This window comes from Danio aesculapii, chromosome 1 (assembly GCF_903798145.1).
Source record: "Danio aesculapii chromosome 1, fDanAes4.1, whole genome shotgun sequence".
Classification (NCBI taxonomy): Eukaryota; Metazoa; Chordata; class Actinopteri; order Cypriniformes; family Danionidae; genus Danio; species Danio aesculapii.
The window spans coordinates 1,338,168-1,593,982 of record NC_079435.1 but is presented as its reverse complement, the minus strand read 5'-3'; the positions used below and the strand labels follow the sequence as shown (position 1 = coordinate 1,593,982).

Below are 255,815 nucleotides of genomic sequence, written 5' to 3'. Positions count from 1 at the left end.
AGTACCTCTCAAGCTCTATCAGGTTGGATGGGAAGCGACGGTGTACAGCCATTTTCAGATCTCTCCAGAGATGTTCAATAGGATTTAGGTCTGGGCTCTGGCTGGGCCACTCAAGGACATTCACAGAGTTGTTGTGAAGCCACTCCATTGATATTTTGGTGGTGTGCTTTTGGTCATTGTCCTGCTGAAAGATGAACCGTCGCCCCAGTCTGAGGTCAAGAGCACTCTGAAGCAGGTCTTCATTCAGGATGTCTCTGTACATCGCTGCATTCATCTTTCCCTCTATCCTGACTAGTCTTCCAGTTCCTGCTGCTGAAAAACATCCCCACAGCATGATGCTGCCACCACCATGCTTCACTGTAGGGATGCTATTAGCCTGGAGATGAGAGCTGCCTGCTTTTCTCCAAACGTAACGCCTGGCGTTCACTCCAAAGAGTTCAGTTTGAGTCTCATCAGAGCAGAGGATTTAGTTTCTTATGGTCTGAGAGTCCTTCAGATGCCTTTTGGCAAATTCCAGGTGGGGGTGGCTTCCGTCTGGCCACTCTACCATACAGGCCTGATTGGTGGATTGCTGCACAGATGGTTGTCCTTCTGTAAGGTTCTCCTCTCTCCACAGAAGAACGCTGGAGTTCAGATAGAGTGACCATCGGGTTATTAATCACCTCCCTGACTAAGGCCCTTCTCCCCCGATCACTCAACTTAAATGGCCGGCCAGCTCTAGGAAGAGTCCTGGTGATTAAACATCTTCCACTTATAGATGATGGAGGCCGCTGTGCTCATTGGAACTTTCAGAGCAGCAGAAATGTTTCTGTAACCTTCCCCAGCCTTGTGCCTCGAGACAATCCTGTCTCGGAGGTCTATAGACAATTCCTTTGTCTTCATGCTTGGTTTGTGCTTTGACATGCACTGTCAACCCTGGGCCCTTATATAGACAGGTGTATGCCTTTTCAAATCATGTCCAATCAGCTGAATTGACCACAGGTGAACTCCAGTGAAGCTGCTGAAACATCTCAAGAATGATCAGTGGAAACAGAATGTACCTGAGCTCAGTTTAGAGCTTCACACCAAAGGCTGTGAATACTGATGTACATGTGATTTTACAGGTGTTTTATTTTGAATAAATTTGCAACAATTTAAAAACTCCTTTTTTACATTGTCATTATGGGGGATTGTGTGTGGAATGTTGAGGAAATCAATACATTTAATCCATGTTGGAATAAGGCAGTAACATAAACAAATGTGGAAAAAGTGAAGCGCTACCAATACTTTCCGGATGCACTGTACACAGGCCCTTTATTTCAGGTGTCAAACTCAGTTCATGGAGGGCCATAGCTCTGCACAGTTTAGCTTTAACTGTCATTAAACACATCTGACAAATTAATTAAGGTTTGTTTAAAATCAACATGTATGTTGAAGCAGAATTGGAACTAAACTCTACAGGATTGCAGTCCTCCAGGAACTGAAGTTGACACCGCTGCTACATGGTATGATGTGATAAAAATTACTCTCAAAACTTAAAAGCTAATATTATGCTATTCTAAAATGTTTCTTGCTAAGTTATGTGTATAGCTTGTTATCTGTAACATTATAAGGTACTTTGTCATATTATTGACTTTTTGTTTCTCACTTGACAATGTAAAGTTTTATTTGTTTTGTTTGTATTTGTCTTATTTAAAGTAAATTAGTAATATAACTGCATTAAACTGACAGCAATAGGCTACATTTTCAATTGTTAGTGTAAATATAATTTTCCGCTGTTAAGCTTTGTTGCTTAACCGTTAAGCTATATATTAACAGATGTGTCTTTATTTATAAAAGCCAAGAATAATTATAAGAATGAGCATTAATTACAAATATTGAGGTTTAAACTGTAAACTGTCCTGATTTTAAAATAGGATCCAAGTCTCAGTAATTTAAAAGATCTGTTCAACTCTATTATCAGCTGCTCCTCAACAATGAGTTTTAGAAATATTATTTGTTTTTATAACAGTGAATGTTTGTAATAAACAAAAGACAGTAAAATCGCTACATAATTCATAACTGCTGAAATGTCAGTAAATGTGGGTATGTGTGTGTATACTGCAAACTTTGTAATGGCATTTGTGTGTGACTCATCATTTCAGAAAGGCTTGAATAAACTCCACCACAAATACGCTGTACCTGTTTCTGTGGTTCCTGCTGGGTGTCTTACTAGAGTCCAATCAGAAAAATTTTACAGGATCTACTTGAAATACAGTAGTGTTGTAGGCCTAATTATGCAGCTACAGCTCTGCACCGTTTTAAAAAATTAGACAGATTAATTCCTATTATTAAGATTATTTATTATTGTCAGCCACTTTAATCATTATAAATAGTTTGAACATTAACACTGTACTGTGTGTACAGGTAAAAAACAAACATTTAAGTTAAAATGTGCTTTTAAAAGTTAACTAATGGAACTATTCTTAAAAAAAGTAAAAAGAAAACTGCTGTACTCAAATGTATATAGTAGCCTATTAATCAAAACCTGGAAATGATGCTTGAACCTCATAAATATAAGCTTCATGTCATATTCATATATAAATATTTTTGGATAATTTTTTTAAATATATGTTGCATGTACATACATACAGACATTTGTATATCTTTATCTACACATTAACTTTTACTTCGTATTAGATTTGCTTACTGTGGGCATCATGGTGGCACAGTAGGTAGCACGATCGCCTCGCAGCAAGAAAGTTGATCACAGGTTTGAGTCTTGCTTGGCTCAGTTAGTGTGTCTGTGTGGAGTTTGCATGTTCTCCCTGTGTTGGTGTGGGTTTCCTCCGGGTGCTCCGGTTTCCCCCACAGTCCAAACACATGCGCTATAGGGGAATTGATTAACTAAATTGGCTGTTGTGTATGAGTGTGTGTGTGTGAATGTGAGAGTGGATGGGTGTTTATCAGTGTTGGGTAGGGGCTGGAAGGGCATCCACTGCCTAAAACGTGCTGGATAAATTGGCAGGATAAAACTGGATAAAATGATAAATTTCATTCCGGTGTGGCGACCTCAGATTAATAAAGTGACTAAGCTGAAAAGAAAATGAATAAATGAAATTTTAAATATTAATTCATTTTGCATCCCAACTTTGTCAGCTTTTGTCTGACTGCTGGCCTCTAGTGTCTGGTATCATTGTGTGACTACTTGCTCATTGTATGTTGTTGTAAAAAGCTCTTTTTAAATTTTTTTTACTGTTTTATAGGATCCACAGACTTTACTTCATTTAAATAGACTGTTCAAAACTTGTTTTTAGGTAAGTGTTTTTTTAAGCCTTCCACAAAATGGACAATGTTTTGATGTGCAGTAAAGTAAATTTTTAACCACTTCTGTCCAAGGGCGTGGCATTGACGGAGGGGACGTGTTCCCACCAATATCCACCAATTACTGAAATATCCCCATCAATAATTTTAATTTAATCAACTTAAAATAAAGTAATCCTCCGTCAACCCTTAGTAACCTACATGTGCACAAAATCAAGTTCACTACGAGTTCACCGTAATTCTATTTAAGCTGTGCAATTAATCAAAATTCGGTTTTGATTTTGGCATCCATAATTATGAAAAACAGTAATCGGGATAACAGTTAAACTGCATCACACACCTATCAATTCCTCTACATTCATGCCTCCTCAAAGCCCGACTGCAGTAAAGTCATGTAAATTGACTTTTGCAGCATGGGATTGGATTGTTATTTGTATTATTAAGTGTTTATTTTATGTTATAAAGTACTTTATTCATGTTTTTAAAAACGCGAAACGTGCTGCTCAATGCGTTTAGTTTGATTTCAGCCTGTAAAAAAATAACGACGACACACCTTTACCAGATAAAAGAAAGAGAAAAGGGTAGAAAGACGAGACGCTGTCTATTTACATGTAGGCTATTACTAACTTCGATAAACTTGAACGGACACACATTTTGAGGTAAGTTTAAATGGCCTATTTTTCATGTAACCTTTTTAAAATGCGAATTACATAGCTGCAGTAGTTATTTCTTACACAAACTAAATCAAAATGGCTGAAGAGTTGTCCCTCGTGTTTATATAATGTTTTTATCCCGTTCTTTTTGTTTTATATTGAAAACATAATGAAGTACCTATGGAAGTCTGTTCCCGCCACTGAATAAAAAAAAGAATTGGAAAAAAATATACAATCATTAAAAAAAATAATTTAAGTCAGAATTCAAAGTTATTAAGTCAAAATTGCGAGTTTTAAAGGAGTTTCCTGTTATGGCGATTGTCCATAAATGAAGTGTTAAAGACTCTTTCTTTAGGTTCTCTGCTTGAGATGTGGTCTGGATTCGCATCCCAGTTTACCAATAAAGGCCAGGAATACACAGTGTTTGTTTGACACTTTTACTTAACTGAAATATAAATTAATACAACCCTTTTACTTTTAGCCCTTTATAATGTCTATGTACGATATGTCTGCAGCTCCCAAGTACACCATACGAGGGCACTCTTGCGATATGAAACAAATAACAGCTGCAACAAAATGTAAATCATATAATTGTTACACATATAATAGATAAATAATATAGAAATCCTAATTTTAGCCTTTTGGAGGAATCACACAACCTATAGCTAGTTTCAGGCGCTCTGTTTAATGCTTTATAATTGCTATTTAGACCAAATGGTAATAATTAAAAAAAAGACCAAATCCATACGAATAAATAGACAGCCTAGTTCAACTATATATTTCCTTTTTGAAAGCGTGATAAACAATAAAAAGTCAGATATAGGCTTTATGTTGTGATTATGAGCTAATGTGCATGCGTCTTTAAAACTCCATTTATGGCCAGTCGGCATAACAGGAAACTCATTTGTAACTCAGAATTGTGACTTAATAACTCAGAATTGTGACTTTATAACTCAGAATTGTGACTTAATAACTCAGAATTGTGACTTTTTAACTCAGAATTGTGACTTTATAACTCAGAATTGTGACTTAATAACTCAGAATTGTGACTTTATAACTCAGAATTGTGACTTAATAACTCAGAATTGTGACTTTATAACTCAGAATTGCGACTTTATAACTCAGAATTGTGACTTAATAACTCAGAATTGTGACTTTATAACTCAGAATTGTGACTTTTTAACTCAGAATTGTGACTTTATAACTCAGAATTGTGACTTAATAACTCAGAATTGTGACTTTATAACTCAGAATTGTGACTTAATAACTCAGAATTGTGACTTTATAACTCAGAATTGCGACTTTATAACTCAGAATTGTGACTTAATAACTCAGAATTGTGACTTTATAACTCAGAATTGCGACTTTATAACTCAGAATTGTGACTTTATAACTCAGAATTGTGACTTAATAACTCAGAATTGTGACTTTATAACTCAGAATTGTGACTTTTTAACTCAGAATTGTGACTTTTTAACTCAGAATTGTGACTTAATAACTCAGAATTGTGACTTTATAACTCAGAATTGTGACTTAATAACTCAGAATTGTGACTTAATAACTCAGAATTGTGACTTTATAACTCAGAATTGTGACTTTTTAACTCAGAATTGTGACTTTTTAACTCAGAATTGTGACTTAATAACTCAGAATTGTGACTTAAAAACTCAGAATTGTGACTTAATAACTCAGAATTGTGACTTAATAACTCAGAATTGTGACTTTATAACTCAGAATTGTGACTTAATAACTCAGAATTGTGACTTAATAACTCAGAATTGTGACTTAAAAACTCAGAATTGTGACTTAATAACTCAGAATTGTGACTTAATAACTCAGAATTGTGACTTAATAACTCAGAATTGCGACTTAATAACTCAGAATTGTGACTTTATAACTCAGAATTGCGACTTAATAACTCAGAATTGTGACTTAATAACTCAGAATTGTGACTTAATAACTCAGAATTGTGACTTAATAACTCAGAATTGTGACTTTATAACTCAGAATTGTGACTTAATAACTCAGAATTGTGACTTTATAACTCAGAATTGCGACTTTATAACTCAGAATTGTGACTTAATAACTCAGAATTGTGACTTTATAACTCAGAATTGTGACTTTATAACTCAGAATTGTGACTTAATAACTCAGAATTGTGACTTAATAACTCAGAATTGTGACTTTATAACTCAGAATTGTGACTTTTTAACTCAGAATTGTGACTTTTTAACTCAGAATTGTGACTTAATAACTCAGAATTGTGACTTTATAACTCAGAATTGTGACTTAATAACTCAGAATTGTGACTTAAAAACTCAGAATTGTGACTTAATAACTCAGAATTGTGACTTAAAAACTCAGAATTGTGACTTAATAACTCAGAATTGTGACTTAATAACTCAGAATTGTGACTTAATAACTCAGAATTGCGACTTAATAACTCAGAATTGTGACTTTATAACTCAGAATTGCGACTTAATAACTCAGAATTGTGACTTTATAACTCAGAATTGCGACTTAATAACTCAGAATTGTGACTTTATAACTCAGAATTGCGACTTAATAACTCAGAATTGTGACTTAATAACTCAGAATTGTGACTTAATAACTCAGAATTGTGACTTTATAACTCGGAATTGCGACTTAATAACTCAGAATTGTGACTTTATAACTCAGAATTGTGACTTTATAACTCGGAATTGTGACTTAATAACTCAGAATTGCGACTTTATAACTCAGAATTGCGACTTAATAACTCAGAATTGTGACTTAATAACTCAGAATTGTGACTTAATAACTCAGAATTGTGACTTTATAACTCGGAATTGTGACTTAATAACTCAGAATTGTGACTTTATAACTCAGAATTGTGACTTTATAACTCGGAATTGTGACTTAATAACTCAGAATTGCGACTTTATAACTCAGAATTGCGACTTAATAACTCAGAATTGTGACTTAATAACTCAGAATTGTGACTTAATAACTCAGAATTGTGACTTTATAACTCGGAATTGTGACTTAATAACTCAGAATTGTGACTTTATAACTCAGAATTGTGACTTAATAACTCAGAATTGTGACTTTATAACTCAGAATTGTGACTTAATAACTCAGAATTGTGACTTAATAACTCAGAATTGTGACTTTATAACTCAGAATTGTGACTTTTTAACTCAGAATTGTGACTTTATAACTCAGAATTGTGACTTAATAACTCAGAATTGTGACTTTATAACTCAGAATTGTGACTTAATAACTCAGAATTGTGACTTTATAACTCAGAATTGCGACTTTATAACTCAGAATTGTGACTTAATAACTCAGAATTGTGACTTTATAACTCAGAATTGCGACTTTATAACTCAGAATTGTGACTTTATAACTCAGAATTGTGACTTAATAACTCAGAATTGTGACTTTATAACTCAGAATTGTGACTTAAAAACTCAGAATTGTGACTTAATAACTCAGAATTGTGACTTTATAACTCAGAATTGTGACTTTTTAACTCAGAATTGTGACTTTTTAACTCAGAATTGTGACTTAATAACTCAGAATTGTGACTTTATAACTCAGAATTGTGACTTAATAACTCAGAATTGTGACTTAATAACTCAGAATTGTGACTTAAAAACTCAGAATTGTGACTTAATAACTCAGAATTGTGACTTAATAACTCAGAATTGTGACTTAATAACTCAGAATTGCGACTTAATAACTCAGAATTGTGACTTTATAACTCAGAATTGCGACTTAATAACTCAGAATTGTGACTTAATAACTCAGAATTGTGACTTAATAACTCAGAATTGTGACTTAATAACTCAGAATTGTGACTTAATAACTCAGAATTGTGACTTTATAACTCAGAATTGTGACTTAATAACTCAGAATTGTGACTTTATAACTCAGAATTGCGACTTTATAACTCAGAATTGTGACTTAATAACTCAGAATTGTGACTTTATAACTCAGAATTGTGACTTTTTAACTCAGAATTGTGACTTTATAACTCAGAATTGTGACTTAATAACTCAGAATTGTGACTTAATAACTCAGAATTGTGACTTTATAACTCAGAATTGTGACTTTTTAACTCAGAATTGTGACTTTTTAACTCAGAATTGTGACTTAATAACTCAGAATTGTGACTTAATAACTCAGAATTGTGACTTAAAAACTCAGAATTGTGACTTAATAACTCAGAATTGTGACTTAATAACTCAGAATTGTGACTTAATAACTCAGAATTGCGACTTAATAACTCAGAATTGTGACTTTATAACTCAGAATTGCGACTTAATAACTCAGAATTGTGACTTTATAACTCAGAATTGCGACTTAATAACTCAGAATTGTGACTTTATAACTCAGAATTGCGACTTAATAACTCAGAATTGTGACTTAATAACTCAGAATTGTGACTTAATAACTCAGAATTGTGACTTTATAACTCAGAATTGCGACTTAATAACTCAGAATTGTGACTTTATAACTCAGAATTGTGACTTTATAACTCGGAATTGTGACTTAATAACTCAGAATTGCGACTTTATAACTCAGAATTGCGACTTAATAACTCAGAATTGTGACTTAATAACTCAGAATTGTGACTTAATAACTCAGAATTGTGACTTTATAACTCGGAATTGTGACTTAATAACTCGGAATTGTGACTTAATAACTCAGAATTGTGACTTAATAACTCAGAATTGTGACTTAATAACTCAGAATTGTGACTTAATAACTCAGAATTGCGACTTTATAACTCAGAATTGCGACTTAATAACTCAGAATTGTGACTTAATAACTCAGAATTGTGACTTAATAACTCAGAATTGTGACTTTATAACTCGGAATTGTGACTTAATAACTCAGAATTGTGACTTAATAACTCAGAATTGCGACTTTATAACTCAGAATTGTGACTTTATAACTCAGAATTGTGACTTTATAACTCAGAATTGTGACTTAATAACTCAGAATTGTGACTTTATAACTCAGAATTGCGACTTTATAACTCAGAATTGCGACTTTATAACTCAGAATTGCGACTTTATAACTCAGAATTGTGACTTTATAACTCAGAATTGTGACTTTTTAACTCAGAATTGTGACTTTATAACTCAGAATTGTGACTTAATAACTCAGAATTGTGACTTTATAACTCAGAATTGTGACTTAATAACTCAGAATTGTGACTTTATAACTCAGAATTGCGACTTTATAACTCAGAATTGTGACTTAATAACTCAGAATTGCGACTTTATAACTCAGAATTGTGACTTAAAAACTCAGAATTGTGACTTAATAACTCAGAATTGTGACTTAATAACTCAGAATTGTGACTTAATAACTCAGAATTGCGACTTAATAACTCAGAATTGTGACTTTATAACTCAGAATTGCGACTTAATAACTCAGAATTGTGACTTAATAACTCAGAATTGTGACTTAATAACTCAGAATTGTGACTTAATAACTCAGAATTGTGACTTAATAACTCAGAATTGTGACTTTATAACTCAGAATTGTGACTTAATAACTCAGAATTGTGACTTTATAACTCAGAATTGCGACTTTATAACTCAGAATTGTGACTTAATAACTCAGAATTGTGACTTTATAACTCAGAATTGTGACTTTTTAACTCAGAATTGTGACTTTATAACTCAGAATTGTGACTTAATAACTCAGAATTGTGACTTAATAACTCAGAATTGTGACTTTATAACTCAGAATTGTGACTTTTTAACTCAGAATTGTGACTTTTTAACTCAGAATTGTGACTTAATAACTCAGAATTGTGACTTTATAACTCAGAATTGTGACTTAATAACTCAGAATTGTGACTTAATAACTCAGAATTGTGACTTAATAACTCAGAATTGTGACTTAATAACTCAGAATTGTGACTTAATAACTCAGAATTGTGACTTAATAACTCAGAATTGCGACTTAATAACTCAGAATTGTGACTTTATAACTCAGAATTGCGACTTAATAACTCAGAATTGTGACTTTATAACTCAGAATTGCGACTTAATAACTCAGAATTGTGACTTTATAACTCAGAATTGCGACTTAATAACTCAGAATTGTGACTTAATAACTCAGAATTGTGACTTAATAACTCAGAATTGTGACTTTATAACTCGGAATTGCGACTTAATAACTCAGAATTGTGACTTTATAACTCAGAATTGTGACTTTATAACTCGGAATTGTGACTTAATAACTCAGAATTGCGACTTTATAACTCAGAATTGCGACTTAATAACTCAGAATTGTGACTTAATAACTCAGAATTGTGACTTAATAACTCAGAATTGTGACTTTATAACTCGGAATTGTGACTTAATAACTCGGAATTGTGACTTAATAACTCAGAATTGTGACTTAATAACTCAGAATTGTGACTTAATAACTCAGAATTGTGACTTAATAACTCAGAATTGCGACTTTATAACTCAGAATTGCGACTTAATAACTCAGAATTGTGACTTAATAACTCAGAATTGTGACTTTATAACTCGGAATTGTGACTTAATAACTCGGAATTGTGACTTAATAACTCAGAATTGTGACTTAATAACTCAGAATTGTGACTTAATAACTCAGAATTGTGACTTAATAACTCAGAATTGCGACTTTATAACTCAGAATTGCGACTTAATAACTCAGAATTGTGACTTAATAACTCAGAATTGTGACTTAATAACTCAGAATTGTGACTTTATAACTCGGAATTGTGACTTAATAACTCAGAATTGTGACTTAATAACTCAGAATTGTGACTTTATAACTCGGAATTGTGACTTAATAACTCAGAATTGCGACTTTATAACTCAGAATTGTGACTTTATAACTCAGAATTGTGACTTTATAACTCAGAATTGTGACTTAATAACTCAGAATTGTGACTTTATAACTCAGAATTGCGACTTTATAACTCAGAATTGCGACTTTATAACTCAGAATTGTGACTTTATAACTCAGAATTGTGACTTTATAACTCAGAATTGTGACTTAATAACTCAGAATTGTGACTTTATAACTCAGAATTGCGACTTTATAACTCAGAATTGCGACTTTATAACTCAGAATTGCGACTTTATAACTCAGAATTGTGACTTTATAACTCAGAATTGTGACTTAATAACTCAGAATTGTGACTTAATAACTCAGAATTGTGACTTTATAACTCAGAATTGTGACTTTATAACTCAGAATTGTGACTTAATAACTCAGAATTGTGACTTTATAACTCAGAATTGCGACTTTATAACTCAGAATTGTGACTTAATAACTCAGAATTGTGACTTTATAACTCAGAATTGTGACTTTTTAACTCAGAATTGTGACTTTATAACTCAGAATTGTGACTTAATAACTCAGAATTGTGACTTTATAACTCAGAATTGTGACTTAATAACTCCGAATTGTGACTTTATAACTCAGAATTGCGACTTTATAACTCAGAATTGTGACTTAATAACTCAGAATTGCGACTTTATAACTCAGAATTGTGACTTAATAACTCAGAATTGCGACTTTATAACTCAGAATTGCGACTTTATAACTCAGAATTGTGACTTAATAACTCAGAATTGCGACTTTATAACTCAGAATTGTGACTTAATAACTCAGAATTGCGACTTTATAACTCAGAATTGCGACTTAATAACTCAGAATTGTGACTTAATAACTCAGAATTGTGACTTAATAACTCAGAACTGTGACTTTATAACTCAGAATTGCGACTTTATAACTCAGAATTGTGACTTTATAACTCAGAATTGTGACTTTATAACTCAGAATTGTGACTTTATAACTCAGAATTGTGACTTAATAACTCAGAATTGTGACTTTATAACTCAGAATTGTGACTTTATAACTCAGAATTGTGACTTTATAACTCAGAATTGCGACTTTATAACTCAGAATTGTGACTTTATAACTCAGAATTGTGACTTAATAACTCAGAATTGCGACTTTATAACTCAGAATTGTGACTTTATAACTCAGAATTGTGACTTTATAACTCAGAATTGTGACTTAATAACTCAGAATTGTGACTTTTTAACTCAGAATTGTGACTTAATAACTCAGAATTGTGACTTAATAACTCAGAATTGCGACTTAATAACTCAGAATTGTGACTTAATAACTCAGAATTGTGACTTTATAACTCAGAATTGCGACTTAATAACTCAGAATTGTGACTTTATAACTCAGAATTGTGACTTTATAACTCAGAATTGCGACTTTATAACTCAGAATTGTGACTTAATAACTCAGAATTGTGACTTTATAACTCAGAATTGCGACTTAATAACTCAGAATTGTGACTTAATAACTCAGAATTGCGACTTAATAACTCAGAATTGCGACTTAATAACTCAGAATTGTGACTTAATAACTCAGAATTGTGACTTTATAACTCAGAATTGCGACTTTATAACTCAGAATTGTGACTTAATAACTCAGAATTGTGACTTTATAACTCAGAATTGCGACTTTATAACTCAGAATTGTGACTTAATAACTCAGAATTGCGACTTTATAACTCAGAATTGCGACTTTATAACTCAGAATTGTGACGTAATAACTCAGAATTGTGACTTAATAACTCAGAATTGTGACTTAATAACTCAGAATTGTGACTTAATAACTCAGAATTGCGACTTTATAACTCAGAATTGCGACTTTATAACTCAGAATTGTGACTTAATTACTCAGAATTGTGACTTAATAACTCAGAATTGTGACTTAATAACTCAGAATTGTGACTTAATAACTCAGAATTGTGACTTTATAACTCAGAATTGTGACTTTATAACTCAGAATTGTGACTTTATAATTTTTTTATTATAAACTTTTTTAATTATAATTTTTTTTATCATTCAATGGCGAACGGGCTTCCACAAGTACCTAAATTCTGAGGTATGTGGTTTACTTCAACCATTTGTTCAACCATTTGGCGTATGTGAGCAATGCAGTCTGTTCAACCTGTGATGATGCCCTGCGCCACTAGAGGGAACAGTTTAGTTTGATTTCAGTCTGTTTAAAAATAACTACGACTCACCTCAACCAGGTGAAGAAGTGAAAGAGAAAGGGTGAAAAGACGAGACTCCGTGTCTTTACACGTATTAACTTCAGTAAACTCGAACGGACACACATTTTGAGGTAAGTTCAAATAATCTATTCTTCATGTACGTCTGATAAAAATGCGCTGATGTATTATTTCTTGTCTTTTCATGGGATTTAAAATGCGAATCATTTAGTTACGTAGTTATCCCTTACTGCAAACTTAATCAAAATGGCGGAAGTGTTGGTGCTCGACATGTTTATTTGTGTAATGTAACACGTTAAGTTCGGACATTTTTCTTAATAATATTATTAATTTCGTTTTCAGAAATGCTTTTTTGCAAGTTACAAATAATGAAATGACTTTAGCGACCAATGACTCTCAAAGTGCAACACTGTTCACAGTAAAATACATTGCGCTAATGTTGTTTTGAAGTCATACTTGCGTGATTTCAAGACGAATATTCAAAGTAAAAGAGAGCTTTTCACAAGTTGTCTCTGAATTAATGTGCGAATATAAAAACAACTTTACCTCAATCCTTCCACGTACTGTACCACAGACTTTTGAACTTTAGCTCTAGAAGTGTAAGTAAAGGAATGTATTTTCCATAAACAGAAATGCATTCTCTTTATGTATAATGCTACGAAATTTGTGTAGTTAAGTTTTTGCACTTTTTATAAGTAATCATCATAATAATAATGATAATGATGATAAATAATCATAAAAAAACTCTTCTACAATTCATTATTATGCATATATTTGGGTGTCAAGGTTACTTTGTGCATTTGTTACCCTGTTTGTTTGCTTCAGTTTAAATAAAAGTATTGATGGCCATTAATGTTTGCCATGACCAGAAGGTGCTTTGCATGTATGGCTTCTTTTACAATGTTTTGTTTTATATAAAAAACAGAACAGTATAATCAATTGGAAAGAAAAGAGCAGGAATTAAAAACAATCGACAAACCAACCATCATTTTGGCGCAAATGGGTTCTAAATTAAACTTTAATTTTATAATAATAATAATTGTTATATCCTTTTAAAATGTCCTTCTTTTTATGGGGATGGTAATTAATAAACTATAGTGTCACATTAGGTTGTACCATGAAATATCTTGTGTTTCCAAAAATAATGTCTTAAATCAGTGTCTCAATATTCTTTCAGTAAATGAGAGACGGTGAACTCTAAAATGAGTCAAAAGAAGAGAGAAGATGAGGATTCTGCCTCTGAAATGAGTTCTGCATCTCCTGGATCAAGCTGTGTGTCTCTGAAGAGTGACTGGTCCAAGATAAAACCTCATGACGTCAGTGATGCATTAGTGACCTCTGACCGCTGGTAAAGTCACTTTTCACAGAGAATTAAAAAAACATGCAGTGGTGTAAAAATGTGTTTGCCCCCTTACTGATTTTATTTTTATTTATTTTTTTGAATGTTTGTGGCAGTAAACAGACCTGGGTGTGGCTAGAAAACTCAGATGTGATAAACCGGAGTTAACACTCTTTCACTCTGGGCTGTATAGTTTTATATTTTGTTTTACCTTCGTTTCAAAACTGCATGATACGTTTACCTGTTACCTTTGACTGATATTTAAATTTGTTTGATGATCTGAAGCAATAAAGTGACAAACATGCAAAAAAATAAATAATCAGGGTGGGGACAAACACGTTTTAACACCACTTTAAATTATATAATATATTATATAATTGAAATTAATACTTTTATTTTCAATTAGTAATGAATAGCTCTCTTATAATGTTTGCATGCTTCATTAGATTCATCATTTTTAAAGGATTAATGAAGTGACACATTTAGATGGTTGTTTGTTGCCACCTATTTGTTAAACAAATAAATTTCTTAAGTCATTTCTAAAACCTTAAAAAGTCTAATTAACTAATTGTCATAATGTTGGCTTAGTCATAATTTTGACTTAGTAAATTATAATTTCACATTTTTATCTCATAATTTCTTCTCTGCTAGGTCTTAATGTCGACTTTTTTTTATCTTGTATCTTGTAATTTTGACTTTTTAAGTCATAATTTTGACTTTGTATATCATAGTTTTGACTTTTCCCAGAGATGGGTTGCAGCTGGAAGGGCAACCACAATGTAAAACATATACTGGATAAGTTAGCGGTTTATTCTGCTGTGGCGACCCCAGATTAATAAAGGGACTAAGCAGAAAAAAATGAATGAATAATTTTGACTTTAAGGATACTTTTTTTTCTACCTGGTAGAAACAGTCTTCCACATATATATCTTATCTGGCATACAAATTATGCTAGATCCAGGCTAAACATCAATTAAACATGCAAATCATCATCTTAAGAGCACAAGGCAGTCTCCACAATTGTTGTCCTTGAGGCTGAATGAAACCTCTATTTTTGTCGTAAAGATATGTGCAGGACATCATTCTAAACTGTAAAATTGTTTACAACATACACCACTCCCCCTCCCCCCAAAAATAATTTTGCCTTTGTAAATAAACAAGATGGCATATTTACCATTCTTTTCATGGAGATAGTCTACAGACATGTGCTGTGTCTGTTGTTAATGCTGCAAAATGGAACAAACATCTCGAACTGTTAGCTGTGTACTTCTGTTGCTTATGCATTTGCACCTGTATATCTGATGGTCATATCGCCCATACATGTGCACTCTTGCATCTTTATTATTTTTTTTTTAATTATTTTTTTTTTTAATGTAATTTTTTTTTTTGAGAGGAGTAAAATTTACATATGTGGTTTCAACAACCGGATGCATTTAGACCAGTTTTGTTTTATATCCATCTCGAATGTGTTTCCGAGGGCATTTACACCTGTTCATATCACTATTGGATAATTATCCAATCAGAAAAACACATGAAGTGATCAGGGGTCCGTTCTTCATACGTGGATTACTCTGGATTTGGTTATTGATTGACATGATTCAGGATCGTTTCATTCTTCAAAACTCATCCGAGAGTTGTTGTCACAACAACAGGTCTGGTAGTTTAAACCTGTTTGGGAGCAGGTTTATTTGCTATAAACAGGATTAAATCGGGTCATTTCAGCAAAGGTGATACTGAAAGTCGGTACCGAATGCTGATATTTTCTTACAGTAGTAATTATATACACTTGGAGAAATAGTAAAATAGTTATAAAAAATTTAATATATATGTATATGTTTAAGTTTAAAGTTTAAAAAATATTATATATAGATAAGTAAAACTTTTGCAATCTGCACTCTGAAATAAAAGTATAAAAACAGTCATGGGGTGGTTCTCCCTAAAGGGTTCAAAGAGAACATATATTAATAAGGACTTTTTAGACACAAACGAGTACTATTTTAAGGTACCAAACCAGCTTTAGTTCATGTATAATATTAGACATGCACAATATATTCAACTTGTTTTTTTTTTTTTAAAGGAATAATATTTTCTGCAGTCATGCACATGTTTTGACAGCTAATATGGCAGTGATTTGATGCTTCGCAAAAGTTGCAGACACCTTTACCAATATCAAAATGCTTTTTGGAGGCAAAATTAATTTGAACAGCCAGTTATTCTTTACACCGATTAAGAAACTTGAATAGGCCTATGCTACTATAATAAAGAAAATCCGGTCTAAATGTAAAACTAAATAAATAACTAAACACTCTTGACACATGTAAAGCCTGCAGCCCACAACAAAGATAGAAAGTTGTTGCGTATCATATTTAACAAACCGTTTCCTATAAAATTGATGTAATTTTGCTCACATGGATAATTGAATATTATTCAGAGGATGTCATTATGCTGCTGTGCCGTCAGCCAATCATTGCATTGCTTATCATGATTTTGAAGATCGATAGATCTATCCTTCACAACACACACAGCGATCTCAGATCAGTTCATCCAGACATTTTATTCTGATTCATGAACTTGCTTGAAGAATCAAATTAGCCAGAGATCAGTTATCAAGATTAAAAGATCCAGGATCTGCCAAATCATCTTAGATCACTTAAGCGAGGTACAGAGAACAGACCCCGGGTGTAAACAACCTCATAGCTTTGTTGAATGTGGTGTGAAAACACTAAGGGCTTGTCACTGGCATTTTTTAGCAACCTTGTCCTCTTTTTTTATTTTATGCCTGTTAGGGTTTACATAATAATTAAATATGCCGTCACTGCTTGCATAAATTATGATTCTGGTTAAGTATGACATCTGGCTAAGATTCAATATTATAGTCATTTATCTTGCTGAACATACCATAAAATATAACACATTAGAGATTTCTGTCAATCTGATGACTGGACCAAAGTTTTATTATCCAGAAGAGTACAAATGCATCCTGAATATAATCTAATTGATTATTTATTTTAGCTTTGATTAAGGTTTGGGAAAGACATTTTTACTCTATTTATTTGTTTGTTTGTTTGTTTGTTTGTTTGTTTGTTTATTTATTTATTTATTTTTATGTTTTGGGTATGTGGACTGTCAAGGGAGGAGCAAAAATAATTTACTTGTACTTGAAACATAAATAATGTGTAAGGTTGTTTATTTGGCAAATATTTGGGAACTAAAGTCCTTAGATGTGTCTAAAATGCTGTTTTATTTCTTTTGTCATCTTAAACAGGAGGAAGACACTAAGATCAGAGTCTCCAGAACCCAGTGGTGTTTCTCTGAAGAGTGACAGATCTATGGATTTTCCCCCTCAATTGAGTGATGAACCAGAGACCTCTGACCCTCAGTTAGTATCACTTAGTATAATATTTCTTACACACTGTAGGACAATTCAGATTAATAATTGTTTTAAAATCCAAATTAATTAACACTCAATACACCTCAAAATATTCACAAATTAAAAATGGTGTAAAATATTTACTTATTTTATTCAGGAGGAAAAAGAAACGTGAGCTGATCACACCAGTGCCCCACACTACATCCAACTATCAGACTTACACTATACAGGACAATACTGAAGCACAAACACTAAAGACTGGAGACCTGCAGAGAGTCAAAGACCAGCACAAAACCAGCATGAAGAATAAATATGAGAGATTATTTGAGGGAATCACACTCCAAGAGAACCAAACCCTCCTGAACCGGATCTACACCCAGCTTTACATCATAGAGGGAGAGAGTGAGGGAGTGAATGAAGAACATGAGGTTTTACAGATGGAGAAAACAGCCAGAACAAAACACTCACAACACACTCCAATCTACTGCAATGACATCTTTAAAGAGGAGAAAGAGCAAATCAAGACTGTTCTTACTAAAGGCATCGCTGGAATCGGAAAAACCGTCTCTGTGCAGAAGTTCATTCTGGACTGGGCCGAGGGAAAAGCCAATCAGGATGTAGATTTCATGTTTGTGCTTCCATTTCGAGAGCTGAACTTGATCAGAGATCATCAGTACAGTCTTCACAGACTTCTGCTGGACTTTCATCCTGAACTTGAAGATCTGGAGCCCAAGATTTATGAGGAGTGTAAAGTTGTGTTCATCTTTGATGGTCTGGATGAAAGCAGAATCACACTGATGTTTTCAGACGCTCAGAAAGTTTGTGATGTGACTGAGACTTCATCAGTGGCTGTGTTGATGTCAAAGCTGATGAAAGGAGAGCTGCTTCCCTCTGCTCTCATCTGGATCACCTCCAGACCAGCAGCAGCCAATCAGATCCCCTCCAAATACATCAAGCGTCTGACAGAAATTCAGGGATTCACTGAGCCTCAGAAGGAGGAATATTTCAGGAAGAGAATCAGTGAGCAGCATCAAGCCAGCAGAATCATCTCACACATCAGAAGAGCAAGAAGCCTCCACATCATGTGCCACATACCCGTCTTCTGCTGGATCTCATCCACTGTGCTTCAGAAGCTCCTGGAAGAAGATCTGAGTGCAGAAATCCCTCAAACTCTGACTGAAATGTACATCCACTTCCTGCTGATTCAGATCAACATGAGGAATCAGAAGTATGAAGAGAAAGATCCAGAGAAACTCCTGCAGTCCAACAGAGAAGTGATTGTCAAACTTGCTGAAGTGGCTTTCAAACAGCTGATGAAGGGCAATGTGATGTTCTATGAGGAGGACCTGATTGAGAGCAGCATAGATGTCTCTGACGCCTCAGTGTATTCTGGGATTTGCACTGAAATATTAAAGGAGGAATCTGTGATTCATCAGAGGAAAGTCTACAGCTTCATCCATCTGAGTGTTCAGGAGTTTCTGGCTGCTTTCTATGTGTTTTACCTTTATGTAATGCAGAATGTGGACACATCTCGTTTTTTAGATGTAATTCATAGTCTGCATAAGGAAGCAGTAGATAAAGCCATCAAGAGTGAGAATGGGCGTCTGGATCTGTTCCTGCGGTTCCTGCTGGGCATCTCACTGGAGTCCAATCAGAGACTCTTACAGGATCTACTGACACACACAGAGAAGAGCTCAGAGAGCATCAGGAGAAGCACACAGTACATTAAAGAGAAGATCAGAGATGGACATGGACTCTCCACTGAAAGATCCATCAATCTGTTCCTCTGTCTACTGGAAGTGAAAGATCAGACTCTGTCCAGAGAGATTCAGGAGTTTGTGAAATCAGACAAACAGTCAGAGAAGAAACTCTCTCCTGCTCACTGCTCAACAATCGCCTACATGCTTCAGATGTCAGAGGAGGTGCTGGATGAGCTGGAGCTCCAGAAATACAACACATCAGATGAGGGCAGAAGAAGACTGATACCAGCCGTCAGCAACTGCACAAGAGCTCTGTGAGTGTTTAATTGTTACTTTTTTGTTTCTTGTGTATTTTTATCTTGTTTTCAATTCTCTTGTTCTGCTCTTCTTTCAGTCTTGCTGGCTGTAATCTCTCTGCTCAGGATTGTGAAATTGTGTCGTCAGTTCTTCAATCCTCAAACTGTGTCCTGAGAGAGCTGGACCTGAGTAACAATGACCTGCAGGATTCAGGAGTGAAGCTGCTCTCTGATGGACTGAAGAGTCCAAACTGCCAGCTGGAGATACTGAGGTATTTAGAACATAATAATAATAATAATAATAAAAATAATAATAAATTTAATTTATAACACACTTTTCTAAGACCCAAAGTGCTTACAAGAAAGTAAAAAGCAACAAAGCACAGTAAAACAATGAAAATACAGTAAAATACAGTTTGGGTGCACAGAAAGAGAATGCACAACTCCCATGGTGCTGAGTTTGCAACAAGTCTGAAACAGCGTAGCACCTGAGGCAGAGCGTAGACTGCGAAAGGCAGAGGAAATAGATATCAAGTCACAAATGTAACCTGGAGCAGAACCATGAACCGCTTTATATGTTAAAATCAATGTCTTAAAATTAATACGAGACTTGACGGGCAGCCAGTGAAGCTGTTGGAGTACAGGAGTGATGTGGGACCGAGATGATGTATGTGTCAACACACGTGCAGCAGAATTTTGGATGTAGTGTAAAATCCTGAGAGAATTAGCTGCTAACCCTCCGAACAGAGAATTGCAAAAATCCAAACGAGATGTGATAAAAGCATGGACGAATCTTTCAGCATCAGGCCTCGAGAGGAAAGGGCGTATGCGAGCTATATTTCAAAGATGATAAAAGGTCGTTTTAGTAAATGTTTAAAATGAGGTTTAAGACCAAGCTGAGAGTCCAGGAGAACACTAAGATTACGCACATGCAGAAATGGTGATAAGACAGACCCATCCACTGTTAACTCAAATTCACTACACCTCTTGATGTTAGAAGGAGTGCCAACCAATAATATCTCTGTTTTTCGAACTATTCAGTTTAAGATAATTATGTTGCATCCAAGCTTTAATTTCAACTAAGCAAGCATTAAGCAAATATATTGATGTCGATAAATTATTATTATTATATTATAAGTTTGCAGCACAGCAATGATATCTAATAGCACATTTTTGCAGGATTTGACCAAGAGGCAACATATAAATACTAAAGAGAAGTGGACCAAGTACTGACCCTTGGGGGACACCATGACATAAAGGAACAGTATGCAATCTGTGACCCCCCACATAGATAAACTGTAAACTTCCAGAAAGATAGGATTTAAACCAATTTAGCACAATCCCAGTTATGAAGCCTGTCCAAAAGTATACTATGAGAAATTGTATCAAAAGCACTAAAATAACACAAGCCCCCGAATCAGCAATCAAGAGAAGGTCATTAACGGCCTTAACTAAAGCAGTTTCCATGCTATGTCCCGATCTAAAACCCAACTGAAATACATCAAACAGAGCATTTGCTTGCAGGGGTTCTTGCAGTTGCCCCACGACCACCCGCTCAAGAACATTCGCCAGAAAAGGTAGATTGGAAATTGTCCGATAATTAGACAGATCAGCAGAGTCACTGCCAGGCTTTTTAAAATCTGTGTAACAGCAGCAGTTTTCAGAGCAGGTTCGATAAAACCAGTGCTAAGTGAAGCATTCACAATAGTAGTAATATGGGGCACGAACACTGAGAGACAATTCTTCAGAACAGAAGTTAGATTAGATTAGATTAGATTAGATTCAATTTATTGTCATCATACATGTACAAGTACAAGGCAACGAAATGCAGGTAAATGGAACCCCCCGACCGTGCACAGACATCACAACTCCAGGGAAGACAGGTCACAGGAGGTGGAACAGGAAATAAAATACAATCAGGAAAAAGAGGCAAAAAGAAAGTCCCTCTCACCTTGCTCTTAAGTTAGAGCAATGTGAGATCAGGGATAAGAAAAAGCCCCAGCAATCTATCACAAAAACACACCGACAAGACATAACATTGCCACAGGGGATGGGAACAGGGGGTGTGGATATTGTCCGGTAAGGGCGGGCAGCCATCAGGTCCTGCAGCCATGGAGGCGCTGGTCGCAGACCCGCTCACCCCCTCCAGTGGGTGAAAGCATACGAAGGCGTTGGATTGGGGCCAGGAAGTGTCGTGCTGTGTATCTGTGTGTGTGTGTGCGTAAGCCTGTATAGTCCAACAGGTGTCCTTGACGGGAAGCAGGAATTTCAGAGCGTCTCCTTATCTTGCTATCCGGGAGAAGTTGTTTTCCTCCAGCCGAGGCCGTCTGGCAGGAGAAAAGAAAACACAGGGAAGCCGAAAGAGTAGAAAGATACTTCAACTTTAGGTCAATACCTGCCAATTTCACAGATATTTGAAATTGGCAGGTATTGACCTAAAGTTGAAGTTGGGAAAGGATCAAGAACACAGGATGAAGAGTTCAGTGACATAACAGTTTTTGCAACAAAATCATAATCGGCAATATTAAAAGAGGTCAGAAGCAGGAAGAACTGAAGGTGATGATGGCTCAACATATATTCAATTCAATTCACCTTTATTTGTATAGCGCTTTTACAATGTAGATTGTGTCAAAGCAGCTTCACATAGAAGATTATAGTGAATTGAAACCGTGTCAGTCCAGTTTTCAGTGTTGAACTTCAGTTCAGTGTCTTTTAGTATTCACTACTGAGAGTCCAAACACTGAAGAGCAAATCCATCAATGTGCAGCTCTACAGATCCTGAACCATGCAAGCCAGCGGCGACAGCGGAGAGGAAAAAACTTCACCAATTGGTGAAAGTGAAGAATTAATTAAACCAGGCTCAGGTGGGCACAACCATTTCTCCACTGGCCAAACATCTTGTGCAGAGCTGCAGTCTAGGCGCCGGAGAAGCTGATGTCAGTGAGACTCGTCTGTCCCTGGAGCGTCACAGGAATCCGTCTCATGCTCTCCACTCCTCCATGACCACCACAGCAGCTGCTCAGGATACGGCCTGGTCCAGGATTATGGAAACCTTGGGATCATCAATCACAAGCAGTGGAAGAGGAAATACTGTCAATTTTGGTTGTAAAGAAATTCAAAAATCCATCACAGTGCTCCGCAGTTGCAGAGGTGAAATTATTAAGAGGTCCAACCAGTGACTGTTCTAAACGAAGTCCTAGAGTTGGATTTTTGACTACAAATGATATGCGAGTAGTAGTCCCTTTTCGAGACCGTCAGCACATTATAATACTCCGTGAGATGCTGCTTAAACATAAGTTTGTGTATCACAAGCCCAGATTTAACATATTTTCTCTTCATTTGTCTTAACTCCTGCATAAATCAGGGCGACAATCTCGTAAATGAATTATGGATAAATGAATTATGGATAAATGAATTATGGTGATGCGTGTCTGTAGATGATCTCTGTGTGTGTCTGCAGGTTATCTGGCTGTATGGTGACAGAGGAAGGCTGTGGTTTTGTGTCTTCAGCTCTGAGTTTAAACCCCTCACACCTGAGAGAGCTGGATCTGAGCTACAATCACCCAGGACAATCAGGAGTCCAGCTGCTCCAACACACACTGGAGGATCCACACTATACACTGCAGAAACTCAAGTATGTGGGGCAGGGCTGTTATGATATTACATTTTTTACACCACAATTATTGTGGCTAAAAGAATTCATAATAATGACATTACATGTTCTCCAATATCTAAAATTTTACCCAGAACAAAATTACTATGAGCAAATTGTGTATTTTCTTAATCACATACTGAAACTGCATGGATTTCAAATTAGAAGCAACAACTGTGTAAAACATGCTGGATAAGTTGGTGGTTCATTCCGCTGTGGCGACCTCTGATTAATAAAGACACTAAGCAGAAAGGAAAATGAATGAATGAATGAAGTAAAATATAAAAGGAACACCGAGGACTGAAATACAAGCAACAACATCGACAAAATCAAATCAGATAATTGTGTGTGTATGTTTTGTCTCATAGTTTGGATGATGGAGGACGTTTAAGGATCACACCTGGACTACGAAAATGTAAGCCCTCTCTCTCTCTCTCTCTCTCTCTCTCTCTCTCTCACACACACACACACACACACAGAGTTGTGAATATTTAATAATGCTATAGATGATGTAATCTTGTGTTCAGATGCCCGTTTTCTCACACTGGATCCAAACACAGCACACACTCAGCTTGTATTATCTGAGGAGAACAAGACCGTGTCTCATGTGAAAGATCCTCAGCCGTATCCTGATCATCCAGACAGATTTGAGAACTGTGAGCAGGTACTGTGTAAAGAGCCTCTGACTGGTCGCTGTTACTGGGAGGTGAAATGGAGCGGCTCTGGTCTTATTGCAATAACATATAAAGCAATTGACAGAAAAGGTGGGATTGACTGTCGGTTTGGGCTCCATGAAAACTCCTGGTGTCTGTACTGCTGTGATACGAATTACAATTTCTGGTCCAATAATAAGAACGTTGATGTATTTGGTCCTTCAGCTCGTGATAATAGAGTAGGAGTGTATATGGACGTGCCGTCCGGCTCTCTGTCCTTCTACAGTGTCTCTGACACAAACACACTCACACACATACACACATTCAACACCACATTCACTGAACCCCTCTATGCTGGATTTTTGGTTTATCCTGAATCTTCCGTGTCCCTATGCTAGAGTTAACACACCTAAGAGAAAACTAACATCAGAAATAGTCAATGTGTATAGTGGGATAAAGTCAGAATGTAATATATATCTTTCTGAGCTGCATTTCATATATTTCTGTGTGATAATGAGCACAGGGTGAGACATTTCAGGCTTATTTGTTTATATCGAAAGCAAGAATAGAATGGATAAATGAATGATAGAGAGAGAGAGAGAGAGAGAGAGAGAGAGAGAGAGAGATTACACATGGTCTGCTTTTCTCAATCTCGTGTGTATTCTGATTTCTCCTCTCATTCATTTATTTTTATCTTTATAGCACTTTTTTACAATGCAGATTGTGTCAAAGCAATTTAACATGTGAAATTCTAGTCAATTGAAACTGTACAGTGTAATGTACATATCACTGCTGAAAGACAAAACACTGAAGAGCAGATTCACAAACCAAGCAAGCCAGTGGCGAGGAACAAACTTCATCAATTTACAAAAGTCAAAGTAAAAAAAACCTCAAGAAAAGAGTTGATTCAGCTGGGCTTCAGTTCTCCTCTGGCCAAACGTCCTGTGCAGAGCTGCAGTCTAGGCGCCGGAGACTGGAGAACGCTGGACGTCCATTATGTAGAAGCTGCAGGATCAATGCGGAGACTCATCTGTCACTGGGGTCTTTCAGGAATCAGTCTCATGCTCTCCACTCCTCCATGACCGTCGCAGCATCAGCTCAGGATACTGGCTGGATTACTGTATAGTTAAACTCTACATTGCAAATACTGCAAATATACAGTTTAAACGTGTGGGAGGCCGAATGGAGCGGTTTGGTTCATGTAGCAGTGACTTATAAGAAGATTGAGAGGAAAGGTGGGATTTATATGCTCTTGAATCGGTATGTTGTGTACACACTCATGCATGCTTATGCATTAATATAAACATTTTGCATTTCATAACTTTTACATTTCATATTTTTTTGCCTCCTGATTTTGTCATTTTGAAGAGGGTCTAACTGCAGGTCACTGGTGTTGGGTGTCTTTATTGTGTGGGTAGAGACTTGTGTTCTTGTAGAAAGCTCTTTTAGATGTCTTCAATGTTTCAAAGGATCCACAGACTAACATTTATCCATATAGACCATAGGTGTTCTACTCTGGAACACCTTCATTATTTGGATCAGATGTGTTAGAATAGGGTTGGAGCAAACCTGTGCTGCTGCCCTCCAGGAAATGAGTTTGAGACCCATAATATAGACTGCAGGAACTGTTACATTTTGCTTGGTGTTTGTTTTCCCTGCTCATAATATTAGACAAGTGTATTCTGCTATCCTGATATTATGCTGTAAGGTCATTGAGATCATTATTTTTAAAATGTCAGTGATTTATTATTTATTATTATTATTATTTTCAGCTATTGTTCCATTAGTAAGTTCACGTGTTTTTAGACTTTTCTTTTTAGCTGTTTTGTGTTTGTAAAAACATCATGTAATGTAATGCCAGATTAATAATTGCAGATTAATGATTAAATCTGTCTAACTGTAATTACAGTAATAAAATAAGCTTCAGATCAAGTGCAAGTAACATATCATGCTAATTGTAAGCACTAGGTAACTGTTTCTGTAATAAATCTCTGGACATGGTGAATCATGTTTACTGTGGTCATGTTACATCAGGTCAGATTCAGGGACACTAAACACAGATAAAGCAGTGCTGAGTGTTCAATCATGTAGACAGATAGAAACAGACAGGCATCATGTGCGCTCACACACACACACACACACACACACACACACACACACACACACACACACACACACACACACACACACACACACACACTCACACTGTCTGCTGTCCTCCATTTCATGTGTGTTTTATTTCTCCTCTCTTATTGTGTTTCTCTTCTTCATCTTCTCTGGTTTCTCTCTCTGATGTACTTAATAGATGTTGGAGTCTCTGTGAGTCTGTATTTTCAGGACAGTCGTCTCTCTGTGGGACACCAGTGAGTCCAGACAGAAACCACTGACCCATTCAGATTGACTGAACTGCTGAAACAGAAACAAATCTGATGACAGCACCTCCGTTTAACCTGTAATGACACTATACTCTTAGAGTTTGGATGTAAAGGGTAAGTTCACACTAAATTGAAAGTTATGGTGTTTATTATGCACCCCTGAGAACTTGGCGTCTGTGTCAGTATATGGTGCATGTTTGCAGGCACTCTGTAGTGATGTTGGATGGCCATGCATGATTTCCTCTTCTTGAAACAAAGCACAGGCACACTCAAGGTAATTTGTCAGATGTGGGACCAAGCGGGATATGTAAACATGCACTCTATATTTTTCTGTAATGTACCATTTCTTTGCATAGGTAAACTAGACACTCCCTATCTGTCTTATCAAGAGTATGACTAATCTCATATAGAGGCTACTTTTTATAGGGGGATATTAAACCAAATTTCTCAAGAGCTGTTTTTGAAGGGGGCACAAATGATTCAGCTAAAATTGTACTTTTAAGTAACCCCCGTGATTTGACAAGTATGCACTGAAAAGGGCAGTGAACCATCAGCATAGGCGGAGGGTGAACTAACTCCAGGGTAAGGCTAAGATATGTGCTGCCCTTTAATGCATTTAAAAAGATTTCCGTCCGACCAACAAAAGGTTTCAACAAAAGCACCGCCTATCAACAAACGTCTATTATATTCAACACGCACATTAAATTATTTTATTAGATTCATTCAATTATTATAGTCACTTTCGATATGCAACCAAGGGCCAGAAAATGAGTGGACCTAAATATGGTGGACCTCAGTGCCTACTCTTAAACTAAGTGTATAATAGCTAGTTTCTTATATTTATGATCTCTGGTAATATAGTAATTTATTAACAAGTGACATTTCAGCATCCAACCCTTTTGCAAAAATAAATAAATTGCAAAAATGTGTCAAGAATCCGAAATCATTCACTTTGCCACGAGGCCAATCGAAAACTGAACTTGTAATTCAGCAATAAATATATAAAAATAAGCATTTTTAAACTGTGATTAGGATACTGAATTTATTTTTTTTATTAAGCTAGACACAACAAAAAAGACCATGAAAATATGACAACATTAACTTGGTGTTTATTTGCGTTATCACGGGCTGTGGTAAACTTACTGGCAATTAAATTAGAGGAAACCATTGCAGAGTAAAGGTGATCCAGTAGCCATTAGCTAGCGTGAGTAATTGTTTGTTTAAATTATATTCATATTATTCAAAATACAAATTCAAACATAATTAAAAATCTTGACTTCCCATCACCCCTGTAGAAAACACAGCAGATTTAAAATGCTAAACAAGATTGCTACACTGGGCTAGAATACTACGTTACAATGAAAGAACCAAAGTAAGGCATTTCATTTAATACTGAAAACAAATTAAACCAGAATAATATATTATTATACCTCTCCCGTAATACTCATTTGTCATTTTATTTCTTACGTCCTTGACCAGCAAATCAGAAAAGTCTGCTGGCCAGCACTTTCAGTTTCGTTTTCAGAGCTGCTGCCAACTCCAGTCAAAAACAGCGCTCATCAGTGCAAAGTGCGGAGTTGGACAGTTCCATTTTTGTGCTGAGGGGGACTTTAAATTTGAGTGGCAAACTTACAATTACTAAAGTGTTCTGTTAATTAGTAACATTAAATTACATTCATAATCCGCCTTACACCCGTTACATGTTTTCAATGCAGTTTTTTTCTTGCTGCTATCTCCGTGGTCTCTGGTCAGGGGGAGGCTAAGCCTATGACCATCACTTTTGTTATGGAAGGCAGAAGACGCTCTAATAAAGACTAAACACTGCAGACTCCCAGGCAAGTTTATTACAGCACATTTCATACAAAATGATAATTCCAAGTGCTTTACATAAACAATAGTACAAGAAACAAGCGTAAGAAATAGAAATAAAAGAATCAAAATGATTAAAAACAGATTAAAATGTGTTAAAACAGGTTTTAAAGGAATGAAAAAGACATAATAGTGTGATCTGTGGGATGCAACACAATGCTCTGTCAGTTTAGGCACAGCTAAACAGATGTGTTTTACATGACTCCAGCATCCGAGAAGCTGAGAAACCCTAGACAGTATTATCCCTATTTACAGTATGATTAAACATCATAATTCATTGTAGTAAATTACTATGATAATATGGTATGACTAAATCTACTTTGATATTCTGTTTGGGGGTGATTGGTTGGGGTGAAACAGCCCTACTCTGTAAAGTTTAGATTCAGGCCTGAGAGATTTAGATGAGTCCAGTAAACACTGAGGTGAAGCAGTGAGAGAGTTTTTGATATAAGCTTGTGTTTGTGGTGAACACAGACTTTATGGAGCAGGACACATAATTGACACATCATACTTTGAACATCCACAAGTTAACACACACACACGCACACACACACACACACACAGTCTTGCTCTGCACTAGAGGAAGTTAAACTTGTCTTGATATGTGTGGAGTAAAAAGAAAACAAGACTAGAACAAATATACACACAAGATAGTCTTTTACATTTTTAACATTTTGTCTTAAAGTAGCCATGTAGTCGCATAAAATGAGCTGCTGTTTTGCTTTTGGTCTTCTATACGTGTATTGTCAAACAAGAAACAACAATATTTCAACAGTGCTGTTACAGAACAAAATGGCATATGTTAAAGTGTTAAAGTGATTTCTGATATGTACTTTGGCACTCTATTACTGAAAAATAAAAACTAAAACTAATTTATATTGTGAAATGTAGCAATGTGTGAAAAATCTGAGTTCCCATTTTTGCATTGTAAATACAGAATAATAAATAATAATAATTCAAAAAAGTAAGATCATTGAAATCATTGTCTTTTGTAATCGTATTGGAGTTTTTCGTATGGGTTTGCGGTACATAAATAATGTCGATTTGAGCAGTCCACTGCTTTTTAACATGTGATGATGATCTGCGCAAATAAAGGGAGCAGTTTAGTTTGATTTTGCATATCCTGTTTAAAAATAAAGATGACACACCTTAAGCAGGTGAAAGAAGTATAACAGAAAGGGGAAAAAGACGACATTCTGTGTCTGTACACGTAGTATTAACCTCAGTAAACTTGAACGGACACACGTTTTGAGGTAAGTTCAAATATTCTATTCTTCATGTAACCACGTCAAATAAAATATGCTGATGCTTTATTTCTCTTTTTTTCATGGGATTTAAAATGCAAGTCATATATTAGTTATTTCTTACTGCAATCTAAATCAAAATGGCGGAAGTCTTGGCGCTCAAAATATTTACATAATGTTTGTATCCCACTCTCTTTGTTTTATATTGAAAACATGCTGTACCTAGCATGTTGTTATATAGAAATATTCCAAGGCATGTGTTACCTTTAACATTTTGTGCAGCCTTTCACACACTGAGGATAGACGAAGAAATAACAATAAATAAATATATTGCTATAATGTTGATAGCTTCATTTAGATTGGATCATCTTTTTAGTATTATTTAGTAATAATTATCATAATATAATATATATATATATATATATATATTAATGATAATGATAATTAATATTAATCAAGCAAAATACTCCAGTCTTCTGTAATGTCTTCACCGTTCATTATTGTGCATGTATTTTGGCGTGATGTTATCTCGGAGTGTTTTGCATTTGGGGCCTTGTTTGTTTATATTAAAATAAAATATTGATGGCCGTTAATGTTTGCCATGACCAGAAGATGTTTTGATTGGACAGCTTATAATGTTTTGTTAAATATTTTTTAAAAATGTGATAAACAGTACATTATAATCAATTGAAGACAACAAAAGTGCAGGAATAAAAACCCATTTTAGAAACAACCATTTTAGCTCAAATGTGTTATAAATTCAAATTTAATCAGAGCTCAGTTATATTATTCTTTTAAAAATAGTATTATTATTATATTAACCTTTCACTATTTCTATGTTAATATGGAGATGGCATTTATTACACTAGTGTCATTCACATTATGTTTTATTATTTACTGACTCTAGTGTTTCCAAATATAATGCTTCTTAAATCAGTGTCTCGATATTCTTTCAGTAAAGGAGAGAGGGTGAACACTAAAATGAGTCAAAAGAAGAGAGAAAATGAGGACTCTGCTTCTGAAACGAGTTCTGCATCTGGATCAAGCTGTGTGTCTGTGAGGAGTGATCGGTCCATGGTTCTTAAAACTCCTTCACTCAGGGATGCATCAGTGACCTCTGACCCCCGGTAAGACACTGGTCATTCCAGCATTGACAGAAGAGTTTTTAACGTCACTTTTCACAGAGAAGAAAAAATACATACAGCTGTGTGAAAAAGATGTTTGCCCCTTACTGATTTATTATTTTTTTTGCATGTTTGTTGGCAGTGGTCAGGCCAGGGTTTAGCTAGAAAAATGTAACTCGGTGTGATAAACCAGAGTTAACACTTTTTCAAATGATTCAGTTTTGTATTTTGTTTTAGCTTCATTTCAAAACTGCATTATGTGTTTACTTGTGTTATCTTTGACTGTTATAACATTAGTTTGATGAACTAAACCCATAAATTATAGCATGCAAAAACCCCAACTTCACACCACTGTGTGTTAGTTAATGTGTCGTGATCTCATCAGCGATCTAGTAGCTGCAGATCGCTTAAGGACTACAAATCCGCCATTTCTGGAGTACATTTCTGGAGTCATCCATTTCCTTTATATTAGGTTATATTAAGTTTGCATAATTAAGGGCGTGGCCACTTGAGTGACTGCTAGGTCTCGCTGCTCACTGTCTCTTCACCTCGGCTGAATCCGGCTAATTAGCCGCTGAGCTTGGCATATCATGTTTTTGTTTGGGTTAATGTTTCTTTACACAGTCAGTTGCCTTGTGGCATTATTTCCTACAATTATCAGATGATATGGGATGCTGTGTGCACTTAATTGTGCTCACATACCGTTCAAGTTGCCTCCGTTTCCCATGTGAGTGAAATTTTATACTTCTATACCATCTCTATAAATGTATTTGTTTTATTTAAGATAATTTGTCATTTTCTTAAGACCTGTAAAGCACTCTAGAATCTGACAGATTGATTAGCTGTAGGCTCTAGAACAGTAGCGTGAAGCGCTGTCATACAGCGTTATGCTGGATTTTATCAATAGGCTTGCGTTTACTAACACAGACTATATCTGAAGTGTTTGGAAGTTATTCAGGTTTTCCCCTGTAGAAAAACATCATAAGAACAATGTTTAGAGGCTTACTGTATTACTACAGTGTTTTTAAAAGTCTAAACACTTTATTGATATAGTGTACAGCCAAGCACATGTGGTCAGAACACAAACGAGTCACAGAAAATAAAGTATTAAGCATTCACTCAAAGTAAAATCTGTCTAAGCCAGGTCAAAGCAAAATGCCAGCAGGTGTCTGTAGCTCCGCTCACTCTCCACTTCTTTGCCCTTGTTTGGTGTTCTGCCGTGGGTGCAATGACGCGCGAACAAAATGGCGAAGGTTGGCCACGCCTACTTGTTGCTTCATTTGCAGTGTTCAGAAACCCTCCAGCTCACGCATGGGTAAGCGCCAATCTGCCACTAGCTTACAAGATGGCTTCCTGTTCCGAGTCTGTTCGTGCCATAGTTCCTATCGTCGTTCCTGTTCCTGAAATGCCATCACCTGAGCCAACAGAATGGCCACCACCACCTGAGTTGCCTGATCAGCTTCCACCACCAGAGCTGTTACTGCCAGAGCTGCCACCGCCACCTCCAGAGCTGCCAGATCCTCAGTCACTGCCAGAGCTGCCAGATCCTCCAGAGCTGTCAGATCGTCCGCTGCTACCGACAGTGCTTGCTAGAACCACTGTCATCAGAGCTGCCGCCACCAGAGCCGCTGCTAGAGCCAGTGCCGCCAGTACTGCCAGAGCTGCCACAACCAGAGCTGCTGCTGCCGCCTGAGCTTCCTGAATGGCTGCCGCCACCTGACCTTCCTGAATGGCCGCTGCCTGAGCTTCCAGAATGGCCGCTGCCTGAGCTTCCAGAATGGCTGCCGCCTGAGCTTCCAGAATGGCTGCCGCCTGAGCTTCCAGAATGGCTGCCGCCTAAGCTTCCAGAATGGCTGCCGCCTGAGCTTTCTGAATAGCCGCTGCCTGAGCTTCCTGAATGGCCACTACCGCCTGAACTTCCTGAATGGCCGCTACTGCCCGAGCTTCCTGAATGGCCGCCACTGCCCGAGCTTCCTGAATGACCGCCGCAGGCTGAGCTTCCTGAATGTCCGACGCCACCTGAGCTTCCTGAATGTCCGACGCCACCTGAGCTTCCTGAATGTCCGACGCCACCTGAGCTTCCTGAATGTCCGCCGCCGGTTGAGCTTCCTGAATGTCCGCCGCCGGCTGAGCTTCCTGAATGGCCACTGCCGGCTGAGCTTCCTGAATGTCCGCCGCCGGCTGAGCTTCCTGAATGCCCACTACCGCCTGAGCTTCCTGAATGGCTGCTGCCTCCTGAGCTACCTGAATGACCTCCGCAGGCTGAGCTTCCTGAATGTCCGCGGCCGCCTGAGGTTCCTGAATGTCCGCCGCCGCCTGAGCTTCCTGAATGTCCGCCGCCACCTGAGCTTCCTGAATGTCTGCCGCCGCCTGAGCTTCCTGAATGTTCGCCGCCTGAGCTTCCTGAATGTCCGCCGCCCCCTGAGCTTCCTGAATGGCCGCCGCTGCATGAGCCTCCTTACTGGCTGCTGCCTCCTGAGCTTCCTGAATGGGCGCTGCCTCCTGAGCTTCTGAATGTCCGCCGCCTGAGTCACATGAATGGCTGCCAGAGCCATGTGACTTGCCAGAGCCGTGTGATTTTCTCAGTGCTCCTTGAACCCAAGCCTTCTGATCCACTGGGGTTATATGAACTGCCAGTGCTCCTTGACCCAAAACCTTCTGATCCACTGGGGTTATATGACATGCCAGTGCCTCCTGAGCCAAAGCCTCCTGACCCACTGTGGGTGTATGACCCGTCTATGCCTGCTGAGCCCCCAGATTTACCACAGCTCCAAGCCCTCCACAGCTCCGCTTCAGGCCCTTCGTAGCTCCATGCTCCAGGCCCTCCGCAGTTCCAGGCACTCCACAGCTCCACGCTCCAGGCCCTTCACGGTCCAGGCCCTCCGCAGCTCCACGCTCCAGGTCCTCCAAAGCTCCATACTCCAGGTAACCCTCCGCTGCATGGTCCTCCTGACCCTCCATCCCTCCCCCTCTTCCACCTCCGCTCCCTCCTCCCGCCTTAACTGTGTTAGGAGCGTCTGGAATCCGCTTCTTAGAGGGGGGCTATGTCATGATCATCAGCAATCTAGTAGATGCAGATCGCTTAAGGACTACAAATCCACCATTTCTGGACCCAATTATACAACACACACACACACTCACACACAACCGGTTCTAGAACAAGACTGAAAGCACTCCCACAGCTGAAGCTGCTTAAGGACTGATTAATGCACTACGTAAGGAGCACAAACACTATGACTTGTTATATGTTTAGTCTGTTGAGTCTTGTTATCTGTTTAGTGACACTACAACGCGTTTTCTTTTGTCTTGTTTATTTGTTTTATCCTGTTTGCTGCCTGCATTGTGACCATCTGCCTGTTATTTTGCCTATGACTCTGGATTGCCCTTATACATCTGTTTGCCCCTGTATTGACCACTGCTTGTCTGACCATTCTAATAAACCTGTATGTGGATGCGCACCTCTGTTGTCAGTGTCATACCCCTGATTACATAATGATTCAATAACCCTCTAATAAAGATTTCATGCTTCGTTAGATTCATCATTTTTAAAGTATTATTGAGGTCACACAGTGTTACAGTGTCATTTATAAAGGCTTAAAAAAATCATATTTACTAAGTCAATTACAATAATTTAGTAAGTCATAATATATACACAGTACATTTAATTTATTCTCCTTCAGCTTAGTTCCTTATTTATCAGGGGTCACTACAGCGGAATAAACCACCAACTATTCCAGCATATGTCTTATGCAGCGTATGCCCTTCCAGCCACAACCCAGTACTGGGAAACACCCATACACACTCATTCACACTTATACACTACGGCTAATTTAGTTAATCAATTCCCCTATAGCACATGTGTTTGGACCGTGGGAGGAAACCGGAGCACCTGGAGGAAACCCACGTCAACACGGGGAGAACATGCAAACTCTGCTAACCACTGAGCCGTCATGTCGCCCTAATGTTTACCTTTTATCTTGTAATTTTGACTTCTCATAATTTCAACTTTTAAAAATGTAAACTTTTTAAGTCATTAATTTGGACATTTGATCTCATAATTTCAATTTAGTAAATCATAATTTTGACTAAGTAGATCATAGATTCGTTTTTTATCTTTTAATTTTGATTCTGCAAAGTCATCATTTTGACTTTAAAGCATGTTTTTTTTCTTACCAGGTTGAAACAGATTCCCATACACACACACACACACACAAACACACACACACACACACACACACACACACACACACACACATATATATATATATATATATATATATATATATATATATATATATATACATACATACACACAGTACATTCGGAATGTATTGATAGCTCTTTACTTTTTCCATATTTTTATGTTACAGTCTTATTCCAAAATGTGTTAAATTGATTTACTTTTTCAACATTCTACACACAATACCCCATGATGACAATGTGGAAAAAGAGTTTTTAAAATTGTTGCAAATTTATAAAAAAAAAAAATTACCATGAATTTATTGATTTATTTTATTTATTTATTTTTTTACTTTTTTAGAAGAAAAAAGATATGTAAGCTGAGCACATCGGTGCCACACTCTACATCCAACTATCATACTCACATTATACAGGACAATATTGAAGCACACACACTGGAGACTGGAGACCTGCAGAGAGTCAAAGACCAGCACAAAACCAGCATGAAGAACAAATATGAGAGATTATTTGAGGGAAATGAACTCCAAGAGAACCAAACCCTCCTAAACCGGATCTACACCCAGCTGTACATCATAGAGGGAGAGAGTGAAGGAGTGAATGAAGAACATGAGGTTTTACAGATGGAGAAAACAGCCAGAACAAAACACTCACAACACACTCCAATCTACTGCAATGACATCTTTAAAGAGGAGAAAGAGCAAATCAAGACTGTTCTTACTAAAGGCATCGCTGGAATCGGAAAAAACCGTCTCTGTGCAGAAGTTCATTCAGGACTGGGCCGAGGGAAAAGCCAATCAGGATGTAGATTTCATGTTTGTGCTTCCATTTCGAGAGCTGAACTTGATCAGAGATCATCAGTACAGCCTTCACAGACTTCTGCTGGACTTTCATCCTGAACTTGAAGATCTGGAGCCCAAGATTTATGAGGAGTGTAAAGTTGTGTTCATCTTTGATGGTCTGGATGAAAGCAGAATCACACTGATGTTTTCAGACGCTCAGAAAGTTTGTGATGTGACTGAGACTTCATCAGTGGCTGTGTTGATGTCAAAGCTGATGAAAGGAGAGCTGCTTCCCTCTGCTCTCATCTGGATCACCTCCAGACCAGCAGCAGCCAATCAGATCCCCTCCAAATACATCAAGCGTCTGACAGAAATTCAGGGATTCACTGAGCCTCAGAAGGAGGAATATTTCAGGAAGAGAATCAGTGAGCAGCATCAAGCCAGCAGAATCATCTCACACATCAGAAGAGCAAGAAGCCTCCACATCATGTGCCACATACCCGTCTTCTGCTGGATCTCATCCACTGTGCTTCAGAAGCTCCTGGAAGAAGATCTGAGTGCAGAAATCCCTCAAACTCTGACTGAAATGTACATCCACTTCCTGCTGATTCAGATCAACATGAGGAATCAGAAGTATGAAGAGAGAGATCCAGAGAAACTCCTGCAGTCCAACAGAGAAGTGATTGTCAAACTTGCTGAAGTGGCTTTCAAACAGCTGATGAAGGGCAATGTGATGTTCTATGAGGAGGACCTGATTGAGAGCAGCATAGATGTCTCTGATGCCTCAGTGTATTCTGGGATTTGCACTGAGATCTTTAAGGAGGAATCTGTGATTCAGCAGAGGAAAGTCTACAGCTTCATCCATCTGAGTGTTCAGGAGTTTCTGGCTGCTTTCTATGTGTTTTACCTTTATGTAATGCAGAATGTGGACACATCTCGTTTTTTAGATGTAATTCATAGTCTGCATAAGGAAGCAGTAGATAAAGCCATCAAGAGTGAGAATGGGCGTCTGGATCTGTTCCTGCGGTTCCTGCTGGGCGTCTCACTGGAGTCCAATCAGAGACTCTTACAGGATCTACTGACACACACAGAGAAGAGCTCAGAGAGCATCAGGAGAAGCACACAGTACATTAAAGAGAAGATCAGAGATGGACATGGACTCTCCACTGAAAGATCCATCAATCTGTTCCTCTGTCTGCTGGAAGTGAAAGATCAGACTCTGTCCAGAGAGATTCAGGAGTTTGTGAAATCAGACAAACAGTCAGAGAAGAAACTCTCTCCTGCTCACTGCTCAACAATCGCCTACATGCTTCAGATGTCAGAGGAGGTGCTGGATGAGCTGGAGCTCCAGAAATACAACACATCATATGAGGGCAGAAGAAGACTGATACCAGCCGTCAGCAACTGCACAAGAGCTCTGTGAGTGTTTTTTAAGTCACAATTTTAGCTTCTTGTGTATATTTAGATTGTTTTTAATTCTTTTGTTCTGCTCTTCTTTCAGTCTTGCTGGCTGTAATCTCGCTGCTCAGGATTGTGAAATTGTGTCGTCAGTTCTTCAATCCTCAAACTGTGTCCTGAGAGAGCTGGACCTGAGTAACAATGACCTGCAGGATTCAGGAGTGAAGCTGCTCTCTGATGGACTGAAGAGTCCAAAGTGTCAGCTGGAGATACTGAGGTATTAAGAACATATAAAAGATAATGTACAGACAGCTGGTCATAATGTTGCTGTTTGTAGATGTTCTGTCTGTCTGTGTGTGTCTGCAGGTTGTCTGGCTGTATGGTGACAGAGGAAGGCTGTGGTTTTGTGTCTTCAGCTCTGAGTTCAAACCCCTCACACCTGAGAGAGCTGGATCTGAGCTACAATCACCCAGGACAATCAGGAGTCCAGCTGCTCCAAAACACACTGGAGGATCCACACTATACACTGCAGAAACTCAAGTATGAAACTCAACTAAACTAATGTAAACTATTTAGATAAACCCTCTGCTCCAACATGTGTGTCAGTAATTTTCAAGTAATTTAGTAAATCCTGACAGAATCATTTTAAATCAAGACGTTTTAATTCCAACACCAGTATGTTTATATATTCTGCTCAAAAACTAAAGGGAACACTTAAACCACACAAGCTCACTCCAAGTGTTCCCCTTTTCTTTGAGCACTATATATTAGTACTGCGAAACCATTTTGCTACTAATAATGCTGTTCAACATTCTTTGCTGTTTGTGTCCCCATTTAGTTTAGAGAGTGGAGGAGATTTCAGAATCACACCAGGATTGAGAAAATGTAAGTCTCAAACACATGCATACTTTTGCATTTCCATCATTTGTTTCTGATGCAGTACGAAACCATAAACATAGTTGTTCTAACTTCCCTTACTGTGAGCATGAGCACCACTGAGAAGAAGAAACACATAAATGTTGGCATAGAGCACATAAACTAAACTGAATTTCAGCAGAACCAGTTACACAAACCATATATAATGCTTACAGTCTTATGCAAAAGTTTGGCCACCCCTGATAATTTGCATAATTGAAAGTCATAGCCTGCTGGCCTTTCAAATCAGCAGTTTCGTTTGGATATATTTTATAGTCTAGGGGAAAAGTAACATTTCAGTTCTGACATGACACTTATTTAATCAACAGATGCGAAGCAATTTCAGTCATAACAAAAACAGACAGGTGCAAAAATAATGGGCATCCCAACAGAATAATGGCATCAATCTTTTGTAGAGCCACCTTTTGCTGTAATAACAGCCTGTAGATGCTTCTTATAGTCAAGGAGAAGTCCCTGAATTCTTGCTAAAGGAATTTTGGATCATTCTTCCTTGCAAAAAAAAAAAAGCGAGCGATTGCTCCATATTTTCAATTTCTGCACAGAGAGGTCATGCTTTGATCTTCAATGAGTCTTACGCAGTCACATGTTGTGATTTCACAGTTCAGAGTTCAGCAAGCTTGAACTTAGCACCGCATTGAACTGCGAACCTTGTCGCACGAGCTTGCGTTTCTGGTCTGACGCAATTTACTGTGATCTTCTCTTATAAAGAAAGAGCACATCATTATGCAGCCACAGACAGGTGCCCAATTTCTTTTGCATAAAACTGTGACTAAAATGTTAAGCTTACCATTGATTCCCTCTGCAATTCCTTGTCAGAAAAATATGTTAGTCTGTGTTTGTAGTCTCTGTAACTTTTATTAAAAAGTTATTTGTTTTCAGACACCATTGATGCCAAATGTGTATTAAATCAGGCTAATAGAAACTTAGCAGCCCTGCTGAAAAATCCAGCTTAAACCAGCCTAGGCTGGTTGGTTGGTTTTAGCTGGTCGACCAGCCTGGTTTTAGAGGGGTTTTGGCCATTTCCAGACTGGTTTCCAGCCATTTCCAGCTTGGTCTTAGCTGGTTAGGCTGGAAAATGACCAGGTAATTCCAGCTAAACCAGCTTGACTAGTCTGGTTTAAGCTGGACATAGCTGGTTTTGGCTAGGCTCCCAGCTTGTCTAGGCTGGTCAAGCTGGTTTTAGCTGGTCATTTTCCAGCCTGACCAGCTAAGTCCAGGCTGGAAACAGCTGGAAACCAGCCTAGAAATGGCCAAAACCCCTCTAAAACCAGGTTGGTCAACCAGCTAAAACCAGCCAACCAGCCTAGGCTGGTTTAAGCAGTTTTTTTCTGTAGGGTGTACTGACTTGTTTTCACCTTTTTGCGTTCAGATGCTTGTCATCTCTCACTGGATCCAAATACTACACATAGTCGTCTGATCCTGTCTGAAGAGAACAGAAGAACAACACATGTGAAAGATCATCAAATTTATCCTGGTCATCCAGAGAGATTTGAACACTATGAGCAGGTTCTGTGTAGAGAGACTCTGACTGGACGCTGTTACTGGGAGGCTGAATGGAGCGGCTGGGGTCATACTGCAGTGGCTTATAAAGGAATCAGCAGGAAAGGAGGAAGCGACTGTTGGTTTGGACTCAATGATAAATCCTGGAGTCTCTATTGTGGTGATAATATTTACTCTGTTTGGCACAATAATAAGAGGACAAACATCCCCACTCCTTCATCTCCCTCTAATAGAGTAGGAGTGTATGTGGACGTGCCGTCCGGCTCTCTGTCCTTCTACAGCATTTCTGACACACACTCTCTCACACACTTACACACGTTCAACACCACATTCACTGAAGACCTCTATGCTGGGTTCAGGGTTTTTCCTGATTCTTCAGTGACTCTGTGTAATATTTAAAAAACACTTTAAAGATATGAAGCATGAAGGGGAAGAAACACAAAAATGTTGCCATAGACAAGTAGTTCTTAGTCCTTAGTCCTCGCACTTTGTTCATTCATTCATTCATTCATTCATTCATTCATTTTCTTTTCGGCTTAGTCCCTTTATTAATCTGGGGTCGCCACAGTGAAATGAACCGCCAACTTATCAAGCATGTGTATTACACAGCGGATGCCCTTTCAGCTGCAACCCATCAGTGGGAAACACCCATACAAACTCATTCACACACATACCAATTCACTTATACTACATGTTTTTGGACTTGTGGGGGAATCCGGAGCACCAGGAGGAAACCTACGCAAACATGGGGAGAACATGCAAACTCCACACACAAACGCCAACTGACCCAGCCGAGACTCGAACCAGCTACCTTTTTGCTGTGAAGGAAACATGCTATCCACGGCGCCACTGTTCCACCCACTTTGTTCCATTCGACTGTAAATGCCCTGCATGTTCAATTCAAAGGGTAACGTGTGCAGAACATAATTCAGTTAAATAACCCCGTACACGTCTGTAATAAATGGAAACACCACAAACAGTGGTATAGCACGAATCATTTTTTTTAATGTGCAGTATGTAGAATTGAACTAGTGGTTGACGTAGGTATTGCAGTCTAAATTCAAAGTATCGGAGAGGGGTTTTTTTCACTCGGCCCCTCCAGTTACGACACAACGCAGACACAGGTTACCAGATGGACAGCACAAACATGATCGAGCTTGTAATATTTGTCACTATTGGGCATCAAAATAACGTTGTCCTTAGACGCTGGCTAGACATTGAATTTTGGTCACCTGACATCACAACCTAAATCTAACCTAATATTGACGTCTTATGATGTTGTTTGCCTGCTGCACAATACCTAAATGCACTACAGAATGTTACATTAACATGTAAACACCTCAGCTTTTTACAGCGTAATTCTCACTAAATGCTCTTGTGTACTTTTGAAGGGGCAACTTTATACTCATACTTTGAGTAATATTTACAATAGATACTTTTACTCTACTTACACTACATTTTTAGGCAAGTAATGGTACTTTTATTTGAGTATGAGTTCTCAGTACTCTTTCCACTGTAATCAACATTGCAGAAAACAACTGTCTAAGGGCAATTTTGAGTGAACAGTGAAAAAGTATTAAATTATTTATTCAATGTTTGTTCTTATCCTCATCGTAATAAAGTTTTGCCTTTAAAAAAAAAATGTTAATGGACCCGTGAGCATCAGAGGTGAATCTATAATGATGTTTTGCGCCACGAGAGGGTGCAGTTTAGCTAGACTTTCAGCCTGGTTAAAAATACAGACACACACAATAACCAGGTAAAAACGAAAGAGAAGATGACATTCTGTGGCTTTTACCCTTAGTAAACCTGAATGTGTTGTGATTGTATGTTATGACGTGTGTGGCCACTAGATGGCACCAGAGGTTTGTAAGGGGTTATGTGAAATGGGAGCAGGCGTTAGAACAAGACGGCATCAGGCAGACTGCACTTGTAAATAAAGAAGACGCTTGTTCCAACTTGGCGTCATTATTATAAGACACGAACATGACATGGTACCAGGAGAAAACTGTAAAAGTCAACACAGATTTGAAACCGCCGGAAAGCTTGAAACTAGCGGGAAATGTTGACTATAACTGGCGCACCTTCAAACAGCAGTTCCATCTGTATGTTGCAGCGATGGGACTCGAGACGAAGCCAGATGCTAGAAAGGTGGCGCTGCTGCTAACAATTGCAGGGCCATAGAAGTATATAACACGTTCTTGTTTGACAACCCTGGTGATGGTGACAAGTTGAATGCGGTGCTGAGCAAATTTGACGCTCCTTGTTCTCCGAAGAAGAAGGAGACGTACGAGAGGTACGTGTTTCGGTCTCGCACACAGTGGGAGCATGAGCCGTTCGATAGCTTCCTGATGGATCTGTGGTTAAATTTGCAATCCTGCAACTTCGCGATGCTGAAGGACTCAATGATCCGGGATCAGATCGTTTTCGGTGTGGAGGATAATAAAGTCATGGAAAGGCTACTACAGAAGACTGAGCTGACGCTGGCAGGGGCTATTAAGTTATGCCAGGTGAGTGAGTTGTCACACAAACATGTAAAGACGTTCAACGAGATGTCTGCAGTAGCTTCAGCACAAGTGAGTGACGGTGCAGCAGTGGTTGGAGCAGTAAAATATCAACAGAAAAGACGCATACAGACCCGGCCGGCACAGCAGATGGAGGAAATGATGTACAGCTGTAAGCGTTGCGGCTTGCGGCACAAGCCCAGGCAGTGTCCAGCTTTTGGTAAGAAATGCTCCAGCTGCCAATTCAAGAATCATTTTGCTAAACAGTGTTTCTCCAAACAAAAGGAGAGCATGAGAGGAAAAACTGTAAACTTAGTTGAGGAGCCTGATCTCAGTGATACATTCTTTGTTGGACTAGTAAATTGTGAGAATGAACAAGAAAATAATACAGACAAAGAAAATGAAGAGGAAAGTGAAGATAAATGGATGTCTCCAATACTGATAAACGGAACTATAGTCAACATGAGATTGGACACTGGTGCAAAAGCGAACCTCATAAACATGAATGATATAAAAGCAATGGAAAATAAGTCACACATAAAGAAGAAAGAATCAGGATTAAAAGATTACAAAGGGCGGCCAATTAAATGTTTGGGAAATTCTCAGATCTGTTTAAAGGGTTTGGTGTTTTGCCCTTCACATATAAAATACAGTTGAAGGAAGATGCTCATCCAGTTGTGCAAGCAGCACTTAGAGTTCCGGCTCCATTAAAGGATGGCCTAAAGAAAGAGTTGGACAGAATAATCAGGTTGGGAGTGATCAAAATGGTTAATGACCCTACAGACTGGGTCAACTCAATGGTCATCACAAAGAAAAAGAATGGTGAGCTGAGAATATGTTTGGATCCTAAAGACTTAAATGAGAGCATAAAGCGTGAACACTATCAAATACCCACATGTGAAGAAATCACCAGTGAAATGTCAGGTGCCAGGTGCAGCTGAGACTGGAAGAAAACAGCACAAAGTACTGTACCTTTAATACTCCCTTCGGCAGATACTGTTTTCTCAGACTGCCTTTTGGAATAAAGTCAGCACCTGAAATATTCCACAAAGCCATGGAACAGATCATAGAGGGCTTGGAAGGAGTTCGAGTCTACATTGATGACATCATCATATGGGGACCCACAGCTCAAGAACGCAGCGAGAGACTGTGATGGAGTGCATACAAAAGTATGGACTAAAACTCAACAAGAATTAGTGTGAATTTAGCATGATAGAAATCCTGTTCCTGGGAGATAAGCTCGTGGTGTTCAACCGGACCAGGATAAAATACATGCAATACAGAACATGGCAAGGCCCACTGACAAGACAGGTGACAGACATGGGGATGGTCAATTTCATAGGCAAATTTATTCCCAATCTAGCAGCGAAAACATCATGTATACGTGAGCTTCTGCACAGAGACTGTGAGTTTAAATGGACAGCTAAACATGAGAATGAGTGGCAGCAACTTAAGATCACACTGACCACAGCACCCGTATTGTCATTTTATGACCCCACCAAGAGGATTAAACTATCTACAGATGCTTCCAAAGATGGCATATGGGCTGTTTACTCCAGGCTGAGGGAGAGCACTGGAAACCGGTAGCCTATGCTTCTAGGGCTATGACCAAAACTGAATGCCGATACGCTCAGATTGAAAAAGAATGTTTGGGGCTGGCGTATGGTTTGGAACGCTTTCATAGCTATGAGTATGGGCTGCCATCTTTCACAGCTGAGACTGACCATCGACCACTGGTCTCCATCATCAAAAAGAATCTGAACGAAATGTCTCCACGGATACAACGTTTAATGATGAAGATGCAGAGGTATGATTTTGAACTGATATATACTCCAGGAAAAAACCTAGTCCTCGCGGATGCTCTATCCAGGGCAACTGCAGGCAACAGTGTGAGTACAACTGACGAGGACATACAATGTCACGTGAATATGGTGTCAGCGGCACTGCCTGTGTCGGACACAAAGTCGAGTCAGATTGTGGAGGTTACAGCAAAGGATGTGGAGTTGCAGCATGTCATGAAAAACATGGATGAGGGATGGCCAGTTGGTGCATCTTTGGTGCAATTTTATCATATCAGAGGGGAACTCAGTGCTGTGGATGGTCTGCTTTTAAAAAAGGGCAGGATTGTCATTCCGCAGGCTTTGAGAATGGACATGTTGCACAGTATACATAAAGGTCAGCTCGGTATCAAAACGTGCAAAAGGAGAGCGAGATAGTCAGTTTTCTGGCCAGGAATTAATAAAGACATTGAAACACTCATAAGTAAATGTGAAACATGTCAGAAACACAGAAGCAAGCAAAGCAAAGAGCCAATGGTGGTGGCCGAGATGTGTGCGATGTGGAGGGTAACACGAATTTGCAAAGTGTGAAGATGGAGTAGAATTGAAATGTTGCAACTGTGGAGGAGGACATAATGCTGCATATGGAGGTTGTGAGGCAAGGAAAAGGGCAATAGAAGTTCAACAGGAAAAAGAAAAAAACAATCTAACTTATGCTGAAGCAGTAAAGGTAGTTAGTGAAAAGAGGAAGTCAAACCAAACAGTAAGATTGGATTTAGGTAGAAGAATTGAAGGAGAAGGAAGAATTGATGAAAGTAGGCCATCAGAGGATTTTACGTTAGTAAGCAAGAAAAAAATTGTACTTTTCATGGTAGAAGTAATTAACTGCATTGCCCAAACCGAAAGAAGAACAGAAAAGATACAAATAATAGTCAAAGCAGCAGAAAGGAGATAAAGGGTTTGAAGAGTGATGATATAAGAAGAAGCCGCAGTTCAGATTTTCGAGAGAGCCAAGAGATAGGAGTAGGTTAGGGCTATGTTGAGAATCCTACAATGGAATGCTAGAAGCCTATGTGCTAATGGACAAGAGTTTAAAGGATATTTAATTAAAATGAAAGATAAACCAAATGTAATATGCATTCAGGAAACATGGTTGAACTCAAAGGTAGATTTTGTTTTAAAGGGATATGTAAGTGTGAGAAGGGACAGGGAAGAAGGTATAGGTGGAGGTTGTGTCACGTTCATAAAAGAAGGAATGTCTTATAGAATTTTGGAAAAAGGGTAAACCTGGAGTATATAGTGATAGAAATATGGTATGGAATTAAGGAATATGTTATAATAAATTTTTACAATCCATGTACAAAACTAACACTGGATAGAATACCCTGTCAGAACAGTCTAGTGGCTGGGAATGAGCTGTTTACAGTGTCTGCTGTAATGTCAATGTTGTTTTTGGTGGGTGAATATGGCCACAGTGTAATGCGCAGTATAGTTACAATCTTGTTTGTTTGTTTGTTTATATACTGTATTGTCCCTTTTTAACATTCCCAAAACATTTATCCAGGATTTTACTGTTCGTTGTGGCACATTTACCATACTGTTGTACACCGTCATTAATATACATAGCTGCTTTGGCTGCATTACCCGAGGGGGGCACGTAGGTTCCGCAGATTAGGATATTACCGAACTCTCTAGGTAGACAGAACACTCTCAAACTTGAGCAAAGCAAGTCAACGTCAGGATTATACTATTGACCACACAGAAAGTTGTGTGCACTAGTTATCATTTACAAACACGCACACACCACGTCCACGGTCTTTGCCTGATGCTGCTGTCTGATTAACTCCAACTAAAGTGAAGCCATCTACTTTGAATTGTGTGCTGGGCATACCTGGTTGCAGCCATGTTTCCATGAGAACTATCAAACCAGCTTCTCTATATTCGAAGCAGACCTTGGTTTTCACTCGTAGCTCCTCAACTCCTCGCAGATCTTACGTTGCTTAGAAATAAACCAGGCAACAAAGGCCTGTTTCCTCTGCGTCAGAGACGCAAATGTACTCCGCTTCTCCATCCTTTTTTCCTCTGGCGCACTTTATCCTCTGTCCTTTTTATGTCATGTGGCAAACCAAGCAACTCCACCGACGCAGTAATTACGCCAGGAGATCGAAGCAGCAGAAGAGCGTCTCTGGTGTATGTAATTGGCGCCCAACTTTCCAATGGCAGTGTCGGAATACTAAAGGTTATCGATGACTAGACTAACATTAACAACCAAGCAAGCAACAGTCTCTGATCTAATTTCTGTATTGTCATTGTCAGATTCCTTCACGGATAAAGGTACAGATTATGATATAAAATAAACTATAACTTAAAAATTGGGTTAAAATCTGTATCAGAACAGCTGAAGCACATGCTAGAGTCCGGGTCGCCAGCACAGCAGCGCCACCGGAAGGAGGATTCTTATTGCCACATTAGATCGTGATGATGACATAATAAATGCCTTCAGAGATTTCCTGAAGATAAACACCAAAAAATAACCCAACTGGAATCACTACAGCAGTCGCCATCGTCTGATCTCATATGAAGCAAGAGATCGTGATGACATATGATGCAACACAATCTCACGGCAATTCGTAACCTTTTGATTTAGTGGCTAATTCGTACGATTTGCTCATCCCCTAATGACGGTTGGGTTTAGGGGTGGGGTTAGGTGCCACGCCTCCTTTTTAAAATCATACAATTTTGTACGACTGATTAGCCACTAAACTGACAAAAAGTAAAATACTTACATTTCCTCGTGAGATCAGGCTGGATGATGTGTGCAGGTGCTGTAGTGCTGTCCTAATTCTTAGAGGTAAATTTTGAAAACACTCAGTTTTAAGGGCCAAGGGGAAGGGGAAGGGGTACAAAAATAGAATTGGGATTGAGCCATAGTTACATCATCACATCTACAAGCCAGTTCAGATATATGAATATAATATGAGCTCCTTTTCGTCAGATATAAATCCAGACTGTGAGGTACTGAGTAGATCATTAACTCTGAGAAATAAAGTTGCTGTTTTTAATTTTTGGTAAAGCTAATGTGTACTAGTTCAAATATAATCACACATAACTTCAGTTCAACTGAAGATATTTGGCTGATATTAATAAGTAACTGCATCATTTCAGATATTTCACCTTTGAGTGCGTCTCAATCAGCTCTCTTGCTCTGGAGCTCATGAATCAGTATATAGTGTACACACATTAAGGATGATACATGTTGATGCATAAATGTAAAAAATACAACTTTTTGAATTTCACAACTTTTACATATCATTTTTGCCAAGGTTTTGTCAATCCTGAAGGGTCTTACTGTTGGTCACTGGTGTTGGGTGTACCTTTATTACCTTTATTACCACTAGTGTACCTTTATTGTGTGGGTTTAATGTGTGAATGAGTGTGTTCTTGCATTATATAATTTATACTTATAGATATTTATTGTGACCCCCCCAGATTTCCTGGGGCCCTTAGCGGCCGCTCACCTCGCTTATTGGTTAAATCCGCCCCTGGTGATTGTTTGGGATGATTGATAGTAATCTTGCCTATGTGGACAAAGTCTAGAAACAGCCCTACTCTGTAAAGTTTAGATTCAGGCCTGAGAGATTTAGAGGACTGTGTTTGACGAGTCCATTAAACACTGAGGCGAAGCAGTGAGAGAGTTTTTGGTGTAAGCACAGAGTTTACATATCACACTTTCAACAGGCATAAGTTAACACACACACACATTAAGAATGAGTCTCGCTCTGCACTAGAGGAAGTAAAACTTGTGACGTGGGTGAATTTAAAGGAAACACGACTAGAACAAATATAGTAACACACGAGGAAGAGTCTTTCACATTTTTAACATTTTGCTTTTGTAATCTAATCAGATAAAGAGCTGCTATTTGGCTTTTGGCCATCTCTGTGTATTGCCAAACTAGAAACACAACATGTCAACAGCTGTCGCAGAGCAAAACAGCAATATGTTAAAGGTATGATGTGTACTTTACATAAAAGTACAAAATAAAACTACTTTATATTGTGAAATATTCTGACTTCCCATTTTTTAATGCGGTTTACTGATTTAAAAAAATTGAAGTCTACAAATGTGTTCATCAGTTACTGCTATTAAGAATTCTGTACTTGATTAAAAACTAATATCTTCAAATGAGGTGCTGGATGAGCTCCAGAAATCAGATCAGATGAGGGAGGAAGACCGCTCTGAGAGTTTACTAGTGTTAAAAATAGTTTTGAGTAGAAAATACATCTCATTAGTGTGTTAAAAGAAATTAGCATAACACAAATGTCTTATAGGCCAACACAGTGGCTCAGTGGTTAGCATTGTGGCCTCTCAGCAAGAAGGTCGCTGGTTCGAGCCTCGGCTGGGTCAGTTGGCGTTTCTGTGTGGAGTTTGCATGTTCTTTCGTGTTGGTGTGGGTCTCCTCCAGTTTCTGCCATTTCCCCCACAGTTTAAACACATGCGCTATAGGGGAATTGGGTAAGCTAAATTGTCTGTAGTGTATGAGTGTATGTTTCCCAGTACTGGGTTGCAGCTGGAAGGGCATCCGCTGTGTAAAACGTGCTGGATAAGTAGGGCGACCCCCTATGAATAAAGGAACTAAGCTGAAGGAAAATGAATTAATGAAATTTCTTATAATCATGAAGAGAAGTGTACACTGAGTGAACAGTCAAAAACAGATGTATGGAGTTTTTCATATGCGTTTGTTGTAAATAAATAATGTAGATTTGAGTTATGCAGTGCTGTTCAACAGCTTGGTTTGTTGCAGTGTAGTAGGTTAGTTTGATTTGCATATCCTGCTTAAAAATGAGGATGACACACCTAAACCAAGTGAAAGAGAAAAGGGTAGAGACAGACATTCTGTTGCTTTACACGTATTATTACCCTCAGTCAACTTGAACGGACACACGATTTAAGGTATGTTCAAATAGCCTATTATTTATGTAACCAGATAAAAGTGTGCTGATGCTTTATTTCTTGTCTTTTGATGGGATTTAAAATGTGAATCATAACCTTAGTTATTCCTTAGTGTAAACTAAATCAAAGTGGCTTGATTGTGAACTGTGATTGTGAAAGTGTTGTCGCTCAACATGTTTATATAATGTTTTTATCTCACTCTCTTTGTTTTATATTGAAAATGTAAAGTACGAGTACTGTCATATAGAACAATTCTAAGGAATAAGGTTTATCTTTACCATTTTATGTAGCCTTTCATGCACTGTATAGACTTTAGAACTTAAGCTCCAATATTGTAAATATATAAAGAAATGTATTTTCTATACAAATAAAATGTATTTATTTTTTGTCTTTATTTTTAGACGTTATCTCTGAGTTTTTTTTGCATTTGTTACGTTTTATTTCAATATAAATAATTGATTTAAATAATGATGGCCATTAATGTTTGCAATGACCAGAAGAAGATTGGAGTGCCCTGCTGAAAAATCTAGCTTAAACCAGCCTAGGCTGGTTGGTTGGTTTTAGATGGTTGACTAGCCTGGTTTTAGAGGGGTTTTGGCTATTTCCAGCCATTTCCAGCCTGCTCAGGCTGGTAAATGACCAGCTAAAACCAGCTAAAATCATCTTGAGCCACCTGGTTTAAGCTGGACAAAGCTGGTTTTGGTTGGGCTCCCAGCCTGGCTAGGCTGGTCAAGCTGGTTTTAGCTGGTCATTTTCCACCCTGACCAGCTAAGACCAGGCTGGAAATAGCTGGAAACCAGCCTGGAAATGGCCAAAACCCCTCTAAAACCAGGCTGGTCAGCCAGCTAAAACCAGCCAACCAGCCTAGGCTGGTTTAAGCTGTTTTTTTTCAGTAGGGTGGACAGCTTCTTTTACAGTATTTTGTTAAATATAAAACACTTAAAAGGAGAAAAACGGTACAGTATAATCAATTAAAAAGAAAAGAGCAGGGATTTAAAAATCCTCAACAAACCAACCATTTTGGTGCAAATGTGTTCTAAATTAAATTAATCAGAAATCATTTTATTAATTATAATAACTATTATTATACAACCCCAAATGAGAAAAGGTTGGAACCATATGGAAAATACTAATAAAAAATAAAAAAGTGTTTTCTAAATTTATTTTAACTTTGATTTCATTGCAGACAAAACAACAGACATTATTGAATGTGTTATTATTTTGATTTTGGTTCTTGCAATCAGCTGTATCAGTAAAGCATTTACTACTTTGTAATGTTGTCATTCCTCTTCACAACCCTTAAATATGTTTAGAGACTGAAAGATCCTCTTCCTCCTCAGCAGGACTCTGTAATGTGTGCAGAATGTGGTTTAGCATTGTCTTGTTAAAATATGCATGGGCGTCCCTGGAGAAGAAGGCAGCACATTGTGCATCTCTCTGTACTTTTCAGCATTAATGGAGCATCACAGAAGTGCAGGTTACTTTGCCAAGGGCACGGACACAACCCCATACCATGACAGACCCTGGCTTCTGGACATGTTGCTGGTAACAGTCTGGATGATCCTTTTCTTCTTTGGTGCAGAGCACACAGAGTCTATTTCTCCCAAATCAATACCTGATTATACAGATTCATCAGACCACAGTACACGTTTTCACTGGGTGATGGTCCATCCCAGATGCTTCAGAGCCCAGATAAGTCAACAGAGATTCTGGACACTGTTAACATAGGGCTTCCTTTTGGCACAGTACAGTTTTAACTCCGTATTGTGGTGCTTATGGTTTGCCAAAGTAGTCCTGGAGATTACCCGGAGATCACGGTTGTTCAGCTTTAGGCTTGTGCTCTTGTCCTTTAAGCAGTGAAACTCCTCCAGATTCCTTCAATCTTTTATTGATGTTCTGCACTGTTGAAGGTGAAATATACAAATGTCTTCCTCTCTTTCTCTGAGGAACATTGTTTTTAAACATTTTCTCAAATATTTGTTGGCAAACTGCTGATCCTCAGCCTATCTTTGCTCCTAAAGAACTAGACCTTTCTTGGAAGCAAGTACATTTGGAAAGCATTACCTTTTTTTTATTTGCGTTTTCCACACCGTCTCAACCTTTTCTGATTTGGGGTTTTATCAACCTGTTAAAGTGTCCTTGTTAATATGGGGATGTAATTATTAAACTCTGAACTGTCATTCACATTAACTTGTACCATTGTACCAAGAGAACTCTTGTGTTTCCGAATATATAATGTCTGAAATCAGTGTCTCAATATTCTTTCAGTAAATGAGAGAAGATGAACTCTAAAATGGGTCAAAAGAGGAGTGAAGATAAGGATTCTGCCTCTGAAATGAGTTCTGCATCTGGATTCAACTGTGTCTCTCTGAAGAGTGATCGGTCCATGGATAAACCTCCTCCTGCCCTCGGTGATGCATCAGTGACCTCTGACCTCAGGTAGTTTGAAGTAATTTTTTTGTCAGAGAATGGAAAAAATACAGTGATATGAAAAACGGGTTCATCAGGCCTGGGTGTGACTAGAAAAATGTAAGTCTCTGGTATGATAACACTTTTACACACCCACACACACACATACATGTATGTGTATGTGTATATGTATATGTATATATATATATATATATATATATATATATATATATATATATATATATATATATATACAGTTGAAGTCAGAATTATAAGCCCCCTTGAATTATTAGGCCCCCCCTGCTTATTTTTCCCCCCAATTACTGTTTAACGGAGAGCAGATTTCTTCAACACATTTCTAATCATAATAGTTTTAATAACTCATCTCTAATAACTGATTTATTTTCTCTTTGTCATGATGACAGTAAATAATATTAGACTAGATATTCTTCAAGACACTTCTATTCAGCTTAAAGTGTCATTTAAAGGCTTAACTAGGTTATTAGGGTAACTAGGCAGGTTAGGGTAATTAGGCAAGTTATTGTATAACGATGGTTTGTTCTGTAGACTGGGAAAAATATATAGCTTAAAGGGGCTAATAATATTGACCTTAAAATGGTGTTTAAAACAATTAAAAACTGCTTTTAATCTAGTCTAAATAAACAAATAAGACTTTCTCCAGAAGACAAAATATTATCAGACATACTGTGAACATTTCCTGAATCTGTTAAACATCATTTCGGAAATATTAAAAAAAAAATTCAAAGGGGGGCTAGTAATTCTGATTTTAACTATATATATATATATATATATATATATATATATATATATATATATATATATATATATATATATATATATATATATATATATATATGTATGTATATATATATATATGAATATATGTATGTATATGTGTGTGTGTGTGTGTGTGTTTGATATTATATAGAAATTAATATTTAATATCATTTTCAGGTAATGATTTAATAACTCACTTATAATGTTTGCATGCTTCATTAGATTCATCATTTTTAAGGATTAATGAAGTGACACATTTAGATGATTGTTTGTCGTCACCTAAATGTGTAACAATGTTCTTTCTAAAACCTTAAAAATGTTGACTTAGGTAAGTCCTAATTTTAACTAATTAAGTCATAAGTTGTTATGTATCTCATGTAATTAAGTATCTTTTCAAAATTTCAACTTCTAATATTAATTTAGTAAAAATTTAGACGTTTTATCCCATAGTTACAGCAAGAAAGTTGCTGGTTTGAGCCCCGGCTGGGTCAGTGGGTGTTTCTGTGTGGAGTTTGCATGTTCTCCCCGTGTTGGCGTGGGTTTCCTCCGGGTGCTCCGGTTTCAGTCTAAACACATGCGCTATAGGGGAATTGATTAACTGAATTGGCTGTAGTGTATGAGTGTTTCCCAGTGATGGGTTGCGGCTGGAAGGGCATGCACTGTATAAAACATGTGCTGGATAAGTTGGTGGTTCATTTTGCTGTGGCGACCCCTGATTAATAAAGGGACTAAGCCAAAGAGACGCTTGTGCTGTGTCTGTTGTTAATGCTGCAAAATAGAACAAACAACTGTCAATCCTGCCATTGCTTATGCATTCACGCTTATGATGGTCATATTGTCCTTAATGTGCGCTCTTGTATCTCTTTTTATTTATTTTGATGTTAGGAGGAGTAATATTTACATATGTGGTTTCAACAACCAGACGCATTTAGACCTGTCTAGTTTTATATCCATCTCTAATGTGTTTCAGAGGGCATTTACACCTGTACATATCATTATTATATAGATATTCCATCAGGGAAAAAAAACGATGAAGTGACCAGGTGTAAACAGCCCCTTAGCTTTGTTGAACATGGTGTGAAAAGACAAACAGCTTGTCATTGGCAATTTTCTCAACCCAGTCTTGTCTTTTAGACCTGTTACACCCCATTCACACAAGGTGTCAGCTTCAATGCTTCCTATTCACTTTGAATGGGTGACGTCAGGCATTGCCGAACTGCATTGTGGATCCATCGGGGCCTATGTGGTGTTGCTCACTGCAGAAGTTGGGACTTTCTTAACTTTTCAAGCTCCGACGGAAGCATCAGCCAATCAGATAGCTGTATGCAAATACACCAGCTCAGACAGTAGCCGATTGCTGACTAATTTCATTGGCTGACGCTGCTATGAAGATGGCGTCAGTTCCAACTTAAGACACTCCCTCTGACATTTTACTGTATTTATTTATTAGGTTTTGGGAATGTTGACTGTGAAGTACAAGTTAGCGATTTTGTTCCCCCTTTAAAGATGAATCATGTGTAAAAGGTTGTTTGTTTAGAAAATATTTGGGATGTCAGATGCCTGGGATAAATCTAAAATGCTGTTTTATTTCTTTCGTCAGTGTAATCAGGAGGAAGAGACCGCGATCAGTATCTCCAAAACCCAGTGGTGTTTCTCTGCAGAGTGACAATTCTATGAATTTTCCTCCACTACTGAGTAATGAACCAGTGACCTCTGACCCTCAGTAAGTATAATATTTCTTACAAACTGTAGGACAACTCAGATTAATAAACGATTTAAAACCATAAACACTTAATACACTTCAAAATATTTACTAATTTAAAATTCCTCCTTCTTTAAGGAGGAAAAAGATGCGTGAGCTGATCACACCAGGGCCATACTCAACAACCAACTATCAGATTCCCACTATACAGGACAATACTGAAGCACACACACTAAAGACTGGAAACCTGCAGAGAGTCAAAGACCAGCACAAAACCAGCATGAAGAACAAATATGAGAGATTATTTGAGGGAATCAAACTCCAGGAGAATCAAACCCTCCTGAACCGGATCTACACCCAGCTGTACATCATAGAGGGAGAGAGTGAAGGAGTGAATGAAGAACATGAGGTTTTACAGATGGAGAAAACAGCCAGAACAAAACACTCACAACACACTCCAATCTACTGCAATGACATCTTTAAAGAGGAGAAAGAGCAAATCAAGACTGTTCTTACTAAAGGCATCGCTGGAATCGGAAAAACCGTCTCTGTGCAGAAGTTCATTCTGGACTGGGCCGAGGGAAAAGCCAATCAGGATGTAGATTTCATGTTTGTGCTTCCATTTCGAGAGCTGAACTTGATCAGAGATCATCAGTACAGTCTTCACAGACTTCTGCTGGACTTTCATCCTGAACTTGAAGATCTGGAGCCCAAGATTTATGAGGAGTGTAAAGTTGTGTTCATCTTTGATGGTCTGGATGAAAGCAGAATCACACTGATGTTTTCAGACGCTCAGAAAGTTTGTGATGTGACTGAGACTTCATCAGTGGCTGTGTTGATGTCAAAGCTGATGAAAGGAGAGCTGCTTCCCTCTGCTCTCATCTGGATCACCTCCAGACCAGCAGCAGCCAGTCAGATCCCCTCCAAATACATCAAGCGTCTGACAGAAATTCAGGGATTCACTGAGCCTCAGAAGGAGGAATATTTCAGGAAGAGAATCAGTGAGCAGCATCAAGCCAGCAGAATCATCTCACACATCAGAAGAGCAAGAAGCCTCCACATCATGTGCCACATACCCGTCTTCTGCTGGATCTCATCCACTGTGCTTCAGAAGCTCCTGGAAGAAGATCTGAGTGCAGAAATCCCTCAAACTCTGACTGAAATGTACATCCATTTCCTGCTGATTCAGATCAACATGAGGAATCAGAAGTATGAAGAGAGAGATCCAGAGAAACTCCTGCAGTCCAACAGAGAAGTGATTGTCAAACTTGCTGAAGTGGCTTTCAAACAGCTGATGAAGGGCAATGTGATGTTCTATGAAGAGGACCTGATTGAGAGCAGCATAGACGTAACATATGCCTCAGTGTATTCTGGAATTTGCACTGAGATTTTAAGGGAGGAATCTGTGATTTATCAGAGGAAAGTCTACAGCTTCATCCATCTGAGCGTTCAGGAGTTTCTCGCTGCTTTCTATGTGTTTTACTCCCACAAAAGCAACACCACAGAGGCATGTTTAGATTCACTTCATGATTTACAGAGAAGAGCAGTAGATAAAGCCACTGAGAGTGAGAATGGTCGTCTGGATCTGTTCCTGCGGTTCCTGCTGGGCGTCTCACTGGAGTCCAATCAGAGACTCTTACAGGATCTACTGACACACACAGAGAAGAGCTCAGAGAGCATCAGGAGAAGCACACAGTACATTAAAGAGAAGATCAGAGATGGACATGGACTCTCCACTGAAAGATCCATCAATCTGTTCCTCTGTCTGCTGGAAGTGAAAGATCAGACTCTGTCCAGAGAGATTCAGGAGTTTGTGAAATCAGACAAACAGTCAGAGAAGAAACTCTCTCCTGCTCACTGCTCAACAATCGCCTACATGCTTCAGATGTCAGAGGAGGTGATGGATGAGCTGGAGCTCCAGAAATACAACACATCAGATGAGGGCAGAAGAAGACTGATACCAGCCGTCAGCAACTGCAGAAGAGCTCTGTAAGTGTTTAATTGTTACTTTTTTTTCTAATGTAATTGTAGCTTATTTTAAATTATTTTGTTCTGCTCTTCTTTCAGTCTTGCTGGCTGTAATCTCTCTGCTCAGGAGTGTAAAATTGTGTCATCAGTTCTTCAATCCTCAAACTGTGTCCTGAGAGAGCTGGACCTGAGTAACAATGACCTGCAGGATTCAGGAGTCAAGCTGCTCTCTGATGGACTGAAGAGTCCAAACTGTCAGCTGGAGATACTGAGGTTTGAGTTTCATATTGTGTCATGAACATTTCATGCTTCAGTTTTAGTACTGTTTTTAAAATTGAACCCCAGTGTGGTTCTCTGCAGGTTGTCTGGCTGTATGGTGACAGAGGAAGGCTGTGGTTTTGTGTCTTCAGCTCTGAGTTCAAACCCCTCACACCTGAGAGAGCTGGATCTGAGCTACAATCACCCAGGACAATCCGGAGTCCAGCTGCTCAAACACAAACTGGAGGATCCACACTATACACTGCAGAAACTCAAGTATGAATCTCAACTAAACTAAACTAAAGTAAACTACTCAACTCAAACATGTGTGTCTGTAGTTTTCAAGTAATCCTAGAGAAGCAAAATATTCTGTGGAATAATTTCAATGGGTGATTATTATAGTGTAGCAGTACAATTCAGTACATCTATAATTAGAATTTAATGCTTTCTGTGAACAAAGATATGCGGTCTGGAGTAGGGATGATAAGAAAATTAAAACATGTGAATGCATAAAATGTGCATTAAGATCTTTGGTGTTTTAAGAGGTGGCTGATACATAATGATGATGATGATGTAACTGTAGGGGTTTGTCTTTGTTAACTTGTATGTGAATTAGCTTATACTTTGTTAACTTCCTATGTGGAAAGAATAAACAAAGAACCTCAACATCAGTGAGACCTGTCATTTGACATGACTTTACAGATGATGGTTAGTTCTGTAATGCCGCGTTTCAGCAACAGTCTATTGTGGGAATTAAAGCAGTGAGATGACCCATTCTGACCTCAAAGCATTCCATTTCCATGCCTGTTTAGCACTAATTCTTCTATGAGAGTTTATTAATCCTGACAGTATCATTTTAAATCACAACAGGTTAAAAACAAACACTGTATGGTTATACAATCACTGTGCACTTTATTAGGTATGCCTTACTAGTACTGGGATGGACCACCTTTAGCCTTAATCCTTCATGGCATAGGTTCAACAAGGTACTGGAAATATTCCTCAGAGATTTTGCTCCATATTGACATGATAGCATCACGCAGTTGCTGCAGATTTGTCGGCTGCACATCCATGATGCCAGTCTCCCGTTCCACCACATCCCAAAGGTGCTCTATTGGATTGAAATCTGGTGACTGTGGAGGCCATTTGAGTACAGTGTACTCATTGTCTTGTTCAAGAAACCAGTCTGAGATGATTGGAGCTTTATGTCATGGTGTGTTATCCTGCTGGAAGTAGTCATCAGAAGATGGAGACACTTTGGTCATAAAGGGATGGACATGGTCAGCAACAATACTCAGGTAGGCTGTGGGGTTGATATGATTCTCAAGTGGTACTAATGGACCCAAAGTGTGCCAAGAGAATATCCCCCACACCATTACACCACCACCATCAGCCTGAACTGTTGATACAAGGCAGGATGGATCCATGCTTTTATGTTGTTGACACCAAGTTCCGACCCGACCATCCGAATGTGGCAGCAGAAATGGAGACTCATCAGACCAGGAAACGTTTCTCCAATCTTCTATTGTCCAGTTTTGGTGAGCCTGTGTGAATTGTAGCCTCAGTTTCCTGTTCTTAGCTGACAGGAGCGGCACCCGGTGTGGTCTTCTGCTGCTGTAGCCCATCCGCCTCAAGGTTGGACGTGTTGTGTGTTCAGAGATGCTCTTCTGCAGACCTCGGTTGTAACAAGTTCTTATTTTCGTTACTGTTGCCTTTCTATAAGCTGGAACCAGTCTGGCCATTCCCCTCTGACCTCTGGCATGAACAAGGCATTTGCGCCCACAGAACTGTCGCTCACTGGATATTTCCTCTTTTTCATTCTCTGTAAACCCTAGAGATGGTTGTGCATGAAAATCCCAGTAGATCAGCAATTTCTGAAATACTCAGAGCAGCCCATACCAACGACCTAAAACCATGCCATGTTCAAAGTCACTTAAATCCCCTAGCCTCCTCATTCTGATGCTCGCTTTGAACTGTAGCAGATCGTCTTGATTGTCTGATTAGAAATGTTCGTTAATGAGCAGTTGGACAGGGGAACATAATAAAGTGGCCAGTGAGTGTATATGTTTCTACTACTGAAAAAACGTTTTGCTACTAATAATGCTGTTAAAGATTCTTTGCTGTTTGTGTCCCCATTTAGTTTAGAGAGTGGAGGAGATTTCAGAATCACATCAGGATTGAGAAAATGTAAGTCAAAAACACATGCATACTTTTGCATTTCCGTCATTGGTTTCTGATGCAGTACTTCTAAATGTGCTTCAAAATGTAACACAGGGCAAAATAGAAACATAGTTGTTCTAACTCGCCTTACTTTTAGCACAACCACCACTGAGAAGAAGAATGACGAAAGAAGAAAAAAATGTTGGCATAGAGCACATAAACTAAATTGAATTTCAGCAGAACCAGAGACACACACCGTCTATAATGCTTATGTAAAATGTTAAGCTTACCATTGATTCCCTATGCAATTCCTTTTCAGAGAACCATTTTGTCTGTGTTAAATAAGGCTGATAGAAACTTAGCTGTACTGACCTGTTTTCACCTTTTTGTGTTCAGATGCTTGTCATCTCTCACTGGATCCAAATACTACACATAGTCGTCTCGTCTTGTCTGAAGGGAACAGAAGAACAACACGTGGGAAAGATCATCAAATTTATCCTGATCATCCAGAGAGATTTGAACACTATGAGCAGGTTCTGTGTAGAGAGACTCTGACTGGACGCTGTTACTGGGAGGCTGAATGGAGCGGCTGGGGTCATGTTGCATTGTCTTATAAAGGAATCAGCAGGAAAGGAGGAAGCGATTGTCGGTTTGGACTCAATGATAAATCCTGGAGTCTCTATTGTTGTGACGATAGTTACACTTTTTGGCACAATAATAAGAGCACAAACGTCCCCACTCCTTCATCTCATACTAATAGAGTAGGAGTGTATGTTGACGTGCCGTCCGGTTCTATGTCTTTCTACAGTGTCTCTGACACACACTCTCTCACACACTTACACACATTCAACACCACATTCACTGAAGACCTCTATGCTGGATTCAGAGTTTATTATGATTCTTCAGTGATTCTACATTTTAAAGACATGAAGAAGTAGAAACAAATAAATGTTTGTATAGAGCAGTAGTTCTTAGCATGTTCAATTCAATGGGTAACATGCAAAACATGATTAATTAATTTAATAACCCTACACCCTTCTGGAATAACTGAAAACACTGCAAACAGTGCTATAGTGCAAATACATTTTTAATGTGCAGTATGTAGGATTGACCTAGTGGTTGAAGTAGGTATTGCAGTCCAAATTCAAAGTATTGGAGAGAGTTTTTTTCACTCGGCCCCTCCAACACCACAGGTTACTAGGTTGACAACACAAACATGATCGAGCATGCCTGACAGTCAATTCTTACATTGTAAGCTGCTCAGCTAATGTTTACATTTGTAAGATTTGAATTGTTTGCTAAATAAAAAACACCTCATGTGGATTTGTATAACTGAATCTCATTTTGGAGACTTCTACTGTCTTCTGGAGGTGTGCATTTTCGGCAGCGTCTGCGTACATTAATACAGCGTTCATGACTGAAATGTAATACGGTGCGTTTTCCACCAAGGCAACCCAGGATGCTTAAAGGTGCTGTATTTTTGACTGCAAGTTGCAAGGTGCAAGTTTTTGACTCTTCTAAAGCATAAAAACACCATAACATGTTTGCAGATATTTCAGAAACATGCTCAGTGAACATTCTTTATCTGGAAAACAATGCTGAAGTCAGATATTCTGCTTTTAACATGTGTTTTCTGTGCCTGAACGTTGTCTTTGTTTTGGTCATTTTAACCTGCCCAATGCCAGTTTAGCCAATTATATTTCAGCACCCCGGGTTGTCTTGGTGGAAAACTGCATATTTCATTCATTCAGTCATTCATTCATTTATTCAATCATTCATTCATTCATTCAGAAAGGCTCTGAAAGCATGCATCCGTGATCGAAATGTGACCTCCGGTGGACAGTAACAGACTCCAAAATGAGACAGATTCAGTTCCACATGAGGTTATTAATTAGCAAATAATATAAATATTAGGAGCAGAAACATTATGTGAGCAGGTTACATTGTAATCTCGTGTCCTAACAACATGCTGCATGAAGAGAAACTCAATGATAAGCAATTTGACTGTTTGCACCAGACGAAACACGACAGAAATGTAAACACAGCCATTCAGATGCACAGAATAGTGCACTCACTCACTCACAAAATGGGAAGGTTTATAATCTAATGAATACATATTAACCCTCTTTATCATTATTAAATGTAGATGCTGAATCACTCATGTGTTTAGTTCTGAAGTTTAATTTCAGAGACAGTTTATTTTATTGTCCAGATCTGAGCTGAACTATCTGCTGCAGCTTTCAGTAGTATGGCAACAAATGTCATGTAAAATGGCATTCAGACTCACATTATGAGCATTTAACACTGAATAAAGGACATGAGCTGTACCTGAGCTGATCATTGTCATAGTTTGTTCAACTGTGAGAAATAGAAGCCGATTCTAATATATCAATTCGAGGTGTTCAAAACATCCTATTAATATGGAGAATATTCCTTCTATCACGTGTTGTTGCTTTTAGTTAGAACATGGTTTAAATGACTCCCTCCTGTCCTCAATCTGGCAACCTGCGCTCGTGTTTGTTTTGATACAGGAGTGCAATACCTTGTTCAACCACTAGGTGTCAAACTTACACACTGCACCATTAAATATAATTGAGTAAACTGGCAGTTAGCTGGTTATAGAGATCAAATGAAACCAGATAATCAATTTATTTTCCAGAATATTTTTCTTCTGCATCTACACTGGTTTTGTATGCTATAGCACCACTTAATTTTCTCTCTCTTTGGTGCTAGTGCAACGATTTATTTGACTTATTTCTTGTGAGGTTTTGTTGTAAGATTTTATTGCTAGTCAGACTATTTTCATAGAAATGTTTAGCTAACACTTTTTGTAAGCAATTAATACTATTTTATTCAATTTCTACATAGATGTCTTAAAGTAAATAAGAAGTTATTGTCTAAATCTGACAGAACATGTGCCTGCAGCAGTTAAATTAACTTGTAAACATCAGATCAGATTAAAATATCTCTTTTTAACAACACTGCAGAAAACAATTGTCTTAGATCAAGAAGGGATCTTGAGGGACCAGTCTAAAAATGATGTATGAAATAAGTTTCTTATGTAATTTCTGTTCTTATTCCCATCGCAGTGAAGCTGTACATGTTTGTTGTGAATAAATGTTAATGTAGTTGTGAGCACAGCAGTGTTGTTGAACTTGTCATGATGCTCTGCGCCACCAGAGGGAGCAGTTCAGTTTTCCTTGCATATCTTGTTTCAAACTAAAGACATACCTTAACATTGGTAAAAGTGAAAGTGTAGAAGACGACATTCCTCAGCTTTACACCAATTATTACCCTCAGTAAACATGAACGGGCATACATTTTGAGGTAAGTTTAAATAATCTATACTTACTCGTCATATAAAATATGATTTTTTTTTTCATTTTTGTTTTGGGATTTAAAAGGTAAGTCATACGCTTAGTTCATCCCAGGCGCGTTGTTAGACTTCAAGCTCTACTGGGGCACAGCCCCCTCTCCAAAATAAATAAATAAGTAAAAAAATAAATTAATTAATTATATATATATAAACAATATTATTGTTATTATACAATTATTATTCTAAATAAATAACAGAAATGAATCCTAAATGTAATTGGGAAACAATCTAAAGACACAACTGGAGTGATGCTAAGATAACTTAAGAAATCTTTTGCATAAATATTAATTTTATTACAATGAAACTCTATAGACAACTCTATAAAATACAAAAAAGATGTTTATAGAATTATCAGTTGTGTGTCGTCTTAGACCCGACTCATGGCAGAGAATTAGGTTTATTAAGTCTTACCTCCCTGACTCATCATCCCTCCTTTTTGCTTCATACAAAAAAAATCACCACCATATTATTTAAACTTTGTTTTGTCGACTTGCAAAACTCACCGCGTGCCGACAACCTCCATATAAAAGACTGTTACGCCGGCTAATTTATTGGCGTGCATGTTCACTACCGGGACTTACATCGGTAGCAGAGCAGCAGGTCAGCGTCAAGCAGGAGCAGTGCATGAGGCGCGTGGGCATGTTTTTTTTTTCTGCGCACATGCTCTGTTTGCTTTTTGATTAAACTACATTGCTTTCATCAGCGTTGGTTCGGTTGCACATAAAGAAGAACGGCTTTATTCTGGGATTACCACTCTTAATAAATGCACTTGCATATAAAGTAAATCGTATCTCAAAGCATTTACTGGGGCACTGGTGATTTTTACTGGGGCACGTGCCCCAGTAATGGGGTCTAGCGACACCCCTGAGTTCTTCCCTATGCAAACTAATCTAAATGACGTGAGTATTTACGTTCGATATGTTTATGTATTTTTTTTTATCCCACTCTCTGTTTTATGTTAAAACTGAAGTATTTAATGCGTTTTAAAACAAAAAGATCCCAATATATATACTATTTGGGCTAAACAATATAGGTTTTACTGTAGGTCACATTTTGTGTTACAACGCATTTTGTGTTAAATATATGATATATGAATGATCAAATTCGAAACAGAAGGAATGTTGTACATATACACAAACCATATACTGTAAAAAACAGGCTCGAGCACATTACAGCGATCTTAATGAATCTGTTGATGTTGATTCTGATGTAGGAGACATTGAACTTGTCATGATGATTGACATGAATTCTGCTGTGGTAGGCCTAAATTGTTGAAATGCGTTCAAATGATGACTACTTTTAAACTACAATAAAGATTTTAAACTGATAAAGGATACTTGTAATATATATTATGAACTAAACCGAAGGAAAATGAATGACTTTCAGAATGTTGCTGTTGGTTATTTAGATTTGATAATTTTTTTAAGAGAAATGATGATGATGATGATAGCAATACTACTACTACTACTACTACTACTACTACTACTAATAATAATAATAATAAAGAAAACAAAAACTTCTTCTGTGATGTCTTCATCATTTCTTTTTTTTTAGTACGTTATCTCTATTAGTATGTTTTGGTATGTGACCGTGTTTGTTTGTTACATGACCAAAACAGGTTGTTGTGAATGGACAGCTTTTTTTTTTTTTACAAAGACAGACGAAAAACACAGAATATATAGCTTTAATGATTTGTGGCCCAACACAAATAACCATTTAGCAAAAACTGGTTCTAAATATAAATATTATAGTACTTACAAACTTCTTGTGTTCAGATGCCTGTTTCCTCACACTGGATCCAAACACAGCACACACTCAACTCATCCTGTCTAATGGAAACAAAACAGCATGTGTGACAGATCTTCAGCTGTATCCTGATCATCCAGACAGGTTTGAGTTCTGTGAGCAGGTTCTGTGTAAAGAGACTCTGACTGGACGCTGTTACTGGGAGGCTGAATGGAGCGGTTTGGTTCATGTAGCAGTGGCTTATAAGAGCATTGAGAGAAAAGGTGGGAGTGACTGCAGGTTTGGACTCAATGATAAATCCTGGAATATTTACTGTGGTGATTCAAATTACTCTGTCTGGCACAATAGTAAGAGCACAAACATTCCTTGCTCTTTACCCTCTAATAGAGTAGGAGTGTATGTGGACGTGTCGTCCGGCTCTCTGTCCTTCTACAGTGTCTCTGACACACACACACTCATACACACATTCAACACCACATTCACTGAAGATCTCTATGCTGGATTTTTGGTTTATCCTGACTCCTCTGTGTCAGAGTTAACGTCCTCCTGTGAGGAACCACACACACACATCAATGTAAAGACAAAACATAAGTATTTGTGGCTGAATATAATGAACTGTAACTAGTTAAGTTTGAACTGTACAGTTAGAAGTATAAGTAATGCTAACTAGTTATTGCATATTTATATCTCAGTTGCAAATGTGGCTGTAAATGCAGATATGTGTGTAAAAGATCAGCTATGTGAATATAATATAAACTATTTTTATGAGATATAAATCCAGACTAAGGGACAGACCATTATATATAATATAGAAAGATAATTCTGAAAAATAAATTTGCTCTTTGTATTTTTTTTGCATAACTTCAGTTCATCTTGCCATTGGTCAGGTTATCAGACATACTACTGATATGAATGAGTAACTGCATCATTCCAGATGGTTGAACTTACCACTCAAGGACATTCACTGTGTTGTTGTGAAGCCGCTCCATTGATATTTTGGCGGTGTGCTTTGGGTCATTGTCCTGCTGGAAGATGAAGCGTCGCCCCAGTCTGAGGTCAAGAGCACTCTGAAGCAGGTCTTCATTCAGGATGTCTCTGTACATTGCTGCATTCATCTTTCCCTCTATCCTGACTAGTCTTCCAGTTCCTGCTGCTGAAAAACATCCCCACAGCATGATGCTGCCACCACCATGCTTCACTGTAGGGATGCTATTAGCCTGGTGATGAGCGCTGCCTGGTTTTCTCCTAACGTAATGCCTGGCGTTCACTCCAAAGAGTTCAGTTTGAGTCTCATCAGAGCAGAGAGTTTAGTTTCTGATGGTCTGAGAGTCCTTCAGATGCCTTTTGGCAAATTCCAGGTCGGGAGTGTCTTCCGTCTGGCCACTCTACCATACAGGCCTGATTGGTGGATTGCTGCACAGATAGTTGTCCTTCTGTAAGGTTCTCCTCTCTCCACAGAAGAACGCTGGAGCTCAGACAGAGTGACCACCAGCAGAAATGTTTCTGTAACTGTCCCCAAGCCTTGTGCCTTAAGCACAAGCTTATGCACTGTCAACCCTGGGCCCTTATATAGACAGGTGTATGCCTTTTCAGATCATGTCCAATCAGCTGAATTGAGCACAGGTGAACTCCAATGAAGCTGCTGAAACATCTCAAGAATGATCAGAGGAAACAGAATGTACCTGAGCTCAATTTAGAACTTCACGACAAAGCCTGTGAATACTGATGTACATCTGATCTATCAGATTTTTTTTATTTAATAAATTTGCAATAATTTCCAAAACTCTTTCTTCACATTGTCATTATGGGGGATTGTGTGTAGAATTTAATCAATTTTATATTTTCATATTTGGGAACAAGCGGGATATGTAAACACGCACCCTATATTTTTCTGTAATGGTATAATTTCTAGGCATAGGTGTACTAGCCCCCTGCCTTGCCCCTGCCTTACCGAGAGTATCAATAATCCCAGCAGATGTAGCGGCTGCTTTTTATAGAGGGACAGTAACCATATTTCTCAAGCAGCTTTTGAAGGTAGCACAAATGATTCAGCCAAAATTGTACTTTTAAGTAACCCTCATGATTTGACAAGTATGCACCGAAAGTTGACCATCAGTTTTGTTATGGAAGGCAGGTGCTCTAACGAGGACACTAAACAATGCAGACTCCTAGGAAAGTTTATATATAGCACATTTCATTCACAATAGTAATTCAAAGTGGTTTACATAAACAAGAATAAACAAAAGAAGCTGTATGCCTTCTAGTAAAAACCGAGCGAAACATCCTTGAGAGGAAATGCAAAAACCCACCGAGTTTTTTTTTTTTCACCCATTATCACGTCTTTTCCGGGTCTCTGTAAAGTGTGAACCTGTGACGGTGCTCTGCGCCACTAGAGGGAGCAGTTTAGTTTGATTTCAGTCTGTTTAAAAAAAACGGCACACCTCAACCAGGTGAAGTGAAAGAGAAAGGGTAGACATTCCGTGTCTTGACATGTATTATTAACCTCGGTGAACATGAACGGACACACATTTTGAGGTAAGTTCCAACAGCCGATTCTTCATGTAACCACGTCAGATAAAATGTGCTGATGCTTTATTTCTTGTCTTTTTATTAGATTTAAAATGCGTATCATATCTGTGTAGTTATTCCTTGGTGCAATCTAAATCAAAATGGCGGAAGTGTTGTCGCTCGACATGTTTATATAATGTGTTTTTATCCCGCTCTCTTTGTTTTATATTAAAAACATCATGAATTACCTATAGCGTATTTATTATAGAACAATTCCAAGGTAACAGTTATGTGTTTTACCTTTTACCATTTTGTGTGGCTTTTCATGCACAGTATCACGGACTAGCTCTATTATTGTAAATATATAAAGAAATGTATTTTCCATATTTAAAATGTGTTTTCTGTATGTATAATGCTGCTTTAACATTCTTGTAATTAAGTTTTAATCACTTTTTTTATATGTAATAATAATAATGATAATAAACAGTAATTAAAAAACCTTCCACGATTCATTAATATACATGTATTTTAGTGCACATTATCTGTTGAGTTTTTTTATTTTTTTAATTTTTTTGCATATGTGACCCTGATTTTTTTTTGCTTCAATTTAAATAAAATTATTGATGTCCGTTTGCGGTTCATGAAAAATACCCCTCAACAATCTAAATTAAACTTTAATTAGAAATCAGTTTTATTTTTAATTTTTATTATTAGAATTATTATTATTATTATTATTATTATTGTTATTATTATTATTATTATTATTATTATTATTATTATTATTATTATTATTATATTAACCTTTTAAAATGTCCTTGTTAATATGGGGTTGGCAATTATTAAACTGTAGCGTCATTCACATTAAGTTGTATCATTGTGCCAAGAGATCTCTAGTGTTTCCAATTTAAAGAAATTAGTTTTTTCAAAGATAATGTCTAAAATCAGTGTCTCAATATTCTTTCAGGAAAGAAGAAAAGGTGAACGGTAAAATGAGTCAAAAGATGAGAGAAGATGAGGACTCCGCTTCTGAAATGAGTTCTGCATCTCATGGATCAAGCTCTGTGTTTGTAAAGAGTGATCAGTCTATGGTGTATCCTCCTGCCTTCAATGATGAATTGGTGACCTCTGACCTCAGGTAAGACACTGGTCTTTTCACGAGTCCCCCCCCCCCCCAATATTTGCCTTTGTAAATAAACAAAATGGTATATGTTTTCCATTCTTTTCATGGAGATGGGCTACAAATGTGTGCTCTGTCTGTTTTAATACTGCAAAATCGAACAAACATCTCATACTGTCAGCTGTGTCCTGACGGTCATATTGTCCATAACATGTGCGCTCTTGCATTTTTAATTTTTTATTTTGGGAGGAGTAAAATTTACATATGTAATTTCAACAACCAGATGCATTTAGACCTGTCTAATTTTATTTCTGCCTCAAATGTGTTTCAGAGGGCATTTACACCTGTACATATCATTACTGGATAGCTATCCCAAAAACTAGGGCCTAATCACTAGCGTTATTCAACCCCGTATTCCCTTTTATGCCTGTTAGTAGCCGCATCATGTTTAAATATGATGTCACTGCTTATATAAATTAAGAGTGTGAAGTGAGTGACACTTAGCATCTGGTTAAGATTCAATGTTTTAGTCATAAATCTTGGTGAACATACTATATAATTATAACACATTAGAGATTTCTGTCAATCTGATGATGACTGGGCCAAATTTTATTTATTATCCATCTGAGTAATAAATGCATTCTAAAAATAATTTAATTCATTATTTAAATTAGCTTTAATTTAAGCTTGTGTAAGACATTTGTACAGTATTATTTATTAGGTTTTGGGGATGTGGGCTTTTAAAGGAGGAACGTAATCATTAACTTGTACTTCAAAGATGAAAGATGTGCAATAGGTCATTTGTTTGGCAGATATTTGGGAAACCAAATGCTTAGATGTGTCTAAAATGCTGTTTTATTTCTTTTGTCAGTGTAATCAGGAGGAAGAGACCGAGATCAGAGTCTTCAGAACCCAGCTGTGTTTCTCTGAAGAGTGAAAGATCTATGGATTTACATAATACATTCAGTGATGAACCAGAGACCTCTGACCCTCAGTTAGTATGACTTTGTATAATATTTCTTACATACTGTAGGACAACAGTATATTTAAAAACAATTCACACTTAATACATTTCAAATATTCACAAATATAAAATGGTGTAAAAATGTTGCTTTTTTACTTCTTAAAGGAGGAAAAAGATACATAAACTTATTATATCAGTGCCTTACTCTACATCCAACTATCAGACTCACATTATACAGGACAATACTGAAGCACACACACTAGAGACTGGAGACCTACAGAGAGTCAAAGACCAGCACAAAACCAGCATGAAGAACAGATATGAGAGATTATTTGAGGGAAATAATAAACTCCAAGAGAACCAAACCCTCCTGAACCGGATCTACACCCAGCTGTACATCATAGAGGGAGAGAGTGAAGGAGTGAATGAAGAACATGAGGTTTTACAGATGGAGAAAACAGCCAGAACAAAACACTCACAACACACTCCAATCTACTGCAATGACATCTTTAAAGAGGAGAAAGAGCAAATCAAGACTGTTCTTACTAAAGGCATCGCTGGAATCGGAAAAACCGTCTCTGTGCAGAAGTTCATTCTGGACTGGGCCGAGGGAAAAGCCAATCAGGATGTAGATTTCATGTTTGTGCTTCCATTTCGAGAGCTGAACTTGATCAGAGATCATCAGTACAGTCTTCACAGACTTCTGCTGGACTTTCATCCTGAACTTGAAGATCTGGAGCCCAAGATTTATGAGGAGTGTAAAGTTGTGTTCATCTTTGATGGTCTGGATGAAAGCAGAATCACACTGATGTTTTCAGACGCTCAGAAAGTTTGTGATGTGACTGAGACTTCATCAGTGGCTGTGTTGATGTCAAAGCTGATGAAAGGAGAGCTGCTTCCCTCTGCTCTCATCTGGATCACCTCCAGACCAGCAGCAGCCAATCAGATCCCCTCCAAATACATCAAGCGTCTGACAGAAATTCAGGGATTCACTGAGCCTCAGAAGGAGGAATATTTCAGGAAGAGAATCAGTGAGCAGCATCAAGCCAGCAGAATCATCTCACACATCAGAAGAGCAAGAAGCCTCCACATCATGTGCCACATACCCGTCTTCTGCTGGATCTCATCCACTGTGCTTCAGAAGCTCCTGGAAGAAGATCTGAGTGCAGAAATCCCTCAAACTCTGACTGAAATGTACATCCACTTCCTGCTGATTCAGATCAACATGAGGAATCAGAAGTATGAAGAGAGAGATCCAGAGAAACTCCTGCAGTCCAACAGAGAAGTGATTGTCAAACTTGCTGAAGTGGCTTTCAAACAGCTGATGAAGGGCAATGTGATGTTCTATGAGGAGGACCTGATTGAGAGCGGCATAGACGTCTCTGACGCCTCAGTGTATTCTGGGATTTGCACTGAGATCTTTAAGGAGGAATCTGTGATTCATCAGAGGAAAGTCTACAGCTTCATCCATCTGAGTGTTCAGGAGTTTCTGGCTGCTTTCTATGTGTTTTACTACCATGTAAATACAATTATGGATGAGCTGAGAAATCTTGCCTCAATAGAAAACCTGCATAAAGGTGCTGTAGATGAAGCCATTAAAAGTGAGAATGGTCATCTGGATCTGTTCCTGCGGTTCCTGCTGGGCGTCTCACTGGAGTCCAATCAGAGACTCTTACAGGATCTACTGACACACACAGAGAAGAGCTCAGAGAGCATCAGGAGAAGCACACAGTACATTAAAGAGAAGATCAGAGATGGACATGGACTCTCCACTGAAAGATCCATCAATCTGTTCCTCTGTCTGCTGGAAGTGAAAGATCAGACTCTGTCCAGAGAGATTCAGGAGTTTGTGAAATCAGACAAACAGTCAGAGAAGAAACTCTCTCCTGCTCACTGCTCAACAATCGCCTACATGCTTCAGATGTCAGAGGAGGTGCTGGATGAGCTGGAGCTCCAGAAATACAACACATCAGATGAGGGCAGAAGAAGACTGATACCAGCCGTCAGCAACTGCACAAGAGCTCTGTGAGTGTTTAATCTGATGTTAGTATTAATAATAGTTTTTGGGTGGAATTGTTTTATTTTGTGTTTTCCTCTTCTTTCAGTCTTGCTGGCTGTAATTTCTCTGCTCAGGATTGTGAAATTGTGTCGTCAGTTCTTCAATCCTCAAACTGTGTCCTGAGAGAGCTGGACCTGAGTAACAATGACCTGCAGGATTCAGGAGTGAAGCTGCTCTCTGATGGACTGAAGAGTCCAAACTGTCGACTGGAGATACTGAGGTGTGTAGTAATATCTGTCAGTGTCTAATATCTTGAGGAGTATCATAAGGTGAGTCATGTTTGTGTGTGTCTGTAGATAATGTGACTTTTTTATGTCTCTGCAGGTTGTCTGGCTGTATGGTGACAGAGGAAGGCTGTGGTTTTGTGTCTTCAGCTCTGAGTTTAAACCCCTCACACCTGAGAGAGCTGGATCTGAGCTACAATCACCCAGGACAATCAGGAGTCCAGCTGCTCAAACACACACTGGAGGATCCACACTACACACTGCAGAAACTCAAGTATGTAACTTAACTCAATTCAATTAAACTGCTTGTTAAAACAATCAACACATTTGCCTTTATTTATTAGCTAAATACTGAGAGTGTTTATTGTGTTTGTAGTTCTGCTCGACAGAAACTCTATTAGAGCTGGGTCAGTTACTGCTGCTGTAATTATTTAAAAGGATGATTGTCATATTGTAAAATTCATTAAGTGTATAATTATAATTTATTGAATAAAAATGACACATTTAAATGCAAAAAATTTGCATTCGAATTTCCGATGTGTTAAGAGGTGTGTGAGACATGATGTTGGCATAACCAACATGGATTGTCTTAACTTATGCTGCATTTCAAACAACTCTGACAGCCCATTCACATGGGGCATCAGCGTCAACGCTTCTCATTCACTTTGAATGGTTGACGTTAGGCATTGCCAAACTGCACTGTGGATCCGTTGGCACCGCTTAAGTGGCATTGCTCGCTGCAGAAGTTGGGACTTTCTCAACTTTTCAAACGCAGATGGAAGCGTCAGCCAATCAGATCGCTGTATGCAAATACTCCAGCTCAGACAGTGGCCTATTGCTGACTAATTTCATTGGCTGACGCTGCTATGACAATCGCATCAGCCCACAACTTCACAACGGTCAAGCGTTGATGCTGAAGCCCCGTGTGAATCAGACGTGAATTGGTTTTTGAATCTAATGCTTTCAGCGGCAGAGAGGATTAACCTAACTGGTAGACAAGGTGTGCCACAATCAAACCGGAAAACCAATCAAAAGCATCAGAACAGCACCACTTTAATAAATGGCTTAAGCAGAAGGCATCGTGCATATCAAAAACAGGAAAAGCAACAGATTAATATTATTCAACATTTTTAAATGTAACCCCATTTGTAATCTTTAACATTTTCTAATAACAAATAACTGTATTTTAATTTCACATTTTTCTTCAGTAACTGTAACAAATTACTGTTGTGTTTATCTTGTAATTAAATTTTGTAATGCTGTTGCATGTAACTAGAGAATAAAGTACATAATTTAAGACTGTCTTTGTATCTGGTGCAAATTCCTGTAACTTCAGAGACACAAATATTAGTAAATCACTTGACAAATGCCTAGGGTCAGGAGCAAAAATAATTGTCCATGTGTTTTCAGGACTAATTCTTCTCTACATGTTTAGTAAATTCCTATAGTACTGTTTTAATGCCAAAAGGATAGTATATTATGATAGCAAAAAGTGTTAGGAAGTCTGATCCTATGTCTCTGACCACAACCCTGAGCCACCAGCTGGAAACCCTGACTTGCACTGCTCATTGAAATACAGATGTCAGATGGTGTTACAACCTCAAGGCTAATGTATTAAAAGCTACTAAACTCAACATTTTAATTTTCAGCTTTAATTTTTCTTCTTCAAAAATAGTATGGTTATATCTACTACTGCAAAACCATGTTGTACTATTTAACATTGTTTTTGTTTCCATTTAGTTTGGAAAGTGGAGGAGACTTCAGGATCACATTAGGATTGAGAAAATGTAAGTCACACAGACTACTCCATAGGATACACTGTAACTTACAAATATTCCATAGGTTTGCATTATTTACATGGAACGTTTTGTTTTGTACACGGAAAGTAAAAATAAAAAAACTTATTCTATATGAGTGCAATATCCTTATAAGTTACCTGCTCCAGTAATACCTGTGTCATACCTATATATAAATTTGGGTCCTATAATTTAACACACAAACACTGTGACCACAAATGATTTACTACATTAGAATTTAAATGGTAAATATGCTACCATGTCATTATATGTATTTACTTTATAAATTGTTGCAACTTTACAAAAAATGTTTTTTTTTGTTAGGCAATTTAAGGGTTTATTCCCTCGGAATTGTGCCTTTCCATCACGTGATTCAATGCAGTACTTCAAAATGTGCATTAACACAGGTCAAAATAGAAACTCTGGCTGTTTTTGTGTTCAGATGCCTGTTTTCTCACACTGGATCCAAACACTGCACACAGTCATCTGATCTTGTCTGAAGGGAAAAAAAGAACAACACATATGAAAGATCTTCAGTCGTATCCTGATCATCCAGACAGATTCGAGCACCACGAGCAGGTTCTAAGTAAACAGACCCTAACTGGACGCTGTTACTGGGAAGTTGAATGGAGTGGATCGACCTATATAGCAGTGGCCTACAGAGGAAACTGCAGGAAAGGAGGAAGCGACTGTCGGTTTGGACTCAATGAAAACTCCTGGAGTCTCTATTGTTGTGAGAATATTTACATTGTCTGGCACAATAATAAGAGCACAAACATCCCAACTCCTTTATCTCATACTGATAGAGTAGGAGTGTATGTGGACGTGTCGTCCGGCTCTCTGTCTTTCTACAGTGTTTCTGACACACACTCTCTCACACACTTACACACAATCAACACCACATTCACTGAAGACCTCTATGCTGGATTCAGAGTTTATCCTGAATCTGCAGTGTCTTTGTGCCAGATTTAAAACACACACACGCACACACACAAACACACACACACACACACGCACACACACACACACACACACACACACACACACACACACACACACACACACACACACATAAAGGACATGGAGCACAAGCCCAACTGACAAGACCTGTTTTAACACATTTTAATAGTTTTTTATTAATTGTATTTTTTTTTTGTTTTATTTTTTATACTTGTTTCTTTATTATAATTGATGTAAAACACATTACCATGAATTGTGCTATGTAAACAAACTTGCCTTGCCTTATATTTGCAGAAGACTTTTATTTTAGAGACTTTTATTTTAAGTGCATTGGCTTCAGACGTGTGACTGGTGACACAGAAAAATTACACTGGTGGATAAAAGCTTTTTGTCATTAATTGCACATTGTTTGAAATAGTTAATAGAGAAACTGTTAAATCACTTATTTGTTATCTGTATTATTCTTATTCAAATTCAATATTTTGCAACACATTTTGTTTTAATATTTTAGTTTTCACACAGTCTGACATTATTATCTTGACATTTATTATCTAAAACTGTCTTTTAAAGTAATGAATTTATTCTGTTCAATTTCAACATAGACATATACAGTTCTTATAATATAAATATATTTGTATTTTTGTACTTGTGTAAAATGTCATCAGCTAATGTAAATGTGTGCTTTCATTCAAAATAAAATACAAATATTTAGTAATACGACAGAATATTTGCCTTCATTATGTTGCAGGACTTAAAGTATACTTGTAAACATCAACATCAGCAAAATATCTCTTTAAAACAGTGGTTCTGCAAAGTTTAGCTCCAACCAGCTCCAACTCACACCTGCTTGATAGTCTCTAGTAGTCTTGAACACCTTAATTAGTTGGATGAGCTGTGTTTGATTAGGGTAAGATGTAAACAGTGCAGAGCTGCGGCCCTTCAGGAATCCAGTTTGAGAATTATGCTTTAAAACAACACTGCAGAAAACAATTGTCTTACAATCGATCAAAAACATTTTGGGGGACCTAAAGGAGGTATGAGATTATTTTCTTATGTAATTTCTGTTCTTATTCCCATCGCAGTGAAGCTGTACATGTTTGTTGTGAGTAAATGTTAATGTAGATGTGAGCACTGCAGTGTTGTTGAACTTGTCATGATGCTCTTCGCCACCAGAGGGAGCAGTTCAGTTTGATTTGCATATCCTGTTTAAAAATAAAGAGTGAAGACACCTCAAGCAGGTGAAAGAAGTGAAAGAGAAAGCACAAAAGACGATGTTCCGTGGCTTTACACGTATTATTAACCTCAGTAAATTTGAACGGACACTCATTTTGGGGTAAGTTCAAATAGCCTATTCTTTATGTACCCACGTCAGATAAAATGTGCTGATGCTTTATTTCTTGTCCTTTCATTAGATTTAAAATGCGAATCATTTACCTACGTAGTTATTCCTTACTGCAAACTAAATCAAAATGGCGGAAGTGTTGTCGCTCGACATGTTTATATAGTGTTTTTTATGTCGCTCTAAGGTTTGGGTTTTACCTTTACCATTTCGTGTAGCTTTTCACGCACTGTATAGACTTTATACTTTAATATTGTAAATATATAAAGGAATGTATGTTTTTTATAAAAAAAAAATATATATATATATATATATATATTTTTTTTTTTCAGTGTATATACTGTTGCTGTAAGATTCGTGTAATTTAGTTTTTAGCACTAATAATAATAATAATAATAATAATAATAATAATAATAATAATAATAATAATAATAACAAATAAGTCAAATAAAACCTCAGATGATATCTTCACCGCTCAATATTATGCATGTATTTTTGTCTCACATTATATCTGAGTTTTTTTTTTTTTTTTTTTTTTTTGCCTTTGTGACCATGATTGTTTGCTTTAATTTAAATCAAATAATTGATGGTCATTTATATTTGCCATGACCAGAAGAAGATGCTTTGAGTGGACAGCTTTATTTAAAGTGTGTTGTTAAATATAAAAACTTTTTAAAAATAAAACCCCCTCAACAAACCAACCATTTTGGCGCTAATGTGTTCTAAATTAAACTTAAATCAGAAATCAATTTTATTTAAAACATTTATTACTGTTGTTTTTATTATTATTATTGTATTGACCTTTAAAATGCCCTTTTTAATATGGGGTTGGTAATTATTAAACTGTAAAGTCATTCACATCAAGTTGTACCATTATACCAAGAAATCTCTAGTGTTTCCAAATATAATGTCTAACATCAGTGTTTTATTATTCTTTCAGTAAGTGAGAGACGGTGAACACTAAAATGAGTCAAAAGAAGAGAGAATATGAGGATTCTGCCTCTGAAATGAGTTCTGCATCTGGATCAAGCTGTGTGTTTGTGAAGAGTGATCGGTTCATAGAGAAAGATCCTCCTAATCCCAGTGATGCATCAGTGACCTCTGACCTCAGGTAAGACACTGGTCATTTCAGCATTGACAGAGGAGTTTGAAGTAAAGTCACTTTTCACAGGGAATAAAAAAACATACAGTGGTGTGAGAAAGTGTTTGCCCCTAACTGATTTCTTAACTTTTTTATATGTTTGTGGCAGTAATCAGGCCTGTATATCTGATAGCTACATTGCCATAACATGATAGCTCTTGCATATTTTCTTTAATTTTAATTTTTTTTTTTATGTTGGGAGGAGTAAAATTTACATATGTGGTTTCAACAACCAGATGCATGTAGGACTGTCCAGTTTTATATCCGTCTCTAATGCGTTTTGGAGGGGATTTACACCTGTTAATATCATTATTGGATAGCTATCCCATCAGAAAAAAACACATGAAGTGACCAGATATAACCAGGTGAAAACACCAGGTAAGGCAAGGCATTGTAAGTTTATTACTATATCATATTTGATACAAAGTTGAAATTCAAAGTGCTTTACTTAAACAGGAACAAAAGAGACAAGTATAAGAAAAATATAAAACAATTGATAAAAATAATTAAAAACAAATAAAAAAAACAGATTAAATGTGTTAAACAGGTTATAAAAGAATGAAAAATAAGATAAATGCATAGTAGTGTATGGGCTACTATGGGCTACTAAGTAGTGTATGGGCCGTAGCCCAGTGCTCATTCAGTAAAGGCACAGCTAAACAGATGTGTGTCTTGATGTGAATGTGCCTAATGTTGGAGCACATCTGAGCTGTTAGTAGCTGAAGGCCGATTCACCCTGCTCTGACTGAACTCTTGAAGTTTCTAGTTTATATGATCCTAAAGATCTGACCTTTTAGGTCTGTCTTCAGTGAGCATATCTGTATTGAGGTCCTAGGCCATTTAGTGATTTATAGAGCAGTAATAATACTTTAAAATCTATTCTGAATGTAACTGGGAGCCAGTGTAAAGACCTGAGGACAGGTGTGATGCGTTCTGATTTCCTGATTCTGGTCAGAATCCTGGCCACAGCGTTCTGGATGAGCTGCAACTTTTACTTGAGTAAATGTGTGTAAATCTAAATTTATTCAGTTTTTGAATTAATTACAGTAATATTTTTGACTAATATGAAATAATTTATTTCAATATAAATAATATAAATAATAATCCTATTTTTTGTACAATGCAGTTTGTAGAGTGATAAAGTGAGTTCTGTCTTTTAGTAGAGATATTGTACGAAAGACTTGCTTTGTTTACCAAATAATGTGAATCTAATTGGATTTGCATTTTAAACATAAATAAAAGTTAAAAAGGTATTATTTTTTTATTTCACATATTAAGGTTTTAGTTATGATACTCCCAAAATCATTCCGCAGAAATCTGCTAATTTTTACCAAAATGCTCCGCAGAAATAGCAAAAAACGTCCGCAGATTGCGTCTGGCCTTAGTCATTAGGCAGTAAGGCTAAGTAGATCTGAGTGTCATCAGCATAGCTGTGGTAGGACATTTGGTTCTTTCTTATTATTTGACTCAAATAATGCTTGAGAGCACACAAAGGTTGAACAGGAGAGGTGCCAGAATTGAGCCTTGTGGGACTCCACATGTCATGGGTGTCCACCTAAACCTATGATCATCTATACTGACATAGTAACCTCTCAATTCAAGGTAAGATCTGAACCATTTGAGGACCGTCCCAGACAGGCCAACCCAGTTTACCAGCCTATCCAGAAGCATGCTGTGATCGACAGTGTCAAATGCGGCACTGAGATCGAGCAGTACCAGAACTGTTAGTTTACAACAGAATTACAGAGACAGGACAAAAAACAGATAATAAATATATTTTTAAAAATCTAATTGATTATTTAATTTGGAAAGTGAAATAAAATGTGAAAGATGTTTATACTCTATTTATTTATGTATTTATTAGGTTCTGGGGATGTGGACTTTTCAAGGACGTTCACAGAATCATTAACTTGTACTTCAAAGATGAATGATGTGTAAAAGGTTGTTTGTTTGGCAAATATTTGGGAAACCAAATGCTTCAATTTATCTAAAATGCTGTTTTATTTATTTTGTCAGTGTAATCAGGAGGAAGAGACTGAGATCAGAGTCTTCAGAACCCAGTGGTGTTTCTGTGAAGAGTGACAGATCTATGAATTTACCTAATACATTCAGTGATGAACCAGTGACCTCTGACCCTCAGTTAGTATGACTTCGTATAATATTTCTTACATACTGTAGGACCTGGATTAATAAATGTATAAAAACAGTTAACACTTAATAAACTTCAAATATTCACAAATATAAAATGGTGTAAAAATTGTAGAATTTTTTGTACTTCTTTTAGGAGAAAAAAGATACATAGGCTTATATCAGTGCCTTACTCTACATCCAACTATCAGACTCACATTAGACAGGACAATACTGAAGCACAAACACTAGAGACTGGAGACCTGCAGAGAGTCAAAGACCAGCACAAAACCAGCATGAAGAACAAATATGAGAGATTATTTAAGGGAAGGAATCCAGAAGAGACTCAAATCCACCTGAGCCGGGTCTACACCCAGCTGTACATCATAGAGGGAGAGAGTGAAGGAGTGAATGAAGAACATGAGGTTTTACAGATGGAGAAAACAGCCAGAACAAAACACTCACAACACACTCCAATCTACTGCAATGACATCTTTAAAGAGGAGAAAGAGCAAATCAAGACTGTTCTTACTAAAGGCATCGCTGGAATCGGAAAAACCGTCTCTGTGCAGAAGTTCATTCTGGACTGGGCCGAGGGAAAAGCCAATCAGGATGTAGATTTCATGTTTGTGCTTCCATTTCGAGAGCTGAACTTGATCAGAGATCATCAGTACAGTCTTCACAGACTTCTGCTGGACTTTCATCCTGAACTTGAAGATCTGGAGCCCAAGATTTATGAGGAGTGTAAAGTTGTGTTCATCTTTGATGGTCTGGATGAAAGCAGAATCACACTGATGTTTTCAGACGCTCAGAAAGTTTGTGATGTGACTGAGACTTCATCAGTGGCTGTGTTGATGTCAAAGCTGATGAAAGGAGAGCTGCTTCCCTCTGCTCTCATCTGGATCACCTCCAGACCAGCAGCATCCAATCAGATCCCCTCCAAATACATCAAGCGTCTGACAGAAATTCAGGGATTCACTGAGCCTCAGAAGGAGGAATATTTCAGGAAGAGAATCAGTGAGCAGCATCAAGCCAGCAGAATCATCTCACACATCAGAAGAGCAAGAAGCCTCCACATCATGTGCCACATACCCGTCTTCTGCTGGATCTCATCCACTGTGCTTCAGAAGCTCCTGGAAGAAGATCTGAGTGCAGAAATCCCTCAAACTCTGACTGAAATGTACATCCACTTCCTGCTGATTCAGATCAACATGAGGAATCAGAAGTATGAAGAGAGAGATCCAGAGAAACTCCTGCAGTCCAACAGAGAAGTGATTGTCAAACTTGGTGAAGTGGCTTTCAAACAGCTGATGAAGGGCAATGTGATGTTCTATGAGGAGGACCTGATTGAGAGCGGCGTAGACGTCTCTGAAGCCTCGGTGTATTCTGGGATTTGCACTGAGATCTTTAAGGAGGAATCTGTGATTCATCAGAGGAAAGTCTACAGCTTCATCCATCTGAGTGTTCAGGAGTTTTTGGCTGCTTTCCATGTGTTTTACTTTCATGTAAGCAGCACTGCAGAGGCATCTTTTGATTCACTGAAAAATCTCCATCAAAGAGTCATTGATAAAGCTATTGAGAGTAAGAATGGGCGTCTGGATCTGTTCCTGCGGTTCCTGCTGGGCGTCTCACTGGAGTCCAATCAGAGACTCTTACAGGATCTACTGACACACACAGAGAAGAGCTCAGAGAGCATCAGGAGAAGCACACAGTACATTAAAGAGAAGATCAGAGATGGACATGGACTCTCCACTGAAAGATCCATCAATCTGTTCCTCTGTCTGCTGGAAGTGAAAGATCAGACTCTGTCCAGAGAGATTCAGGAGTTTGTGAAATCAGACAAACAGTCAGAGAAGAAACTCTCTCCTGCTCACTGCTCAACAATCGCCTACATGCTTCAGATGTCAGAGGAGGTGCTGGATAAGCTGGAGCTCCAGAAATACAACACATCAGATGAGGGCAGAAGAAGACTGATACCAGCCGTCAGCAACTGCACAAGAGCTCTGTGAGTGTTTAATCTGGTGTTACAGTGAAGAGACTTTTCTGAACGGAATTTCTTTCATATGAATAGATCTTGTGTTTATTTTAGGTAAAACTGTATTCTCATATATTTTCCTCTCTTTCAGTCTTGCTGGCTGTAATCTCACTGTTCAGGATTGTGAAATTGTGTCGTCAGTTCTTCAATCCTCAAACTGTGTCCTGAGAGAGCTGGACCTGAGTAACAATGACCTGCAGGATTCAGGAGTGAAGCTGCTCTCTGATGGACTGAAGAGTCCAAACTGCCAGCTGGAGATACTGAGGTGTGTAGTAATATCTGTCGGTGTCTAATATCTTTAGGAGTATCATGAGATCTGTCTCCGTGTGTGTTTCTCTAGGTTGTCTGGCTGTATGGTGACAGAGGAAGGCTGTGGTTTTGTGTCTTCAGCTCTGAGTTCAAACCCCTCACACCTGAGAGAGCTGGATCTGAGCTACAATCACCCAGGACAATCAGGAGTCCAGCTGCTCCAACACACACAGGAGGATCCTCACTATACACTGCAGAAACTCAAGTATGTGTGGTAGTATGGTTTATTTTGAGTAGTTTTACAAGAGTTTATGTTGTCATTTATGATTTGAGGATAATTTCTTCTTCTGATGTAATGCAAATCAAGAGACCAGTTCAATGCAATTAGTGAAAATACAATATAAGCTGCAGGAAGTATATAGAGAAAGTTCACTATACAAAGAATATAAGGTGCATTATACAGTGGGGTATGCACTGGCTATAAAAATATTCAATAGTTTTATATTAATAAATGGTTCCTCTAGTGTGTGGTGTTGCAGTTTGAGTTCAGTAGACTGATGGCTAAGGAAAACAATCTTTTCCTGGGACTTCTGGTGCAACAGAAAAGATGTCTATAGCATCTCCCAGTCAGGAAAGTATTGAATAGTCTGTGACTGAGATGAGTCTTTCATGATATTCCTTGTTTTCTTTGATAAAGGGAAGCTTTAACACTGATGAACCAGCTGGCAGGCCTTTTGTCGCAGTTGTCATACCACATTACGATTCAATTTGGGAGAATGCTCTCAATAATATAACAGTAGAACCACTTCATCTCTATCAATTTAGGTGTGTGTGTGTGTGTGTGTGTGTGTGTGTGTGTGTGTGTGTGTGTGTGTGTGGGGGTGTGTGGGTGGGTGGGTGTGTGGGTGGGTGTGGTTCTTCTTAATCTCCCAGTAATCCACAATTAGTTCTTTGGTCTTCTGGTTGTTGAGTGCAAAGTTATTGTTGTTGGCACACCACATTGTTAGATGTTGAACCTTGCCCTCTGCAGGCCATCTCATCATTGCCCCTGATTAGGCCTATCACTGTGGGGTCATCTGCAACCTTGATCATGGAATTTGAACCATAAACAGACGTGCAGTCATGGGTAAAAGGGGATTAGAGAATTGGGCTCAGCACAGATCCTTGTGGAACACCAGTGTTCAAAGTGAGGTTGGAAGAGTGTGGTTACTGTTCCAAACTGTTAATAAGAAAGTCAAGGATCCAGTTACAAAGGAAGCTGCTAATTCCAAAGTAACAAAACTTAGAGATCAGCTTGGTTGGAATCACCGTATAAAAAAATGAAGCAAAAACTAATGAATAGTATCCTGACATATGTATTGGTTTGATACAGATGTGTCAGCACAGAGTGGAGAACTGAGGTAATGGCATCCTCAGTTGACCTGTTGTATTTGTAAGCAAGCTAATTTTGGTTTAGTGTTAAAGGCAAGAATGTTGCATTTATAGGAGTGAAACGAACTAGGCAAATCATTGAGGGCCACTGCACCAGCATGTTTTGGTATAGGCACAATGATGGCTGTCCTGAAGCAGTTGAGAACTGTGGATTATGACAAGAAGAGATTGAAAATGTTGTTTTCAAGAGTGTGTTTTACTTTGTGTTGATTAGTTCCTATGTAAAATAGTGTTGGTGGGTATAATACTTATAGCACTTTATTATTAATACAATTTTATTTGTTTGTGGTTTGTGGCATTTAGTGTGGAAAATGGAGGTGCTTTCAGAATCACACCAGGACTGAAAAAATGTAGGTGCTGTTTCATACTCTGCATGTCTCTCAGAGTTAACAGTTGACAGTGCTGTGAAATGTGTTTAACATGTTTTTGACCTCTCCTCTTGTGTTCAGATGCAGTTGATCTCACTCTGGATCCAAACACTGCAAACACTAACATCATCCTGTCTGAGGACAACAGAAAGGCAACATACACAGAAGAGCCACAGCCGTATCCTGATCACCCAGAGAGATTTGTTGGTGGTGAACGGGTTCTGTGCCAAGAGATTCTGACTGGACGCTGTTACTGGGAGGTGAAATGGAGTGGATGGGGTCATGCAGCGGTGACGTATAGAGGAATCAGGAGGAAGGGAGGCAACTACTGCAGGTTTGGGTACAATGACAAATCCTGGAGTCTGGATTACTCTGATGACAGATTCACTGTCTGGCACAATAAAAAGAGAATCGACATACCAGTCCCCTTACCCCAGTCTAATAGAGTTGGTGTGTATGTGGATGTGCCGTCCGGCTCTCTGTCCTTCTACAGTGTCTCTGACACACACACACTCACACACTTACACACATTCAACACCACATTCACTGAAGACCTCTATGCTGGATTCAGAGTGTTTGAGTCTGAACTGTCTTTGTGCCAGATTACACAACACAGAGATAATATCTAATTCAGCCTCTCATATATTTTTCTACAGACTTTTTATAGGACTTTTCTTACTGAAAAATGAAAAAATGGCTCATTCTTTGTTAATCAAATTAACTTTGAGTATTTTTGACTTAAAATAACTTAAACTGACTTAATATAACCTGCCTGTATAACTTAGAAACATGAATGAGTTCTCAGTTATTAAGCTAGCTGTGATTAACATGAAACAATGAGTACATTTACATGAATACCAATAATCTGCTAAGGTAATAAGGTAAGGTAATAATTGAACTAAACAGAAATAGAATTAGGACATGTGGAGTTTCAGTCGCATTATTGAAGTGCAGTACTGACATTTAAACACAGCAATCAATCTATTACCATCAGGACTTTTTGCGATGGGATAGTCTACAGTACATACACATGGCTGTTTGACACTCTGCACCTAACAAGTCAGTGTGAAGTTTTTTCCCCATACGACAAGTGTTATCAAACATACCCACGAAAACAACACTTTTTCCAGCAGTTCACACCCGCATCCAATATCCCATTTGTCATGTGGGGCATGTATGAAATGTTCCTGAATAAAAGTGAAAGTGTTAAACTGCAGTTTAAATTAAAAATGAAACACTTGGCAACACAGTGGCGCAGTAGGTAGTGCTGTCGCCTCATAGCAAGAAGGTTGCTGGTTCAAGCCTCGGCTGGGTCAGTTGGCATTTCTATGTAAAGTTTGGATGTTTTCCCCGTGTTGGCGTGGGTTTCCTCTGTGTGCTCCGGTTTCCCCCACAAGTCCAAATGTGGTACAGGTGAATTGGGTAGGCTAAATTGCCCACAGTGTATGAGTGTGTATGGTTGTTTCCCAGTAGTGGGTTGCAGCTGGAAGAGCATCCACTGCGTAAAAACATATGCTGGATAAGTTGGCGGTTCATTCTGCTGTGGCAACCTCAGATTAAGAAAAGGGACTAAGCTGAAAAGAAAATAAATGAATGAATGACACCTGAAATTACATGAAACTCCAAAGGAAATGTGGATAGCATCATGACGCAATGATGTTAGTGGATCTACGTGCTATAACTTGTAAGACGGAATCATGACAGGAACATTTAAAAAGGAACCCATGTAAACACCTTCATCATATTATTGTCTTATTCAGATTGTGGAAAATCATTCGATCATTGATGTCCAATAAACGTATTCATTGTCCAGATATATTGATCAAATATTTTTTAGTCATTCTTGTGTCACAGTTGCAGGGGACGGTGATGGGGGTTGGATTGGTGGAGTGTCGGGTATGGGGTGGGGTGTGTTGGGGAAGTGTCAGGGTTGAGGTTTGGGGGGTCTGGGGGGTGGTTAGGGTTGTCTCCATGCCACCCCTAGCAAGATGCAGCATTTGCCCACATTGCCCATGCCTAAATCCGCCACTGGCTGGGAACTATACTCGCATTCCAGCATAATAATCAAGGAACTTTGCTGTACCATGTTATCAGAATTCTTTATTCATTTTTGACTTATAGCTTAGCTTAGCATAGACCATTGAATTGGATTACACCATTAGCATTTCACCCAAAAATGACGTAAGAGTTTAGCTAGTTTTCCTATTTAAAGCTTGACTCTTCTGTAGTTATATTGTGTACTAAGTCTAATGGCTATTTTCTATGCTGATATGGCTTGGAAGCTTTACTGGTGCTCTAGGTAAACAACTACCGTGCCACCCTCACAAAGAAAATAAATGAATGAATGACACCTGAAATTACATGAAACTCCAAAGGAAATGTGGATAGCATCATGACGCAATGATGTTAGTGGATCTACGTGCTATAACTTGTAAGACGGAATCATGACAGGAACATTTAAAAAGGAACCCATGTAAACACCTTCATCATATTATTGTCTTATTCAGATTGTGGAAAATCATTCGATCATTGATGTCCAAGTAAACGTATTCATTGTCCAGATATATTGATCAAATATTTTTTTGAATATTAAATCAATCTTATCTGTTGCTCTTACAAATAGATGCATGTCTGTGAAGGCCATTTAAGTATCATTCTTTGTGGTTATAAAGAAGAAATGAAATTACTTCAGAGAAGAGTAGTAAAAAATGGCACTTTTGTCCCTTTTTCTGAATTACAAAAGAGCATTCAGTTAAAATTTGATGCATCAGATCAAAACCACTGGAGGGCGATGTATGGTTTTATTCACAGCATTCGTTAAATATATTGTTAAAAAATACAATGCTCCTATCCAGAAATATGCGCTGCTGAAAGTATAATAATTGAAAGTCACAGGCTTCAGGTACCATCATGTTTCTTCGTCGTGCAATCAGGGTCTCTGAGATTTCATCCACTTCTGCCATAAGACATGAAAATAAACTGCTGTTAAAATGGCAGAAGTATAGCACAAACATTGTATTAACCTGAATAGTATGCGACTGTTATAAATAAAACATTTATTTATGTTTAAAAATGGTATTTTCTCTATCATTAAGCTATTGCTGCTAAACTGCTTCTGTTGACAAACTTTTACAAACAGATGTGCAACCCTTCAAACTTCTAAGTATTAATTTTGCCTATATTTTTATCGTATGTTGACAGATCATCTAATTGAGCTTAATAGGCCTAATTCAAGGACTTTTTTGACAGATGTGTGTTTATTTTAAGTAGTGTTTTTTCTGCTTTAAATTTTCTGTAAGTTTATCATTTATAGCCGTTTATAGCAGGTCAAACTGACAGAGTAAAGTATATACTCTTCCTAAATACTTGAATTGCGTGTTTATTTCACCTAGCTTACTATAGTATGTTGTCAGTGCGGTTGAATACGATTTTATTGAATGTGTTTTAACCTAAGAGAGTGCTTGACTTTATTAAGCAAAACTGGGGTAACTGGCACCCTGAGCACATCACTACCACCTACTAGTGATTTTTGGACACCGAAAACACAGTTTAGTTATGGTTATCATAAAAAATATAAATGATAAAATCCTGGATGTTATCAAGATAATGATCTTGTTGTTTTCACACTCCCCTAGTTGTGAGGTGATGATAGACTGTATTCAAGTGGAATAATACCTGTTAGCTCTTCTAAATTCAGCTAAGCGATGTTTTAGCGCTTTTATAAAAAGTTATCCCATAAAGGTGTTTTTGTGATCAAACAGCTCAAAGAAGTCCGTAAATCTTCATATTTTTGACATGGCGTGATGCTCTGCTTTTTAAGTACAGTTTGGTTTTCCTTTTATGAAACATGTTTTCCCCCTTGAAGTGCCAGCAGGTTTCCCCCTGAAACCAGTCCAGCAGGTTGAACAGCTGAAAACTCTGAAATCTCTGTATAACATATACTTCAGCGTTCTGTGACAAGGAAAGAGGCTGAAAAAGCAACATTAACCAGTGGGATCATCTGTCATGGTGAGTAGATTTTTAAAGCTCTGTCATATTGAAGACTTACACAGTTTAATGTAATGATGAATGTTCCCATCTGTGGGGAATTGCCTTGATCAAAATGACTGAGGCGTTTGACAACAGGTTCATTTTTAGTGGTGTTTAATGTGATCATTGTAAGGCAGATGATGTACAGTAAAACTGTTTATCCATAAATTGCACAGCTTCAACCTGAATTAATTTATTAAGTCAGTGAACTAGTAACCAGAGTAATCTGTTTGAAATGTTATAAGTAATTGAGTCATTCATGACTACACAAGATGAAAAATACTGTTTGAGAAGAACCAAGGAAAAACTTTTTCTAATGCTGTGATGTTTCTTCATATAATGTGGTAAATATATTCAATAAATTGTGATTAACTGCAAATAAACACCTATGTGCTTTAAATTAGAGCAGCTGTGCTTGAGAAACAAAAAATAAGACTTTAACCGAGCTTAAAGGAAATGTGAAAGGGTTCTGGGGAAAATTGATATTGATTATTAAAAGATCTATGAAAGAAATTTGAGAAGTTTGAACCATTTTAAATGAATAGAAATATACAAATTGTTTGTCTTTAACTGGAGCACCTGATGCTCATATAAACCTAAACCCTGATAACCCCAACAATACACTTGCTCTAGAAAAAAAAAAGGTTCCTTCTGGGGCGATACCTACTATCTAAGTTTACATAAAAGGATGTTAACTGGCTAAACATTCAACCATCTCCATGGCAATGTCATTCTTGTGTCACAGTTGCAGGGGACGGTGATGAGGGTTGGATTGGTGGAGTGTCGGGTATGGGCTGGGATGTGTTGGTGAAGTGTCAGGGTTGAGGTTTGGGGGGTCTGGGGGGTGGTTGGGGTTGTCTCCATGCCACCCCTAGCAAGATGCAGCATTTGCCCACATTGCCCATGCCTAAATCCGCCACTGGCTGGGAACTATACTCTCATTCCAGCATAATAATCAAGGAACTTTGCTGTACCATGTTATCAGAATTCTTTATTCGTTTTTGACTTATAGCTTAGCTTAGCATAGACCATTGAATTGGATTACACCATTAGCATTTCACCCAAAAATGACGTAAGAGTTTAGCTAGTTTTCCTATTTAAAGCTTGACTCTTCTGTAGTTATATTGTGTACTAAGACTAATGTCTATTTTCTATGCTGATACAGCTTGGAAGCTTTACTGGTGCTCTAGGTAAACAACTACCGTGCCACCCTCACAGTCTCCATGCCACCCTTTTACTGATGAAAGTGAAGAGAAGGGGTGGGGAGAGTGTTGCGGAAAAAAGTCAAGCCAGGGTGTTAACTATACTCTAGTTCCAGCATAATAATCAAGAAACTTTGCTGTACCATGTTATGTTATCAGAATTCTTTAATAATTTGTGAGCGAGACGCTAATGGTCTAATCTGACTTTTAACTTAGCTTAGCATAGACCATTAAATTGGATTACACTGTTAGCATTTAACTCAAAAGTGACCTAAGAGTTTAGCTAATTTTCCTATTTAAAGCTTGACACTTCTGTACTTACACTGTGTACTAACACTAATGGCTATTTTCTAGGCTGATATGGCTAGGAACAGTACCAGCGCAAGCTTAACTGGCACTCTAGGTAAACGACGATCGTGCCGCCCTCACAGTCTACATGCCGCCCTTTTGCTGATGAAAGTGAAGAGGAGGGGTGGGGGGAGTGTCGTGGAAGAAAGTCTAGAAAGTCTCTACTTTGCTGTACCATGTTATGTTATCAGAATTCTTTATTCATTTTTGAGCAAGATGCTAAAGGGTCTAATCCGATTTAATTATGTATGCTAGGAGTGTTCAAACTTGGTCCTGGAGGGCCGGTGTCCTGCTGTGTTTAGCTCCAACCTGCTTCAACACACCTGCCAGGAAGTTTCTAGTATATTTAGTAAGAGCTTGATTAGCTGGTTCAGGTGTGTTTGATTAGGGTTGGAGCTAAACTCTCCATGACCGAGTTTGGACACCCCGATCTATGATATGCTAAGCTAATGTGTTTCTGCCTGACCTGGAGATTAGCTGAATGGAATTCAAAACTGTAAAATGCCACAAAGCAAAATTTCTCTGGCCCAAATCTGGCTAACAATCAGCTTTTGCTTGGCCCACATGCTGCATTGAATTACGGTACATGATTGGATGAAGTCTGGTTTCCATACAAGGGCCAAACATGGACTAAGTCTCAACCAAGTTAATAACCCCTAACCGGGTCAGATATATTGGTGTGTCACAACTGCAATGAATTTGATAAACCCATCAAGGATTTCGCTTTATGGAAGATTGGTTGAATTTTTTCTTTACTCAAAAATAATTTAAATGTATTTTAAAAGTGGGTCAAGATAGGTAAAACTTATATGGCCCACATATATTTTTTTTTACATCTGGGCCAAATACTACATTTAATATCTGGCCCATGTCTTGTGTGCCACCTTAAAGACGGTGCTACCTCTGTCAAACCAGGGCCATGCTCGGCCCACATGTTGTATGCCAGTACCTGACGAATACCTGCTGTGCCAGCTTTATGCCAAATCTGGCCAGAATACTTTGCTACAGTACCTGTGATCTGATTGTTTAACTCAATGAGCATATTTTTAAAGTGGAGTGTCCCTTTACAGAACAGAACAATGTCTTGATGTGTGACATGGTGTACAGGAAATATTGATTACTTGATTACTGTACTCTGTAACAAGGCAGCATGTTCCCAGACATAATACCATACCACAAAGAGCAGCACAGCATCACATATAAAACACTCATCTCTGTGAGGTGCTGGATGAAGAGATGCAGGCGAGGGTCACTGAAGAACCCAGCGGGGTGTCTATCAGGAGTAACACATCTTTATTCCTGCCTCCTAATCTCAGTGGTGAAGCTGTGACCTCTGACTCCAGGTAAATAAAACAACTGACATTGATTAAACCTCCTCTAATACATAATTAGAGACTGATTGAGGGTTGGTTGTTGTCAGCAGGCAGAATATTCACAAACCAGCCTCTCCAAAACCCAGCTGTGTGTCTGTGAAGAGTTCTGCATCTATAGTTATGCCTCCTAAGATCAGTGATGGAGCTGTGACCTCTGACCTTGGGTAAGACAAAATGCTGATACTGAGCAAACAGCATAAATACAGATTGGCTTTTTATTAATCTTACACTGAGTAGTTGAATGATAAATTTGTTTGTTAGCCTGAGCAATTTTGCTAATGACCCATCTCTCCCTGGTTATTTATTGTGATTGAGACTTAATATTTCTCATTAGACTGAGCAGAAAGAAAGAAAATCTGAGCCAGAGTCAGTCCAGATGGAGTGTTTGCGAGTCCAGACCTTCAGAAGACATTGATTGTCCTCCATGCAGAAAAAGACGCAGATAGAGATCCAGTTTTTCTGGTTCTGCTCACGGCATCACAAGAGCAGACCGGCATGAGAGCACTGGAATCCTGGAGAAATCTGTATATGATGAAGTACAGAGAGTTAAAGACCAGCACAAAACTAGCATGAAGAACAGATATGAGAGATTATTTGATGGAGTAAAAGTTCTAGAAAACCAAAGCCTCCTGAACCAGATCTACACCCAGCTGTACATCATAGAGGGAGAGAGTGAAGGAGTGAATGAAGAACATGAGGTTTTACAGATGGAGAAAACAGCCAGAACAAAACACTCACAACACACTCCAATCTACTGCAATGACATCTTTAAAGAGGAGAAAGAGCAAATCAAGACTGTTCTTACTAAAGGCATCGCTGGAATCGGAAAAAACCGTCTCTGTGCAGAAGTTCATTCTGGACTGGGCCGAGGGAAAAGCCAATCAGGATGTAGATTTCATGTTTGTGCTTCCATTTCGAGAGCTGAACTTGATCAGAGATCATCAGTACAGTCTTCACAGACTTCTGCTGGACTTTCATCCTGAACTTGAAGATCTGGAGCCCAAGATTTATGAGGAGTGTAAAGTTGTGTTCATCTTTGATGGTCTGGATGAAAGCAGAATCACACTGATGTTTTCAGACGCTCAGAAAGTTTGTGATGTGACTGAGACTTCATCAGTGGCTGTGTTGATGTCAAAGCTGATGAAAGGAGAGCTGCTTCCCTCTGCTCTCATCTGGATCACCTCCAGACCAGCAGCAGCCAATCAGATCCCCTCCAAATACATCAAGCGTCTGACAGAAATTCAGGGATTCACTGAGCCTCAGAAGGAGGAATATTTCAGGAAGAGAATCAGTGAGCAGCATCAAGCCAGCAGAATCATCTCACACATCAGAAGAGCAAGAAGCCTCCACATCATGTGCCACATACCCGTCTTCTGCTGGATCTCATCCACTGTGCTTCAGAAGCTCCTGGAAGAAGATCTGAGTGCAGAAATCCCTCAAACTCTGACTGAAATGTACATCCACTTCCTGCTGATTCAGATCAACATGAGGAATCAGAAGTATGAAGAGAGAGATCCAGAGAAACTCCTGCAGTCCAACAGAGAAGTGATTGTCAAACTTGCTGAAGTGGCTTTCAAACAGCTGATGAAGGGCAATGTGATGTTCTATAAGGAGGACCTGATTGAGAGCAGCATAGATGTCTCTGACGCCTCAGTGTATTCTGGGATTTGCACTGAGATCTTTAAGGAGGAATCTGTGATTCATCAGAGGAAAGTCTACAGCTTCATCCATCTGAGTGTTCAGGAGTTTCTGGCCGCTTTCTATGTGTTTTACTACCATTTAACCTGCTACACAGAGGCATGTTTAGATTCACTGCATGATTTACACAAAAGAGCTGTAGATAAAGCCACTGAGAGTGAGAATGGTCATCTGGATCTGTTTCTGCGGTTCCTGCTGGGCGTCTCACTGGAGTCCAATCAGAGACTCTTACAGGATCTACTGACACACACAGAGAAGAGCTCAGAGAGCATCAGGAGAAGCACACAGTTCATTAAAGAGAAGATCAGAGATGGACATGGACTCTCCACTGAAAGATCCATCAATCTGTTCCTCTGTCTGCTGGAAGTGAAAGATCAGACTCTGTCCAGAGAGATTCAGGAGTTTGTGAAATCAGACAAACAGTCAGAGAAGAAACTCTCTCCTGCTCACTGCTCAACAATCGCCTACATGCTTCAGATGTCAGAGGAGGTGCTGGATGAGCTGGAGCTCCAGAAATACAACACATCAGATGAGGGCAGAAGAAGACTGATACCAGCCGTCAGCAACTGCACAAGAGCTCTGTGAGTGTTTAATGATGTGTTACAGTGAAGAGACTTTTCTGAAGGGAATTTCCATTGCATTGATAGATCTTGAACTTGTCTTGGGTAAAACCCAATTCTCATATATTTTCCTCTTCTTTCAGTCTTGCTGGCTGTAATCTCTCTGCTCAGGATTGTGAAATTGTGTCGTCAGTTCTTCAATCCTCAAACTGTGTCCTGAGAGAGCTGGACCTGAGTAACAATGACCTGCAGGATTCAGGAGTGAAGCTGCTCTCTGATGGACTGAAGAGTCCAAACTGTCAGCTGGAGATACTGAGGTTTGAGTTGCTTTTTAGTCAGAATTATTTATAGCTTGTGATTCTATACAATATGAGATTGCACCCTGGTTTATGTCTCTGCAGGTTGTATGGCTGTATGGTGACAGAGGAAGGCTGTGGTTTTGTGTCTTCAGCTTTGAGTTCAAACCCCTCACACCTGAGAGAGCTGGATCTGAGCTACAATCACCCAGGACAATCAGGAGTCCAGCAGCTCAAACACACACTGGAGGATCCACACTATAAACTGCAGAAACTTAGGTATGTGGGGCAGTCAGGGGATGCTCTACTAGAAATGTATTTTAGTCATTCTTATATATATATATATATATATATATATATATATATATATATATATATATATATATATATATATATATATATATATATTTTTTTTTTTTTTATATAGCCCACCCTTTTGAGAAACCACTTTAGATCATTGTATTCAGGTATTCCAATCACTTCCATAGCCACAGGTGCATATCACCAAGCACTAGGCATGCAGATGCTTCTACCAACATTAGTAAAATAATTAAATTAGTAAAAGTCTATTTGTGAGATCACTACTTAATATTCCACACACAACTCCTAGTGGAATTATAACAAATTGGAAGAAAAAGGAAACAGCAGCAACTGAGCCACAAAATGGTAGGCCACATAAAATCATAGAGCGGGGTCAATGTATGCTTAGGCACACAGTATTACAGACCTCCAACCATTAAGTGGCCTTCAGACGAGCTCAAAGAGCTCCAGGACTGGGTTTTCTGGAGCGAGAAACTGCATCCAAGCCATACATCATCACCAAGTGCACAGAAAACTGGTGTAAAGAGTTCGCATCTGACTCCTGAGCATCGTTTGATGGACAAGTCTGGGTTTGGTTAGTGTCTGAAGAATGAGACTTGCCTGACTGAATTGTGTCAAGTGTGATGTTTGGTGGAGGGGGTTATGGTGTGGGCTTGTTTTTCAGGGGTTGGGGTTGAGCCATTAGTTCAACAATTTTATGCTCCCAAATATTGTGAGAACAGATTTCATGAGTGTTTTTGGTTTGGGGGAACTGGACTGGATCTCACCTCAGAGTCCAGACCTGAATACCTTTAGGATGATTTGGAGTGTAGACTCTGAACTGTGCCTTCTTGTCCAACATCAGTGCCTGACCTCGACAAATGCACTTCTATAAGAATGGTCAAAAGGTCTCATAAGCTCACTGCTAAACCTTGTGGAAAGCTTTCGGAGAAGAGGGGAAGTTGTTATAGCTGCAAAGGTTGATCCACTCCATATTAAATCATATGGATTAAGACTGCCCTTAAAGTTTATATGGATCTAACAGCAGATGTCCCAGAACTTTTGGCAATATATTCTCAAACATTTATTATTAACCATTATTCATTAGTGATTCATTGTTTCTTTTTAGTTTGGACCATGCGGCATATTTCCGAATCACCCCAGGACTGAGAAAATGTAGGCCATTTCTGCCCTTTTTCACTCTTTCTTTCTTGATGTGCAAAAACTGTATTTGCATGCATGATTTGGCTAATTTATGATCATTTATAATCAGTTGTGTCAGGCTTAAAGAAAATTTTTTTGTTCTGTATTGGTGTGTAGCTGTAATTGGCATCTCGTATTCTCTTCTTGTGTTCAGATGCATTTGAGCTTACACTGGATCCAAACACAGCACACAATCAACTCCAGCTGTCTGAGGAGAACAGAAAGATCACACACGTGGAGGAGCGTCAGGCATATCCTGATCATCCAGAGAGATTTGAGCACCATCCTCAGGTTCTGTGTAGAGAGATTCTGACTGGACGCTGTTACTGGGAGGCTGAATGGAGCAGCTGGGGTCATATTGCAATGTCGTATAAAGAAATCACCAGGAACGTAGTCACTGATTGTCGGTTTGGATTCAGTGATAAATCTTGGAGTCTGTTCTGCTCTGCTAATGGATTCACTGTTTGGCACAACAACGTGAGCACTAGCATATCTACCTCTTCACCGCCCTCTAATAGAGTAGGAGTGTATGTGGACGTGCCGTACGGCTCTCTGTCGTTCTACAGCGTCTCTGACGCAAACACGCTCACACACATATACACATTTAACACCACATTCACTGAAGACCTCTATGCTGGATTCAGAGTGTTTGATTCCTCACTCTCTCTGTGTCAGATTGAAAAACCAGCTGTGAAAGACGATTGAGAAATCACCTACACTGAGCTACACACTTTAGTTCAAAGAAGTAGTTTAGTAAAGGTGAAGTGTAGATTTTCAGTAAAAAATATTGGGTTCATATTAGTTGTAGGCCTGATAATTGACCAAAACATGGTTGTTGCTTGCTCTTTCACCAGTCTGTATTCTCTGAACAACTGAACTGTATATTTATATTGTCTTAATTTTCTATTTATTATTAATATTATTATTTTTTTTTTTATAAGTGGTGTGTTGCAGACCTCTTGGCCAGGTCATCTTGATCTCAATGTTTTTTTTATTTGGTTAAATAAAGAAACATATATACTTATGTAGCCAATTTAACATTTCGTTTGTTTACAAAAACAAAAAATCCAACCTGATGTTGTAGAATGTTTATTTTTAATTAAATTACATTTTAATAAATGATGTTGCAGCGGTGACATGGCGGCTCAGTGGTTAGCACTGTGACCTCACAGCAGGAAAGTCGTTTCTAGTCCTGGCTGGGTCAGTTGGCGTTTCTGTGTGAAGTTTGCATGTTCTCCCCATGTTGGCATTGGTTTCCTCCGGGTGCTCCGGTTTCCCCCACTGTCCAAACACATGCGCTACAGGGGAATTGATGAACTAAGTAGTGTATGTGTGTGCATCTGAGAGTGTATGGGTGTTTCCCGTTACTGGGTTGCAGCTGAAAGAGCATCTACTGTGTAAAACATATGCTGGATTGTTGGTGATTCATTCCGCTGTGGTGAACCCTGATGAAAAAGGGAGTAAGCAGAAGGAAAATGAATGAATAATGTTGCTATCGTCCCCCTCCCCGGGGTCAGTAGCAGCATCTCACTTTGTCTGTTCAAGTTTAAATTCTGCATATATTATCATATGCACACATATTATAAGAGTGTGGGTGGGTGTCTGATAGATCTGGGTTTATTCTATTAAACTTTTGGGTTTCCAAATCTCTCTGAGAAACTGAAGGGAATGCAAAAAGTGTCTCCACTCTCCTCTCACTGAAAGAGCTCTTGCATTGAATATGTAATATTTCGGGGTGGGGTTAGGTGAGCACATTAAAAAGCATTGGATGCAGCTCAGATTGCATCTGCACAGAGTCTGCGGCCAGACCTCTCTCTGCAGTGGTGTTGGAACTGTGATGATCCTCAGCGCCACTAGAGGGAGCAGATTAGACAGATTTTCATGTCCGGTTTAAAAAGAAAGAAGACACACCTCAAGCAGAACAGTGAGAGCAAGATAATGAAACGATATTTGTACTTCTAACCTGAACGGACCAGTAAACCTGTCAGACCAGCATTCTGTGGTAAGTTCAAACAGTTTATTCTTCATTTAATCACGTCATGTTAAAATGAGCTGATTTTTAAAATGTATTTATTTATTCCTCTGAGCTTTTCTTTTGATTCTAAATGCAAGTCATATATTTAGTTAATCCTTAGAGTAAACTAATTAAAATGAGGGAAGTGTTGACATTTGCTCTTTATGTTTTATATACTTAAAATAAATTTAAAAAATACAAGAAATAAGCAGCTGAATAAAAATAAATGGTAAAATATTCAAAACTGTCAAAATAATCTTTGCTACTGTTGTTGATAATGCTAAATGTATAGATTTAACATTATGATATTCTGCAACAACACATTTTTATTTCTTTAGTGTTCGTGTCAAGTAATGATTTAAAACCTCAGTCATAATACATTAATGTTTTAATAGCAGATGTATCATTACTGAAGAATTATTCAGTGATTATGATGGCCGGTTGTCTTTCATGTATTTTCATTTTGAGCTTCAAGTTGCATTAAACAGTGATTTTAATCTTTACCAGAGGTGATTCTTGGCTCTCTGGGGTCCTATGGAGGTGGTGGTGAGGGGTGGAAAAGGATGAGATTTGACTGGTATTGAAGAGCCTTGACCTTGTTTAGTCAGCATATAGGGCAGATCGGTACTGATATTTACCATAAACATCAGTGTTTGTATCTGAACTACACACTGTTTTCCCAGTACTTCAGTGTTTTGATTGTTGGTCGCTTATAAATAATACTGGCTAAAAAGACTGAAACTGTTCCTTGATCAAACACAGATTTGTCTGTAATGCACCAAAGGGTTAATAAGCGTATGCAAAAGTTTATTAATTTAATATTTAACGTTTAATAAAAAACATTTAATTTAATATTTATAAAATAATTTATGAAGATTATGTACAGTATGCAGTGTTATATTTGACTATATTATTCCGTTTCTCTACCTGAAAAGCTCTGTTTATTTTGGTTGTGTCTCTATATTGTACTGATTTGTGCTTTTGCTTATAGAGTTTGTCTTTTTTTTATTGGACAGTGTCCTGTTGTTTTTACTGAACATATCATATACCAAACCGTACTGAAACCTGACCCTAAAATCAAAAACTCAACCAAACCGCGAGGAAAACCCCTAATATTGACCTTTATTACTTTGTTAATATGGGGTTGGTAATTATTATACTGTTATTACAGCCACATTAAGGTCGTTGTACCAAGAGAACTCTTGTGTTTCCACATCAATATGTCTAAAATCAGTGTCTCAATACTCTTTCAGTAAATACGAGGTGAACACTAAAATGAGTCTTCAAAAGAAGACTGAGGATGAGGATTCTGCTTCTGAAGTGAGTTATCCACATCCTGAATCAAGCTGTGTGTCTATGAAGAGTGATTGGTCCATGGTGTATCCTCCTGACCTCAGTGATGCATCAGTGACCTCTGACCCCAAGTAAGACACTGGTCATTTTGTCTGAAGTTAATTTTCACAGAGAATAAAATTGCACAACTAATTCCTATGAACTAAATCTTTTCTGAACATGCTAATCACACTGGTGTGATTGTACATGTGAAAGGGAACCCTTTCACACGTACAATCACACCGGTGTGATTAGTTCAGAGTACACATCTTTAACTGCAAAAATTCTGGCAACTGCATGAGTATTTAAAACTTGCATGTGAAAGACTTAATGCAGCTCTTGTCTCTCTCTATATATCTAAAATATAGATAAACATGTAAACTACTTCTTCAATTTATTTCAATTCTAGTCTGTACTCCACTATTTTATCACTTATCACACAAATCCTTATTTATTAATGAATAAACATGGACCTGTAGAGCATTTAAGATTTAAGTGTGTAAAATGTTCTTTAAATTTGTGTCCTGTCAGCATCAGCAAGAGAAAGGGACAGCGATTAGAGTCTAAAGAGTCCAGTAGTGTGTCTGTAAAGAGTAACCGATCCATTAACCCACCTGAAAACTTTAGAGATGAACCAGCAACCTCCAACTTCAGGAGGAAGAAAAACATGGAAAAATCAGAGGATAATATGTTAAAGAGAATCAAAGACCAGCACAAAACCAGCATGAAGAACAAATATGAGAGATTATTTGAGGGAAACAAACTGCACGAGAACCAACCCCTCTTGAACCAGATCTATACCCAGCTGTACATCATAGAGGGAGAGAGTGAAGGAGTGAATGAAGAACATGAGGTTTTACAGATGGAGAAAACAGCCAGAACAAAACACTCACAACACACTCCAATCTACTGCAATGACATCTTTAAAGAGGAGAAAGAGCAAATCAAGACTGTTCTTACTAAAGGCATCGCTGGAATCGGAAAAACCGTCTCTGTGCAGAAGTTCATTCTGGACTGGGCCGAGGGAAAAGCCAATCAGGATGTAGATTTCATGTTTGTGCTTCCATTTCGAGAGCTGAACTTGATCAGAGATCATCAGTACAGTCTTCACAGACTTCTGCTGGACTTTCATCCTGAACTTGAAGATCTGGAGCCCAAGATTTATGAGGAGTGTAAAGTTGTGTTCATCTTTGATGGTCTGGATGAAAGCAGAATCACACTGATGTTTTCAGACGCTCAGAAAGTTTGTGATGTGACTGAGACTTCATCAGTGGCTGTGTTGATGTCAAAGCTGATGAAAGGAGAGCTGCTTCCCTCTGCTCTCATCTGGATCACCTCCAGACCAGCAGCAGCCAATCAGATCCCCTCCAAATACATCAAGCGTCTGACAGAAATTCAGGGATTCACTGAGCCTCAGAAGGAGGAATATTTCAGGAAGAGAATCAGTGAGCAGCATCAAGCCAGCAGAATCATCTCACACATCAGAAGAGCAAGAAGCCTCCACATCATGTGCCACATACCCGTCTTCTGCTGGATCTCATCCACTGTGCTTCAGAAGCTCCTGGAAGAAGATCTGAGTGCAGAAATCCCTCAAACTCTGACTGAAATGTACATCCACTTCCTGCTGATTCAGATCAACATGAGGAATCAGAAGTATGAAGAGAGAGATCCAGAGAAACTCCTGCAGTCCAACAGAGAAGTGATTGTCAAACTTGCTGAAGTGGCTTTCAAACAGCTGATGAAGGGCAATGTGATGTTCTATGAGGAGGACCTGATTGAGAGCGGAATAGGCGTCTCTGACGCCTCAGTGTATTCTGGGATTTGCACTGAGATCTTTAAGGAGGAATCTGTGATTCATCAGAGGAAAGTCTACAGCTTCATCCATCTGAGTGTTCAGGAGTTTCTGGCTGCTTTCTATGTGTTTTACCACCACATAAGCAACACCACAGAGGCATGTTTAGATTCACTGCATGATTTACAGACAAGAGCAGTAGATAAAGCCACTGAGATTGAGAATGGGCGTCTGGATCTGTTCCTGCGGTTCCTGCTGGGCGTCTCACTGGAGTCCAATCAGAGACTCTTACAGGATCTACTGACACACACAGAGAAGAGCTCAGAGAGCATCAGGAGAAGCACACAGTACATTAAAGAGAAGATCAGAGATGGACATGGACTCTCCACTGAAAGATCCATCAATCTGTTCCTCTGTCTGCTGGAAGTGAAAGATCAGACTCTGTCCAGAGAGATTCAGGAGTTTGTGAAATCAGACAAACAGTCAGAGAAGAAACTCTCTCCTGCTCACTGCTCAACAATCGCCTACATGCTTCAGATGTCAGAGGAGGTGCTGGATGAGCTGGAGCTCCAGAAATACAACACATCAGATGAGGGCAGAAGAAGACTGATACCAGCCGTCAGCAACTGCACAAGAGCTCTGTGAGTGTTTAATCTAGTGTTACTTTTTTAGTTTCTTGTGTATATTTAGATTGTTTTCAATTCTCTTGTTTCGGTCTCTTTCAGTCTTGCTGGCTGTAATCTCTCTGCTCAGGATTGTAAAATTGTGTCGTCAGTTCTTCAATCCTCAAACTGTGTCCTGAGAGAGCTGGACCTGAGTAACAATGACCTGCAGGATTCAGGAGTCAAGCTGCTCTCTGATGGAGTGAAGAGTCCAAACTGTCAGCTGGAGATACTGAGGTGCGACATTTCTGTCGAGTCATTATTATTTAAAGTTACAGATTCTTTACTATATTATAATTTACACTCTGGTCTCTGTGTGTCTGCAGGTTGTCTGGCTGTATGGTGACAGAGGAAGGCTGTGGTTTTGTGTCTTCAGCTCTGAGTTCAAACCCCTCACACCTGAGAGAGCTGGATCTGAGCTACAATCACCCAGGACAATCAGGAGTCCAGCTGCTCCAACACACACTGGAGGATCCACACTACACACTGCAGAAACTCAAGTATGTGGGGCAGTAAGACAATTATATGGTTTTGCATTAGATTGTTAATTCTCCTCAACTCAGTTGATGGCCTCAGTGTGTGTTGAAGATGAAGCACAGGGGGATGTCCGAGTCTATGTTGAAGATGAAGAATGGGGAGGGTTTGGGGTGTCCGAGTGTTTGTTGAAGATGATGAATGGGGGATGTCCTAATGAGAACTAGTTGAAATTCTTGAGTCTCATGGTATTTTTGTTTTTCAACAAGATGATATTAAATGTACATTCCATGTACGTGAATGCACAACTATGTATTTTCCATGAGGTTAGCTGATCATTACAACAAGAAAGAACATAATTTGTCTATTAATAAAGAGTTTGTGCTGCTACTGAAGTCCTCGCTGAGTTGCCATCATCTCTTCACAGACGTCTTGAATCTGCTCAACTGGAGCTGCAGATGCCTTGGCATGTGGATCCAGAGGTAGCAACAAAAAAAGAAAGAATTGACAGGCGATCCAGCCAATCATACCAATTATCTGTGCCCCCGTCACAGCACACAACTTTCTCAGACAAGCAGAACAGCTAGACTAAGCAGACATAGTGTAGTAAAATTAGCAATTAACATGAAACATTGTGAAAATGTGCTACTTCAGGCCTTACAATGCAGATATCAGGTACACAGGAAGGCTGGGTAGATATCTTTGCGTGTTTTGCGATTGTGAATTATGTGTTAGGGAATCAATTTGTTCCATTTTTATCGTATTCAAATAATCCAAACCTCCTCTAATCATACCTTAACTATAGCACAGACTTGTAGGGGAGTGCCAAAGCATTGTGAAAGCACATTGGAGAGTGAAAAGGGGCACAAGGTTTTGCGGGGTCAATTGGGCCAAATCCTAATTCTACTCTACTACCCTATGCCTTCTTCTTGACCCTTGAAAAAGAGTGTGAGGGGGTAGGGATGGAAATATTTCTCTTAGAAGGGGACAGCACTGCATATGCACATGGCATTATAGGTCATGTAATTTTAACTCTACCTATGTCTGTCTGTCTGTCTGTATGTTTTTGTAATTTTCAGATTGGACCATGGAGGACATTTCAGGATCACATCTGGATTGAGAAAATGTAAGTACACACAAATACAGACATAATTTCTGTGCATAATTCATAATTTCATAGACTATCTGATATCTCTCTGTCTTTAGATGCCTGTTTTCTCACACTGGATCCAAACACAGCACATACTCAGCTCCAGCTGTCTGAGGAGAACAGAAAAGCAAGTATTGTGACAGATCCTGAGCCGTATCCTGATCATCCAGACAGATTTGATCAACAGGAGCAGGTTCTGTGTAAAGAGCCTCTGACTGGACGCTGTTACTGGGAGGTAAAATGGAGCGGCTCTGGACTTGTAGCGGTGGCTTATAAAGGAATTGGCAGGAAAAGTGGATTTGACTGTTGTTTTGGACACAATGAACATTCCTGGTGTCTGTACTGCAGTGATGAGGTTTACTCTGTCTGGGACAATAATAAGAGCATTGATGTATTTGGTCCTTCATCTCGTATTAATAGAGTAGGAGTGTATGTTGACGTGCCGTCCGGCTGTCTGACCTTCTATAGTGTCTCTGATACACACACTCTCACACACATACACACATTCAACATCGCATTCACTGAAGACCTCTATGCTGGATTTAAGGTTTATCCTGGATCTTCAGTGTCTTTTTGTCCTGTTGAACCTTCTGAAGTTCCTCCCTAGTAGCTGTTAGTAGCTGAAGGCCGATTCACCCTGCTCTGACTGAACTCTTGGAATTTCTAGTTTATTTGATCCTAAAGATCTGAGTGATCTGTTTGTATTTAGTCAGCATATCTGTAATGTATTGAGCTCCTAGGCCATTTAGTGATTTATAGACCAGTAATAATACTTTAAAACAAACTTTAAGGACAGGTGTGATGTGCTCTGATTTCCTGCTTCTGGTCAGAATCCTGGCTGCAGTGTTCTGGATGAGCGGCATCTATCTGACTGTCTTTTTGGGAAGGCCAGTGAGGCCGTTACAGTAATCCACTCTGCTGCTGATAAAAGCATGAACAAGTTTCTCTAATCTTCACTGGAAACAAAGCATCTAATTCCTGCAATGTTTTTGAGATGATAGTATGCTGATTTACTAACTGCTTTAACATGACTACTGAAATAGTCTACTGATATTATTGATCATCTTTATAAGAGCGCTCTCTGTACTGTGATGTGGTCTGAAACCAGATTGACAATTGTCTAAACACCCCTTGAAGTTTAAGAACTTGTTAACCTGGTTAAAAACAACTTTTTCAATGATTTTGCCAGTGAAAGGGAGATTTGAGATTGTGCTCAATAGGGTATTATCCAGGTTGCTCTTCTTCAAGAGGGGTTTAACAACTGCAGTTTTAAATGAGTTTGGAAAAATCCCTGAGAGGAGTGAAGCATTTACCACTTTTAGAAGATCCATTTCTAAACAGGTAAATACAATAGAGGAAGGAGCTTGTTTGAGTTTCATATATCCGGCTTTAAAATAAACACAACACACCTTACAGGTAAGTGAAATCGAAAGGGTGGAATGACACCATTCAGTGGCTTATAAGAATAAGTGAAGTTTATTTATAATCTAATTTGGAGAGGATCTTGTGCTTATGATTTACCACAGCCAGTCCGCATTAGCTAATCATGATCCTCCAATCATATGATTCCTAAGTTACTATATAAAACCACAGTCTTCAGTCCATATTTATCTTTGTCTGGAAGAATCCCCCTTCCTCCTCTTTTTTTTCTCATCAATTGGGTGGCAAGGCAAGCCAGTGGTTAGCACTGTTGCCCCACAGCAAGAACACCGCAGGCTCTGGTCCTCGCTGGGCTGGTGGGTGTTTCTGAGTTTGTATGTTCTTCCCGGGTCCGCATGGGTTTTTCCTGGATTCTCCAGTTTCCTCCTACTGTCCAAAGATATGCCTAATGCGTAACAGATTATGCAAAACAGGCACTTTGTCTAGCTCCCAGCATCAGTATCTTTCCTTCTCAAAGTTGTTCACCTTAGCCAATTCAGCCGGAGAGTTTTTGAGATCTACCTGGGCTCAATCTCCCCTCTTTTGTGATAAATCATCAAGTGTGAACTCTTTTTCACAAGACCATTATGACAGCATCTTAAATTCTCTAATGTTTTTAATATTTAGATTTATTTTTACTGTATGTACATTTACAGTGGGTGATTCATGTGTTCATGTTTTTTTCCTGGGAATAATATCTCTAAAGGAGCTCTTGACATGGAATTGAAGATGATTTTAGTAAAAACCCAAACAATACAAACATAAAAATAAAACAAAATAAAAATAAAACCTGAAAAATGAGTTGTGTGTAATGAGAATGGAACGACACAAGGAGAAAGAGCTGAACTACTGAAATACACTTAATACTTTATCTAAAAGTGTTTGTTTTTTGGTGCTTCAGCTTAAAGACGCCTCTCATATTGAGAATAAAGCCTCATGCATTGCTCAGGTCTGAGTTTCTCACAGACTTCAACAGCGTGTGTAAATCTTGATGGTCCTGTAGGTCTCGTCTATCAAATCTGAGCTTTATTCTGTATTCTCTATTGGATTGGAGTCAGGTGATTGGCTGGGCCATTCTACAGCTTGATTTTCTTTCTCTGAAAGCACTTGAGATTCTCTTTAGTTCATTGTCTTGCTGAAATGTCCACCCTGGTTTCAGATGTAGATGTTGGACTCAAGCAGCTGATATTCATTTACACTGAGGAAGGGCAGAGGGGCGCTGAACAACTACTGAGAGATTTCAGCTGCTGTCTGGGCTTTCAGTGCCGAACTACACCTCCCTTTCTTCATCTGTTCAATCCTTATCTCTTTGTCATTTCATTTCATTACACAGAACTTCATTTGTAAACTAATTAGATTTGTTCTCTTTGCATTTATGGATGTCTTTGGTTGTTATCAACATCTGGTGAAAATTCCAAGTCAATGGCACCTTTAGAAATATGTTTCCTGAGAAAAAAAAGTGACATGTTCAATACTTATTTCCCCCACTTAATATGTATTTATGTATGTATTATATCATCTTTGCATCAAACTACAAAATTACTGCTTGTGTGAGGCATTTGTAGTGCAGCGCCTATGGGACAGGACAGTAAATTTGACATTATTCTCTCTTCTGGCTGCTGTTGTAAGTCTTGCACTATTTTTTCCATTTTCTGAAAGGTTTGTTAACACCATATGTAAACTCTTTTATATATATATATCAGTGAATAGGATTGTTAAAAAAGCATTTGTTGTACTCTCCCGTTGACTGTACTCTAAGTGAGAATCCAGGAAATGTAAAAAGGGTCCATTGTAATTATCTCCCATCATCTCTGTCTTTACCATTCATTATTATGCATGAATTTTGATGCGACATTACCTCTGAGGGTTGCCATGTGACCCTGTTTGTTTGTTTGTTTTTTTGTTTATAAGAGTAATAATGATCATTTGCCATGACTAAAAAAAGCTTCTTTTACAAAGGCTTAAAGAAAGTTGAAAAACGCAGGGTATATAGCTTTAACAATGTGTAGCTATAGGCATGTTCAATTGTATATGCACAAACCAATAATTCTAGCAAGATGGGTCATCATCTCAATATTATGGTTTGTTAAATTTTAAAAAAGAAAACAAGAAGAAAAAGAGTACTACTGGGAAAAAAAAAGAGGTTAGCACTGTCGTCTCACAGCACGAAGGTCGCTGGTTTGAGTCCCAGCTGGGTTAATTGGCGTTTCTGTGTGGAGTTTGCATATTCTCCCCGTGTTGGCATGGGTTTCCTTTTTGCTCCGGTTTCCCCCACAGTCCAAACACATGCGCTATAGGGGAGTTTCCACAAAAAACTCCCTCTGAGAAACTGAAGCAAATGCAAAAAGTGTCTCCACTCTCCCCAACACTGAAAGGGCTCTTGCATTGAATATGTAATCTTTAGCATTATTTCTCTATGTTGAGTTAAATAGGCTTGCAAATATCATGGATTACACTGTAATGCCTTTAAACAACATTAAAGAAGAACATGAAATTTGTACAAATAATGTTTTATAAACCAGCTGAACATAAAGGGTTTAACTGATTATCATTATGACTGATTAAATGGAAAAAGTAAATCACAGGTGAATTTGAGTTGATGAATATAAAAGAAGTAAAACAGAATAACATGAATAGATTTTGGCCCTCGGAGGATGTTAAAACAACATTGCAGAAAAACAACATATAGATCAAGAAGTGTACATTTTGAGTGAATAGTCAGGACAGATGTGTGAAATAATTTCTTCTGTATATCTTGTCCTCCAAATGAAGTTTAAAACAATAGAGACCTGATAGTGAGCGCTGCAGTGCTGTTGAACCTGTGATGATCCTCTGTGCCTTTAGAGGGAGCAGGTTAGATTTTCATGTCCGGTTTAAAAAGAAAGAAGACACACCTCAAGCAGGACAGTGAGAGCGAGATAATGAAACGATGCCATTCTGTTTGTACTTCTAACCTGAACGCACCAGTAAATCTGTCAGACACACATTCTGTGGTAAGTTCAAACAGTTTATTCTTCATTTAATCACGTCATGTAAAATGAGCTGATTTTTAAAATGTATTTATTTATTCCTCTGATTCTTTTCTTTTGATTCTAAATGCAAGTCATATATTTAGTTAATCCTTAGAGTAAACTAATTAAACTGAGGGAAGTGTTGACGTTTGCTCTTTATATTTTATGTGTTTAATATACTTTAAATTAAAAATGAAATCAAGAAATAAGCAGCTGAATAAAAATAAATGGAAAAATATTCAAAACTGTCAAAATAATCTTTGCTACTGTTGTTGATAATGCTAAATGTATAGATTTAACATTATAATCTTCTACAACAACACATTTTTATTTCTTTAGTCTCTGTGTCAAGTAAAGATTCAAAACCTCAGTCATAATACATTAATGTTTTAATAGCAGATGTATCATTATTGTAGAATTATTCAGTGACACGTTTATGATGACCGGTTGTTGGTTAAACAATGTATTTGCTACAACTTTCATTTTGAGATTCAAGTTACATTAAACAGTGACTTTAATCTCTGCTAGATGCGATTCTCGGCTCTCTAGGGTCCTAGGGAGGTGGTGGTGTGGTGTGGGAGCCTATGACCTTGTGTAGTCAGAGTATAGGGCAGATGGGTACTGATCTTTACCATAAACATCAGTGTTTGTATCTGAACTATAAACTGTTTTGTCAATATTTCAGTGTTTTGATTGTTAGTAGCTTATAAATAATACTGGCTTCCTTGATCAAATGCAGATTTGTCTGTTATGCATCAAAGGATTAATAAGCATATGCAAATGACCCCCATTTATAATTTATGTTGTGCCTGATCTTTTACTGATTAATTGTGCAGCTTTACATCCTAGTATTCTATTCTACCTGAAAAAGCTCTGTATATTTTGGTTGTGTCTCTATATTGTACTGATTTATGCTTTTGCTTATAGAGTTTGTCTTTTTTTTATTGGACAGTGTCCTGTTGTTTTTACTGAACATATCATATACCAAACCATACTGAAACCTGACCCTAAAATCAAAAACTCAACCAAACCGAGAGGAAAACCCCTAATATTGACCTTTATTACTTTGTTAATATGGGGTTGGTAATTATTATACTGTTGTGTCATCTACATTAAGGTAATTGCACCAAGAGCAACTCTTGTGTTTCCACATAAAATTGTCAGTGTCTCAATTCTCTTTCAGTAAATACTAAAATGAATCTTCAAAAGAAGATTGAGGATGAGGATTCTGCTTCTGAAGTGAGTTATCTACCTCCTGAATCAAGCTGTGTGTCTATGAAGAGTGATCAGTCCATGTTGTATCCTCTTGACCTCAGTGATGCATCAGGGACCTCTGACCCCAAGTAAGACACTGGACATTTCAGCATTGACTGAGCAATTTTTCTGAAGTTAATTTTCACAGAGAATAAAAATACACAACTGATTCCTATAAACCTTTTCATATGTACAATCACACTGGTGTGATTAGCATGTTCAGAGTACACATCTTCAACTACAAAAATTCCGACAACTGCATGAGTATTTAAAACTTGCATGTGAAAGGGTTAATGCAGCTCTTGTCTCTCTCTATATAAAATAGAAAATAAACATGTAAACTATTTCTTAAACTCATTTGAATTCTAGTCTGTGTAAGGGCCCATCTATTTTTCCTATGACGGAACTAACAGCATGGGTGAAGGTTAAATGCGTGTAAGCTTTTTAACACATGTAAAAATAAATATTTATATTAGTTAAAATTTATTTTAGTTTGTTTCCAACTCCGAATTTTAATCTGACTCCAATTTATAATAATTTTAGATTTAGATTCATCTAATTCAATCTGATTACCTTATACTGTAGGTCGTGATTGTCTAATTTAGATTGGTTAACCTAATAAATTCTTATTCTCAAGTAATGGTTCATCGTTTACCCGAAGTCGCTTAGAGTCAGTATGCTGGCCAGTTACATCTGCTCACGGACACATCCTCACCAGTACCGATTCTTAGCAGATAAGCTAATTTCCTTTAAGTAATAATAGGCCGCCCTATGCTTGCTCATACTTAAAGAAAGTTTGATTTAGCTTAGTCAGAGAATACAACTGGAAGCTACTTTCCTTTAAGTAACAATAGGCCGCCCCATGCTTGCACATACTTAAAGAAAGTTTGATTTAGCCCCCTAGATTATATTATACTAAGTCAGTGATTGTCAGAAATCAACAGGTCTCTAATGCTGTGCCCATGCTCCATCCATTGAGCCTGAATGTATGACAAATCCTGGTTGTAGGCTGCGAAAACATCAGCCTAAACAATCTACTAGATTTAAGTGATTTCAGGAGATAATAGAGTTAAACAAGAAGTTTACATTTATATGTCAGGCAAAGATTTTCCACTCCAATTCACATAATTAAACAAAATAAGCCAATCAAGATTGTACAACAACAATTATTCGAAGATACATTTAAGTTAGAGATTAATACCTGACCGTGTGAAAATACATTGCAGCATACGAGTCCTGATGCAGAGCTCAGAGACTCACAAACTGCAATGGGGTATCCTGCCTACAGGATCCCCCAGACACTTCTGCACCCTTTGCCAAAATACTCAAATCATAATAAATTAAAGACAATAAAAGCTTCACCAAGACCCTTGCCTGGTCATAAGTTGATACAAAGACCATTTTCCCTGGAGTGGAGCATCTGGCAAAGATCTTATCAAAGTCAAAACCCAAATTAACTGATATAAAGGAGATTGTAAAATATTACAGTGAAATTAAGACCATTTTACCAATCACACAGAGACATTTAAAATGACACCAAACATGAATATAAAGCCACAAGATACACCATATTAAAAACTTAAACACTCTGTGTGGAATGTGAGGGAGCTGCTCTGGTGGAGAAGGTAAAGTCCAGGGCAAAGAGGGGGGCTAAGGGTGCATGATCGAGACAACCTGAACAACTGGTTTTCTAGCTGATCTTCTTCTCAGATTAGAAAGTTTATTGTTTTAGTGCTTGACCATTCTCGTGGTCTTGTCTCGTGTGGAGCTCCATAACCGTTTTCAGGGTTTAATATTATGGAGAGATAAAGCCATCCTTACATCTGTGCTCCACTATTTTAACACTTATCACACAGATCCTTATTTGTTAATAAATAAACGTAGATGTGTACAGCATTTAAGATTTAAATGTGTGTAAGATGTTTTTTTCATTTGTGTCCTGTCAGCCTCAGCAAGAGAAAGGGACAGCGATTAGAGTCTAAAGAGCCCAGTAGTGTATCTGTAAAGAGTGACCGATCCATCACCCCACGTGAAAACTTTAGAGATGAACCAGCAACCTCCAACTTCATTCGGAAGACAAAAATTGGAGTCAAATCAAAGGATAATATGTTACAGAAAATTAAACACCAGCACAAAACCAGCATGAAGAACAAATATGAGAGATTATTTGAAGGAAACAAACTCCAAGAGAACCGAGCCCTCTTGAACCGGATCTACACCCAGCTGTATATCATAGAAGGAGAGAGTGAAGGAGTGAATGAAGAACATGAGGTTTTACAGATGGAGAAAACAGCCAGAACAAAACACTCACAACACACTCCAATCTACTGCAATGACATCTTTAAAGAGGAGAAAGAGCAAATCAAGACTGTTCTTACTAAAGGCATCGCTGGAATCGGAAAAACCGTCTCTGTGCAGAAGTTCATCCTGGATTGGGCCGAGGGAAAAGCCAATCAGGATGTAGATTTCATATTTGTGCTTCCATTTCGAGAGCTGAACTTGATCAGAGATCATCAGTACAGTCTTCACAGACTTCTGCTGGACTTTCATCCTGAACTTGAAGATCTGGAGCCCAAGATTTATGAGGAGTGTAAAGTTGTGTTCATCTTTGATGGTCTGGATGAAAGCAGAATCACACTGATGTTTTCAGACGCTCAGAAAGTTTGTGATGTGACTGAGACTTTATCAGTGGCTGTGTTGATGTCAAAGCTGATGAAAGGAGAGCTGCTTCCCTCTGCTCTCATCTGGATCACCTCCAGACCAGCAGCAGCCAATCAGATCCCCTCCAAATACATCAAGCGTCTGACAGAAATTCAGGGATTCACTGAGCCTCAGAAGGAGGAATATTTCAGGAAGAGAATCAGTGAGCAGCATCAAGCCAGAAGAATCATCTCACACATCAGAAGAGCAAGAAGCCTCCACATCATGTGCCACATACCCGTCTTCTGCTGGATCTCATCCACTGTGCTTCAGAAGCTCCTGGAAGAAGATCTGAGTGCAGAAATCCCTCAAACTCTGACTGAAATGTACATCCACTTCCTGCTGATTCAGATCAACATGAGGAATCAGAAGTATGAAGAGAGAGATCCAGAGAAACTCCTGCAGTCCAACAGAGAAGTGATTGTCAAACTTGCTGAAGTGGCTTTCAAACAGCTGATGAAGGGCAATGTGATGTTCTATGAGGAGGACCTGATTGAGAGCGGCATAAACGTCTTTGACGCCTCAGTGTATTCTGGGATTTGCACTGAGATCTTTAAGGAGGAATCTGTGATTCATCAGAGGAAAGTCTACAGCTTCGTCCATCTGAGTGTTCAGGAGTTCCTCGCTGCTTTCTATGTGTTTTACTACCACATAAGCAATACTGCAGAGGCATGTTTAGATTCACTGGATGATTTACAGAGAAGAGCAGTAGATAAAGGCACTGAGAGTGAGAATGGGCATCTGGATCTGTTCCTGCGGTTCCTGCTGGGCGTCTCAATGGAGTCCAATCAGAGACTCTTACAGGATCTACTGACACACACAGAGAAGAGCTCAGAGAGCATCAGGAGAAGCACACAGTACATTAAAGAGAAGATCAGAGATGGACATGGACTCTCCACTGAAAGATCCATCAATCTGTTCCTCTGTCTGCTGGAAGTGAAAGATCAGACTCTGTCCAGAGAGATTCAGGAGTTTGTGAAATCAGACAAACAGTCAGAGAAGAAACTCTCTCCTGCTCACTGCTCAACAATCGCCTACATGCTTCAGATGTCAGAGGAGGTGCTGGATGAGCTGGAGCTCCAGAAATACAACACATCAGATGAGGGCAGAAGAAGACTGATACCAGCCATCAGCAACTGCACAAGAGCTCTGTGAGTGTTTAATCTAGTGTTACTTTTTTAGTTTCTTGTGTATATTTAGATTGTTTTCAATTCTCCTTTTTCTGGTCTCTTTCAGTCTTGCTGGCTGTAATCTCTCTGCTCAGGATTGTGAAATTGTGTCGTCAGTTCTTCAATCCTCAAACTGTGTCCTGAGAGAGCTGGACCTGAGTAACAATGACCTGCAGGATTCAGGAGTGAAGCTGCTCTCTGATGGACTGAAGAGTCCAAACTGTCAGCTGGAGATACTGAGGTTTGAGTTTCATATTGTGTCAGGATCATTTAATGGTTCAGATTCAATACTGCCTTTAAAATTGAACCCTGGTGTGCATTTCTGAAGATTGTCTGGCTGTATGGTGACAGAGGAAGGCTGTGGTTTTGTGTCTTCAGCTCTGAGTTCAAACCCCTCACACCTGAGAGAGCTGGATCTGAGCTACAATCACCCAGGACAATCAGGAGTCCAGCTGCTCCAACACAGACTGGAGGATCCACACTATACACTGGAGGAACTCAAGTATGTGGAGCAATAAGATATTTATGTGGTTTTACGTTAGATTGCTCAGTTGATGGTTCCAGTGTGTGTTGGTGATGAAGATTGGGGCGATGTTTAAGTCTTTCTTGAAGAGCAGGGGTGATGTGTGTGTTTGTGTTGAAGATAAAGAATGGGGCGTGAGGGGCACAATAAGAACATAATTTGTCTACTGATCAAAAGTTTGAGCTCGCGTACTCCCTGAGTTGCAATCATCTCTTCACAGACGTCTTGAATCTGATCAACCAGAGTGGATCCATATGGATCCAAAGGTAGCAACAAAAAAGAGACAGAATGCCGATATTTTGTGCCCTCGTCACAGCACACAACTTTCTCAGACAAGCAGAACAGCTAGACTAATCAGACATAGTGTAGTAACATCAGCGATTAACATGAAAAATTGTGAATAGGTGCTACTTCAGGACTTACAATGCAGACACCAGGTACACAGGAAGGCTGGGTATATATCTTTGCTTGTGCTTGTAAATTATGTGTTAGGGAATCAATTTGCTCCATTTTTATTGTATTCAAATAATCCAAACCTCCTCTTATCATACCTTAACTATAGCAAAGACTTGTAGGTGAGTGCCAAGGCATTGTGAAAGCACATTGGAGAGTGAAAAGGGGGACAGGGTGTTGCGGGGTCACTTGGGCCCAATCCCAATTGTACTCTATAACCCTACGCCTTCCTCTTGACCATTGGAAAAGACAGTGAGGGGGTAGGGATAAAAAAATATTCCTAAGAAGGGGACACCACTGCATACTCACATAACACCATAGGTCATGTAATTTTAATTCTACCCATGTCTGTCTGTCTGGTTCTGTAATTTTCAGATTGGACCATGAAGGACATTTCAGGATCACATCTGGATTGAGAAAATGTAAGTACACACAAATACAGACATAATTTCTGTGCATAATTCATAATTTCATAGACTATCTGATATATCTCTGTCTTTAGATGCCTGTTTTCTCACACTGGATCCAAACACAGCACATACTCAGCTCCAGCTGTCTGAGGAGAACAGAAAAGCAAGTATTGTGACAGATCCTGAGCCGTATCCTGATCATCCAGACAGATTTGATCAACAGGAGCAGGTTCTGTGTAAAGAGCCTCTGACTGGACGCTGTTACTGGGAGGTAAAATGGAGCGGCTCTGGTCTTGTAGCGGTGGCTTATAAAGGAATTGGCAGGAAAAGTGGATTTGACTGTTGTTTTGGACACAATGAACATTCCTGGTGTCTCTATTGCAGTGATGAGGTTTACTCTGTCTGGGACAATAATAAGAGCATTGATGTATTTGGTCCTTCATCTCGTATTAATAGAGTAGGAGTGTATGTTGACGTGCCGTCCGGCTGTCTGACCTTCTATAGTGTCTCTGACACACACACTCTCACACACATACACACATTCAACATCGCATTCACTGAAGACCTCTATGCTGGATTTAAGGTTTATCCTGGATCTTCAGTGTCTTTGTGTCCTGTTGAACCTGCTGAAGTTCCTCCCTAAGTTCCAACCTAACCCCAAAACACCAATTACACACAAAGTCACAGGCAGTTTCTGTTACTTTCTTTTCGGCTTAGTCCGTTTATAAATTAGGGGTCGCCACAGTGGAATGAACCACCAACTTCTCCAGCATATGTTTAACGCAGCCAATGCCCTTCCAGCTGCAACCCAGCACTGGGAAACACCCATACACTCTTGCATTCACACACATACACTACGGCCAATCTAGCTTACTCAATTGCCCTACAAGGTTTGTGTGTGGACTGTGGGGGAAACCAGAGCACTCGGAGGAAACCCACACCATTACGGGGAGAAAATGCAAACTCCACACAGAAACGTCAACTGACCAAGCCGGGACTTGAACCAGCAACCTTCTTGCTGTGAGGCCACAGTGCTAACCACTGCGCCACCGTGTCGCCCCCATGATTTTTTTTACCAGATTCCACTCCACTATGTTATCAGTTACCAAATAAGACATCATTTTTAAACTTTATTTTTATTGTTAAAGTTTAAAAGTCTGGGTGTGTTACAAGAAGACTGTGATTTTTACACATATAAAGAGGTTGAAAACTGAAGAATTCATAAATATATGTTTAAGGTGGTTTTATTGTGAGTTTAAAAAAGAAAGCTGAAGCTGAAGGCTGATTCACCCTGCTTTGACTGAACTCTTGGAATTTCTAGTTTATTTGATCCTAAAGATCTGAGTGATCTGTTTGTATTCAGTGAGCATATCTGTAATGTATTGAGCTCCTAGGCCATTTAGTGATTTATAGAGCAGTAATAATACTTTAAAATCTATTCTGAATGTAACTGGGAGCCAGTGTAAAGACCTGAGGACAGGTGTGATGTGCTCTAATTTCCTGCTTCTGGTCAGAATCCTGGCTGCAGTGTTCTGGATGAGCGGCATCTATCTGACTGTCTTTTTGGGAAGGCCAGTGAGGAGGCCGTTACAGTAATCCACTCTGCTGCTGATAAAAGCATGAACAAGTTTCTCTAATCTTCACTGGAAACAAAGCATCTAATTCCTGCAATGTTTTTGAGATGATAGTATGCTGATTTACTAACTGCTTTAACATGACTACTGAAATAGTCTACTGATATTATTGATTATCTTTATAAGAGCGCTCTCTGTACTGTGATGTGGTCTGAAACCAGATTGACAATTGTCTAAACACCCCTTGAAGTTTAAGAACTTGTTAACCTGGTTAAAAACAACTTCTTCAATGATTTTGCCAGTGAAAGGGAGATTTGAGATGGGCCTGTAATTGCTCAATATGGTGTTATCCAGGTTGCCCTTCTTCAAGAGGGGTTTAAAAACTGCAGTTTTAAATGAGTTTGGAAAAATCCCTGAGAGGAGTGAAGCATTTACCACTTTTAGAAGATCCATTTCTAAACAGGTAAATACAATAGAGGAAGGAGCTTGTTTGAGTTTCATATATCCGGTTTTAAAATAAACACAACACACCTTAAAGGTAAGTAATAGCGAAAGGGTGGAATGACACCATTCAGTGGCTTATAAGAATAAGTGAAGTTTATTTATAATCTAATTTCGAGAGGATCTTGTCCTTTTGATTTACCACAGCCAGTTCGCATTAGCTAATCATGATCCTCCAATCATATGATTCCTAAGTTACTATATAAAACCACAGTCTTCAGTCCACATTTCTCTTCGTCTGGAAGAATCCCCCTTGCTCCTCTTTTTTTTTCTTCTCATCAATTGGGTGGCAAGGCAAGCCAGTGGTTAGCACTGTTGCCCAACAGCAAGAACACCGCAGGCTCTGGTCCTCGCCGCGCCGGTGGGTGTTTCTGAGTTTGTATGTTCTTCCCGGGTCTGCATGGCTTTTTCCTGGATTCTCCAGTTTCCTCCTACTGTCCAAAGATATGCCTAATGCGTAACAGATTATGCAAAACAGGCACTTTGTCTAGCTCCCAGCATCAGTATCTTTCCTTCTCAAAGTTGTTCACCTTAGCCAATTCAGCCGGAGAGTTTTTGAGATCTACTGTACCTGGGCTCAATCTCCCCTCTTTTGTGATAAATCATCAAGTGTGAACTCTTTTTCACAAGACCATTATGACAGCATCTTAAATTCTCTAAAGTTTTTAATATTTAGATTTATTTTTAATGTATGTACATTTACAGTGGGTGATTCGTGTATTCATGTTTTTTTCCTGGGAATAATATCTCTAAAGGAGCTCTTGACATGGAATTGAAGATGATTTTGGTAAAAACCCAAACAATACAAACATAAAAATAAAACAAAACAAAAATAAAACCTGAAAAATGAGTTGTGTGTAATGAGAATGGAACGACACAAGGAGAAAGAGCTGAACTACTGAAATACACTTAATACTTTATCTAAAAGTGTTTGTTTTTTGGTGCTGCAGCTTAAAGACGCCTCTCATATTGAGAATGAAGCCTCATGCATTGCTCAGGTGTGAGTTTCTCACACACTTCAACAGAGTGTGTAAATCTTGATGGTTCTGTGGGTCCCGTCTATCAAATCTGAGCTTTATTCTGTATTCTCTATTGGATTGGGGTCAGGTGATTGGCTGGGCCATTCTACAGCTTGATTTTCTTTCTCTGAAAGCACTTGAGATTATCTTTAGTTCATTGTCTTGCTAAAATGTCCACCCTGGTTTCAGATGTAGATGTTGGACTGAAGCAGCTGATATTCATTTACACTGAGGAAGGGCAGAGGGTTGCTGAAGAACTACTAAGAGATTTCAGCTGCTGTCTGGGCTTTCACTGCCAAACTACACCTCCCTTTCTTCATCTGTTCAATCCTTTTCTCTTTGTCATTTCATTTCATTACACAGAACTTCATTTGTAAACTAATTAGATTTGTTCTCTTTGCATATATGGATTTCTTTGGTTGTTATCAACATCTGGTGAAAATTCCAAGTCAACAGCACCTTTAGAAATGTGTTTCCTGAGAAAAAAAGTGACATGTTCAATACTTATTTCCCCCACTTTATATGTATTTATGTATGTATTATATCATCTTTGCATCAAACTACAAAATTACTGCTTGTGCGAGTCATTTGTAGTGCAGCGCCTATGGGACAGGACAGTAAATTTGACATTATTCTCTCTTCTGGCTGCTGTTGTAAGTCTTGCATTATTTTTCCTATTTTCTGAAAGGTTTGTTAACACCATATGTAAACTCTTTTATATATATATATCAGTGAATAGGATTGTTAAAAAAAGCATTTGTTGTACTCTCCCGTTGACTGTACTCTAAGTGAGAAACCAGGAAGTGTGAAAAGGGTCTACTGTAATTATCTCCCATCATCTCTGTCTTTACCATCCATTATTATGCATGCATTTAGGTGCGACATTACCTCTGTTTTTTATAAGAATATTGATGATCATTTAATCATTGCCATGACTAAAAAAAAGCTTCTTTTACAAAGGCTTAAAGAAAGTTGAAAAACGCAGGGTATATAGCTTTAACAATGTGTAGCTATAGGCATGTTCAATTGTATATGCACAAACCAATAATTCTAGCAAGATGGGTCATCATCTCAATATTATGGTTTGTTAAATTTTAAAAAAGAAAACAAGAAGAAAAAGAGTACTACTGGGAAAAAAAAAGAGGTTAGCACTGTCGTCTCACAGCACGAAGGTCGCTGGTTTGAGTCCCAGCTGGGTTAATTGGCATTTCTGTGTGGAGTTTGGATATTCTCCCTGTGTTGGTGTGGGTTTCCTTTTTGCTCCGGTTTCCCCCACAGTCCAAACACATGCGCTATAGGGGAGTTTCCACAAAAAACTCCCTCTGAGAAACTGAAGCAAATGCAAAAAGTGTCTCCACTCTCCCCAACACTGAAAGGGCTCTTGCATTGAATATGTAATCTTTAGCATTATTTCTCTATGTTAAGTTAAATAGGCTTCCAAATATCATGGATTACACTGTAATGCCTTTAAACAACATTAAAGAAGAACATGAAATTTGTACAAATAATGTTTTATAAACCAGCTGTACATAAAGGGTTTAACTGATTAATATTCTGACTCATTAAATGTAAAAAGTAAATCACAGGTGAATTTGAGTTGATGAATATAAAAGAAGTAAAACAGAATAACATGAATAGATTTTGGCCCTCGGAGGATGTTAAAACAACATTGCAGAAAAACAACATATAGATCAAGAAGTGTACATTTTGAGTGAATAGTCAGGACAGATGTGTGAAATAATTTCTTCTGTATATCTTGTCCTCCAAATGAAGTTTAAAACAATAGAAACCTGATAGTGAGCCCTGCAGTGCTGTTGAACCTGTGATGATGCTCAGTGCCTTTAGAGGGAGCAGGTTAGATTGTCATGTCCGGTTTAAAAGGAAAGAAGACACACCTCAAGCAGGACAGTGAGAGCGAGATAATGAAACGATGCCATTCTGTTTGTACTTCTATGCTGAACAGACCAGTAAACCTGTCAGACCAGCATTCTGTGGTAAGTTCAAACAGTTTATTCTTCATTTAATCACGTCATGTAAAAATAAGCTGATTTTTAAAATGTATTTATTTTTTCCTCTGATTCTTTTCTTTTGATTCTAAATGCAAGTCATATATTTAGTTAATCCTTAGAGTAAACTAATTAAAATTAGGGAAGTGTTGACGCTCACTCTTTATGTTTTATGTGTTTAATATACTTTAAATTAAAAATGAAATCAAGAAATAAGCAGCTGAATAAAAATAAATGGTAAAATATTTAAAACTATCAAAATAATCTTTGCTTCTGTTGTTGATAAGGCTAAATGTATAGATTTAACATTATAATCTTCTACAACAACACATTTTTATTTCTTTAGTCTTCGTGTCAAGTAATGATTCAAAACCTCAGTCATAATACATTAATGTTTTAATAGCAGATGTATCATTATTGTAGAATTATTCAGTGATTATGATGGCCGGTTGTCTTTCAACCTTCATTTTGAGCTTCAAGTTGCATTAAACAGTGATTTTAATTTTTACCTGAGGTGATTCTCGGCTCTCTGGGGTCCTATGGGGGTGGTGATGTGGGGTGAAAAAGGATGGGATTTGACTGGTATTGAAGATTGGGAGCCTATGAACTTGTGTAGTCAGAGTATAGGGCAGATGGGTACTGATCTTTACCATAAACATCAGTGTTTGTATCTAAACTATAAACTGTTTTGCCAATACTTCTGTGTTTTGATCGTTGGTCGCTTATAAATAATACTGGCTAAAAAGATTGAATGCAAATTTGTCTGTAATGCATCAAAGGATTATTTTGCATATGCAAATAAAAAAAAAAAATATATAAAAAAATATGCATATTGTGCCTGATATTTTACCAGTAAATAGTGCAGCTTTACACTGAATGCATACACTGGCCTCTGTTACACGTGCCAAACTGTGGGTCATGATCCGAATCAACTGATCTGTTACATCCCTAACTATGACCAATATTTCTGTCATCGTGTCCAATCGCTTGAATGTAGACATTTGAGAAACTGTGTTGTCTGTAATTTTCTAGTTTTGTGTCAGCAACTTACGACTTCAGGTGGAAGAGATCAATTGGAGTCAAACCAATGGATAATATGTTACAGAGAATTAAAAACCAGCACAAAACCAGCATGAAAGATAAATATGAGAGATTATTTGAAGGAATCGAAGTAAAAGAGACTGAAACCCACCTGAACTGGATCTACACCCAGCTGTACATCATAGAGGGAGAGAGTGAAGGAGTGAATGAAGAACATGAGGTTTTACAGATGGAGAAAACAGCCAGAACAAAACACTCACAACACACTCCAATCTACTGCAATGACATCTTTAAAGAGGAGAAAGAGCAAATCAAGACTGTTCTTACTAAAGGCATCGCTGGAATCGGAAAAAACCGTCTCTGTGCAGAAGTTCATTCTGGACTGGGCCGAGGGAAAAGCCAATCAGGATGTAGATTTCATGTTTGTGCTTCCATTTCGAGAGCTGAACTTGATCAGAGATCATCAGTACAGTCTTCACAGACTTCTGCTGGACTTTCATCCTGAACTTGAAGATCTGGAGCCCAAGATTTATGAGGAGTGTAAAGTTGTGTTCATCTTTGATGGTCTGGATGAAAGCAGAATCACACTGATGTTTTCAGACGCTCAGAAAGTTTGTGATGTGACTGAGACTTCATCAGTGGCTGTGTTGATGTCAAAGCTGATGAAAGGAGAGCTGCTTCCCTCTGCTCTCATCTGGATCACCTCCAGACCAGCAGCATCCAATCAGATCCCCTCCAAATACATCAAGCGTCTGACAGAAATTCAGGGATTCACTGAGCCTCAGAAGGAGGAATATTTCAGGAAGAGAATCAGTGAGCAGCATCAAGCCAGCAGAATCATCTCACACATCAGAAGAGCAAGAAGCCTCCACATCATGTGCCACATACCCGTCTTCTGCTGGATCTCATCCACTGTGCTTCAGAAGCTCCTGGAAGAAGATCTGAGTGCAGAAATCCCTCAAACTCTGACTGAAATGTACATCCACTTCCTGCTGATTCAGATCAACATGAGGAATCAGAAGTATGAAGAGAGAGATCCAGAGAAACTCCTGCAGTCCAACAGAGAAGTGATTGTCAAACTTGCTGAAGTGGCTTTCAGACAGCTGATGAAGGGCAATGTGATGTTCTATGAGGAGGACCTGATTGAGAGCAGTGTAGACGTCTCTGACGCCTCAGTGCATTCTGGGATTTGCACTGAGATCTTTAAGGAGGAATCTGTGATTCATCAGAGGAAAGTCTACAGTTTCATCCATCTGAGCATTCAGGAATTTCTCTCTGCTTTCTATGTGTTTTACAACCACATAAGCAACACCACAGAGGCATGTTTAGATTCTCTGCATGATTTGCAGAAAAGAACTATAAATAAAGCCATTGAGAGTAAGAATGGGCATCTGGATCTGTTCCTGCGGTTCCTGCTGGGCGTCTCACTGGAGTCCAATCAGAGACTCTTACAGGATCTACTGACACACACAGAGAAGAGCTCAGAGAGCATCAGGAGAAGCACACAGTACATTAAAGAGAAGATCAAAGATGGACATGGACTCTCCACTGAAAGATCCATCAATCTGTTCCTCTGTCTGCTGGAAGTGAAAGATCAGACTCTGTCCAGAGAGATTCAGGAGTTTGTGAAATCAGACAAACAGTCAGAGAAGAAACTCTCTCCTGCTCACTGCTCAACAATCGCCTACATGCTTCAGATGTCAGAGGAGGTGCTGGATGAGCTGGAGCTCCAGAAATACAACACATCAGATGAGGGCAGAAGAAGACTGATACCAGCCATCAGCAACTGCACAAGAGCTCTGTGAGTGTTTAATGATGTTACAGTGAAGAGACTTTTCTAAATGGAATTTCCGTTGTATTGATAGATCTTGAGCTTGTCTTGAGTAAAACCCAATTCTCATATATTTTCCTCTTCTTTCAGTCTTGCTGGCTGTAATCTCTCTGCTCAGGATTGTGAAATTGTGTCGTCAGTTCTTCAATCCTCAAACTGTGTCCTGAAAGAGCTGGACCTGAGTAACAATGACCTGCAGGATTCAGGAGTGAAGCTGCTCTCTGATGGACTGAAGAGTCTAAACTGTCAGCTTGAGATACTGAGGTTTGTATGTTCTCCATATGTCTGTTTGGTGTTCCTCCGGGTGCTCCGGATTCCCCCACAGTCCAAAAACATGCACTTAAGGTGAACTGCATAACTAAATTGGCCAAAGTGTGTAGGTGTTTCAAGTACAACATGGTTCATTCCACTGTGGTGACCCCTGATAAAAGCAGAAAATAAGCCAAATGAAAATGAAACGTACAGTCAGCTGATTATGTTGATATCTGTCTGTAGATGATCTGTGTCTGTGTTTTTGCAGGTTATCTGGTTGTATGGTGACAGAGGAAGGCTGTGGTTTTGTGTCTTCAGCTCTGAGTTCAAACCCGTCACACCTGAGAGAGCTGGATCTGAGCTACAATCACCCAGGACAATCAGGAGTCCAGCTGCTCCAACACACACTGGAGGATCCTCACTATACACTGCAGAAACTCAAGTATGTAGAGTACTTATGAGTCATGTGTCTGTACATGATGCGGTCACATACGAAGGGTTTTCTCATATTGAAATTGTAGCTCAAGACTAGTTGCTCACTGAAGCTAGATAGAGTCAAGGTCTAGTCATGGGCCTTGAAGAATCCCCCATCCACCCGACTCCTTCTCCTCTTTCTTTTCCCTCCTGCTAAATACAGGGGAGTTCTCGAGATCTACCTAAGCTCAAACTCCCCTCTCTCCTGATGACATGGGAGGCAGCCCCTGGCTCGAGGATCTTAGGACTCTCTCCCGGGACACACTATTACTTATCAGTCATCAGCTAAGTGTGAACCCTTGAACTATTTGGTAGCAAATTTGTCCTGTGAGACATGCCATTTCATTCCACTTCCACGTAGTGAAATGACAACTTGACTACTTGGTTTTATTTAGATAACAAGCTCATTAGAAGAGTTCCAAAAAGGAAATGTGTTGAGATTGAGATAGTGTTCACTGCTCCGGTCACCTCCTCTGCACACTACCCTCTGTATTGAACACACTTTCAAACTGGAATCATGGCAGAACTCCACTTCACAGAGCACTTATAGACAAATGGAACAAACCTCAGAAGCGTTATGAGAAGCATACACAATATGCAGAGCCTGGGGCTATGAGGATGAGGATTAAGAACCGCTGCTATAAAGTGTTCCAGGACTCTTTCCTCTACCACTGTCATTGTCATTAATAAAATAGTTTTTAATGCTAAATAAACACCTAAAGATGAACCATAGAGACTAGTCCTGGTAATAAAGGAACAAAAATGTAGGGTGGGTGACAAACAAGTGACAAACCAACACACTACACACATGGGCAGAAATGCAAATGGATATCAGTCCAAATTTATCTACATTTTTGGCGTAATATTTATTTATTCATTTACTTATGTCTTTGTCTCTGTATAGTTTGGACCATGGAGGACATCGTAGGATCACACCAGGCTTAAGAAAATGCAAGTTCTGTCTCTCACACACACTCACACACCTATGTATATTAAGTGATGTCATAGAAGATGTGATCTGTGCTCTTGTGTTCAGATACCTGTTTTCTCACACTGGATCCAAACACAGCACACACTCATCTTGTTCTGTCTGAGGAGAACAGAGAGGGCAGAAATGTGAAAGATCCTCAGCCATATCCTGATCCTGATCATCCAGAGAGATTTGAGCTACAGGAGCAGGTTCTGTGTAAAGAGACACTGACTGGACGCTGTTACTGGGAGGTGAAATGGAGCGGCTCTGGTCATATAGGGGTGGCTTATAAAGCGATCGACAGGAAAAGTGGGCTTGACTCTTGGTTTGGACTCAATGAAAACTCCTGGAGTATTTACTGCAATGATACGATTTACACAGTCTGGCACAATAATGAGAGCGCTGATATTATTGCTCCTTCAGCTTGTAATAATAGAGTAGGAGTGTATGTGGACGTGTCGTCCGGGTCGCTGTCCTTCTACAGTGTCTCTGACACAAACACACTCACACACATACACACATTCAACACCACATTCACTGAACCCCTCTATACGGGATTTGGGATTTATCCTGAAGCTTCAGTGTCTCTGTGTCAGATTTAACAAACACTTTAAAGCAATTCAGAGACATACAACATGTCCGAGCAAAAAATTACAATTATTAACATTCTGATATACACGCAAGGTCCAAAAACACTTTCATTGTCTTATAATATGCTTTTATTGTTATCTAATTATACTGATGACTCTCATTTGATTTGTTCAGTGATCAATTTTTCAAACCTCTTTTTTCCATGATGCTATTCTGCGGTAATTGGTTCAGTGACTCAGTCAGCTGTGATTGGTCGACTGTGTTTAGCACAAGTCAGATATGAAATGCCCACCACAGCTTATCAGCAGCCATATGTGTGAGGCCAATGCAGGAAATCATTAAAGCAATGCTGTTAAACACCAGCATATTGCTCTATTTTCAACATAACCCTAAGAAATGACAATATCATTCATTCTGTATTGATCCACAGTTGCAAAAAGTTGAACTATTTTGAAAATTGAGCATCGGAGGTGTGTTCTTGGCAAAACTGTTGAAATGAAAGTTAAAGCAGTTCTTTCCACATCTGGTGCATAAGAGCAGCTGATGGTGGCCTAGCAAAGACAGACAGCAAAGAGTCTCGAGCACAGAACCAGGTTTAAACAAGGCGGCAACACACTTTGTATGTTTCATGTGGTTTTAGATGTGATATGTGAATAGCCCCTTAAAGAGTTACTAGAGAGATATAATAACAAATAGGCAACCGTTAAATCCACATTTACAGATTGTGATCCAGACGATGAAACTGGTCAATATAAACTGTGTACTGATGGGACCATACAATGGTAGTTTTTTGTGCCGATTCTTCTTTTAATAAAAAAGCTTGCATTATACTGATACAGTCATCAGTAAAATGGCAGGAACACAGCACAAGATTGGTTTTAATGCAACCCAGGCTCATTCTGAAAACGTACCTCTATATACAGTTCTGGAGAGCGCCAAATACGTCCCAAGAGCTTTTTTTTTTTTTTTTTTTTTTTTTGCAGTTTTTGTTTTCACGAATCCACCATCTCCAAAAATGTATATAGGGCTACGTTTTCAGAATGAGCCTATGTTGCTTAAAAGAGATATTGTTGTGAAAATGAACTTTATTTATTTTTTAATTTCCTCACAGCCTCATCTTTAGGTTTCTCAGTGATCACTCATTTTCATGTCATGATCAATCCTCCAGCAATCTGCTATAGTGTTTGAGAGTTAGAGGCTTCGAGTTTTCCCAAGTCTGGGCATGTAACAAGGGCAACGTTTTGTTCAGACGTCACAATGAAATGGCTAAACATCCAAGTTCATGACAAATCAGTCAAATGGCTTAGTCTACTCTTTTACTGAGAACTTGAGTACCTTTATACATGATGTATTTTCAAGGTTTAACCCTCAGCGGAATGCTTTCATTCACTTAGAGCTGTGTTACACACTGCATGGAAGCTCATTTTCAAAAACCCATAACAGGGGCTCTTTAAAAGACATCATTTAATTTTAATGTGCTTGCATGTGAATTGGCTGATAGATTTTCAGGGCAGGGCTGACATTTAATGCATCAGCAAGTTTTCCCATCAGAGCAATGAAAGGCAACACTTGTACACGTGCAGAGTGTATTTTTAGTGTTTCAGGCTTGTTTGTGTCTATTTCAAAAGCCAGAGTGAAAACCTGCTAGCTGTGTTTGCCCAATCTTGTGTCTACAAAGCAACTAAGTCAACAATGTCTGTATGGACATTCCAGGGTAGGAACAAAAAGGAAAAAGAAAGAGGATTTGCATACAGGATATAGGATGTATAGTTATAGGATGCACTGTGTATGTTTTGCTAAAGAGATGTGTCCTGAATTTAATTTGAAACTGAGGGAATGTGTCTCAGCCTAAAAAATAATGGGGAAGGCCATTGGCGGATTGGGACAGTATTTTTGACTGGAAAAGAGATTGTACCTCAGGCCACCTAAGGGGTTGGTAAGGAAAAAGGATGGTTGTGTGCGGTGGTTGGGATTAATTGTGCAAATTTGGATCAGTCATCTTTAAAAACTTGACACAACAGAATTATGTTTACAATTCAAGCAAACATTCAGCGTTGATTGCATTAGTTCTCAATAGTGGGCCCATAAAAAAACTATTCTTAATCAGATGGTTAAGCTCAGAAAATAACGACTTTAATGCAAGCAATTATCATCACAGACTAAGTACTCCTGGGAAATGTGCACAAATGTCTTATTACTCTAAGACATAGGTCCAAACTGGATTCCTGGAGGGCTGCAGCTGCAACTAATCAAGGTGTTCAAGACTACTAGAGACTATTAAGCAGGTTGGAGTTGGAGGTGAGTTTGAGCTAAAGTATGCAGTGACCATTGCTCTATTGGACTGCTCGCGCTTTAGACTAGATCGTAAAAAACTATGGGGCATAGGGTAGAATCTGCTCTTCTTCTTGGCTTTGTGGCTGTTCATCAAGACGATGACGAGGTTTGTTTGAGCTCGGGTCGACCATGGCTCATTATTATGTGTATATAATATTACGGTGTAATGTCTTGGCTGTGTATTTAAAACATGGCGGTTCCTTTGTTTTCATTCGGGCTTGTTGCGCGAGCAAATGACTTATCTCTGTAAACCAATAGCATTCAGCGGTGTGTCTAGCTCCGCCTTTTGGTACCCTTGGTACCCTTTGCAAAGGGTGACCAAAAAGAGGTACGGTACGGTACGGTACGGTTCGGTTGGGAATGCTTTTAAGGCTGTTTCCACTGTCAAAAGGCGTACCAAACCGAACCTACCGTACTGTACCTCTTTTTGGTCACCCATTTGCAAAGGGTACCAAGGGTACCAAAAGGTGGAGCTAGTACCACTCAGTGGAAATGGACCATAAGGGGACAAACCATGACTAAACAAGCAAATACACACAATCAAGCATTCAAAAAGGGTAGAGGAAATGAGAAAATGGATGAATGAAACCAACAAGATAATTAGAACAAGATGATTAGACATTTAAGTAAGCGAGCGATTAGTCCATATTGTAAATTTTTGTTCAGAGAGGGGTCGCACTTTATTTTGATGGTCCGTTTGTTACATTGCAACTAAAGCAGGTCGCACACAGGAAGCACCGCTCGGCGCCACGACACGGCGCGCACATGACAGTTAAAAGTATCACACACCAGATGCGGACATTTGCATTATATTGAACATGAAACTAATCAGATGGCGCTCTGTGGCGCGGCAGAGAAATCCTGAGTCATGGCTGGGCGATGCGGACAGCCGCCGACTTGCGGCGCCGGCGTGTGTACCCTGATAGAAACCTATGTTTAGAATTCTGAAATGTATGGCCCTGCGTGGCGCTATGCGGTGCGCCGCCGAGAGGCGCTTCTGGTGTGCGACCTACTTAATTCTTATTAGATAATAAGTGGACTGTTAGGTTGTGGTTAGGGTTAGTGTAAGTTGACATGTACTTGCAAAGTTTCTTATAGTCAGTTAAATGTCTGTTGAAGGAGCATATCAACAGATATTAAGCAGACTAATACTCAATTGGACCATCAAAATAAAGTGTTACCCGGAGAGGTCATGTTTTGATCTTCGGTTGGTCTCACAGTCACATGCAATTTTGCAGGTCAGAATTCATAAATCTTAAACTTTGCATCACAGCGAACTGCAAAATTTGTTGCACATTTCCGCTCTGTCGCATTCATATGAACAGAATTTTATAGGACAAGAAGTGGTGTGATTGCGGCTTTATTCTAAATGTCTGTTTAGTTCAAATGTTTGATACTTACATTATTTCTCAGCCATTTTGTGAATGTTCAATGCAGTTTCAGATGAAAGTCCTCATTAAACACAACACTCAACAGTCTACTGGTGTTTGCTGCCTCATTACAAACATACGAGTTACAAATTGATCAAACATTGATCAATTAACAAGAGATATGATTAAACATAATGTATTCCTCTTAGGGGTGGCACTGAATAAATGTATAATACATATGTCCTGCATTTTGTTTTCTGACAAGCTGTAAAGATGGCATAGAAAACATAGAAAATAATCAGGTTTGGCTGGCCTTGTCCCTGTCTGTCTCCCAGAGTCCCACACACATATTATGTTTAATATAAACTTAGATAAACTTAAAAATACCAGGGAACATTGCGGTTTATGAAACACAGCCTGGGCATGCATTAATGACCCTTGTGGACACCATATCAGTTTTTGTTTTGGCTGATGAACATTTGATTACTCTGAAGCTCATGCATTCTGGCTGACAGAAAACGTGACCTAAAGCACATGCAAATGTAAGGGTATGCTAATGAATAGTCCAGTGTGCAACATACTATTCTGTCTTGTGTTCTGATTGGCCTGTTTTTCTCTGGGGTTTTACTCATGGAATTTACATGAGAATGGGGTAACAATGGTGTTTGAGGCCATGTACTTGTATTATTCAACAAGGCATGTTTATGAATATTTTAGAATTAATATTCTTTTATAAATATAAATCTTAGAGTCTGTATTTATAATACACCATATACAGTGCACCCGGAAAGTATTCATATACCGTTTCACTTTTTCCACATTTATTTATGTTACAGGCTTATTCCAAAATGGATAACATTGATTTAATTCCTCAACATTCTACACACAATCCACCATAATGACAATGTGAAAAATCAAAAAGCTGAAATATCACATATACAAAAAAATCACAAGTATTCTCAGCCTTTGCTCAATACTTTGTTGATGCGTCTTTGGCAGCGATTACAGCCTCAAGTCTTCTTGAATATGATGCCACATGCTTGGCTCACCTGTCTTTGGGAGTTTTTGCCCATTCCTCTTTGCAGTACCTCTCAAGCTCTATCAGGTTGAATGGGAAGCGACGGTTTACAGCCATTTTCAGATCTCTCCAGAGATGTTAAATAGAATTTAGGTCTGGGCTCTGGCTGAGCCACTCAAGGACATTCACGCCAAAGGCTCTGAATACTGATTTTTTCAGTGCTTAGGGTTAGGCGCTATCAATACTTTCCAGACGCACTGTATCCCTTGGGATACAAACATTTAGAGACAGATTACAAAAAATTTACAAAATTAATTCTTATTTTGCATAAACATGATAAGCTAACGCTTAACAACTTTTTAAAAAAGACATATTAACTTGTTATAAATATGTTAAATACATCAAATTTTACCTGAAGTTGAGTTCGATTCAATTTTAGTTTCGATTTTAGTGCTGCCTGTTGACTAAACAGAATATATCAACAATGGCGGATCAGGAGATATATATCAACAATGGGGGATCCGGCTTGTTCCGGTGCAAATTAAGCCCTGGTTGTTTGCATACAAAACAATGTGACAATTGGAATAAAATCAAACAGTACAGACTGGCTTGAGCAGTTTGTCTGCAACTCACCACTATATATTCCACAGACAGCCTCTAGTGGCTAATAGGACATAAGAAGTCGGTGTCATTCTTGTCTTGATTTAAAGTAGGGAGATAGTTCCAGAGCTTTAAATAAAGGATCACTTGGGCTATAAAACACCAGTAAGTATGAGGCTGATTCAGATTATTTTACTTTCTTATTGACAGGTGTAATTTTTTTTTTAAATAATGCAACATTTAAAAGTAGTTTGTGGAGCTGTTACCATTTAGCACTTTAATGAGCTGGGTCAATTCAAGGCAGGGTTAAATGCCCACCTGTAATTAATGTAGTATCTAATGATCTAACATATCCATATATATTTACATTTTTTTACTTTAGCTAATCTACTACATTTACATATTGTTTGAGTTGTTTGATTTCAAAATATATTGGATATAAAAAAGCATTGGTAAGTTTGAGGCAGTTTTTCTTATACTTATTGAGTAGTGCAACTTTTCTTTAAATAATGCATCATTTAAAAGTTGTTCATAGCACTGTTACTGTTTAGCACAATATGTTGAGTGAGCAGGGTCAGTTCAAGGCAGTGTTTAACGCCCCAAAGATACTTAATGCGTTAATTAAGGATCTAACAAATCCATAATTTTCAACTAATCTTAATTTCTTTTTTGTATCCATTTGATTCACCAAGTTTGTGTTAGAAGAGTGTTTCATTGTGCTGTTTCTGTTTTATTCTATTTTACAATCAGAAATAGAGCAATAGAACACTTTTATTTGCTCAAAACTGGATGTTTTGTGTTGATGATAAGTTGTTGTTCTGTTTCTGACAGATTCTTTAAACCACCAGTCCTGGCATGTCTGTAAACATGAGTAGCAGCTTTGGAAATCAGGACATCTTGCCTCGAAAGATTTTATCTGGCTCCTCGAATATTGTTTTACGGTATCTATCTATCTATCTATCTATCTATCTATCTATCTATCTATCTATCTATCTATCTATCTATCTATCTGTCTGTCTGTCTGTCTGTCTGTCTGTCTGTCTGTCTGTCTGTCTGTCTGTCTGTCTGTCTGTCTATCTATCTGACTGTGTGTCTGTCTGTCTGTCTGTCTGATTTGTCTGTCTATCCAGTAAAAAAAAATCAAGTGATGCATAAACACATTTATAGACTTTCATGTGTTAAATGTTAAACCGATAAATATAGTGTGGGTCAACATTTTTCTGAACCACTGTGACCTAAAACCTAAAGAAGCTTGTTTGTTTTGTTTTGAAATTAATTTAGTGTGAATTTGTTTAAATTTACTAGAATATTTTTAAGGTACATACAAATTCAAGGAACAGGAACACAGCACAAAGAAAATAATCATCACAGGAGGGTGAGATTGACAGAAGGAGGGGCCAGGAGAGGTGGCTCCCATTGAGGCAGCAGAAGGGATGATCCTGGGGACTGACTGATGGTGGCAAAGCAGGTGGTGGACGAGTCAGAGGATTAGACAGAAAGCCAAGGGTGCAGGGTGACAGGGACATTGAATGCCATGAGGGAACTGGAGTGACTGAGTGCAAAGGTGGAGCAGGAGGGATGAAGAACCCTGCTGGAGCTAGAGGGATGGAGCCCTATGGGGATGGATGAAAGATTACAGTCCATGGTGACGCCAAGGAGATAAGCAAGTCTGTTGAAGCTAATCAACAGGAGGATCATGGTGAAGATATGGCTTAGGCAAAGGGTGCACTGAGGGGTTGATTGGAAGAACTTATTGTTGAGTCGGCAATGCTGGAGATCTGAGGGGAACCGGCTGGGCTGTAGGTCCAAGGGGAAATGGCAGTGCTAAAAGCCTGAGGGGAACCGGCAAGGCTGTAGGTCTGAGGGGAAATGGCAGTGCTGGAGGTCTGAGGGGAACCGGCAGGGCTGGAGGTCTGAGGGAAAATGGCAGTGCTGTAGGTCTGAGGGGAACCGGCAGTGCTGTAGGTCTGAGGGGAAATGGTAGGGCTGGAGGTCTGAGGGGAACCAGCAGTGCTGTAGGTCTGAAGGGAAATGGCAGGGCTGGAGGTCTGAGAGGAAATGGCAGTGCTGGAGGTCTGAAGGGAAATGGCAGGGCTGGAGGTCTGAAGGGAAAAGGCAGGGCTGGAGGTCTGAGGGGAACTGGCAGGGCTGGAGGTCTGAGAGGAAATGGTAGGGCTGGAGGTCTGAGGGGAACTGGCAGTGCTGTATGTCTGAGGGGAAATGGCAGGGCTGGAGGTCTGAGGGGAACTGGCAGTGCTGTATGTCTGAGGGGAAATGGCAGGGCTGGAGATCTGAGAGAAAATGGCAGGGCTGGAGGTCTGAGGGGAACCGTCAGGGCTGGAGATCTGAGGGGAAATGGCAGGGCTGTAGGTCTGAGGAGAACTGGCAGTGCTGTATGTCTGAGGGGAATTGGCAGGGCTGGAGGTCTGAGGGGAAATGGCAGGGCAGGAGGTCTGAGAGGAAATGGCAGGGCTGGATGTCTGAGGGGAAATGGCAGGCCTCGAGGTCTGAGGTGAACCAGCAGGTCTGTAGGTCTGAGGAGAAATGGCAGGGCTGTAGGTCTGAGGGGAACCGGCAGGGCTGGAGGTCTGAGGAAAAATGGCAAATCTGGAGGTCTAAGGGGGACCGGTAGGTCTGAGGGGAAATGGCAGGGCTGGAGGTCTGAGGAAAAATGGCAAAGCTGGAGGTCTAAGGGGAACCGGCAGGACTGTAGGTCTGAGGGGAAATGGCAGGGCTGGAGATCTGAGGGGAACCGACCAGGCTGGAGGTCTGAGGGGAAATGGGTTTGACAATCCTCACATGACTTTTGGTACAAAATGATGAGCCATGATCCTTCTTTGCTTGCAAAGACCGAAGCCCTCACATATCACCAGTTCACCAGCTTCTTTTGGACTGCTTCAAAAGTTTGCTTTTTGGAGTGTGTTGCAGGTATCAGAATTTTTCTAATGTGTTCAACAGCAGTCAATTTTAAAGTACTTACACATCCAAGGAACAGAAACACAATCATGGGGATGATTAAAGGACCCAACAAAGAACTGAATGTCCTGAATGTTATCTTCCATCATTCTGAAAATAAAAAAATTACTACACACAATGTATAACATTTTTGTTTTTTGTTTTGTTGTTGTAGTGCCTTTAATGAGATATATTCAAGCAGGCCAAAAAGGTAAGTGCGCAAACACACTTAGAGGTTCAGAAAACTTTTAGTTCAATATGACATAATTTGCAAAATAATACCAAAGAACATTACAACTTTGTGCAATAAATAAATAAATATCAAAGTATATCAAACATCCAAAAAATCTCAAACTCTGTTGTTCTAATTTCAGGTATATATTGATCGCCTTTGTGATTGCAATTTTATTTCTTACACTGGCTCAGAGATCTACTGTGACACACACTCGACGCTCTATATCCCCTGTGACACCCACTACACCCTATGTGACACCCATTAAAAAATGCTACGATAAAGCAGCAGTGGCAGCAGATGCAGAAATTTGCTCAGATATTGGAAGGTATGATTTTAAAGAGACTCTACATTCATGTTTCCACATGTAGCCTATGGGATTCATTATGTGAGCAGTGATAATTCTGCAACCCTCGACTATGCATTTCCAGGGTAATTATTTTCAAAGTTTTTAGAACTATTGGGTTCCTGGTGATGGGTAATAAGCAACCAGGAAGGTCTTAGGAGAAATAAACCTCGGTTGACAGGCCTTATGGCTAATTTTCATAACCAAAGGTGGGTAGTAACATGGCCATGATTCACTCCTGCAGAACATACTTTTAACATAAATGTTAAGGTTTGAACTATACAGGCCTAACAAACTAACAAAAACACACCTCCTAAAATGCATTCCTTATTAGAAAACCAGTTATTTACAGCATTCTTTATTCTTGCAAGCAGGAAAATGTATTTGTATAAATTAAGTATAATTAGTTATGCTGTACTGAAGACGTTTATTATGCTGCTGCCAGTTTAGCTTTACTCATATTATATGCATGACCAAATAAGTATTTTAAGGGAAAAAAAATTGCATAGATCTCTCGAGAGGGAGCTGGCTGCAGACTCGGTGCAGATCTGAGCTGCATCTAGTACTTTTTAATGTGCTCACCTAATCCCACCCCTAAACCTACCCCTCACAGTGATGTCACTAGCTCCATTGAGTGCATTGTGTCTGACATTGCATCCCTGAGGGATGCTATCTCAAATTGCATCATAAAGGCTGCATCCAGATACTTTTGGATTACTCTTCTGTCTTTGCAGGGACATTCTGGAACGCAACGGTTCAGCAGTGGATGCTGCTATCGCTGCTCTGCTCTGTGTGAGTGTGATTAACCCACAGAATATGGGCATCGGCGGAGGAGGTGTGTTCACCATATACAATGCATCAAAAGGTAGGATGGCTTGGAGAAACCTAACCAGACTTCCACTACAATGCCATAATTTCTTTGGTTTTCTACAAGGAAACTGTTTCTCTGAAGCACCCAGAGGTGATGAGGAAGGAACAGAGATACATAGATACAGCCTTCCACCAGCTAATTTTGGTATCTATAGGCTGCGCTTCACTACTCTACAGATTTTGAACCGGCCCCAAAAACATGTGCAACTTGGACAAGGAGATTAAGAGTTTGCATAATGTTGTTTTATGAATTTTCAAGGCTTATATTTTCAAAATAGCTTGTTATAAACTTGTTTCCAGTTGGAATCCGGCAGGGCTGCCCTAACCAATTCTATTCATAATTTTTATGGACAGAATTTCAAATCGCAGCCTTGAGCTGGAGGGGGTTCAGTTCGGGGACCACAGGATTTCATCTTTGTTATTCGCAGACGATGTTGTTTTGTTGGCTTCATCGAACATGGACTTTCAGCATGCACTGGAACGGTTTTCTGCAGAATGTGACGCGGCTGGGATGAAAATCAGCACCTCCAAGTCCGAAGCCATGGTTCTCCATGGGAAAAAGGTGGTTTGCCATCTCCAGGTTGGAGGAAAGCCCATACCCCAGGTGGAGGAGTTCAAGTATCTTGGGTTTTTTTTCACGAGTGAGAGAAAGATGGAATGAGAGATTGACAGGCGGATTGGTGGAGCGGCAGAAGTTATGTGGTCGATGTATCAGTCTGTTGTGGTAAAGAAGGAGCTGAGCCGAAGGGCAAAGCTCTCAATTTACTGGTCAATCTATGTTCCTAGTCTAATCTATGCTCATGAGCTTTGGGTCACAACCGAAAGGACAAGATCTTGGATACAAGCGGCCGAAATGAGTTTCCTTTGCAGGGTGGCAGGACGCACCTTTATAGATAGGGTGAGGAGCTCTGTCACCTGGGAGGAGCTCAGAGTAGAGCCGCTGCTCCTCCACATTGAGAGAAATCAGCTGAGGTGGCTCGGTCATCTGTTTCGGATGCCTTCTGGATGCCTACCTAGGGAGGTGTTCCAGGCATGCCCAAGTGGGAGGAGGCTTCGGGAAATACCCAGGACACACTGGAGGGACTGTGTCTCTTGGCTGGCCTGGGAACGCCTCAGGATCCCCCTGGAGGAGCTGGAGGAAGTGTCTGGAGAGAGGGAAGTCTAGAGTTCTCTTCTTAGACTGCTGCCCCAGCGACCCGGCCCCGGATAAGCAGACAAAAATTAGATGAGAGATGAGATAAAAATGCAAATAAGAAACTATTAACTATTATTTTCCTTTTCATTAATATAATTTTAACATGAAAACATAAAAATGTCTACAAATCAGTAAAACTGATACACTGATAACACTTTGGGCCCTATCATACACCCGGCGCAATGTGGCGCAGGGCACGACGCAATTGTTGTTTGCTAGCTTCAGCTTTGCGCAAGAGTCGTTTTGATGTTTTGCGCCACGCTGTTTAAAAAGCAAATGCATTTGCGCTCATATGTGCATCCATAGACGTTCTGCTCTTAAAAAGGAGGCATGTTGAGGCGCATTGCTGGCTCGTTGCTATTTTGAGAAACTATAATAGTCTGTTCTATAGACCAGAACAAAGCTAGTCTAAAGTCCAGCGCAGAGCACTTACACACTGCTTAATACACACCAGATGTAGAGCAATACGCAAATATCTTCACATATGAAAAAGAATTTAAATATTACGTATATATATATATAGGATATAATAAGGATATATAGGATATAAATATAAAGGATTAAAATATTACAAAGAATGTTATTTTCTAGCCTACATAAATATAAAATACTTTCATGCCTTCTTCATCTTGGGAGGGTTTTTCAGTTCATTCATGGATATTTGTTAAATTTGTTAAATAAACTAATGTTATTATTATTAGCAGTATTATTTATTATTTGCATATTTATATTTGTTTAATTAAAAGCAAGCTTAAATTTGCCCACTTGTCAGGTTTTAGACCATATGGGGCACAGCATGTGTATTAGGATCACACTTCGTTATTATTGTTCATTTATTCCTTTGCTGGATATTAGAACTGAATTTAGAAATAGTTTTGAAACAAATCTTTGCGCTTAACAAATGAAATTAATTATTTATAGGCTAATTAATGCCTGTGCGTACAAGGTTTCCCTATCCACGAGAGCGAAAGTGAAAGTTAATAATGGGGAGGCTCATCTCTCATTCTCGCGCTGTAGATGCTCTGTTTAACTGTTTTCTCTCTAGTGAAATGCTCAGTTTTTTCACTTACACTTACTTTATGTGATGTTAATAGCAAATGCGCTATGGCGCGACGCAACTGACTCTTAAAGGGAATGGGAGATGAGACTCTGATTGGTTTATTCTCAAAACACACCTATAACTCATTAAGAAAATAAGCTCAACCCTTTTAGAACATGCATGGCGCAAAGCGGATTTTTCCGTCCTTATATTAGCAAAAGTGGATTCTGACATGCCCTTAATGCGTTTGCCCCTGCGCTTTGCGCATGGATTGTCAAAATAAACCCCTTAATTTTGATGTCCATTTGAGTATTAGTAGACTGTCTGCTTAATATCTGTTGATACAGACATTCAACAGACATTTAACTGACTATAAAAAACTTTGCAAGTACATGTCAACTTACACTAACCCCAACCCTAACAGTCTACTTTTATTCAATAAGAATTTTTTGCCATGTAGATGCAATTTAACTTAAATTCAACAAACGGAACATCAAAATAAAGTGTGACCAAGATTTCAAAGTTTTATGAAACAGTGTTTCAAAAGCAGACATCTCAGTTACCAACCTACTGATGTTACAGGTAGGTAATGGTTAAAATAATAGAATAGAATAGAATAGAATAGAATAGAATAGAATAGAATAGAATAGACTTTGCTGCTTTGACAGCAATACTGATCCAGGACATAAAAAAGTTTTGGTGCTGATCCAGTAGCCACAATTACCTAGTTCAGGCATGTCCAAACTCGGTACTCGGTGTCCTGCAAAGTTTAGTTGCAACCCCAATCAGACTCACCTGGGCTAGCTAATCAAGCTCTTACTAATCTTTCTAGAAACATCTTTGCAGGTGTGTTGAGGAAAGTTGAAGCTAAAATCTACAGGACACCGGCCCTCCAGGACCGAGTTTGGTCACCCCTGACCTAGTTGATCTGTGGACTATGACCAGCATCTCATTGTGGTAAAGTTTGATGTCTTCATCCACAGGAACAGTGGAGACAATTAATGCTCGAGAGACTGCCCCAATGAGTGCTACAGCAGACATGTTTGACAATGAGCTCCAAAAAACAAAACCAGGTATAAACCACTATAAATAAACACATCCACAAATTGAGCCTTCACTATGACTTTACACAGATTCAATGAGCTCAATAGTCCACACAGAGCCTGTTGTTGATAGTTACAAGCAAACAGCAGCAAACTGAATCTTTCTCATGACTTCTTGCTATGGTAGCCCATTAATGACTTAATCTTCCCCTTGATTTTGTCCTGAATGTCAGGATTATTAATAGCTGTACCAGGAGAACTGCGTGGTTATAAAATGGCACATGAAAGGTATGGGAAACTGCCATGGAAAGTGCTGTTTGAACCCAGTATAAAGCTGGCATCAGAGGGGTTTAAGATTGGCAAAGCCCTGGCCAATACCATCAAAAAGGAAGAAAAGAAAATTCGGAACAATATAGCATTGCGGTGAGAATATTTATGTACCACATAAACATAGAGACATTGACGGAATAGAAATGGTGTAAGTTTTTGCCACAGATCAACATGACAAATGGCCAACAATCTTCATTCCTGATACTGTCATAACACTATATGCAAATTATATCTGAATTAATTATAACATCATCTCGATTCTGCTCTTGTCTTTCTCTTTTTTTCAGAGAAGTGTTTTGCGACTCAGACAATAAGCCCTTGAAGGAAAACAATATTACCAGATTTCCAAAACTAGCTGAAACCTACAGGATAATAGCAGAGGAAGGACCAGATGCATTTTACAATGGGTCACTGACTCAGAGTATAGTGTATGAAATCAAAGCTGCCGGTTATTTCATACTTTAAATTACTCTTTTATCATATTTAAGTTTTTTACTGAACTCATTTGTTTAAAGAATGCAGTTCTGCTAACAACTTGTTTCTGAAAACACAGGAGGAAATATCACACGTGAAGACCTTAAGGGTTATAAGCCTGATCTGCAAAAGTATGCATTGAACTTTACAGTGGGGAAATACATATTTCATGCTCCAGCTGCTCCATTCGGTGGACCTGTGCTCGCTCTGATAATGAAAACACTCCTGGGCAAGGGTACAGCAGGTAGTAGCAAATCACATTTACTTCATTGCATTTTGTAAAAATTACTTTGCTTTAGTAACCACGTCTAATTTAGATAAATTGCTGATTAGGTTTGAAACCAAACACAGGGTGTCTGGTAAGAGAGTTCAACAATGTTTGAAATATGGTAGTAACCTGTTTATTGTCTCCGCAACAGCTGAGTAAGTTTCAAGGATATTTTAGGAGTTCAAACTTAGCTGATGATTGATTATAAAGGATGTTCCCCAGCAGTTCCACTATGGGGATTTCGTCAGAAACCAATCATCTGAAAGAGTAATAGGACAGGCAAATGAAATGCCAATGAGTTGGCGGCGTCCACCGAGTCACCTTTTCGCTTTCAGAGCCTTCATACTACTGAGAGAGTCTTCTTGGGTTCCTTCAAAGCTTCTTTTGTAGAGGGAGAGAACGAGAAAGCTGCCGGAGCAGGCTGCTTCTCCTGGTCCAGAGTGTGTGACATGCGGCGGCAGACGGTAAAGCTGGGCTTTCTCCCTTGCCTGGGCGTTCTCTGGGTTCGGTCCTTCTAGAGCAGTATGTTTAAGGACAGGTTTCCTAAATAGCAACACGAGCGTACATCACATCTTTTTAAAGACGGCATTTCGACTGTGTCTTTCTGGATGCGATGGTTCCCAGTCCACGGATGATGGGCACGAGCACGCTGTTGTATGTCTGGGGGTTCAGCATGTTAATGCGGTGCTCGTGGGCAGTGCATGCCATCACTGCGATGGCATGTCTGTTGCGCAGCTAAGATCGCAGCTCGCTCTTTCAAACGGACGAACCACCCCTGTTGTCCTCCCGCAATAAAGGTTGGAACTTTGGCAGATCTGAGGGTTACAATGTGGGTTAATCCGACGCCCTCTGGCTTGCGAATCCCCATTCCTCAGCACGCTTCATCCAAGCTTCGACTGAGAGAAGCTCTCATCCTTTGGGATGATTGCCCTCTCACTTGATGACACAGAGGACCAGATGTCCATTGCTGCATTGGAGGGTGGGCTGTCATTTTCCCATGACAATTCGGATATGGAATCTGATATGATGGCCGTGCTAACCCAGGCTGCTTCGACGGAGAGGCTGGAGATGGCTTGTCCCCCAGCTCCACCACTGGACTGATTAGGGGTGTGATGTGGAGGATAACAAGGGGAAACCCTCTAAGCTTCCAGTCTCCTTCTTCCCGGAGGTGCACAGTAAGTTCAAGCATTGCTGAGGGCACCTTTTTCTGCCTGTCTGCGTGCGCTCTGCCCTCACCTTCCCCGATGACAGAGCAGTCAGGGGGTACGAGGTGAATCCCGTGCTAGCGTGGTCAATTTTGCCCATGTTATGCCCCTTCCTGGTGTGGTTGGCCTCCCATTCAAAGCTTGTAGGTTATCTGCGTCTATCGGGGCCAAAGCCTGCACTGCTGCGGGCCAGGCTGCTTCCGTTTTGATTGCTATGGCTGGCACAGGCATTGGCACAGTGGCACGAGGAAGTTCCAACCAAGGCTTAATTTACTTTTCTGGTATGGTCGGCAGACTGAAGTGCCCTATCCATACTGAGATTGGCCCACTGGATAGTGGATGCCAACTCTCTCGCTTATCTGAGCCAGGGCCCCAGGAGTGAAAGCGCACTCCACGAGCATCACATCCTCTTGGGCGCTAGCACACGGCACCTCACTAACAGAATTTTGTAGAGCTGCAGGCTCTTCAAGTGGAGCCGATTTCCTCACGTGTGCTGGTAAACTCCGGTAAATGAGGAAATTTAGTTTGGTGTTGTCACATGCTTGCTGTGCCTTTCTCTCTAACACAGGCATACGTGCGCTTTTTGCTATGTGAATTGAGTTCTCCATTTGGCGAATCCTGCGGAGTTCCTCTGAGGCCCCCAGCATCTGACTCAGCAGAGGTGTCAGGTGTCTGGCCCATTACGTTGTTGGCATGCCCACTGGTCAGCCAGCGTTCTGGGTATAGGTGCCTGCTATGTGTGATCCTCGCAGGCGATCCCACACGCTGCACTTAGCCATGGTTTAGTTTCCCCCTCTTAGGCGGGCTAGTGTCTTACCTCCCAACTAACCATCCTTCATATGTGTACTCCCTTTTCTCAGGGTTGTCCATATGTCTTCTTGCCACCATAATTCCCTACTGGGGCAGTGTCCTGCATATCAGGACTGCACACTTTCCCTTCTCACGCCGTAGCCTGGCAAACCTCTCACCAGTGACGTGGTAAGGTTCAATTGCTGTGGCGTTTTTTTATACTCCATTCTCCATAGTGGAAGTTTCCACATAGTATTGAAGTTTCCCTCCCTAGGGGGGAACGGTAATGCAATGTTTCTTCGCCACAATGGTTGACCTTTAGCTGACAGCTGTTCAGGCTCTTCAGCTAGAAAAGGTGACTCGGCGATGCAGGGTGGGCATCTTTAAACAATATAGATTGTAATTGCTACCAGCTGTGCACGCTGATGCCACCAACTCATTGGCATTTCATTGGCATTTTATTACTCTTTCAAATGATTGATTTTGGACAAAATCGCCATAGTGGAAGTTTCCACATAGAATTTCCGTTCGTCCCCCTCGGGGAACGAAGGTTACGTAGTAACTGTTTTGTTTGACATGCTGTCCTGGTAGAGAGCCCTGAGAGAGCCCTTTGCAGGGCGAGAGGCGAGTTTGAGCTTGAGAACTTCCCCCTTATTTAGGGCTGATGATAGATTATGAATTGCTATATAGAGAAATACTGCTGGTCAGTTCACTCATGACACATATTTTGGGCTGTGGGAGGAAACTGGAGAACCCAGGGGAAATCAAAACAAGTTTGGATGATAGCAGTGCATTCTATGGATATCTATCGCCATATAAATGTGTTGTGGACTAATGTTTTACGAAATTAGATTGCCTGGGCCCTTTGCAGTCAAATTGCTCCATGCTGTTGGAATTCTATAGATCAGTGGACAGATGGGAGGCTTGTAAGGTGAGTTTCTTCACTTTGTTATTGTCTCTTTGGTTGCTGACAGTTCAACAGAGGACACTAATGTCCACTGTGGTCGTATCTTAAAATGGTTGAAATCATTCTAGTCACATAAATCTCAGCTTTCAAAAGATATAAAAAATGTTTAATCTTTGTCGGAGAGTCATTATTTTGTGAGGTTTTCTCTAAAAGCATGCTATGTACAGCAGGTGAAATGGTAAGGGGTGAAAGTTCGGCTTCATTACAATGGCTTGTAGCGTGGATACCAGTGTCTGAAAGTTTAGGTAGAGTTCGTGGATTGTGATCTTCTTGGAGATTTGGGTTTTTGTACTGAATAAATTACATTAAAATATAAATTAAATGTACACAAGTAACATTAACAAAACTATGAATAAAGATCAAGTATTTTTATCATAACTGTTGGTTGACAATCATCATTGTAGTACCAGCTTGAATGTCAGATGTGTCTGTTCCTGACGGATTTGATGGTCAAGAGGACAAAACCTCAGGAAGTATTTTCCAAATGTGGTCTATGAACTTGACTGTGATCTCCACCTGCTTATAATCTGGGTATATCACAGGATAGAGAGAGGCATCTGTCCACTCCATCAATAGAGAGCTTAGAGTGATGGGATTGGGGTCTGCAATGTCAGAGGAAGTATAGCCCAAAGCGTTTTGAGTAGAATCCCTTCACTCTCCACTAACTCTGTTTGTGTCATTAGAAAGGTTTCACTCCAATGGTAACTGTCAGCGCTTGCTTAAGAAAGCAAATTTCTCCTTCTGAGCAACCTCCAATGTTTTTTTTTTTTGTATTTAAGGGGGTTGAATCAGAATTCAATCTGTTGTTTAGCTAGCTATGCTTGAAGCCCAGGAGCAAGATCTGCAAAGGCTTCTCCCTCCTCCTGTAAAACTGGGGCCGTCATCTGATGTATGTTCAAAGAGTGGTTTCATGACTGGCAGTGAATCGTTTAGTCACTAGACCAGTGTGTTTAAGACCACCATCGGCCAGTAGGGACTGAATTTTGTTGACTTCTTCTGTTTTTGTGAAGCGTAGCAGACAATTGTCTACATAAAAGGACATGTCTGACATAATTCTTTATGTTCACTGTTGTCCATGACGTGCCTTTGAAGGGCATACATACAATGCACAACAGGTGGGACAAGCAGTTCCAAAAGGAAGAACTTGCCACTCAAACACTCTCGGTGGTTCTTGTACCTTGAGATCTCATCTGTGAAAATGCAGCATTGGTTTGTCTTCTGGGGGCAACCGGATCTGTTGGAACATTCCTCATATAGTGCTGTTGACTGAAAGAATTAGGTATTAACAATCATTTGTAACTTTAAAATGTAAAAATGTGAGTAACTTTCATTACATTTTCATTTTAAAGGGGTATTAAACAAATTACAGTTAAATCTGAAAAGTATTTTAAATCGATAATTACTCTTAAAGGTACCATAGAATGCACTGATACGGTTTGTTTAAATAGTTGCCTGAGGGATGTGTCTTAGGTAAGTGCTAAATACTGAACTAAAATCAAACACAACATGATTACTAAAACATTGAGTTATTAATTAATTTAGTTACTAATGAAACATTTGATTTCAGATTCTTCAGGTTTCAACCTCTCAAACAAAAGTGTGTCCACAACAGGGAATAAGACTTTGACCTATCATCGCATCATAGAGGCTTTCCGCTTTGCTAATGCTCAGAAGGCAAAACTGGCAGACCCGCTTTATGAAAACATCACTGAGGTGAGTCCAACTATACTCATGGATTTCTTTGTGGTGAGGAGTTATTATGAGATTTGAAGAGACTTAGTTTGACTCACAGTGTTTTCACTGTGTATTTAGGAAATGGCCTGGCAAATAGTACAGTAATCTCCACTCATGTTCCTTGTCTTATTATGATATATTATTATTATTATGTTTAATATTTACTTGTAATTCCTCATAACACACATTTAACCAAATGTGATATAAAAGGAGACACATAAGTCTGAAAGATTGAGCAGATCTCTCAGAGACATATATGATGTGATTTACTCTAATCTTAGACCAGCTTAGTGTTGACTTGATACCCAAATTTGGACTCAGTGTGATACCAGAATATAACACCATTGTTATAAAGCCATGGACTTTAAATAGTTTTCTCTTGACCTCTTGACACAGCATCCTTTCTTTTGTTTCCATAGTTGGTTTAATTTACAAGTTCCAGATCTGATTCATTTCCCTAAACTAATTCATTGATTATCACAGCTGCACTAATTAACAATTATGCAAACTACTTAAGCACCACATTTGCTCACACACCTTGGTAAGTTTGTTTTGTGTTACAGACATTTCCTAGCATGTATTTGGGATGTTTCATTGTTTGCTGTCTGCCCTGACATTTGTCTGGATTTTGGATTACTCTTTTTGGATTAGCACTGACATTTTTCGCTCCTGTTCTGATTTTCTCAAAGGCTTTCACTGTTCCTATATTTACATATTTTGCTCATTTTGTTTCACAGCATGTAAAAAACATGACCTCAGACAGCTTTGCGGACCTCATCAGGAGTAAGATTAAAGATGACATCAAACAAACCAGCTATGATGACCAGGTCATTAAAATTGTACCTGATGACCACGGTACATCTCATCTGTCTGTCATTGCTAAAGACGGCAGTGCAGTGGCGGTGACCAGCAGCATTAATGACTAGTAAGTAAAACACCCAGTTTCAGCTATTTAGTCAGACTAATAAAGCTCTCTAGAGATTGTTTAACTCCCTGCTCATTTTAAGACAAATCTGCACACGTGAAATAAGAATCTTCTTTAGAAACAATTTTTTATGCAGGTTAAAAGGTTCATCACATCATTAAATTAAGTGGTCCAAGTGTTTTTATAGTTACTTATTTTTGATTTTAAACATTGCCTGAGGAGTGTAACGTATGGAGGAAGATCAAACACATTTTATTGTCACATAACTTTTTTAAGCAGCCCTCAGAAGCCCAAAAATCACCACAACGGGAGGTCACAAGTCACATACCTAAGTCCTGATTTACCATGGTAACAATCTTGATAGGCGAGCCTTTCACACTCACAAGAACTGGCTTTTTTAAAATAGCCATTATTAGATTCTAGGATGTGTGTAATGTTTTTGTGTTTATTGATGAAGCACTCAAGTATACACTCAAACAACATCACAGAAGTGTTTGGTTTGTATGCACAGCTAATGTGGTTTAGAGAACAAGTGTATGCATGGTATAATTGGTACTTGGAACACATGTTGAGATTATAAAATCTCTAACATTTCTCTTTGACCACTATTCAACAATCAATATGCAAATCACCAGACATGAACAACGGGTCATAAAACTGGTTAGAAGGCAACTTTTCATTTGCTTACTCAGCCCCCTGGGTTCATGACATCAGCAATTCAATTTAAGGAAGGAACACCCAGTTCACACCCTCTTTGCCTCTTTGCTCTTTAAGCTCTTACCCTTACTCCTCTTGAACCCTCTTCTTCAACTCTTCAGTCGGTCACCAGCCAAAATGTGACCTAGGATATGTGCCTCACCCAAGCAGAGTCCGGGCTCAGTGATTTTAGATTGGTTACACTAAAGTCAACCCAAATATTCATAATTAAATAATAATTTGTTATTATTAATATCCATAATTTTATGAGCTTAATTCACCAGAGAAGAATCATCGCTAGTGTTTGACCAGTTGTGAAGTGTGTGGCATTTCTGTACATGAAAATGAAGTTGCCTTTTTCTGTTGGAGTGAGATGTTGTTATTGTCCATTGCTTTTATTCCTTTCTTAAAAATCTATACAAACATTTTTGGCAAGCTATTAGTGGCAGGATGGTATGGTGCATAAGTGCCAAGAAGTGTTATCAACACGGCTGCCATGCTGAGATCATTACTGAAAATGGAAACCAAGGACTGATGATCTGTGATTAGGGTAAATCATTGACCATACCTATAATGGTGGGTTTTTTTTATACCGCATACAAGACTAAGTACTTCTTGGTCTGTTTGTGCGTATTGTGCATGGTTTGCAAGAAATTTGTGGTATTTGTTGACAAGTTTTCATCATCCTTTCCAGCTACAGTGATTTCATTCAGGTTTAACACTACATTTACAAAATTGCTTGTGATACTTGGTCTCTTGCTCTTTGAACAGAGAATACAAATACCATGTCCATTTGTTAGTAAGCTTGAGAGATGTGCTCCCCTGGACAAGGATGTGAAAATATCTTCAGGGTATACTGCACTGCATGAAGCGCTGGATTAATGGTCACTTTAAAATGACTACAAATATGCAAATCTTCTGTTTTCCACTTTTTTAATCAGTTGGACTATGGGTGTTGCCCATTCACTCTATTCGACTTTTGTCAAAATTCCCATTTTTTCTAAACTATCCAGCTCTGCCTCCACCCTGGAACAAATACATACCACACATACAAGTTCAGCTGCAGATGATCAGGATTTCATCTCTGTTATTCACAGACAATGTTGTTCTGTTGGCTTCTTCAGCATGCACTGTGGCGGTTTGCTGCCGAGTGTGACTTGGCTGGGATGAGAATCAGCACCTCCAAGTCCGAGGCCATGGTGCTCCATCGGAAAAAAGTGGTTTGCCATCTCCTAGTTGGAGGAAAGCCCTTACCCCAGGTAGAGGAGTTCAAGTGTCTTGGGGTTTTGTTCACGAGTGAGGGAAGGATGGAGCGTGAGATTGACAGGCGGATTGGTGCAGCGGCAGCAGTAATGCGGTCAATGTACCAGTGCGTTGTGGTAAAGAAGGAGCTGAGCCGAAAGGCAAAGCTCTCAATTTACCGGTTAATCTACGTTCCTACTCTCACCTATGGTCATGAGCTTTGGGTCATGACTGAAAGTACAAGATCTCAGATACAAGCGGTCGAAAACTGTTTCCTTCGAAAGGTGGCAGGGAGCACTCTTATGGATAGGGTGAGGAGCTCTGTCACCCGGGAGGAGCTCAGAGTAGAGCCGCTGCTCCTCCACATTGAGAGAAGTCAGCTGAGGTGGCTCGGGCATCTGTTTTGGATGCCTCCTGGACGCCTATCTAGGGAGGTGTTTCATGCATGTCCCACAGGGAGTAGGCCTCGGGGAAGACCCAGGACACGCTGGAGGGACTATGTCTCTCGGCTGGCCTGGGAACGCCTCGGGATCCCCCCGGAGGAGCTGGAGGAAGTGTCTGGGGAGAGGGAAGTCTAGAATTCTCTCCTAAGACTGCTGCCCCCGCGACCCAGCAGCAGAAAATAAATGAATGAATGAATGAATGAATGAACAGGTTTTCTGTTAATAGTCTTTTTTCTGTTTGCTTTCATTTTGTATTTAACACAAGCCTCTTAATGCATCTGCCAGTCCCGCTGCGAATTGACAAAATTTAGACAATGAAGTAAAGATTATAGATAACATTTTCAAGTAGAGTTCATTATAATACTATGGTAATGTGCTCATTTTGGTTGATGCGTTGTTCCTTAACTTGCGTTGTTCCTTAACTCCTTAAATTCTGTGTGTGTGTGTGTGTTCTCAAAGTTTTGGCTCTGGTGTGATGTCATGGTTAACGGGCATTATATTTAATGACCAGATGTCGGATTACATTGGTTCTGAGATGAAAAATGGACCTAACAAAATTAAACCAGGTGAAGAAAAAAACACATTTGAGGAGTTTAAATTAGTTTAATTTTGAAATCCCCTCTATAAATGAATATTTTGACATGTAAAACTTGTTTTTGACCAGGTAAAAGGCCACTTTCATCAATGTGTCCCACAATAATACTAGACAAAGACAGCAAAAAAGTCCGAATGGTGGTTGGAGGAGCAGGAGGGACCAATATCACCACATCTGTTGCTCAGGTGATTGTTGATATATTTGTATTTAAAATAGTATGAACTATTAAAGCATTACTCAACTTTACACAGCAAGCCTACATCACCCCATTATGGAAAGCAAATCAATATAGTCAAATTTGATTGATTATTCTGAACATATTTTTTTCTGAATAGGCCATTTTTCATTTTTCTGAATTAAAAAAAAAGTTTTGTTTGTGTAATTTTTTTAAATATATTATCTTTTATCTGTTTCTGTCTTTCCAGGTGATCCTGGACCACCTGTACTTTGACTATAGCCTGCTGGGGGCTGTTGCAGAACCCAGAGCTCAGGTCCCACAAAATGTGACAAATGTGGAGGAGGGATTTGATTCGGTAGGATCTCCACACTTCATGACTAAATTTTATCATGCAAATTAGATGCATAATATCAGAAAAGTGATGATTATACTACATTTCTCTATGTTATATTTATAAACACAGACAGTAATTGATGGCCTGAAGAAGAAGAATCATCAAATTCTTCAGAATACTGAATTAACAATGGTTCAAGTGGTTGGACAGGAAGGGGATCAAGTCTGTGCTGTATCTGACACCAGGAATGCTGTATACTACAGGCTAAACACTGCTTCTGTGAAAGGGCTGTCCAGTGACAGCTACATAATTATTTGTTTGGGTGTTTTGTGGATGCTATTAAACGGGGCTTAAAATTTACATTTGCCAAACACTAATGAGCTGGTTAGACACAAAATTATTTTTGTCTAATTACTAACTCTGACATTATGTAAATCACATATTACCTAATACTTTATAATTAACTAATAATGATTTTGATTCATTTGAATTGATATTTCTTGATTATGAATGATTATTCAAGTGCTATCAGTGTAATCAATACTAATAGTGTTAAATAGTTTAATTAACACTGATTCATTCACTTATTTTCTTCTCGGCTTAGTCCAGGGGTGTCCACACTCGGTCCTGGAGGGCCGGTGTCCTGGAGAGTTTAGCTCCAACCCTAATCAAACACACCTGAACCAGCTAATCAAGCTCTTACTAGATATACTAGAAACTTCCTGGCAGGTGTGTTGAAGCAGGTTGGAGCTAAACACAGCAGGACACCGGCCCTCCAGGACCGAGTTGGACACCCCTGGCTTAGTCCCTTTATTAATCAAGGGTCACCATAGCGGCCAACTTATCGAGCATGTTTTACACAGGGGATGCCCGTCCAGACACAACCCAACACTGGGAAACAACCATACACTCCAATTTAGTTATTCAATTCCCCTATAGTGCATGTGTTTGGACTGTAGGGGAGGAAACCCATGCCAACACTGTGACGCCTAGTACTATTAACATTTTATTTTAAATTGATAAATTACATAAGGTCAGGTAAAGACAGTCACACTGCATTCAGAAAATGATGATGATGATGATGATCATGATGCACTAGTCACGCTAGAGGAAGCTGTTTGTTTACCCTTAAACACTGCGATAGAGACACCTTGTCTGACCAAGAAGTGAAACTGAAGACAGGAGATATAAAACAAACACACTCCAACAGTGCATGTAAATCCTGTATGTTTATGCCAATTCAATCATTCACTTCATTTAGTTTTTTCATAAACACTTTACAAAACACACACAGAGGCCAAAGTGCACCTTCACTAGGTACAGTAGAAACAAAGGTGAAAGAAGGATCTTTAAATATTTCAACTCTTGTTTAATCTGTATAGTTTTATGCTAAGATATTTCTGATGTACCACCTGGACATATAACATCTGCTTATTAAATATGTTTATTCTCTTCTACTCAATTGCTATTGCTTATGTTGATCTTTGTCAGCCTATATATAGAAAGCAAACTATAAGACCTTTGTAACATGCTGCATTCAGTTTTTACACATTTATTCTTCTTTAAAAGTATGTTATGATGAGTGCAGCGTAGTGACTTTATAATGTGCCACATTATATATCAGTCGCACAGAGGAGCTCCAGAAGAAGAAAAGAAGTGGATAAAAGCGTCTGCTAAATTAATATAGAGGATGTAAATGAGACGTGAAGGATGAGAGAGGATCAGGATATTTACATTGCTGTTTTATTTTTGTGTAGCAATCATCTAAAGCAGTGTTTCTCAACCACATTGCTGAAAGACCACCAGCACTGCATGTTTTGGATGTCTCCTTTGTCCGTCACGCCCATTACAGGTCTTTCAGTCTCTGCTAATGAGCTAATGATCTGAATCAGGTGTGTTTGGTTAAGGAGACATGGAAAATGTGCAGAGCTGGTGGTCGGTCCTCCAGGAACGTGGTTGAGAAACACTGATCTAAAGGGGCTGCTGCTAAATTTGTTTTGTTGTTTGTTTATTTTATGATTAAAGTCTTCATTCTTCCCTCAAATATGAACACTTATAAGAACACAAATATGAGGCTTCCACACTACAAACTATTGCACCCTATTCTCATAATCCTTTCTCAATACTCAATACTCATAGAAACATTGTATATCAAGTGAATGAACTCTCAACTGGATGTTATGTCTGAGTACGTGACGATGATGATTCTGCGCGCCGCTAGAGGGAGTATAAATAGGCTCGAGTCCAAAAGCGAAACTGAAAGAAAGCGGAAGCGTTAAAAGGTAAGCTATTGTCTTTATTAAATCACGGCTTTATTTAAACAGCTTTATAATTTGTGGTAAGTTCACATCACACCATTCATGTAGCCTATCTAATAGTTGTGTAGTTTGCTGAAACCTGGGTTTTTTGGTTCCTCATTTGTTTCCTCATTTCTTCTCAACCGCAGCGCTGACAGAAAAAAAGCAGAAATATAGTGTTGAAACCAAAAACACCGTCATGTTTAGCGTTATATTGAGTTAATAGGCTCTGTTGTTTGTTTAAACATACTTCTCTACAGATGTGTTTCATGAATGAGGGTTTATTGCAGCAACAATATGAACACGAACACAGACAGTACAGAATCGCCATGTTTGTTTAATGCGCCATTATTAAAATAACGGATTTGACCTGTAATAGCGGAGCACTCGACACACTACAGAAGAGCTGAGCAAAAACATGAAGTAGATGTGATTTAAACAGCAGTTCAGTTTCACTGGAAAGTTTTAGTTTCTGTAACATCTGCATACAGTAATTGCAGTGTCTTTTTTCATTTAGCTAAACCAGACTGCAGACGCAATACGCAATACTTTACGCAATAGTTATATCCTAAATGTATTGTTTATAACAATCGATAGTCTGTAATTGTTGTCATATTATGAAAGATGACTAAACTACATTTTTCTACGGTTATAGTACACTGAAAAAAAGTGTTGCATGCAAAACTGTTGCAAACAACTTATTTGAGTTGAATTTAAACAAATTAAATTGAGCAATGTTCAACTTAATTTGTTTGTTTAAATTCAGCCCAAATAAATTGTTTATAACCACTTAGCGTAAAAAAAAATTAAGTAAATCCAAGGAATCATCTTTGAATAATTTTTTCAGTGTAAGAGTAGGCTAAACGTTGACGTTGCTTCTCTGTGTACTAAGGTTATTATAGTTTTGCGTTTTTAAAATTAGTGTATATTTTGATATTGTTTTTAAATTTACTGTACATTTCAGTTGGGTTGTTGTTTAGTTCATTAATAATTTAGTTAGTTTTTAGTTTCATTTCTATTTAGTTTTTATATATTTAGTTTCACTTTTAGTTTGAGTAGTTTATCAGAGTGAACGGAAGACGTCCAGTGTCAGCCAAAACACAGTGTAATGTTTGCACGTTTACATTAACACTTGTGCAAACCTCTTAGTAATAAAAAAAACCCTAGACATTAATTCAGACATGCATCATCATATTAAAGAAGAGCATGCTGCATATGAAATTAAACATACAGATTTTTTTTATTTTGCATAATCAGAAAATATTAAACACATTGTGTTTAGGAATGTTTCTGTATATAACCCTGCTCTTGACTGAAGTATTTGTTTTTAAAAGTGCATCTACATGAGGTCAGATTGTCCATCACAGAATGAGTCTTATAAAATAATAGTTGTTTATATAATTATTTTAAGTTACTTTAAAACTAGTGGGAAAATGCTGAAATATAGTTTTGAAACAGAAACACTGTCATGTTTAGCGTTATACTTGAGTTAATATGCTCTGTTGTTTGTTTAAACATACTTCTCTACAGATGTGTTTCATGAACTAGGGTTTATTGTAGGCGTACAGCAACAATATGAACACGAACACAGACTGAAGTGAAGTGACAGTACAGAATCACCATGTTTGTAAATGCGCCATTATAAAAATAAAGGATTTAACCTGTAATAGCGGAGAACCCAACACACTACAGAAGAGCTGAGCAAAAACATGAAGTAGATGTGATTTAAACAGCAGTAAATGTTTTAGTTTCTGTAACATCTGCATTGGCACAGTAATTGCAGTGTCTGTTTTCATTTAGCTAACCAGACTGCAGACGCAAGACTGTACGCAATAGTTATATCCTAAATGTACTAAATGATTGTTTATAACAATCCATAGTCTGTAATTGTTGTCATATTATGAAATATTACCACTCATTTCTACAGTTATACTAAGTGTATACAATGATGTAGATTCTCTGTGTACTAAGGTTATTATAGTTTTGCGTTTTTAAAATGAGTGTATATTTTGATACTGTTTTTAAATTTACTGTACATTTCAGTTGAGTTGTTGTTTAGTTCATTAATAATTTAGTTTGTTTAAGTTTAGTTTTTATTTTGTGAAGACATTTCTTTTTAGTTTTTATTTATTTAGTTTCACTTTTAGTTTGAGTAGTTTATCAGAGTGAGCGGAAGACGTCCAGTGTCAGCCAGAACACAGTGTAATGTTTGCAAAGTTTATATTAACGCTTGTGCAGATCTTTTAGTGATAATAAAAAATGAGCAAACATTCAATTCGAAACCACACAAATACAACCAAATGTTGAAATGATGAATTCAGACCTGCATCATCATGTTAAAGAAGATGATACTGTAATTAAACATATTTTTTATTTTTTATTTTATTATCAGTAAGTATAAAACACATTGTTTAGAAATGTTTCTGTATATTATCCTGCTCTTGACTGATGTAAAGTCTGATTTAAAGGCTTCACTAGGTTAATTAGTTTAACTAGGGAAGTTATTGTATAATGATGGCTTGTTTTGTAGACTATCGGGAAAATATATAGCTTAAAGGGGCTAATAATATTGACCTTAAAATGTTTTTTTTTAATTAAAAACTGCTTTTATTCTAGCTGAAATAAAACAAATAAGACTTTCTCCAGAAGAAAAAATATTATCAGACATACTGTGAAAATTTCCTTGCTCTAGTAAACATAATTTGGGAAAATTTGTAAAAAATTATATAAAAAATAAATATAATATAAATAATTCTGACTTCAACTGTGTGTGTGTGTGTGTGTGTGTGTGTATATATATATATATATATATATATATATATATGTGGGCATAGATAATTTTTTTAAAATCTAGATTAATCTAGATTAGTTTTGAAATTAATCTAGATTAATTAAGATTAAAATGGCTCATTTGAATTCTGCCGAAGGCATTCAGGATATGTGTGCTACCCAAATAATAAATCTTTGAGAACGGGTTTCTCGAGCCAGGTGATGCATTAGACCAGAGAATCATCTCCTATTTCCAAAATGCATCACAAACTGCTTGAGAATCTGTTCTACTATGATAATTGGTGATGAAAATAAATGATGATCAATAAGATGTGCTTGTGTTTACTAACTGTTTATTCAGTTAAAGATGGATGTTGAACTGTAGGCCTACATAAGCTCCAAGCAGCCATTTCATACTTGCTCTTGATGTACGTACATACAGAAAATGCTGCTTCTCAGTGCCAAGTTCACAGAGCCCTGACAGTGTGTCAAACACTGAGTATGTTTACATGGGCAACAATACTTTAATACTTTACAATGTTAATATGATTAAAACAATACTCTGATTAAGAGTCTACCATGTAAACAGAGATTTTTGATGCCCTAAAGTCGTAGATAGACTAAAGTCATAACTGAACTAAACAGAAATGGAATTAAGACATGTGGAGTGCAGATATTAGTGGCATTACTGAAGTAAACACTGTAATCAAACTATTACCGTCATGTAGGACTTTTCACCATATTTTGCGACAAGATCAACACATACGGCTGTCAGTAAAGAACCGCACACAAAACACACACACACACACAAAACACGCTTTTTTTTCTTTTCGTTTGGCGAGCGTTATTACATTCTATAACTCTCACCAGTCCTTACCCCTTATTTGCGTCTAATACCCCAGTTTGTCATGACGGCATGAATGAAATGTTCATGAGTTAAAGTGAAACTGCCGAACTGCAGCTAAAGTCAGGCATCCTGCTGATTTAATTCAGAAGGGCACTTTTTTGTCAGACGGCTCACTGGTCAGATATACATCCCCGCTAAAATATCAAGGTGAAAGTCATCATAGCTTGCGTAGAATAGACCCAGCTCCCAAACCAATTTTGAGAATAGATTAACGGACATATATTTTTTTTTTAATCGCGCGATAAGAGTCTCGCATTACGCAGCCCGTTAACGCCAATAATGGCCCAGCACTAATATATATATATATATATATATATATATATATATATATATATATATATATATATATATATATATTATTATTTTATTTCAGTTATCTTTTCAGCGACGACATTTTTTTGTTGGAATTTATTGTGATGTTGCATTTATTGTATTTCTTTTTTTTCAGTTAACGCAAATGTTTTTGACCAATAATTATAGTCTTATTTTTAGTTGTAGTTTACTAAAACAACCTTGATGTGTACTGTGATTAAAGCATTTTATTAGCGCATCTTCTCATTCATTAGTGTAAATCTCTGCTTTCACACAACAGGTCTGAAATCAATCTCTCATCACTCTGATGAATGAGAGTTGGAGGACACAGACTCTAATATGAGCGCTCCATCAAGTCATGATCGTCCTTCCACCTGTGATGAAAACATGACCTCTGACCTCAGGTAAGACACCAGACACTTTCACATTTTTTAATCATAGACACAATAGCACTTACCTTGTTATTGCCCTACCATGTTGACTGAATCAAATCAATGAGCAATATCACATGAGTAGCAGTGAGATATGGCTGTATATCAGCACTGGTGGGAGGCGTGCGTCGGCACCATTTCATAGTGGTCCAAAAAAACGGCCAATATTTCAAGTCTTCAGGAATTAACAAGAATACCAGGAGGACACACAGATCTGGACATTAAAACCTGACACAATAATAATAACACACTACAGAACACAGGACTTAAATTCAAGGACTAATCCAAGACATGTGACCATGTTTAGGCTGCATAATTTTAGCCTTGATTTTGACTCGCCGACAGGTTTTGAGCAATCACAGACAAATGCCTGAAATTACAGACAAGTCGCTGCTCATTTACACGAGTAACAGCCACACAGTGTGAACTATCAAAGACGACATCTGAGAGAATTGCCAATTAGTAGCTTGCCAAATATCTGGAGCTGTCGACGATTCAAAATCACGCTGTGTGAAATACAATGGTGATCACCTACAGCCAATTAGAGAGCAACATCCACTAGTATGGGAAGAAGTTAAGGGCTTTACCTAAAACCCAGGTGAGCAAAATAAGTACACATTCTACCCTGCTAAAGGCTTCTCAATATGAAGTTAATGACAAAAGATAGCTACTACATGACCTTGTGTTGTTTCTATGTCATTTCCTCCATGTGTTTGGTTGTAACACGTAGTTTGCAGGCCGAGACAAAGTTGTCGGTGATTATTCCTATTGTAAAGTTATGCAGTGTGAAACCGCCTGTCGCTGAGCCATCTTGCAGTGTGAACACGGCAGCGATGCCATGCTCCAGATAGTCATGCAGTGTGAAAACATCTGTTCAATTCAATTCATCTTTATTTGTATAGCGCTTTTACAATATAGATTGTGTCAAAGCAGCTTCACATAGAAGATTATAGTAAACTGAAACAGTGTAGTTCAGTTTTCAGTGTTGAAGTTCAGTTCAGTTTAGTTAAATGTGTTTTAATATTCACTGCTGAGAGTCCAAACACTGATGAGCAAATCCATCGATACGCAGTCCCGAACTATGCAAGTCAGTGGCGACAGCGGGCAGGAAAAAACTTCACCACTGGGCGAAAGTGCAGGAAAAAAAAAAATCCTCGAGAGAAACCAGGCTCAGTTGGGCACGACCATTTCTCATATGGCCAAACATCTTGTGCAGAGCTGCAGTCTAGGCGCCGGAGACTGGATGTCAGCGAACACTAGCTGCAGTCTAGGCGCTGGAGACTGGATGTCAGCGAACACTAGCTGCAGTCTAGGCGCCGGAGATTGGATGTCAGCGAACACTAGCTGCAGTCTAGGCGCCGGAGACTGGATGTCAGCGAACACTAGCTGCAGTCTAGGCGCCGGAGACTGGATGTCAGCGAACACTAGCTGCAGTCTAGGCGCCGGAGACTGGATGTCAGCGAACACTAGCTGCAATCTAGGCGCCGGAGACTGGATGTCAGCGAACACTAGCTGCAGTCTAGGCGCCGGAGACTGGATGTCAGCGAACACTAGCTGCAATCTAGGCGCCGGAGACTGGATGTCAGCGAACACTAGCTGCAATCTAGGCGCCGGAGACTGGATGTCAGCAAACACTAGCTGCAGTCTAGGTGCCGGAGACTGGACGTCAGCGAACACTCGTTTGTCTCTGGAGTCTCGCAGGAATCGGAAGCATGCTCTCTACTCCTCCATGACCACCACAGCAGCTGCTACGGCCTGGTCTGGGAATGTGGAAACCTTGGGATCATCTCTTCACAGGTCTTGGATCGCTTCAGCGGCACTGCATAGTCTCTGGGGGCCTGGGGATGAGTATCCCGAGGTGGAAATCTAGAATAAAGAGAATAATTAGCGTAGCTGCTGTTCATAGGGTATATAAACGAGATGCAAAAACTGTGATGCCACTACTTTTAAAATCATGAAGTCTGATCTCGCCATTACAGAAACTGTATTTGGATTTGAGTCTACAAGGCCCTCCAAGGCTGTAGTACTGGCTTTGGGGTTTTTATGTATGGAATGAGACATTGATGTGATTGGAATGAGTTTAATGGTGATATTTGGTGAATATTTGAGAAACCAAATGCATTAGACGCGTTTGAAATGTTTTTTTGTTTGTTTTGTCAGTGTAAATCAGAGAAAGACACCAAGATCAGAGTCTTCTGGACCCAGTGGTGTATCTGTGAAGAGTGACTGGTCCATGGAGCGACCTCCTGCATTAAGCAATCAAGCAGTGACCTCTGACCCTCAGTTAGTACAGTTGTTTACTTACATATTTACAGTTGTTAACATTTGCATGTAGAGATTGATGAGTAAATAGTAAGAATTTGTGAATATTTGAGAAACCAAATGCATTAGACGTGTTTAAAATGTTTATTTGTTTGTTTTGTCAGTGTAAATCACAGAAAGACACCAAGATCAGAGTCTTCTGGACCCAGTGTTGTATCTGTGAAGAGTGACTGGTCCATGGAGCGACCTCCTGCATTAAGCAATCAACCAGTGACCTCTGACCCTTGGTTAGTTCAATTGTTTACTTACATATTTACAGATGTTAACATTTGCATGTAGAGACTGATGTGTAAATAGTAAGAATTGGTGAGTATTTGAGAAACTAAATGCATTAGTAGTGTCTAAAATGTTTATTTATTTGTTTTGTCAGTGTAAATCAGAGAAAGATGCCAAGGTTGGAGTCTCCAGAACCCAGTGGTGTGTCTGTGAAGAGTGAATGGTCCATAGTGCAACCTCCTGTATTCAGTGATAAACCAGTGACCTCTGACCCTCGGTTAGTACAGTTGTTTACTTGCATATGTACTGCAGGTCATCTCAGATATGTAAATATTTAAAGGGGTGGTCCACTATGATAGCATATTTTAAACTTTAGTTGATGTGTAAAGTAGCTGTGTGAACATAGACAGCATCTCTGAATGTAAAATGGTCAAAGTTCAATGCAAAGGGAGACCTTGGTTTTTACAGAGTTAGCTTAGCAAAGCCTACAATGAACGAATTTTGGGGACTACAAAAAAATACTTCCGGGGCTTGAGAGATCACAAACATACTTTTACTGCGCACACACACTGCGCAGCTAAGGGCTGTGGCCAGAGGCGCAGTAATGTTATAGCAGAGAGAGAAAATGGCATCCTGCTATTTCCACAGAACTTCTCTGTTTCTGTATCTGGGCTTCCAAAGGACACGACGCAGAGACAGAAGTGCTTACAGTTCAATATTAATTTGGTTCCAGAGAATTATAAAGTACATAGCAAGCATGATTTGACAAAACAGCTTCCAGAATCTCTCCCAGTTCAGTGCTGGATTCGGTTAAAATCTCCTCAAAGATGGAGCGGCTACAAGCAGACGCTGTGAACTCTGAGCCACGACCTGTAAGTGTTTATATTTGTTAAAACTAATTATGACATGAACAGTGTCTAGCCTTAACGGTATGTTGTAGCAAAGATGTAAACAATGGGAAATTATGTTCACCACCGCTAACGACTTCACCGGCGCATGCAGCCTCTCTCTATGTGTGTGCGCGACTTTGCATTGTTCCACTATAGGCAGCTTTTCCATGCGTTTTACATCTCAGATAACGAAGTCGCAAAAGATATGTAAACGATTCATGTTACTTACACAGGCATATTCCGGATATCTGTGAAAGACTTCGTGTAACATATTGAGTTAAAAAATACAGGAGAGTTTGCCTAACTCGTGTGTAGAAGCAAAAAAATAAATCAAGGCTCACACAGGTCGCATCCCACATCTTGTGCTTTATTCTTCTGTCAGCAGCGTCACTACAGAAAATAACTTAATCCGAGCATCAGAGAAAAATAAAAACAAACATCGCTCCCGCACACATGCGCTTCTAGTGTTACAGATAGTTCATAGTATACACACGCACACACATAAACACACACACAATGGCACACACACACTCTCTTAAAGGAGCCACACCCCATTTTCACTCGTTACAGACACTTGTCAGATGTTATTTCAGAGGGAACATGAAGTTGACTGACTGTTTACACAAAACGCGCGTGATTGTACGGGCGTGACGTGGAGCCGATCCGCGAATCGCAGAACATTGTGACACAAGACCAATAGGAGTCACTTGAGGGCGGGCCTTTCAAAGGAACTAGGAAATATATCAGTCGTTTTCATGTTAGCTGAGTAGCTGTATATAATCAAAGTGAGATTAATGAAAAAATAACATGATTTCCTTCAAGTGAAACATGAGCACACATTTCTTTGCATCTTATTAACACAACCAAGAGTTAAAATTACATTCTGGACCACCCCTTTAAGAAATAAGAAACACCACTTAATACACCTCAAAATGTGCACAAATCGAAGAATGGTGTCAATATCTCATGATATGCAAATTTCTGAAGCTGTTTGGTTTTGTTGACACTTCTTTCAGGAGGTGTGATATACATGAGCGATGTGTGAACATTACACCTAGCAACATTGGATCACAAACACTGAAGACGAGTGACCTACAGAGAGTCAAAGACCAGTACAAAACCAGCATGAAGAACAAGTATGAGCTGTTATTTGAGGGAAATAAAGTAAAAGAGAATCGAACCCACCTAAACCGGATCTACACCCAGCTGTACATCATAGAGGGAGAGAGTGAAGGAGTGAATGAAGAACATGAGGTTTTACAGATGGAGAAAACAGCCAGAACAAAACACTCACAACACACTCCAATCTACTGCAATGACATCTTTAAAGAGGAGAAAGAGCAAATCAAGACTGTTCTTACTAAAGGCATCGCTGGAATCGGAAAAACCGTCTCTGTGCAGAAGTTCATTCTGGACTGGGCCGAGGGAAAAGCCAATCAGGATGTAGATTTCATGTTTGTGCTTCCATTTCGAGAGCTGAACTTGATCAGAGATCATCAGTACAGTCTTCACAGGCTTCTGCTGGACTTTCATCCTGAACTTGAAGATCTGGAGCCCAAGATTTACGAGGAGTGTAAAGTTGTGTTCATCTTTGATGGTCTGGATGAAAGCAGAATCACACTGATGTTTTCAGACGCTCAGAAAGTTTGTGATGTGACTGAGACTTTATCAGTGGCTGTGTTGATGTCAAAGCTGATGAAAGGAGAGCTGCTTCCCTCTGCTCTCATCTGGATCACCTCCAGACCAGCAGCAGCCAATCAGATCCCCTCCAAATACATCAAGCGTCTGACAGAAATTCAGGGATTCACTGAGCCTCAGAAGGAGGAATATTTCAGGAAGAGAATCAGTGAGCAGCATCAAGCCAGCAGAATCATCTCACACATCAGAAGAGCAAGAAGCCTCCACATCATGTGCCACATACCCGTCTTCTGCTGGATCTCATCCACTGTGCTTCAGAAGCTCCTGGAAGAAGATCTGAGTGCAGAAATCCCTCAAACTCTGACTGAAATGTACATCCACTTCCTGCTGATTCAGATCAACATGAGGAATCAGAAGTATGAAGAGAAAGATCCAGAGAAACTCCTGCAGTCCAACAGAGAAGTGATTGTCAAACTTGCTGAAGTGGCTTTCAAACAGCTGATGAAGGGCAATGTGATGTTCTATGAGGAGGACCTGATTGAGAGCAGCATAGACATCTCTGACGCCTCAGTGTATTCTGGGATTTGCACTGAGATCTTTAAGGAGGAATCTGTGATTCATCAGAGGAAAGTCTACAGCTTCATCCATCTGAGCATTCAGGAGTTTCTGGCTGCTTTCTATGTGTTTTACTTTTATGTAAGCAGCACTACAGAGGCATCTTTTGATTCACTAGAAAATCTCCATAAAAGAATCATTGATAAAGCCATTGAGAGTGAGAATGGGCGTCTGGATCTGTTCCTGCGGTTCCTGCTGGGCGTCTCACTGGAGTCCAATCAGAGACTATTACAGGATCTACTGACACACACAGAGAAGAGCTCAGAGAGCATCAGGAGAAGCACACAGTACATTAAAGAGAAGATCAGAGATGGACATGGACTCTCCACTGAAAGATCCATCAATCTGTTCCTCTGTCTGCTGGAAGTGAAAGATCAGACTCTGTCCAGAGAGATTCAGGAGTTTGTGAAATCAGACAAACAGTCAGAGAAGAAACTCTCTCCTGCTCACTGCTCAACAATCGCCTACATGCTTCAGATGTCAGAGGAGAAGCTGGATGAGCTGGAGCTCCAGAAGTACAACACATCAGATGAGGGCAGAAGAAGACTGATACCAGCCGTCAGCAACTGCACAAGAGCTCTGTGAGTGTTTAATCAAGTGAAGAGGCACTTCTGAATGGAATTTCTGTTTCTTGTATTGAATAATAATTCTTTGGTATCTTTTAGGTGCAACTGAATTCTCATTTGTTTTCCTCTCTTTCAGTCTTGCTGGCTGTAATCTCTCTGCTCAGGATTGTGAAATTGTGTCGTCAGTTCTTCAATCCTCAAACTGTGTCCTGAGAGAGCTGGACCTGAGTAACAATGACCTGCAGGATTCAGGAGTGAAGCTGCTCTCTGATGGACTGAAGAGTCCAAACTGTCAACTGGAGATACTGAGGTGTGTAGTAATATCTGTCAGTGTCTAATATCTTGATGAGTATCATAAGATGCTAAAAACAGGATTAACATAGAGTCATGTCTATGTGTGTCTATAGATGATGTGGCAGTTTTGTTCATTTCTGTAGGTTGTCTGGCTGTATGGTGACAGAGGAAGGCTGTGGTTTTGTGTCTTCAGCTCTGAGTTTAAACCCCTCACACCTGAGAGAGCTGGATCTGAGCTACAATCACCCAGGACAATCAGGAGTCCAGCTGCTCCAACACACACTGGAGGATCCACACTACACACTGCAGAAACTCAAGTATGTGGGGTAGATTTGAATGTCCTGAAATGATTGAGGCCACAGAAGATATTTTTATGAAAACATCTATAGTGAAATAAATTTATAGTCTCGTTACTTTTTATCAGGCTTTATCTGATAATCTCCAAATCTTGCAAAATATAAAATAGAAGAATTGTTCATTTATACCCATTAATAATTTATTGAAAAAAATGACTAAACCCCATATTTATATAACTCATATTGCTTGAATATGGCACCGTAAGCAAACCTGCCCATGGGGCTCAGGATGTTTGCTCATATATTGCCCATGTCTAAATCCACTAGCGTGGATGTTATTTTTTGCTTATTTTCTGTTTTTAGCTTGGATGATGGAGGACATTTGAGGATTAAACAAGGATTTCTGAAATGTGAGTCATTCATCCATTTACATACACACACACACACACACGCACACACACACACACTCTCCTGTGCATATTTAAAGTTGGCATGGGTGATTTGCTCTTTTGTGTACAGATGCCTGTTTCCTCACACTGGATCCAAACACAGCACACAATCAACTCCAAGTCTCTGATGGAAACAGAAAGGCAGTGCATGTGAAAGACCCTCAGCCGAATCCTGATCATCCAGAGAGATTTGAGCAACAGGAGCAGGTTCTGTGTAAAGAGCCTCTGACTGGACGCTGTTACTGGGAGTCTAAATGGAGTGGATCTGGTTATATAGCAGTGGCTTATAAAGCGATCGACAGGAAAGGAGGGCTTGAATCTTGGTTTGGACTCAATGAAAAGTCCTGGAGTATTTACTGCTCTAATACAAATTACACCGCCTGGCACAATAATGAGGGCACTGATATTATTGCTCCTTCATCTCGCAATAATAGAGTAGGAGTGTATGTGGATGTGCCGTCCGGTTCTATGTCTTTCTATAGTGTTTCTGACACACACACACTCACACACTTACACACATTCAACACCACATTCACTGAAGACATCTATGCAGGATTCAGGATATATCCTAAATCTTCAGTGTCTCTGTGTCAGATTTAACAAACACTTCAGAGGAAACTCAGGGACCAATGCACATTTCCTCCATTCCAGAACAAAAAGATTGAAAAGGTCATTGTATAAATTGTTTATATTTCAAAAAAGATGCTTTTCTTACTCTATTATGAAGGTTAAAAGGGAAATGAACAGAATATTTGCTAAAGTTACATTATAATGTATGCTGACGTCAGATTGTAATATAAATGAGCAGAGTGAGATGTAAAGTTGTTGTAGAGAAGTAGCTGTTATTTTAAGATTTAAAGCTAATTGAGGTAAAGTTGGCTTTAATATTCGCACATTCAGTCGTTCTCCTTAATAATATACTTATTAAGCAGGCAGCTAGCTTTCTGCAACTCTCACATGGTCACCCACTGAAGCTAAGCAGGGCTGTGCCTGGTCAGTACCTGCATGGAAGACCACATGGAAATCTAGGCTGCTGCTTAAAGTGGTGTCAGTGAGGCCAGCAGGGGGCGCTCAACCTATGTTCTGTTTGGGTCCCAACATCCCAGTATATTGATAAGAACTCTCTACTGCTCAATGCAGGCTGTCTTTTGGATTAGATGTTAAACCGACATCGTGACTCTTTAGTCGTTAAAAATCCCAGGATGTCCTGGGGGGTTTAATCCTAGTCAAGTTTGCCCACTGGCCTCTGTCCATCATGACCCCCTAACCATTCCCATATCATAATTGGCTTCATCACTCTGTCTCCTTTGCACCAATCAGCTGGTGTGTGATCTGCAGTCTGGCGCAATATGGTTGCCATAGTGTCCCCCAGGTGGATGCTGTTCATTGGTGCTGGATGAGGAGATCCCCTCCAAAGTGTGTAAAGCGCTTTGAGTGTCCAGAAAAGCACTATATAAATGTAAGGAATTATTATTATTATTATTAATTACAAAAAAGTATTATTTGCTAATTCTAAAAAGTGAAACCATATTAGCAGCCAATGACTATTAAAGTACAACACCAATGCTAATGATGCTTTAAAGTCACACTTACATGCTAATTCAGACCCATTATTCAAAGTAGTGTGGTAAACAATATAAGAACTGTTACTTGAATGAATGTGCGAGTATATAAAACTAACGTTATCTCAATGTAAAGTTACAATGCACATCAGAAATGTATTTCCAGTTATAATTTCAATAAGATGTTATTTATAATATAATCTGCTTGCATGTGAATTCCACTAGGCTGTTACACTGAGTGTCATTTAAAGGGACAGTTCAACCAAAATGACAATTCTCTCATTTACTCACCCTTGCTCACTTGCACTTGCATTAATTCTGCTGTTGAACATAAAACATGATATTTTGAAGAGGCCTGTAACCATTGACTTCCATTGTAATTTTTTCTTACTATTAGTCAATAGTTACAGATTTCTAACATGTTTCTAAATATCTTATTTTGTTTTAAACATGTAAAGGTTTGAAACCACTTGAGGGAACTATCCGTTTTTACTCATGTTTACGATGTTATATTTTTTAAAAGAGTTTTTTTAAAATAAGAAAATATATACTAATATTTTTATATGTATTATATGTTATAGCACATGGTGACGCTGTTGCAAACTTGTTATTTTTATATCAAAAGTGAAAATAAAACTGATAAATGAAAACATGCTGCCCGCGATTGAACATATGACACACGCACACACACAGAGAGAGAGACCTAGAGAGAGACTTCACACACTATCTGCTCTCCTCAATGTCTCCTGTCTTTAGTGTTTGTGTGTGTTTTACTATACAGTATGTTCAATTGATAATTCTGTGTTCACCCTCTAGTGCCCTGCTGAAAAAACTGCTCAAACCAGCCTAGACTGGTTAGCTGGTTTTAGCTGGTTGACCAGCCTGGTTTTAGAGGGGTTTTGGTCATTTCCAGCCTGGTCTTAGCTGGACATAGCTGGTTTTGGCTGGGCTCCCAGCCTGGCTAGGCTGGTCTAGCTGGTTTTAGCTGGTCATCCTCCAGCCTGACCAGCTAAGACCAGGCTGGAAATGGCCAAAACCCCTCTAAAACCAGGCTGATCAACCAGCTAAAACCAGCTAACCAGTCTAGGCTGGTTTAAGCTGTTTTTTTTTTTCAGCAGGGCACTAGAGGGCGTAGCCTATAGGCTGCAGTGCAGTCAAAAAGAAAATGAAAAGAATCCGGAAGCGTTAAACAGGTAAACAATCGGCTTTATATAATTACTGTTTTATTTAAAAAGCTGCATAATTATGGGGCAAATTCATATCATATCGTTAATGTAACCATCTAGTCATGAAGTTAGCTGCTATAACAGCTGAAATGTGGGTTTTAGTCTTCCTTGTTATTTTTCGACAGTACACTAATGAAGTAAACTAGTCAAGTAAACTATAGTCGTGTTTTGCCTTATGCCTGAATTAATATGTTTGTTTTCACTTTAAAAACACGTATCTAGAAATGCAATGTGCTTTACGTACGCGGTGTTATTGTACGTACAGAAACAAAGACAGAAAAATACGAACACCAACGCCGATTACAGCCGATTAAACAACGAGTGCTCGCCATGTTTGTTTATATGCGCCATTAATAAAGTAGTGACGCTTTTAACACTGCAGAAGATCCTACCGAAAACATGAAATAGCTGTCTTAACTGCAGTTCAGTTCATTTGAAAGCTTACAGTTTTACAACAACTATTTGCATATTATCAGTTTCAGTTTTAAGTTTCCTTAAATGTACTGCAGCTGTAAAAATTGACATGCACAACAATCTATAGTCTCATAAGGGCGATACGGTGATTTATACTAAATAGATTACATGTGATTGATTATACTACATAGATTATATGCATAGTTAATGTTCGACTTTCACTTTTATATATGACTCTATATAACTATAACTCACTTTCACTTTACTATGATGTATCTGTATTGCTGTGTTCTGTAGTTAAAGCCTTTATTTTTGACTGCCGTTGCTGGATATACGTTACTGAACATCTTTCAGTAAGTGATGAAAACCTAAGCTCTGACCCAGGTAACACACTGGACACCTTTATTTTTTTACATTTACACATTGCAAAACATTATTTTCTTCAATTTTTTTGTTTCTTGTCGAAATGTCTGGAAATTATTAAATCAAGAGGCATTTTCCGGATAAGTAAAGTATATTGTTTGTTTTCAGAAATATGTCAAAATGTTAAAACAAGCAAAATAATCTTATGTCAAAAGAAAAAAAAAAAGATTATGTAGTGGCAGTTTTTCTTTAAAGGGGCGTTCTCTGTGGTAAAGAAGACAAGTCTTACCCAGGGTGTCTTTTAAAGTTTTATTCTTTGCAAAGAAGGTCACAATCATACAGCAACAACAGTTTCTGCACAGTGAGACACTGAAAACAGACTGTGCTCTCTCTTTTATCTGGTTTCTCCCCTGTACTGCTTACGAGGTCACTAAAGACATGCGCTAGTCACATGCATCATGGATTACAGTTATCTTTCCCCTGTATTGAATTCTTGTTTACTGCTTCAGGTTTGGCTTCTAATCAGGCCATATCATGTTTACGTTAGGTATCTCAACCTTTCTGACCCATGCCCCTTACAAAACAGGGAGACAAACAGCATTACACAATAGAAGTATAGGATGAAAAACAAAAACAGAGTAGTCACGCACAGTAAAATTAAGCAATGGGGAAAATGCATTCACATCTGAAAGATGAATATAAATGAATTTCCATTACAATTGTTTTTCTTACACCATTGGTAGATTATTTTGCTTGTTTTAAGGAAAAACGTACTTAATTTTGGTATATTATTTCTGAAAACAACACATTATGTTATGCTTGTCTTGAAAATATACAATTTTAGATGTTTGGACTAGAAACAAGACAAAACAAATCTAAGTAAGAAAAGCATTTTGCTGTGTATTTTAACCCACAGGAACTTAAAGTGCACGTCAGTCATGAGTCTGTCACACAGACAAAGAATCAGTTCCCTGAAATGTTTTTATTCCTATTTGGCAACTAAATTAATTAAACTACACCATAAAATTCTGTTAGCATCAAGATATATATTTATAAATGTATACTTTTAATTTTTCGCTAAGTAGCTCAAACATTTAAAGTGAGAGAACGCAGTATGACAGGATTTTTTTCCCTTCAGTTTCTCACAATTGTTCATCCTGAGGTTTCAGTTCCTTTAGTAGACTAACCACCAACGTACATCTTAATCTGCCTTTTGTTTCGACATAATCAGCAAGATGAAGAGATCGGAGTCTCCAGAATCCAGCAGTGTGTCTATGAAGAGCAGCAGATCTATGGAGCAACCCATGAGATTCAGTGATGATCCAGTGACCTCTGACCCTCGGTACAACTATTTTTGTTTTTGTGATCATTTTATAAACTATATAAATATGCAGCATGTACACTGTACAGGAGTGCAGATTGATGAGAGGTGCTAAAATCCAACATCTCTGATAACCATTATAGTTCTCATGGTCTCCCAAGTTCTTGTAATCATTGTCATTCAGTACATTTATATAGACAACAGTATTAACAGTATTAACAATAGACCACACTGCAGTACTAAACAATATATTTTTAGATATACATTGTATTGTAATTTTTTCCATCATGTTCTCGTACATTCACTAAACCAAGTCAAAATTCCCTCATCTCATCACTCAAAGCCATTTTCAAATGAAGCTGAGAGGTTTCTATTCCCTTCTTATGTGGACAAACCATTGAAGTGTGTCTTAAAACAGTTTTGCTTTTGTTTTGTGCAGGTTCAAGAGACCGAGTTTGGAGTCTCCCGAATTCAGCTGTGTGTCTGTGAAGAGTGGCAGGTCCATGGAGCAACCCACGAGATTCAGTGATGAACCAGTGACCTCTGACCCTCAGTTAGTACAACCAATTACCTTCTGATTTACTGTACAGTGCGTCTATGATGAGTTATGATTTTATAAACTGTACAAAACTATAAACTCTACATTATACTAGTAAACTACACTACAAGTCAACATAAATAGAATTAAGGCATGTGGAGTAAAAGGGGGCAAACACTGCACCTGGGTTAGATAAAGATGCCTCTTTTGACCTGCTGTTGGATGGCTTGCTTCAGGTCAGCTAATACAAGGGGCCAGTTGCACCAGCAGTGCGTAATGTTGCCAAATATTGCCTTCTGTGATGTAAAAGGACTCTTAATTTATAATTTATGCATTACTAGTAGTTTTGTATTGCATGATTGAACTTGGTTTTCACCTGCACTACTCCAGAGAGCAGGAGATATGAGTTACCTTTACGTTGAATGATTTAGCAATTGGTTTTATCCAAAGTGACTTACATCTGTAAACACATGCCCGGAGAAGTTGTACTTAAGTGGAAGAGTGCTGTTTTTTCACTCCCGCCACCTGCAATCTATGCTGATTTACTGTACAGTGCATCTATGATGAGTATGATTTTAAAATCCATAAGAAACTATAAACAATACGCTATACTAATGAAATGCACCACAAGTCAACATAAATTAAATTAAGACATGGAGTAAAAGGGGCAAAGACTGCACCTGGAATAGGTAAAGAGCCCCCTTGGACTCTCTCTTAGATGGCTCTCTTCTGGTCAGCATACAGTAAAGTGTAGCCTAGATGGGATTTAAAGGGGACACTAAGTTACTTGCGTGCTATTAAGTAGTTTTATGGTGCACCACTGAACCTAGTTTAAACGTAACACTACTTAAAGCGGAGAGTAATATTCTTTCGATGAGTGTTTTGTGTTATTAATGTCTATTAAATGTCTTCTTTGCTGAGTTGGGGCCAGCTTGCGAAGTGCTGTGTAGGTAAACCTCATTCCCCTAATCTCAAAAGTGCTCTAGCTTTCTTTAGGCTCCTCATTAGACAGCAAAAATAACGAGAAACATTTTCACATAATCTGCCTACATTTTAATCTAGCTGGCTCATGGCTTTTATTATGACATTCACAGTTCCCAAGAAATCTCATTCATGTTTGTGTATATCAATCAAAACAAGACCTCAACAGCAATATGGCCTTAAGCTCTGTCTGTCGCTTCCTCTTGTGTCTTCTTTTTATGGTATCTCTATGCCAAGCACTGAGTTAACTACTTTCAACTGAGCAATATGGTTCAGTAGTGTATGGTTCGTTATATGCCACCCTGATCAGGCTTGCGTTTCCACTGCTAACAGTACCCTTGCTAGGTAGGTGTTGTATATGCCAGAAAGTTGCAATCAATGTCATTCCTGCTCAAAGAAGAAAGCCATTCAGACTTTCAGGAGATTCTGTTCTTACGTCGTAGTTTGAGGATATTTGTCACAAGAAGACAGCAAGCTTTGGTTGAACGTGGATCATTTCTGTTGCTAAAAAAAAATATTGAGATCAGTGAAGTGAGGTTTTACCTATACACCATCAGCAAGCCTCGATTACACATGAAAACATACCAATTGTCATTTTGCTGCTCTTATCTTTTTCATTTCACTTTACAACATTCAGTAAATGTCAAATTCAGAGCCACATGATCCAGGAGGATACAGAAACACAGAGACAAACATTAGAGACTGGAGACCTGCAGAGAATCAAAGACCAGCACAAAACCAGCATGAAGAGGAAGTGTGAGAGATTATTTGAGGGAAACAAACTCAATCAGAATGAAACCCTCCTGAACCGGATCTACACCCAGCTGTACATCATAGAGGGAGAGAGTGAAGGAGTGAATGAAGAACATGAGGTTTTACAGATGGAGAAAACAGCCAGAACAAAACACTCACAACACACTCCAATCTACTGCAATGACATCTTTAAAGAGGAGAAAGAGCAAATCAAGACTGTTCTTACTAAAGGCATCGCTGGAATCGGAAAAACCGTCTCTGTGCAGAAGTTCATTCTGGACTGGGCTGAGGGAAAAGCCAATCAGGATGTAGATTTCATGTTTGTGCTTCCATTTCGAGAGCTGAACTTGATCAGAGATCATCAGTACAGTCTTCACAGACTTCTGCTGGACTTTCATCCTGAACTTGAAGATCTGGAGCCCAAGATTTATGAGGAGTGTAAAGTTGTGTTCATCTTTGATGGTCTGGATGAAAGCAGAATCACACTGATGTTTTCAGACGCTCAGAAAGTTTGTGATGTGACTGAGACTTCATCAGTGGCTGTGTTGATGTCAAAGCTGATGAAAGGAGAGCTGCTTCCCTCTGCTCTCATCTGGATCACCTCCAGACCAGCAGCAGCCAATCAGATCCCCTCCAAATACATCAAGCGTCTGACAGAAATTCAGGGATTCACTGAGCCTCAGAAGGAGGAATATTTCAGGAAGAGAATCAGTGAGCAGCATCAAGCCAGCAGAATCATCTCACACATCAGAAGAGCAAGAAGCCTCCACATCATGTGCCACATACCCGTCTTCTGCTGGATCTCATCCACTGTGCTTCAGAAGCTCCTGGAAGAAGATCTGAGTGCAGAAATCCCTCAAACTCTGACTGAAATGTACATCCACTTCCTGCTGATTCAGATCAACATGAGGAATCAGAAGTATGAAGAGAGAGATCCAGAGAAACTCCTGCAGTCCAACAGAGAAGTGATTGTCAAACTTGCTGAAGTGGCTTTCAAACAGCTGATGAAGGGCAATGTGATGTTCTATGAGGAGGACCTGATTGAGAGCAGCATAGACATCTCTGACGCCTCAGTGTATTCTGGGATTTGCACTGAGATCTTTAAGGAGGAATCTGTGATTCATCAGAGGAAAGTCTACAGCTTCATCCATCTGAGTGTTCAGGAGTTTCTGGCTGCTTTCTATGTGTTTTACTACCACATAAGCAACACCACAGAGGCATGTTTAGATTCGCTGCATAATTTACACAAAAGAGCAGTAGATAAAGCCACTGAGAGTGAGAATGGGCATCTGGATCTGTTCCTGCGGTTCCTGCTGGGCGTCTCACTGGAGTCCAATCAGAGACTCTTACAGGATCTACTGACACACACAGAGAAGAGCTCAGAGAGCATCAGGAGAAGCACACAGTACATTAAAGAGAAGATCAGAGATGGACATGGACTCTCCACTGAAAGATCCATCAATCTGTTCCTCTGTCTGCTGGAAGTGAAAGATCAGACTCTGTCCAGAGAGATTCAGGAGTTTGTGAAATCAGACAAACAGTCAGAGAAGAAACTCTCTCCTGCTCACTGCTCAACAATCGCCTACATGCTTCAGATGTCAGAGGAGGTGCTGGATGAGCTGGAGCTCCAGAAATACAACACATCAGATGAGGGAAGAAGAAGACTGATACCAGCCGTCAGCAACTGCACAAGAGCTCTGTGAGTGTTTAATCAAGTGAAGAGACACTTCTGAATGGAATTTCTGTTTCTTGTATTGAATAATAATTCTTTGGGATCTTTTAGGTGCAACTGAATTATTATTTGTTTGCTTCTCTTCCAGTCTTGCTGGCTGTAATCTCTCTGCTCAGGATTGTGAAATTGTGTCGTCAGTTCTTCAATCCTCAAACTGTGTCCTGAGAGAACTGGACCTGAGTAACAATGACCTGCAGGATTCAGGAGTGAAACTGCTCTCTGATGGACTAAAGAGTCTAAACTGTCAGCTGGAGATACTGAAGTATTAGGAATATATAAAAGATAATGTACAGATGGTCTTATGTTGATGTGTCTCTATATGATCTCTGTGTGTTTCTGCAGGTTGTCTGGCTGTATGGTGACAGAGGAAGGCTGTGGTTATGTGTCTTCTGCTCTGAGTTCAAACCCCTCACACCTGAGAGAGCTGGATCTGAGCTACAATCACCCAGGGCAATCAGGAGTCCAGCTTCTCAAACACACACTGGAGGATCCACACTACACACTGGAGAAACTCAAGTATGTGGGGCAAACACTGGCAGTGGGTCTATCATAAATCTACTGGTAGATATATGAAAATTATAAAAAGCACTATTTATTTTAGTAGTATCTTGGCTACATTGTATTCATTGTATCGTTTTTCACTTGTAGTTGTCATTTGACAGTGTTTTTTTACTTAACATATAATATACCAAACCATACCAAACCACACCAAACCATAAAACTGCCTCTATTGTGCCGGTGCCCAAACACTCCAGCCCAACATGCCTGAATGACTACCGCCCTGTAGCACTCATACCCATCATCATGAAGTGCTTCGAGCGGTTGGTCCTGGCACATCTGAAAGACTCTCTGCCATCCACACTGGACCCACATCAGTTTTCCTACCGTGGCAACAGGAACACAGAAGATGCCGTCTCCATAGCACTGCACTCTGTCCTCACACACCTGGACAATAAAAACACTTATGCACGAATGCTGTTTGTTGACTTCAGCTCAGCATTCAACACTGTCATACCCTCTAAGCTAATGATCAAACTTAGAGACCTGGATATCAACGCGTCTCTCTGCAACTGGGTTATGGACTTTCTGACTAACAGACCTCAGAATGTTAGATCAGGCCACATCTGCTCCACCACCATCACACTCAATACTGGTGTACCACAGGGCTGCGTGCTGAGCCCCTTCCTCTACTCCCTTTTTACCATCGACTGTAGGCCTGTGAACAGATCCAACACCATCATCAAATTTGCAGATGACACCACAGTGATTGGTCTAATCAGCAATAATGATGAGACTGCAATAATGATGAGATACAGCATCTGGCCACTTGGTGCACTTACAATAATCTGCTCCTTAACACCAGCAAGACCAAGGAGCTCATTGTGGACTTCAGGAAGGGACGAACAGGCTCGCATGATCCCATCCACATTAATGGGATGGCCGTTGAGCCTGTCTCATCCTTCAAGTTCCTGGGGACCCACATCTCAAAGGACCATTCTTGGACCACCAACACCTCCAGCCTGGTCAAGAAGGCTCACCAGCGCCTATTCTTCTTGAAGCAACTTAAGAAAAACCAGCTTTCATCAGTCGTCCTGGTGAACTTCTACCGCTGCACAATAGAAAGCATCCTGACCAACTGCGTCACAGTCTGGTATGGAAGCTGCTCTGTTGCTGAGCGTAAGGCACTGCAGCGGGTGGTGAAAACTGCCCAACGCATCACAGGGACTACACTGCCAGCCATAGAGGACATCCAGAAGAAACACTGTCTGCGCCGAGCACGCAGTATTCTTAAGGACACCTCTCACCCTGCTCACAGACTGTTTTCTCTCCTTCAGGCTCGCTTCAGGCTCCCCCGGACAAAACCAGCAGACTGAGGAACAGCTTTTTCCCCAGAGCTGTCTTCCTTTTGAACTCTGCCCCTCACTGACTCTTTTGCCCCCCCCACGACCCCCCCCCCCCAATACATCCCCCACACTCCTCTAAATCATACTCCTCACAATCACTGCACTATTTAACATTTGCACATTTAAAGTTTGCACATATTCATTGCACTGATTCATTTATTGGAACTGTACAAACCCACTGCACATGGACATTTGAAGTTATGTTTATCTATCTGCACACTTCTGCTATTAATAGCATCCTTTACATATATTCATTTATTGTAAATCTGTTCATAGCTAATACAACCTGTATATAATGTTGATAGTACATCCATCTGTAAATATCACCATAGTTTTTCTATAACTGCACTTTATAACTTATACCTGTATCCTGCACTTGCTGCTATTGCACTGCTGGTTAGACCGAAACTGCATTTCGTTGCCTTGTACTTGTACATGTGTAATGACAATAAAGTTTAATCTAATCTAATCTAATCTAATACTGAAACAATGACCCTAAAAATGAAAACTGAACCAAACTGTGAGATTTTCTGCACCCCTATTAGTAAAGCATTTGTCTTTTGTGGCTGGAATGACATCTATGCTTAACACAGACACAAACCCCATCTTATTTTCAATGCTTTTCACACTTTAGGATTTTAAATCCCCAAAAGGTCCAGATATTTAGCATGCTAATTGTTTCACAGGCCTCATTGACATTTGTTGCCAATTCCATGAACTGTGTTGGCGAGTGCAAATCAGTGCATTAGACAAAGATAATTAGACTGCTTCTTATCAGAAACCTGCATTCGCCTCCTGTTTTCACTATCTGAATGCTTCATATTCAGATATAAGTATTTACTGATTTTAAAATGCTTGTTTTAGCTGCTGCTGCATGCTATCGGTAATCTGATGTGGCTTATATCTGTATATTTCTAGTTTGGATCATGGAGGACATTTGAGAATCAGACGAGGACTAAGAAAATGTAGGTCTTTTGTCTTTCACACACACAGGTCTAAAATAGTCCTTCTTGTAAAGTTTATCTCATCTTTATTCTTGTGTTCAGATGCGGTTGATCTCACTCTGGATCCAAACACAGCGCACAATCAACTCATCCTGTCTGAGAGAAACAGAAAGGCGAAATATGAGGAAGATCCTCAGCCGTATCCTGATCATCCAGACAGATTTGAGCACCATGAGCAGGTTCTGAGTAAAGAGGCTCTGACTGGACGCTGTTACTGGGAGGCTGAATGGAGCGGATGGTCTTATATAGCAGTGACCTATAGAGGAATCAACAGGAAAGGAGGCAGTGACTCTTGGTTTGGGTTCAATGATAAATCCTGGAGCGTGTACTGCACTGACCACAGATTCACTGTCTGGCATAATAATGAGAAAACTGACATCCTCGCTCCTTCACCAGAGTCAAAAAGAGTAGGAGTGTATGTGGACGTTCCAGCCGGCTCTCTGTCCTTCTACAGCATCTCTGACACACTCACACTCAGACACTTGCACACACTCAACACCACATTCACTGAACCCCTCTACGCTGGATTCAGAGTGTTTGAAACATCACTGACTCTGTGTCAGATTTAACAACAAAGACCCAGGTAGCAAAGAATTCTGGCCCAGATTTGGCATAAATCTGGCACAGCAGGCATTCATCCGGCAGTGGCATACAGCATGTGGGCCAAACATGGGCCTGGTTTGGCAGAGGTGTCACCGTCTTTAAGGCGGCACACAATACTTGGGCCAGATGTAAAATGTAGTATTTGGCCCAGATGTTAATAATTGATATATGGGCCATGTGAGTCTGGTCTATCTTGACCCATAAAAAACACATTTGTATTATTTTCAAATAAAAATAAAAAATTCTACCAATCAGGTCGCTTCGAGGAAAGGCACGCCCATAGCACGCCTAAAGTGCAATGATTCATGGGTTTATCAATTTCATTGCAGTCGTGACACACCAACATATCTGGCCCAGTTCAGGCTCAGTTATGGGTTATTAACTTGGCTAAGACTTGGCCCAGATTTGGTCCATGTTTGGCTCTTGTCTGGAAGCACAGACTTGGTCCAGTCATGTACCGTAATTCACTGCGGCATGTGGGCCAAGCAACAGCTGATTGTGTGGGCCAGAGCAGGGCCAGAGATATTTTGCTATGTGGGGAGATACACAATGATACAGACAGAGATTCACACAATAACATGCTGAAAAAAAACACACGCTGTGAAGCTGGTTGTAAATTTGCCTAATATTAATTTCTCGGTTTGCAGGTCAAAAAGACAATGCAATTAACCACATTCACTCAAAGTTCTATTTTTATATATATTTTAAGCTTTTTAAATCATCCTGAAATGACTTTGTTTTGGGATGTTAGTAGCGATGTGTTTGTTTTGAGCTTATCTATAAGCTAGTGTGCTTTGAAGCAGTGACAGATATCACATCTAGAAGATATTAGCATTAAGATCTTGCATTTTCTCACTTTAGTCGGACGTAACCTCACACTGCAGTTTCTCATCAAATCTTCAGACCAATCAGATGTTCTCTAGTATCTGAAACATCCCGCCCCCTTCAAGACACTAAAATGCAGCCAGAATGGTCACTTATTCACATGGGGACTGGATGATTTGCTGATGCATTTGTATGTATAAGAAGAAAAAATGCAGCAGTCAACAGTATTAATCTGAACTGTAATTTACTTTTTAAGCATTGATATTCCAACACAATCTCACGGCAATTCGTAACTTTTTGATTTAGTGGCTAATTCGTATGAATTCGCACAATCTAATTCGTACGATTTAGTACGATTTGCTCATCCCCCAATGACGGTTGGGTTTAGGGGTGGGGTTAGGTGCCACGCCTCCTTTTTAAAATCGTACAATTTCGTACGATTTAGCCACTAAACTGACAAAACGTAAAATACTTACGTTTTCTCGTGAGATCAGGCTGGATACTCTACACGCTGACGTGGTGCTTTAAATACTGACTTTTCACAATGATATTTGCCTGGATAAAGCTTCAGGCTAAACTTTAACTACATTAAACCACTGTCAACAGAATAAAACACATGGTCAAATTAAGCTTCAAAATGTTTTTAGTAGTCTTTTAGCTGCTTCACTTGACATATATGTGTGTGTGTATAAGTTTGTGCATGGGTTTATAAAAAAAATAAACATTTTTACATTTTTATATTGCTCACATTTGTGCTGTCATCTTTCATTGGAGTTTCAATGTTGATTCAACATACTTTTAATATTACTTTAATATTCATCTCAATATTGCATCAATCTCACCATGATATCTGGGTGTTATTTACCTTACTGATCCACACGTTTCTGATTTCAGTTAAAACAACCCAGAGTTTAAAACAACCCAGCATGTTTTCAAGTGTTATACTAATATTAATTAATATAAAACGTAATAATAGCTTTATTTTTAAAACTCAGAAGAGACGCTGATTAAAAAAAAAATGTATACATACTAATGGAATTGAGAGTTCAACAATGGGATTATAATCATGAAGTAATTGGTCACTTCACTGGGTTGGAAAATTGCTTTCAGTTTATTTTGTCAGCTGTTTAGTTTATTTTACAGTTTTGTTTTTAAAACATTTCCGTACTGTGTTTCCTCCTAATCATTGCGTCTCTGTAAGTGTGATGATGCTCTGCGCCGCTAGAGGGAGTCTTTTTTTAAAACGTCGACGGAGTTCAAAACGAAAGTGAAAGAAAATAAGATATTGCGCCATATGTTGTGGTAAGTTCGTTTTATATGCTTCATGTTACTATCTAATCTAGCTGTTTAAACCGTTAGCTGAAATCAGAGCTCGGTGCCAGCCTAGCCTAGCACGTTACAATTTTAATATATAATTACTATTTAAAAAAAAAAAATAAAGATCTAGATCTAAATATCAGACACGTCATCATCACAGGCTTATAAATAGGTTAGATGTGTACATCATTTCATTGCTCATGCATGCACGTTAGCTCAACACCTCCGCTAATAGTAATGTATGCTAAGCTAGTTAATTAACTACACTGAGAACTGTGAGGAAGCATCAAACCGTTTTAAACATGAGCAAGCCTGCAGAATTAAAAACAGCATATGCTGGTATGCTGGTCTTGCTGGTTTCAATACTGGTCTTACTAGTTTTAATGCTGGTGTTGCTAGTATAAATGCTGGTCCTGCTGGTTTTAATGCAGGTACCCTACTGAAAAATCCAGCTTAAACCAGCCTAGGCTGGTTGGCTGGTTTTAGCTGGTTGACCAGCCTGGTTTTAGAGGGGTTTTGGCCATTTCCAGGCTGGTTTCCAGCCATTTCCAGCCTGGTCTTAGCTGGTCAGGCTGGAAAATGACCAGCTTAAACCAGGTAAAACCAGCTTGACCAGCCAAAACCAGGCTGGAAATGGCTGGAAACCAGCCTGGAAATGGTTTAAGCTGGATTTTTCAGCAGGGTAATGCTGGTTTTTATATTGGTGTTGCTGGGTTTAATGCTGGTTTTAATGCTGGTCTTGCTGGTTTTTATACTGGTGTTGCTGGGTTTAATGCTGGTTTGCTGGTTTTAATGCTGGTCTTGCTGGTTTTTATAGGGGTGTTGCTGGGTTTAATGCTGGTTTTAATGCTGGTCTTGCTGGTTTTTATACTGGTGTTGCTGGGTTTAATGCTGGTTTGCTGGTTTTAATGCTGGTCTTGCTGGTTTTTATACTGGTGTTGCTGGGTTTAATGCTGGTTTGCTGGTTTTAATGCTGGTCTTGCTGGTTTTTATACTGGTGTTGCTGGGTTTAATGCTGGTTTGCTGGTTTTAATGCTGGTCTTGCTGGTTTTTATAGGGGTGTTGCTGGGTTTAATGCTAATCTTGCTGGTTTTTATACTGGTGTTGCTGGGATTAATGCTGGTTTGCTGGTTTTAATGCCGGTCTGGCTTGGTTTATACTGGTTTTGCTGGGTTTAATGTAGGTCTTGCTGGTCTTTATACTGGTGTTGCTGGGTTTAATGCTTTTTTGCTAGTTTTATACTGGTGTTGCTGGGTTTAATGCTGCTCTTGTTGGTTTTAATGCAGGTAATGCTGGTTTTTATACTGGTGTTGCTGGGTTTAATGCTAGTCTTGTTGGTTTTAATGCAGGTAATTCTGGTTTTTATACTGGTGTTGCTGATTTTAATGCAGGGCTTGCTGGTTTTTATACTGGTGTTGCTGGGTTTAATGCTGGTGTTGCTGGTTTTAATGCAGGTAATGCTGGGTTTTATACTGGTGTTGCTGGGTTTAATGCTGGTCTTGCTGGTTTTAATGCCGGTCTTGCTGGTTTTTGAATGCTGGTCACAATGCTGGTTTCAGTGTTGTCTCTATGCTGGTCAGAACCAGCGTTAAAAACAACAAGAGCTGCATTAAAACTAGCAAATCCTGCATTAAACCAGCAAGAGCAGAATGCCAAGCATTAAAACATACCTCACCAGCAATTGCTTATTTTTCAGCAGGGAGGATATTTCGTTGCACCTTTACTCTCAGTAGGTCATCTTTTCAATAAAAAAACAGTGTAAAACCTCTTTAGAGTTGCAGATTGAGTGTGCTTGAACACCAAAGGAATTTAACCTTGCCTAACAGACTATATTTATATAAAATATAGTTATTTTAGCTTATTAATCAATCTAGGAAACAATACATTTGAGAAATTGTGTTTCAAAATAGCATTAAAATCCCCTTTAAAATTAACACCCTCCCCCATTCATGCTCCTGTTTATCCTAATATGATGATCATGTGATGTAAAAATAATGAGTTTGGTGTAAATATATATCTTCTCAAAGTCTCCTTACCAGATTAGCCTTTGTTTAGTCTTCATTTATATATAATGCCAACAATGATTATAAGAATAAGCATCGATAACAAACATGACTGAGCTTAACCTGTAATATAATTAATATTTCAGACTAAAGACTCAAAACAGTTCATGTAAACATCAGCTCATTCAGTAGGAAATAAAGAAATGCTAACAGTTTTATTGTACTGCACTCCATTGAGCTATAACTGTAAAATGTTACTGTAAATGTACAACAATCATACATTACTATGGTTAAATTATAGAAGGTGATTAGACTACACAGTTCATTTACAGTGGATTATAATATATTTTTATAGTGTAATTGAATGCGTCTCATGTGCAGTGTAGCTAACTTTACTGCAGTATCTCATTAAGTATTACTGTATTTCATTAATGTGCTTGTATTTTTATTTCTCTTTCCACTTAAAGGTCTGAAATCATTCTCTCATTACTCTTTGGATGCAGACACTAAAATGAGATCTTCATTTGATGGATCAGGTCTTGATCATTCTTTAGTCGGTGATGAAAGCTTGACCTCTGACCCCAGGTAACCCCAGTCTACCACTTTATTATATCACAGCATTGCTTCCCTGAAACTTAGCTTTTAATTCTTCTTCTTCATCAACTGAATCCTGTCACACACACTAACAGCAACATGATACTATTCAAGAGTTCACACTTAGATTATGCTCGACTATGATAGCAGGTTTGGCATGCTGTCCCAGGAGAGAACCCTGAGCTCGGAGATAGATGAGCCTAAGGTTCCCGCCTGGTCAATGAGCATTAGGAGGGATACGAGATCAGGAGTTTCTCGAGTGCCCCCTTTTGCTATGTATGCGTTAAGTGCTTGTGACTGTATTACGATTCACTTACGTACATGTTTTTAGACTGTGGGAGGAAACTGGACCCGGAGAAAACGCACGCAAACACAGGGAGAACATGCAAACTCCATGCAGGGAGTGCCAACTGGCTCAATTAGAACTTGAACCTGTGGCCTTCTTACTGCGAGGCAGCAGTGCTAACCACTGAGCCACCGTGTTGCCCGATCAAGAAAGAGGAGGAGGGAGAAGGGAAGGATGGGGGGGTTTTCCAAAAACGAAGATAAGTAATGAAGTTTAGGCAGGATATTTATAGTAGCTTTAGAATGATCTGATAGGCTAGCTAATGATTAGCAATGAGGATCAGCTGTAGTCAATCATATCACGTGCTCCTCTTGAAATTAGTTTGTGAAACTTCACTTGTAGAATCTACACCAAGTGGCTAAAGCATTCAAAGTATGTTTGTGATAATATCTGGTCTGATTATATGCTTAATTTAACAGTAAAAGTGTCTTAATAATGCTGGAAGTGACTCTGGATAATTTACCTGATTTTCAAAATAATTTATAGGAAACATGAAGGTAAAAACTGTGAGCTCAGACTATAAACTCGTACAGTTGGTTGTGAGTGCAGTGCACTTTCTGATAGAGTCCGCCCACATGCCTTTCTGATTGGCTGTGATTTTTTTTTTATTTATTGTATCTTGTCTGGTAACTTTGTTGAATGTTGTATGAAAAGACTAAGTGTTTTTAGTGGAATCTTACTGCATTTTTAGCAACGAGTCTCCTCTTTTCTCCTTGTTAGTGTCCACATGTTGTTTAAATAGGACAGAATTGATTATATAAATTATGAAGCAAGTGACACTTATGTGTGTTGATGAAGTGTTATAGTGATTAGTACACCATAAAAACATAACACATTCGAGATTTCTGTCAATCTGATTACAAGACCAAAATTTTGGTTATACATAAGTTAAATGTATTTTTAATTAAGATTTGTGGAAATGTTTTTATTTATTTTTATTTATTCTATTATTTTTATTTGGTCTCACTTCATATCAAGTGGCCTTAATTACTGTGTACTTGGATCAAAAAATAAACACAATGCACTTACTGTGTTCATGATGTATTGCAGAACACATCTGGTGCTCCTGAGGGTTGGGTTAGGGACAGGTTTGGTGGTATGGGTAGGTTTATGGATGGGTTAAGGCAGGGGTCACCAATCTTGGTCCTGCAGGGACACCGGGTTTAGCTCCAACTTGCCTTAACACACCTGCCTGGGTGTTTCAAGTATACCTAGTAAGACCTTGATTAGCTAGTTCAGGTGTGTTGGATTAGGGTTGGAGCTAAAATCTGCAGGACACCGGCCCTCCAGGAACAAGTTTGGTGAGCCCTGGGTTAAGGTGTAATGGATGGTCAACAGCGTAATTATAAATGTAATTACAAAAAGTAATTACAGATTTCATTACATGCAGCCATTTAATCAAGCATGAGTACAATGTAAAAACATGTATTTACACATTTACACAGTATTTAAAAACATGCATTAATGACACTGTAACACATTAATAATTTCAATTTAAGTACATATTGGTTAAGACCATTTAATTTAAAGTGGGACTTTATATTTATTGAGTTCTGGTGATGTGGAAGGGAGGAAAAAACATTAATAACATCCTAGCTTGTATTTAAAGTACAACGTTGACACGTAATTATGGCATATAATTTTAAACCAAAAGCCTCAATGTGTCTAAAATGCTGTTTTATTTCTTTTGTCAGTGAAATCAGGAGGAAAAGACTGAGATCAGAGTCTCCAAAACCCAGTGGTGTTTCTCTGAAGAGTGACATATCTATCAGGCATCCTCCTGTATTCAGTAATGAACCAGTGACCTCTGACCCTCAGTACGAACACTTTACTTGCTTATGCACTGCAGTACATCTCAGATTAATAAGTAATGTAAAACCTCAATGAAATAACACTTTTTTATGTGCTTTAGGGGGAGAAATATACACGAGGTGATCAGACCTGTGCCAAACTCAACATCCAGCTATAAGACTCACATTAGACAGGACAACACTGAAGCACAAACACTAAAGACTGGAGACCTGCAGAGAGTCAAAGACCAGCACAAAACCAGCATGAAGAACAAATATGAGGGATTATTTGAGGGACTCAAACTAGAAGAGACTCGGACCCTCCTGAACCGGATCTACACCCAGCTGTACATCATAGAAGGAGAGAGTGAAGGAGTGAATGAAGAACATGAGGTTTTACAGATGGAGAAAACAGCCAGAACAAAACACTCACAACACACTCCAATCTACTGCAATGACATCTTTAAAGAGGAGAAAGAGCAAATCAAGACTGTTCTTACTAAAGGCATCGCTGGAATCGGAAAAACCGTCTCTGTGCAGAAGTTCATTCAGGACTGGGCCGAGGGAAAAGCCAATCAGGATGTAGATTTCATGTTTGTGCTTCCATTTCGAGAGCTGAACTTGATCAGAGATCATCAGTACAGTCTTCACAGACTTCTGCTGGACTTTCATCCTGAACTTGAAGATCTGGAGCCCAAGATTTATGAGGAGTGTAAAGTTGTGTTCATCTTTGATGGTCTGGATGAAAGCAGAATCACACTGATGTTTTCAGACGCTCAGAAAGTTTGTGATGTGACTGAGACTTCATCAGTGGCTGTGTTGATGTCAAAGCTGATGAAAGGAGAGCTGCTTCCCTCTGCTCTCATCTGGATCACCTCCAGACCAGCAGCAGCCAATCAGATCCCCTCCAAATACATCAAGCGTCTGACAGAAATTCAGGGATTCACTGAGCCTCAGAAGGAGGAATATTTCAGGAAGAGAATCAGTGAGCAGCATCAAGCCAGCAGAATCATCTCACACATCAGAAGAGCAAGAAGCCTCCACATCATGTGCCACATACCCGTCTTCTGCTGGATCTCATCCACTGTGCTTCAGAAGCTCCTGGAAGAAGATCTGAGTGCAGAAATCCCTCAAACTCTGACTGAAATGTACATCCACTTCCTGCTGATTCAGATCAACATGAGGAATCAGAAGTATGAAGAGAGAGATCCAGAGAAACTCCGGCAGTCCAACAGAGAAGTGATTGTCAAACTTGCTGAAGTGGCTTTCAAACAGCTGATGAAGGGCAATGTGATGTTCTATGAGGAGGACCTGATTGAGAGCAGCATAGACATAACATATGCCTCAGTGTATTCTGGGATTTGCACTGAGATCTTAAAAGAGGAATCTGTGATTCATCAGAGGAAAGTCTACAGCTTCATCCATCTGAGCATTCAGGAATTTCTGGCTGCTTTCTATGTGTTTTACTACTTCATAAGCAACAGCACTGAGGTATTTTTAGATTCACTGCATAATTTACATAAAAGAGCAGTAGATAAAGCCACTGAGAGTGAGAATGGGCGTCTGGATCTGTTCCTGCGGTTCCTGCTGGGCATCTCACTGGAGTCCAATCAGAGACTCTTACAGGATCTACTGACACACACAGAGAAGAGCTCAGAGAGCATCAGGAGAAGCACACAGTACATTAAAGAGAAGATCAGAGATGGACATGGACTTTCCACTGAAAGATCCATCAATCTGTTCCTCTGTCTGCTGGAAGTGAAAGATCAGACTCTGTCCAGAGAGATTCAGGAGTTTGTGAAATCAGACAAACAGTCAGAGAAGAAACTCTCTCCTGCTCACTGCTCAACAATCGCCTACATGCTTCAGATGTCAGAGGAGGTGCTGGATGAGCTGGAGCTCCAGAAATACAACACATCAGATGAGGGCAGAAGAAGACTGATACCAGCCGTCAGCAACTGCACAAGAGCTCTGTGAGTGTTCAATTCGGTGGAGAGATGTTTCTGAATGCATGTTTCTTTTATTGGAATAATAAATCTTTAGTATCTTTTAGGTAAAACTGAATTGTCATATATTTTCCTCTCTTTCAGTCTTGCTGGCTGTAATCTCTCTGCTCAGGATTGTGAAATTGTGTCGTTAGTTCTTCAATCCTCAAACTGTGTCCTGAGAGAGCTGGACCTGAGTAACAATGACCTGCAGGATTCAGGAGTGAAGCTGCTCTCTGATGGACTGAAGAGTCCAAACTGTCAACTGGAGATACTGAGGTTTGAGTTTCACATTAGATCATGATTATATAATGTTTCAGATTCAATTCTATCTTTAAAACGGCTCCCCGTATGTGTGTCTGTAGGTTGTCTGGCTGTATGGTGACAGAGGAAGGCTGTGGCTTTGTGTCTTCAGCTCTGAGTTCAAACCCCTCACACCTGAGAGAGCTGGATCTGAGCTACAATCACCCAGGACAATCAGGAGTCCAGCTGCTCAAACACATTCTGGAGGATCCACACTACACACTGCAGAAACTCAAGTATGTTGAGCAGTGAAGCCTCAAATGTGTCTTCATATATTGAGTGTCACCTATGATTGTTTAAATATCTTTCTGTTATTAATATACTATGTCCAAAATATGTTTTTATGTGACAGAATACAGCAGTGTCCTGTTATTTGTGGCATAGTATTGAATGTCACAAAAATTGGTGGGTCACTTCTTTTGAAGGCATGAATGGATATGGATGGTGCTGATCTATCGATGGTGCAATTTCAATTGTGTAGCTCCTGACTAGGACCAGACAGAATCTGTAGATTATTTTGCTATTTCTGCACAGAATTTTAAGGGAATCATTTTGAATTCATAGAAGCTGAAAACCCATGCACATACAATAAAACAAAGGTAATGATTTACAATGCAAATCCATTTATAACCACTTGTTTTGGTAATCAAAAAGCTACAGTAGCGACCACATATAGTATGTCCATGCAAAAAACAAAATAAAAGTTCTTTACAAATTCGTGTTGCACATAATACATGTAAAAAAAAAATATATATATTAACTGCAGAGATCTGAAGAGTTTTCTTCGAGCTCAGATTCGTGTGGTCCTTCTCATGACATATCTTTGTTGAGTTCTTGTCTTGTGTGGAGAAAAATCACCTTATATCATAACCAGTTTCACTAATTTTGGTATTATGCCACGGTAAACCGTGAAGATGTAAAAAGAGCATGTAAATGATCATCAAATCATATTCAGATCATACACCTTTTAACTGAACGATGATTTTAAAGGATTTTTATAAATTTAACTTTGAATTTCTGCTCTGAAGTCATCTGACCTTTACTGTCATTCACATCCATGGTAACACTTTATAATTACACTTTTCATCATTTAATAAGTATTAGCAAATAGTTAACTCGTTATTTGTTTATCATTAACTCTACTTTGTGAAGTTTATTTATAATTTCGAGAGGATCACGTGCTTATGATTGATCACAGCCGGTCCCGCATTAGCCAATTCATGAATTATCAATCCGACAATTTCTATGTCTCCATAAATAACCAAAGTTCCATACCACAGTCATCATTTCACAGTTCATTTTGAAGAATTCCCCCTTCCACCTCTACTCCTCCTCCTTTCCTAGATGGGCGGCACGGTGGCCCAGTGGTTAGCACTGTTGCCTCACAGCAAGAATGTCACTGGTTCTAGTCCTTACCAAGCCAGGCGACATTTCTGTGCGGAGTTCACAAGTTCTCCCCGTGCTCTTGTGGGTTTCCCCCAGTTTCCTCCCACCATCCAAAAACATGTAACTTAAGTCCATTGACTAATCCAAATTGGCACTATAGTCGTGCTCCTAGTAAGTAGTTATCTCTTCATAACCATCCCTATTTGTTCATTAGCTACTACAGCAGGCGAGTTCTCGATGTCTGCCTGAGCTTAAACTCCCCTCTCGCCTTGCAAACAGGAGGGAGCCTCGGGCTCGAGGATCTTATGATCTCAGGGCTTTCTCCCAGGACAGCATGCCAAATACTCTTCATTATCAATCATCAGCTCAGTGTGAACTCTTGAAATAAGACATTAGTGAGAAGTTTATAAATACAATTACAAATGCTGTGTTCTTGACTTATTAGCACATTTGTAATCTAATCTAAACTGAGGACTATTTATGCTTTACAGTATGTAGTTATTATAAAGTGTTACCACTTCTACTTTAAGTGATTTCAACTTAAATCTTTTACAAGTTGAGTTTTTATGACTAATTGAAATGATTGTTGTAATGAGCATTATCCCACATTATAGCTGATTACCTAATGTGAAGCAATCCAGCATGTTGTGCTTTGAGTCTCTTTACTTTGAATTTGAATAACCGTAACCCTCTTGCCTCAAAGCATGTACTGCTGTATCTCTTCTACACAATGGTGAAACTGTTACACCAGACATTGGTTATCAGTACATTCAATTAATTTGTTGTTTCTGTTCAGTTTGGACAATGGAGGACATTTCAGGATGAAGCTAGGACTGAGAAAATGTAAGTTCACACATACAAACAAACGAATCCTCATGTTTTGTTTGATTTCTGAATTTATTTTCATGCATGTCAAAGAAATTTCTTCCAGTTGCTTTGCCCTTTAGCCTACATTAATTCAGTTTGGACAATGTCTATGAAAATTATTCATTCATTTTCTTTTCGACTTAGTCCCTTTATTAATCTGGGGTTGCCACATCGGAATGAACTGCCCTAAGAAAATTAGCCATCTCAAATTTACTATCCATAGTACAGTACTTAGCAAGGGCCAAATTATTAACCTGGCCATCTAACAACTACTTACAGGTATATCTCGAGTCCTTAAAATGACACATTTATACTGTGTTTGTATCTAATAGGCCAATATATAGGCTGATATAACCACATTGAATGGTATGAGAAAAATGTCAAAAAGTGACTGGATCTAGTGGCCTGGATCTAGTGGACTGAATCTAGTGCTCTGAATCTAGTGCTCTGGAAATAGTGATCTGGATCTAGTGGTCTAAATCTAGTAACCTGGGTGTAATGGTCTAAATGTGGTGGATTGGATCTAATGTTCTATATTTAGTGGTCTGGATCTAGTGGTCCGGATCTAGCAGCCTGGATCTAGTGGTTTGGATCTAGGGATCTTGTTGAATTGGTCTGGATCTTGTGGTCTAAATCTAGTAGCCTGGATGTAGTGGACTGGATCTAATGGTCTAGATCTAGTGGCCTGGATCTATTGGCCAGCATCTAGTGGTCCGGATCTAGTGGCCAGCATCTAGTGGTCCGGATCTAGTGGTCCTGATCTAGCAGCCTGGAACTAGTGGTCTGGATCTGGTGGTTTGGATCTAGGGATCTTGATGAAGTGGTCTGGATCATGTGGTCTAAATCTAGTAGCCTGGATGTAGTGGACTGGATCCAATGGTCTAGATCTAGTAGTCTTGATCTAGTGGTCCAGATCTAGTGGCCTGGATCTATTGATCAGCATCTAGTTGTCTGGATCTAGTGGTCCGGATCTAGTGGCCAGCATCTAGTGGTCTGGATCTAGTGGTCCAGATCTAGTGCTCCGGATCTAGTGGTCTGAATTTATGGTCTGTATCTAGTGGTCCGGATTTAGTGGTCTAAATTTGTGGTCTGTATCTAGTGGTTTAGATCTAGTGCTCCGGATCTAGTGGTCTAAATTTGTGGTCTGTATCTAGTGGTTTAGATCTAGTGCTCCGGATCTAGTGGTCTAAATTTGTGGTCTGTATCTAGTGGTTTAGATCTAGTGGTCTGGATTTAGAGATGTTGATGAAGTGGTCTGAATCTTTTGGTCTAGACCTCAGTGGTCTGGATCTAGTGGCTCGTATCTATTGGTCTGGATCTAGTGGTCTGAATCTAGTGGTATGGATATAGGGATCCTGAGGAAGTGGTCTTAATCTAGTGGTCTAGATTTTGTGGCCTAGATCTACTGGTCCAAATCTAGTGGTCTGGATCTAGGGATCTTGATATAGTTGTCTGGATCTAGTGGTATGGATATAGGGATCCTGAGGAAGTGGTCTGGATCTAGTGGTCTAGATCTAGTGGCCTAGATCTACTGGTCCAAATCTAATGGTCAAGATCTAGGGATCTTGATATAGTAGTCTGGATCTAGTGGTATAGATCTAGTGACCCAGATCTAGTGGTCTGGATCTAGTAACCTGAAATGTGTGTGTCTGCAGGCCTGCAGTTGGATATACCTCGCTTTTTAGCATAAAAAACAATTAAAAAGCCAGCAATCTCATTTATTAATGGGTATGGATTATCAAATTGAACACAAAGCATATATAACATCATATGTTCTGATCTCTCTTCCTGTGTTCAGATGCAGTTGATCTCACACTGGATCCAAACACAGCACACACTCAACTCATCCTGTCTGACGGAAACAAAAAAATAACACATGTCACAGAGCATCAGCCGTATCCTGATCATCCAGACAGATTCGAGCACCACGAGCAGGTTCTGTGTAAAGAGACTCTGACTGGACGCTGTTACTGGGAGGCTGAATGGAGCGGCTGGGGTCACGCAGCAGTGGCGTATAAAGGAATAAGCAGAAAAGAAGGGAGTGACTGCAGGTTTGGACTCACTGAACAGTCCTGGAATCTTTACTGTTGCGATAACATTTACATTGCCTGGCATAATAATAAGAGCACAAACATCTCTTCCTCTTCATCCACGTCTAATAGTCAAAAAGTAGGAGTGTATGTAGATGTGCCATCTGGCTCTCTGTCCTTCTACAGTGTCTCTGACACACACAAACTCACACACTTACACACATTCAACACCATATTCACTGAAGACCTCTATGCTGGGATTGCAGTTTACCGTGGTCATTCAATGTCTTTGTGTCAGATTTAATAATTTTAGAGAAATATTTCGAAACATTTCCATACCTCAGAGAATTACATGTACAGTACCCAGATAGCATACGTATGTGAGCCACTTTAGGCAGTTATGCGGCACTGCTGTTATTCCTTCGGCCCAGACAAAATGAATGTGAGCCTGAAGTGGCCCCACTGTACAATGGCAAAAGGGGGGCCAAAGATTCAAATTCATATATGGGCTATTTAATACAAAGGGTTGGCACTTATGGCAAAATGTAATCTGAATGTCAGCCTAATGTGACCCATGTGGAAAATGATAAATTTGGCCCAAATGATGGAGGACAAATGTGGGCCACAATTGGCAAAAATGTGGCCTAGTCATTTAAGGGTAATCTGGGTCTAAACCCAAAGTTGCTCACATGTGTAGGTGCAAATATGTTCCAGTTATCTTAAGACACATGTGGGCCACTTTTGGCAAATAATCGGCACAGTAAGTTCTGGCTAATGGTGCTGTTAGCCTAAAGTGGCCCAGAGAAAATATGGCTAATGTGACCCAGTTATTTTAAAACAAATGTGGGCCACTTTTGGCAAATATTCAGCACAGTTAGCTCTGGCTAATGTGGATTTGAGCCTATAGTGGCCCAGAAAAAATATGGCCCAGTTATTTTAAAATGTATGTGGGCCACTTTTGGCAAATATTCAGCACAGTAAGCTCTGGTTAATGTGGATTTGAGCCTTAATTGGCCCAGAAAAAATATGGCAAATATGGCCCAGTTATTTTAAAACATATGTGGGCCACTTCTGGCAAATATTCAGCACAGCAAACTCTTTCTAATGCGACTGTGAGCCTAAAGTGGCCCAGAAAAAAATTGGCAAATGTGATCCAGTTATTTTATAACATATGTGGGCCACATTTGACAAGTATTCGGCACAGTAAGCTCTGGCTGATGTGGCTGTGAGCCTATAGTGGCCCAGATGAGATAAGGCAAATATGGACGACTATCTCTGGTGTGAGCTCAAAGCAGCTGAGGTGAGATAAGGCAAATATGGTACTGTTATCCTAAAACATATGATAGGTCAGTTTTGGTAAAGATCAAGTACAGTGATCATTTGATAATTATAGGGCTCAAACCATAGCTCTTTGACATGGCAGATATGGGTAGTAATATAGCTAGTTTGTGGCCCAGATCTGGCAAAAAGGAGCCAACCACCCTAGAGCCATCATTCCATTTAGTATGCAGTCCGGATGTAAATGTCTGGTGTAGGCCAGATCTAGGACAGAATAAAAACAAACTGTGGCCCGGAATAGGCTCAGTTCTGGTTCATTTGGTTGAATTCTGGCCGATATGTGGTATTGCTTTGGCTTAATTGTGGCTCAGATCTGGCAAACAGGAGCGGACCGCCCAAGTGCCATCATTCCATGTGATATGTGGGTCAGGTGTAAGTGTCTGGCTGGATTTGAACCACATAAATTTTGCTAGCTGGGTACAACATAAGCAATTGAAATATTAAAAAATCTGAACAATGATTTTAGACAATAGAAACTCCGGATTACTTTAACAGCCTGTTTATAGGTAAGGTCACACTTTATTTTGATTGTTTGTTGAATTTACATTGCATCTACATGCCAACTAATCCTCATTAGATTATAAATTGGGGTTAGGGTTAGTGTAAGTTGACATGTACTTCTTATAGTCAGTTAAAAGTCTGTTAAAGGAGCATATCAACAGATTTTAAGCAGATCGTCTACTAATACTCAAGTGTACCATTAAAATAAAGTGTTGGCAAAGGTAAAGTTCATACTCTGTTCTTTTGCCGATAATTCTCCACCATTTCTTTTTCATTAATTATCTGACCGCTTGGCTTGCTTGCCTAAGGCATTGTAAGAGTAATACGCATATATATATACTGTGTATGGTTTCTAGTATGACTGAAATTTGTTACAATGTACTTGAAATGGTTTTGCAATAAATACCCCTTTTTTTGTAAATTTCAAGGGGCATATATCTAAAAATAAGAAATATGAGCGCTCAAGAAGGTCTTTTGAGAATGTACTTTTACTCTGGTACTTGCAGTGTTAATAAAATAACATTTCAGCTGATATGAGAAGAGATCAGTTCACTGGTTAGTCCAGACACATCATTTGTTGAGGCAAAATCACATGCCATTTCTATGTGTATATGTGGAAATAATTTCGTCGATGAAATAAAGTCACAACAGACATTATTGCACCTAAAATGGAAATGATTTGATGTTTACTGAGAGGAGATCCAGAGTTGTGTATCATGGGCATAACAGTAAAACTAACTCCATGTTTTTTCCTGTGAATTACCAACAATTTAAACAGCGGATACTCTTCCAACCACATCCAGTGTTGCCAACTTAGCAAATTTGTCGCAAGATTTAGCGACTTTTTAGACCCACCTAGCGACAAATTTTCAAAAAAGCGACTAACGACAAATCTAGCGATTTATTTTATTTATTTATTATTTTGTGTGTATTTGTCACAGATTGGCCAGGCTCTTCCACCAGTATCACGCAACGAGCATCCTCCTCTGAGTATTAACCATGCACAGCTGCACCCAATCACTCAGACTCACTATATAAGCACACACCTCACCTCACTCATTGTCCGGTCTCGTTCCCACGAAGCGGACTCATAGCGAGTACCTCCTGGTAGTCACTATCATTTCATATCATCGTCTGAACTTACCTGATCTCTGTTTCCTTCCAGTCTGTCTAGTGTTCCCGGTGTCCTGTCAGCGTTGTGTGTATCGTCAGTCTGTCTTCCCCACAAGCCCTCTGGTGTGTGCATTCGGTCTTCCTCAGTGTCTGTCATCCAACCTGCCACAAAGAAGGATCATCAGCTCAACCGAACTCCATTCACTTACCCAACGTTATCCTTGTGTACTCCACTGTTGGAATAAACATCTTTCATACTTACTCACCTTGTTTATCCGTCTGCTTCCCTAACAGTATTACTGGAGACTTTTATAGACTGTCATTAGTCCATACTGTACCGTCCGTCCCTACTCTTCTCAACGAGCTGCGGGTGATGCCGCCGGCCCCTACCCTGCCTCAGCTCAGAGCACAGACAGGCAGCCCAGTCCTCGTACAGCAGCCTCTCCCACCTGCAACCTGACAGCAGATAACCCCTCTGCGCACCGACGGCAAATGATTTAGCACCGGGAGTGTGAGGTATTTCCCTTGTACAGTCAAACCGATCTGCTTCTCCTTTATTTTAACAGTTTAATTTGACCGTTTATTCTTTTCTTGTTCACAATCACAGATATTTTAGTGACAATTTCAGAACTTATCTGAGTTTATTACGTCTGAGAGATTATTGCAAATTCACTACACATCTATAATGATATACTGTATTTAACCAGCAGTATATTTTGTTAAATTGACATGCTTATATAAAGCGTAGAGCAAATATAAATACCCCTTTATTGACCATAGGCTGTTAAACAAACAGGGATGGTAGAACGTGATGATGTCAGTAATATGCAAATTAACATATGATGTAATCTAGCGACTTTTCGGGCAGAGCTTAGCGCCTTTTCATTGAAAATAGTTGGCAACAGTGGCCACAACCCAACACTGGGAAACATCCATACACTCTTTCATTCACACACATACACTACAGCCAATTTAGTTCATCAATTACCCTATAGCGCAAGTGTTAGCGCATGTGAAACCGGAGCACCCGGAGGAAATCCACGCCAACACTGGGAGAACATGCAAACTCCCAAACGCCAACTAACTCAGCTGGTACTCAAACCAGCGACCTTCTTGCTGTGAGACAGTCGTGCCACCACGTTGCCCCAAATTTATGTCATGCTTTATATAAAAAATTCAATACAATTTGAAGTAAAGCCAAATAGATCTACGAAATCAAAGCTCTTCGCAGGAGCAGGCATGAGCAGGAAGCAGTTTAACAGGAAGTGGCATTTTCAGCAGAGCTGTGGTTGTCATGTACTGATGAACCGTCTGTTTCCAGTCAATTATAAATCAGACAGTGATCTGATTTAGCAGCTCTTTCATCTCCTCCTGCCACGGTAATATATTTGATATTTTTAATTAATTAATTTAATTAATTATTCATTTTTAAAAGAGATAGAATCATTTTTGTAAATTTGTGTAAATACTTTTATATCAATATATATATATATATATATATATATATATATATATATATATATATATATATATATATATATATATATATATATATATATATATATATATATATATATATATATATATATATATATATATATATATATATATATATATATATATATATCGACTATACATATTTAATACTCATAAGCCATCTAGATCAGGGTACCCAAACTTGTCCTGCTGAGTTTAACTTACTTCAACACTCCTGCCTGGAAGTTTGGAGTATACCAATAAAGAGCTTGATTAGCTGGCTCAGGTGGGTTTAATTGGAGTTGGAATAAAATATGCAGGGCACTGGCCCTCCAGGACCGAGTTTGGACACCCCTGCTCTAGATGTATATTGTTAACGTTATTTTCCACTTATTTTAATGTCCTTCTGTCTTCTTGTGTTGATATGTATGATATAATAGTGATTAATATGATTCTGGTTCTCATTGAACCTGAGTGGTATAAAACTATAGAGATAGTCGAATGAAAATCATAACTAGCATATCGTTGATGTTACTGTTACACAAATTAATGAGGTCGACTACCTGAAATATTACCTCTCCTTTCTTGTGGTTTTGAACCTGTGTGCCCTTTTTTTTGTGGAATATATTTTGAGAAATGGTTTATTTTATAAATGCTCATATTTTCCCTAACATCTAGTGCATTCATTTCACTAATTGGAGAAATCCACACAAGTTTTTGTATGACATACAACAATATGGGGGGGGGGGGTTGTGTTTTTAATTTAGTTTAAACTGTCCTACATTTCCTTCTTACTTAACCATAGACTAGGCCAAAGAGTAACAGAGCAAACCTCAAGAACAAACAGGCACGCGTGCACAGGCCTCATCCTTTAAAACGCAGACCACAGTAACCATGACAACCAAACAAAGTCATACTTTATATAATAAACATTCAGTAAGCCAGTGAAAAATAACCAATTACCAGGTACCAAAACACACACACACACACAATATCAATAAATGCAGCACATGGGGATCAAAAAAATTCATTTAAATGAATCCATAAAGCAATTTGTACGAATCACAGAGTCATTATTATAATCCACCGACTCTAAAACCTTCCTCAGTTTATCAGACAGTAAAGGAAAAATAGACCACAGAGATGGAGACTTTACTGCTGTTTACACACTTAAGTGTAGTAAATAGTGGTTACTGTGATTTTAGTGTTGGGGTAAGCAAAATAATCTCATTTCAAACTGAAAGCGAGTTTATTTGGCAGATTATTTAGCTTGTTTTAAGCAAAAACTCACTTAAGATTTATTATTTCTGCAAAAAATAGAGCAATATTATTGCTTTTATAGCAAATGCTTCTTGATGTAAGAATTATTTTATTATTTTGACTAAAAACAAGATAAAAACTAAGAAAACAAGTAAGAAAAGCATTCAAGGGGCTTATACACTGGACATTTCAGGGTTTGTGATGTCACTAATCCCAGGAAGTAACTCATCTAAAGCTACAAAGGTGAAATCCTAATCTATAACCCCTTAGTGACATGTGGTCTGATATATATAGTCCCCAACCATGTGTGTGTAACATAACTATTCAATATGGATATTTTCTGCCACACGAATAAGTGCTTAAAAATATATTTTTCCCCATACAGTGAGCTTTAAATGCACTGAAAGTCAGCGATTGGTATTATAGCTTATACTTTGCATTTAGCATGTAGCATTTGTTGTGCGATCATTTGAAGTCTTAGTCTGCGTCCGAAATCGCCTACTACTCAGTAGATACTGCATTTTAATTTAAATGTACTACTCTGCTGTTAGAAAAGTTCGTTCTATACAGTATGAAAGTGAGCAGTATGAATGGAATTCGGATGTACTACATCCGCCATTTTGTCATGGTCACGTGACCTACCTGCATAAGTTGTGTCGCTTTACTCCCATTCATAAATTCGCTCGCGGGGCATCATGGGATAGCGCAGCATGCATGGGATGCGCACTTCAGAATCTCGCCGGAAGTAGTCAGTCATCCGGGTACTTCTCGCATACTGATTTCCGAATTCTATGAATTCAGACATACTACTCTGCTCGTATACTGATTTTAGCGTACTGTATAGTATGGAAGTATGCGGTTTCGGACGCAACCTTAGTGTATGCCTGTTAATGAGTGCATGACAGTGTGTGTGTATAATGTCTTTCTCTTTTTTTCTCTTCAAACTAGACAGCGACTATTCAATGATGGCGCGTTGTCTCAAAAGCAATTCAGCAAGGTGATGACACACACACACACACACACACACACACACTTTTTTCTTGCATTTATCTCAGTGGGGACTAATATATGTCATGATGTTTCTACTGTACAATCTTCTCTCCCTCTACCCCTAAACTCACCTACCCCTTACCACAAAAAAAGTTAACTTTTTCTAAATACTTAATTCTGTCTGATTTGTAAGCATGTTTGACACAAGTCCCCATGAGTCTGTGTGCATTCAGGTTTACGTCCCCACTGGGATATAAAAACAAGTACACACATGTCCAATTGTTAAATCTCAGACTAATCAATGTCGTTGAATTCTACATGTGTGATAAATCAAATCTGACTCCAGTGCTCTTCTTTCAGATGTATGGTTGCTTCCCTTGTGATCACAGTGATAGTGATACTCATTGTTGTGCGCATTGTGTTCTCCAATACGTGCTATGCTAAAGCAGCAGTGGCAGCTGATGCCAGGAAATGCTCTGAGATTGGAAGGTATGATTTAAAGAGCCATTACAAAAATATAAGTCTGCATTATTACTATTTAAAGCCAATACAGTAATGCACTGTGCAATTTTAATAATACTTTACAATTAGCTATAGTAAAAAGCATGCATTATATTTAGCATTTAACAAATTAGAACTAAAATCAAGACATGTCAAACCAGTGCTTAATTTGTAAATTGCGATGTCCCGGAACAGGTAGGGCTAACGGAACCAGCATGTTACCAGAGGAGGGAGAGGTGTTGTCGCAAATGAAGGCAAAAAAAAAGGGGGTAGGGGGTGTCAGAGGAACGAGAAAAGTGGGGATAGGGGGGGGGTATTGCAGATGAAAGTGATTAGTGGGGGTGGGGTGGGGTTAAGATGGAGGTCACGGACGAAAGTGAAGACGGTTGGGGAGCTGCGAAAAGTGAAGAGTGTTGGGAAGCCACAGAGTGAGGAGGGGGATCGGTAGAATGAGGTCTGAATCCAGCTTGTTGGCACAAATTAAGCCCTGTGTCACACACACACACACACACACACACACACACACACACACACACACATAAGATTTATCTGTGAATCTGATGTCATCAATATGCATGTTTAGTAACCTCATGCTGAAATAATCCCTCACAGCAAATATAAACAATCTGTAGCCTTAATTTAGCTCAAAACTTGTCTTGACAATTAAATTAATTATTTTTGACATTGAATGATTAATTTTGACAATTCCCCATCTGTTTTAAGTTGTCGTGCTGATTGTATCATCAAGTTTGGTGCTATTATTGATTATTGGTTTGTGTGTGGTAATAGTTGAAGTCAAACTGCAGGGAAGCATCTTAAATCTTTAATCAGAAGGAAAGTTTGATCATAAAGGTCATTAATCAGCTGCTGGTGAACATGTCAGACCAGACCAGAGATTAGTTTAGTATTATAGGAATCTTTGGGATTTCCAAAATTAGTTTCAGACAACCAAATTATGGTTAAAAATCGCACAGTGTGAGTTGGGCTTTAAAGAATTAGTTTACCCAAACCTAAAAAAATTTACTTAATTACTCACCATTGTGTAGTTTGAATAGCAAAACTTTTGTCTGTCTTTGAAACACTAATTAGGATCTTTTAGATTGAATCTAAGCGCTCCCTCATCCTCCATAGACAGCAAGCGTCCCACTCAAAGTCCGAAATAAGAAACAAAACCAGTATCAAAACAGTCCATGTGACTTCAACTGAAGCTCTTTTGTGCACCAAATAAAAAACTTCTTATGCCACAGGTCTGGGTGCACACTTACGTAGAGTAATATGACAGATTTGCCATTATAGTCAGCAGTGAAACATGCCAGTGTTATATTGCCTGTTGTTAAAATGCACCCTAACCCTATAACATGGATGACATAGATCACAGGTGTCAAACTCAGTTCCTGGAGGGCCGCAACTCTGCACAGTTTAGCTTTAACCTTCATTAAACACACCTGACAAATTAATTGAGTCTTTCAGGATTCTTTGAAACCTCCAGGTAAGTGTATTAAATGATGGTTTTAACTAAACTGTGCTGGACTGCGGCTCTCCAGGAGCTGAGTTTGACACCCCTGACATAGATGAACACATGTTTTGTATGATTACAGTTGAAGCACTGAAGTCACATGGAATATTTTGACAATGTTTTGGTCTTTGTTTTGGACTCTTACACTATAAACCCAAATGCTCAAAATAATTAAATTGATTGAGTAGTATAAACTCAATTTTCTAAAACAGTTCTCAAAAACTCAAATAGTTTAAGTTTGTGTGACTTTTTTATAGGTTTTGAGTGAATTAAACTTATTATTTTTGATTAACTGGAACAACTTGCTCATTAAGTAAGTGCCACTTAGGAGTATCATTTAATTTTACTTGTTAATGTCAATGTCAATTGTATTTATATAGCACTAATAAATGCAACCAAAGGTTGACCAATGTGCTGCACGATACAAATCACAAAGAGAAAGATATAAAATAAGATTTTTTTTTGTAGTTTCAACATGCTGACTGCGTATGACATCAACCTGTGTGTGTGTGGTGTTAAAATATTTAAGTTGATTTCATAACAAGTTTTAATTTAACTGTAATGAAAAGGTCTAAGTAGCATGTAATCAAAATAATTAAGTTTTGAAGACTTAAATCTTTTAAGTTTATGAACTTAAAAATTTTGAGGCAACGAGTTACATCAAATTTTTTGAGTTCTGCTTACTTATTTGGGTTTACAGTGTACTGTCTATAGAGTCTACATGATGAGATCTAAAATATCTTAATTAGTTTCAAAGTTGAATGAAAGTCTTGGCACTGGAATCGACACAAGGTTGAGTGACAGAACTTTCATTTTTGGGTGAACTAACTGTTTAAGATAGTCCATTGTTTTGATTCTCTCTCCGTCTTTGCAGGGATATCCTGCAGCGCAATGGTTCAGCAGTGGATGCTGCTATCGCTGCTCTGCTGTGTGTGAGTGTGGTTAATGCTCAGAGTATGGGCATCGGTGGAGGACTGGTGTTCACCATATACAATGTTTCATCAGGTACAGTATGTGGATTTACCAGATTCACACAACAGTCTGCTACAATGGCAGATCTTACCCCATTGTCAGATTATTTTGCTTGTTTGAAAGTAAAACTTACTTCATTTTGACTCATTATTTCTGAAAACAACACAATATTTAGTGCTTGTCTTTAAAATGCTTCTTGATTTTAGAATTTTTTGGGTTTTTGGACTAGAAACAAGACAAAAACTAAGTAAGAAACACATTTTTTGCAGTAAAGGCATTAGTTTTTATACCCTGTCTTGTGTTGGTGTAGAATATTTCCTTAGGATTTATACACTCTTATTTAGTAATCTCCACTTAGATGTTTTTCTGATTCATAATTTCCACCTAGTTTTTCTGATATGCGTTTGCTTCCTGAACAAGTTTGTTTGTTGCTGAAGTTCATAGATTGGCAGGCCATTTTATTAAAAATGTTTCCTATATTCAACTCAGTTCCATTCATCTTTATTTCTATAGCGCTTTTAACAATATAGATTATCAAAGCAGCATAAGATAGATAGAACACAGACGGAGAAGTTCTAGTAAATTAATAGTGCTTCAGTTCAGTTCATTCATTCATTTTCTTTTTGGCTTAGTCCCTTTATTAATCTGGGGTCGCCACAGCGGAATGAATCGCCAACTTATCCAGCATATGATTTATGCAGCGGATGCCCTTCCAGCTGCAACCCATCACTGGGAAACTCTTCAGTTCAGTTGTCACAGTTTAAGTTCAGGGTGGTTCAGTGTAATGTAAATGTTTATATGAATAAGCCAGAAGTCTATATGAAAGGCTTATTAAAACAATTAGAACCTGGAGCATGTTGTGGACTATCAGATGTTCATGTTTTGACCCTCAGGAAAAGTGGAGACCATTAACTCAAGAGAAACTGCTCCGATGAGCGCTTCGGAGAACATGTTTGGTAAAAACCCAGAGAAAGCAAAACCAGGTAAGCCACAGTAAACCTGCCAATCCACAACGACCTTACAAGACAGATTTAGTAAACACAGTCCAGACAGAAGTTCATTTCCAAATGAGATTTGACTAATAACGTATGGATGTTTTAGTTCTTAAGGAACCTGGTCACTCCTCTTTGTTTTATCCTGATTGGCAGGGTTGTTCATAGCTGTACCAGGAGAACTGCGCGGCTATGCATTGGCACACAAAAGACACGGAAAACTACCATGGAAAGAGCTGTTTGAGCCCAGTATTAAGCTGGCATTGGAGGGATTTAAGATTGGCAAAGCCCTGGCCAATGCCATCAATGAGACGAGAGCCACAATTCAGAGAGATTCAACTCTGTGGTACGTAAAAACCATTAGCATTCATTAACATTTATGAAAGTAATTATCACTGAGTAATACACAATACAACATGTCAGTATTTCTACTAAATTACAATTACTAAAATATCCAAGAGCCAGATGCACCTCTGTCTCTTTAATTATAACATCATCTTGCTTCTGCTCTTTCTCTTCTTTTCAGTGAAGTGTTTTGCGACTCAAACAACACCCTCCTGAAGGAAAATGATACTATAAGATTTCCCAAACTAGCTGAAACCTACAGGAAGATATCCGAAGAAGGACCGGATGCATTTTACAATGGGTCCCTGACTCAGAGCATAGTGGATGATATCAAAGCTGCAGGTATCTTATTATTATATTTTACATCTGAAGGTCTGCTGAACTAATTTGATATACTGTATGATTCTGTCTAAATCTTTGTTTCTGCAGGAGGAATCATCACACATGAGGACCTAAAGGCTTATGAGCCAGTGTTGACAGAGCATGCATTGAACTTTACAGTGGGGAAATACATATTTCATGCTCCTGGTGCTCCTTTTGGTGGACCTGTGCTCGCTATGATACTCAAAATAATGAAAGGTGAGTGAATATGTGTTAATGCCACATTCGCACAGCAACACATTCCATAATTGACCCCTTATAATGGTTATATTCACACATTTCAGATATTTACAGCAGCATATATAAACAAATATAGTAAATAAAAGGGCGTCACGATGCCGCAGTGGGTAGCATGATCGCCTCAAAGCAAGAAGATTGCTGGTTCGAGCCTCAGCTGGTTCAGTTGGTGTTTCTTTGTGGAGTTTGCATGTTCTCTTAGTGTTGGCGTGGGTTTCCTCCGGGTGCTCCGGTTTCCCCCACAGTCCAAACACATGCGCTATAAGGGGAATTGGGTCAGCTAAATTGTCTGTAGTGTATGTGTGTGAATGAGTGTGTATGGGTGTTTCCCAGTACTGGGTTGCAGCTGGAAGGGTATCCGCTGCGTAAAACATATGCTGGATAAGTTGGCGGTTCATTCCACTGTGGCGATCCCAGATTAATAAAGGGACTGAGCCGAAAAGAAAATAAATGAATGAATAGTATACAATAGACATGCATATATTTCATCACAGGCTCGTTCTGAAAACGTAGCCCTATTTACTGTACTTTTCTTGAGGTCGTGAATTATGTAGCCAGAGCTACATATGGCAGCATTTCGTCTTTAAAGCAAATGCTACGGCGCGGTATGACGCTGTTCCTTTTCCCACTTACCAGCTGACCCCTTACCTTCATATGGATGGCTTTCCCGCTGTTACCAGTTTGTCTGGTAGCTCGACAAGTATGTTGACGGACTTGAGACGCAGATAGGAGTTGACAGTGACCACAGGGTTTGAGTCCTGTAAAGAACAGTTTCAGAAAGCGGGCAAGATAAAATCAAAAGCTAAAAAATAAAATAAACAAGTAAATAACAGGGTGAGAGCGTGGTAAAATCTGAAAACGTGGTAAAAACAGGGGGCTCTTCTTTATCTGGATTGCTATTTAAAACAATTGGGTTTTGGGAAAGGGGGAGGGTGGGGGATCATTCAGTTGGTCAGTCAGTAAATCAGTCACCATCATCATAATCAGTCGACAGTGGCCTCTAGTGGATTTAAGTGAGAACAGCAGGCACAAATGGCACTCGTAAAGGAATTTTAGATCTGAAAAAGCATACACAGCGGCCTCTGGTGGACTCGCAAAAACAAAAACGGCAAAAAAAATGTAGCTCCTGGGATTTATTTGGTGCTCTCCGGAAATGTATTTAGTGGTACATTTTCAGAATGAGCTTGGGTTAATATATTTCTATACATAAATAAATAAATATATATATATATATATATATATATATATATATATATATATATATATATATATATATATATATATATATATATATATATATATATATATATATATATATATATATGGTCACGCTTTACAATAAGGTTCATTAGTTAATGCATTTACTAACATGAACTAATCATGAACAACACTTGTACAGCATTTATTAATCTTAACTGAACATTTACTGATGCTTTATTATCATCCAAGTCCATGCTTGTTAACATTACTTATTGCATCGTGAGTTAACATGAACTAACAATGAACAGCTGTATTTTCATTAACTAACGTTAACTATATATATATATACAGTATACAGTACGCGCAAATAAATTTTGTAAATATGAGCTTTTATATTGGATGTGATTAATCGTGATCGTTTGACAGCTCAAATTTTATAATAAACTAACAGACACACTTAAGTCTTCAATTTTATCCTTCAGTTCTTAAAATATGTGAAGTTTCACAATCTAAGTTTGAGAGGAGCACGTGATATGATTGATCGCAGCTCGACTCTCATCTGTAATCATTAGTTAGCCAATCAGATTAATCCAAACTCGCTATAGGTATAGCCTGGCTAAAACTCCCTTATCTTCATTTTCCTAAGAAACCCCCATCCCCCCATCTCCCCCTTTACTCCTTTTCCAGGGGGAGCTCGAGAACTACCTGATCTTGTCCTCTCCTTACATGCTCATTGACCATGCAGGAGCCCTGGGCTCAGATATCTCCGAGCTCAGGGTTTCCCCCCATGACAGCATGCCAAACCTGCTATGATTATCAAGCAATATCTAAGTGTGAGCTCTTGAAATAGAAATTAAAGGTTCATTTCAAATGATTAAACATTTGATTTCAGGTTACAACATCTCCTGGAAAAGTATGGCCACAACAGGGAATAAGACTCTGACCTATCATCGCCTAATAGAGGCTTTCCGATTCGCTGATGTCCAGAAGAGTAAACTTGGAGACCCGTGCTATGAAAACATCACTGAGGTGAATTTAACTATACTTATCAACTTCATGGCCCTCTATCATAGCTACCAGGGCATCATTAGGCTTTGACCCCAAACAACAATACATTTTGGACTCCTAGGATCACTTTTCCCCAAACTTGATCAAGAGTGTACCACAGATTTTCACAGAAACATATTTTAAAAATCTAATATATGTTTCTTTATTTAACCAGATAAAAACCCATTGAGATCAAGATCTCATTTACAAGGGTGACCTGGCCAAGAGGTCTGCAACACACCACTTCTGAAAAAAAAAAATAATATTAATAATAAATAGAAAATTAAGATATAAAAATACAGTTTAGTTGTTCAGCTACACCACATTACAATATGTTAAAAACACAATCATTGAGAAATGGACTGTTGCTGTTTGTTATAAAGGATAGAGCCAAAAGATGTCATTTGGATGAGCTCAGACATTTATAGATCAGACTGAAGAGTGTTCCAGGATGAGGGAGCGCATGACTATTCAATTCAATTCAATTTACCTTTATTTGTATAGCGCTTATACAATGTAGATTGTGTCAAAGCAGCTTCACATAAAAGGTCACAGTAAATAGGAACAGTGTAGTTCAGTTTGTAGTGTTTAAGTTCAGTTCAGTTGAGCTCAGTTCAGTGTGGTTTAATAATCACTACTGAGAGTCCAAACACTGAAGAGCGAATCCAACGATTCCAACAGATCCCAAACCATGCAAGTGGCGACAGCGGAGAGGGAAAAAACTTCAATTGACGAAAAACGACCATTTTAATTTCTCCGCTGGCCAAACGTCTTGTGCAGAGCTGCAGTCTCAGCGAAGGAGGCTGGAAGCTGGCCTCAGCAAAGACTCGTCTGTCCCTGGAGCATCACAGGAATCAGTCTCATGCTCTCCACTCCTCCATGACCACCACAGCAGCTGCTCAGGATACGGATACTAAAGGCTCGCTTCCCTATTTCAGTTCGAACCCGGGGAACAGTCAGATGATAAGATTCACTTGAACGTAGGGCGTACTGGCTTTTTGACTTATGATGAAGGGAACTTAGGTATGAAGGCACCAGTCCCAGAAGAGCTTTGTATAATAGCTATGTTTCCATCCAAAGACTTGTGGGCAAAACTGTGATATTACATAAAATGTTTGCGGTTTAAATCGGCATTTCCAATCAATGATAAACAGAAGAGAGCAAAATCATCACTTCTTGATAAACCTGCACACATATGAGCCAGAGAAGTGGAGTTTGCTGCACTGTTGGGATTCTCCACTGTAGTGTTTGTTCTCCTCTTATAAATGAGTTGCGTCTCAGAAGACTAAATGCAATGAACGCGGTGGCTTTTGGAGGCGTGAGATGGCAGCGCAGACAAATGCTCAAGACACTTCTGGAGGCAATAATAATGGAAGAATAATACTGAAGCACTGTGATGACGGACTGACGGAGGGCTGAGGCCATTTACAATCAGCACAACAACATTTCACATCTGCAACAATAGAAAGCTGGAAACATGGAGATCTGCAGACCAACATTAATGATGCAAAGACCTTCACACACATTTATATCTGTCAAAATCATCTGGCAGGAACTAAATCACATCAGTTTTACATATAAAATTTATTCAGTAAATGTAAATATGAAATATCATATTGATATTTCCATTTTTATGCAATATTTCCAAAATGCACATAAAAATAGGATGGATGGAAACATATTGTCTTCTTTATTGACTCTGATAACATTCCTTCTAAATGCAGAGTTCCCTCAGACTTTCTCAAAGCCTTTCGGTGCTCCTTTATTTACATATTTCGCTTATTTTATTTCTCAGCATGTCAAAAACATGGCCTCAGACAGCTTTGCAGACCGCATCAGGAGTAAGATTAAAGATGACCTCAAACAAACCAGCTATGATGAGCAGGAGGACATTACTTCTGTACCTGAAGACCACGGCACATCTCACGTCTCTGTCCTCGATAAAGACGGTAGTGCGGTGGCTGTGACCAGCAGCATCAATAACTAGTATGTTATCCGAAACACACAGTTTGCATTGGATTTAGCTGTAAATCACTACTTTAGGCAGATTTAGGCACACCTTTGATTACTTTTAGCTGTCTTTTCAACATTGTAAATAAATTCAGGGTTCCACACAATTCATTCATGTTGTCCCAACACAAATCGATTACGTAAACTTAACGCTTTTAACAAATTGATGTGGATTGAACATAAAAATTAAGTTAAAAATTAGAATTGTGTTGTTTCAGCTCATTTTAATTAAGTAGTTTGAACAAGTTTTAAAATTATTATTTTTTGAGTGAGTTGTGAGACAAGCGTGCATGTTGTTTATGGCGAATCAGGTGAAATTTAAATGCTTATCCATGTGTTTCAGTAGAAAAATGTTAAAGGCACACTCAACTTTTTAAAAATAGCCTCATTTTACATTTAATCCATTCAGCCAAACTGGTCGTAGCATTTTTAGCTTAGCTTAGCATAGTCTATTAAATCAGATTAGACCATTAGCATCTCGCTCAAAATTTTCAAAAAATTTGTTTAGATAAATTTGTTATTTAAAGCTTGACTGTTTTGTATTTACATGTTTACTAAGACTGATGGAAAATGAAAAGGTCTATACTATACTATACTATACTATACTATACTATACTATACTATACTATACTATACACTAAACTATACTATACTATACTATAGCTATAGCTAAACTCTAGGCCAGGGATGGGCAAACTCGATCCTGGAGGGCCGGTGTCCTGCATAGTTTTGCACCAACCCTAATCAAACACACCTGCTTGTAGCTTTCTAGTGATCTTGAAGACACTAATTAGGGTGTTCAGGTGTGTTTGATTAGTGTTGGAGCAAAACTCTGCAGGGACACCGGCCCTTGAGGATCGAGTTTGCACATGCCTGCTCTAGGCTTTTGAATTTTGATTATTACGCTAGAATCAGAGTATAGTTTCAGAAAATAGCAACTTTTAATTTTTTTAAATTAGTCTTAATACATGATATAACTACAGTAAAGGTTAACTTTAAATAGGAAAATGAGCAAAACTTTTTTTGAGTGAGATGCTAATGGTCCAATCCGATTCAATGATCTATGCTAAGCTAAGCTAAAAGTGACTAGACCCTACTAGACACATAGATCAGCTGAATGTATTAAAAATGGTAAAACTCATCTGTTTACAATAGAAGAGCTGCAAAATTGGCCTATTTCCAATAAATAAATAAATAAATAAAGTAGAATATTCCTTTAAGGCCTGGTTTTACAGACTTCTTGAGACAAAACGAAGGCAGTGATATATTTTAAGATCAGTCAGTGCAAGTTTACTTTTGGTTTCAATGGGTCAGAAAGAATTGTTTTAGTCTGGGATTATTAAGTAAACTCAGTGGTGTATAATAATAGCATGTTGAAAGCTGTCAGGCAGATTTGGCAGAGTCATTAACTCTCAGACGAAATATCAACATGTCGAAATACCTCATGCATATTTATATGGCGATGTTACAGGGCATTTGAATGTTTTGAGAATTACATTTTACACGTAGTACACTTATTTACACATGCTCTGATTATTTTCAACAAGTGTGTGTGTGTGTTTGCATGTGTGTGCTTGTGTCTGTGTGTTTGCATGTGTGTGTGTGTTCTCCCAGTTTCGGGTCTGGTGTGATGTCACGCTCCACAGGCATTATTTTTAATGATCAGATGTGGGATTTCATTGAACCTGAGCTGATAAGTGGACCCAACAAAAACAACAAAATTAAACCAGGTACTAAGATTTCAGGAGATTAAAGTACAATCCTCTACATGAATGCATATCCTGACATGTTTTTTTGACCAGGTAAAAGGCCACTGTCATCAATGTGTCCCACAATAATATTTGAGAAAGACGACCGCAAAAACAAAGTGAGAATGGTGGTCGGAGGTGCAGGAGGGACCAATATCACCACATCTGTGGCTCAGGTGATACAAATATATCAACAGATAACAATAAGATATGAAATAAACAACGCTCAACTATATTAGACACAGATTGGCAATCAATATCAATGCATTGACATTTGATTCATTATTCTGAACTATAAAAACATCTATTTGTTAATGGACTACATGCAGTTAAAGTCTGAATTATTCGCCCTCCTGTTCAATTTGAATTGTTTTATATTTTTCCCCAAATTCTGTTTTAATGGAGTAAATTTGGTTAATCAGGCAAGTTATGGTAATTATAACAGTGCTGTATTATCAACCACTGTTGTGTACATACAGTTGAAGTCAGAATTATTAGCCCCCTTTGAATTTTATTTCTTTTTTTAAATATTTCCTAAATAATGTTTAACAGGGCAAAGAAATTTTTACAGTATGTCTGATAATATTTTTTCTTCTGAAGAAAGTCTTATTTGTTTATTTCGGCTAGAATAAAAGCAGATTTTAATTTTTTAAAAGCCATTTTAAGGTCAATATTATTAGCCCCTTTAAGCTATATTTGTTATCAATAGTCTACAGAACAAACCATCATTATACAGTGACTTGCCTAATTACCCTAACCTGCCTAGTTAACCTAATTAAGCTAGTTAAGTATAACTATTATGATTAGAAATGTGTTGAAGAAATCTGCTCTCCGTTAAACAGAAATTAGGGAAAAAATAAACGCATTTCTAATCATAATAGTTTTAAAAACTCATCTCTAATAACTGATTTATTGTCTCTTTGTCATGATGACAGTTAATAATATTAGACTAGATATTCTTCAAGACACTTCTATACAGCTTAAAGTGACATTTAAAGGCTTAACTAGGTTAATTAGGTTAACTAGGCAGGTTAGGGTAATTAGGCAAGTTATTGTATAACGATGGTTTGTTCTGTAGACTACCGAGAAAAATATATAGCTTAAAGGGGCTAATAATATTGACCTTAAAATGCTTTTATTCTAGTGAAATAAAATAAATAAGACTTTCTCCAGAAGAAAAAATAGTGTCAGATATACTGTGAAAATTTCCTTGCTCTGTTAAACATCATTTTGGAAATATTTAAAAAAGAAAAGGGGGGTGAATAACTCTGACTTCAACTGTACATAAAATTATATGAGATAATATACCTCAATGTACAAGATAATATCAACAGATTTAAATGAGAACATATGTCTTAAATATATTGATTTATATTATATAATATACTCTATATTATAATTATTATATTATATATTGTTTACATGGTAAATATGAAATAATGTAATGTACAATGTCATGTATTTTTAAATATAATAGATTGAATAATACATCAATATAGTTCACATTAACTCAGGGGTGTCCACACTCAGTCCTGGAGGGCCGGTCTCTTGCAAAGTTTAGTTCCAAACCCAATCAAACACACATGGACCAGCTAATCAAGCTCTTACTAGGCTTTCTAGAAACATCCATGTAAGCAAGTTGGAGCTAAAATCTTTAGCACACCAGCCCTCCAGGACCGAGTTTAGACACCCCTGCATTAACTGAATGATGTTTATTTCAAAAGCAGCAGTAGAAGGGACAAATGGCATGCTGGTTTGCTAATAGGGATTTGCCATATATGCGATACCATAATTAATGATATGGCAAATATAGCACATATGTTTAATCGAGTTAATTAGGTCAATTAGGCAAGTTAGGGTGATTAGGCAAGTCATTGTATAACAGTGGTTTGTTCTGGAGACAATCCAAAACTAATATTGCTGAAGGGGATAATAATATTGACCTTAAAATGGCTTTAAAACTATTAAAAATTGCTTTTATTCTAGCCTAAATAAACAAATAAGACTTTCTCCAGAAGACAAAATATTAGAGGAATTACTGTGAAAAATTCCTGACTCAACATCGTTTGGGATATATGTAAATATATATACAGAGAATGGAAATAGCATTATTCTCAGACCCTAGGTGCGAAACAGATAATATTAGCACAAAAAGTACAATTTTTAAAAGAAATTATAATAAATACAATCACACATATAACATAATCTAAAAAGATATGTAAAAAAAATAAACTTGTAAGCAAAGCAATTACAGTTAACGGCACACAGCAATGAGGCAAACCAGAGTTGTGCAGAAGCAAAACAGTATATAGTGCAAAAAGTACAGTAGAATGCAAAACAGTACCAAAAGCATATAAATATGAGTGTGCCAGTGTACGTAAAGCTGCTTCTGTTTCTCTTTTTCCAGGTGATCTTAAACCACCTGTTCTTTGGCTTTGACCTGCAGAAGTCTGTTAATACATCCAGAGTTCAGATCACGCTTAATGTGACAAACGTGGAGAAAGATTTTGATAAGGTAGGATATCCACACTTCATACGTTTGTCATGCAAATTAGATGCACAACTTCAGACCAGTGATGATTCTAATCATTTTCTCTGTGTGTTTCATGAATGCAGGCGGTAATTGAAGGCTTGAGGCAGAAGAATCATCCTATTCTTCATAATACTGCATTATCTGTGGTTCAGGCCATTGGACGAAAAGGGAAGAAACTCTGTGCTGAATCTGACCCGAGAAATGACGGTTATGCTGCTGGATACTGAACGCTGCTTCTGTGTTTGTCAGTAGTTTTATTTAACATACAGTTGAAGTCAGAATTATTCGTTCTACTGTGATTTACTTTGTCAAATATTTCCCAAATGATGTTGAACAGATTCAGGAATTTCTCACAGTATTTCCTCTAATATTTGTTCTTCTGGAGAAAGTCTTATTTATTTTATTTCAGCTAGAATAAAAGCAGTTTTTAATTGTTTTAAAGACATTTTGAGGTCAATATTATTAGCCCCCTTAAGCATTATTAGTTTTGGATTGTCTCCAGAATAAACCACTGTTATACAATGACTTGACTAATTACCCTAACTTTACCCTAATTACCCTAGTGAAGCCTTTAAATGTCACTTTAAGCTGTATAGAAGTGTCTTGAAGAATATCTAGTCTAATATTATTTACTGTCATCATGGTGAAGAGAAAAGAAATCAGTTATTAGAGATGAATTATTAAACTATTATGTGCAGAAATGTGTTGGAATAATCTGCTCTCCATTGAACAGAATTTGGGGGAAAAATATAAATGAATTAAAATTAAACAGGAGGAATAATTCTGACCTCAACTGTATATATATAGTGCTCTATAAAAGGATGAGCACGCATCGGGAAATTGAAGATGCATCAAAATGCACCAAGCATTTAAAAATAATTAAAAATAAATCAAAGCTCTGAACGATGAAAAAAAAAACATTCAAATATGATTCTCTTGATTTACTGAATGTTTGAAGTTAAGTGCTTGTAAACTGTTTATTTGGGCTGAATTTAAGTAAACAAATTTCTAAATTTAATTTGTTTGTTTAAATTAAACCCATATTATTTGTTTGCAACAGTTTTGCAGAACTCATTTTTTCAGTGTAGTTTAATAATTTAAAAGAAAACATTTGACATGAAAACTTTTGTAATCTTACTGCTACTGTATTGAACAATATTAATAATATTAAACGGCATATAAATGACAGTTACTTTGTGAATAGTTTATAGTTCAATAGTATTATAGTGATTTTTTATTGTGTTTTTGTCAAGATACATTGCTGGTATTAATTAAATTAAAGTTATTTTCTTTTTTCCCTTATTTAACCACAAACTAACTTAAAACAGAAACAAACGTACAAACAAACAATTAATTAAATTAATACATAAATAAATACAAATAAATACAAATAATTAAACTAAATAAATGAATCAAATAAAAATAAAGCTTATTGGGGGTAGGGGAAGGGGATGTTGGGGTAAAGTGAAATTTGTATGAATTTGTTTTGTTTTAAACAAATAAATGTTTACTACTATTATTATTATTATTATTATTATTATTATTATTATTATTTTATTTTTTTTTTTTTATTATTATAGCTATCATTATTATTATTATTATTATTATTTTATTATAGCTATCATTATTATTATTATTATTATTATTATTATAGCTATTATTATTATTATTATTATTATTATTATTATTATTATTATAGCTATTATTATTATTATTATTATTATTATTATTATTATTATTTTATTATAGCTATCATTATTATTATTATTATTATTATTATTATTATAGCTATTATTATTATTATTATTATTATTATTATTATTATTATTATAGCTATTATTATTATTATTATTATTATTATTATTATTATTATAGCTATTATTATTATTATTATTATTATTATTATTATTATTATAGCTATTATTATTATTATTATTATTATTATTATTATTATTATTATTATTATTATTATAGCTATTATTATTATTATTATTATTATTATTATTATTATTATTATTATTATTATTATTATTATTATTATTATTTTATTATTATAGCTATCATTATTATTATTATTATTATTTTTTTATTATAGCTATCATTATTATTATTATTATTATTATTATTATTATAGCTATTATTATTATTATTATTATTATTATTATTATTATTATTATTATAGCTATTATTATTATTATTATTATTATTATTATTATTATTATTATTATTATTATTATTATTATTATTATTATTATTATTATTTTTATTATTATAGCTATCATTATTATTATTATTATTATTATTTTATTATAGCTATCATTATTATTATTATTATTATTATTATTATTATTATTATTATTATAGCTATTATTATTATTATTATTATTATTATTATTATTATTATTATTATTATTATTATTATAGCTATTATTATTATTATTATTATTATTATTATTATTATTATTATTATTATTATAGCTATTATTATTATTATTATTATTATTATTATTATTATTATTATTATTATAGCTATTATTATTATTATTATTATTATTATTATTATTATTATTATTATTATTATTATTATTATTATTATTATAGCTATTATTATTATTATTATTATTATTATTATTTTTTTTTTTTTTATTATTATAGCTATCATTATTATTATTATTATTTTTTTTTTATTATAGCTATCATTATTATTATTATTATTATTATTACTATAGCTATTATTATTATTATTATTATTATTATTATTATTATTATTATTATTATTATTATTATAGCTATTATTATTATTATTATTATTATTATTATTATTATTATTATTATTATTATAGCTATTATTATTATTATTATTATTATTATTATTATTATTATTATAGCTATTATTATTATTATTATTATTATTATTATTATTATTATTATTATTATTATTATTATTATAGCTATTATTATTATTATTATTATTATTATTATTATTATTATTATTATTATTATAGCTATTATTATTATTATTATTATTATTATTATTATTATTATGGTTTCATGGCTGGAAAAAAAATATATTAAATATACTAAAAATATACCGAATATATATATATATATATATATATATATATATATATATATATATATATATATATATATATATATATATATATATATATATATATATATATATATATATATATATATATATATATATACAGTATATTTTTAGTTAAAATCACTGGCCATTAGCAGATGGATATAGTTTCTGACATAAATTATGATATTGCAAAACTCTCAGCTGTATTCCAGCTTTTTTTATTCAGCTTATCTATTTTTAAAATCTGTGTAAATTAAAAATTCCAGATCAAGACAAGATTCTGCATTGTAAAAAGAAAAAGAAAAAAAACTAAAAAGTGTCCTATTATTCAATGTGTGTTGTTTTGTCAAATTAATATTAGTGAAAATGCATAAATTAATAAAGACTTTGTCCTGTGGTGCACATTTGAGGACCAAGAACAGAAATAATAGCATTTTCAGTGCATGCATTTTCCTCCATTTTTTAAATGTAATGGTTTAATTAGTGTATAAAAAACCCAAGATTACTGTAAATAGAAAGTTCATCATTATTAGTTTCATTACTGTATAAAAAAACCTGAGAGTACTGTAAATGCAGTTCATCCTGTAAACCCTGACTGTGCACAAACGTACATATCTGGCAACAATCTAATACATGATTTAGATATTACTTTAATTTGAACTAATAATGAGTTTAAGAAATACAGAAATAACCCAGAACTAGCAAAAACTAACTAATAAAGTCACGAGGCATTTGGTGGATTCATAGTAATTGATAATGAAAGATTATTTGTTTATATGCATAATAAGTTACTAGAAGCTATTTACTTGAACCAAAGTTTAAAGTGAATTAATCCTGTTTTAAACTGATGAAGTAAACTGGATGATGATGATGATGATGATGATGATGATGATGATGATGATGATGATGAACACTAGAGGGAGATGTTTGACTAGACACTGCGATATTAGACAACAGAAAACATCACCTTTAATCTGATCAAGAAGTTAAACCGAAGAGAAGACAGTGGAGAGATCTGCAACAAGAACTCTGTCTGTCTGTGTAAATCCAGCATGCTCTGTGGTAAGTTCAGAAGCTTTACTTTGTTTTTAAAATAAGTTCTTGTGTCTTTCGGTTTCCTTAAAGAGGATTTCAAACCCATTGAGTTTGATGTGCGCTGTTGGATGAAAACCAATGAACACATCGTCGTTTAGAGTTGAGTATTATGTTTATATAGGCTAGGCAGCAACTTTAATCGGTCGTTAATAGACTAAAATCGACTGAAATGTTTAGTGTGAGATTATGGAGCCCAGTTGATGCAGTATTCAGACTTCTCTTGATCTGAACTTTCAGTTTGGAAAGAACTTTCAGTTTACGGGTTGCAGATTTATTACAATACAATATTATTATAATTTCAGATTAAGATTATTACCACGACTGATTGGTAATTTGATATTTTTTTTTTGTCTTTGTTGCTTGTTGTTTGCACGTTTAACTTTTTACACCTTGATGTTTGCATGCACCTAAATATTTAACATGCATCAGTAAACCTGCTTTATATGTCACTTTATCGACATATTGATGTGTTTCTGGTGATTTGAAGTGCTTTTGTTATGCTCATTGGTTTGAGATTCGCCTCTTGATATAAAGGTGACGCAGTAAAGTAAAAAGGGCGGCTGCGGTAAAGATGACAGGTAAAAAAAAGAGGAAGGAGGAAATCGGACACTTCCTGAATTTCGCCGTTTCGTCGCGTGCAAACTAATAAATAATAGTTCGACTCTTTAAAAAAATCAGCTCTTTTGGCATAGTTCCTTTAGAAGAGATGACCCGCACGGCTCCCAATTTGTTTTATTCAGTTTTGTAATATGATAGTTTGTCCCGCACCTATACCTCCAACTGATTCGGATCTTCTTGTTCGTTTCATACAATCGATTCCCGCCGACTCATTCGCAAATGCCATCCAAGTTTTATTTGTATAGCGCTTTTTACAATAATTACTGTTTCAAAGCAGCTTTACAATAGGTCAACATTATTGCATTATAATCAAATTAGTTTGAAGTTACAATCAAATATATGTTATTATATATAGACATAGTTAACCTGCAATTTTATAGCATATAGAAGATGTCTATATATGTCTATAGATGTCGTATTTGTGTATTAAGGTGTATGTGTTGTCCTTGAAGTCCTTGATGGTTGTCTTCATCTCTTCGTAGGTGTTGTCCTTAAACTACCCTACTGAAAAATCCAGCTTAAACCAGCCTAGGCTGGTTGGCTGGTTTTAGCTGGTTGACCAGCCTGGTTTTAGAGGGGTTTTGGCCATTTCCAGGCTGGTTTCCAGCCATTTCCAGCCTGGTCTTAGCTGGTCAGGCTGGAAAATGACCAGCTAAAACCAGCTTGACCACCTAGCCAGGCTGGGAGCCCAGCCAAATCAGCTATGTCCATCTTAAACCAGGCTGGTCAAGCTGGTTTTAGCTGGATTTAGCTGGTCATTTTCCAGCCTGACCAGCTAAGACCAGGCTGGAAAAGGCTGGTAACCAGCCTGGAAATGGCCAAAACCCCTCTAAAACCAGGCTGGTCAACCAGCTAAAACCAGCCAACCAGCCTAGGCTGGTTTAAGCTGGATTTTTCAGCAGGGTACTAATTACAATTATTAAATGTATTAATTTCATTTGAATTTTATGTTGATATCATGCAAATGTCAACAATGGATATTTGTGTTGTTTGTCGCAGACGAATTGCGGGTAAAACAACACATTTTTACACTAATCACAATTGTGACTATCTTTTTTCAATTGTTTTTTTATTAAACAAATACATTAATAATAATAAATAGTTTTGTTTAAAACGTTTCAATGTCACATGGCCAGATCAGTTATTATACAAGAGGTGGAAAATTGTAAAGTTTAAAAAAAAACTGTATTAATAGAATCAGTTGAAAGTGAAAGTGAAAGTGGCCAAGTTTGTCGTCCCATACTTCTGTGTTTAACCCATCCAAATACACATGCACAGTAGTGAACACACACACACACACGTGTTGCTCAAGGAGACTACAAGCATTGTCTGAGACGTTAAAATCAGGATCTAAAGTTAGCCATTTTTTTAAAACTAACGTTATTGTGTTTTTCTCTCTTCATTTTTTGCATTTGTTTAACGATTAACATTTTATAATTGTAGAATTTTCCTATTCTACTTATTTTTCTGATAATAGAATAACTGTTCTGTTTCTCTTAATATAAATGTGTGATAAAATTATAATTCTTACAAATGTGGTTCCCAGATATGGTAGAAATCAGTGGAAAATTTGAGAAGTCAATTAAATATATTTGTAGTACAGGGCTGGTGGATGCTTGATTGAGAAGTGTACAGTTTGGAGGACAATGAGCAGTTTGAGGACAAAAACCTGACAAATGTCTGAAGTACAACATCTGAACAGGGGATTTAGCAGCTGTGGAGACCAGAGAAGCACAAAAATGCACTCCTGCCATTGAATTGTCAGACAATAATGCACATCCAAGGTGTAATAATTCAACGGGCTGCCATTAACTCCTATGTAATTCCTTACATAATTTGAAAACATATCTATTGGGGAAATAACTACTTGCTGATGAAATTTGGCCTAGCATATATAATTAATTAAATTTGATAATTTTGTATTGCATTAACCTATAATTCCAAATAATTGTCCATCATGTTTAACAGTAAAACAAGTATAAGAAATTCAGCTGAGTTTAACTGAGCAGGAAGCATTTGACTAGTAGAGTTAGATTTATTTTCCTTCTCAGTCTGAGAGATAAGAAATGTTTGTTGTCATTTCAACTGCAAATCTGTTGTTATTGTCCTTTAAAAGGAATTAATGCTAAAGGTCCTAAATGAGGAAAGGAAACAGCTCTAAAATGCATCACTGTGGGAATGAAGAGGTGGACAGAGAGGAGAAGGAAGAGTGTGGAGCAGAACCCAGCTGTGTGTCAATGAAGAGCGCTCAGTCCATGCGCAATCCCATTGGTTTCGCTGATGGAGCAGGAACTCCTGACCTCAGGTACAGAAAATGGACATGCATGCATCTGACAGCTGGTTTAATTAAAACTGCTGTACATTGCATTCTAGCTACCTCCATAACACTAAATAGAATTTGGCGCGTTTGTGTGTGGATGCCTCATATTGAGAGAGGTCTATCTGCAGACCTGGTGCAGTGCAATCTGAGCTGCATGCAATGCTTTTAATGCCCACACCTAACCCCACCCCTCACACCAATGCCACTAGCTCCATTGAGTGCATTGTGTCTGACATTGCATCACTGAGATATGCAGTCTCACCTTGCATCAAAAAAGCTGGACCCAGATACTGTTGTCCATATTGGCTATTTTTCACCAATACCATGGTGAAGATTAGGGTAATATAACTACATTGTTATATGAAATTTAACATGCCTTACACAGGGCTGGGACAGGATGGGGTTTATTAATTGCATTAAACTTTGTAACAAATTATTTGCTTCTGTGATTATATAAGTCAATGTTGAACCAACTATCTATATATATATATACTCATCACTGTGTTACCCATAACACATGTTAATGCATGAATTTTGTTGTTGTGTGCTTTGTACATGGTGAACAGATCTGTGGCATCCTCTTCATCCCAATTTGAGACACACACTGTGCAGGCAAAAACAGACACAGTCCTGCAGACACAAACATTTGAGACTGAAGGACTGCAGAGAGTCAAAGACCAGCATAAAACCAGCATGAAGAACAAGTATGAGAGATTACTTGAAGGAAACAAACTCCAAGAGAACCAAACCCTCCTGAACCGGATCTACACCCAGCTGTACATCATAGAGGGAGAGAGTGAAGGAGTGAATGAAGAACATGAGGTTTTACAGATGGAGAAAACAGCCAGAACAAAACACTCACAACACACTCCAATCTACTGCAATGACATCTTTAAAGAGGAGAAAGAGCAAATCAAGACTGTTCTTACTAAAGGCATCGCTGGAATCGGAAAAACCGTCTCTGTGCAGAAGTTCATTCTGGACTGGGCCGAGGGAAAAGCCAATCAGGATGTAGATTTCATGTTTGTGCTTCCATTTCGAGAGCTGAACTTGATCAGAGATCATCAGTACAGTCTTCACAGACTTCTGCTGGACTTTCATCCTGAACTTGAAGATCTGGAGCCCAAGATTTATGAGGAGTGTAAAGTTGTGTTCATCTATGATGGTCTGGATGAAAGCAGAATCACACTGATGTTTTCAGACGCTCAGAAAGTTTGTGATGTGACTGAGACTTCATCAGTGGCTGTGTTGATGTCAAAGCTGATGAAAGGAGAGCTGCTTCCCTCTGCTCTCATCTGGATCACCTCCAGACCAGCAGCAGCCAATCAGATCCCTTCCAAATACATCAAGCGTCTGACAGAAATTCAGGGATTCACTGAGCCTCAGAAGGAGGAATATTTCAGGAAGAGAATCAGTGAGCAGCATCAAGCCAGCAGAATCATCTCACACATCAGAAGAGCAAGAAGCCTCCACATCATGTGCCACATACCCGTCTTCTGCTGGATCTCATCCACTGTGCTTCAGAAGCTCCTGGAAGAAGATCTGAGTGCAGAAATCCCTCAAACTCTGACTGAAATGTACATCCACTTCCTGCTGATTCAGATCAACATGAGGAATCAGAAGTATGAAGAAAGAGATCCAGAGAAACTCCTGCAGTCCAACAGAGAAGTGATTGTCAAACTTGCTGAAGTGGCTTTCAAACAGCTGATGAAGGGCAATGTGATGTTCTATGAGGAGGACCTGATTGAGAGCAGCATAGACGTCTCTGAAGCCTCAGTGTATTCTGGGATTTGCACTGAGATCTTTAAGGAGGAATCTGTGATTCATCAGAGGAAAGTCTACAGCTTCATCCATCTGAGTGTTCAGGAGTTTCTCGCTGCTTTCTATGTGTTTTACTACCATGTGAACACAACTATGGTGGTACTGAAGACATTTGCTTCATTGCAAAAATTGCTTAAAGGTGCTGTAGATGATGCCATTGAGAGTGAGAATGGGCGTCTGGATCTGTTCCTGCGGTTCCTGCTGGGCGTCTCACTGGAGTCCAATCAGAGACTCTTACAGGATCTACTGACACACACAGAGAAGAGCTCAGAGAGCATCAGGAGAAGCACACAGTACATTAAAGAGAAGATCAGAGATGGACATGGACTCTCCACTGAAAGATCCATCAATCTGTTCCTCTGTCTGCTGGAAGTGAAAGATCAGACTCTGTCCAGAGAGATTCAGGAGTTTGTGAAATCAGACAAACAGTCAGAGAAGAAACTCTCTCCTGCTCACTGCTCAACAATCGCCTACATGCTTCAGATGTCAGAGGAGGTGCTGGATGAGCTGGAGCTCCAGAAATACAACACATCAGATGAGGGCAGAAGAAGACTGATACCAGCCGTCAGCAACTGCACAAGAGCTCTGTGAGTGTTTAGTTGTTACTTTTTTTGTTTCTTGTGTTTATTTAGCTTGTTTTTAATTCCAGTTTTCTTCTCTTTCAGTCTTGCTGGCTGTAATCTCTCTGTTCAGGATTGTGAAATTGTGTCGTCAGTTCTTCAATCCTCAAACTGTGTCCTGAGAGAGCTGGACCTGAGTAACAATGACCTGCAGGATTCAGGAGTGAAGCTGCTCTCTGATGGACTGAAGAGTCCAAACTGTCAGCTGGAGAGACTGAGGTGTGTAGTAATATCTGTCAGTGTCTAATATCTTAAGGAGTATCATAAGGTGAGTCATGTTTGTTTGTATCTGTGGATGATGTCACATCTGTGTGTGTCTCTGCAGGTTATCTGGCTGTATGGTGACAGAGGAAGGCTGTGGTTTTGTGTCTTCAGCTCTGAGTTCAAACCCCTCACACTTGAGAGAGCTGGATCTGAGCTACAATCACCCAGGACAATCAGGAGTCCAGCTGCTCAAACACACACTGGAGGATCCACACTACACACTGCAGAAACTCAAGTATGTGTGTCAGTAATAACTCACATGTGTGTCTGTGTACGGCTGGGCTTTTCTAAGAGTGATATTATGTCACATCCAAATAACTCTGCAGTCCAAGACAAGACTGAAGCTAGGCAGGGTCAGGTCTATTCAGTACCCAGGTAGGAGGTACCCATAGGAGACCACTTGGGAAATCTGTTGTAGGTTGCTGTCAGACGTGGCGTTGGTTAATTAGATTTGTTTTGTATTTGAAATTAATCATTAAGGTTTTTAATGCTACAGTTAGCACTTATACAGCACAGAACAGTCCTGATAATAAAGCAAAGATGGTAGGCAAGGAAAAAGATGTTAGCGCAAGATGATGTAATAAAATAAACAGGAGCAGGGAACAAGCAGAGCGGGAGTATAAGTGCTAATATTTAACAAGTGGCAAAGCAACACACTACACACATGCGCTGAAATAGAAATGGAGAACACATTCAATTTGCCCTGTAACTTATCAAGGGGCAACACGGTGGCTCAGTGGTTAGCACTGTGGCCTCACAGCAAGAAGGTCGCTGGTTCAAGTCTCGGCTGGGTCAGTTGGTGTTTCTCTGTGGAGTTTGCATGTTCTCCCCATGTTGGCGTGGGTTTCCTCTGGGTGCTCTGGTTTCCTCACAGTCCAAACACATGAACTATAGGGGAATTGATGAACTAAGTTGGCCGTAGTGTATGAGTGTGTGTGTGTGTGAATAAGTGTGTATGGGTGTTTCTTCTTACTGGGTTGCATCTGGAAGGGCATCCACCGCGTAAAACACATGTTGAATGGGTTGGCGGTTCATTCTGCTGTGGTGACCACTGACAAATAAAGGGACTGAGCTGAAGTAAAATGAATGAATGTAACTTCTCAAATGTTTATTGCATATTTGTGTTAATATTTAATTGATTTGTAATTAATTTAGTGTGTTTCTGTATGTTTTTGTCGCTGTATAGTTTGGATCATGGAGGACATTTTAGGATCAAACCTGGACTAAGAAAATGCAAGTTCTCTGTCTCTCTCTCACTCACAAACACACACACACACACACACATACACACACACCTGTGCATATTTACTTATACTGATTTACTTATCCCATCATCTGTGCTCTTGTGTTCAGATGCCTGTTCCCTCACACTGGATCCAAACACAGCACACGTTCAAATCCGACTGTCTGATGGAAACAGAGAGGCCAGAAATGTGAAAGACCCTCAGCCGTATCCGGATTATCCAGAGAGATTTGAGCAACAGGAGCAGGTTCTGTGTAAAGAGACTCTGACTGGACGCTGTTACTGGGAGGTGAAATGGAGCGGCTCTGGTCATATAGGGGTGGCTTATAAAGCGATCGACAGGAAAAGTGGGCTTGACTCTTGGTTTGGACTCAATGAAAACTCCTGGAGTCTGTACTGCTGTGATACGAATTACACAGTCTGGTACAACAACGAGAGCGCTGATATTATTGCTCCTTCAGCTCGTAATAATAGAGTTGGTGTGTATGTGGACGTGTCGTCCGGCTCTCTGTCCTTCTACACCGTCTCTGACGCAAACACACTCACACTCATACACACATTCAACACCACATTCACTGAACCCCTCTATACAGGATTTGGGATTTATCCTGAGTCTTCAGTGACTCTGTGTCAGATTTAACAAACACTTCAGAGGACAAAAGTTTCCATCACATTTCCAGCCTAAACATTTCCAGGTCATTGTATTTCATGTTATTTATATTTCAAGGAAATGTTGACACTATTTTGATCACTAAAAGAGCAAGATACCGAATTACAAGCTAAAGTCACATTACATTTGATGATGCTGTAATATAAATCAGTAGAGTGAGATATACACTTGCAGTACAGAAAACTAGCTGAACATTAAAATTAGTCACATTTCACAATATCAAGATAAGTCATTACTGTAAGAAATGAAATGAATAAACCACTACCAAGCATTTTTGTTTTTAAAAGATGTCTAATAGACGTCTAAACATAGTCATCTTGGCTAAAACAAGGCTACATTTGGGCTGTCAGTGAAAATCTAATAGATGTCTAAGAATAGGCCACAACTAGACTCAACCCAGGCTCATTCTGAAAACGTAGTCCCGTGGGCGTTTCTGGAGACCACGAAATACGTAGCCGGGGGTACGTCCGGCTGCATTTCATTTTTTTAAGCGAACGCTGCGGGGCGGTGTGACGCCCTTCCTTTCGGCGCTTGCCGGCGGGCCTCTCGCCTCCGTGTGGAGGGCTTTCCTGCTGCAACCAGTTTGTCCGGTTAGCTCTTCGTGTACTTTGGCGGACTCGTGGTGCAGAGAGGGGCTGACCACGACGACGACCGGGTTTGAGTCTGGGGAAGAGCGGTTTCAGAAATCAGGTAAGAAAACAAAATCCAAAAAATGAAGCGAACAAGTTCGTCACAGGGTGAGAATGTGGTCAAAATCCAAAAACGTGGTAAAAAACAGAGGAGGGCTTTTCTTTTTCTGGACGGCTTTTGTGAATCGTCGTTGGTTGGGTTTAGGGACGGAGGAGGGTGGGTCAGCCGATTGGCTGGTCGCACGGTCAATCATCCTGTCATCCAGGCAGACAGGCGGAAGGCCGTTCGACAGCGGCCTCTAGCGGGTTTACGCGAGAACGGAGCGGGAAATAGCGTGCACAGCGGCCTCTCGTGGATTTGCGAAAACAAAAACTGCAAAAATACGTACCTCCCAGGACGTATTTTGCAGTCTCCAGAAACGTCCACGAGACTACGTTCTCAGAATGAGCCTGGGTTGACTAGACTAGTCATGAAATAAACAGAAATGAATGACGACCCATATAAAGTCTGTCTAATCCAGGGGTAGGGAACCTATGGCTCGGGAGCCACATGTGGCTCTTTGACCGAAAATATTTGGCTCTCCAGCTGTAATAATATAATAAATTATAATTATATTTTAAAGTTTTAAAAATTATAAGTGTCACTAGAAATCAGTTTCCTATTAAAAACCCCTTTACAATTCCCTTTATATTGTATTTTCTACAGCAAAATAAATAAGAACTCAGTTTACAATAAAAAGACGTTTCGACCAATGCCCATATGTGGTTGAACTTGAATCGCAACACCAATAAAGGGCAAGCAACTTACATTTCTATAACCTCACACATGTAAATTTAAACAACATTCATGTGTGGCGATGGCAAGAAGAAAATCATTTCTAAATTGTGTTTTCTTCATACATTGTGATGCGTCATATTTGTTTATTTTTGAGTTGTGCATGGACATAAATAAAGCTTTTGTTTCTAAATAAATAAAGGTTTTGTTATACACACACACACCCCAAATGGCTCTTAAAAAAATGCATTTGATAAAAAAAAATCAGAAATAGCTCTTTGCTGAAAAAAGGTTCCTGACCACTGGAACCCCTGGTCTGCTTCAGAACGCAGCAGCACGAGTGGTCTTTGATGAACCCAAAAGAGCACATGTCACTCCGCTACTCACCCGTTTGCACTGGCTGCCAGTTGCTGCCCGCATCAAATTCAAAGCTCTGATGTTTGCTTACAAAGTGACCTCTAGCTGTGCTCCTTCGTATCTGCTCTCACTTCTGCAGATATATGTGCCCTCCAGAAACTTGCGTTCTGTGAATGAACGTCGCCTCGTGGTTCCATCCCTAAGAGGGAAGAAATCACTTTCCCGAACTCTCACATTCAATCTGCCCAGTTGGTGGAATGAACTCCCTAACTACATCAGAACAGCAGAGTCACTTGCTGTCTTCAAGAAACCACTAAAAACTCAACTGTTTAGTCTCCACTTTCCTTCCTAATCTGTAACTGCCTCTCTGCCTATACCACTAACTGTACTCTCTCTCTCTCAAAAAAAAAAAAAAAACGTACATTACTAATGCTTTGCTTCTTAGACTTTACACACCTGAAACTTGTCTATAGCACTTGTTCAATGCTGCTCTTATAGTTGTGTAAATTGCTTTCTTGTCCTCATTTGTAAGTCGCTTTGGATAAAAGCGTCTGCTAAATGACTAAATGTAAATGTAAATGGTCTAATCTGTCTATTTGATGACTAGTCTAGCTTTGGGCTATTCCTAGATGTCTATTAGATTTTCACTGACAGCCCAAGTTTAGCCTTGTTTTAGCCAAGCTGTCTACGTTTAGCTGTCTATAAGACGTCTATTAAACACAACATTGTTTCCTGGGTACAAGCTACTCATATTCACCAGCTAAACATAAAGTACTCGCATGTGAAGATTCAGATGTTAGACTTTCTGGGCTATCATTTAATGCATCAATTTTTCCATCAGAGCAATGAAAGGCAAACAGTACAAGTGACAACAAATGATGTGACTGGTCAGATCTTCTGTCTTAGCTCATGTTTCTAATGTTATCTTTATTTCAAGTGTATAGTTTATTGTTAATTTACTCTTACATGCATTATATTTTAATGATATGGCTCAATGAGAACACATGGTGCTGAATAAAACACTCATGGTGTGATAAATAAAAACTTGCTGTCCATGCTTGTCCAATGCAATAGTGTCCGGCTGCAGACTTGCACTCTCAGGCACATGCAAATCATCTGCAAGTGACATCACTGTGAGAGATGTAGTTAGGGGCGGGGTTAAGTGTACATAAACTCATATACCTGAGAGTGCATGTCTGACAGTGCACATGAACTCTTCTCAACCGATAACAAACGGACATCTCACTTCTAAATCTTATTTGTTTTCACAGGAACTGGATCAACTAGATTCCTTTGGAGGAAAAAAAAAGCAAAAGTACAAGAATTAGCATAACCAGCTGCACAAACACAAACTCTACCATCCATACTTTAAATCGGAAAGACTGAAATCATTGGAACAATAAAAGTGTGGGGCTTATTTGGTTTCACTAGATCAGTAATATATTTCATCTTAATTTAGTGACATAAATCAAATCAGCGGTGGATCATGTATACTGCACTCACGCTTGCATTATTTGCAGTTTTTTAGTCTCTTCTAATTGTTACTTTAGCTAATCTGCTACATTTTTCATTTATGCATGCAGTGATTTTCACTTAAATATACAACACCTATCAGAAAATTATTAAAAAGCTGACTAGCAGGCTTTGCTATGGTTTAGAGGACGTGAGGACAACCTTTGCTTTTTGCACAGGCCAAAATAACAACAACAATATAAAAGTTGCCATGTAAACCCAAGACTACCTGAAGGAGGTGGTCTAATAGCAGACCACAAACATGTCCAATGTAAAACCCCCTGCTGGTTCTTATATAAGCAATGTGTAGATTTAGTTTTATTTAATTTAATACATTTCCCCTACTTTCATTCCTGGTTGTTTTCTTTTAAAGCTACAATTTCCATTGTATGACCTTTAAAAAATAGTTTTAGCAGACCAGACAGTACTAACAGGCTTGGGCAGTTTGTCTTTATCTGATAACTTTCTTACAAAAACAGGTTCATCTCTGGAGAATCACAGACGTCTAAAATCCTCTAGGTTTCAGCTATGGTTACAAGATCTCTAGGAATATAAAAACACTGGTAAGTTTGAGACAATTACTATTTAGCACAATGAGCTGAGGGAGTTGGGTCACTTCAACACAGAGATTAATCCAAAGAAACAAATCGCAATTTTAGTTACTCTTAATGTCTTGTTTTTGTAGCCTTCTGCATTTCCACATTAATAATATGACATGTTTTCTTTTTTTTGTTAGAAGGGTGTTTCATTCTGATATTTATATATATTATATATTTTAATATATATATATATATATTTATATATTATTCCCCTTTACAATCACAAATAGAGCAGCGAGTAAAATTTTATGTGTTTAAAATAGGATGTTTTGTTTTGTGTGTAAGAAATGACAGCCAATATGTTGTTGGTTTAAACATTTACCATTACGTTTTTGTTTCTGACAGATTCTATAAGCCCAGTCCAGTCTTGTCTGTAAACATGAGTAGCAGATTTGGATATCAGGAAATTAAGCCTTATGGGATTTTACCTGGTCTCTTGGATGGTTTTAGAAGGTAAGTCTCTGTCTGTCCGTCTGTCCGTCCGTCCGTCCGTCCGTCCGTCCTTCTATCTATCTATCTATCTATCTATCTATCTATCTATCTATCTATCTATCTATCTATCTGTCTCTCTGTCTCTCTGTCTCTCTGTCTCTCTGTCTGTCGTTCTATCTATCTGTCCAATAAATACAATTTAATTGAGTTTCACAGTGATCATAAAGTCACCTTTTCTGACCTAAAACAAAAGTAGTTTGTTTTTGTTGTTTCGAAATAAATCATTTGTGAATTGATGTGATACTGCTCTCTCTATTTCTGAATCTTCATCCAGCTGTATGTCACAAGCTGTCACTGGAGAGGCAGCCTTTCAAAAGGCACTGTACACTTTTTAACAAAGGACAGTTCACCCAAAAATGAAAATGTACTCACTATTTACTCTCCCTCATGTGGCAACCCGTCATAAATTTTGAGATAATTTTGTCAGAGCATTGGCACATTCCAGTGTACAAGTGAAGTTTTCTCCAAGAAAGTTTCTCTGAATGTGATCTTTCATAATTATGAAGACAAAAACGACAACAAAAAACTTTTACAAATAATACAACTTTTGCTAAAATCTTCAGAACATCATTAAATACCACATAACTTTAATATATTAATTTAATAATAATGTTAAATTAAAGAAGAACATTTGTTTATAACTTTAACAGAATGTTAGTCAGTGATCTGGGAAATGTTTGACTGCTAGAATGAAAAGCTGGTGGTCATTGGTTGTTCTTTCACTGGTAGTTTCATTTATGAGCTACTGAATTAAGCAAATCACAGAGCTAATGAAGAATGCACAGAGAGAGGTTCTGAATATCCATGATAATATGATCATGTGACATATTTACCAAAGAACATTAGAATTTAGTTTGTTTATTAAATAATTAGCTAATTACATTACACCATTACTACAAAAACATCTCAAACTCTGCTGTTCTTCTTTCAGGTATATGGTCGTTGCTTTTTTAATTGCAATAGTTTTGTTTTTGACGCTGTCTCAGAGATCTGCTGTGACACACATTCCACGTCCTGCACCCATGGGTTTTTGCTATCCTAAAGCAGCAGTGGTAACAGATGCAGAAACCTGCTCAGTGATTGGAAGGTATGATTATAAAGAGCCGCTACATTCATGTTTTCAACATTATTCATTATGTGAGCAGTGAAAATTCTGCAACCCTCGACTATGCATTTACAGGGGGTTTATTTTCAATCTGATTAGTACTCAAGTACTTGATGCTTATTTTCCTAACTTAGTTCTTATAATCAGAAGTGGGTAGTAACATAGACTTGTGAACTATGGGTGCTGAGATTGCTGCAGCACCTCCTAGTTCTGCTAGTTCAATTTAGATAATACATGACTAACGTTTGACTATGACTAACGTTTTATTGTTTAGTGTTCTAAATTTTCCACTTTTATTTTTGTTTAAAATGTTTAGCTTTTTTATGGTGTCAAATCTGGTTTGTTTTTATATAAGTGAATTATTTTTACATTTCAGTTTAAGATATTTTAAGTCATTGTGTTCAAAATGTGGTCTAAACTAGTTACACGTGTCTAAATTGTTATTAAATAACACTTACACTTATTATCTTTGCAGAAATAAAAAAAAAATGCATAGATTAGTTTCAGACAGGAAGAGAGAACTGTTAGAATTTGCAGCGTAGTTATGATTTCCACTGGGCTCAGATGTAACATTATGATAATAAAAACAATGTCCACAATTAAATATTTGAAAGCTCATTTCAGTATAACTGATGTGTCTCTGTGTTACGAAGCTGAATAAAGCTAATGCAAATGAATAACACTTTACAATAACAATACATGAATATTGATGTACTGAATGTAAACATTACTTCATTATGAACTAATGATAAGTTACAACATGCACTAATCATGAACTACACGAGTTCATGCTTAAATAATTACTATCCTAATTACTTGTATGCTAATTAATGCATTAATTAATGCTTTAGTTTTAAGCTAAATTTAACCAACATGAACCCATGAGCTGTCAATGTTCTTTATCTTCATGTCTTGTCTTTACTTAGAGAGGCACATCAACATGAACTCATTCTTAACTGCTTATCAGCTCCTGAGATTAAACTCTTGAGTCAATATCAAAATGACCCGTTTTAAGTATGAGTTAATGATAATGTGCTCCTCCAAGTAAAGTCATGACCTAAAGAGACATTTACAGGTAACGAGTTATTAGCTAAAACTAAAGTCTTAATTAATACATGTACTAACAATTTATTAAGATGGCTTTATTCATTATTCCCACATTTCAGCCATTCACACTTGAACTCATGTTGTAGTTAAAGTTATTTTCATGAATAGCACATGCCTTAAATCATAATTAGTAAATTAATGTTTAGTTTACATGTTAGTAGATCATTTATTGTAGTTACCTGCAAATGTGCATCAGCTGTCACGGTTGGTTGCAAGAAAGTGGACCCAGTTGCAGCAATGAACTATGCAAAGCTGTTTATGGACAGAATAAGGCACAAGTAGACAGACAAGGGGATGACAAGGTCCAAACGGTAGGGGCAATAACACAGGGAAGCCAGTGGTAGAGACAAGATGCCACTTAAATGAACAGCCAGCCAGGAGTAGGAGCAACAGTGGTCGAAACCAGAGCTTGATGCTGGAGCAAGCCATGTAAACTCCAGACTGGCTGGCCAGGGAGGTCAGGACTGGAAAATTATAAGACACTAGACAGGGCAGCAATAATATACAATAAAACTAACCAAATCAAATATAAATACTAGAAGATAACTAGACTGACTTGGGCAATCGGATAAAACAGAAACTGAAATAGAGACTTCAAGAATCTTAAAGAAAGTAATTAAACAACTACTAATTATCAACTACTAATAAGACCGGGACTGACAGGAAAATGGAACAAAAATGGTTCAAAGGATAAAAGCAAGATAAAGATTAGAACACATTAAGTAAACACTAGGAACGAACAAAAGAAGTAGTAGCAGCAAACAACAAGTAGACACGAGAACTAGAACAGGCAAGTCAAAAAGCTCAGTAAAGATACAAGGCAAGGATACAAGACAAGCTCACATGGAACGAACCAGCAAAGAAATGAGAACACATTGCACAATATATAGAACAAAGCACACGAGAGACAGGTGAAAACAATCAGGATAACAAGGTGTTACGTTTCACGTATGTTTTGTTTGTTCTGTTTTGCGTGCTCTTCTTTTTTGTCCGCTGTGTGTCATGTGCTGGTTCTAGGTGTGCAACCATTGGTCCAAGGAGCTGTCAATCACCATCGACACGCCAATCAGAACCTGGTCTGCTCAGTATAAAAGCCGTGTGTGTTCTTCAGGAGCGCTTGGCTCTGTTTAGAATGCGAACCGCCAATAAACACCAAGAAGAAGAAGAAGAAGAAGAAGAAGAAGAAGAAGAAGAAGAAGAAGAAGAAGAAGAAGAGAAAGAAGAAGAAGAAGAAGAAGAAGAAGAAGAAGAAGAAGAAGAAGAAGAAGAAGAAGAAGAAGAAGAAGAAGAAGAAGAAGAAGAAGAAGAAGAAGAAGAAGAAGAAGAAGAAGAAGAAGAAGAAGAAGAAGAAGAAGAAGAAGAAGAAGAAGAAGAAGAAGAAGAAGAAGAAGAAGAAGAAGAAGAAGAAGAAGAAGAAGAAGAAGAAGAAGAAGAAGAAGAAGAAGAAGAAGAAGAAGAAGAAGAAGAAGAAGAAGAAGAAGAAGAAGAAGAAGCAGCAGCAGCAGCAGCGCTTGGCTTACAGCCAGACTCCTCACTTGTGTCGGCCAGCCTGTTCATCTGTGTTTTGCTTATGATTTGCTTACGATTTGCTGTGTTCTAGTTTTCTCATTATCAAGAGACTGCGTTATTAGATATGCTTGTGCAGCTCAGTTGTTATCTAGTGAGAAACTGAACGATCTTTGTGAGAATTGGATTATATGAGATTGTGTTTTGCTAATGGCTAACAGTGTGTACTTTACGAGAACTCTAGTAATGTGAGCAGGATATTTATTTGTTAGTTAGTTAAAGGAGGCGTTGCCACATGTGTAATCATGTTTTGAGGTTATGAAGTTTAGTTAAGCTACGTGCTGAAGATTACGGTTTTGTTTCTGCATTTTTCTTTGGTTAGTCAGTTTAGTGGTTTGGGGTTTAGTTAGATCGTTTTGTTATATTTATTTCTTTGTTTTGGCAACGCTCCTATTTTCTTTAATTTGATTATTTAACATTACATTTATAATGCATTCTCTATTCATTGTTTTACATTCCCTGAATATTAAATACTTAATTTGTTTCACTTAACAAGTGGTCATGTGTTCTCACTCATCCAGCATCAGTAGACTCACTGATTGTTACGTTTCATCCTCTTTAATATCTTAACAACTTAAACACGTAACACAAGGTCTAAATGAGAGGGCAGGGTGAGTGAAAACAAGGAAAGACAAGAGGAGCACATGGCCAACACAAATGAAGGCACAGCAATGTAAATAAGCACAGGACAAACAGGCAAATCTTAAACACTGACAGGACAGACAAGACTGTCAGGTCAGGGCCATGACATCAGCTTTTTGTTGTTCTTCTAACTTTTACTTATTACTAACCTATTAATAATATGTACTAATAACTGGAAAAGGCTCTGTTGTTCTCAATGACTCTCTCTTTGCAGGGATATCCTGAAGCGTGGGGGTTCAGCAGTGGATGCCGCTATCGCTGCTCTGCTGTGTGTGAGTGTGATTAACCCTCAGAGTATGGGCATCGGTGGAGGACTGGTGTTCACCATATACAATGCTTCGAATGGTAGGAAGACTTTGAGAAACATAATCAGAACTCCACTATAGTGGCATAAAGTCTTGATTTAGTTTGAAAGAAACAAAAAACTGAACATCCTTTAATGATTATCTTTATAAATCACATGTTGCACTGCTGAAATGTTCCTGTGTAATATATAATACAAGTCTGCAGTTAAAGAAAAGAAAGAGAGCTTCACTGTATCCAAGCTGTAATGTGTGTGAGGTTAAAAAAAGCACTTTTACTGTCTTATAATATGCATTTATTTTTACCAAATTATCCAACTGAATTCCACATGTTTTCTTCAGTGATTCATTTTTTCCAGAACCCTCCATTGCACGATATTAATCTCTGGTAATTGGTCTAATGATCCAGTCTGTTATGATTGGTCAACTGCATTCAGCACGAAATGGAAAGAAATGGCCCGCATGGCTTATCAACATTGTTAAAGTAGCAAAAATACAACAATGCAGTTAACACCTTCATATGCTCTATTCGTAACCACAACCTCAAGTAATAATCATGACACACATATTAACACGCATAATAATCGACACAATGGCGAGGTTGAACTATTTAGAACATTGACCACGTGTATGTGTAAGAATGAGAACAACAATGCAACAGGCTTTAGGACTGTCAACTGCAGTAAGATGGCACAAACATGAAGCTTAATGTGTACTTCTTTTGAGCTCAAATTATCACAAAAAATACATTAATCTCCATTATAATGCGGGCCAGAAAATTAATCCAGACTGGCCGATATAAATGGATATAAATTTTATGATTGTACAAAGATCACCTCCCAAAATAGAGAAACATTGCATTTTCAAAACATTTGAACAGTTCAGTATTGACCTATCAAAGTCTCATTTACTGAAGTCAGCTTGCTGATTTGAGAAGTGCTCTGAACCACTGAATCAAAAGAATAGTCAAAGTTACTAATTAGCAATTACTAATTAGCATTATTTCATGGGCTATGACCAAGTCCTCACGGTGTTAAATGAAAATGTAAAGTTTATTGTGTTTATCCACAGGAAAGGTGGAGACAATTAATGCTCGAGAGACTGCCCCAATGAGTGCTACAGCAGACATGTTTGACAATGATCCTCAAAAACAGTATCCAGGTATAAACCATCATAAATAATTACACCTTTAAAACAGATTTATTAAGCACAGTAATCCAGACAGAAGATGTTGATGATAATTAGGTCCACACAGAATCTGTGCATGCAGAAATGTGCCAATATTAGTCCATCTATTTTACTGAAAATGTATTTATTTTTATATTAATTGCATGAATATTCTGGATTTTGGATGTTTTATGATTTATTTATTATACAGTTCTGTCTTTTAATAGACATATTATATGTTTATTACTTGTTTACCAAACAAATGGATCTGGATTTGCATTATAAACCTTAAAGGAAAAATTTATTTTTTATTTCATGCTTTAAGTTTTAGTTATGAGACTCCCAAATTCATTCTGGATAAATCCACAGGTTTTTTTCAATATTCTGCACAGAAATAACAAAAGACGTCTGCAGATTCTGTCTCGCCCTAATGATAATCCCTGTAAAAAGCAAACAGATTATTTCTTCCAGTGTAGGATCATAAATGACTTGATCTTCTCTTTTGTTTTTGTCCTGATTGTCAGGATTATTAATAGCTGTACCAGGAGAACTGCGTGGTTATGAAATGGCACACAAAAGGTACGGGAGACTGCCATGGAAAGAGCTGTTTGTGCCCAGTATAAAGCTGGCATCAGAGGGGTTTAAGATTGGCAAAGCCCTGGCCAATGCCATCAATGATGAAAAAGAGAAAATTCTGAAAAATGCAGCATTGCGGTGAGAATATTAATGTACCACATAAACAGAGAGAATGAGTCTGGCAGAATAGAAACTGAATATATTTTGGACACAGATAAACATAACAAATGCCTAAAGGTCTTTGGTTCTGATACTATCATACCTGTAACACTATGGAGCCCTATCATACAACCAGTACAATAAGGCGCAAGATGTGTTTCTGTGACGTGTTGCTTTATCAGACCAACGCAACCTTAATTTCCCCGTTGTTCAAATAGCAAATCCATTTGCACCACCTTGTGGACTCATGGGTGTTCTGGTCTAGAAGGGAGGTGCAAAAGCATAAAGGGCGTATCTGCATCCACCTTTGTTATTTTAAGGTGCATGGTCTAACAGGGTTGAGCTTATTCTCTTAATGAGTTATAGGTGTGTTATGAAAATAAACCAATCAGAGTCTCATCTTCCATTCTCTTTAAGAGTCAGTTGCGTCGCACCATGGCACATTTGCTATTTACATGGCGGACTTTGTAAGTGTAAAAACTGAACACTTCACTAGAGAGAAAACAGTTAAACAGAGCATCTACAGCGTGAGAATGAGAGATGAGCCTGCCCATTCTTTACTATCACTTTCACTCTCTTTCGTAGATAAGGAAACGTGTTGTATGCACAGACATCTATTAGCCTGTAAATAATTAATTTCGTTTGTTAATCTCAAAGATTTGTTTCAAAACTATTTTTAAATTCAGTTCTAATACCCAGCAAACGAATAAATAAACAATAATAATTAAGTGTGGTCAAAAAACTTTGGAGTTATATCCAAATACACATGCCATATGCTCTAAAACCTGACAGGTGGGCAAATCTAAGCTTGTTTTTATTAAAACAAATTCAAATATGCAGATAATAAATAATACTGCTAATAATACTAACATTATACCAAAACAACTTGTCGTGAATAAACTGAAAAAGCCCCCCGAGATGAAGAAGGCATGAAGGCTGTGGTTTTTATTTTTATGTAGAAAATAATATTTTTTGTAATATTTTAATCCTTTAATTCTTTTTATTTGTAAAGATATTTGTGTATTGCTGTACATCCTGTGTGTATTAAGCAATGTGCAAGCGATGCGCTCAACTAATTGGCTCTGCGCTGGACTCATTTTATTGTTCATTTATTCATTTGCTGGAGATTAGAACTGAATTTAGAAATTGTTTTGACACAAATCTTTGCTCTTAACAAAGGAAATTAAATATGTATAGGCTATGTCTGTGCATACAACACGTTTCCTTATCCACGAGAAAGTGAAAGTAAAGGCCGATTGGAAAGTAAAGGCTCGTCCTCGCGCTGTAGATGCTCTGTTTAACTGTTTTCTCACTAGTGAAGCGCTCTGTTTTTTCACTTACAAAGTCCGTCATGTAAATAGCAAATGCACTATGGCGTGATGCAACTGACTCTTAAAGGGAATGAGAGATGAGACTCTGATTGGTTTAGTCTCAAAACACACCTATAACTTATTAAGAGAATAAGCTCAACCCTGTTAGACCATGCGCAGCAGTGCAGAGCAGATTTTTCCGTCATTAAAACAGCAAAAGTGGATTCTGACATGCTTAATGGTTTTGTGCCCTGCACTTTGGACTTTGCGACTAGATGGTTAAAATAAAGCTCTATATGTCTGTATTACAGTTTTTCTCAATTACTTTTTCCAAACAAAATAATCTAGTTTTTCCTTTCGACATATGATTATTTTTTTTGCTTACCCCGCTGGTAGATTATTTTGCTTGATTTAAAGAAAAACTTACTTAATTTTGACTCATTATTTCTGAAAACAAGACAATATTTTTCTCCTTGTCTATAAAATGCTTCTTGATTTAAATATTTTTAGATATTTGTACTAGAAACGAGACAAAAACCCTAAAACGAAGAACATTTTTGCAGTGCGTAACTGCACATTGGACAAATGCATGTTAAAAACTGTCATGATAACATCCTCTTGATTCTGCTCTTGTCTTTCTTTTCTTTCCAGTGAAGTCTTTTGTGACTCACACAATACCACCTTGAAGGAAAATGATACCATAAGTTTTCCCCAACTAGCTGCCACCTACAGGAAGATAGCAAAAAATGGAGCAAATGCATTTTACAACGGGTCACTGACTCAGACTCTAGTGAATGATATCAACGCTGCAGGTTATTTTTTTTGCATACATCATGTTACATAGTTGAGAGTCTACTGGTATTTTGTCTTTGGCAAATTTGTCTGACAGTTTGTTTCTCCAAACACAGGAGGAAATATCACACGTGAAGACCTAAAGGATTATAAACCAGAGTTGACAGAGTATGCATTGAATTTTACAGTGGGGAGGTACACATTCTATGCTCCAACTGCTCCATTCGGTGGACCTGTGCTCGCTCTGATAATGAAAATACTCCTGGGCAACGGTACAAAAGGTAGAAGCAAATTACATTTACTTCGTTTTTTTAAGTTCACATTTTTATGTGCTTTTAGAGTGTGTTATTGAGCAAAGACAGTGACGATACGTTTTATTTGCATACCAGAGTGATTATCAGAGATAGAAATATCGAAATAAAAATAAAAAATCGCCATTTTTTGATGAAAAGAAACAATTTATTTACCTTAGCAAAGAAACAGGTGTGAGCTTGACACAAAAAAAATGTTCAGAAAATGTGTGTGTGTGTGCGCATGTGTAATCAGGAAGAATTATATTTAGTTTACTCTGTACACAAATGTCATACCACTTGACTCAGTACATGATAAAACTGCAAAAAGTCAGTATTTTTTTAATTGTATATTTTCATTTGTTTTTCAAAAGTTAACAATAAAGAACATCAAAACTAAGCAACAAACAAACTAAAGTAAAACACACACAGTGTATAAAATAAAATAAGTTAAATAAAAACAAATAAATAAAAAGGGAGGAGATACAGTATAAACCAGTGGAAAAAACTATTTTGTCAAATCAAATCATGTGGTGCTGTTTTAATATAATTCAAAAATGGATTCCAAATCTTTTAAAATAATTCACCCTTTCCTCTCAAAGAATATGTGATCTTCTCCAATGGTATACAGTTGCAAACTTCTGAGATCCACAGTCCAATCGGTACATCACTGTCTGTTTTCCATTTCAAAGCAATGCATTTTTTAGCTATTGTCAGCAACATTTCAGTAAGTTTAATAGCATAGTTATGCTGGAGATTAGAATTTGTATAATTGCCCAATAAACATATCTCTGGATCCAATGGAAAATCAATTCCATGAATCTGTGATATGATATTGCACACTTGTACCCACAACACTTTCACTTTAGGGCACAGCCATGTAGAATGCTAACATGTACCTTCTTCTATCTGAAGCAGAGGGGAGAAATGCTGTTTTTAAATTTGTGTAATCTGGATGGAGTATAATAAAGCTGGTGTAAGAAATTAAACTAGATTAGGCAAAAAGTCAGTATTAATTCCTTCCCTTCTTCTTATATGTTTTTTAATATGTTTATTTTGGGGCGAACAGTGGCTCAGTGGTTAGCAATGTCGCCTCTCAGCAAGAAGGTCACTGGTACGAGTTTCAGCTGGGTCAGTTGAACTAAGTTGGTTGTAGTGTATGTAGAATATGTTTATTTTTATTATACTTTTATTTTGAGCCCCTTGTACCCCCGCTTATCTGACCTTAACCTGCAGTGCTTTACAACATATAAACCGAGAACACACACACACACATACATATATAGGGCGACATTCACACGTCAGAGATGTGTCAGATGTTGAGGATTCACAAACACTTAATTTTACACTTTAATTCTTAAATATACTGCAGAAATAAGGTTCAATTCAGGTACTTAAACATTTGATTTCAGGTTCTACAGGTTTCGGCTTCTCAAAGAAAAGTGTGTCCACAACAGAGAATAAGACTTTGACCTATCATCGCATCATAGAGGCTTTCTGCTTATCTAATGCCTTGAAGAATAATCTGTCGGACCCACGTTATGATAAAAGCGTCACTGAGGTGAGTTCAACTCTAGTTATGAATTCCTTGGGCCATTATAATAAAGTCCTGTATTCACAAAACATGTTATCCCACAACTAAGGAGCTCTCTTAAGTGAAAAGCTTTCTTTTAAAAACTATTCATAATGCCGCTGAGACAAACTTTTACTAACAATAGAAAGTAGTTTTACGGGTACCATGTACTGCATATATACTGCATTGGTTAAGTGCAATAAGTTAAATTGTTCTCTGCTCAGTTGATCATTAATGTTCACAACTGACCCAAATATGGTCAATGGTTTTTTGGCTAAATTATAATTGTACTTGATACAAGGGGCAGACACAGATATATTTAACGTCGTGTTTTGTGGGTGTTAATACATTTTAAATACTTTACTTTTCCTTCAACATGATTTCTGCAGGATGTAATGCAGACCACAACTCCCATGATTCCACACTCAGTCATACCCTCATCCAAATATGCCTTTGTTTGTTTTGAATATGTGCCCCCTAGTGGCCAAAATTCATGCTGTGCCTTTAAGGTTGTGTAGAGGCTGTCTGGACAACCACTGTATAAAATGTACTCCCTGAAGTTTAATAAACACCTACCAACAAATACCGCAATTAGCAAAATCATGATATCTTACCAAAATATATTCAAAATATATATTCATTTTCTTTTCGGCTTAGTCACTTTATTAATCTGGGGTCACCACAGCGGAATGAACCGCCAACTTATCCAGGACATGTTTTATGTAGCGGATGCCCTTCCAGCTGCAACCCATCTCTGGGAAACATCCATACATACTCACTCACACACTCATACTCTACAGCCAATTTAGCCTACCCAATCGACCTAAACAGCATGTGTTTGGACTGTCGGGGAAACCGGAGCACCCGGAGGAAACCCACGCCATATTATATTATATTATATTATATTATATTATATTATATTATATTATATTATATTACATTACATTACATTACATTACATTACATTACATTACATTACATCATATTATATTATATTATATTACATTATAAATAAAATATTTAAAGTATAAGGATATACAGTAGTCAACATTTGAAGAGGATTTTTTAAATTGTCCTGATTGGAATAAGTTTGTTGTTTAATAAATGTATGTCTAAATAAACCCTGCTGAAAAAAACAGCTAAGACCAGCCTGACCAGCTAAAACCAGCTAAGACCAGCCAGCCTGACCACCTAAGACCAGCCTGACCAGCTAAAACCAACTAAGACCAGCCAGCCTGACCAGCTAAAACCAGCCTGACCAGCCAAGACCAGACTGACAAGCTAAAACCAGCCTGACCAGCTAAAAAGTAGCCAAAACCCCTCTAAAAACCAGCCTGACCTGCTAAAACCAGCTAAGACCAACTTGACCAACTAAGACCAGCTAAATAGTGGCCAAAACCTCTCTAAAACCAGCTATGACTAGCTAACACCAGCTGAGACCAACCTGACCAACTAAGACCAGCTAAAAAGTGGCCAAAACCCCTCTAAAACCAGCCTGACCAGCTTGACCAGCTAAAATCAGCTAAGACAAGCTTGACCAGCTAAGACCAACCTGACCAACTAAGACAAGCTAAAAAGTGGCCAAAACCCCTCTAAAACCAGCCTGACCAGCTAAAACCAGCTAAGACTAGCCTGACCAGCTAAAACCAGCTAAGACCAGCTTGACCTGCTAAAACCAGCTAAGACCAACCTGACCAGCTAAGACCAGCTAAAAAGTGGCCAAAACCCCTCTAAAACCAGCCTGACAAACCAGCTATGACCAGCCTGGGAAACCAGCTAAACCAGCTTGGGTGACCAGCTAAAACCAGCCTGACCAGCTTAGGCTGGTTTAAGCTGTTTTTTTCAGTAGGGAATAAATAAATAAATAAATGATCGACTTCAAATGTTGATCACTTTTTAATATTCATTCTCTTATTTTCCTTCAGCTTAGTCCCATTATTCAACAGGGGTCGCCACAGCGGAATGAACCGCCAACAAGCAACCCAGTACTGGGAAACACAAACTCTCACAGTCACACTCATACACTATGGCTAATTTAGTTTATCAATTCCCCTATAGCACATGTTTCGATTGTGGGGGAAACAGGGGCACCTGAAGGAAACCCACGCCAACACGGGGAGGACATGCAAACTCCACACAGAAATGCCAACTGCGTGGCGACAGGGCTAACCACTGAGCCATCGTGTCGCCTGTGTTTAATTTATACACCAATATTTTTCCACTACTGCTATACCAGGCAATCCTAAAGCCAAATCACATCTCAAGTATAGAATTTCTCCACTTTCTCAACTTTAGCTGCTTTTGATCTAACAGAAAGATTAGACAGGATCTCAGCACACTTTGATGTTCTCAAAGCCTTTCACTGTTCCTGTCTACATTATTTCCTAATTTTGTTTTACAGTTAATCAAAAACATGACTTCAGACAGCTTTGCGGACGACACCAGGAGGAAGATTAAAGATAACACTGCATCAGCCTGCAACAAGCTGCTGGATGACAATGATGACAATGGCACATCTCACGTGTCTGTCCTTGATAAAGACGGCTATGCAGTAGCAGTGACCAGCAGCATCAATAACTAGTACGTTATTAGAAAGACCCAGTTTAATATACACATCCAAACACTGCATACTTAAGACAGGCTTCACTGTACATGTTTTTAGCTTGTCTAGCTGTCCATTTAGTGATAAAACAATTCAAATTTTTTGGATAATCAGTATTGGAGTGAGTGTCCCCTGCTGAAAAATCCAGCTTAAACCAGCCTAGGCTGGTTGACCAGCCTTGTTTAAGAGGGGTTTTGCCCATTTCCAGGCTGGTTTCCAGCTATTTCCAGCCTGGTCTTAGCTGGTCAGGCTGGAAAATGACCAGCTAAATCCAGCTAAAACCAGCTTGACCAGCCTGGTTTAAGGTGGACATAGCTGGTTTAGGCTGGGCTCCCAGCCTCAGTAGGCTGGTCAAGCTGGTATTAGCTGGTCATCTCCCAGCCTGACCAGCTAAGACCAGGCTGGAAATGGCTGGAAACCAGCCTGAAAGTGGCCAAAACTTCTCTAAAACCAGCCTGGCCGACCAGCTAAAACCAGCCAACCAGCCTAGGCTGGTTTAAGCTGGATTTTTCAGCATCTATCAGTAGGGGAACATTAATACATCCAGCAAGTACACCCCCTGTCCCCTCTGGCATACAGAAATGTAATATATACGTACATACTGTATGCATGTTTATATATGCCCTATCCATATAGGAATAGTATTATGAATTGCAACAATTTCAGATATGATACAGGTCTACTCAATTTAAAATATATGTTTATACTATATCATATATTTAATGCCATATATGGAATCTGTATTGATATATGTGGAATTTATTTATTTTTATTCCATGGTCTGGTGAAATTCTTGACTCTGATTGTGCATTAGATTAGATGAAATGCACAGGTAGATCCTGTCAGTTTTGATCACAGTTCAAAATGAACGTGCGTCCCCCAAACATTAGTAGTAACCATAGCAACTGCTATGAGTGACAGTTGCCGCAGCCTACCATTCTCGAGCACGTTGAACAGCTGCTAAACTTGGCCTGCTCTGCTGTTGAGCTCATTCATGAACAAACATGAGCTAGAGAGAGAGAGAGAGAGAGAGAGAGAGAGAGAGAGAGAGAGAGAGAGAGAGAGAGAGAGAGAGAGAGAGAGAGATTTACACTTTGTATTTTATTGTTGTTTTATTTGAGGCAAAAAAAATGTTCTCTCAGCAGTCCTGATGTGTTTAAACTTTTTTTTTTTAAACAAGTACATATTTGACTGCAAATGAGGATCTCGTGCTGCAAATGAGCTGTTTTTTTGTAAGATACTGCTTTTCTGATACAGATTTTTTTTTCATGTGTATTTCATGTTTTTACAACATTGAGGGGTGCAAAAACTTTGGATAATTTTGCATGTGTGATTAATTCCTTTGCATAGTAATTAAATTACTTCAATAGATGTGTCCACAACCTATTAAACTTCATTTTGAAGATCCCTTATAATCATATTAAATACATATTAAAAGAACATATTAAATCCATTAAATCATATATTTCAAATATAAAATATTGTGGCAAACACACAAATACATTTATCTACAGTAAAAATGAGTATTTAAAACTATTGTGTTTAGAAATGTGTTGAAAACAATCTTTCTGTTAAACAGAAATTGCAGGAAAAAAATACAGGATGGCTAATAATTCTCAGTTTAACTGTATATATATATATATATATATATATGGATGGATTGACGGACGGACGGACATATAGATGGATGGATGGATAGATAGAAAGACAGGATAGATAGATAGATAGATAGATAGATAGACAGACAGATAGATAGATAGATAGATAGATAGATAGATAGATAGATAGATAGATAGATAGATAGATAGATAGATAGATAGATAGATAGATAGATAGATAGATAGATAGATAGATAGATAGATAGATAGATAGATAGATAGATATGGGCAATTCCGTGCAAATGTCAACCTTGCCATGAATAAAATTTAGTTTTCACCAAAATACGGAAACGGTTTCTGGGTTTTTTGTGTAAGCAAGTATTTTACAGTACTTTAGAAATACTCAAAAATGTCTCTGTCAGTTTTTTCAAACTATTATATTTGATTTCTCAAAGTCACACAAGTGGCAATTTCACATCTGTCACATCCATAACGTCACTTTTTCCTCATAAATGTGAAAATATGAAATCAAATTAAACCAGTCATCTGTATTGTACAATGAGCCGACTCTTCTCCTTTTGATTATCATTGTTTCTTTTGGGTTGTGCAGTTTAATTCACAGAATTTCCACAATGTTGTACACTTTAAACTCACAGACTTGTTTGTCACATCCATAACGCATGCTTATTTTCCTCATTTAAAGTATAAAATATGTTTACGGGCTGATATTTTTCTGGTCCCATAACTCTGTGGTCAGTTGTTCTGGAAGATATAAACAAAAATTTCAATATAATCTGTGTGTGTGTGTGTGTATGTGTGTGTGTGCGCGTGCTTGCGTGCGTGTGTGTGTTTCATATGTTTCAGTTAATGTGAAAATTAACTTATCTCTCCCCCCCCCCCCCCTCCCCCCCCCCCCCCCCCTCTCTCTCTCTCTCTCTCTCTCTCTCTCTCTCTCTCTCTCTCTCTCTCTCTTTGGTGTGCGTGTTCTCACAGTTTCGGTTCTGGTGTGATGTCAGGCAGTTCAGGCATTATATTTAATGACCAGATGTCAGATTTCATTCAGATGAAGAGTGAACGTAACAAAATTGAAGGAGGTAAAGAAAACATAATCATTTGAGTTACAATATTAAGTAAAATCACCTACATAAATGTAAATGTTGCTGTTTTTTTGACCAGGTAAAAGACCCCTGTCATCAATGTGTCCCACAATAATACTGGACAAAGGAAAAGGAAAAGGAAGAAAAGTCAGAATGGTGGTTGGAGCAGAAGGAGGGATGAATATCACCACATCTGTTGTTCAGGTGATAAAAAACACATCTGGAGATTTCAACAGTTTAAGATTTGATCAGCTTTACATGATCAATACATTGACATTTGATTTATTCATCTGAACCTGAAAAAAGCATCTATTTTTTTTGAATGTGCCTAAATAAAGAGTTTTTTGTTGTGATTTTTAAATGTATTTGTCCTTTACCTGTTTCTCTCATCTCAGGTGATCCTGAACTACCTGTACTTTGGCTATGATCTGAAGAACTCTGTTGATCAACCCAGATTTCACATCACACCAATTGGGACATATGTGGATGATAACTTTAATGAGGTAGCATTTCTGCACTTCACTACAAGTTTGTGATGCAAATTAGATTCAGAAGTTCAAAAAAACAGATGATTACGTCAATTTTTGTATACCACACTTTGTTTTATGATTGCAGACTGTGATTAAAGGCTTGGAGAAGAAGAATCATACTATTATACGTAACGATACTGAAGATTCAGTGGTTCAGGCGATTGGAAAAGAATGCACCAAAATCTGTGCTGCATCTGACTTCAGGAAATATGGCAAACCTGCTGGATACTGACCGCTGCTTCTGTTTATGCTGCAGTTGTCTACCGTGTTTATAAGTGAAACAGCTGTGCAGAGACAGCTCCACAATAGTTTGTTTGTTTTTTAAAGATGCTTTAAAAATTAACACTTGCCAAGCACCACATTGCCGTGGTTAGATTCAACTTTATTTTTTTATTATTATTAATTCAGACAGTGCATCAGTGCAATGGTTAAATAACTCTGTAATTACAGAAATAACAATAACAATTAATTAATAAATACAGACAAATGTAATAAAATCTATTAATCATTCATTCATTTTGTTTTCGGCTTAGTCCCTTTATTCATCAGGGGTCGCCACACACAATAAACCAACAACTTATCCAGCATATGTATTACACAGCGGATGCCCTTCCAGCTGCAACCCAAACACTGGGAAACACCCATACACGCTTTTTCACACACACACTCATACACTACGACCTATTTACTTCATCAGATCCCCTATAGCGCATGTGTTTGGACTGTGGGGGAAACCGGAGCACCCAGAGGAAACCCACGCCAACACGGGGAGAACATGCAAACTCCACACAGAAACACCAACTGACCGAGCCGAGAATCGAACTAGTGACCTTCTTGCTGTGAGGCCACAGTGCTAACCACTGAGCCACCGTGCCGCCCAATTCTATTATTAATATTATTATTATTATCTACTCTCCTTACAATTAATTTTCTGCCTCAGCTACATATTAGAAATGCTTTTGAATGAACCAAAATTCATTTCAAAATTGAAATAGTGATGTGATGCACATATAGTTTAAAGCAGGCATGTCCAAGCTCGGTCCTGGAGGGCCGGTGTCCTGCAAAGTTTAGTTCCAACCCCAATCAGACACACCTGGGCTAGCTAATCAAGCACTTACAGGGCTTTCTAGAAACATCCGTGCAGGTGTGTTGAGGCAAGTTGGAGCTAAAATCTGCAGGACACCGGCCCTCCAGGACCGAGATTGGACACCCCTGGTTTAAAGGCATGTAAAAAAATATCTATATGGTACATTTATACAAACCAAATCACAGGCCATTGGCAGGTGCAGAAAATATGTAAACCACCAATGTAATACACCGTGTATTATATCATAAGATTTCTATAAATGTTTCTGATTTTCACAGTGTACTATTCCATCTGTTTTGTTATTTTATAAGTCGGATAGTAGCCATTGCAAATATATATATATATATATATATATATATATAACGTTTTCTGTTCGTTTATTCAATGTGTTGTTGAATAAATACAGAAATTAGTAAATAAACAGTTCTTTACTGCACAGATGAGAAACAGAATTAAGAACATTCAGTTGAAACCAGAGGTTCACATTCATTGTATAAAAAGGCACATAACCATTTAAAAGAAGTCAGATGTTAATGTGACTAAACTTTTCCTCTTTTAGGTAAGTTAGGATTATCAGATGCGTTTCTGTTCTGCTGAATAGCAGAATAATGAGAGAGATATGTTTTGAGAAATTGTCATAACTTTTCTTGAAAGTCAAGTTTACAGACAATCAGATTATTCTGCCTTTGAAAAAGCTCAGATGATGATGGTCAAGGTTTTGGAAATTTCCGATTGGCTAATTGACAACATTTGAGTTAATGTGAGGCACAACTGTAGACTAGTATTGAAGGAAAAGCTCAAACACACTGCTTCCTTGTGTGACAACATGGGAAAATCAACAAGCCAGAATCAACAATAAAGCCAGATTACAATTAGCTGAATTACACTGGGAAAAAGACTCATGTTTGGAGACATGTCCTGTGGTCTGATGGAGCTAAGATTGAACTGTTTGGCCATGATGACCAGTGTTACATTTGGAGGACAAAGGGGAAAGCTTACAAGCCTAGGAACACCATCCCAACTGTGAAGTATGGGGGCGGCAGCATCATGTTGGGGGGCTGTTTTGCTGCAGGAGGGACTGGTCCACTTCACAGCATAGATGGCATCATGAAGAAAGAACATCATGTAGAAATACTGAAGCAACATCTCAAGACATCAGCCAGGAAATTAAAACTTGGCATAAATGGGTCTTCCAAACAGACCACGACCCTGCCAAATTAGTTCAAATGTGCTTTAAGGACAACAGCGTAATTGTTTCAGAGTGGCCAACACAAAGCCCTGACCTCAATCCTATTGAAAATGTGTGGGCAAAATTGAAAAAGCTTGTGCGAGCAAGACAGCCTACAAATCTGACTCAGTTACACCATTTCTGTCAGGAGGAATGGGCCAAAAGTCCTGCAAACTATTTTGAGAAGCTTGTGGAAGGAGACCCAAAACATCTGACCAAAGTTATACAGTTTAAAAGCAAAGCTGAAAAATACCAAGGAAATGTTAAACTTTTGACTGTCTAGAAATTAATAAAACATTCTCTCATTATTCTGGCATTTAGCAAGTGTAAATCATTTAGGTAATCCTAACAGACTTAAAATAGTAAACGTTTAGTATGATTTACCATCAGACATAAAAAAAAAAATGGCTATGCTCCTTTTTTTAGAGTGTATGTAAACTTCTGCTTTCAGCTGCATAACAGCAATTTCAATAATTATGAGTCTGCATTTAAGGAGACATTTCTTTTCATTGCTTTTATTTTTTGGTCCAGACAAGGTGTGTTTCAAAAACCCATGGACAAATAAAACACATCCTATACATTCTGTACAAAAACAAATCTGGCAACAATCATGCTCTAATACCTTACTTACTTATGCATTCAAATTCATACTCCTAATCATTAGAGATTATTCAAGTGCTGTCATTGCATATTAAATCTAATAGTGTTATATTGTGTAATTAACAGTAAAGTGTTGTTAGGAGCTACTTAACTGAAATTAAAATGCAAAATTTCCTTTTTTTTAAATTTAGAAATTACATCAAGTAAGGTAAGCACAGTCTATATGTAATATATATATATATATATAATATACACAGTGGGAAAGTAACATATTAGAACAGTTACTTGTTTAATAAATAACTAATTTTGTTAGCATTTTTCATAATGAACACTGCAGTGCCGTTGAGCCCGTAATTACGCTCTACGCCACTAGAGGAAGTCTGTGTTAGTTTTATTTATTTATTTATTTATTTATTATTAAAGAATGCAAATATACAACCACAATCAGGCGATCGATATAAGAGACATACAAAAGATGAAAAATACAAACTACATATGAGCTGCAGAAAGAAAAAAAAGACTAACAGGGGGTAAGTAAATTACACTGTATAAAAGTGTTTAAAAAAAATAAATTAAGAGCATTATTTAAGGGAAGTCTGTGTTAGTGGAGGTAAAGAAAACCACCTTCAGCAGGTAGAGGCGAAAATGAAAGGAGGAAATAAACAGACGCCATTTCGAGACTTTTGACCTTTCCACTTTCTTTAATCGGTTTCATTTCATGGTAAGTTCAAATATAGCGGATATACCATGTGATCATATTGAAGCTGCGTATTATATATATTTATTCTCGTTTTACCCAAATAATAACCTTTGTATTGTTAATAAAAAATATATTTTAAGACGCGTTTCATGTTAGCATGTTTACAAAAAAGTGCGTTGACGTTAGCAAGTTTAGCTTAACTTATTTTATAGCTTTCTTTGTTAGCCTAAATATTGAATGCAGACTAAAAGACTCGGTGTACAAACGCAACATATTATATGTATTCAGTGTACAGTACGTCACAAATCTAGGGTAGCTTGTCAGACTTGATTCAAAGTATTTCTTTAGTTAACCGAGTAAACAGCAAAAACTGCAGTTGAATTAAACGTGCTCTAATACTTTACTTAAAAAGTTTCTGCGTAAACGTTAATGGTGTTAAAATTAGTTTATGCTTTATATATTTTAGCAGTTTTTTAATTTAATAAGTTCTAATCCTTTACCACAGTAATTTGAAGCCTATGTTTTGTGTGACTGATTGGTAGTGTATTAAACTTTAGATGTGACACTGTTTATCTGTTTGGATTTAAGTCAATCTACTGATAATCATTAATAGCTGTAAAGACCAGAAATATGATGAATGACAGTCTGTGTCGCACAGTTGTATATGAAAGGTTTAAAATCAAAATATGGTGTAAAGATTTTGTGTCTGGACATGATTATGGATAAATCCACTAATTAGCCAAACTATAAGTATGAAAAATTCTATATTTATGTTATACACTTGAGGAAAAAAATGGAAAATGTCAAATTGTGTTCATGTTGTGGTAAAACAAGCATTAAAAGAACAAAACAGCAGTATCACTAGAAATCAACTAGCCTCTAATTAATGTAAAATTCTATAGACATCTCTGTACACATTTTATTATGATTCCCGTAAAGAAAATGAGACTTTGGGGAGTTTTTTTGACAGACAATTGTAAAAAAATTATTCTAGGGTTAAAAAAATGGTCATGCTTAAATAACTTTACAAAACAGTCACTGTACATTTACATTAATTACATTTTTAATTCACTATAATACATGAAAAGTTATTAGTATATATCGATTTAATCCAGATTAAATCTGTACATTTGTTTTAGTAGTATTATATTTTATATTAGGTATTTGTGTGTTTCCACACTTGTCTGAAATCAGTGTCTCAATACTCTCTTTAGTGAAAAGGTGCACACTAAAATGAGTCAAAGGGATATAGAAGATAAGGACTCTGCCTTTAAAACGAGTTCTGCTCCTGGATCAAGCTGTGTGTCTGTGAAGAGTGATCGGTCAATGGCAGTTATTCCTCCTAACCTCAGTGATGCACCAGTGACCTCTGAACTCAGGTAAGACACTGGTCGATTTGGCCCTGGACGTTGAAATTAACTGGATGTTATCTGTATGACTATAGAGTATTTTGAGTTTATTTTGCAATGACGTTTTTAGAAAAACGGGCTCCTAGAGTTTACATTTTCATAATTTCAGCAGTTTTTATAATTTAGAAACTGATCTCTTGTACAGCCTTTGTCATTACGTCTTCTTTTGAGCAAGGGCTCCCCCTACTGGATTGAAGGCTCTTCACAAATTGCACACTGACTTTCATTTTTATCTTTTATCTAGCTTGTCCATGCTCATGCTACAGTTGGGTTTTCTAAGATTGATATTATGTCATAGCCAAATAACTATACAGCCTAAAACAAGACTGAAGCCAGGCAGGGTCTATAGGGTATATGCCGAGCTAGTGTTTTTCCCATACTGATAGACTTCCGGTGACCTGTTATTGTGAGTTTTTTTCCATTTTATACGGTTCCTTTTACAGCATTGATGTTGTAATGTAATTCAAATACATTCAGTTAAATAAACTTTGGCATTCATTTAGTTGTTCAAGCGTAAAACGAGACATAAAGCCGTTTACTCGCACGCGACTGTCAGAATCGGCAGGCTAGCGCAGAAGCTCCATTGAATATACTGGAGTAAAATAAATGCTCATATTATAAAGACATGGTAAGAAGAAATGTAATTGAATGCAGTGCTTCTTGTACAATCTGAGACCCACTTTATATCAGATATCACTCAGCCAGTGGAGATCGCTGATTATTAAAAGAAAACAGACCTTAAATGCGCTGATTTTTGCATTAGCATACAGTTGACCGGAAGCGCCTAACCCAGGTTACTGGCAAATTCAAGTCCTATTAGCATGCTTCGGCATATACTCTATTCAGTACCTGGATAGCAGACCACATGGGAAATGTACCGTAGGTTGCTGTCAGAAGTGGCGTTGGTTGTTGGCGCAATAGCCTAGTGGTTAACGCGCTGACATATGGTGCAGTAGCACTTCTGGGCATCCCGAGTTTGAATCCTGGCTCGAGGACATTTCCCGTCCCTACCCCTTGTCTCTCTCCCACTTCACTTCCTGTGTTAAATATTATCCTTTCCACCTAATAAAGGCAAAACGGCCAAAAATAAATCTTGGCGTTGGTTAATTAGATTTGTTTTGTATTTGAAATTAATCATCAAGGTTTTTAATGCTACAGTTAGCACTTATACAGCACAGAACAGTCCTGATAATAAAGCAAAGATGGTAGGCAAGGAAAAAGATGTTAGCGCAGGATGATGTAATAAAATAAACAGGAGCAGGGAACAAGCAGAGCGGGAGTATAAGTGCTAATATTTAACAAGTGGCAAAGCAACACACTACACACATGCGCTGAAATAGAAATGGAGAACACATTCAATTTGCCCTGTAACGTATCAAGGGGCAACACGGTGGCTCAGTGGTTAGCACTGTGGCCTCACAGCAAGAAGGTCACTGGTTCAAGTCTCGGCTGGGTCAGTTGGTGTATCTGTGTGGAGTTTGCATGTTCTCCCCATGTTGGCGTGGGTTTCCTCTGGGTGCTCTGGTTTCCTCACAGTCCAAACACATGCGCTATAGGGGAACTGATGAACTAAGTTGGCCGTAGTGTATGAGTGTGTGTGTTGAGTGTGTGTGTGTGTGTGTGTGTGTGTGAATGAGTGTGTATGGGTGTTTCTTATTACAGGGTTGCATCTGGAAAGGCATCCACTGCGTAAAACATATGCTGAATAGGTTGGCGGTTCATTCCGCTGTGGTGACCAGTGATAAATAAAGGGACTAAGCCGAAGTAAAATGAATGAATGTAACTTCTCAAATGTTTATTGCATATTTGTGTTAATATTTAATTGAGTTGTAATTAATTTAGTGTGTTTCTGTATGTTTTTGTCGCTGTATAGTTTGGATCATGGAGGACATTTTAGGATCAAACCTGGACTAAGAAAATGCAAGTTCTCTGTCTCTTTCTCTCTCTCTCACACACACACACACACACACACACACACACACACACACACACACACACACACACACACACACACCTGTGCATATTTACTTTTACTGATTTACTTATCCCATCATCTGTGCTCTTGTGTTCAGATGCCTGTTCCCTCACACTGGATCCAAACACAGCACACGTTCAAATCCGACTGTCTGAGGGAAACAAAGAGGCCAGAAATGTGAAAGACCCACAGCCGTTTTTTTTTTTCTTTCTTTTTTTTTTTGAGAGAGAGAGAGTACAGTTAGTGGTATAGCCAGAGAGGCAGTTACAGATTAGGAAGGAAAGTGGAGACTAAACAGTTGCGTTTTTAGTGGTTTCTTGAAGACAGCAAGTGACTCTGCTGTTCTGATGTAGTTAGGGAGTTCATTCCACCAACTGGGCAGATTGAATGTGAGAGTTTGGGAAAGTGATTTCTTCCCTCTTTGGGATGGAACAACGAGGCGACGTTCATTCACAGAACGCAAGTTTCTGGAGGGCACATAAATCTGCAGAAGTGAGAGCAGATATGAAGGAGCAAAGCCAGAGGTCGCTTTGTAAGCAAACATCAGAGCTTTGAATTTGATGCGAGCAGCAACTGGCAGCCAGTGCAAACGGGTGAGTAGCGGAGTGACATGTGCTCTTTTGGGTTCATCAAAGACCACTCGTGCTGCTGCGTTCTGAAGCAGCTGAAGAGGTTTGATAGAATTAGCTGGTAGCCCGGCTAGCAGAGAGTTGCAATAGTCCAGTTTGGAGAGAACAAGAGCTTGAACAATGAGTTGAGCTGCATGTTCAGATAGGAAGGGTCGGACCTTTCTGATGTTGTAGAGTGCGAATCTGCAAGATCGAGCAGTTCTAGAAATGTGGTCAGAGAAGTTCAGTTGGTCATCAATCGTTACTCCAAGGCTTTTTACCATTTTGGATGCAGTGATGGTTGCCCCATCCATCTGGATTGAAAAGTTATGGTGTAGAGTCGGGTTGGCAGAAACTTCAAGCATTTCCGTTTTCGCGAGGTTAAGCTGGAGATGATGATCTTTCATCCAGTGTGAAATGTCTGACAGGCAGGCTGAGATGCGAGCTGGAACCGAGGGATCATCAGGGTGGAAAGAGAGGTATAGCTGGGTGTCATCAGCATAGCAGTGGTAGGAAAATCCATGTTTCTGGGTGACTGTTCCTAAAGATGTTGTGTAGATGGAGAAGAGAAGTGCTTTGCAGAAGTAACCTCAGCCGAGAAAGAAGACAGAAGAGTTTGGCATGTTATGAGCTGTTCAGGATTTTTAGTTTTTTGCCAAATTCTCTCAGCAGCCCGCGGTGAGACTAGCTGCTTATATACACCCCCGAGCGCTTTGCTGATTGAGCTCAGCTGGGCACGCCTCGAGAGTAAAAACACCCGAAACTGCAGCGGCGGGGCACGAAAAACGTCTGGCTCGACACACAAGCTCTTACAGTAACCAAGGAAACAGTGGCTATACTTTCTAGTACTAAACACAGATAGCTGAAAACAATTTTAAATGTCCTACAATCATACACAACCAGCTGAAACAAGTCTAAGTGTTCTCTGACCAAACACAGCAACTGAAAACAGGTCTAAATGTACTTACACGGTGTTGCTCTCGATGCTAAAGTGCTTCTCCTTAAAAAAATAAAGATTTTGTTATACACACACACACACACACACACATACACACACACACACACACACCAAAAGGCTCTTTAAAAAATGCATTTGATAAAAAAAAATCAGAAATGGCTGTTTGCTATAGATTGCTGTTTGAATCTAAATAGATTCCCGACCCCTGGTCTAATCTGTCTATTTGATGACTAGTCTAGCTTTGGGCTACTCTTAGGTGTCTATTAGATTTTCACTGACAGCCCAAGTTTAGCCTCGTTTTAGCCAAGCTGTCTACGTTTAGATGTCTATAAGACATCTATTAAACACAACATTGTTTCCTGGGTATTGTTAATTTACTCTTACATGTATAATATTTTAATGATATGGCTCAATGAGAACACATGGTGCTGAATAAAACACTCATGGTGTGATAAATAAAAACTTGCTGTCCATGTTTGTCCAATGCAATAGTGTCCGGCTGCAGACTTGCACTTTCAGGCACATGCAAATCATCTGCAAGTGACATCACTGTGTGGGGTGTGGTTAGGAGCGGGGTTAAGTGTACATTTACTCATATACCTGAGAGTGCATGTCTGACAATGCACATGAACCGATAACAAACAGACATCTCACTTCTAAATCTTATTTGTTTTCGCAGCAACTGGATCAACTAGATTCCTTTGGAGGAAAAAAAAAAGCAAAAGTACGAGAATTAGCATAACCAGCTGCACAAACACAAACTCTACCATCCATACTTTAAATTAGATAGACTCAAACGTGTGGGGCAATAAAAGTGTGGGGCTTATTTGGTTTCACTGTAGATCAGTAAAATATTTCATCTTAATTTAGTGACATAAATCAAATCAGCAGTGGATCAGTTACAGTATACTGCACTCGCATTGCACTTACAGTATATATTGCCACACAGTGCATGCTTTTGCAAATCTACAACATTTTTTTATTTATACAGGTAGTGATTCTCTTTTAAATCTACAAAATATCTGAAAATTATTATAAAAATTGCTGACATGCATGCTTTTTCATGGTTTAGATTGCCTAGCATGAGGACACCATTGCTTTTCACACAGGCCATTTAGATTTGTATGAAAAAAAAAAAAAAACTGTGACAGTTGTTATGTAAACCCAAGACTACCTGAAGAAGATGGTCTAATCGCAGACCACAGACAATATGCCCAGTGTAAAAGCCACTGCTGAATCCCATGTAAACACTGAGTAGATGGCTAAGTGTTATTTTAAGTAAGCCTTACATTCCCTACTTTGATTCGGCTTCGTGCAAAGCTAAACATGAAACTATTTGTAATATTTGCATTTTGTATTAGCAGATCAGACAGTACTAACAGGCTTGGGCAGTTTATCTGCCAACTATCTCTTACAAAAACAGATTCACCTCTGGAGAATCACAGAAGTCTAATCATTGTCTTGTTTTTTCTTAATCTAGGTGGATTGTTTGAGTTGTTTGATTACAAGATCTCTTGGACTATAAAAAGCATTGGTAAGTTTAAGGCTGTTTTTTCTCTTACTTATTTAGAGGTGCCATTTTTCTCTCAATAATGAAATGATTCTAAAGTTGCTCATGACACTGTTACCAATTAGCAGAATAAGTTGAATGAGCTGAGCCAGTTTAATCCAGGTTTAAATGTTCTAACATATCCTAATATTCAGTGAATCTGTGTGTTTATTTTAGTCATCCACACTACTTATTGACTAACTACTGTAACAGATAACACTCTTCAACTACACCAAAAAAGTGTTGTATTCTTTTAATTACTTATTTTTTCTTTTACAATCACAAATAGGCTGTTATCAGTTGCCTTTTACTCAAAACAGTACACTCAAGATTTAGTTTTTATAATAATCTTGGCTTGTTTGGATCTGATCTGATCCACTAAACTTTGTTTTTTTTTACAGATTTTATAAGCCCAGTCCAGTATTGTCTGTAAACATGTATGGAACTCTAGAATTTGAGATTGAGGATCCCGTGAATAGAAGAATTCACCATCAAAAGATTTCATTGGATCGCTTGAAATGTTTAATTAGGTTACTAATTAAACATTAATTATCTATCTATCTATCTATCTATCTATCTATCTATCTATCTATCTATCTATCTATCTATCTATCTATCTATCTATCTATCTATCTATCTATCTATCTATCTATCTATCTATCTATCTATATATCTATTTTCTTTGAGTAGTTAGTAATAGTAATATTAGAAGCTTGTTCTTGTTTTGAAATTTTGATTATTTGTGAATTTTTTTTAAAACTGCTGTCCACACATGAATCTTTCTTGTCTTCAAAAAATCTCTTGTAAAAAAAAAAACTCTGGTGTTCTACTTTCAGACCTCTGATCCTCGTTACTGGGATTATAATTACTGTAGGGTTTTTTGTGTTTCTGATACTGCCCGAGACTTGCGATGTGACATTCACTACAGCTACTGTGAAACCAACTGTGACACTCACTGGTAACTGCTATCCTAAAGCAGCAGTGGCAGCAGACGCTGGAAATTGCTCAATTATTGGAAAGTATGATTCTTTAGATATTTCACATGTATGTTCATTATGTGGGCAGTGATGCTTCTGTAATCCTAGACTCTGCATATTCAGGGGTTTTATTCTTAGTGTGTGCACTGCTACCAGTAAACTGACCTGACCAGCCTCATGGCTAGGGCCAGACGGAATCTGCAGACATTTTTTTTGCTGTTTCTACCCAGAATTGAGTTAAAAATCTATGAAATAAAAAGTAATACTTTTTAAACTTTTATTTAATGTTTAAAATGCAAATCCAATTAGATTCACTTTATTTGGTAAACAAAGCAAATCTCTCATATAATATATCTACTTAAATATGGAAAATATTACTGTACAAATTGCATTGTGAATGAATCATATGCACATTTTCAGTCAATAACATTACTGAAATTAATTTAAAAACTGTAATAAATCTAAATTTACACACTTTACACAAGAAAATAAGCCGAATCAATGATGCAGAAACCGCATGCAGGTTCCGTGTGGGCCAACTCATGGCTAACTTTCACTACTTGGTTCTTATATAACCGAAGGTGTGTAGTAACATGGTCATGGGCACTAGGGGTACTGAAGGTGCTGCTGCACCCCTGCTGACAGCTAGAACATTCAAGATGATACATGTACACTTTTACATATACCCTTCCTGCTGCAACCCAGCAATGAGTGGGAACAAATTGTGAACCCCCAGTGCTGGGAAACACCCACTCTTTAATTCACACACACAGACACGCACTACAACAGCCAGTTCAGTTTCTTCATTTCTCCTATACCACATGTCTTCAAACTGTGGGAGTACGTGCAAAGGGAGAACATGCAAAAACTCCACACAGAAACGTCTCCTGGTCCAGCTGGAACTCAAATTAGTGACTTTCTAGCTTGTTTAAAATGCTTAGCTTTTATGGTGTCAAATGTGGTGTGTGACTTAGGTTAATCTGATACTTCTACCATTTTTCAGATTTCTGACTATATCTTTAAGAACGTTTAGGTCATTGTGTTCAAAATGTATTCTAGTTACAAGTCTTTTTGTAACACAAACTGAAAATGCACAGTTTAATTTCAAACAGGAGGAGTGAAATGCGACAATTCACCTCATAGTCTGAGTTAGCCATGTAACATCATGATTTCACCAGAGCCAGATAACATTATCGGATACTCTTCCAATCTCTGTTTGTAACTAACCTGTGCAAAAGCCCCTATTGTTGTCAATTACTCTCTGTCTTTGCAGGGATATCCTGAAGCGTGGGGGTTCAGCAGTGGATGCTGCTATCGCTGCTCTGCTGTGTCTGAGTGTGATTAACCCTCAGAGTATGGGCATTGGAGGAGGAGTGGTGTTCACCATCTACAATGAATCAAATGGTACTGTATGAAGGCTTTGAGAAACTTAATCAGAACTCCACTACAGTGGTATCAGTTCTTGATATAAAAAAGATGAATAAAAAACTGAGCTCCTATTAATGCATAAATAAAAAGCACACTTCACACTAATTAAATATTCCTGAGTAACATATACTAAACGTGTGGAGTTAACAACAAGTGAGAGCTTTAGAGTATGCAGAGATTGTTTTCAGTTGATGGTTTTAATAAAGCCATTAATAGTTTCTCCAGTGCACCTTAAGGTAATGAGAAATGGTCAGAGATACAGCTTTCCCACCAGGGTAGATGCTGAAGTTAATTTTGCGAATTACATGTAGGCTATGCTTCTCAATTCGAAAAGTTGCTGGGCTTGAGCCTAGATCCTGATATTAAACCAACCCAGGCTCATTCTGAAAACGTAGTCCCGAGGACGTTTGTGGAGACCGTGAATTATGTAGCCGGAGGTACGTATGGCTGCATTTCGTTTTTTAAGCTTTTTTAAGTTCCTTTTAGCGCTCGCCGGCTGACCGCTTACCTTCGTGTGGAGGGCTTTCCCTCCGCAACCAGTTTGTCCGGTTAGCTCGTCCTGTGCGTCGGCGGACTCGAGACGAAAATAAAATAGGGATCGAACGAGGGCTTTTCTTTTTCCAGACAGCTTTTGTAAATCGTTGGTTGGGTTTTGGGCGGGCGGATCAATCGGTAAAATTGGTTAAGTTCGGGGAAGGAGGAGGGTGGGTCGGCCGGCTGATTGGCCGGTCGCCCAGTCAATCATTCAGCCAGTCGGACAGACAGACGTTCGTTCGACAGCGGCCTCTGGTGGGTTCACGCGAGAACAGCGCGGGCGTGAACGGCACGAGAAGCCAAAAGTCGCACACAGCGGCCTCTCGCGGATTCGCAAAAACCAAAAACTGCAAAAATACGCACTTCCCGGGGCGTATTTCGCTGTCTTCAGAAAGGTCCTCGGGACTACGTTTTCAGAATGAGCCTGGGTTGCAACAAGCAGGCCCCAAAACCTGATCTCAATTCAGCCATTACTTTAGCAGCTTAATTCAGAAGCAAATTAGCAACTTATTCAGAAGCAAGCAACACCTTTGACCAAAAGAATGTGAATAGCTATGTATCATTTCTAATCATGAACCACATTTCAGGGTTAATGTTAGGGCTGAATCAGGAGCATGTACACCAATAGTCTCAAACCTAATTCCTCAAGGGTCATAACTCTGCAGAGTTTAGCCCCAACCACCTCCAACTCACATCTGCTAATAATCTCAAGTAGTCTTGAACAACTTGATTAGTTGATCAGCTGTGATTTACATTTAGTCATTTTTGTCCTAAGCAAATTACAATTGAGGAGGGGGTAGTTATACAAAGGAGCTGTTTGTGCTCGGAGAACTAAGTGATAGAGTTAGGAAGCAGGAGTGTTTTTTAGAGAGAGAGAAGAGTGTTTCTACGGGTGGTTTGTCAAGCCCTGTGTGAAACACTTCATAAATGGGTGATGTGATTATAAGAAAGTGTCTGGTGCAAATGTGCAAAATTGTGGAAGTGCCAGTTAAACTGTGAAGAGATGAAATAGTGTGTTTTCTACAGGTGGTTTGTAGAGCTCACTCACCTGTGTGAGGCACACTCAGTCTGGATTGTTGTGTGGTGAGGTGGGGGGTTCAGGTGATTGTGAAAGAGATTTGTTGTTGTTGCTTGAATGATACTAGTGAATCAGCAGTTTGTGTGAGAATGGAAAGATCATTTCACCAGCAAGGAGCTACCAGCGAGGTTAGAGGGTGCAGTGCCATTAGCTGTTCTGGAAACAAGCATCAATGATTTTAACTTGATCAGAGCCTCGACCAGTAATCAGCGCAGAGAGATAAAGAGAGGTGTTACATAATGGTGGAGGATCCAAGCTGGATAGAAAAGTTGTGGTAGCCAAGATATCCTCCAGGCAGTGTGAGATCCTTGCAGCCACCATGGGGGTCATCCGGATGAAATGAAAGATAGAGCTGTATGTCATCAGCATAACATGTTGCCCATGTTATGTTCCAGTGATGCCCAATGAGGAGATGGTGGACAGTAGAATCTTCTGATTTACTCTAAGCGCATAATGGTTGATTTAGAACCTGCTTTGGCAATCAGCAGGGCTTCAGTTAATGAAGGTAGTGCAGTCTCAGTGAAATGTCCACATTTGAAGCCTGATTGGATTGCATCCAGTAGATTATTGTGTGTTAAGAATGTAGAAATTTGGTTCAAATGAGCCTACCCATTGTTTTGGCAATAAACAAAAGGCGAGTAATTTTCTAACTTTTAAGCTGTTAAATGATGTTTTTTTTTGAGCGGCAGGGCTCCCTGGGCCTGCTTGAAAGTGGTTGGGAATGTGCCAGTGTGGAGTTAAGTGTTAATGATGTGTTTTAGGGCTGGCACTGTGACCAGGGAAATGTCCTGCAGATGTGTGAGGGAATTGGGTCTAGAGGGCAGGTTGTGGCAGAGAGAAGTTTAGATACTTCTTCCTCAGTAAGGGAAAGTAATTTTCCTTCTGAGCGTGTTGGATTTTAGTCAGACATGATGGGAAACAGACTGCTAGTTTGAGTGGGTTTTTTGTGAATCAAAAGGCCAATTTACCAGCTTATAAGGAGGTGGTAGAAGGTGGTGGTAGAGGACAGATCAGGGTATTACATGTTATGAATAGTTTGCGGGTGTCTGAAGTGCTTTATTTTTTTTGTCATGTTTAGGCTGATAGGCTGAATGGAGTTGGGAAGCAAATTATTCAATTCAGTTCACCTTTATTTCTCTAGCTCTTTTACAATGTAGATTGTGTAAAAGCAGCTTAACATAGAAGTTCTAGTAAATTGTCAGTCCAGTGTTCAGAGTTCAGTTTGAACCACCTGGTGTAGATGTCCTGAATGGAGGGAAGCTCACCTCCTGCTACACGTACAGCAGTTCGCACAATCCTATGTATGCCTCAGGTGGTGATACAGTCAGTTAGGATGTTCTCCACAGTACAGGAGTAGAACGGGCGGAGGATGTGGGGGCTCATTCCAAACCTCCTGAGACACCTGAGGAAGAGGAGGCGTTGATGTGCCTTCCTCAGCACTGCGTCTGTGTGAGCAGTCCATGTCAAATCCTCAGCAATGTGGACTCCAAGAAACTTGAAAGTGCTGACTCTCTCCACTGGTGTCCCGTTGATGGTGATGGGGGTGTGTTCTCTCTTCTCTCTCCTGAAATCCACCACCAGCTCCTTGGTTTTGCTGATGTTGAGCGAGAGGTGGTTTTCCTCACACCACTGCGTCAGAGTGTGCACCTCCTCTCTGTAGGCCGTCTCATCATTATTAGAAGTTAGACCCACCACCATTGTGTCATCAACAAATTTAACGATGACGTTGGAGCTGTGTTTGGCTGTACAGTCATGTGTGTGCAGGGAGTACAGGAGTGGCCTGAGAACACAGCCCTGTGGAGCACCAGTGTTGATAATTGCGTATGTGAGGAAAGAGAGGGTGTAACAACTGAGGAAAAGTGTGTGGAGGACATAGAGGATTGATAAGTGTTGAAGCAAAACTGCAGACCAGCAGCCCTCCAAGAATCGAGTTTGAGACCTATGATGTAAACCATTGTAGCCAGTAGTCATGGGAGAAACAAAGCTTTTAATTAATTAAGATAAATGCAAAATGATTCACTGTTTTGAACTGTAACAAAAACTGAGACAAACCACACATTAAAATATTTTTTTCATTGATGTTTAATTGAAGATGAAAAATCAAATGCTTATCATACAATACAATTAAATATTGTATTTATTCATAATCTGTGTTCTTTTATCAATTTTCAATGATTATATTGTACAATTATTTTTATTTTCATTCATATAATATTCAAATGAAGCACAAATACCTCATCCTCACATCTACGAATACATGAAACTGATTTGAAATCAGGTTAAAGCTAAATTTTGTGCAGTTGGGCGAGGCCAGGGTTAGGCAATCTGGGTGATCATGCATGGTTCATGTAGATCAGAGGCCAAAGGGGCCATAATTAACACACATAAATGCAAAAGGCCACAAATGACAATTTGACTAATCAAAGATAATTTCAGCAGATTTACTTATTTTGAAATGCTGATCCAGTAATGACAATAATCTGCATGATCTGTGGACTAACTGGTACCCCATGTTGTTATCCACAGGAAGGGTGGAGACAATTGATGCTCGAGAAACGGCCCCAAAGAAGGCTACAGAGAACATGTTTGATAATGATCCTCAAAAAGGGAATCCAGGTGTAAACCACTATAAATAATTACAGCTTTAAAACACATATTTAATAAGCACATTAGTCCTTTCAGAACTTATTGATGACAATCCTTATATACAGCAATGTAAACAACACGTTCCAGTGTAGGATCATAAATGACTTGATCTTCTCTTTTGTTTTTGTCCTGATTGTCAGGATTGTTAATAGCTGTACCGGGAGAACTGCGGGGTTATGAAATGGCACACAAAAGGTACGGGATACTGCCATGGGAAGAGCTGTTTGAACCTAGTATAAAGCTGGCATCGGATGGATTTAAGATTGGCAAAGCCCTGGCCAAAGCAATCAAAAACGAACAAAAGAGAATCCGGAAAAATGCAGCATTATGGTAAAAGAAGTCGTCATAGCATTTATATACTGCTCTCTGATGATTTGAAGTGCTGTTTTATTTTCACTTGTACACCACTTTGGATAAAACATTTGCAAAATGAGTAAATATTGATAGAAATGAACATAGAGAGTATTGCAGAATAGAAATAGCCCATGATTTGGCCACAGATAAACATTATATGCCCAAAGTTTTTGACGCTGATATTATCATATGCAAATGATGGCATTAATTATAACATCTTTTTGTTTCTGCTCTTCTTTGTGTCTTTCTCTTCATTTCAGTAAAGTGTTTTGCTACTCAAGCAGTAAGCACTTGAAGGAAAATGATACTATAAGATTTCCCAAGCTAGCTGAAACCTACAGGAAGATAACAAAAGAAAAAGCAGATGCATTTTACCATGGGTCACTGACTGAGGACATAGTTCATAAAATCACATCTGCCGGTTATTTCATGCTTTATCCTGGCTCATTTACCATATTTAAGATTTTAATTTTGTTTAATGTATGCAAATCTACTAAAAGTTTGTTTTTGAAAACACAGGAGGAATTATCACACGTGAGGACCTAGAGGATTATGAGCCAGTGTTGACAGAGCCTGCACTGTACTTTACAGTGGGGAATTACACATTTCATGCTCCAACTGCTCCATTTGGTGGGCCTGTGCTCGCTCTGATACTCAAAATACTCCTGGGCAACGGTACAAAAGGTAGTTAGCAAGTTACATTTACTTTATTACATTTTCCTGAGTAGTTTTTTTTAAGTGAACTTTAAAAAACTATTTAAATGTACTTTAAGAGGATTTTTACCTGTATTCAATTCAATTCAATTCACCTTTATTTGTATAACACTTTTACAATGTGGATTGTGTCAAAGCAGCTTCACATAAAAGGTCACAGTAAATAGGAACAGTGTAGTTCAGTTTGTAGTGTTTAAGTTCAGTTCAGTTGAGCTCAGTTCAGTGTGGTTTAATAATCACTACTGAGAGTCCAAACACTGAAGAGCAAATCCAACGATGCGCAGCTCTACAGATCCTGAACCATGCAAGCCAGTTTCGACAGCGGAGAGGGAAAAACTTCACCAATTGGCGAAAGTGAACAAAAAAACCTTGAGAGAAACCAGACTCAGTTGGCACGACCATTTCTCCTCTGACCAAACATCTTGTGCAGAGCTGCAGTCTAGGCACCGGAGGCAGGAAGTTGGACGTTAGTGAAGACTCGTCTGTCCCTGGAGCGTCACAGGAAGCAGTCTCATGTTCTCCACTCCTCTATGACCACCACAGCACCTGCTCAGGATACGGCCTGGTCCAGGATATGGAAATCTTGGGATCATCTCGTCTTAAACGCACAAGAATGCCATTGCATAGTCTGAGGCCCTCGGGATGAGTATGCCCAGGTGGAAATGGAGAATAAAGAGAATAATTAGCGTAGCTGCTGTTCATAGTGTCTATAAATGAGATGAAGAAACCTGTGTGGAGCACATTGATGTATCATACCGCTAAGTGATGCACTGAGTGTATGCTTCGTGCTGTGTGTGTGTGAGATGTGAGGGGGGTGACTTGCATTTAGATAATTCTGTATTCAAATGTTTTATTCATGCAATAGCGTAAAATACTGTGAAAAACATTGGCTACTCTACCCACCTCTGCCTACTGGGTGAGTGAATGTGTTTGGGCTGTTCACGCAACAACTAAATTGGTTTTCATACAGCATTTGTGTCCTCAATATGGTTCCATTCACATGCATTTCAGCTATTTACAGAAGTGACAACGCTCATTCTGTCCAAAGTGACAGTCACTAGGGTTGGGGAGTAACAAAATACTTGAAAATGCAAAATATTTTATAAAATACAAATTGTAAGTAAGGTTCATTACAGTTTCATTTCAAATCGGCGGTAATCAAATAACAATTAAATCTGAAAAGTATTTAGATATTGTTTTCCA

At 38.3% G+C, this 255,815-nt stretch overlaps 13 protein-coding genes and 5 pseudogenes across 13 annotated transcripts in view; all 18 read left to right on the top strand.

Annotated features, from left to right (window-relative positions):
• Positions 1–13,042: 13,042 nt before the first annotated feature.
• On the top strand, positions 13,043–26,155 carry LOC130222520 (protein NLRC3-like). The gene is made up of 8 exons (XM_056455079.1): positions 13,043–13,130; positions 14,195–14,365; positions 17,622–17,735; positions 17,884–19,740; positions 19,821–19,994; positions 23,183–23,356; positions 23,743–23,789; positions 23,902–26,155. Exons 2-8 carry the CDS (start codon positions 14,220–14,222, stop codon positions 24,423–24,425), a joined length of 3,036 nt encoding a protein of 1,011 aa, XP_056311054.1. The 5' UTR covers positions 13,043–13,130; positions 14,195–14,219; the 3' UTR covers positions 24,426–26,155.
• Positions 26,156–29,314: 3,159 nt separating this feature from the next.
• On the top strand, positions 29,315–41,376 carry LOC130222156 (protein NLRC3-like). The gene is given in 8 exon segments (XM_056454784.1): positions 29,315–29,524; positions 30,472–30,642; positions 35,180–35,579; positions 35,581–37,037; positions 37,039–37,293; positions 37,383–37,556; positions 37,855–37,901; positions 39,322–41,376. Coding segments are annotated over 7 exon segments (3,009 nt in total). The 5' UTR covers positions 29,315–29,524; positions 30,472–30,496; the 3' UTR covers positions 39,852–41,376.
• A 7,224-nt stretch (positions 41,377–48,600) lies between these two features.
• LOC130222145 (protein NLRC3-like) lies at positions 48,601–61,115 on the top strand. Its single transcript, XM_056454775.1, has 8 exons — positions 48,601–48,685; positions 50,954–51,124; positions 53,493–53,615; positions 53,733–55,583; positions 55,662–55,835; positions 55,923–56,096; positions 57,961–58,007; positions 58,377–61,115. Exons 2-8 carry the CDS (start codon positions 50,967–50,969, stop codon positions 58,916–58,918), a joined length of 3,069 nt encoding a protein of 1,022 aa, XP_056310750.1. The 5' UTR covers positions 48,601–48,685; positions 50,954–50,966; the 3' UTR covers positions 58,919–61,115.
• An 801-nt stretch (positions 61,116–61,916) lies between these two features.
• LOC130230706 (stonustoxin subunit beta-like) lies at positions 61,917–63,727 on the top strand. The gene is made up of 2 exons (XM_056460267.1): positions 61,917–61,956; positions 63,132–63,727. The coding sequence occupies exons 1-2, from the start codon at positions 61,917–61,919 to the stop codon at positions 63,725–63,727; spliced, it is 636 nt and encodes a 211-aa protein (XP_056316242.1).
• Positions 63,728–65,557: 1,830 nt separating this feature from the next.
• Positions 65,558–73,261, top strand: LOC130222507 (protein NLRC3-like). The gene is made up of 8 exons (XM_056455074.1): positions 65,558–65,637; positions 66,575–66,745; positions 67,599–67,721; positions 67,857–69,716; positions 69,797–69,970; positions 70,075–70,248; positions 71,715–71,761; positions 72,213–73,261. The coding sequence occupies exons 2-8, from the start codon at positions 66,600–66,602 to the stop codon at positions 72,740–72,742; spliced, it is 3,054 nt and encodes a 1,017-aa protein (XP_056311049.1). The 5' UTR covers positions 65,558–65,637; positions 66,575–66,599; the 3' UTR covers positions 72,743–73,261.
• A 741-nt stretch (positions 73,262–74,002) lies between these two features.
• Positions 74,003–82,084, top strand: LOC130222062 (protein NLRC3-like; annotated as a pseudogene).
• Positions 82,085–88,829: 6,745 nt separating this feature from the next.
• LOC130222208 (protein NLRC3-like) lies at positions 88,830–93,394 on the top strand (annotated as a pseudogene).
• A 984-nt stretch (positions 93,395–94,378) lies between these two features.
• On the top strand, positions 94,379–100,606 carry LOC130222105 (protein NLRC3-like; annotated as a pseudogene).
• A 4,871-nt stretch (positions 100,607–105,477) lies between these two features.
• On the top strand, positions 105,478–111,573 carry LOC130222175 (protein NLRC3-like). Its single transcript, XM_056454807.1, has 6 exons — positions 105,478–105,626; positions 107,484–109,388; positions 109,474–109,647; positions 109,735–109,908; positions 110,758–110,804; positions 110,885–111,573. Exons 1-6 carry the CDS (start codon positions 105,478–105,480, stop codon positions 111,433–111,435), a joined length of 3,000 nt encoding a protein of 999 aa, XP_056310782.1. The 3' UTR covers positions 111,436–111,573.
• A 5,374-nt stretch (positions 111,574–116,947) lies between these two features.
• On the top strand, positions 116,948–122,396 carry LOC130222182 (NLR family CARD domain-containing protein 3-like). The gene is given in 6 exon segments (XM_056454821.1): positions 116,948–117,282; positions 117,284–118,734; positions 118,855–119,028; positions 119,285–119,458; positions 120,395–120,506; positions 120,508–122,396. Coding segments are annotated over 6 exon segments (2,769 nt in total). The 5' UTR covers positions 116,948–116,979; the 3' UTR covers positions 121,063–122,396.
• A 7,408-nt stretch (positions 122,397–129,804) lies between these two features.
• si:dkey-222h21.12 (glutathione hydrolase 1 proenzyme) lies at positions 129,805–144,674 on the top strand. The gene is made up of 12 exons (XM_056454909.1): positions 129,805–129,888; positions 130,641–130,771; positions 133,994–134,083; positions 134,287–134,476; positions 134,671–134,831; positions 134,937–135,101; positions 139,654–139,799; positions 140,558–140,745; positions 143,586–143,692; positions 143,791–143,906; positions 144,147–144,254; positions 144,363–144,674. The coding sequence occupies exons 2-12, from the start codon at positions 130,723–130,725 to the stop codon at positions 144,585–144,587; spliced, it is 1,545 nt and encodes a 514-aa protein (XP_056310884.1). The 5' UTR covers positions 129,805–129,888; positions 130,641–130,722; the 3' UTR covers positions 144,588–144,674.
• Positions 144,675–150,799: 6,125 nt separating this feature from the next.
• Positions 150,800–160,391, top strand: LOC130222045 (protein NLRC3-like; annotated as a pseudogene).
• Positions 160,392–160,996: 605 nt separating this feature from the next.
• LOC130222113 (protein NLRC3-like) lies at positions 160,997–172,199 on the top strand (annotated as a pseudogene).
• A 5,223-nt stretch (positions 172,200–177,422) lies between these two features.
• On the top strand, positions 177,423–184,802 carry LOC130222201 (protein NLRC3-like). The gene is made up of 6 exons (XM_056454840.1): positions 177,423–177,538; positions 177,634–179,484; positions 179,602–179,775; positions 179,862–180,035; positions 181,982–182,028; positions 183,851–184,802. The coding sequence occupies exons 2-6, from the start codon at positions 177,776–177,778 to the stop codon at positions 184,384–184,386; spliced, it is 2,640 nt and encodes an 879-aa protein (XP_056310815.1). The 5' UTR covers positions 177,423–177,538; positions 177,634–177,775; the 3' UTR covers positions 184,387–184,802.
• A 5,933-nt stretch (positions 184,803–190,735) lies between these two features.
• Positions 190,736–204,533, top strand: LOC130229801 (glutathione hydrolase 1 proenzyme-like). Its single transcript, XM_056459091.1, has 13 exons — positions 190,736–190,767; positions 191,121–191,249; positions 193,652–193,782; positions 194,643–194,732; positions 194,898–195,087; positions 195,268–195,428; positions 195,516–195,665; positions 197,797–197,933; positions 199,747–199,937; positions 201,576–201,691; positions 201,764–201,885; positions 204,117–204,224; positions 204,326–204,533. Exons 1-13 carry the CDS (start codon positions 190,736–190,738, stop codon positions 204,467–204,469), a joined length of 1,701 nt encoding a protein of 566 aa, XP_056315066.1. The 3' UTR covers positions 204,470–204,533.
• A 3,767-nt stretch (positions 204,534–208,300) lies between these two features.
• Positions 208,301–218,742, top strand: LOC130222166 (protein NLRC3-like). The gene is given in 7 exon segments (XM_056454796.1): positions 208,301–208,398; positions 211,166–211,354; positions 211,936–213,777; positions 213,856–214,101; positions 214,136–214,309; positions 215,261–215,307; positions 215,428–218,742. Coding segments are annotated over 6 exon segments (3,006 nt in total). The 5' UTR covers positions 208,301–208,398; positions 211,166–211,187; the 3' UTR covers positions 215,958–218,742.
• Positions 218,743–224,985: 6,243 nt separating this feature from the next.
• Positions 224,986–236,999, top strand: LOC130222396 (glutathione hydrolase 1 proenzyme-like). The gene is made up of 11 exons (XM_056454997.1): positions 224,986–225,116; positions 226,145–226,234; positions 226,765–226,954; positions 228,937–229,097; positions 229,194–229,343; positions 230,789–230,928; positions 233,342–233,520; positions 236,134–236,234; positions 236,317–236,441; positions 236,633–236,740; positions 236,853–236,999. The coding sequence occupies exons 1-11, from the start codon at positions 225,068–225,070 to the stop codon at positions 236,997–236,999; spliced, it is 1,440 nt and encodes a 479-aa protein (XP_056310972.1). The 5' UTR covers positions 224,986–225,067.
• Positions 237,000–246,783: 9,784 nt separating this feature from the next.
• Positions 246,784–255,815, top strand: part of LOC130222217 (glutathione hydrolase 1 proenzyme-like) — a 13,460-nt gene continuing 4,428 nt past the window's right edge. The window contains exons 1-8 of the mRNA XM_056454854.1: positions 246,784–246,866; positions 247,283–247,411; positions 247,718–247,900; positions 249,132–249,262; positions 253,425–253,514; positions 253,685–253,874; positions 254,159–254,319; positions 254,418–254,582. Coding sequence (XP_056310829.1) covers positions 247,317–247,411; positions 247,718–247,900; positions 249,132–249,262; positions 253,425–253,514; positions 253,685–253,874; positions 254,159–254,319; positions 254,418–254,582 — 1,015 coding nt within the window. The 5' untranslated portion in view covers positions 246,784–246,866; positions 247,283–247,316. The remainder of the gene's footprint in view (positions 246,867–247,282; positions 247,412–247,717; positions 247,901–249,131; positions 249,263–253,424; positions 253,515–253,684; positions 253,875–254,158; positions 254,320–254,417; positions 254,583–255,815) is intronic.

Bases quoted from the DNA above. Each gene is read 5' to 3' on its own strand.
- LOC130222396 (XM_056454997.1), top strand. From the start codon at position 225,068: ATGGGCATCGGTGGAGGACTGGTGTTCACCATATACAATGCTTCGAAT. The intron at 229,098-229,193 runs GTTATTTTTTTT...CTCCAAACACAG, and splicing joins GAATGATATCAACGCTGCAG to GAGGAAATATCACACGTGAA. The intron at 236,442-236,632 runs GTGATAAAAAAC...CTCTCATCTCAG, and splicing joins TCACCACATCTGTTGTTCAG to GTGATCCTGAACTACCTGTA.
- LOC130230706 (XM_056460267.1), top strand. From the start codon at position 61,917: ATGTTCACTACCGGGACTTACATCGGTAGCAGAGCAGCAG. The intron at 61,957-63,131 runs GTCAGCGTCAAG...TCTTGTGTTCAG, and splicing joins CATCGGTAGCAGAGCAGCAG to ATGCCTGTTTCCTCACACTG.
- LOC130222175 (XM_056454807.1), top strand. From the start codon at position 105,478: ATGAATCTTCAAAAGAAGATTGAGGATGAGGATTCTGCTTCTGAAGTG. The intron at 109,909-110,757 runs GTATGTGGAGCA...TGTAATTTTCAG, and splicing joins TATACACTGGAGGAACTCAA to ATTGGACCATGAAGGACATT. The intron at 110,805-110,884 runs GTAAGTACACAC...CTCTGTCTTTAG, and splicing joins CACATCTGGATTGAGAAAAT to ATGCCTGTTTTCTCACACTG.
- LOC130222520 (XM_056455079.1), top strand. From the start codon at position 14,220: ATGAGTCAAAAGAAGAGAGAAGATGAGGATTCTGCCTCTGAAATGAGT. The intron at 19,741-19,820 runs GTGAGTGTTTAA...CTCTTCTTTCAG, and splicing joins AGCAACTGCACAAGAGCTCT to TCTTGCTGGCTGTAATCTCT. The intron at 19,995-23,182 runs GTATTTAGAACA...GTGTGTCTGCAG, and splicing joins TGCCAGCTGGAGATACTGAG to GTTATCTGGCTGTATGGTGA.
- LOC130222507 (XM_056455074.1), top strand. From the start codon at position 66,600: ATGAGTCAAAAGATGAGAGAAGATGAGGACTCCGCTTCTGAAATGAGT. The intron at 69,717-69,796 runs GTGAGTGTTTAA...CTCTTCTTTCAG, and splicing joins AGCAACTGCACAAGAGCTCT to TCTTGCTGGCTGTAATTTCT. The intron at 71,762-72,212 runs GTAAGTCACACA...TTTTGTGTTCAG, and splicing joins CACATTAGGATTGAGAAAAT to ATGCCTGTTTTCTCACACTG.
- si:dkey-222h21.12 (XM_056454909.1), top strand. From the start codon at position 130,723: ATGGGCATCGGCGGAGGAGGTGTGTTCACCATATACAATGCATCAAAA. The intron at 130,772-133,993 runs GTAGGATGGCTT...CTTCATCCACAG, and splicing joins CATATACAATGCATCAAAAG to GAACAGTGGAGACAATTAAT. The intron at 144,255-144,362 runs GTAGGATCTCCA...TTATAAACACAG, and splicing joins TGGAGGAGGGATTTGATTCG to ACAGTAATTGATGGCCTGAA.
- LOC130222201 (XM_056454840.1), top strand. From the start codon at position 177,776: ATGAAGAACAAATATGAGGGATTATTTGAGGGACTCAAACTAGAAGAG. The intron at 179,485-179,601 runs GTGAGTGTTCAA...CCTCTCTTTCAG, and splicing joins AGCAACTGCACAAGAGCTCT to TCTTGCTGGCTGTAATCTCT. The intron at 180,036-181,981 runs GTATGTTGAGCA...GTTTCTGTTCAG, and splicing joins TACACACTGCAGAAACTCAA to TTTGGACAATGGAGGACATT.
- LOC130222145 (XM_056454775.1), top strand. From the start codon at position 50,967: ATGAACTCTAAAATGGGTCAAAAGAGGAGTGAAGATAAGGATTCTGCC. The intron at 55,836-55,922 runs GTTTGAGTTTCA...GGTTCTCTGCAG, and splicing joins TGTCAGCTGGAGATACTGAG to GTTGTCTGGCTGTATGGTGA. The intron at 58,008-58,376 runs GTAAGTCAAAAA...TTTTGTGTTCAG, and splicing joins CACATCAGGATTGAGAAAAT to ATGCTTGTCATCTCTCACTG.
- LOC130229801 (XM_056459091.1), top strand. From the start codon at position 190,736: ATGGCGCGTTGTCTCAAAAGCAATTCAGCAAG. The intron at 197,934-199,746 runs GTGAATTTAACT...TTTATTTCTCAG, and splicing joins GCTATGAAAACATCACTGAG to CATGTCAAAAACATGGCCTC. The intron at 204,225-204,325 runs GTAGGATATCCA...TCATGAATGCAG, and splicing joins TGGAGAAAGATTTTGATAAG to GCGGTAATTGAAGGCTTGAG.